At 51.5% G+C, this 262,580-nt stretch overlaps 16 protein-coding genes across 35 annotated transcripts; 7 read left to right on the plus strand and 9 right to left on the minus strand.

Moving 5' to 3' along the window:
* Positions 1–3,810: 3,810 nt before the first annotated feature.
* EPS15L1 (epidermal growth factor receptor pathway substrate 15 like 1) lies at positions 3,811–56,174 on the minus strand. Of its 6 annotated transcripts, none has more exons than XM_071577870.1 (25): positions 56,126–56,174; positions 49,631–49,672; positions 49,352–49,441; positions 48,446–48,493; positions 47,379–47,474; positions 45,569–45,631; positions 44,643–44,768; positions 43,160–43,219; positions 42,579–42,728; positions 40,958–41,115; positions 40,395–40,551; positions 39,586–39,648; positions 37,992–38,077; positions 37,552–37,624; positions 36,848–37,009; positions 35,647–35,844; positions 35,260–35,424; positions 33,166–33,292; positions 32,997–33,047; positions 32,538–32,674; positions 31,486–31,546; positions 31,036–31,118; positions 29,529–29,661; positions 13,340–13,545; positions 3,811–9,091 (listed from the first exon to the last, which is right to left on the minus strand). In XM_071577870.1, the coding sequence occupies exons 1-25, from the start codon at positions 56,153–56,155 to the stop codon at positions 8,945–8,947; spliced, it is 2,712 nt and encodes a 903-aa protein (XP_071433971.1). In that variant the 5' UTR covers positions 56,156–56,174; the 3' UTR covers positions 3,811–8,944. The 6 variants fall into 6 exon arrangements, with proteins under 6 accessions (XP_071433971.1, XP_071433969.1, XP_071433970.1 ...); XM_071577868.1 differs by having other exon boundaries at positions 42,579–42,815; XM_071577869.1 differs by lacking the exon at positions 39,586–39,648 and having other exon boundaries at positions 42,579–42,815.
* A 29-nt stretch (positions 56,175–56,203) lies between these two features.
* Positions 56,204–67,033, plus strand: C27H19orf44 (chromosome 27 C19orf44 homolog; the record flags this gene model as incomplete). Its single annotated transcript, XM_071577821.1, has 8 exons — positions 56,204–56,941; positions 60,629–61,378; positions 61,632–61,965; positions 62,520–62,596; positions 62,683–63,136; positions 63,949–64,044; positions 64,162–64,328; positions 64,664–67,033. Coding segments are annotated over 8 exons (2,694 nt in total), but the record flags the coding sequence as incomplete, so codon positions are not given.
* CHERP (calcium homeostasis endoplasmic reticulum protein) lies at positions 65,261–86,889 on the minus strand. 4 transcript variants are annotated; one of them, XM_071577808.1, is made up of 18 exons: positions 86,805–86,889; positions 86,515–86,688; positions 85,265–85,446; positions 77,761–77,898; positions 76,631–76,782; positions 75,217–75,328; positions 74,825–74,914; positions 74,016–74,253; positions 73,519–73,697; positions 72,734–73,130; positions 70,523–70,761; positions 69,606–69,739; positions 69,235–69,321; positions 68,622–68,771; positions 68,420–68,536; positions 67,811–67,905; positions 67,119–67,304; positions 65,261–65,940 (listed from the first exon to the last, which is right to left on the minus strand). In XM_071577808.1, exons 1-18 carry the CDS (start codon positions 86,827–86,829, stop codon positions 65,936–65,938), a joined length of 2,700 nt encoding a protein of 899 aa, XP_071433909.1. In that variant the 5' UTR covers positions 86,830–86,889; the 3' UTR covers positions 65,261–65,935. The 4 variants fall into 4 exon arrangements, with proteins under 4 accessions (XP_071433909.1, XP_071433912.1, XP_071433907.1 ...); XM_071577806.1 differs by lacking the exon at positions 65,261–65,940 and adding an exon at positions 65,954–66,354; XM_071577811.1 differs by lacking the exons at positions 65,261–65,940; positions 74,825–74,914 and adding an exon at positions 65,953–66,354.
* A 615-nt stretch (positions 86,890–87,504) lies between these two features.
* SLC35E1 (solute carrier family 35 member E1) lies at positions 87,505–96,371 on the minus strand. The gene is made up of 6 exons (XM_071578193.1): positions 95,949–96,371; positions 95,395–95,465; positions 94,878–95,015; positions 94,117–94,242; positions 93,396–93,641; positions 87,505–91,999 (listed from the first exon to the last, which is right to left on the minus strand). Exons 1-6 carry the CDS (start codon positions 96,358–96,360, stop codon positions 91,766–91,768), a joined length of 1,227 nt encoding a protein of 408 aa, XP_071434294.1. The 5' UTR covers positions 96,361–96,371; the 3' UTR covers positions 87,505–91,765.
* Positions 96,372–97,492: 1,121 nt separating this feature from the next.
* Positions 97,493–115,884, minus strand: MED26 (mediator complex subunit 26). The gene is made up of 3 exons (XM_071578208.1): positions 115,542–115,884; positions 102,934–103,008; positions 97,493–101,721 (listed from the first exon to the last, which is right to left on the minus strand). Exons 1-3 carry the CDS (start codon positions 115,614–115,616, stop codon positions 100,033–100,035), a joined length of 1,839 nt encoding a protein of 612 aa, XP_071434309.1. The 5' UTR covers positions 115,617–115,884; the 3' UTR covers positions 97,493–100,032.
* A 2,052-nt stretch (positions 115,885–117,936) lies between these two features.
* On the minus strand, positions 117,937–121,347 carry SMIM7 (small integral membrane protein 7). The gene is made up of 5 exons (XM_071578076.1): positions 121,275–121,347; positions 120,855–120,896; positions 120,716–120,768; positions 118,984–119,074; positions 117,937–118,609 (listed from the first exon to the last, which is right to left on the minus strand). The coding sequence occupies exons 1-5, from the start codon at positions 121,298–121,300 to the stop codon at positions 118,594–118,596; spliced, it is 228 nt and encodes a 75-aa protein (XP_071434177.1). The 5' UTR covers positions 121,301–121,347; the 3' UTR covers positions 117,937–118,593.
* Positions 121,348–121,376: 29 nt separating this feature from the next.
* Positions 121,377–130,729, plus strand: TMEM38A (transmembrane protein 38A). 6 transcript variants are annotated; one of them, XM_071578080.1, is made up of 7 exons: positions 121,821–121,907; positions 124,113–124,192; positions 124,594–124,750; positions 125,688–125,872; positions 127,229–127,316; positions 127,415–127,532; positions 128,776–130,729. In XM_071578080.1, the coding sequence occupies exons 3-7, from the start codon at positions 124,605–124,607 to the stop codon at positions 128,992–128,994; spliced, it is 756 nt and encodes a 251-aa protein (XP_071434181.1). In that variant the 5' UTR covers positions 121,821–121,907; positions 124,113–124,192; positions 124,594–124,604; the 3' UTR covers positions 128,995–130,729. The 6 variants fall into 6 exon arrangements, with proteins under 6 accessions (XP_071434178.1, XP_071434181.1, XP_071434180.1 ...); XM_071578079.1 differs by having other exon boundaries at positions 124,113–124,186; XM_071578082.1 differs by having other exon boundaries at positions 121,826–121,896; positions 124,113–124,186.
* Positions 130,730–135,797: 5,068 nt separating this feature from the next.
* AP3D1 (adaptor related protein complex 3 subunit delta 1) lies at positions 135,798–183,545 on the plus strand. Its single transcript, XM_071577875.1, has 32 exons — positions 135,798–136,140; positions 151,881–151,976; positions 152,761–152,841; positions 154,043–154,123; positions 155,672–155,779; positions 156,119–156,248; positions 158,099–158,238; positions 158,507–158,580; positions 160,353–160,402; positions 161,281–161,330; positions 161,742–161,790; positions 162,559–162,704; positions 163,971–164,119; positions 164,197–164,427; positions 165,547–165,778; positions 166,185–166,330; positions 166,465–166,606; positions 167,325–167,396; positions 168,782–168,857; positions 169,970–170,169; positions 170,846–170,919; positions 173,092–173,308; positions 174,413–174,475; positions 175,077–175,175; positions 175,910–176,059; positions 176,193–176,240; positions 176,573–176,762; positions 177,789–177,877; positions 178,828–178,913; positions 179,253–179,374; positions 180,059–180,138; positions 180,581–183,545. The coding sequence occupies exons 1-32, from the start codon at positions 136,045–136,047 to the stop codon at positions 180,674–180,676; spliced, it is 3,663 nt and encodes a 1,220-aa protein (XP_071433976.1). The 5' UTR covers positions 135,798–136,044; the 3' UTR covers positions 180,677–183,545.
* A 1,544-nt stretch (positions 183,546–185,089) lies between these two features.
* MOB3A (MOB kinase activator 3A) lies at positions 185,090–201,469 on the plus strand. 3 transcript variants are annotated; one of them, XM_071578073.1, is made up of 5 exons: positions 185,090–185,186; positions 196,457–196,525; positions 197,276–197,816; positions 199,443–199,645; positions 200,625–201,469. In XM_071578073.1, the coding sequence occupies exons 3-5, from the start codon at positions 197,399–197,401 to the stop codon at positions 200,652–200,654; spliced, it is 651 nt and encodes a 216-aa protein (XP_071434174.1). In that variant the 5' UTR covers positions 185,090–185,186; positions 196,457–196,525; positions 197,276–197,398; the 3' UTR covers positions 200,655–201,469. The 3 variants fall into 3 exon arrangements, with proteins under 3 accessions (XP_071434174.1, XP_071434173.1, XP_071434175.1); XM_071578072.1 differs by lacking the exon at positions 196,457–196,525; XM_071578074.1 differs by lacking the exons at positions 185,090–185,186; positions 196,457–196,525 and adding an exon at positions 192,695–192,802.
* Positions 201,470–205,927: 4,458 nt separating this feature from the next.
* On the minus strand, positions 205,928–211,477 carry BABAM1 (BRISC and BRCA1 A complex member 1). Of its 2 annotated transcripts, none has more exons than XM_071578071.1 (9): positions 211,415–211,477; positions 210,090–210,404; positions 209,343–209,401; positions 209,147–209,267; positions 208,998–209,076; positions 208,420–208,444; positions 208,075–208,204; positions 207,110–207,196; positions 205,928–206,351 (listed from the first exon to the last, which is right to left on the minus strand). In XM_071578071.1, the coding sequence occupies exons 2-9, from the start codon at positions 210,363–210,365 to the stop codon at positions 206,151–206,153; spliced, it is 978 nt and encodes a 325-aa protein (XP_071434172.1). In that variant the 5' UTR covers positions 210,366–210,404; positions 211,415–211,477; the 3' UTR covers positions 205,928–206,150. The 2 variants fall into 2 exon arrangements, with proteins under 2 accessions (XP_071434172.1, XP_071434171.1); XM_071578070.1 differs by having other exon boundaries at positions 211,375–211,417.
* A 1,148-nt stretch (positions 211,478–212,625) lies between these two features.
* On the plus strand, positions 212,626–217,681 carry USHBP1 (USH1 protein network component harmonin binding protein 1). Its single transcript, XM_071578041.1, has 15 exons — positions 212,626–213,077; positions 213,271–213,536; positions 213,624–213,715; positions 213,798–213,925; positions 213,998–214,216; positions 214,307–214,399; positions 214,482–214,723; positions 214,814–214,954; positions 215,026–215,105; positions 215,649–215,784; positions 215,870–216,107; positions 216,243–216,434; positions 216,501–216,592; positions 216,750–216,872; positions 217,431–217,681. Exons 1-15 carry the CDS (start codon positions 213,069–213,071, stop codon positions 217,600–217,602), a joined length of 2,223 nt encoding a protein of 740 aa, XP_071434142.1. The 5' UTR covers positions 212,626–213,068; the 3' UTR covers positions 217,603–217,681.
* Positions 217,682–222,216: 4,535 nt separating this feature from the next.
* Positions 222,217–233,451, plus strand: NR2F6 (nuclear receptor subfamily 2 group F member 6). Its single transcript, XM_071577947.1, has 4 exons — positions 222,217–223,095; positions 228,481–228,575; positions 230,202–230,726; positions 231,896–233,451. The coding sequence occupies exons 1-4, from the start codon at positions 222,836–222,838 to the stop codon at positions 232,168–232,170; spliced, it is 1,155 nt and encodes a 384-aa protein (XP_071434048.1). The 5' UTR covers positions 222,217–222,835; the 3' UTR covers positions 232,171–233,451.
* A 393-nt stretch (positions 233,452–233,844) lies between these two features.
* On the minus strand, positions 233,845–243,011 carry OCLN (occludin). 2 transcript variants are annotated; one of them, XM_071577945.1, is made up of 9 exons: positions 242,937–242,985; positions 241,766–241,807; positions 240,661–241,388; positions 239,146–239,304; positions 235,965–236,125; positions 235,699–235,881; positions 235,447–235,618; positions 234,498–234,539; positions 233,845–234,388 (listed from the first exon to the last, which is right to left on the minus strand). In XM_071577945.1, the coding sequence occupies exons 3-9, from the start codon at positions 241,375–241,377 to the stop codon at positions 234,287–234,289; spliced, it is 1,536 nt and encodes a 511-aa protein (XP_071434046.1). In that variant the 5' UTR covers positions 241,378–241,388; positions 241,766–241,807; positions 242,937–242,985; the 3' UTR covers positions 233,845–234,286. The 2 variants fall into 2 exon arrangements, with proteins under 2 accessions (XP_071434046.1, XP_071434047.1); XM_071577946.1 differs by lacking the exon at positions 241,766–241,807 and having other exon boundaries at positions 242,937–243,011.
* Positions 243,012–243,245: 234 nt separating this feature from the next.
* Positions 243,246–245,675, minus strand: OCEL1 (occludin/ELL domain containing 1). Its single transcript, XM_071578279.1, has 5 exons — positions 245,589–245,675; positions 245,056–245,183; positions 244,456–244,619; positions 244,211–244,337; positions 243,246–243,728 (listed from the first exon to the last, which is right to left on the minus strand). The coding sequence occupies exons 1-5, from the start codon at positions 245,599–245,601 to the stop codon at positions 243,594–243,596; spliced, it is 567 nt and encodes a 188-aa protein (XP_071434380.1). The 5' UTR covers positions 245,602–245,675; the 3' UTR covers positions 243,246–243,593.
* Positions 245,676–246,420: 745 nt separating this feature from the next.
* KCNN1 (potassium calcium-activated channel subfamily N member 1) lies at positions 246,421–261,444 on the minus strand. 3 transcript variants are annotated; one of them, XM_071577958.1, is made up of 10 exons: positions 261,155–261,444; positions 254,217–254,332; positions 252,479–252,913; positions 252,308–252,403; positions 251,810–252,228; positions 249,296–249,437; positions 249,100–249,210; positions 248,886–249,013; positions 247,721–247,790; positions 246,421–247,631 (listed from the first exon to the last, which is right to left on the minus strand). In XM_071577958.1, the coding sequence occupies exons 3-10, from the start codon at positions 252,854–252,856 to the stop codon at positions 247,362–247,364; spliced, it is 1,614 nt and encodes a 537-aa protein (XP_071434059.1). In that variant the 5' UTR covers positions 252,857–252,913; positions 254,217–254,332; positions 261,155–261,444; the 3' UTR covers positions 246,421–247,361. The 3 variants fall into 3 exon arrangements, 2 of the variants coding, with proteins under 2 accessions (XP_071434059.1, XP_071434058.1); XM_071577957.1 differs by lacking the exons at positions 254,217–254,332; positions 261,155–261,444 and having other exon boundaries at positions 252,479–252,984; XR_011699753.1 differs by lacking the exons at positions 254,217–254,332; positions 261,155–261,444 and having other exon boundaries at positions 247,616–247,631; positions 248,911–249,013; positions 252,479–252,984.
* Positions 253,287–261,526, plus strand: LOC139683071 (basic proline-rich protein-like). The gene is made up of 6 exons (XM_071577822.1): positions 253,287–253,872; positions 253,979–254,238; positions 257,827–258,055; positions 258,680–258,914; positions 259,462–259,607; positions 260,424–261,526. The coding sequence occupies exons 1-6, from the start codon at positions 253,287–253,289 to the stop codon at positions 261,524–261,526; spliced, it is 2,559 nt and encodes an 852-aa protein (XP_071433923.1).
* The last annotated feature ends 1,054 nt before the right edge of the window (positions 261,527–262,580 follow it).

Below are 262,580 nucleotides of genomic sequence, written 5' to 3' on the forward strand. Positions count from 1 at the left end.
CTGAGCACCCTGGAACAGCCCAGCACCCCCCCAGCACCCTGGCACAGTCCAGCACCACCTGAGCACCCTGGAACAGCCCAGCACCTCCCCAGCACCCTGGATCAGCTCAGCACCCTGGCACAGCCCAGCACCACCTGAGCACCCTGGAACAGCCCAGCACCTCCCCAGCACCCTGGATCAGCTCAGCACCCTGGCACAGCCCAGCACCACCCCAGCACCCTGGATCAGCCCAGCGCCCTACAAGGCAGTGGGCAGGTCACTTGCAAATCCCATTTTTTCAACAACCCTAAAGTGGAAGGCTGGACTAGAAACCCTCTGGCTTTTCTGGAAGTTCATTTTAGATTTATTTTTGCAGCTGATCAGGACTGGGCAGTTAAGCTTCAGTGCTGCCCGTGGTTCATGGATGGACAGGGCATTTCAGCCCCTGGGAGCCCTTGGTTACTCACAGTCGTTTACAAACTGCCTGAAAACATTGACTGGCTCTAAACTTCAGTCCTCCATCCCCAAGAAGTGCCAAAAAAAGTTTGTCCACTCTTCAAATTATAGGATGGTGTGGTTCTGTGGTTTTCTGTGGTAGAAGCTCTGTGGTTTCTAAAGCTATTTTGTGCACCTCTAACACAGAGTAGCTGTTAGGCTTTGCTTAAATTGAATTTTTGAAACCAGAATCCCAAGCTCTAGCAATTTCTTTTGCTATATTTAAATAGAACAACTACAACAAAGTCATGTAGCCATTGCCATGGCAACCAGCAGTGCTGGAGCGAAACACAGGGAGGAAAATTCAATCCAAAGCCCATGTAATTTCACAGAGAGAAAGATGTCCCTGTTGCTGCCATGTGAAATCTACTCGGTGGCATCAACAAACCTAAACATTCCTGCGTGTCCCTGAAGGAGCTGCTCTCAGCTGGGTGTGCCACAGGTGCCACCTGCCCAGAGCACGTCCTGGTGCCACGAGTGGAGCAGTCAGAGCTCCTGAATTCCGGCACTGCAGCAGCTTCTGTGCCCATGGCCCAGCACTCAGCACAAACACGACTCCCATTGATTTGGAGAACAGGGAATGGATTTACAACCCAAATATCCATAACCTAAAGCACAAGGCCATGCTCAGTTTACAGGGCCTGGGGGTAACTGGCTCAGCTTCCTGATTCCCAGAGACTCCTTAAAGCTCCACATGGTTTGATGCCATGAACCCCATTCATGTCAGCCAAGACTGGGAACAGCCCCTGCCATAAACCAGCACCCTCCCCTTGCAGCACCCAGAGGACACAGGGACTCATCCTAAACCTGTTAGGCAGAAAGTCTGTTTGATTTAATCTTTTGAGGTCTGACTTCTCAGCCACAATTATTTGATCTTACACTATTTAATGCAGACACAAAAAAGGAGTCAAAAGCTTTATAGAATGAAGAGGGATTAACTCTACCAAAATCCCCTTTCTGAGCACAGAGAGAGCAGGAGCAGTGAAGTTTTCATTGCTCTGTAACCATCCTTAGCATTTGTTACCTGCTTATTTACCTGCTCCCATTATAATTCACTTTACCAAATGTAATGGTTTGACAGGCCCATCTGACCAAACCCATAACACCAAACCAGAAGCTTTCTGTCCTTTTTGGTGAGCACAAATTCAGCAACACAGAAAGTGCAGGTGAACTTACCTGGTAGAGGTTTATAATTAGATGGGGTATCTCTTTAAATCACTTTTACTTTTGCATTTCTTGCATCTCAGAGCATTCCTGGAATTCTGACTTATCATTATGTCATCAGGAAATACCTGGAATATCACATTGGACACGATGCCTTGTGGCATTTAATATATTGAGAAGCTCCTGAGCCTGAGGTTTAAACACAAAACACACACATAAAAATATCCTCAAATCCCAACACCCACTTTTTTACAGCCCATGCTGAGTGTAAGTGGGTTTGATATCTTAATGATTTGTGCTATACTGCAAAATAAGGGCCATAGGAAGCTGGGGTGTCCTTCCTGTGGGTGAGAGGGGTGGGCAGGCAGCACAGGGCTTTGTCATTCTGCAAACTGTGATCAGGGACATTTATGGGAAGTAAAACAGCAGGAATATATTATGTTTGCTGTTGGTAGAGTGTTACAGTATCTCCTCAATAAGGAAGGCTCCAGGAATTGCAAGAGACGCTGCATCAGCACCAATAAAAATGTTTTAATTGTGGTCATTACATTAAAAAAAATGCCAACCAGACAGGAGGGAAAAGGTACTTGGAGTGGCTGCACTGATAGTCACCTACAGCAGACGAGAGCTCAGCAATTCCTAAGATAAACCTGGTGGCAATTCCAGCCCAGGGACTGCAGTGATGGCTCTGGGAGCTCAGCATTCCATGGGGAGAGCTGGGCTTGGGGCATATTTAGGTACAGTCAACAAATGGTAGAGTTGAGTTTAACAGCTGGGCTTGGAGCTTGGAGAGACTTCATGTCCAAAGTTCATTTGTAAAGGTTTTTCCTGCCCAGGATGCAGAAGCAACGAGGCTGGAGAAGGGACTGGAGCACAAGTGCTGTGGGGAGAGGCTGAGGGAGCTGGGGGTGTTCAGCCTGGAGAAGAGGAGGCTCAGAGGTGACCTCAGCACTGTCTGGAACTGCCTGAAGGGAAGTTCTGGCCAGCTGGGGGTTGGTCTCTTCTCCCAGGCACTCAGCAATAGGACAAGGGGGGCTCAAGCTCTGCCAGGGGAAATTGAAGTTGGAGATCAGAAAGAAATCCTTTGCAGAGAGAGTGCTCAGGGATTGGAATGGGCTGCCCAGAGAGGGGGTGGATTCCCCATCCCTGGAGGTTTTTAACCTGAGCTTGGCCGTGGCACTGAGTGCCATGATCTGGTAAAGGGACTGGAGTTGGACCAAGGGTTGGACTTGATGATCTCGGAGGTCTTTTCCAACCCAATCCATTCTATGATTCTATGGATGTGGCACTGAGTGAGGGTCCACCATGTCTTGATCCAACCCTACTGTGATCACCAGCCCAGGGCACGGAGTGCCCTGGGCTGGTGATCACAGTGGGGTTGGATCAAGGGTTGGACTTGATGATCTCGGAGGGCTTTTCCAACCCAATCCATTCTAGGATTCTGTGATTCCATTCTCAATGAAGAGGCTCTCAGACCATGGTGGGTACAGGGGGTCCTTTGGGACTAAGCATGGACAAGGTGGATTAGGGGAGTATTTGGGAAAGCCTAAGTGGGAATGTTGTGTGTGTCAGACTCAGAAATCTGAGTGGGAGCATTAAGATGGGCCATGATTTTATCAGAGATGAGGAGCACGACAGGACAGAGGGAGCTGAGTCAGGAACTGCCTGTGTGTGACACACGCAGCCAAATCCTGGCTCTGGAATGTCAACACCCCAAAAATATTCCTGGAGACAAACCTGCCTTGGGATGGGAACCTGCTGCAAACAGCAAAGCTGCTGCTGCCCTCGCCCAGTGCAGGAGCAGATCAGGCAACACTCGGAGCAGAGGGAGCCAAGTGAGCAGCATGGAAGGCTCTGACAGGGGGTGTGTTGGGTTGTGCTTGGCCATGGGGGTCCCTCCAACCCCTCCCAGTGTAAATTTGCTGAATATTCAGCATTGCCACACACAAACTGCTCCATTTTGTGCATTTTGTGCCTGGTTGCTCAGCCAACACCTGGCCAGGACAGGGGAGAGAAGGGAAGGGCAGGAGGGAAAACAGCACAGAGGGCAGAAAAAAAAATAGTGCAGAGAATCCAGTGGTTGTTCAAAGAAAGATTCACAAATGTGACACAAAAACTTGTGGAACTGTGGATAAAAAAAAGGGTAAAGAATGATTGCTGAAGTCTCAGAGCTCCAAAAAGTAACTTTTCATTTATTATATTAAACAATAACATTTCTCCTATTATATTAAACAATAAACACATGAGATGGGTTAAAATTAAAAGACCTTTCAATTTGTTATGATATTTGAAAGATAAATATAACTACAACAATGTACATATTTGGAGATATTAGTCAAATTTAGGTCAACATTGCAGCTTCCACTTTGTGTTTCCACCTTTTTTAGGTCAGACTGGAGAGTATTAAAAGGGACATCAGAAGAGGACTCTGGAATGGCAACAGCAGGAGAAGCCACAGTCACTGGGAGTTTTCCTTTGGAAGTGAAACTTAAAAGGGGAAGGCAGTTGGAAAAATGAAAATTCCATTTTATAACAAATTAGCCTTTATTTATAAAACTTCCAAGTAAAAAGAGCAATATACCAACTGATCAAAAAGGTGTGCCAGTGAATAACAGTTAACATATTTACTCTAAAAATAAATCTGTGATTCCACCACACTTCAAGCAAAATTCCTTTCTAGGAAAAAAAAAGGCTGTTCTGAAGTCTAAAGAGATGCAATGGTTGACACACCCCAAAAACTTGGCTGTTCCACCAGTGGAGGAAGGTAATTGAAGCAGATCATTAATAGCACAGATCAATTCACTTCAATAGAGTTCCAGCTCTAAATAAGGATTAAACAGAAATGAAATTCCTGACAGGGAGGAATAAAATGCAGGAGAAAGGAGAAATCAAATCCTTACATGAGGGAAAGCAACAATTCTCCTTGGACCAAAACACCTTGGGCCGTGGCTCTACAGAATATTCTTCTCAATGGAGAAACACTAAAGAAGAAATAGTAACCCCAAAAGGATTATAAGGAGAATCCAAGAAAAGTGCATTATCATTGAGCATAAGATGATAAAATAACTTCTACACAATTTCTGCCAACAGATTTCACAGACAGGAATTCAAACAAACAAACAAACAAACAAAGGGTTACACAGACACAGTTTGGAATTTCCTACACTTTGAGAGCACAGCAGATGGAAGAAAATCCAGGAAGGGCTGGTGGCCATCACAGGGCAGAGGTTCCAGGAGGCAAAATTTGCCTGTATAAAAATCTTTCCTCCAGCATCACTGTGGAAATACAACTTTTATGAGGCTGTTTCTATTGCAGGATGACTGGGAGGTTTTACAATGAGACACTTGGGAGGGGACTGAGGGAAAACAGTGGAGGGAAATGGGAGCACACAGGTCTGAGGGACCCTGGGGATTCAGTACTTGTGTCCTACGTGAGGAATTGTCTGTCTGTGCTGTTGAACTGCTGGGCCTCAGAGTCCTCTGCACTCCAGGAGTCAGCCCAGGGATGAGATTCCATCCAAACCAACGTGTGGCACCATAAAATCTGCCAAACTCTTGGTGATTGCTCAAGGAACCCCAGAGCAATAATTTGTCTGAGTTAGAAAGGAGAACCACCTCCACTCTTTGCTCAAATCAAAGGGTAATTCTTCCTGAAGTAAAAGCTGAGGTGGAACTTGAGGAAGAACAACAGAGCTGGAATCCAGAGGACAATTATGTGCAACCAACTCAACTGGAATGACACGAGAAAAACGTGTTTTCCACCTCTGCCTGTGACTGTTTGTGTGGTGTGTGTACAGGAACAACTCCTAAAAACACTTCTTTAAAAAGGAAAAAAAAAAGAGAAAAAAGAGAAGTGAAACCACAAGCAAATGGAGGAGAAAACCCAGTGCCTCAGTCCAGGGAAAACAGAAAAGATGACAAGACCATCACATGCAAGATCAGCAGCTGAGCCCACATTCCAGAAGACACTTTAAAACCTCCAAAGAATGTGAAACCACATCCAGTGTAGATGATTCCTACTTTCCTCCAGGTTTCTCTTACACTTGGCACAGCTAATAAACAGCTTTTCATGCCAACAAAAGAAATCTTGAAACAAACTGATTAGAAGTAATTTCTCCTGTTTTGTTTTTTTTTTTCTTTCACCAGAACTTTGATAACCTCAGAGCCACGAGCTAATCTGTGTTTCTGTACAAACTCCATCTCTGTCCCCACCTCTGGTTACAGAATCTACACACACACATGATTTTAAGACATAGAATATATCTGCATATTCTACATATTCATTGTATATACACATTTTATGTACAACACAAGAAACTCTATACTGGACAGAGCATGTGGAGATGTGGAGTATATACACACACTATTATTACATTATACAATACACTATATTATATATAATATATACACACACAGAGATAATGTGGGTCTCACTGTACACTGTATAAGCACTGGGAATACTCTCAGTTTCCAGCTCTTGCACTGTACATATTTTTTTTCTGCCTAAACACCAACAGGTCTGGTTGTGCTTTAAATGTCACTGTTCTGGAGGAAGAAGATCCTTGTCTTGCACTAAAGTTTTGTCTTCAAGAACAAGTGCAGGTTTTGTACAAACACTGAGTCACAGCACAGGGGAATCATCCCTTTTATGTGGAAAATACAAAGGGGAGAAATCACAGCCACGTTTTCTTCTACTGCAGTGCCAACATTTTTAGTCAAGAGTGTTTTGGTGAACTTGAGACTCCTAAAACTATCACACTGTGCATAGAGAACATGTCCTGTCCTTATTCCTTGATCTGCAGTTACTGTCCAAGAAAATATAGAGAAAAGTCAGTAAGAAAATAGGAAATGAGCCCTAACACTGCATGGAATTCTGGATTAATTCACATCTCTGCCTTCCTGATGAACATCATGAAAACATCAACTCATTGCCTTAGAAGAATTATAAATTAGAGTATTTTAGAGGCCTGACAAAGCTGCAGAAAGTCTTGTTATGGTGCCTAACTCTGAAAATCAGCTGCTCAGTCACCCCTCGGTCCAGCAGGGCCAGGAGGGGTTTCCCTTCTCAAATGGCACCAACATGAGGGGGTTTGGTTGTACCAGAACAGACCCCACAAGGACTCAGGCCCAAGGGAAAAGGAGAATCTTACACAAGGACAGTTCAACTGCCCTGGAAATCCAACAGCCACTTTGCTTTTGAAAATTGCTCTTTTTGGCTCCTGTTCCTTACAAACAGAGCTGAGTTTGCTCTCAGGGACTTCCAGTCCTGTACACCAACAGAAAAGAGAACTTTTTTGACTTTTTAGCATGTTTGATCATTTAATCCTATATATTTTAGAGAAAAATTACCACAATGGGAAGGGATTTAAAATCAGATTCTGTAAAATTAGAAATAGCTACTACTGTTGAGTTGGACCAAGGGTTGGACTCGATGATCTTGGAGGTCTTTTCCAACCCAATCCATTCTATGATCCTGTGATTCTATACTGCATCCCAAAGGGGTCATTAAAGGACAGGATTAAAGATGATTATATGGTTGGGTTTGGTATCAGAAATGCATCTTCTCCCCTTCTGAGGAGAGTTACAGATTCACATTATTTGTAGTACCATTAGCACAGGAGACACAAATCAACCAGGGATTGTGACTCCTAAAAACAACATCCCAAACACAGCTGGCTGTGTTTGCACACTCACACACACCCCAAAACCTGAGACCACAAATGCCAAATCTTGGCTACATTTCAGAGCTGAAAACGACCAAGATGCTTCAAATGATCCAAACTGATTCTTGTCTCTGTGTCAGGAAAGCATCCAGGGTAAGGCAGACACAACAAAAGAGGGAGGGATTGTTTTCACCCACTGAACAGGCACTATGATTGGAGTATGAAAATAAAAGCAACTGAAGCAAGAACACGAGAACCAAAAATGCATTAAAGATGATGAAGGAATACCACACTAAAAAAAAAATAGAGATAATGTTGTAAGATAAGGGCAGCATCAGTAAAACCCCAGCAAGTTGAGCTCTGAACTCCCACAGGGCAGGAAAGAAGATTGAGGACATGTAAAAACGTTGTGGCAGATCCCTAACCTGTGAGACAGAAAAGTCTAAGGCAAAGACAACTGAATGTTTGGAATTCCTGTGATCAGAAAAGGCATTTTTAGTGAGTAAATAATTCACAGCCTTGTTTTCTGTATGCCATGGCTGTGTTGCCCTTCCCAGGGGGAGCAGCCAGTGATGGAAAACCTGTCCCTGCCTGGCCCAACTGCTGCAAAGTGGATTTTAGAGCCAACTCCAACCAGTGCTGCCAGAACTGCTGTGGGAATATGGATTTGGCAAAGAAAAACTGATTCAACTTGGCCTTATTTCAGCTCAGTCAGGTCTGTAACCCTCTAAGAGTGGTGGAATTAAAGAGGCAGAGGGAGGGACAGCCCGGGCTGCTTTGCTGGGTTGGAGGAAATGAGGGTACAAAGGGTTGTAGGGATGGACACTCTTCAAACTTGGTAACTTTTCCATTGCTTGATTTCCTGATTTCACATGGAAGTATCACCACCCTGCAATCCTGCCTGCTTATGAGAAAGTCAAATTTTACTTCCTAATTTAACTGCCAAATGGTTTATCCAATTTACTACAGCTGAATGAGCTCCCTTTTTACCACATACAATTATAAAACTCAATGCAAATGGATGTTTAAATTAGAACTTCTCATTCAAAGAAGCTTCAAATTTGTACCATTTTATACAATCCACTGTTTGTTTCCATCCTATTTAAACCACCAGATTCTTTTTTAAAAGCCACATCTTTTGGATCAAAAGGGACCATCTAAAAATGAACTTATGCTTTGACACAGATGGTGCAGGTGACAAACTGATTATTAAATAAACACAACATGTGAAAAAGCTAATTCTATAAATATTCTCTTTTTCTATGACATTTTCTTTCAAGTCCATCCTGCAGCCTCAAAACACCAGTGGAATTCAGGTCATAAAAAGAAAAGATTCACACATTGCAGTTTCCTGTATGCAACATTTGCCTTCCAGATGAAGAAACTTTCAGTATCTCAGGATTACATGTTAAATTTCTTACAAGCAATAAATTTTATCTAGACCATGTAATTCAGCTTATACAGCATTTCCTGCTCATTATGCCCTTGAGAAGCCCCCACATTGCCCAGCTGGAGGCACCAGCCACGTCTTGCTCAGAACCGAAGGTGAGTAGAATTATTTCCCCAACAGAACCCAAGGGTTTAGTATTTTTACCCCAATTTTCCAAGGTTTCTCTTGGCCAGGGTGGAGCCCCAGCCCCTCTTTAGGAGTTGGGCATGTCAGCCTTGCTGAGGGCAATGGCCAACTCAAGGTCTTCTTGTTCCTGTCTCCGTAGCCGTGCCAGTCTCTCCTGCTCTGCCTTCTCACTCTCCCTCTTGGCCCAGGCCAGTTGCTGCTCCTCATTGCCAAACTACAAAAGGAAAATGGAAAAGAAATTCATCAATTTACCAACCAGCTCGAGGAAAATGACATGAAAAAAAACCCACTCATTAAATACAAGGGGGGTCAAGCACACCGAGTTGTTTTAGGGCAGTTCTTCTGGATTAAGATAAAAATTCACTCACTGATTTCCTCACTTTAATTTATTTCCTTAATTTCTTCCGCCTCCCCCGAGGAAGCAAACCCTTCTGGGCTGCACATCCCTCTATCCATGGCTCAGGTGGGTCTGAAAACAGCCACTGGAGCCAAACAAAAACTCCACAAACACAGAAAAAGCAAAGTTAGTGCTTTGGGAGCACAGCAACTTACAGGCATTTTTAAGAACATGAAATAGCTGGCAAAAAACAAGAGTTATTTTCCTCTTGTGTGACTCCTCTGGAGGGTTTCCTTGGGGCAGTTCCTGCTGGGGGTGAGGGGTCTGAACAGTGATTTTGCCATGTGGGAAGTTCCATCACCAAATCAAGTTACAGAAAGTGCTTCTGTTACTGTTCATAAATTACACACAGAGTTTTTCCAGCAAGAACTAATGTGGGAGAATCCAATTCCTTTCAGCAGAGAACACTAAGGGCACATCCCACTTTGGAACAGCTCCTAAGCCTGTTTGGGCTCCTCAAAACACACTGAAACCCAGAGCAGCCAAACTCATCCAAAATTACATCCCAGCATTTACCACTGAAAGATGCAAAACTTTGCTTGTTTGAGCTTCTCTTGCACAAAATCTCCAGTTATTTTACTGAAATCACAACAATTTTAAGCTCAAACATAATCTGCTTGTGTTTAATTTTAGCAGTTGCTGAGAGGGATGATGGGAACAGCTGCATGCAAATGTTTGCATTGAACCCACTTCTAAAACCTGCTCTGGGCTGGCTTTTTTTTTTTTGTTTTTTTTTTTTTTGTGCAGGAAAACATATTATTTGGGTGGTTTTTTGGTTGTTTTTTTTTTTTTCAGCTGGATGTAGAGGGTCAAAATTCCCTGTGGGCCAGGACAGTCCATGGTGCCACCAGGGACTGGCACAGCCACACCTGAAATATTGAACTGAGGATGAAAAATTGAACTTCCAGCTGCAAATCCACCATGTCATGGCCCCACCCCTGCTGCCTCCATCCTGCATTGTATCTGTAATTTTCTTTTTTTTAATGTATTTTTATATAAATATATATATTTTTATATAAATTTTTATATAATTATATATATTTTTATATAATTTGTTCCAACCCAAGCCCAATTCTGCTGTATTCCTAATTTAATTAAATTATGCTCATCTTTCCTGATTTTATTTCTCTCAATATGATTTTTCAGACGATTTCATGCCAAAAAAAAATCACTTCTTTTCATTTAACACCTTTGCTTTCATCACCATCAAAATTTAGATGAGGACTTTTGCATTCAATGCAATAAAAGTGTCACAGATTTTGATATTTTTCCTTTTAAAACAAAGAAAATCTACTCTCATTTATCATTTAATTAATGTCAGCTGACAGGTAAGATTGAAAAGCTTACTAACATTTTAAATAGATTTTTTTTTCAGGGTAAAGATGGGAAATGAAAGAGGAATTCTGTCCTTATTCCAAGAGTTCAGGCAGATCCTTAAGCTCAGATGGAGAATGAACAGTTGTTACTTTCAGAAATATAAGAAGTTTTGGTCAAACTATTTGGGGTGTTTTTTTCACATTGAAAAACAAGTTTTATTCCTAAATCTTCCATCCTAGGAAAAGGTTTCCAAAGAGAGCCCCAATTATAACTTGTTTATGGGACACAAGTTATATTTTTGTGGTTCAAAGTGCTGGGTGAAAAAAAAAATAACAGGAAAAACAGTCAAGGGATTCATTGGAAATGAATCTGGAGGGGCCTACAAGAGGAAAATTTCACAGATAACTCTGACCTTTGGGTAGAGCAGTTCATTAATGCCACTGATTGGCTAAAAAAACCATCATTTACAGGTCATTTAATAACATTTTTGTGTGCATGTCCAGGTTTCAAGAAGTCTATAAATGTGTATCACGTGGAATTTCATTAAAAACCTCTTTTTTTTTTGCTTTTTTTTCAGAAGCACAGTCAGCCCCAAGGCATAAATGAGGAAACCAAGAGATCAATCAAATCACAAAAATTGTGTTTACTGAATTGCCAGCTTGTATTGGGAGAAAAAGTTTAGCCCTAAGTGTTCAGTTCCTTGGAAATTTGAACACAAAAGGTGCCTTTACTTGTTGTTCTATAAACTGCAGCTGGAACCTTGAAACATCTGAAATCTGAGCTACCAAAAGACTCAGTTTTGTTTCAAACCATCATATTTAATGCCAGCAACAACATTAGGAATAAACTGTGGGTGCAGCAACTTGCAAATGTCTCAAAAAAAAAAAGCCAATTTTCACAGAGTGCTCCTAAAATCCAGTGAAGGTTTTCATGTTCTTTCTTTGCAAGAGCCAACGAGTTCAATTAAGAATTGGGTAATTTGACTGTTCAGTCCTACATAATTAATGAGCCAAAAAAACCTTCTGTAAGTAAAAGCCATTTTCATTTCCATTGTGAATAAAATTTCCCAACCACAAGGCAAAGAGAAACTCAAAAATTCTCAATGTTTCCAACATTGAAAATTTCACACAGAAGGAGCAGAATTAATTGTGTTACAGGCAAGGAAAAAACCCACAAACTGAAGAGAACAAGGATCAAGTCTCTGAATTTTCAGCCAAATTCATTCATTTTTTTTTGGTTACAGCAGGACAGAATCGATTCACAAAAGTGATTAAAAAATTTATTTCATTTGATGAAATGCCACTTAACAGGAATTACTGAGTGGCCACTGCTCAGGATCTCATTTTTCCTGATTTCTCCTTCTTTTCTCAGCTGAAAACCCTCAAACACCCACGGGAGGGGGATCAGAGATTTTGGTTGATCAACTCGCCACAATGACCCAGAGCAAACCCAGAATTTTAGAACTTCAGAAATGCAAAGCAAGTGGCAATAATTGGGGAACAGTCATTCCATTCCATCCTTTGTCTGGAAGAAATGAAGGGGTTGTTGAAGAAATTTCAGATAGAGCAAGTTTTGTGTCTTGTTTTTATTAAGAATGTCACCAGTTTGTTTACAATCAGAATTGAACTGTGCAAATCCAACGGGCTGGACCAGCTGTGGTCAAACATACAGAAAACCTTCAACTTGGACATCACCAAAGAGAGGAATTAAAGCCCTGAGGCCCAACTAAAGTCTGCACAAATGACCTCGACTGACAATAGCAAAGTGATACACATTTAATAGTAAATAACTAGGGGGGAAAAACAACAAGCACTAAAAGAAACAACCTGGAAGATTCAGCTTCAAGTGTTGAACCCTGAGCTGTGTCCAGCAGAGCTGAGGGGCAGAATAAATTGGGGATTTTACTACATGAGAGAACAAAGCAGGGGAGGAGGGAGGAGCTGAGGCTGTGGAGGGAGCAGGTCCATCCACTCCTGGCAGCAACAGGAGCCAGGAATGGCTCCCAAGTCCAGCACTAAACCCAAAGCCAGGCTTTACTAACACTGGTATTTTCAATGAATGGGTCCCTGGCTTTGCTTTCAAACCTTCTGGGACTTTCTTTGGGAGTGCAGGGTGGACCTTTCTATCTTGGTTGTAACACAATAATTTTGTTTTTAGCTTTGTCTAACGAGGGTTTTTCTACAATATCAGTAACAGGAACAAAATTCAACAGCTGAAGTTTTCAATCTCTGTCTGGTCTGTCTCTTTTGGACCACATTCCACCACACACAGCAAACGTTGTGACAGGATTGTCAGAACCTTTCCCACAGACAGGCAGAAAAGCTTTATGGAAACTTTCTCTTTAAGGATTTGCTTCTCACAATATGGTGAAATTGCTGTAGAAATGTTCTCAACAATTGCTTTTTAAAATCTTTACATCACTGGCTCCCAAAAATCAGTTCACAAAATATCCTCCATGCAACAAAATCAACACACAAGTTCTGCTACAGAGAATCTGAGAGTGAAGGCACACTGTGCTAAAATAACTTAAATGCAAGTCAACCCTTGGAAATTTAGTATGAAACTTCTCTTTTATTGAAATAATGCCTTTTTATTACAGAAATATTAATACAAAACCAACGAGGACAGCAGGAAGGTACTGAGAGACAGAAGCCAAGGAACAGGAGTTGGCAGGTAGAACAAAAACCCAACAGATTTTGCTGCAAGCAGAGCAGAAAGTGGTTTGCTGAGACAAGGAATTTAACTTACAGAGCTGAAGTCTGCAAACCCCAAGGAAGAGTCTTTAGAAGTTTTACTTGTAGAGGAGGGAGCAAATGGATCTTTTCCACTAAATGGGTCCCCAAACCCCTTTTTACTTTGAAACAGGTCACTGCTGTCAGCCCCAAATGGCTGGAATGGATCATGGGGCTTGGGAAAATCTGCAGGCCCAAGGTGGCTGACAGGAGTGCTTTTACCTGGAAAGTTTAGGAAAAAAAAAACAAAACAAAAAACAAAACAAAAGGAGAAAAAGAGAAGTTACTTACCATGGACAATGCAAAGCCCTGAAATAGGAAACTGCTGATACACTTTAGCATCATCCATCCTCCCTGGGGTGGAAATGTAACCAAATATAATGGTACTCATTCCTCAGTGCAAATAATCTCAAGCAGTTGTTTGATTTAAATGGGATTTATTGTCTTCTACATAGGAAAATATTAATACCTTCAAGATTTGAAATTATAAAACACAATATAAAGGCATTTGGTGCAAAGAATTTGACAAGTAGGACTTTGATTTTTCCAGATTAGGGGTATTTCAAGTTCAAGTTTGGGATTAAATAAAAGGCAAAATGCATAACATGTAGCACTGAAGATAAATCATGACAAATAGGAGTAAATAGTAACTTAGCTGTGACTTTTCAGAATGCCTGGGACTGGTTTGTCCTTCTCACCACCACTTTTGTACAAGGAAAAAGAAACTGATTAAGAAATCACCTTGTTCTGGGGTGCTTGTTCTGCAACCCACCTTTTGTAGGTGACTGATTGTTCTTTTACTCCACCCCAAAACCAAATTGAATCACAGAAATTACTGTGTAATATAATGATTTATGTGCATTTTCTTTCATGCAATTAAAGCATCAATGGTTAATTTTTAATTCCCCTTGCCTAAAGTGCTATTTTGTGAGGTCAAATAACTAAACAGATAAATGTATTTTTTTTCCAAGACTCTCCTCACAAATACACCCCCAGATTCCAGGGAAAATCCTCCTGGGTTGAACACTCCTGATTACAATGTGTACTTGATAAAGGAAAATCTGGAAACATTCTTAAACATTTACAACTTCCTGTGTAACAACCTGAATTACAAACATTATTTGCATTAATAAACTTATCTGGTGTGAAATATCCAATTTTTTGAAGTACAATTTAATAGGAATATTATAATTCATTCCCATCAGGATACACATACTGGGAAAGCAGAGGGAAATGGAGTCAACCCCCAAATTTCAGGTGTACTTGGCACGTCTGAGCCACAGCCTGGGAGCTTCTAAAAGGTACTTTGGTAGTTGCTCAGGAACTTCAGAATATTTGCTCAACTCTGGGAAATCCTCATTTATCAAAGAGAAATAGAGCAAAGAAACATCCCTGTCTACAACAACCTGGAGGGAAGTTCTGGCCAGGTGGGGGTTGGTCTCTTCTCCCAGGCACTCAGCAATAGGACAAGGGGGGCTCAAGCTCTGCCAGGGGAAAATGAAGTTGGAGAGCAGAAAGAAATTCTTTGCAGAGAGAGTGCTCAGGGATTGGAATGGGCTGCCCAGAGAGGGGGTGGATTCCCCATCCCTGGAGGTTTTTAACCTGAGCTTGGCCGTGGCACTGAGTGCCATGATCTGGTAAAGGGACTGGAGTTGGACCAAGGGTTGGACTTGATGATCTCAGAGGTCTTTTCCAACCCAATCCATTCTATGATTCTATGGATGTGGCACTGAGTGAGAATCCACCATGTCTTGATCCAACCCCACTGTGATCACCAGCCCAGGGCACGGAGTGCCAGAGTGATCCCAGTGGGGTTGGATCAAGGGTTGGATTTGATGATCTCAGGGGTCTCTTCCAACCCAAGTGAGAAGAGAAGAGAAGAGCAACGAGGCTGGAGAAGGGACTGGAGCACAAGTGCTGTGGGGAGAGGCTGAGGGAGCTGGGGGTGTTCAGCCTGGAGAAGAGGAGGCTCAGAGGTGACCTCAGCACTGTCTGGAACTGCCTGAAGGGAAGTTCTGGCCAGGTGGGGGTTGGTCTCTTCTCCCAGGCACTCAGCAATAGGACAAGGGGGGCTCAAGCTCTGCCAGGGGAAATTGAAGTTGGAGATCAGAAAGAAATTCTTCCCAGAGAGAGTGCTCAGGGATTGGAATGGGCTGCCCAGAGAGGGGGTGGATTCCCCATCCCTGGAGGTTTTTAACCTGAGCTTGGCCGTGGCACTGAGTGCCATGATCTGGTAAAGGGACTGGAGTTGGACCAAGGGTTGGACTTGATGATCTCAGAGGGCTTTTCCAATCCATTCTATGATTCTGTGAAAGGGGGAAGCAAGGCAGGCCCCAGCTGAACAAGCACACAGAGACATGGAAAACAAGGCACGAGCAGCAGGAAACAGAACTGGATTTGTTTAGTTATGAGAGTGTTCAAGGGCAACCTGATCATCTTGGAGGCAAATCTGCCATCAGGAAAAAGGCAAATGGGTTTAGACTGGACCAAGAGAGATTCACATTAGACAATCTACAACATTTTGAAAGCTTAAGGATACTCCAGACTGCCCAGGGAATGGAACTTCATTTCATCATCATGTCCATGAGGTTTGAGAAACTGTTTCTAGAAACCACACTGTTTTAGCTGGAGGAGCTCTCAAAGCTTCCCCCAGTACGGTTTCAGAACATTCTCCATCCTGGGTAACACATCTGACAGGAACATACAGATCCCCAGGGCAGCAACCACATGTGGGACTTCTAAAGAGAGGCAGGTCAAGGCAGTGATTTGTCCTTTATGGAGCCAAGTGACCCAATACAGAGGAAATTCCAGCAACATTTGCTCTTCTCACAAGCACAGACCCACCTTCTCCTCAACCTGCCTTTCCTACCAACACAGGCCATGGGAGCTCATCCAGTTCCACCCCTTGCCATGGGCAGAGACACCTTCCACTAAACCAGGTTGCTCCAAGCCCTGTCCAACCTGGACTAGGAGAATTACAAGAGAATTAAAGCATCTGCATTTCTAATTTAAGGCCAAGACAAAAGAAGAGCCCTCCACACTTTTCCTCCTTCCTCTGTTGCCAGTTACCAGCAGGAAAATTCTCTCTCATATCCTCCATCCTGTGTTGCCCCCCAGCCAGTTGGGAGTGAGAGGCAAATCCAACCCATTTTCAGCCAGCCTTGTCTTAGGTTAAACCTCCTGCTACCGAAACCACTTTGTGGAATTGGTGACTGTTAACACAAGCTCTGGGTTTGCAATGTATTTGTTCAGCAAAGCTGGTTTTTCTGGGTGGCCTGTTTAAGGTTCTTGCACAAAGGCTCTGGTGGTTTTGAACCTGCACAAGAGCACTGGGGTTTCTTGTGCTTCATCTTCACAAACCATCACAAAGAACGACTTGGCTGTAGAGGAAATGTCACCATGTTACAAGAAATAGTGCTAATAATGTTGACAAATTTCATTTTACACCCTGAGTGTCATTTTTTTTTTTTCAGATGTTAAAGAATAGGGCAATAATTTTGTTATTTTGGAGAAAAAGTGAAAGATGGAAATCCTTATACAATGGAGTGTATTTTTTGCAGAGCAATTTTAAGGGCAGCACCAAAGCTCAACACACCAACCCATCACTCAGGAGAGTCCAACCCCCAAATCCAAACCCTTTCACTGCCTTTTGTACGTTACTACAGTTTGTTTTACACACAAATGGTTCTGAGGCCTGGCAGAAGTTTCTTTGATTCCGTTAGAAGTTCAAGTTTATTCATTTATTACCCACAAATTAGTAATAATGACACCAGAATTATCTTTCTGGCATCTCTGCTGGCTGACATCAAGTGTTCCTTTCCCAGTGCAGTAAGTGCACACCTCAACACACAAAGATTTTTGTATTCTCAGGTTTAGTGGGTAAAGAATTTGGGTCCAGTATTTCTAGAACGTAAATCCAAAACACCCAAACCACATTAAAAAGTCACCAGTTGAACCTAAAATTCTAATACTGCAAAATATACCCTCAGTAGTTACTGAGATTGCATTAATCTTCCATTTTCTGAAAAATGTTGCATTTTTACATGACCCTGCTCATCATTTTGAGGTATGACAGCACCAAAGTGCAGGCAAACAGTTGTAACCCTTATTTGATTTTTCTGCTAATAGTTTCAGGGGAAAAAAAAACTCAGAAAAAAGCAAAACAGGTCCTATTCTGAAACCACAGCAGTTTCAGCAGTTACCCAAGTGGTGCACCCAAACCACACCGAGGACTCACTTCAGCAAAAAGAGATGATGAACAAAATGGTTTTTACCACAGCAAGTGCTGGTACTTGGAGGGAACTCCACCCATACAAGAGTTTATCTCATTTCATACCCCACAGCAAACTTGAGTGGGGAGGGTTGAGATCTGTATTTCAAGGCAAATAAAACCTCACTGGTAGGATGCAAATACAAGATTTGTCTTCTTGAATTACAAGATATTGATAACAAAGTGTAACATTTATAGTTTTCTCTTTATTCTGTGTTTCAATGCTGGGCTTATCTTTCTGTTTAGAGAAGGATCTTGCTGAGTGATGAGGAGCAGAATTTTCCCTGTCTTTGCAGCCTGGATTGTTCCTGCTCACAGGCAAACAGGGGAGAGCTGAGATGACACAACTTTAAACTTTCCAGGAAACTTTCCAAAGTGAAAAATATGCTTTGGGAAGTCCAAGTTGTGCTGCAGAGAATCAGGAATGGTGGTGTGAGTTGAGTGATTACCTGGGATTATTCCTGAACATACAACCCCTGCAGGGTTTCTGCATCTGCCTCTCACATGGCAGGGGGAGCCTTGCTCTGGATTTGGGGGTTGTGGTGTGGAAGGTCCCTCCCAGCACATCTTTCTCTTGGTACTTTATCAAATCTACATATTCCTTTATCAAATCCACATATTCCTTTACCAAATCTACATATTCCTTTACCAAATCTACATATTCATCAAATCCACATATTCCTTTATCAAATCTACATATTCCTTTATCAAATCTACATATTCCTTTATCAAATCTACATATTCCTTTATCAAATCTACATATTCCTTTATCAAATCTACATATTCCTTTAACAAATCCACATATTCCTTTATCAAATCTACATATTCCTTTACCAAATCTACATATTCCTTTAACAAATCCACATATTCCTTTATCAAATCTACATATTCCTTTACCAAATCTACATATTCCTTTATCAAATCTAGATATTCCTTTAACAAATCTACATATTCCTTTACCAAATCTACATATTCCTTTATCAAATCTAGATATTCCTTTAACAAATCTACATATTCCTTTACCAAATCCACATATTCCTTTATCAAATCCACATATTCCTTTATCAAATCTACATATTTCTTTACCAAATCTACATATTCATCAAATCCACATATTCCTTTATCAAATCTACATATTCCTTTAACAAATCTACATATTCCTTTATCAAATCCACATATTCCTTTATCAAATCCATATATTCCTTTATCAAATCCACATATTCCTTTATCAAATCTACATATTCCTTTACCAAATCCACATATTCATCAAATCTACATAGTCCTTTACCAAATCTACATATTCCTTTAACAAATCTACATATTCATCAAATCTACATATTCCTTTATCAAATCCACATATTCCTTTATCAAATCCACATATTCCTTTACCAAATCTACATATTCCTGACTCACTCAGCAGGTTTTCACCATCCTATGAGATGATCCAGCCCCTCCAGTGATGCAGAGTCAAACCTTCACAAACTTTAGGAACTTTTACCAGTTTTCAGAACTGTGCCTGAAGGTTAATTAATTACATTAAACCAAATTGTCTGCAGGATACTCAGAAGTGTTTGGCTTCAACAGGGGCTATTTCTGAACTGTGATTGGAACTCAGCTGTTTGGTTCTAACATTCTTAGTGCAAAATCCCACGTGTGTTTTTAGTAACAGGAGGAAGAATTTTTCCCGTGCAAAACCCCCCTCGAAACTCTTTCTGCTCAATATTTGCAACGTTTGCACTTTCAGCTCACCCACAACCCCAAAAACCTTTGCTCAAGAGAAATATTCTGAAATTCTACAAACTTCTTGAAAGGTGAGAAATCGTTGACACGTTCAGCCCAACAACCTGCCCTGAAACAGCTTCTAAACAACCCCCTTTCAGCCACCGGTACTGAAACATCTTTGTTGTGAGAGATCAGCACAAACAAGAGAATCAAAGCGTGAATGGAATTTTGAGTTTGTGGCTGGGCAGGTGCTCCACCCATGAGTCATTTATCCTACACAACAAGGGATGCCTGAGCTCTAATGCAACTGTCAGGGCTCTGAGAGGGCACGAAAAATAATGATCTTTTCCTGTCAGTCACAACTTTAAGGCGGATTCTTTCGCTCTGGGCTGCAGATGAGGGGTAAAAAAAAATCAAAGGTAAACAGGCTCTGTGGTACTTGTGAGTAACTCTGGGTGCTCAGAAGGTTCTAAGGAAGCAGGTGTGTGGTACCACACAGAAATAAACACCCCAACAGCCCTGTGATCTCACAGTGAACAAAGAACAGGGCTCTGTATACTCTGCTCCACAGCAAATGATTGATGCCCACAATTGAAATAAATCTGCATTATCTAGAATTAAATTCAAACCCAGGGAATTATTTTACATTATTCTTTCTGATTAATACAATCCTTTCTTTTCTTCCTGCCTCCTGATTACATCCATTATATCCAACATGGCTTCTTGCCTTTAAAATTTACCTCATTAAATACACAATTTCTGTGCAAATCCTGGAGATCCACTGTATGTGGCACAGGTAAAAAAATGACCATGAAAACATGATGTGTTTAAGTATTGCTAAGGCATCATTTTCTTTCAAGAACTGAACTCAATAAATGCACACAACAAAGCAGTCAGGCTTTGGCTTTCAGGGCTTTTTAAGCAAGACACTGAACAAATTGTGAAGGCTGAAGTTTGATCTGAGACACTGAAGATCCAGCTCAGGCAAACAAACTACTGAAAGCCAGTTCTTTGTCCAGCTCAAAGAGCAGCAAAGATCTAAACTCTTCCCCCCCTCACTGAAAAGTGCCAACAGGAGGTCAATGTGCACTGACAGTGCAGATGAAAAATAAGTCTAAAATTGTATAAACAGTCAAACCATAAAATGCCTTCAATTTAGAGAAGTGACATGTACAAAAAAAGGACTATATTTATCATTGACATGAAGGAGGAGGAAGCACCAAATACAAAGGAAGAGCAGCAGAAGAGGCTGCACAAACACAGCCTGCCTGCAGTGCCCTGGGCTGTGTCAGCAGCTGGGGGGGCACAGGAGCACAAGAGGCTCCTGAAATGGTTTAAGGGGTGCAAAAGACACCCCAAAGGAGTGAATCCAGCCCAGAAACTTCTAGCTGGACATCCTGGTCCAGGTGAGCCTGGAATACATGTGCAGATGTGGGATCATCTGGGTGTTCACTCACTAAAGCTGAGGTCAAATTGCTCTCAGAATATTCTCCTTCAGGATCCCTTTGTGAGCACTTGAGTTGCCAAAGCTGTCCAGAATTCCCCTGCAATCTCCCTGGATCCTATTAATAGAATGAAAAGGTCTTTCTGGGACTTGGCTGGTAATTTTTCTTGCATTTCCAGCTTCTCTGGGACTGACAACAACCTTCTGCAACCACCCTTGTGAAGAAAAGGCAAAGGATCCTCACCCCAGAGCAGGAATTAGTGTTTCTGCAGATGATGGAATAAAACACCCAGCACAGCTCAGAGTTTTCAGATTACTTCAATAAACACAAGATTAAGATCCTGATGACCTGTTAAAATCTCAAAGCCCTGACCCCTTTTCAGTTTTTTAAGCCACCAACAGGTTCAGGTATCATTTCTCTTTATCTGCCAACTGGTAAGAGTAAAAAACAGGATTTGATCAGTCAGATTTTACTTAAATAAGCTCCTTCTGTCTTTGCAGGTGGGACAACAAAATATATTTTCCAGTCTTGCAATTAGTGGTTTGGTAAAATACTGAACCCCAACCCCTTGGCTGGTTAAATTTCTTATCAGTAACATCATTACTATTCCTCTGTAATCATTTCTAGTCACTTGTATGAAAGATTCTGTGCCAGCCTTTGTGCTTGCACTGAGTTCTGGAGCTCTACACAAGCCAGGCCCCTCAGAGGGATTGGAGTCAAAACTTCCTAACCCAGGGCAGGCTGTTGCTCCCTGGGCTGTCTTCTTTTTTCCAATATTTTGACATTTCAAACCCACAACCAGTAATACAAGCACTGTGAGAACAGAAGTGAAGCCCTTAACCCAACAGGGTTAACACAGAGGTGTTAACCACTAACCTCTGAAATGCCAAGCTATAAATTGCCATCATACACCAGACCTACAAAAAATTAATGGATCACAAAACAAAGACAAACTCCCTGTGTGCACCTGAAATAAGATTTTCCCAATCTAATTTATTTTAATACCTGTATTTCAAAATAACAGATAAATAACAGCATTAATTTCTTTTCTATATGGGATGAATTCAATGTATTATTCCTTTCAATTTGCCCAGAGAGGCTGTGAACTCTCCATCCCTGGAAGTGTCCAAGGCCAGGTTGGACAGGGCTTGGAGCAACCTGGGATAGTGGAAGATGATAATGAATGAGATGATCTTTAGGGTGCCTTCCAGCCCAGACCATTCCATGATTCTGTACATCCCAGGTTTACATTGTGTTTTTCTTCTATTCATGTAGTGTCATTCCAAAGAAAAACCAAATTTTTGAAGTGCATTAACACTGGAGAAGTTCACTATTAATGTAGTATCCATCACCTCTATCAGTCACTAACATAAAATAATTAATGTAATATAAATTATACCATTTACACAGGCTAAAAAATACAAGAGTAATAAAATTAGGCAGTTAGCAATGAGACAAGGGGGAACAGGCTCAAGCTCTGCCAGGGGAAACTGAAGTTGGAGATCAGAAAAAACACTCTTTCCAGAGAGAGGAATCAGGGATTGGAATGGGCTGCCCAGAGAGGGGGTGGATTCCCCATCCCTGGAGGTTTTTAAGGTGAGCTTGGATGAGGTACTGAGTGCCATGATCTGGTAAAGGGACTGGAGTTGGACCAAGGGTTGGACTTGATGATCTCAGAGGGCTTTTCCAATCCAATCCATTCTATGATTCTATGGATGTGGCACTGAGGGAGAATCCACCATGTCTTGATCCAACCCTACTGTGATCACCAGCCCAGGGCACTCCGTGCCCTGGGCTGGTGATCACAGTGGGGTTGGATCAAGGGTTGGATCAAGGGTTGGATCAAGGGTTGGATCAAGGGTTGGACTTGATGATTTCAGAGGTCTTTTCCAACCCAATCCATTCTATGATTTGCTAAATAATTATTGCAAGAAAGCTGCACACTGCATTGGAAAGTCCATTTTCTTCCAGTGTTTTTAGGGGTTTTATTCCAGTGACACCAACTATGCCCTCCTATTTTAGTAACATATGCAGGAATATTGTGTGGTGGATGTGCAGCACAGGTCACTGAAGGCACCAACAGCCTCAAAGGCACCAAAGCATCTCTGTGTCCCTTGGGGGAAAGTAAAGAGGAAAGTCCAGATAATGCAAAGCATCATCAGGCACTGAGTGTATCCTACAGCTTTTGGTGTGATACATGAGTTGGGAGGCAGGGCATGTGCTACAGCTTTTGGTGTGATACATGAGTTGGGAGGCAGGGCATGTGCTCCTGACCTTGCAGCATGAACTCCACAGGGAATTCTTGTGTCTGAAAGGATGCAGGAAAGGCAGGTTAAGGTGGCACAGCCAGCACTGCTCTTCTCACATCCTCACCGTACAACATCAGTAAGGCAGGGGCATGACCTTCTCTATTAGGAGGGGTCAAGTGTTGCTCTTCCTCCCTGGACACAGAGTGACTTCCTTGAGGAACTGGAGGAGCTGGCAAGTTGTCCATAGCATAGAGAGTGATGTGTCAGATGCTTGTCAGTAGTGGTTTGTCTCACTGGTTAACAGCGCTGCGATAACCGCAATGTGGAGTGCATGGGGCTGCTCTGAAAGGAAGTGGTAAGGGTGGGGCAACAGCACTGGGTCCCACGATCAAAGCACTAGAGCATTGAATTTTACTTATAACCCAATCACTGACACCCACACAGTAACTTCCTGTACTTTAAAAAAAAAAAAAAAAAAAAAAAAAGAAAAAAGAAAAGGAAAAAAAAAATCTGTTTCTCTCTTTCTGTAATCAACAACTTTTACCTAGAAACTAGTTAGCGGTGAACTCTGACTGATTTCAATCTGCAGCTCACAGCAGAAAATATCATTTTTAATCTGTGTGAACCTACAAAAGCAATTTCAACTGACAGGTTTCAGTCTACCAGTTCTTTCAGAATTTTTTGTTCTTGATTACACAGAATAACTTATAAACCCTGAGAATTAGCATGAGAAATGTAAAGAGCCCAGAAGTTCGGTAGTGCTGAACACCACAGGCAATGTTTGTGCCAGAAACCAAAGTGTACTGATAGATCCACAAAAGTCAGTAATGTTTTAGGGGATTTTGAGAAAACAGTGCACAGCAGAACTTAAGATTCCTGTTACAGGACACCTTTGTCTAAGGATGTTGAGATACACAACTATTATTTGTTTTCCATTTATCACAGCCCTTTACAGAATACACACATTATTTCTGTCTGGAATTTCTTTGGTGGTTTTTTTTTTTGAGCATTATTCAAGATAGAGCATCAATAAATAGAGAAAACCTTCCACTCCTCTCCAAAGAAACCTGTAAGTTCTCCAGTACCACCAGGTGAACATCAGATACTCTAGCCAGGTCCCAGGGGAGTCCTACAAAACCCAATGCCCATTAGGAACTTTGTGGATATGAACAGAGAAAGAACATGCACACACTGCCTTGGGATTTTCTTTAGAACTGTCCAGTCTGAAGAACTAAAGAAATTCTTCATAGCTGATCTTCCTCAACCTAAAAAGAGAATCTTAAACCAGGTAAGGGGCAGCAAGTTGGAGCTGTGATGTACACAGGTATCCAGGCCTCTGGAACACCTGATCCTTGCCATTGGCTGTTTGGATTCACTGAGTTATTAACCTTCCTCCAAAAGTCTTTTAAAAAGTCCTTAAAAAGTCTTTTACAAGTATTTTCAAAAGTCTTTTAAAAGTCCTTAAAAGTCTTTTTAAAGTCTTTTCAAAGTCTTTTCAAAGTCTTTTCAAAAGTCTTTAAAAGTCTTTAAAAGTCCTCTAAAAGTCCTTTAAAAGTCCTTTAAAAGTCCTTTAAAAGTCCTTTAAAAAGTCTTTTAAAAATCTTTAAAAATCTTTAAAAAGTCTTTAAAAAGTCTTTAAAAAGTCTTTAAAAAGTCTTTTAAAAATCTTTCAAAAGTCTTTTAAAAGTCTTTTCAAAGTCTTTTAAAAGTCTTTTAGAAGTCTTTACCTCTGAACAGTTATATTGAAAACAACACAATAGGGCATTTAAGCAGAAATGCAAACATGACATTTCTCTAGGACCAAGCCAGGTAACATCTAAAAGATCTTGAAAGATCTTCAGTTCAAAGTGGAGTGAGAAAGAAGGAGAATTATTTATGATGACCAGAACAAGCATAAGCCTGAGATTCTACCCAAGATACAACACTAAGGAAATTGTCATCTCCTCTCTTTAATTTTAGTACTCAAGAATGGAAAGATATGGATCTGACTGGTGTCTAATCCATGCCACACAGTGAGGCTTTGCCTATCCCCGGCCGATAGTACCAACCACAGACAGTGTGAACTGAACTATCTGTTCAGACACCCAGGTCACAGCTTCTCCTCACTGTTCCAGCTGTGAAAAAACCCAAACACCAACTGAAAACAAACCAACCAACCAAAACAACCGACCCATTTTCACTTTACAAGCAGCCAGCAAACAGGTCAAGGTGTGCATGATGACCCACTGCAACACTGCCAGAACAGAAGTGCCCTGGAGATGCACAGAGATCCCCTCCAGAGCCTGGACATGGGAGCAGGTCCCCTGAACTACAAACTCCTTTCAGAGTTTTTTCCAGGCACATATGAAGGCCTTTTGCTCTGACCATCTCTAAATGGAAACACAGCCTGTGTCCCAAAGACTCCATTTCAGGGCCAGTGCTCTACAAGTTCTTTGTGAAGGACTTGGATGCGGGACTGGAAGGCAGAGTAGGTGAGTTCAGTGACGACACCAAGCTGGGAGGAGCTGTCGAGTCCCTCAAAGGCAGAGATGTGCCCCAGAGAGACCCTGACAAATGAGAGGGCTGGGCAATCCACAACCAATGGCAAGTTTAACATGGACAAGTTCTGGATTCTGCTCCTGGGCCAGGGCAGCCCTGGATGCACGGACAGACTGGGGAGTGAGAGGCTGGAGAGCAGCACCACAGGAAAGGACCAGGAGTCCTGGGCAGTGGCAAGTTGGATATCAGTCAGCAGAGTGTCCTGGCTGCCCAAAGGGCCACCATGTCCTGGGGGCATTGGGCCCAGAATCACTGGCTGGTGAGGGAAGGGATTGTCCTGCTCTGCTCTGCACTGGGGCAGCCTCAGCTCGAGTGCTGGAGCAGCTTGGGGGACACAATGTCAGAAGGATCTAAAGCTGTTGGAGAGTGTCCAAAGGAGGGACACAGGGATGGGGAAGGGTCTGAGGAGCAGCTGAGGGCACTGGGCTTGTTCAGCTGGGGCAGAGGACACTGAGGGGAGACTCCCTGGGGGCTGCAGCTCCTCCTGAGGGGAGGTGGAGGGGCAGACACTGAGCTCTGCTCTGGAACCAGGGACAGGACCCAGGGAAAGGCTGGAGCTGTGCCAGGGGGTTGGGATGGATCTCAGGGAAAGGCTCTTCCCCCAGAGGGTGGTGGGCACTGACCAGGTTCCCCAAGGCACTGGGCACAGCCCCAAGGCTGCCGAAGCTCCAGGAGGGTTTGGACAATTGGACAGAGACAGGGTGGGATTGTTGGGGTGTCTGTGCAGGCCAGGACTTGAACTGGATGGTTCTTGTGGGTCTCTTCCAATCCAGAACATTCCATGATTCTAAGTGTTTCCCTGGTCCTGTGTTCAGCTCCAGGAGTTTGCTCTGTCTTTGCCTTTGTGAAGGAACAAGATTTGATGCCCAAGACCTCCTTCACCTGGACAAAACACAGATTCATGGCAGGACAAGAACTGGGGCACACTTTGCTCCAAGACACCTTCAGTACCTCAACTGACTATCAGACATGTCACAGAACCCCTCAAAAGCTTTGCATTCAGAAAAACACGATATTGGGAACAATCCCTGGTGGATCTGGTTGGTCTCCTCCTCCACAGCTACCTGGGAAATCAGAGCTTTCAATGCTCTGCAAAAGTATCTGTGTTTTCTACTTGACTGCAGAGGTTTGAGGACAAGGAAAGGTTTCTGTTAGAGCTCTTTGCACCTGCCTACCACACTGTAAGCAAACCACAAAAGTGCTTTTCATTATTAAAAATCCCCTCCAACAGAAAGCAGAGTTTTACTAAAAAGAGTATGAACTGGGAACAGAAAGGCAAATTACAGGTTTGTCTGGTAATAACAAACATTTATTCCTCCTTCAGCAAGATCTTTATCATCTACTTGTTTTTTAATTAAACAGACCAATGAGAAAGGTAAGAAACAACGGAAGTTTCTTGTTTGTTGGCTGAGCAGTGCTCCCATTTCTAACACACACTTCAGGCCTGTATCTCTTGCTGCAATCACACTATATTACTATATAATTTCTCATGCTTTAAGTAACCACTGAAGATTGTCTTAGTTGTGGAAGGAAGGGAGGAGTAGAACTGCAAAAGCACATGAGGCTCATTTGCTTTAAAAAAACCCCCCTGCTTTGTTTCCTCCTGAGTCTATTTTATCATAACAACATTTGCTTTTGGTAGAGCAGCGGAACCTCATAAATGTTGTCTCTCTAGAGGAGGGGAAGGGACACATTTCAACAGCTTTTAACATACTGGCTGAGTGCACATGTCAAAATTGAAACCAAATCAATACAGCCAAGCATTGACCAAATTCCTCAACATGTACTAAAGAGAGAATGAGGAGACACAAATACAAAAAAACCTCATGGAGGTGAGTCAGTCCTCACCTTTGCTGCCACCATTACACTGAATTTGCTAAGAATAACCATGTTTCAAACAAGGAACTTAAAGAAACCACATATAAGAGATAATATAGGTATATTTAGTTATTTGTTTGACTCCTCCAACTTCATATAGGCTCTTTAAACACTATTCATGTAACTTTTTTTTTAAATGGCCACTTATATTCTTTTCTTGAAAACCAAATAAATAAAGAAAAATAACATCATTCACAGTAAGATTCCCTTCAGCTTTTCTATTTCTGCTTTTATTCATGTCTGTCCCAGTGGTTGATATTTGTCAGTATAGCACATTATGTGTGTTTTTTTAGTTACAGAAGGCTCTCCAGTACCTCAATAGTAATAAACACTTAGACAAAGCAAGCCTGGAACAAACTGCTTCAAGAACTTTTCCACAATCCTAGAGCATTTCCTGACAGATTTGCATCAATACCCACCCACACAGAACCTCATCACTTGATTTCAAGGCTTTGTTGTGCACCATAATCTCTTCAGCAATGAAATTAGAGGAACAGGAACAAACACTGGTCTGCCTGTGAGTCTACTGTGTGAAATAAGTCTCTTTCCAACCTTAACTCAATCTATGGGATAGGTAGTGACATTTTCAGGATACCTTGGTAATAGAAAGCACTTTTCAACTGATCCAAGGAGGTTTTTCTAGAATAACTGCTTTGAAAAACCAGCCAGGTCAACAATATCTGCTACAAACAGGATGCAGGTTGGATGCTCTGCTCCAGAATGCACCAGCAGAGAGGCAACAATCCACACACTTACACATGAGACACTCCTGGATCAGGTCTCTCTGTACTTCCTGACACTGCCAGTGGCTACACAGGATACCAGATATGGACTCAGGTGTTTAGTGAAAAATTTTGTGTCTATTCATAAGCAGAATCCTCCTTTTGCTGAGTTTTTTTGAGCCAACTGAATGTTCCCTCCCAGTATCAACTGAACTCCACCACTGCTGAAAAAAGGAGACTCGAAACTAACAGTTCTAAGTGGCTTCAGTTCTTTAAACAGTTTCACTGGTAGCTGAATGTTTTGAAAACAGCTCCAGGGAGGGCAAACAAGTAGAAAAAGCAGCTCCATTCAGAGAAATCTTATCTTCAATTCAGGAGATTTATACATCTCCCAGAATTCCCATACATAATGGCTTTGACACAGGGACAAGCCATATATTCAGGAAGTGTTTTATGTTTATTTTTAAGGTGTGAATGCAAGAATGATGATACATGGACAGACAGAGCAGGACAGGCCTGTCCAGCCTTGCACTCTGTTCTTGTCACTAACTGGGAGCAGATGCCTCAGGAAGAACATCCAAACAAGGTCAAGGTGCAGCCTAAGTCAGACTGCCCTGCAGCCACTCAGCTACCCAGGAGCCAGAGAGAGTATTTTGGCTTCTGGAACACTCTCTTGTCCCTATTTTTTTTTTAAAGAATTATCTAAGGGGCTTTTTTAAGTACATTTAAACTTTTTTGCACTCACCATATTCTCCAGCAATCACAGAAATAAATCCTAAATTTGGGTTATTGTATAAACCCAAAGCCCTTTGTTTATTTTGAAGGTGCTATTTACTAATCTTATGTGTTGCCTATTTGGAATACAGATAATTTTTTCCATCCCCATTCTTCCTTGCCACAGGTGACTTTACAGATCTGTCACACTGCTCCCTCACCAGGAGGGAGCAGTTTTCCAGTCTGTTTTCACAGACTTTCACAGACTTTCACAGACTATTCTGAGTTGGAAGGGACCCACAAGGATCATCGAGTCCAACTCTTAAGTCAATGGCCCACACAGGGGATTGAACCCATGACCTTGGCATTATCACAACCAAGTTTTAACCAACTGAGCTGATCTCAGGGTCCTTAGGGTCCACAGGTGACCTTACAGATCTGTCACACTGCTCCCTCACCAGGAGGGAGCAGTTTTCCAGTCTGTTTTCCAGTCTGAAGGGTTCCAGTCTGGTTTACTGACAATTTTGCTGATTTGCTGATAATCTCATACCTTCCTCTGTTGTTGAAATGTAAGATAATGAGACAGAGGACTCACATCTTGTTCTTATATACATCAATATACTGAAAATTGGGGGAACTAACTGTTAAAAGAAGAAAACCTCCTTACCACTGGGTGGCTTGGGTCGTGGAGGGATGTTTTTCTTCGGTGGCAATGCTGGTGTGTCTGATTTGCTTTTGAAAGGGTCATCTGAGAATCCCACTCCTCCAAAAGAGGAGGCAAAGGGGTCTGAGGCTACTGACTACAGGAAGGGAAAAAGGAAAGAAAAAGGATGTGAGCACACTGTAGAAAACCTGTGGTTTCATCAAGCTGCAAGTTAACTCAAGTTAACTTCAAAAACAGAATTATCAGTGATGCAAAAGGCCAGAGACAGGTGCTAAGGTGTCACCAGCACTCAAAAGAATGAATGCTCTGATCATGTAAGTACTTGTAGAACTTTCAGCCCCAGCAAGAAGCTGGTGAAAAAAATAAAAGGAAGTAAAACTCTACTTTGTACTGTTTAGCAGTGAACAGTGTGACCTTCACTCTGATCAACAGAACCAAGGCAGAACCTGGAAAAACACAGCACAGAATGGAGAGCTTTATCACAGGCTTTTCTGGAGTTACACAAAGCTATGCAAAAGCTCAAGGAAAATCCCAAAAGTATTTATTTAATGTGTCCTGTATTCAGCTGGCTTTTCTGAAGCACTCTCCTGTTGATTAAGAAGGGCACAAAACTTATGCCATGCAGGGGAATTTTTCACTGTGAATTGCAGAAAGATGAATTTTGGAGGCAAAGCTAAAAATCACAGTCAAACCTTTGCCAGATACATCAATATTGGCAAAGGCTGTTGCCATCTAGTGGAGAGTTAAAACCCTCCCAAGTAAGGAAAGTTAGAAAATGCCCCAAGAAATGTAATTAGTCCAGGTGATATGATAATCTATTTTATTTTTAACATTTACTCTGCAATGTTCAAGAGTTACTGTGGAATTCCAAACTCCACCTCAGGAAGGTAACAGCAGATAAAGCCCTTTCCAATTAGCCATTTATTTCAGGTGTGTCCTGAAACTTTTTCTTCATCTGCTATTTAATATGAACAGAAACTGAACATTTAAAACATAAGAAAGACTGACTGACTGTTAAAGAGTGGGGTGGGTTTACAGTAAGGTTAGTTTACATATATTGAGTGTGTTTTGTTAATGGTTGGACTTGATGATCTTGGAGGTCTTTTCCAACCTTACTGATTCTGTGGTAAGTTTAGGAACAAATCAGGCTACTGTAATTCTATGAAGTATCCAAGAAGCAGATCCCAAAATTTATAGAAGTATAGGAAACAGATTAATACCTGGAACCTCTTCTTACAAGTTACAACTACAAGGTAATTTCTTTTGCTCATCTGGTATTTGAAAATGATTGTGGAAAGTTGATTTATCCCCACTGAATCCACCAGTCTTGCTGAGGCTTTGCCATGTATGACATGGATGGAAAATGCTTTGCTGAGTAACTGTTGAGCTGATTGGAAAAAAATTAACAGAACTGGGTTGTCAGCTGAAAAGTTACAATCCTATCACACACTTCAAAAAGTATCTGTACCTCCATTTTTAAAAGGACAGTTGCTTTCCTTGGAACCTTTACCTTTGACATCTGACTGAAGTCTGCAAATCCCTCCCCACCACTGAAAGCACCACTTCCAAATGGATCCAGGGTTCCAAATGGATCTGAAACAGATACAGGGGGAAAGAAGTTATTTTGAATAATACTTAAGAATTCTTGGTGGTGTCAATGAAATACAAAACTCTGCAGGTGACTAAAACACTTGAATTTTGACCTGGCAGGAGATGTTACAAGAGAATTCCATACAACAACAGGTTTTCTACCAGTTGTTTAGAGAGGGAAAAAGAAGAAGAAAAGAAAAAAACTGAAAGAAATAATGTCCCAAAGATTTACTCTTCATAATCCATAACAGGACCATGATGCTTTTTATCAACAGTTCACAAGACTCTGTTTTCCACTCTTACATTTGAGTCTTCTTTTATAAAAAGGTAACTCCTTATTGATCTTCATGAGAAAATGTTTTCTTCTTACCTGGACCTTTTGAAGAGATACCAGGAGATGTAAAAGGGTCAGTGCTTTCAAAAGGGTCAGGCTAAATAAGAACAGAGAGACATAATCATTGTTCTGCTGCACTGTGCACTTGCCTTTTTATGCATAACAGAATCACTTGCTTTAAGGCAAATTGTTTCCAGTTTTAGATCACTCTGTTCAGTGGACATAGAGTAGGATAAAATCAACTGATTATATGAAATTTGGCCATTGATAGCCTTGAAGGAAATAGCAAGAACTTACAAGTGAGAAGGGCATCCCACTGAGACACAGAAACATCAGTTACCAGGGGAAAATATGAAAATACACCCACTAGTGTTGAGTCTCTAAGCAATAGGGACTGAATATTCAAGTCTTTGTATCATTATTAATCCAGAGTCTGTAAATTGCTTCTCTTGGAAGAGATGGTGTTCACAGTTGCTTACAAATGTTTACAGCTGCCCTTCAGTTTGACAAGTCTGCTTTGATCCAATGTTCTATTGCAGGACAAACTACCCTCCCACTCACTGAAACTGGAAACTCTCCTTACTCTTGGGTGGCAGCACTCAGTGAGTGAGGGAAAGACTAATGAAACAAACCAAAAAATCCATCACCCCCAAACAGGCACCCACATGGGGGTCAGGACAGGCTCAGAACTGTGACTATAACTGTGATTTACCAACTGTGTTGTGTGCAGCCCTTCCACTATCCTGGCTCTTCTGAGGGTTCTGGAATCCTTTGAGCACAGCCCTTCCTTGATTCCATTCACTGTGGGACTGCACAAATCCAGGGAATGGAGGAAATGCTGAGAAGAAGTGGGTGCTGGTGGCTTGAAATTCCCAACAGAGGGGAAAAATATCCACCTCCCTGCCCCTCATAATCATGGAACCAGAGAGAACACCTCTGATTGCCTCAACAATCCACACTGACATTTGAGGAGTAAAATGGATGATATTTCACCAGTTAGTGGAAAAGTATTTTGTGTTATTCCACTCCTTTTAGCTTTCAGACAATAGTAAACAAATCTATTAAGTCTAGATTTAAAACTGACTGACCTTTGAGGGTAGAGCAGGACGTTTTGTGAATGGATCTGAGGTAAATGGGTCACTCTTCACCTGTTTCTTGAAGAAATCCTCGGGGGCAGAACTACGAAATGGGTCACTTTCCTTAAAGGGATCACCTCCAAAGGGATCTAAGGGCATGAAAAGGAAAACAGAATGTACAGAATGTAGCACTTAATGTAACTGCAAATAACATTCCATATGGACCTCATAGTCCCTGATGTAATTTCTTTAGAAACACACAGTGATTTGGTCAATCTGCTAAACTTGCAGAGACCTCTTTACAGAGGGTATTTACTAAGTTTGAATTACACATTTGTCATTAACACCTTGATCCTGAGGGCACACCCTGTCAGGTTCCCAAAATCTGAAGCCAGGGAAACCTTGGAAATCTTTGTGTTTGGTTCCAGGTTGTTCATACCACACTTGTCCTGTCATTCAAAGGGCTGTTACCTGCTGGAGCAGGTGGTTGTTCTGCAAAAGGATCATGCTGGAATGGGTCACCTGTGAAGAAGAGAAAAATAATTTGTTTTATCCACTATGCAGCAAGATGATAAGAGTTTGTGAAAATATTAATTTAACAATTGGTTTTCAAGATCTCAGGCAAGAACTTGTCACTTACTGCCTTTGAAGGGGTCTGCTCCCTTAAATGGATCAGATTTGAAAGGATCTTCTGACTGGAATGGGTCTGTATGCAATTCTTGTGTGTTATTGGTAAACATCAAGGCTTTATTCTTGAATGGGTCATCCTAAAATTTAAGAGGGAAAACATCACAGGATTAAAATGCTCAGTGAGACACTTAGAAGAAATTCTATGCTATCCTGGCTCCTGACTGACAAAAATTACTTCCTCAAGAACTTTCTGAATACTTGGCTTCCAAATAGAAGTAATTAATGCAGTAGAAGGAAATACACAGCCCAAGGCTACACAGAACATCAAAAGATAAGAGTACCTACAACAATTAAAGGTTAAAATTAAAATACTCAATTCTCAAATACTTCAATAATAAAAACAAACCAACACTGAACCATCACACTACCAAAAAAATTCCTTCCCCACCTTATTTTGTGGCTCAGCTTCAGGTAAGACACTTATTTAAAAGATAAGGATAAGTAGATCATTTGCAGACTACAAAAGCAAGAAATTACCACTGAGTGGTCACACTCTGGGTTGCTTCTTGTTAACTCTTTCTTGAGCTTAAAGCTCCAAGTACTGATTTCTTTGTGCAGGGTCACTCCAACACTTTGGAGACAGAGGTTTCTGAGCAGAGCCCAAATGGAAGTTTGTCAAGTTGCAAAATTATCCTGCACGAACAAGCAGCAAATTGAAGTTCTGAAACCTCTTCTTGACATTCCCTGGGGTTGTTCTGGGCCTGTTTTGGGGGGGTCTCTGATGAAACCAGCCCTTGTACAGCAGTTCCAGGGAAAACCTGAGCCATTCCATCCCAAAATAAGGAATACCCAGCACCAACTGCCCCCTCTCACTGCCCAAACACCAGAGACAGCACTTCTTTCATGGCTTTACAAGATGCAAATGAAAACATCTCAACTCCTTCTCAGAACAGCAGGGAGGGAGCTGGGGAGAGGAGGAAGAGGAAGGAAGAAGTGAGAAACAGGAAAGGGGCACAATGGTTTAAAAAAATTACTATGAACATACACGAGTGTCTTCTTCCAGTAAGTGATTCTTTGGTTTTGCAAGTAAGAGAAACATCTGGAAGCTTCCAGTGGAAATTAAATATAGTATTTATGCAAGCCATGCAAGCACAGAAACCAAGCACTGAAGTGGTTTTAAGGCCATGTTTCTCAATTTATGGGTTTTAGCTACACTTTTCCTCTTTTCAGCAGCTCCTTTTTACAGAGCAAGTGTAAAAAAGTGTAAAAAAGTGTAAAAAATACTGAATATTTACTAATTAGCTGTCCATGATGAATCTTTAACTTCATCCTAAACACACAGCAAATACTGTTCTGGAAAATATGATTTCCTAATGAGGAAGCATCAAGTACATGTGCAAGGAGAATCAAGTAACTGTGTAACTTTTATATTTAAGAGAAGAAACAGGTTTTAAGAAAAGAAAATTCTTGTAATTTAGGGGATTATTCAGTATGTAAATCAACAACAGAAATTGTCTGGAAAAATCTTTAGGAACTTGAAGGATTTTATGATTTGGGAAAAATACTGATTAAAAGAAAACACAGTAACTGAGATAAATAGTGATGGAATTATTGAAGCAGAAGAGAACCATCCATGTATTCTGGGAAGGGAACAATATGTAGTAAACACAGCTCACTGAAAAGGAGGAATTTGTAGAGCTTTTTTTGGAAGTAAGAAGGAAATAGATGGTTTAAGGGAAGTTTACAGCAAGAGAAGGTAACTGGGCAATGTGCAAGAACAAACAAAACACCTGAACTGGAAATAAAGTCCCACCTCCTTCCTGAGACTGAACCCAAATCCAGGGTTAACAGAACCTTTTCTTTTTGGTTCCATAATTACAGCCTGCTGACATATCCACTCTGCTACAGTTACACAGGCACAAAATCCCAGCAGAAGATCTAACAAAAGGTTTAAAAATCCCTTTTTCCACCAGCATTAGAGTTTTGCCCTGCCTTGCTGGGATTGCAGTGTCTCCCAACAGACCAAGACCCAGCTACTTAAGATGAGGTGCAAGACACAAGTTTACTTTCTGTCAAATACACTAAACAACAGTAATGTTTTTACCATAGTTCCATAATTGCTCCTTTCTGTCTGCCCAAGGCCTTCACTCATATCAGCCAGATTGGTCAGGCTGCCCCCATGAATCCCATTCAGAGCCTCACTGTACTCCTCGATGCTCTTGTTCACTTCCTGCTGGCTCTCCTGCAGCTGGGACAGTTTACTTCTTGCCTGAGAAGGAAAATTCTCATCAATCACTGTTGCCAGACAGTTGCATTTTCCCCCCAACAGAACTGAACATTTCCTGACTCAGCCTGGGAATAAACCTCTGAAGAATGAGCCCAAAAGGTTGATTTCATGAGCCAGTACTTGTTTTTATTTCTGAAAAATAAAACTTTCTGGGTGACATTCAGATGTCAAATAGCAAAAAATTGTACCAACTACAGTGAATACCTGGTTTATTTCTTCCTGTGTTGATTTTAAAGATTTGATTATTGTTTCAAGCTGCACTTTTCCAGCCTGGATACTCTGCTCTAGCTGAGTCTCTTCTTGCTGCAGGCGATTCAGCTCTGCTTTGGCTCTGTTGAGATCATCTTCCTGCAATTTTAAATCTGATTCCTGAGACTGGATCTGCATTTTCAGTGATGAAATCTGAAAGGAAGTGTTCGAAAAATCAAGGGGAAATTTGAAATAAATATAACTTATTATTAATTTACAATACAAATAACAGGAAGGTGTTCGAGCAACCCAATTGCTAAGGAAAATAGTTAGAACTTAATATGAAGAAATTCATGCTGCACAAATCCATGAGAAAAGCACATTCAATAAAACCAGGAAACACTATTTTAAGGAAAATAGTTAGAACTTAATATGAAGAAATTCATGCTGCACAAATCCATGACAAAAGCACATTCAATAAAACCAGGAAACACTATTTTAAGGAAAATAGTTAGAAGTTAATATGAAGAAATTCATGCTGCACAAATCCATGAGAAAAGCACATTCAATAAAACCAGGGAACACTATTTTAAAGCACAGAAATGCCACACTAATTACAAAGGTAAATAAAAGGTGTTTCTTAGATGGCCACCTTGCAGTTTTCAGAGTCTGGGTCCTTTCCCACTCATTTATCAAGTAGTATAAAGTTGTTTTTTAATGCTGATAAAAGTTCAAATTACAGAGTTGCTTTTAGGTTTCCTTCTTCAACACTTCATGTCACACACAATGTTTCTGCCTTAAGGTAACTTGCTATTTTCACTGGCAATTGTATCCCCCTGAAAACCCACTTTTAACTCACTCCTGGTGACATTCAGAGTGACCAAACCCTGCACCACTGCCATGGACTGACTCGTAGCTCAGCACTGATGCTTTTTAGCTGCCCCAGCAGGTTGAATAAATGTTTCATATATTTTCAGAACAACAATGCCTGTAAAAAGGGACCCCTGAAGATCATCTGGTTCAACCCTCCAATTATGACCACAATGGAAGGCATTTAGGTGAGCAAAATCCTTTCCTGGATCTCTGTATTTGTGTGGAAACTGCTATTTATGGTAAACATGAATAGAGAAAGCAAGCTTGTTCTTTAAACAAATAGAATTTCCTTCAAGAGAGGACAAAGCACTCCTGTGCATGGCCAGAATTAACAGGCACTCACCACCTGTGTTTCTTCCTGGCATTTCTGCCTGACATCACTCAGCATATCCTTCAGTTTGGCTTTCTGCTGGTCCATCTCATCCAGGCGGTCCTGGGCATCTTGTTTCTGAGCCTCCAGCTCTTGCAAGGTACTTGTCTCCCTGTCCAAATCATTCTGCAGCTCCTGAGGAGAATTCCACAGTTTGTAGCTTACATTTAGTTGTTGTCTTAAGGAATGACCAGCCACACACAAACAGGTTTGCAAAACCCAAAAGATTTTCTGCATCACATGAGCTCAACCTGCATGTTTTACTTCTGCAGGAGAAATCAGGAAATAAATCAGTGCCCACAAGAAGGAAAGAGACTGTGACACATACATGGCACTGAGTTATATCCTAATTACCAAATCCAATACTCTTGACAATGATTTCCTAAATTACAGTCTCAGTTAAGCACTGACAAAGAAGATATTTCAAAGTGTTCACGTATCAACTTCTGTTTCTATTACCCAGCACCAAATGAAAACATTTCTGATGGAGTCAGATGAGAACATTTCTGATGGAGAACAGGAAAATAAAATTCTTTCTGTAACTTAGAGGAAAAATCCTATGAAAGAAAGAAAGACTTGTCCAGCAGCAACATAAAGAACAACAAGAAAAATGCTTAATTCCCATATATAATTTGGAATAAAATGAAAACTACTGATAATAAACTAAGAGTTTTTACCTGAACTTCATTGGTTTTCTGTCTGATTGATTCTTCCTTTTCCCTAATGTCCTGCTCCAGTGAATATTTTTCTCTGCCAAATAAACAAGCACATGTATTTATGATTAGTTAAATAATACAACACATGCATGCAAAAAATCAATTAAATATTACTCTGGAATAATATTTAATGTAGCTAAAAATGCCAGCCCATATTCTCATATATTTTTTTAAAGGAGTAAAGGTTTATATCTGTCAATTATTCTTCAAAAAATACTATCTGTGCCCATAATCAATGTCCTGAAGTCACGTGGCAGAATCAGGCTGGCTTTGAGGAACTGGGACATTTGACACCAATTCCAGTGACAAATAATTATAAAATGACTAAAAGTAAACAAAAGGAACTGACACATCAGTACTACAGATTATTATTCAAGATTTTGTTAACAGTCCCCCATTACCTCTGCAGCTGTGCAATTTCTTGGCTAATGTCATCCAGCTCCTTCACCCCTGTAAATTCTCCTGATCCAACAGAACTTGCACTGTCCTGTTAAGAACAAAACAGTCTGTTAAAAATGTCAAGTTGTAACAGGAGCTCCTCCTTTACAAAGGCTGAGGACAGAGGTGGGATACAAAATTGACATTATATGCATTTGTAAAATGCTGTGAGACACATCAAATTATTCTGCAACAAGCAGGAACAGCCACCCAATTCTACCTGTGAGACAGGAGAATTGTCTCTATGCCCACAGCACAGCAGGGACAGGACATGCACAATGGCAAGGAATAAACTGCAGGCTATAGGAAAGATAAAATTCAAAACCTAAAACCAGCTCTGCTACAGTCAGAAGTAAAGTTTCCAGTTGTAGTTTCAGTCTTCTTGAGCCCTGCCACAAATTCATGGCAATTTCTGCAATTATTCAGGTCATTTCTACACCCATGGAGGGGTAAATCAGGGAAGATGCAGAAGGCAGCCCTTGCCTTTTAGATAAGACTATCAGAAGTTATTAGAAAGGATCTCAGCATTAGGTACAAAATTGGTTGTTATTATTATAAAAAGGACTGCTCTGCAAAAACCCACTGCAACTGAGCAAAAGCTGCAGCACTGAACTCCCTGCTAATATGAAAAAACAGGAGACTTATAAATTTTAAATAGCATTTGAAAAAGAAGAAGGCACAGTTTGCTTGCTTTGAGGTTGCTGTGCTAACCACAGAAAGCTTGACTTTATTAAATTAAAAAAACCAAACAAGAATCTAATGAATAAACCAAGACCAGTAGAGTAAAACAGGACACTTTCATAGAAACATCAGGTGAATATACAGTTTAAATGATTTAATTAAGTCCTCACTTTGGGGTGATCATTCCTTTTGTAATATGCCATTAAGTAATCATAAATAAAAAACAATAAGAACTAATTATTATGGCAGCAAATCAACAGCTTCTAACATTGTTTCTGTATTGTCAGGCCAGACAGAGGTTTGCTGAGAGACCTGCACTGAATGCTGGGCAGGGTCACAGGAACTCACAGGTCTTTTCCAACCTATTTGATCTTATGGTTCTATGAAGGTGTCACCCAACAGGACTAGGAAATAAGTTAAAATGAGCTGCTGCACTGATTAGGATAAAAACCACTTAACAAAGCTCACTAAGCTCAGTTTATTTCATGGTATGCAAAGCTAAATACACACTGGATGGAAAAAAAACTAGAATTAGTTGGAAATAATGGGAAGCTTAAAGCTCTCACACCAAGATGTATTTACTGCTCACAGTTTCAGAGAACTAATCCATGAGTAACTTGAACGTGCCAGGACTGAGCTGCCTGTACCAGGAACTTCCTGATAGACCAACACAGCCCAAATTGTTGAGGGAAGAAATATCTCCAGGTCAGCAGCCAGTGCTGGGCACTTCCCACTGCTGTGACATTCCAGCATGCCAAGAGGAATGGCACAGAACTCAGGAGCAGAGACAGGCAAAGACAGAGAAATAAAAAGTGGGTTTGAAGGCAGCAGCAAACACAAAAAAAGGTGCATTCCTTTGACATCACAGTTACTCACACGCCGCATTTCTGTTAGTGCTGAGATCTCAGTTCCTACAGGGGTCAAGTAACCTGACAGAGTCTACAGAAAGAGGATACAGGAAAAGCCTTTAAAGGACCACAGCAACAGCAACAATTAAATTATTTACAGCTCCAAAGGTTTCTGGTTAGGGAAAGTTAAAAGAAGTAAATAAAAATAGCATATAATTTACAGAAAAGATGAAGGTATTGAGATGACAGAGGTCTTTATTCATTTCAGTTTCAGAAATATAGTGATACAGTTGAGGAAAGGAACAAAGCAGGGTCCAGCAAAGCATCAAACACTCCAGTTAAGTAGCATTAACAGTGATGGATACAGGACTGTGGACTGGCATGATACAAGGCATAAATCCCAGAAACTAGGAAGTTATCACTCTTCATTTAGCCATTAAAAAAATTTACATTTCCATTAGAGGAATTTGGTGCTGATCACAGCCAGGGACAGGCTACTCAACCAGCTTTTAGTATTTGCTGTTATGAGTTCCCTGTAGTGAAAACCCCCAGCCTTCTCTATGACAAACCAGTACTTTTCATGCTAGGCTTTTTTCAGCATTAGGGTCCCTTTATTTATGGAATATCTTCCTGCATTTTTCTTTACTTACTGTCTTGGTTGCTAAAACTTTATGCATATTTTCAAATGTTAAAGAATTTTTAAGAGGAGGTAAGAAAAAAAAATATTGGCAATTCTTTACCAAGATACTACAAAAAAAATCTACAAAATTCCTACTCAAAGCCTGTTGTTTCAAAGCATGTAAGTTCAGTGTTATCTACAAATAATGCCTGACTCACCTGGATGGGAGTGTTCCTCTCTGAGGGAGGGATCATATCTGCAGATAATACTTGGGGGGGATCAATCCCTTTGCTGACCTTCTGTTGAATGAGATACATGGCGAGTGCAAACTGATCTTTGCTGAGCTTTCCCATCTGTCTTGTGTCTGCCAAAGCCCTGGGAAAAAAACAGAGCACACTTATAAACAAGAAAATCTTATTCCTCCTCTACCAGAAAGCCTGAAATACACATATACATGTAATTTCCTTTTGATTTATCCTCATGAGAGTTTGCTTATTCTAGTCAGAGTTCCATACACAGAGCAGTATTTTATGAGATACAGTTAAATGAACAGAGCAGTGTTACTCTGAGAAAATACTTAGAGCACAAAATATTTAGAGAACTTCAAAGGCCAATCACAGTTCAGAGTGACCCATTCCCTCCCTCCCAGAAAAGCAAAGGGAAGGGAGTGTTTATTTCTCCATTTTCCACATAGCCCACATATTGCAGTACAAGAAGAGGACAAGGAGAAGAGGTTGGGGGGGGTTTTTGTTTCTGGTTAGAGCTACTAGAGAATTCTTACCATATATGTGCTAGGAGATTCTGAGACAGACCTGAATGCATAAAAATGTCCTTTACTTCTTGGCCACTCACAAAGCCATCCATGTCTGTGTCTGTTTTTAAGAAAATTTCATCGTATCGCACTTTTTCCGACATTGGCACTACCCAGTTCACAGCTGGCTGCAAAGCAGAGTGGGAGATTTCAAAAGAAGAGAAACAGCCTTTATCAATACACTGAATATATCCACAATCCAGAGCTGGATGTGCTGACCATCTTGCACAATCCAGTCTGACTGATAAATAGCTATTTTCACTGCATGGTTTAATTTTGGATTTTTTTTATCTGAATAAAAATACTGATAAGCAGCTCTGCATCAGCTGAAAAGCATTAATTCTTTGGAAATACAGACCTAGGCATATTAAGTCTTCATGCTAATAACAGGAAATTTAGAAGGCAGATTAATCATTTCTCTGGTATTAAAGTAGATACAGGAATATTATTATTACACATAAAGATTTCACCTGTTACACATAAAGATTAGATTTGTTACCTCATGGTCACACTGACTACAATTCATCTGTTCTTCTTCCATTCTTGCAAGTCTGACCACCCTCATTTCATCCCTTCCACCCAAACCATCCAAACACAAGTGCTCACATGAGGCAAAAAGTGAATCACAGAATCATAGAATGGATTGGGTTGGAAAAGACCACTGAGATCATCAAGTCCAACCCTTGGTCCAACTCCAGTCCCTTTACCAGATCATGGCACTCAGTGCCACGGCCAAGCTCAGTTGAAAAACCTCCAGGGATGGGGAATCCACCCCCTCTCTGGGCAGCCCATTCCAATCCCTGAGCACTCTCTCTGCAAAGAATTTCTTTCTGATCTCCAACTTCAATTTCCCCTGGCAGAGCTTGAGCCCCCCTTGTCCTATTGCTGAGTGCCTGGGAGAAGAGACCAACCCCCAGCTGGCCAGAACTTCCCTTCAGGCAGTTCCAGACAGTGCTGAGGTCACCTCTGAGCCTCCTCTTCTCCAGGCTGAACACCCCCAGCTCCCTCAGCCTCTCCCCACAGCACTTGTGCTCCAGTCCCTTCTCCAGCCTCGTTGCTCTTCTCACTTGGGTTGGAAGAGACCTCTGAGTTCATCAAGTCCAACACTTGATCCAACCCCACTGGGATCACTCTGGCACTCTGTGCCCTGGGCTGGTGATCCCAGTGGGGTTGGATCAAGACCTGGTGGATTCTCTATCCCTGGAGGTGTTTCAGAGGACACTCAGTGCCACCTCCAGTCCCTTCTCCAGCCTCGTTACTCTTCTCTGGCCCCACTCCAGTCCCTCAATCTCTTGCCTCAACTGAGGGGCCCAGGACTGAACACAACACTCAAGGTGTGGCCTCCCCAAGGCAGAGTCCAGGGGAAGGGTCACTGCCCTGGGCCTGCTGGCCACGCTAGTTTGGATCCAGGCCAGGATCCCATTGGCCTTCTTGGCCACCTGGGCACACTGTTGGCTCCTGTTGAGCTTCCTGTCCCTCAGTCCCCCCAGGTCCCTCTGCCTGGCTGCTCTCCAGCCACTCTGTGCCCAGCCTGGAGCGCTGCAGGGGGTTGTTGCTTTTCCCTGCTCAAAAAAGAAATTAAGATGTGTACCTGTGCTTGTTTGATGCTGTGCTTGGGAGACAAACTCCCCGTGCTGTTGAGGCTGTTGACGCTGCCGTGGGAGGGGGTGGAACGGAGGCTGTCCTTGGGTGGGGGGCTGGCAGGGAGAACAGGAACTGCTCCAGGAAACACCGGTGTCTTCTTTCTTTTAGAAGGTGGTATGAGAGAAGGGGGCAATTGTGAAGGAACTGACTCTTTCTCAAGAGCTCTATAAACCAAATGCATTGCCTGCAAAGGCAGAAAGGTCAGACAACATTCACAATTAGCAGAAAAAAAACCCAACAACATCTTCCAGTGTCAGTCATTTACATATTAGTAAAACAAAGCAGGGTTAGAGATGGAAACCAGAGCAGATTGTTTTGAATGTAATTCCAGCAAGTTTAATCTTGATGACATAGATAAGAGTCAGGAGATGGATTTGAGGAAGATCATTTAATAGCTTCATGTGAACAGTGTAGATTAGAACAGCCAACTGAAGCAGAGAAAGCTGCAAAGCTCTTGAGGGGAAAAAAAAGAGCTATTTGCTCTGCCAGACAGACTAGGCTGTGAACTGAGAATTTAAGGTAACCTACCACAGCAAATTCATCCTTGTCCAGGTGTCCATCTTTATCAATATCACTGAGGTCCCAGACCTGCAGCAATTAAGATAAAAAAATGATTTAGAGAGCAAGTTACATTTTGTACATTCATCATATTAACATGCCCTCTAAGGACTCTCAATAGATTTTGGTCAAGATCACATTAGTTATATTAGACTATCTAAATATCCTCTGATGAAACAGACTGGATTAGAGTTTTCTGGTAGTGTGAGCCAACCAGTTCTGGCTGCAACACAGGCAGACTTTTCATCTTCCTCTGGTGCAATTCAAGAGTCACCAAGCTGACCAAAAGCACTCAGAGGTGTCTTTCTGAACTGTCCACAGGATGTGGGCCAGCAGATCATCCAAATGTCTTTTAAGAAAACTAAAATATTTTAGAAAACTCAATACATTTCTAATTCCTATTCCATTCTTAGATGATTAGTTTCTAACTAAAAACTTCTGCATCTCCCTCTGACCCCCTGAATTTTCTATGGGAAAGAATTTAAGTATTTATCAACTTCAGCTCATTATTAGGTCAGGTACAGTCAATGAAACTTGCAGCAGATTTAGAGGGATACAAAACTTCATGTACTCCAACACTCAGCCACCAACCAGCACTGATTAATCATTAATATGACTTGGAGAAAGGAGAGTGCAAAGAAAGCCAAAACAGGCTCAGCTCTCTCAACTCTATTTTATCACCTGAACTTCTACTGTGACAGTAACAAGATAAAATCCAAAGCCTTTCAAGACTCAGCACTTCACAATACTCAAGTACAGAATTAAAACAAGTCATACTTAGATTTTGTAGATAATACAGAGAAAAAGGCAGCTCTTCCTGGAGAGATAAAAGGACGTAACGCAGAGACAGCTCTTACATAGAATGAATTCATTCTCAGGCATATCAATATGCAAAGCCTTAAAGAATGTGTTTTAAATGGAAGCAGAAAAAGACTTTCACATTTGCTTTCCCTGCAAATATGCAATGGATGCACCAAACTCAGTTCTTGGCAGTATTTATAAATATACATGAAAAAACCCAAACTTGACAAGTTGACAGCTACAATAAATGAAGATGTTCTGAGGTGTTCTCCTGTATCAACAGGGGATGTATTTAGTGGGATGTCTAATAACTCATAATTGTAAAAATGACAAAACAGTGGAATATAATGTTATAAAAGCTACTACAGTTTAGGAAACCTTGTCTTGCCTTTAAAATACCAAAATCAAAATTTCCAGCCACTGAAATGAATGGAGAGATAATGAAGCCAATCTACTCTAAGGCTGAAAATTACTATTATTCTTATGACTAAGTGGAAGACTTCAGAGACTTAATGTTCCTGCTTGACAGCATGTACTTTATGCAGAATTTCAGCCAAAACCTAATCTATGTTGATAAATTACATTTAAATATTTAACATTGCAACTATGAGAAGCTAAACAGAGATTACCAAACTCTAAACAGCACACTTACCCTTCCAAGGATATCAAGAGGTAGCTTTGAATTCATCAGTACTGGTTTTACTTTGTCTCCTGAAAGTAAACCATTTACTGGCAAAAGGCTTTCAAAAATACCATCAAACTTTGCTTTTTCTTCCACCTAGTTGGTAAGAAATAGTCTGAATAAGTAAAAAAATGTGCCTGTGTGAGTGTTGAAAATGAGATCTTGGAAGAAATTAAGACTGGGCAGTAACATGTTCATCCCAAATTTCCATTATTTCTTGCTGTATTTAGAGAGATTTAGGAGCTTAATTTCAGAGCTGAGGTTATGACAGCTGAGAGATTTTACCATGCAGCAGACAAGATGTGTTTCTGTCTTAAAAAAACTTGGATAAACTACACAGAACTAAAGTCTACTCTGCCCATTTTAAGTACAAGATGTAAGTACAAAACAATAACCAGCATCATAAATTGTTTTATTAAATTTCCACCTTTTGAAAATGTTTGAAAATTAACTGAATATAAATACCCACATATATGCATCAAAAGTTACTTGTATTACATGTATCACTGAATGCTAATCAGAACATAGGAACTCAAGCTTTAAATTAATAATTCAGGATGGATTTAGTGAAATGCTTTGCTGTTCTCAGTGGGGCTCCTTTATACAAACAATGACAGTGCCTAATTGTAGGATTCTGGAAGAAATCCAGGCAGAAGATTAAAATTCATTGTGTTTTAAAAACATCACACCAGGGGTTGTCAAATCATTGTTTAATACTTATTGCACATGTAAAACTGCACCTCCACATTCCCCATTGTGCACAAGTCTGCACAGAAAGGGAGGATTTCTGAAATGGGAAATAGATTGGATACAAAATCCTCTCACTGGGAAAATGATACAGAAGGAAAAGTTTGACTTTTAAAGGATGGATGGAATGTATTGTCTTTTCCACTTACCCTGACAGCCCAGTGAGTCTCTGTTGAAGGTGGAGTGATCAGCAAAGGACTGCTGGAGTCATGCTGAAAAAAAGAGAACTTTTATTTATGTATGTTTATAAATATCCAGACTTCTGTTTCTCCCTGAAGGGAAGTTCTGGCCAGGTGGGGGTTGGTCTCTTCTCCCAGGCACTCAGCAATAGGACAAGGGGGGCTCAAGCTCTGCCAGGGGAAATTGAAGTTGGAGATCAGAAAAAAATCCTTTCCAGAGAGAGTGCTCAAGGATTGGAATGGGCTGCCCAGAGAGGGGGTGGATTCCCCATCCCTGGAGGATTTTAACCTGAGCTTGGCCGTGGCACTGAGTGCCATGATCTGGTAAAGGGACTGGAGTTGGACCAAGGGTTGGACTTGATGATCTCAGAGGGCTTTTCCAACCCAGCTGATTCTGTGATTCTGTGGATGTGGCACTGAGGGAGAATCCACCATGTCTTGATCCAACCCTACAGTGGGATTGGATCAAGGATTGGATCAAGGGTTGGATCACAGCAGGGTTGGATCAAGGATTGGATCAAGGGTTGGATCACAGTGGGATTGGATCAAGGATTGGATCAAGGGTTGGATCAAGGGTTGGATCAAGGGTTGGATCACAGCGGGGTTGGATCAAGGATTGGATCAAGGGTTGGATCACAGTGGGATTGGATCAAGGATTGGATCAAGGGTTGGATCACAGGGGGATTGGATCAAGGATTGGATCAAGGGTTGGATCACAGCGGGGTTGGATCAAGGATTGGATCAAGGGTTGGATCACAGTGGGATTGGATCAAGGATTGGATCAAGGGTTGATCACAGCGGGATTGGATCAAGGATTGGATCAAGGGTTGGATCACAGTGGGATTGGATCAAGGATTGGATCAAGGGTTGATCACAGCGGGGTTGGATCAAGGATTGGATCAAGGGTTGGATCACAGTGGGATTGGATCAAGGATTGGATCAAGGGTTGGATCACAGCGGGGTTGGATCAAGGATTGGATCAAGGGTTGGATCACAGCAGGGTTGGATCAAGGATTGGATCAAGGGTTGGATCACAGTGGGACTGGATCAAGGATTGGATCAAGGGTTGGATCACAGCGGGGTTGGATCAAGGATTGGATCAAGGGTTGGATCACAGTGGGACTGGATCAAGGATTGGATCAAGGGTTGGATCACAGCGGGATTGGATCAAGGATTGGATCAAGGGTTGGATCACAGTGGGGTTGGATCAAAGGTTGGACTTGCTGATCTCAGAGGTCATTTCCAACCCAATCCATTCTATGATTCTGTGATTCTAATCCTTACTAATTGCTTTAAGAGATGGTTGTAGACATGAAGCTTAATTACACTGAGGGAAACAGGTTGCACATGTACCTAAATAAAAGTCACACTTATTTATACCATTACAGCTCTTGGATAAGGACATTTATGAGGTGCATTAAATACCCAAACACACAACTTAAGAGGTTCTGCAGCAACTCCTGCAGGCAAAGCTGCAGATGTGACTTTTACTACCCACTCCCGATCACCCAGCTCAAAAATAACTTTATTTTCTTTCTTTTTTTTCCTAAATTCAGAGTTTAGCCATTATCAGCTTCCTGCCCAAGCTGACAGAGTTAAACCTGCAGACCCCACACCAAAGGACAGGACTGTGGCAGCCCCAGCCTGTGATCCAAGGACACTTTGCCATCAAACTGCAGCCTCAGAACAGTCTTTTGGAAACACAGGATCATTCCAAGGTTCCAGCTGAAGCCTCAGTTCCCATATAAGACAGAAACACATTTAGGTGGGTGTTACTTACGAATTTAGGAGGTGGCACAGTCAAGTTCAGGCTGCTCAGGTTGACATCGTGGCCATTCTGTGCACAGGCCACGAGGCGCAACGCGACGTAAAAACCCTACAAATAATCACAGTGTCCATTTAAAACCAGAATAAATCAGGAAAAACAAGCCATTTATGATATTTAGTGACACTGTGTGTGACACTTTTCCAACCCAACTGATTCTCTTTTCCAACCCAATTGATTCTGTGATTCTATGAGATTGGATGTGGTACTGAGTGCCATGATCTCGTAAAGGGATTGGAGTTGGATCAAGGGTTGGATTTGATGATCTCAGAGGTCTCTTCCAACCCAACTGAGAAGAGCAACGAGGCTGGAGAAGGGACTGGAGCACAAGCCCTATGGGGAGAGGCTGAGGGAGCTGGGGGTGTTCAGCCTGGAGAAGAGGAGGCTCAGAGGTGACCTCAGCACTGTCTGGAACTCCCTGAAGGGAAGTTCTGGCCAGCTGGGGGTTGGTCTCTTCTCCCAGGCACTCAGCAATAGGACAAGGGGGGCTCAAGCTCTGCCAGGGGAAATTTAACTTGGAGATCAGAAAGAAATTCTTCCCAGAGAGAGTGCTCAGGGATTGGAATGGGCTGCCCAGAGAGGGGGTGGATTCCCCATCCCTGGAGGTTTTTCAGCTCAGCTTGGCCGTGGCACTGAGTGCCATGATCTGGTAAAGGAACTGGAGTTGGACCAAGGGTTGGACTTGATGATCTCAGAGGGCTTTTCCAATCCATTCTGTGACTCTATGGATGTGGCACTGAGGGAGAATCCACCACATCTTGATCCAACCACGGAGTGCCCTGGGCTGGTGATCACAGTGGGGTTGGATCAAGGGTTGGACTTGATGATCTCAGAGGTCTTGGATATGAGCAGTGGATATCTCACTTGGATATCTCACTTGGATATGAGCAGTGCTGGGGAAAAAATCTCATCTTGTAAACAAAAACTTGACCCAAATAAAGCTGAGGATGAGCAGTATTGGGGTCAGGGTTTGCTTGAAACAAGGGTGATCTGTGGCACATCTACAGCAACCTTTCATTTACCTGTTTATCTAAGTATCCTTTCCCCTCTGGGTCAGCCAAATCCCATATCTGTGGAGACAGAAAATAAAAGCCACTGTGAATTTAAAACAAAACTGTTATGGGTTCACCCAGGTGGGCCTAGATTTGGGCTCTGGAGTCTGGACTAGGCTGAAGCTGTCAGCTGACCTGAGCTGGGCTGAGCTGACAGCTGACCTCTCCTAGCCAGTAAGTTTGTATTCCATCCCACATTATGGCATCATCTCCAGGGAAGTAGGAACCAGTGTGGGAGTGGTTAAGGCAGTTGCTTCTCAGCCTCCTCTTGGGAGGACACACGATGCTGCCCCAGGGGGGATGGAGAGGACCAGGCCCACCACTGGCTCACAGGGGATCTCAGGAAAGTAAAATGTGTTGTTCTGGGTCTCCCCTTTCTGCTTGAGTTTGTCTCCCTGGGGAATAAGTCTTTTCTTAAGTAATGTGGAGTTAGGACAGTAGCATTTGTGTGTTTGTTAAGAAATTGAAGTGGGGACTTTGTTGTTGCAGACTTGTGTGAGTGAATATTTGTACTCTCTTCTAATTGTCTCTTTCTTTCTGTGAAAAATTCATGTAGTTTTAGTATAAACGTGGTTTGAAGTGTTTTTTTTTCCCTTCCCCTCCCTTTTCCTCCCTTTCCCTGGTGTTAGGAGGGAGGCTTTTCTCTCTGTGCTTGGGAGGGTTGGCAGTTGCTTATCTCAAACCAAGACAAAAACTCAGTTCAACAGTTCACACCTTGTGGCCTCTTGAAGTGGCCACTCAGCTCTGAATTATGACACACAATGTTATTTCATTGTCAAGTTAAACAACAAAAACGTTACACAAAAGTTTTCCTTTTAGATTGCTCATTTCACTCAAAAAAGTACACAAAAGTATTATCCAATTCCTTCAACTTACTTTTCCAAGGATGATATCAGAGAGACCAGATTTTTTAAGAAACAGAGCAGCTTCACTTGCCCCAACTCTCCCCGTGTATGTTGGATCTACCTGAAAGAGAAAAATTAACTTTTAATTGAAACATGACTGTTGTGAAAGCAGAGATGAGAAATGTGGTGTCTCCAGGTCAGGAGTTACACAAACTGCATGAGCAGTTTGCAGTGGGGAAAGGAAAGAGATGACAATCTTGAGCAAGAAGAAACTGCACTTTATTTTTGCTTTTTTCTATGAAGAATGTACCTGTTTGTAGTAAGTTTCATATATTGGATTCCCAGTAGGAAACTGAAACATAAGTAAGAAAAGAGAATGAATAGAAATCACCATTTACAAGAAAAAAACATAAAGCACTTTGTGAATTAATTCTACAGAGAATCTAAAATAGAGTGTTAATTCTCTGTGATGGAAACCAAATACCTGAAATTTAAGTGTGGGTAACTGTGATCCCCCCAAACCTGTGGCCAACAGGTTCCTGTCACCTCCTAGAACTTCTCATTCATCAGCATTCCAACTTCTCCTCATGCTTTTAATCAACAACTACATGAAAATAAGGTTTTGTAGAACAGCTTTGAACTATTTGCCAAAGTATTTCAGGTCTCAGGATGAGAACTGCTGCCAACAAAGGGCCAGTTTTCAACCCAGTGCTGACCTGACTCCCTGCTGGAATAGTTTCAGTTAGACACCCATCCAGAGCCCCAGCCTGTGATTATTTCAGCACTAAGATCTAGAAGTGAAAGAGAGTAAAACAAAAAATAAATAGAATAAATGGCTAATTGCCAATGTCACAATTTCCTGACAATGAAGGATTTCAAACTGCATTACACCAAAGCAGCAGAGCCAAGGGAGGCCCTTCCTTTTCAGGGCACTTAACAAGAAGATCTCACTCCCTTCCCTCCTGCTGATGTTCCAAGCAGATGGAACTGAAATGCCAAAAGAGGCAGAGTCCCCAAACCCCCCATTTTCTCACTTGCCTCCTACAACTGCCACGTGAGTCCACGTGCAGGTTGTCCCTCCACACTGTTCTCCAGCAAAACCAACCCAGTCCAAAACAAGTTAAAGGCCTTAAAAAACAATCAACAAAATAACCCAACAAACAGTTTAATGAGCGAGATGCTGAGAGGTTACAACACTCCTAAGCCTGTCTGGGACAACGACTCTGCATCTCCAGGCCACCAGTCAGACACCTGACAAGGGAGTATTTCCCACCAACTCCCATCACTGGGATGTCACCTCTCAAATGCCACCTTCTCCCCTGTCATCTCCATGGATTTCCAGATGTTCTGGCTACTCTGAGTAAGGCAGAAACACAATGAAAGAAAAGGCCAATGAAATTTTATTTTACACCAAGAGAACCTTTCTGTGAATTTAAATAAACATGCCAAAGCTTAATTTAAGCAGCCATCTGAAATTACTGAGCACAACCCAACACTGACTCTGAGGATTAATAGCTCTATTTGGATAGGAAAATCCTGCATTTTCAGAACAGCTTCTTAAGCATCTATAATGTACTTCACTTTTGTCCTCCAACAAAGTAAGCTGCTCCATTCTCCATCCTCAGCACCCTCTGGAAGCTCCAGCTCTTCCTGAAGGATTTCAGAGGAATGCCTTGACTATAACTCACAAATCTGACTGTTCTTTCTGCTGACATGTGAATGATCAGCACAGCCAAGCACTGGGTTCCAGTCCAAGCAGGAAACACACCACTCAGAGAAAAGGGGGAAGTAGGAAACAGTCTGTCCCACTCTGAATCAAACCCAGCATGTTTTAGCCACCAAACCTTGTGCCTCTTGTTTATCAGAAAGCTCAGAGAAGAGTCAAACACAACTACAAGCTCCTCTAACTGATGAGTAACCCAGAGCGTGCAGAAACTGGACTCATACCAAGATCCAACACAAACCACTCCAGCAGCAGGACAGAATGATCTCATCCCATCACCAGTGTCACTCCTGTCACCCTCATTTGGTATTGTCAGCTATGCCATGTGGCTGAGTTACCATCAGAGGTGGCAGCAATACAGGGTGATGGGCTTTCTTCTACAGCAAAATATTCACCCAGGTGCTGCTGGAAAGCACATCAGCACTCAGTTAATTCCCTATTTGCAGAATTTTTCAAAGATTCAGCCTCTCCAGCTGATTTACCCAAATGACTGCACCTCTGTGATGAAGCAGACAAGACAAAATCGGTTCATGGGATAAAAATAGCACAGCTCTCCATCCAGCCCTCCCCACATGTGATGCCATCACCATCATTCAAGAGGATTCTGCAATTTGGGGATGTCTGCAGATGCAGGACCTGCCCAAGACTGTCAACACTGGCAAACAGAGACAAACACTGTGAAGAGTTGGCAGTTGATGATGTCAAAGCATAACCTGTCAGAAAATCATAGAATGGATTGGGTTGGAAAAGACCTCCGAGATCAGCAAGTCCAACCCTTGATCCAACCCCACTGGGATCCAACCCTTGATCCAACCCCACTGTGATCACCAGCCCAGGGCACAGAGTGCCCTGGGCTGGTGATCACAGTGGGGTTGGATCAAGACATGGTGGATTCTCACTCAGTGCCACATCCATAGAATCACAGAATGGATTGGAAAAGACCTCTGAGATCATCAAGTCCAACCCTTGGTCCAACTCCAGTCCCTTTACCAGATCATGGCACTCAGTGCCTCATCCAATCTCACCTTAAAACCCTCCAGGGATGGGGAATCCACCCCCTCTCTGGGCAGCCCATTCCAATCCCTGAGCACTCTCTCTGCAAAGAATTTCTTTCTGCTCTCCAACTCCAATTTCCCCTGGCAGAGCTTGAGCCCATCGTGCCCCCTTGTCCTATTGCTGAGTGCCTGGGAGAAGAGACCAACCCCCAGCTGGCCAGAACTTCCCTTCAGGCAGTTCCAGACAGTGCTGAGGTCACCTCTGAGCCTCCTCTTCTCCAGGCTGAACACCCCCAGCTCCCTCAGCCTCTCCCCACAGCACTTGTGCTCCAGTCCCTTCCCCAGCCTCGTTGCTCCTCTCTGGACGTTCAGTCAGAATTCCAGTTGAACCACCCCATGGTTCCTGTGCCTGCTCTGTGGTTCCCAATACCTCAGCTCTGATCAACACTTTGCACCATTTCCCAAAAAGACCCTTCAGAGCTCTGGTGCCTTGTTTTTTGATCTCCAAGCTGATTTCCTGCACAAATCTGAAGTTTGAGTCTCCCAGCAGATCCATCACTTCATTTGTGGTACAGGAACGGACGCTGATCCCGGGGCCTTTCTGCAGGGCTGGGAAAAAGGCAGGAGGAAGCTGCTGCCAGCAGAACTATTAATACATCCAGTTCTCTTTCCTGAGCTCCTCCCAGCACCACAAAGAGCTCTGGATCAGATGAATTACCTTCCTCAGTGTCCTTCTCTTCAAACATTTCCTTTTACTCACATCAACTACACCACAGGATAGATGAAAACAGGGAGTTTAAAAGGGGAAAAAAAACAAGGAGTTCACACAGACAAGAGCCAAAAAAGCTGCTTCTGCTGCCACAAAATGATTTATTTTGCCCTTTTACTACTTGCTGAGTACTCTGAGTTGTCTCAGAAAACTGAGCTACAAAAAGATCTGCAAAAGCATCCCAGTATTTCTGACACAACTCCCCAGACCTGCCTGAGGCTGCAGGTTGAGCATGTTTGGCACAGTGGAGAGACCACTGGCAGGGGCAGCAAATGGAAGAAAATAAAGATACCCAAGACAAAACAGAACTGGACTCAACTCCAAGAACCAATTTCACCATCTTGCTCTTCAACTGGGTTTATGCACAGTCAGGTGCAACAAAGGCAGATGAAATATTAAACAGTATATGAAGAGTATAGAATTCCAGAATGGTTTGGGTTGAAGGGACCTCAAAGCCCACCCAGTGCCACCCCTGCCATGGGCAGGGACACCTCCCACTGTCCCAGGGGGCTCCAACCTGGCCTGGGACACTCCCAGGGCTGGGGCAGCCACAGCTGCTCTGCCCACCCTGTGCCAGGGCCTGCCCACCCTCCCAGTGAGGATTTCTTCCTAAAGTGAAGAATTTCTTCCTAAAATGATTAATATGAAGGACAACATACAATTAACTACTTTCACAAGCTTGAATTAACCATATTGTTTCTAGCCCCTAACAGGCTGACATCAATATTCTTATTTTATGTCTTTTTGTGCCTGTTTTATGTCTTTTCAGCACACAGCACATGTGCCCTCTTCCATTCCTTCTAATTCCCTTTCTCCCATTTACAGTAACCAGCACAATTCTCCTCAGTAATCACTAGACTGAGGTGAGGAAAAGAGGAAGTTTATTAATTTCCTCTTTTAGTTCATTAATTTCAGGGAAATTCTGTTTACTGCCCTGATTGCAGCTCAATTACTCTTGACAGTTCACTACAAAAAATGGTTTAAAACGAGAATATTTACATTGAACTAACTGGAAAATAATGTCAAAATAACTGACATGTTCACAGAATGTGGTTCTTTTTCCCTTTACATGTTGTATCAAAGGAAATACCACTGAGAACTTAAACAACACAGAAACTGGACTTCTAGTGCAAATATATGATAATTATTTCATTTTTACCAATGTACTACAGACGTTTCACAACTACAAACTCACAGCCAGAGTTTATTTTACTCACATATTTTGCACCCCATTACCCCACTCCTGATAACAGTTTCTGTGGGCAGGGATTGTTTCAGATGTTTCTTAACATGTTCATTTAATTAAGCAGATGTTAATCTGGACTCCTGCTATTCAGGAGCTCAAAAGCAGCACATACTCTTAGTAAGAGACACAGCAAATGACGTGTTATTGAAGCATCACAGTCCACTGAGAGATAAATTTTCATAGTGTCACAAACAAAAGGTCATTATCAAACAGAAATCAATGTATTTAAGTACTACTAATAGCAGTTCTTCTCAATTTCTGACTGGCCAAGTATAAAATAATGTTAATTTCAAGGCACTGAGAGTGGTCTTGCTTTTCTTTTGCTTGAAAGGAAATAAGAAAAACCAACTCTATTTCCAGAAATATGGAAAAGTATAAACTTCTCCCAGGCACTCAGCAATAGGACAAGGGGGGCTCAAGCTCTGCCAGGGGAAATTGAAGTTGGAGATGAGAAAGAAATTCTTTGCAGAGAGAGTGCTCAGGGATTGGAATGGGCTGCCCAGAGAGAGGGTGGATTCCCCATCCCTGGAGGTTTTTAACCTGAGCTTGGCCGTGGCACTGAGTGCCATGATCTGGTAAAGGGACTGGAGTTGGACCAAGGGTTGGACTTGATGATCTCAGAGGTCTCTTCCAACCCAACTGAGAAGAGCAACAAGGCTGGAGAAGGGACTGGAGCACAAGTGCTGTGGGGAGAGGCTGAGGGAGCTGGGGGTGTTCAGCCTGGAGAAGAGGAGGCTCAGAGGTGACCTCAGCACTGTCTGGAACTGCCTGAAGGGAAGTTCTGGCCAGCTGGGGGTTGGTCTCTTCTCCCAGGCACTCAGCAATAGGACAAGGGGGGCTCAAGCTCTGCCAGGGGAAATTGAACTTGGAGATCAGAAAAAAATTCTTTACAGAGAGAGTGCTCAGGGATTGGAATGGGCTGCCCAGAGAGGGGGTGGATTCCCCATCCCTGGAGGTTTTTAACCTGAGCTTGGCCGTGGCACTGAGTGCCATGATCTGGTAAAGGGACTGGAGTTGGACCAAGGGTGGATTTGATGATCTCAGAGGTCTTTTCCAACCCAGCTGATTCTGTGATTCTGTGGATGTGGCACTGAGGGAGAATCCACCATGTCTTGATCCAACCCCACTGTGATCACCAGCCCAGGGCACTCTGTGCCCTGGGCTGGTGATCACAGTGGGGTTGGATCAAGGGTTGGATCACAGTGGGGTTGGATCAAGTGTTGGACTTGATGATCTCGGAGGTCTTTTCCAACCCAATCCATTCTGTGAGTCTAAACAGCAATCACACTGCTTAGCTTGGAATTATTTGGGTGAGAAGTTAATAAAAAAATCCCCAAACTTGTAACAACAAAAAACAGCCAGTGGACTCTGAACATTCAACCAGAGCTGGAAGGAGCCTCTCCCAGAGCCTCGTTAACCCCATTCCAAGGGTCGGGGAACGTGCCTGTTCCCTGCCCTGCTGAAGCCTCATCCTGCCACTGATGGGCGAACAAACCCCTCCTGCTCTCCCCGCAGCCCCTTCCCGGTGTCCCTGCACAGCCGCGACACCAAGTCGCGACACCGTGTCACGACAGCCCGGCGGCTCAGGGCGGTACAATCGGGAGAAGCGGGTGACGCACCCCTGGTCGGAACCTCCGCCCCGGCCCTCGGACCCCCAGGCCGCGACAACCCCCGCGGTCCCCGGACTGCGGCTCGGGCGGGGGAGCGCCTGGAGACCCCCGGCCCGGCCTTGCCCTTCCCTTCCCTTCCCTTCCCTTCCCTTCCCTCTTCCCTTTCCTTCCCTTCCCATCCCGGGGCGCAGCTCCGGGGCCTCCGCAAGGGGAGCGCCCCCAGCACGGCCGGGCCCGGGGGCACAGCGGGGGCCGCTCCTTCGCCCGCCCCGCCCGGGTCCCGCTCCCCGCCGCGCTCCGACCCTTTCCCCCCGCGGGCCGAACGTTCTCCTCCCGGGCACGGGGCCCGCTGCCCGCCCCGGCCGCACCGCCCGCGGGCAGGGCCCGCTGCCTGCAGGGCCCGCCCGGCGCGGGGAGCGAGGGAGGGCGGCCCGCGGTGCCGCCGCAGCCCCGGGCCGGTACCTGCTGGCTGAGGGGAATGAGCGCCGCCATCTTCCTCCCGCTGGGTCGGGCCGCGGCCGGGGCGGGGCGAGGGGCGGGAGGCGGCGGGGCCGGGCCGGGGCGGGGGAACCGGCGGGCGGAGGGACCGGTTGGCCGAGCCGGGGCGGAGGGACCGGCAGGCGGAGGGACCGGCTGACCGGCCGGGCCGGGGCGGGGGAACCGGCGGGCGGAGGGACCGGTTGGCCGAGCCGGGGCGGAGGGACCGGCAGGCGGAGGGACCGGCTGACCGGCCGGGCCGGGGCGGGGGAACCGGCGGGCGGAGGGACCGGTTGGCCGGGCCGGGGCGGAGGGACCGGCAGGCGGAGGGACCGGTTGGCCGGGCCGGGGCGGAGGGACCGGCAGGCGGAGGGACCGGCTGACCGGCCGGGCCGGGGCGGGGGAACCGGCGGGCGGAGGGACCGGCAGGCGGAGGGATCGGCTGACCGGCCGGGCCGGGGCGGGGGAACCGGCGGGCGGAGGGACCGGCAGGCGGAGGGACCGGCTGTCCGGGCCAGGCCAGGCCAGGCCAAGGAACCGGCTGGACGGGGCGGAGGGAGCGGCTGTCCGGGACCAGGGCGGAGGGAGCGGCTGGCGAGGCGGCCGCGGCTCGTCGGGGTCCGTTATCGCGGCCCGCCAGGCGCTCCCCGCCCGCAGCCCTCGTACAGCTCCACAGAATCACTGGGGTTGGAAACGACCTCTGAGGACATCGAGGCCAACCTGCCACCGATCCTCGCCTTGTCACCCAGCCCGGAGCAGCGAGGGCCACGTCCAGTCGTTCCTTGGACACCTCCAAGGGTGGTGAGTCCAAACCTGCCTGGGCAGCCACAGGTTCACAGGATGGGTCAGGCTGGAAGGGACCACAGTGGCTCAGCTGGTCTCACTTCCCTGCACGTCCCAGAGCACATGGCACAGGATTGTCTCCAGGTGGCTCTGGAATTTCTCCAGTGAGGGAGACTCCACACCTTCTCTGGGCAGTCTGTTTCAGTGCACAGTTCAGAGGTTCTTCCCCATATTCAGGTGGAACTTCTTGGGCATCAGTTTCTGCCTGTTGACTCTCGTGCTCTTGCTGTGCACCACCAAGCAGAGCCTGCTCCATTCTCTGACCCCTCTCTTTAGATATTCATACAGCCCATTCCAGTGTCTAATCACTCTTTCTGTGAAGAAATTCTTTCTGATGTTTCCACTCCCAGGGTTCTCCCCCAGCCACCTCAGCTGGGTGGGCAAAGTAGGGCCAGGGAGGGCTGTGGGAACCCTTGGAATGTTCTTCTGTTCAGGGCATTGTTTGACCTTTCCCTGGATAACCCACCTCCAGCTTTTTCCTGGGCAAACCCTGTTACATTATTACTGTAAACCTTGTCAAAACAACCTTCACCCAAGGAAGCTCCTTCACCCAAGGAAGCTCCTTCACCAAATGAAGCTCCTTCATCCAATGAAGCTCCTTCACCCAAGGAAGCTCCTTCACCCAAGGAAGCTCCTTCATCCAATGAAGCTCCTTCACCCAATGAAGCTCCTTCACCCAATGAAGCTCCTTCACCCAAGGAAGCTCCTTCATCCAAGGAAGCTCCTTCATCCAAGGAAGCTCCTTCACCCAAGGAAGCTCCTTCACCCAATGAAGCTCCTTCATCCAATGAAGCTCCTTCACCCAATGAAGCTCCTTCACCCAAGGAAGCTCCTTCATCCAATGAAGCTCCTTCACCCAATGAAGCTCCTTCATCCAAGGAAGCTCCTTCATCCAATGAAGCTCCTTCATCCAAGGAAGCTCCTTCACCCAAGGAAGCTCCTTCACCCAATGAAGCTCCTTCACCCAAGGAAGCTCCTTCACCCAAGGAAGCTCCTTCACCCAAGGAAGCTCCTTCACCCAATGAAGCTCCTTCACCCAAGGAAGCTCCTTCACCCAGTGAAGCTCCTTCACCCAAGGAAGCTCCTTCACCCAAGGAAGCTCCTTCACCCAAGGAAGCTCCTTCATCCAAGGAAGCTCCTTCATCCAAGGAAGCTCCTTCACCCAAGGAAGCTCCTTCACCCAATGAAGCTCCTTCACCCAATGAAGCTCCTTCACCCAAGGAAGCTCCTTCACCCAATGAAGCTTCTGCTGGCCTGAGATCCAACTTTTTGGCATCAAATACAGCCCAGCCACCAAACCTGCATAAATCCTGACCAGCAGCCTGACCAAGGCTGGCTCTCTGTGGCCACATAAGTGCTAAATCTACAGGAATTCATTTGGGAAAAAAAATTATATAGACTGACTGTTTTTGCACTGTATGTCAGAGATTTCAAAGTTCTTCACTGGAATTGTTTTACAGCTCTTGGACAAGCAGAAGAATTTGATCTTGGTTATTTATTGCACAGGCTACAAAGTGGGCCAGCTGAAGTCAAGGCTGTCACAGATCCTCCCACCCTCTCTCCTCAGCACACACAACTCTCAGCCCGTGTCTAGAGGTAAATGCAGGGCCGTGGGCTCTCAATGTGCCTTCAGGTTTTGCTGAATCACAGAATCATAGAATGGATTGGGGTGGAAAAGACCTCCGAGATCAGCAAGTCCAACCCTTGATCCAACTCAGAGATCAGCAAGTCCAACTCTTGATCCAACCCCACTGTGATCACCAGCCCAGGGCACGGAGTGCCCTGGGCTGGTGATCACAGTAGGGTTGGATCAAGACATGGTGGATTCTCCCTCAGTGCCACATCCATAGAATCACAGAATGGATTGGGTTGGAAAAGACCTCTGAGATCATCAAGTCCAACCCTTGGTCCAACTCCAGTCCCTTTACCAGATCATGGCACTCAGTGCCACGGCCAAGCTCAGGTTAAAAACCTCCAGGGATGGGGAATCCACCCCCTCTCTGGGCAGCCCATTCCAATCCCTGAGCACTCTCTCTGCAAAGAATTTCCTTCTGATCTCCAACTTCAATTTCCCCTGGCAGAGCTTGAGCCCCCCTTGTCCTATTGCTGAGTGCCTGGGAGAAGAGACCAACCCCCAGCTGGCCAGAACTTCCCTTCAGGCAGTTCCAGACAGTGCTGAGGTCACCTCTGAGCCTCCTCTTCTCCAGGCTGAACACCTCCAGCTCCCTCAGCCTCTCCCCACAGCACTTGTGCTCCAGTCCCTTCTCCAGCCTCGTTGCTCTTCTCACTTGGGTTGGAAGAGACCTCTGAGCTCATCAAGTCCTACCCTTGATCCAACCCCACTGTGATCACTCTGGCACTCTGTGTCCTGGGCTGGTGATCCCAGTGGGGTTGGATCAAGACATGGTGGATTCTCCCTCAGTGCCACATCCACAGAATCACAGAATGGATTGGGTTGGAAAAGACCTCCGAGATCATCAAGTCCAACCCTTGGTCCAACTCCAGTCCCTTTACCAGATCATGGCACTCAGTGCCACAGCCAAGCTCAGTTTAAACACCTCCAGGGATGGGGAATCCACCCCCTCTCTGGGCAGCCCATTCCAATCCCTGAGCACTCTCTCTGGAAGGAATTTTTTTCTGATTTCCAACTTAAATTTCCCCTGGCAGAGCTTGAGCTGGTCCTTAAATCTTTATTTATTGGTCCCGGGCCATGCTGGGACTTGTAGTCAGAGCGCTCGGGGCTGGCGGCAGTGAGCTTGCTCGGGATTGGCTGGCGGCAGTGAGCTTGCTCGGGATTGGCTGGCAGCAGCGTGAGCCTGCTCGGGATTGGCTATGGGTAGCGTGAGCCTGCTCGGGATTGGCTGTGGGTAGTGTGAGCCTGCTCGGGATTGGCTGGTGGCAGTATGAGCCTGCTCGGGATTGGCTGTGGGAGTGTGAGCCTGCTCGGGATTGGCTGTCGGTAGTGTGAGCCTGCTCGGGATTGGCTGGTAGCAGTATGAGCCCGCTCGGGATTGGCTGTCGGTAGTGTGAGCCCGCTCGGGATTGGCTGGCGGTAGTGTGAGCCCGCTCGGGATTGGCTGGCGGAGCCAACGGGCGGGTGCGGTGTTGGGGAGCCGCGGCCTTCAGGCCGTGCCGGAGCCGCCGCCGCCTCAGTTCGGGCGGTCCCTCCGGTCCCTCCGCTATGGCCGCTGTCGCTCGAGCTCCCGCGGGCCGAGGGCAGGTGAGGCGCCGGGGCCTCGGCTCGGTCCGTACCGGGGCCCCCGCGCCCCAGGCCGGTGTTTGGCCGTGTGGGCAGGGGCCTGTACGACCCCCTCTGTGCAGCTCCCTGACAGGAGGGTGGGCCAGGTGAGGGTCGGGCTGTGCTCGCAGGGAACAAGGGACAGAACAGGAGGAAACGGCCTCAAGTTGCTCCAGGGCGGGTTCAGGTTGGATATCAGGAGGAATTCCTTCCTGGAAAGGGTGGTCAGACATTGGAATGAGCTGCCCAGGGAGGTTTGGAGCGCCCACCCCCGGAGGTGTCCAAGGAACAAGTGGATGTGGCACTGAGTGCCCTGGGCTGGGGGACAAGGCGGGGATCGGGTACAAGTCGCACTGGATGGTCTGGGAGGGCTTTTCCAGCCTCGGTGATTCCGCGATTCTTGGCAGGGACACGGCGATGGGGCTGACAGGACTCCCCCGGCCGGGCTCATCCCCCGCAGTGCTGTCGGGGTGGCGGGCACGGAGCTGGAGAGCGCCGGGAGAGCCGCGTCCTGCCGGGACCGGGGCCGGGAGCAGCGCGATGGGACCGCCCGAGGGATCCAGCGGGGCCCGGGAAGCACCGGGAATGCGGGGAATGGACACGGAGCCCAGCGGGGCCCGGGAAGCACCGGGAATGCGGGGAAGGGACACGGAACCCAGCGGGGCCCGGGAAGCACCGGGAATGCGGGGAATGGACACGGAGCCCAGCGGGGCCCGGGAAGCACCGGGAATGCGGGGAAGGGACACGGAGCCCAGCCGGGCCCGGGCAGCGCCGCCCAAACACGGACCAGCTCAGTCCTGAGCAAAGTGGCACAACTGGAAAGCAAGATCATGAGTCGGAAAAAGCAGCTGGAATTGCAGAACACTGAGCCAGGCCTGAAGGCTTTGGATGAAGAGTCGTCCTCATCTGCCTCCAGGCATGGACACGGTGCCAGGGGCAAGAAGTACCTGAAGAACTGGGGGAGTGGGACCCGCAGGGATGCCAGTTCTGAAGGAGAGGAAAGCACCCAAAGCCCTAAAAAGAATGTTCTGGTTAAACAGCTTGATCTGGATACTGATGAAGAGGAAATGAGAGAATTGATGGAGAACTCTTCGAGGGTTTCCTGTGCAGATGGGAATCGGAAGGTTGTTGTAAGCGACGCTCAACGGCATGAAAAGGTAAATATAAACATTGGTGCATTGTGAGTTTTTATCAATACTCTTCAGAATTAATTGTTCAGTCAGTTTTTATTCAGGTTACAGCAGATGCTGAATTTTGATTTTGCAAGTGTTTTGTTCATGACAGGATTCAGCTTCTTAACATCTTAAAACACCTTAAATTACTCTTATTTTACCCATAACGATTTGTTTTGGGCAATCGACACATAATAATGAAGTAACACTTAACTCTCTTTTTCATGGTCTTCAAAAGGCTCCAGTTCCATCAGGAAAGTCTCCTCTGTCTCATAAGGAAATTGTACCAACAGAGGTATCTAAAGCATCTTCTTTTCACAACAAAGACTCACCAGAAAGTGTTTTTAGTAGAGTTAATTCACCAGCACCTTCACCCACCAGCAGAAACCGGTCAGGACAGACAGTGAGATCTTCCATGACTGACAACCCTGTAAAGATTGCTGTGCCTGGAACAAGCTACACCAAACAAAGCCAAGGATGCCTTGGAAGTGACAGAAGTGAAATAAAATCATTAGATGAATTATTTTCAAATGCAGATGATACAGAAGATCCAACCAGCAGAAGCTCAAATGGTAAGTTTTCTAAACTACTCTCAAGGAGACTTGGCACGAATTGTGCTGATGATCTGATAAATTCACTAATAAACACGGGCAAATCCTCACTTGGAAAGGATTCAGTGGTGAAATGTTACATAAACCAAGGCCTTGTCAGAGTAATTATATTGATCTGTTTCTTTTTTTCTAGTACAATAGTTTTGTGTTTCTCTTTGCTTCTGACTGACTTTGGGTTCAGGCCAGTTCTGCTGCCCTGGGTGATATTATGGACATCAAAATTATTATAATATTTAGAGTAGTTTTCAAATATGAATGGGACAATATACCAGTGGGTTAGAGTGAGAAGAGCTGTAAATGAGGGGCAGCAAAACTCTCTTGAATTTGCATCAGCAGATCAAAGGAGAAAATTTTAGGAGGAGTTTTTAGGAGGAGTGATTGATTACTATTACCTTTTGGTATTACACTTTGAACTATGAAGGTAGGACTGATTATTTTTCCACTTTTCTCATTTAAGGGCAAGTGCACTGTAACTTTTATGCAAATTTTCACATCAAGGCATTCTTTGATTGCAGATTTCAGACTGAATATCCTGAGCCTGGATGATTTGGCCCCAGATAGCACCAGTCAGGCAGCAGAACTAAAGCAGAAGGTAAGTAGGACTTCCCTACTGGCACCTGTTCCTGGGCTGCCTTTGTTTGGTGGAGGGTGGAAGTTCTAAAATAAATACTTTTACAGGGGAAAGACACTGAAATTACTCAAGAATCAAACAAATATGTGATGGTGGAAGAGGGCCAAGCTTCTCTTAAAATGACCAGTGCAGTAACTGGTCATGAAGTTTCTGAAGAGGATGTTGAAAAAAGCATCACTGAAGCCAAAATCTCTGAGCATTTAAGTGGAGTTTCCACAGATTCCCCTGGACACAAACAGGGTTATCTTGATCAGGATGAGACAACTCTTAGTTCAGAATATTCTGAAGACTTTGAAGGGTCTCTGTCTGCAACAGAGGGGGAATCTGTATCCAGAACATCAGAGGGACATGCTGAGAGCTGCTCATACTCTGCAGGACACTCGTCCTCAGCCCCGTCCCCGCTGCAGCCCCAGGAGCGGCACAAACGGGGGCACCGAGTGCCTGTGAGAGACACGGGGGTTCAGACAGCAGGGCCCCCCTTCTCCTACTGCTGGGCAAAGGGTGAGTGCAGAGCTGCTTCTACATTCTATATGTCAGCCCCCCCAGCCCTGATATTCCTGGTTTCAGTACCAGCTTCCCCTCACTGGCACTAAATTAAAAACTCTAAAGCCCAACACTTCAGTCTGCTGTGTATGGAAAAGACTGGGACTGAATATCATAATAAGAACACAGAACTGATTTTTGCTTAAAGAAAGCCCCACAGGATCTGGGGCTGTGTGTTAGTGACAAAACTCATAAGAGCACAAGTAATACTCTTATATGAAATTCAACACTCTGGTATCTTCACTATTGTAAATAATATCATTGGTGTGTTACTAAAGTGGTTGCTCAGAGTTCTCCTTTTGCATTTTATTTCTCTCTTGGGAAAGCACTGTGGCCCCATGACAGGACAGATGTGACCTTTCACATTCCTGAGGGGGAGCCTCCTGCCTGTCTCTTTATTTAAAGGAAAAAGGGCTAAGAGCCACTTCTTGCCACATGCAGGGAGGGAAAAGTCAAAACTCAAGTGTGTTTGACAACACACTTTGAGTACAAAAGCCTTTATTTTTACTCTGCCCAGGGTTAGAAGAGATGCCTTCTGCAATGGTGGCTGTTGTGACCCCAAGAGTAAAGAAACTGTGGAGGTTGTATAACTATTTCAGCAGCTTTTTTGGCTGACAGAATTCCCTGTTAGACTCTACAGTGGTTTTAGGGCTGTTTTAGGGGTTCTGGGGCAGCTGCTGTCCCTGGAGACTGCTAAAGATCACCCAAGTTGATGCATTAAACCTTTCCCCTCTCTCCACCCACCAATTCTGATGTTCCCTGACCCACAGCAAACCCCTCTGCAGTGCTCAGCCCACCTCTAGGAACCAGCTACATTGAGCCCGTGCCCATTGCCAGCCACGTCATCAGCATGGATGCAGTAGAAGGTACTGAAAAACACCCTGACCCTTCTGTTGTTGCACTGTTTTCTGCACCCAAGCCCTGCTTGGCTTGCTCAGCCCTTGCTGTGCCTCACCCCAGTCCGTCCTGTCCCTTTCCCACAGCCCTGACCACGTACAGCCCCTCAGCCCTCGTTTTACAAGCCATGTTCAAACAGCACTTGCTGTTGACTCAGCAGTTTGTTGAGAATGTTCAACACCTTCACTCATCCCTCGTGGACTCCTTGGAGCGTGAGAAGTTCCACTACCACACTCTGGAAGAGGCTAAGGAGGTATTTGTGACATACCAGACACATTGAGCACATATTCCTTTCCAGGTGCTTCTGGTATTTGCAACAAACCAAGTTTCTTTGGATAGGAATTATTTGTAAGTTTGTACAGTAAACAAAAAGACTCAGGTCTTGCTGGACGCCGTGGTTTTGAAAGATTAAAGTTTAGCTGTCCTGAAACAAGCTGAGATCTTCCAAATGCTGCAACAGGAGGGTCACTTTCTGTTGCTAGTACAGAAAAATGCAGGTATCTTAACATGAAGATTTATTATTTAAGAAATACTAGAAAATAATTATCTACATAATAAAGACCTTTGTGTATTACCTTTGCTTTGCAGTACATCAAGAATCACAAATCCCCCCCTCTAACACTTGAACAAGCACTTGAAGAAATTCGGAGAGCACAGGAGGAGTAACTGCTTTGACTCTTTGAACTTCTGTATTTACAGTTCTAAGGCTGGAACAAAACCCTTCCAACTTGCACAGATAAAAAGTTATAAACTATGGACTGTAAGGATTTGTACAAAGTGCTATCTTAGCATAAATGAGTCAGTACAAACTGCTAATTACTGATGTACAGGGATAGGCAGGAACCTTCAGCCAGACTGTCACCAAAAAAGAAACCAAGCAAACACATCTCTCTAAAGGGACTGTGGTAAGTCATCAGGGTGTGCATGTTTATCCCGTGGATTGTGAGATCTGTGACCATATCTGTGATCGTGGTAGAAGTGAAAGTCTGTACTACAGCCCCTGAGAAATACAACCACAGGGAAAATCACCATATCCTGACTTTAGTGCCCTTATCTAAACAGTGTTTCTGTAGATCAGCCTGGTCAGATGACAACAAACCCAAACACACACAAAGTTAAGATAAATTCAGTACAAGGAAGGCTTATAATCAAGGTAGAGGAACCCATTTACTCTGAAATCTGAGCTGCCATTTTATTTTTAAAAAAAGTGTTTATTGGAAGGCAAAACAAAAAAATTCACAAGTTGGTAACATACAGGTGTTGTATGCTGATTCACAGACAGGTACAGTTCCACAGCTACAGCAGATCTAGAACAAACTGATATTCCACCATAGTAATTGGATGGTTTTAAGAGGGTTTTGCTATACAAACAAACAACTGGAAAAGGGAACAGCCACGCAGACCTGGGGACTGGAAGTGCAGTGTAAGGGCCTAACAGCTCTAGCTGGTGGTCTCTGCAAACAGTTAGAAAAGGTTTGTTTCATCTCTCATTTAGATTACAGGAAGTTTCCAAGAACGTCTCATTGATAGAAACTTAGCAGAGAAAATGGATTCTCTTCTATTGAACTAATTGGCTTTTATTAAAGGGTATGTACAAAAATATAAAAAGCTCCAAGACTGTCTTCCGTTACAAAGCATTGCCCATCCCTCAGAGAACTGCCCCTCGTGTCCTGCCCAGTGGGGGCTGCAGCAGCTGCTGTGGGGCCTGGAGGTGGGTGGAAGGTCCTAAAAGCTCGCACAGTGCTCAAAGGTCACCTGCACTGGAACTAGATGCTTCATTCCCCTTTTAGACATTAGGATACACTGCTCAGCATCAGTCTGACTTGATCCCAAGGCAGCACCCCTCCACTTCAAATAGAATTAACCTTTTGAGAGAAATAAACATACATTATGGAACTAGAGAACATGCAACCACATCACATAATGTCTGTATTCCACAGGATGAACGAGGCACAATCCTGCACCAGGGACAGCCTGACTGCAGTTTAGTTTAGTATAAAATGGGAAACTAATTAAAAAATTTTTCAAGATAAATGGAAATTTTTAAGCTTGCTAGACATGTCATGGTAACAGCTGGCCTTTTGTAAACACTAAATGACAAGTGTTGAGGTACATGTCATAGCTTTCCATTTTTCACCATAGTTTTAAAAGTAATTCATTTGTCACTTCCTCCAGACTTTAATCCGGATTTCTATAAGTTTAATGTTTTGCAGAAGATGCAAGACATCTTTCTTCAGAGAGTTATTCAGGTGGTGGAGGGTCTTGTGTTTCACGCTTCACTGAAACAATAGGGAAAACAGTCCTTACATTCTGCAGTCACCTAAGCTGTCCCAAATGTCTCATGGAATGAGGGCTCTGATAATAACAAACTCTTCTTTTTGGGCTTTTCTGAACCCATTTGATTGCACAGATCTACAGCAGCCAGAGGCAGAAGTGACTTTTCATTGAACATGCCAATTTTTTTTCCTTTTAGCTGTTGGCAAGGGCAGTTGTTTGATGTATCACAGACTCTCTGCAAAAATCCATCATTTGGGTAATTGGCTCTTATAAACACCTTTTTTCTGAACCCTTCCTGAACTACAGGGAATTTATTACCAATTTTGGCTTTGACAGAAGGTGGCACTAAGGTAGGAAAGTCTGAGTAGGGCAGGGTAACAGTAAGTGTGGTCTCACTTCGTTCCAACCACACAGCCCTCCCTGCTGTGGCACAGCTCCCCCTCCACTACCTTTGTGACTGCTCAGAGTGTTAGAGGGGTAACATTCAAAGATGCAGGTGCTCAGCATTGAAGCCAAGAAGTCACTTACATAAAACAGGCTAATTAATTAACGTTTCAGAAATTAGAACACAACACAATGCCTAAAAACAACACACTGGGTCGATCAGAGCACACACATCCACTTACCTGTTGGTTTATTGTATCCATTACATTAGAAAGAATTAAGAGTTACTGATGTTTTCATTTGGGTTTACAGTCAACAGTAAACAGGACACAAGCACTGCCAAGTCTGCACAGGTTTGTAAACTGGTGAAAGCATCACTTACATTCATCCCTGGCCTTCATGCGGGCGATAAACGAGTAACTTTTATTTCTCCGGTAGTTTTCGTAAGGGTCGTCCAAGGCAACTCCCACTCCTTTGTACTGATCCCATTTGTCTCGAATATCCCCTCCTTTAATTGGATCCTGAATTCCTTGTTCCTTGGCTCCCAATCCACCAGACCCACTCCATCCTGCAGCAAGGACATGACATTGCAATCCTGTCACTATTTCTTTATTACTAAATTGTGAAGACAAACATGGAAATACTGGAAACAACCAAAGAGCATCAATTTGATGCAGCAGGATGGGGACAGCCTGAAACAACACATTTCACAAGCATTAATATGCAGAGATTCCAGGAGCTGACAGACAGCACCACTATCCCTAAAAGCTTTTAGGAGGGCAAGAGGAAAGGCAGCATAAGCCCAGTCTGTCTGGTCAACCCTGCTGACCTGTACTAGTAAGATGAAATATCTCAGGTAGGTCAGTTCTGTCTGATGCCAAACTCACATTCCTGTCTTTTATATCCTTCCCAGAAGGGTAACCAGCACTGCTCTGTGTTCTAAGTACTTGTACCTCTGAACATCTTTATGCTGACCTTGGAATGGCAAGGGATGAACATGCCTTAATTATATCCAAGAGTTCAGTGCCTGAATTAGTTTCCTGGCTTGTGCAAGACTCTAGAACAGCATCTTACCCATTTTTACTAGCATTTGATGGCCTTTATTTTCTTCTCCAAGTCTCGATTCTGGTATAGGAGGCCCAGAACTGGAGCCCAAACCAGCAGAAGAACTAAGGAAATAAGAAGGACAAATTAAGAACCAGTGATACCATTCTGACACAATGCAAGGTCAGTTCTGTTCTGCTAAGCTTTAACACCCAGCAGGATCCCATGCACTCTATTAAGCTGTTCTTTAATAAAGCCCTTAGATCATGGAGGTACTGAGGGACCTTCTGGCATCTGCTTCTTACACCTGTGACACCCACCTGCTTCCCAGCACAAGGGAAATCAAACACTGCAGTCTTCCCAATGGAGCACTCAAGAGGATTCCTCCTGCTCCCAAGGAAGGTGTACAAAGCCTTCATAGTTACACACCAGTTTTGTTGTAACAAAAAGCCACCAGAACAGAGTAATGCTCTCTCTACAAGCACATACAGCAGATAAATTGTTTATAAATCTGCTTTCCATCTTTGCTGCTCTTTCTTGAAATGCTTATTATCCCCCACTAGAGAGGCAGTGCCCTTGGCTGGGGCTCTGTTCCCACCAGCCCCAGGTAAGAGGAGAGAGGACCAAAGCCAGGCTTACGGGGGAGTGGGGCTGCGAGAGCGGGACCGGCGCCGCCGTCCCGGGGAGTACGACTTGGACCTCGACCGGGACCGGGAGCGGGAGCGGCTGTGAGAGGAGCGGGACCTGCTCCGGCTCCTGAAAGGGAGAGCACAGATACATCAAATGCACAAGTTACCAGAGCAACACCAACAGTTCCCAAGGTTCAGCCCCTGCAATCTACCTGGACTGCGAGCGAGAGTAGGATCGTGACCGAGAGCAGGAGCGGGAGCGCGAGCGCGAGTAGGAGCCGGATGACTTTGAAGATCGGGAATTGGAGCGGGAAGAGGAACGACCTCGGCTCTTGGATCGACTGCGAGACCGGGAAGGGCCACTGCACAGATAAAAGCAGAGAAACTCCAGTGAAGCTCCTGGAAGAGGCACCAGGAACACAAATCTACTTCTGATCAGATTCAAATTACACACCAGCACTGTAGCTCTGCAGACACCCAGTGAAAATTTAAATGTGACAAAAACTATTTCATAGAATTGCAGAACAGTTTGGGTTGGAAGGGACCTTAAAGACCATCCAGTTCCACCCCCTGCCATGGGCAAGGACACCTTCCACTAGACCAGGCTGCTCCAAGCCCTGTCCAGCCTGGCCTTGGACATTTCTAGGGATGGGGCAGCCACAGCTTCTCTGGGCAACTGGTGCCAGTTCCCTTTTCTGCAGATTAGACAGAAACTCCAGCACACTGAAACTCAGTTATCCCATCAGCATCTTGCTGAAGACTTTCCCTTTGCATTTAGCCCAGATGAACAGCAGACAGCAGAAGGCAGCAGACAGGACCTCTCACCTGTTTCTCTTCTCCTGACCTTTCCTCCGCCTCGCTCTCATTTTAGCTCTGAAGAATTCATACAGTCCATTCTGCTCCCAGCCTTCACTGCAATAAATGAACCACACAGAGAACTGTAAATTCCACTTATGCAGCTGTAAATTCCACTTCTACAGAGACCTTCAGGATTTTCTCTAGATTTTGTATGGAACAAAGGGCCTGGGAAAACCAACTCGCAAACCTCAGTGTAAAATCAAACAGCAAGTGCAGTTACAAACACAACAAGAGCATCAGAACCAAGACACAGGCGAAGGAGAGAGAGGCACTCTGTGGTTTGAGACACCTTCTCATGGCATTTTCCTTACCACATTGTCAGCTACACCTGCTCTTACCTGTTTCTAGGCCTGTCATGAGATGGTGGACTATAAAATGCCTCAACCGCAGCCAGGAGTCTCTCACTGGGGGGCATTGGGGGTGGAAGACGAATATCTTTAGGATCTAAAGGTTTATACTCATGATCTTCAAGCTGCCAGAAACAAAACAAATTACATTTGTGTCACGTGTCAAAGGGTGGCTACCTGTAGAGATAAATACAGATTTAACTGTGTAGGGACCTCAAATTTCACTACTGGATGAAAACTAGTCCAGAAATAGGGATTCTGCAGATGACCCAACACCTTCTCATGTGGTCACTACTGTGAGTTCTATGAGAAAAGCCAGCATTGCACAGGTTGTAGCATTAAGTGGATCAGCAGGTGGATAAGATGCAGATCTCATCCACCTTTGTGCTAACGTGGCTGGATGGGAGCCTGGCACAAGCTGGTGCATGCTGAGGGTAACACAAATTTAGAGATGGGAGAGGCCTGTTTGTTCATCTCAATCACAGAATAGATAAATGTAAATATTTCCAAACATGCTGATACAGATACAATTCCCATTTTCTTTCATTCTTTCTATATATAACAATTATTTCTCTGAGATATCTTTGTGAGAATGCTGATTACCAAAAACTAGTACACAGTGGCCACATCATCGCTTTGACCACCGGAAAATCACTGGGGATTTCCATTTCCTAAAAACAGGTCAGATTGTTGAGTGTAAATGAGCTCCACCAGCTTTCTCTGGCACAAAACACTTGAAAAACATCACCATGTCCACCACCTTCTACCTCACTTCTGCCCTTACACTCTACACAACTTTGGCTAACGGTTGTGGGATGGAAGGATTTGAAATTTAACACATCCATGTTAAACCATCCCACGAGATCTGGATGTTCAACCCCACCATCAGTCCCACTGGAAGCACTTACTTTGACAAGTGGAGCCATCAGCCCAGCAGGAAGGTCAAAGTAGGGGACGTTTGGCACCAGGCTGGGATCATCGTGGTTCATGTGAGGGGGCCCCTGGCGCCGCATGTGGGGGGGCTGCCCGTTAAACCCGTGTGGGGGAGGCCCAAAATCGGGGTGCTGGGGCCCTCCCCAGGGGGGATGCTCACTGATCCCAGGGTGAGGCAATCTGTGACCAGGATGATGATGAGGAGGTCCAATTTCTGCAGAGTGGGAGGGTTGAAATGTTTTATTTAGACATCAAACAGAGATGTACTTCAATTAGTGCATTTATCCAAAAAAACCATCTTGGTGGATCCAGCAAAGCACCAGAACTGAAGGACTAATGCCCCTGAGATTAGCTCAGCTGGTTAGAGCATGGTGCTAATAACAGCAGGGGAGTGGGTTTGATCCCTGTATGGGCCATCCACTTAAGAGCTGAACTTGATGATCCTTGGGGGTGCCTTCCAACTCCGAATATTCTGTGCCTGTGACCAGAGGCTGGTACAGGTTCACCATTGTCACCACCTTGCAGTGCATCTCCCTCTCTGCTCTCAGCAACACAACAGGATCCTTCAGCCTGGAGCTCCTGCCTCCTTTGGGACACACTGTGGTCAAAAGTACCTCAAGAAAGACACACTCAAAGATGTTTCAGATGCAGCGAGGCAGCTACTGGTGGGATCTGTTTCTGAAGCTAAATATACAATCATGTCTTAGCTTGGGCCTGTAATTAGCTCTGTCTCTGTGCCAAATCAACACATATAAAGACATAAATATGGCAGGAATTGACTCACAGGAGTAGGTGACAAGAAAATACTTTGTTTAAAGAGGCATTTGGAGAAAAGGTAGAGAGAATATTCTGATAAAATAGGGAAGTGAGTGACCGACCACTGATGGACGAACGCCACGAACCCCAGGAGACCCTGCTGAGCTCATTGCACTATGCAGAGAAAAATGCAAGACTGAAAATCAACATCTTCCACAGCAGGACCAACAGTTTCTCCAGGAAAAGCCATTACAGCCACTGCCCAACCCTGAGCCAATACAATCTAACTCATCATCACCAGAACTCCAGCACAGTCTGTGTTGTCATTGCTTCACTGCTTTCCTAATTTTACCCATCTGGTTTAGTAGATCACTTCCTCCAACAGCTTTACATGAAACAACAGATGTTTTAAATCACCACTACAATCCAAAACCAAGCATCTTGTTCTGAGCTTAACCCTAAACAACCTCAGGACAAGGGGGAGATCTCCCTGTTCTCCCTGCTCACTACTGCAATTGTTAAAAAACCCAACCAAACAAGAAACACCAAGGGAAAAGAAAAGAGCAATCTCTACTGGTGAAGTTAAACACAATCCTAAATCTATAAACTTGAATTTGTTTTCAGTGGTTTTTGGACTCAGAGAACTGAGAATCTATTAAGCTTAAAATAGCAATTCATATATAGAACATAATGGCTCTTCTAAATGACTTGTCTCCCAGAACCACAACGATCTTTGGCCTTTACACTGATAAGGATCATTGCAGAGCAACTGTAACTGAAATGGAAACTACATCGTGGCAGAACTACAGCAAACTTCCCAAGGGAAGCCGTGCCTGGCCACACTCCCAGACGTTCCTGAGGTCCAGTGAGGGATCAAGCCCAGCCAGAGGGGAGAACTGGAGGTAGGGATCACTTCACCATGTGCTATCAAGCCATAGAACATTAAAGGCAAGTAATTAGAGAGCTTTTCAGTCAAAATAAAGAGAAGAAAGGGGGCATGGATGAATGTATGCACAGGAACAAATCCTTCCAGCCTGTCTTCTTCCAGCTTCCTCCACCTACAGAGGGCACAGCTCTGCTCAGCCCTCACCCACAGCCTGATGTGCAGGAGATTAAATTCACAAGCAAATGCTGCTTCTAATCTTTGAACTTACTATTTTTAAAGTGAAATAGTCACAAAAGAGATGCCTGTAGAGGTGCTGGCTTGAGTTTGGATTACAATTTCTGTATCTATTAGGGAAGACTCAGAAAGTAAGGAAACATCCAACTCTGTACATGTTTCCTACTGAGTTCTTACCATTACCTTCCCAAACCCCCAAAACTCAACGTTTCTCAGGAAGCCACAACAGCCACCAAGGATAAGCTGTCGCCCCAAGCCCTAAATAATTCTGTAATGGCAATTAGAAAACCTGTCCTGGTACACACTTTACCTTGAGGGAAATCCCCCTGGGGGTAATCAAAACGATGAGGATAAGGAGGCCTTTCAAAGGGATGGCGAGGTGGGAAATCATCCTGCATGAAGCGAGGTGGAAAGCGGTTGAAATTATGCGGATGCGGGGGCTGGTTGAATTGGGGATGTTGCTGATGTGGAGGGAATGGGCCTCTGAAGTGAGGGGGCCGCTGCATTCGAAATGGAGGTTCCCTTTGACCCCCACCCCATGGAGGTTGTTCGTGCTGGTTGTTCCAAGGTGCTTCGAACTGGTTGTTCCAAGAAGGATCAGGCTGGTTGTTCCAAGGTGTCTCCCGCTGGTTGTTCCAGCCTTGATCTCTCTGTTCGTTCCACATCCCTTCGTGGTTGTTATTCCAGGGTGGACAATGAGGTGGTCCCTGGTGGTGAAGAACAGAAGGCTGGTCATTACATTAGGCTATGAAAATAAAGAACAAAATAAAAATAATCTACCTGGTTAAAAAACAAAGCCCATAAGCAACATGCAAAGTGAGAGGAGATTCTAAATACAGAGTTTGAACAACTGCAGCTTCAGAGGAAAGATGGGAAAAAACCAAACTATTACTGAACCAAACAGCTCCTGCTCACAGGACTAGTGTGATGGTTGACAAACTAAAATATAATTAATACTTTGCCTTTAACTGGGCTCAGAATGAGAAAGCTTGGCATTTGGATCTAGATTTTGAACTTTCAGAGCTTTTCACTGCACTTCCACAAGCAAGACAGTCATTCCAAACCCACACATCTGGTTTCAGAACTGCTCCTTACCTGTTGTTGACCCCATGGTGCAACAGGGTGAGGTTGGTCAAACCAGGGTGGTTTATTTGGTGGAATCTGATCATGAGATCCAGGCCCACGAGGTCCACCCGAGGCAGGATCCTGCACTCCAGACCCGGCTGTGTCATATTCTGTAGAACCAGCCAGAGGCAACTGAGATTTACCATCATCTGAAACAATGTAGAGACTATTATAAGCATCAATAGTTTTAATAAAACACCAGCACAGCTGCATCAGCTCCACCTAAATTTCTTCTGCAGAAATATGTTACTGAGAGAGAGGATTTCTGATCCACTTAACACTCATCTCTCTGTGGTTTTTATAATAATCAATCATCAGACAGAAACCTGCTGCAAGGCTCCAAACAGATTCAGGTTTATCCCTGAATCAAACCAGCACAGCACTGCTGAGAAAGGAGCAAAAAGATGAATCTCCCCAGCACTGTCACACACTGATTTCTGATTTCAGGTCCCAGAACTGGTCAGTACCTGCTTGTGAAACTGGAGCAGAGGGTGGAGCCGAGGCCGGGGCTGCTGTGGGGGCTTGAGGAGGGGGTGTTGATTTCACCTCATTCTCCAGTGGGGGGATTTGGATCTGCTGCTGCTGCTGCTGCTGCGTCAAACTGTTCACAAACTCTTCATGCTGAGTTTTCAGGTTCTGGATCTGCTGCTGGAAGGCCACTTGCACAGGCTGTACAACCGTTGCATATTCAGTGATCAAGTTTGCCTGATAAAAGAAGGAAGAACAAGTGACCACTGTCCCTGTAATACTTGTCCTGTCTCTCCATTCAGAATTCCTTTTATTGCTCTCCACCCATGAGGATGCAGGACAATGCTGGCAGAACCACCCAGTCTCTCTAGGAACTTCTGTGGAGAGTTTCAAAGTATTTTCTGCAGGCTGGAACTCACCACCCTCATTAGCTCCTTTCCAAAAAACCTCAAACCAACAGCATTCATTATTAATAATAAGAATGAATAGTTCCTGCTGTCACAATGATGTTTGTACTCAATATATCCAACTTAAAGCCATAGTTTCTTGTTTCTTTTTGACCAAACATTCATTTCCATGAAAGATACTGTCCAGTATGTACAGGACTGTATCAGTCTGTATCCTGCATCCAGGATTATTGTTTGAAATAACAAGGTTGCATTTTACATTAATTTTAATGTAAAATAATGTAATAAACTACTTCAAGTGAGTCAGGAAATTAATTTTTCCTTTTGAAAGGTTTAACATTTCCTAAATTTGTTTTCAATATATATATATAAATAATAAAACTGTTATTTTTGTGGCTAACCTGGTACTGGCCAAGTCCAAGAGCTGGGCTCTGTAACTGCTGAATAATGGACTCATCAAAGTACCCATTTTTCTCCCACAGTTGAAGAAGCTGCACAAATTCAAGAGTGAAAAGTTTTTAGAAAGGGTGAACGATCAAAGGAAAACTGAGGCACAGCATTTTTATGTCTCCAGCTTTTCACAAGACCTTGGATTTCAACAGTTATTTTTGCACCACTGAAGATTCAGACCCATCCATCATCATCAACTTTTAAATAAAACTCAGGTATTTTTAAGTTCTAGTTCAAACAATCAGACCAGAAAAATCTCAGTGGTCTTTCTTCTATTTGTGAATTTGCATAGCACCAACCTAACAAAGCAGAACTCACAGTTAAACCAAAACCAGATACTCACTCTGGCAATTTTTTGTTGCTTATCCTCCTCCACTGCCAGAAAACTGGTGCAGTAAATGGGCACAACCACCTTCTGCAAAGCAGCCAAGAGATCTCGTGCTTGCTTCCGTTGGCTGCAGGAAAGGAATGAGAAGAGTTACCTTCTCCACTCTAACACTGAGGGCATTGGAACAGTCAAATCATCTCAACCTCTTCTATACTAAAAGTACTGGATTCATAACATACAGAGTTCTCTCCTTTACACTTTTGCTGTTTTGTGTTCAGTTCTGGGCCCCTCAGTTCAGGAAGGATCTTGAGGGGCTGGAGCGGGGCCAGAGAAGAGCAACGAGGCTGGAGAAGGGACTGGAGGTGGCACTGAGTGTCCTCTGAAACACCTCCAGGGACAGAGAATCCAACATGTCTTGATCCAACCCCACTGTGATCACCAGCCCAGGGCACAGAGTGCCAGAGTGATCCCAGTGGGGTTGGACCAAGGGTTGGACTTGATGATCTCAGAGGTCTTTTCCAACCCAATCCATTCTATGACTCTATGGATGTGGCACTGAGGGAGAATCCACCATGTCTTGATCCAACCCCACTGTGATCACCAGCCCAGGGCACTCAGTGCCCTGGGCTGGTGATCCCAGTGGGGTTGGATCAAGGGTTGGATTTGATGATCTCAGAGGTCTCTTCCAACCCAACTGAGAAGAGCAACGAGGCTGGAGAAGGGACTGGAGCACAAGTGCTGTGGGGAGAGGCTGAGGGAGCTGGGGGTGTTCAGCCTGGAGAAGAGGAGGCTCAGAGGTGACCTCAGCACTGTCTGGAACTCCCTGAAGGGAAGTTCTGGCCAGGTGGGGGTTGGTCTCTTCTCCCAGGCACTCAGCAATAGGACAAGGAGGGCTCAAGCTCTGCCAGGGGAAATTGAAGTTGGAGATCAGAAAGAAATTCTTTGCAGAGAGAGTGCTCAGGCATTGGAATGGGCTGCCCAGAGAGGGGGTGGATTCCCCATCCCTGGAGGTTTTTAACCTGAGCTTGGCCGTGGCACTGAGTGCCATGATCTGGTAAAGGGACTGGAGTTGGACCAAGGGTTGGACTCGATGATCTCAGAGGGCTTTTCCAACCCAATCCATTCTATGATTCTGTGATCTCAACTTCTTCTATACTAAAAGTAGTGGATGCATAAAAAACACAGTTCTCTCCTTCACACTTTTGCTGTAAAGTCTTATCTGGAGGGAAAATACCCAAAGTAGGTGAAAGCCAAATCTGATCACTAAAGCACTGGATGAATCTTTGTGCCAACTGTGGACATTTTAATACAGCTGATAAAAACAATTAATAATATTAAAAAGTGATTAGTCAAACTAACATGGGACCTATGAGAGAGACCTCATCAAATTAATCAAAAGGGCAAAGCAAACCCCCCAATTAAGTCTTACCAGTGATGCAAAACATCATTGATTAAGTAGATGAGGTGCAGGCGCAGCTCAAAGTGAGCCCCCTCTGCCGTGATCCGGTTCCGCAGGTGCCCGGCCATCAGCTCACAGTGTGCAGGAGACTTGGCATTACTGAACATCCAGTTCTTGCCAGCCTTGCAAAAGCAAAGTTTAAATGTTTTCAGTCAGTCTAATGTGTTCACATGACATGGGCTTCCTACAGCTCTGAGATATCTGCAAGAAGGGCAGTTTTCAGGGAACAGCTTTCACCTTACCTGCCACACAGCACAGCAAAAAAGCTGCTGTTGTACCTGTACAATCTTAAAGCTGCTGCTGTACCTGTACAATCTCAAATAAAGCTGCTGTTGTACCTGTACAATCTCAAATAAAGCTGCTGTTACACTGTGCAATCTCAAATAAAGCTGCTGTTGTAACTGTACAATCTCAAAGCTCTTGTTGTAACTGTACAATCTGAAATAAAGCTGCTGTTACACTGTACAATCTCAAATAAAGCTGCTGTTGTAACTGTACAATCTCAAAGCTCTTGTTGTAACTGTACAATCTCAAACAAAGCTGCTGTTGTACTGTACAATCTCAAATAAAGCTGCTGTTGTAACTGTACAATCTCAAACAAAGCTGCTGTTGTACTGTACAATCTCAAATAAAGCTGCTGTTGTAACTGTACAATCTCAAACAAAGCTGCTGTTGTACTGTACAATCTCAAAGCTGCTGTTGTACTGTACAATCTCAAATAAAGCTGCTGTTGTAACTGTACAATCTCAAAGCTGCTGTTACACTGTACAACCTCAAATAAAGCTGCTGTTGTACTGTACAATCTCAAATAAAGCTGCTGTTGTAACTGTACAATCTCAAAGCTCTTGTTGTACTGTACAATCTCAAATAAAGCTGCTGTTACACTGTACAATCTCAAATAAAGCTGCTGTTGTAACTGTACAATCTCAAAGCTCTTGTTGTACTGTACAATCTCAAACAAAGCTGCTGTTGTACTGTACAATCTCAAATAAAGCTGTTGTACTGTACAATCTCAAACAAAGCTGCTGTTGTACTGTACAATCTCAGAACTGAACAAGCCCACAGCACTCCCCACCCCTCAGCACATTCACATCACTTACTGAGATTGCATCTTTCGTACAAGTGTCAATTATTGGCTGCAACAAGTTGTCAAATTCGTTCATATCTAACTGGGTTTCCTCCAAAACCTTTTGCATTTGTTGCTCAATTGCCAGGGCCACTGCTGATGTGACTTGTTCCTGAAAAAAGAACCCAAAACTTTATTATATCCAACATTATTTTAAAGAATGACTCTGCTGTGTCCCTGTTCTCTTGGACATAAGTAACTGTTTTGAAGATCAAGACATTTCACAAGCAACATGACAATATAAAAATATTCCTGTTATTTGGTTTGGAGAAGAAAAGACTCTTCACATTCTTCAGGAAAAGCCCAGTTCATTTCCACATCTACAATCTATTGTGGAGAAAAAACAAATTGCAGGAAGCTCCCAAATGTAAGGAAAGTAACCAAGGCACAAGGATCAGTTCAGTTTGGCACCCAGTGGCTTTAACAGCAAAACATCTCCTGCAAAAACCAACCAGTTGATGGCACACCATTCTCTTCCACCCTGTCCTAGTTCAGCAGGAGGGACCAGCTAACCCTGTGTGAGGGTGATCAAAGCTGTGTATTCTACCCCCTCTATTCATTCCCAAGGACAATGGGCCATTAGCAGCAGCTGCCCAGGGAGCCATTATCACTTCACACCCAGCCTGAGGGGGGCGGAGCTGCTAATGGGCCATCAACAGTTCAACACCCCCTGGCTCCCAGAGTTAATCACCCATTGTGTGAGTCCCCGCCCAGGGGGAGGGACTGAGAGCTCCCTGAGGGTACATAAGGGGTGGGTAAGAAGACCTCGGGAACTTCTTGTCGGATCCAGAGCAGCAGCAGGACCTCGACAGGAGGAGATCACCGCTCTCGCCCAGACCACAGCCCTCGCCTGCACCAACAGGTTTTTCTTTTCCTTTTGCTCTGGACTTGGGGGAGCCACAGGAGTCTCAGCACAAGGGCAAACAAACCCCCCTTGGGTTTGTGCCCCAGGACACTGGGTTGTACTGCTGGGGTATTGTGAGTTGAAAGCAATTTCCCTTGTGTGTCAGTGTTGTTATTGTAATATTATTATTAAATTTTAGCTCTGACTTTTAATCTCTCTCGTGGTGAGTTCATTTCCCCTGCTGGTTCACCTTCAAACCAGCACATCTATTGGCGCCCAACGTGGGGCCACGAGAGAGAAGTCAGAATTACAATTTCATTTTGTGTATTTGGATACAGAAACTCCCTGACTACCATGTTGCTTGATGTATTCATGTGGATGCTGTATCTGGGCCTGTTCATATTTCGACACATGGGGAACCATGTGCCTGTTTTGATGCTCTCTTTAATACCAGGGAGAAGGATCAAAATTGCTTTATTAATATACTATGTTTATGTTGTCATAACATCAGAAGCAATGAATTTCATTGTGAATGTATATTCAGTCTGGTGTGCCTGTCCTGGTTTGGGTTGTTACCTCTGGGGTCTCATTAAAAATAGCACCCAGACTGTGGGGAAAACAGGCGGAGATGGTTACTTCCACCTTTTCACCTCTGCTACAACAATCATTGAAAATATTGAGCTTCCTTTTGATGTTAGGGACAGCATAATCCTACTGTTAGTGCTGTTAGTGTTGCTTTGTCTCCTCTGTACTGTATACACCATGTTTAGGGTCAGAACTGGGCTCTCTAAGGAGACTTGCTGGAGGCCTGCCCTGGGAGCGGATGATGTTGAGTGGCACGGGAAGTGGGAAGATATGGGCCAGTATTTGGAGACCTTCTCTCCCCAAATGATCTGGAAATTCACCCCAGAACAACTGCAGGACCCTGCCAAAATGCTAAGCTATGTGAAAGGAAGATGCTCTGGTAGTCCCAGAGAGGTGCAGCTCACAGCAACCTGCTGGGCCCTGGCCACTGCCTACCGCACACTGCTTGGGGTGGTACAGCATCATCAGGAGGAGGAGAAAAGGAGCAAATCCACAGGTACCATGTCCACCCAAACCACGGCTGAGCCAGAGAGGAAGAGAGATACATCAACCAGCAGCATGTCCACCCAGACCATGACTGAGCCAGAGAGGAAGAGAGATACATCAACCAGCAGCATGTCCACCCAGACCATGACTGAGCCAGAAAGGAAGAGAGATACTTCAACCAGCACCATGTCCACACAAACCATGGAGGAGCCAGAAGGACAACAGAAACCAATAGCAGTTGCCCCTGTCCAGAAAAGAAAATCAAAGACCAAATCAGTTCGTATAGCGCATGATGAGGAAGAGTCAGGACCTTCATCTCAAGCAGAAGAAATGGAGCCAGAAATAATCACCCGGTCCCTATCCCTGGGAGAGCTGCGTGAGCTCCGGAGAGAGTTCACACGACAGGCAAATGAGTCCATCTTGACCTGGCTACTTCGAATCTGGGATGCTGCAGCCAATGATACAATTCTAGATGGGAGTGAGGCAAGGCAGCTAGGATCCCTTTCTCGAGATGTTGTCATTGATCAGGGCATTGGAAAGAGACAGGAAACTCTCAGCCTCTGGCGGCGACTGTTGTCAAGCGTGAGGGAGAGATATCTTTGTAAGGAGGACCTCCACGTACAGCAAGGACAATGGAACACGATGGAACAAGGTATCCGGTGCTTAAGGGAATTAGCCGTACTGGAGATAATCTTTTCAGAGGATGAGAGATTCCCTAAAAGTCCAGATGGTGTCCAGTGCACATCCCAGATGTGGTTAAAATTTGCACGACTTGGGCCAGAAATGTATTCTCGCTACCTTGCAACATTGCAGTGGAGAGAGGGAGAAGACAAGGTGGGTGCACTGGTCAGCAAACTCAGGATTTATGAAGACACTGTCACTGCTCCATTACGAGCCCACGTATCAGCTGTGGAAACAAAACTGGCTGAACTGGAAGAGAAGATTAAGGAAGGACTCTTCCATATCTCTCCAGAACAAACGAGAGTCTCTGCCATCAGAAGCAGGCGTCTTCCAGCTAAGGAGAAAGGGTACACTCCACGCGGCAATCTGTGGTTTTACCTCCATGAGCATGGAGAAGATATGAAGAAGTGGGATGGGAAACCCACCTCTTCCTTAGCAGCTCGGGTACGTGAATTGCAAAGAGGCACAACTAACACAGGGAATTCTTCAAGGTTGAAGGCTGCTCCGGTCTCTCGTGGGCAAGGCTCCAGACAGTATAGGAATGATGATGTTATGCCCGATCCTCTTGAAGGAACCTCCCGGTCATATTCACAGGGAGAGCGCAGTGAATACCATGACCAGAATTAGGGGGGCCCTGCCTCTAGCCAGGTAGAGGAGAGGGACAATCGGGTTTATTGGACTGTGTGGATTCGGTGGCCTGGCTCATCAGACCCACAGAAATACAAAGCTTTAGTGGACACTGGGGCACAATGCACGTTGATGCCATCAGGATACGTTGGGGCAGAATCCATCTCTATTTCTGGGGTGACAGGGGGATCCCAACAGCTGACTGTACTGGAAGCTGAAGTCAGCTTGACTGGGAAGGAATGGCATAGACACCCCATTGTGACTGGTCCAGAAGCCCCATGTATCCTTGGCATAGACTACCTGAGGAATGGATATTTCAAAGACCCAAAGGGACTGCGTTGGGCCTTTGGCATAGCTGCTGTGGAGACAGAGGAAATCAGACAGCTGAGCACCTTGCCTGGCCTCTCAGAGGACCCCTCTGCTGTGGGACTGCTGAAAGTTGAAGAACAATTGGTACCGCTGGCCACAGCCACGGTGCACCGTCGGCAATACCGCACTGACCGAGACTCTGTGACCCCCATACACAAGATGATTCGTGAGCTGGAGAGCCAAGGGGTGGTCAGCAAGACTCACTCACCCTTTAATAGCCCCATATGGCCAGTACGAAAGTCCAGTGGAGAGTGGAGGCTGACGGTGGATTACCGTGGTCTCAATGAGGTCACACCCCCCCTGAGTGCCGCCGTGCCGGACATGCTGGAGCTTCAGTATGAGCTGGAGTCCAAGGCAGCCAAGTGGTATGCCACCATCGACATTGCCAATGCCTTTTTCTCCATTCCGTTGGCAGCAGAGTGCAGGCCGCAGTTCGCTTTCACCTGGAAGGGGGTGCAGTACAGCTGGAATCGACTGCCCCAGGGGTGGAAACACAGTCCCACCATTTGCCATGGACTGATCCAGACTGCACTGGAAAAGGGTGAGGCTCCAGAACATCTACAGTACATCGATGACATCATTGTATGGGGGAACACAGCAGGGGAGGTTTTTGAGAAAGGAAAGAAGATAATCCAGATTCTCCTAAGAGCTGGTTTTGCCATTAAACGAAGTAAGGTCAAGGGACCTGCTCAGGAAATTCAGTTCCTAGGAGTGAAGTGGCAAGATGGGCGTCGCCAGATTCCAACAGAGGTGATCAACAAAATAGCAGCTATGTCCCCACCGACCAGCAAGAAGGAAACTCAGGCTTTCCTAGGTGCCGTGGGCTTTTGGAGGATGCATATCCCTGAGTACAGTCAGATTGTAAGCCCTCTCTACCTTGTGACACGGAAGAAAAATGATTTCCAGTGGGGCCCTGAACAACAACAAGCCTTTGAGCAGATTAAACAGGAGATTACCCATGCAGTAGCCCTTGGGCCAGTCAGGACAGGACAGGATGTGAAGAATGTGCTCTACACTGCAGCCGGGGAGAATGGCCCATCCTGGAGCCTCTGGCAGAAAGTACCTGAGGAGACTCGAGGACGACCGCTGGGATTCTGGAGTCGGGGATACAAAGGATCTGAGGCCAGCTACACCCCAACTGAGAAAGAGATCCTGGCAGCTTATGAAGGAGTTCGAGCCGCCTCAGAAGTGATTGGCACTGAGGCACAGCTCATCCTGGCACCCCGACTACCAGTGTTGGGCTGGATGTTCAAAGGAAAAGCTCCTTCTACCCATCACGCCACTGATGCCACATGGAGTAAGTGGATCGCTCTGATCACACAGCGAACCCGGATAGGGAATCCTAATCGCCCTGGGATTTTGGAAATCATCACTAACTGGCCGGAAGGTGAGAGTTTCGGATTGTCCTCTGAAGAAGAAGAGGAGCAGGTGACACGAGCTGAGGAGGCCCCACCATATAACCAGCTACCAGAAGAGGAGAAGCGATATGCTCTCTTCACAGATGGCTCCTGCCGCATTGTAGGGACAAGCCGGAAATGGAAAGCAGCTGTATGGAGTCCTACACGTCGAGTTGCAGAAGCGACTGAAGGACAAGGTGGATCAAGTCAGGTTGCAGAGCTGAAAGCTGTTCAGCTGGCTTTGGATATCGCTGAACGAGAGAAGTGGCCAAGACTCTACCTTTACACTGACTCGTGGATGGTGGCCAATGCTTTGTGGGGATGGCTGGAACGTTGGAGAAAGGCCGGCTGGCAGCGCAAAGGGAAACCCATCTGGGCGGCTGAGATGTGGCAGGACATCGCTGCCCGGGTAGAGAAGCTGAGTGTGAAGGTCCGTCACGTAGATGCTCATGTACCCAAGAGCCGGGCTAATGAGGAGCATCGTAACAACGAGCAGGTGGATCGAGCTGCCAGGATTGAAGTCTCTCAGGTAGATCTGGATTGGCAGCATAAAGGTGAATTGTTTCTAGCCCGATGGGCCCATGATGCCTCTGGTCATCAGGGCAGAGATGCGACATACAGATGGGCTCGTGACCGAGGGGTGGATCTAACCATGGACAGTGTCTCACAGGTTATCCATGACTGTGACACATGTGCTGCCATCAAGCAGGCCAAGCGGGTGAAGCCTCTATGGTATGGTGGACGATGGTCGAAATACAGGTATGGGGAAGCCTGGCAAGTTGACTACATCACACTTCCCCAAACACGCCAAGGCAAGCGCTACGTGCTGACCATGGTAGAGGCAACCACTGGATGGCTGGAGACATACCCCGTATCTCACGCCACTGCCCGGAATACCATCCTGGGCCTTGAGAAACAAGTCCTTTGGAGACACGGCACCCCAGAGAGAATAGAGTCTGACAACGGCACCCACTTCAAGAACAGCCTCATAGACACCTGGGCCAGAGAGCACGGCATTGAGTGGGTGTATCATATCCCCTACCATGCTCCAGCTGCCGGGAAAGTTGAGCGATGTAATGGACTGCTGAAAACAACCTTGAAGGCGTTGGGTGGGGGAACTTTCAAACACTGGGAGCTGCATTTGGCAAAGGCCACCTGGTTGGTCAACACCCGGGGCTCCATCAATCGAGCTGGCCCTGCCCAATTAGAACTCTTGAATACTGTAGATGGAGATAAAGTCCCTGTGGTCCATATGAGAGGTATGTTAGGAAAGACTGTTTGGGTGAGTCCCACCTCAAACAAAGGCAAACCCATCCGAGGGATTGTCTTTGCTCAAGGGCCTGGTTGCACTTGGTGGGTAATGCAAAAAGATGGAGAAACACGATGTGTACCACAAGGGGACCTAATTTTGAGCGAGAAGAGTTTGTAATGTTTCATCGTATATATGTGTATATATATGTATAGGTAAAAAGGGAATTAATTTGGGAATGACTAGATGGAGTAGAATAAGGGGTGGATAATGTCCTAGTTCAGCAGGAGGGACCAGCTAACCCTGTGTGAGGGTGATCAAAGCTGTGTATTCTACCCCCTCTATTCATTCCCAAGGACAATGGGCCATTAGCAGCAGCTGCCCAGGGAGCCATTATCACTTCACACCCAGCCTGAGGGGGGCGGAGCTGCTAATGGGCCATCAACAGTTCAACACCCCCTGGCTCCCAGAGTTAATCACCCATTGTGTGAGTCCCCGCCCAGGGGGAGGGACTGAGAGCTCCCTGAGGGTACATAAGGGGTGGGTAAGAAGACCTCGGGAACTTCTTGTCGGATCCAGAGCAGCAGCAGGACCTCGACAGGAGGAGATCACCGCTCTCGCCCAGACCACAGCCCTCGCCTGCACCAACAGGTTTTTCTTTTCCTTTTGCTCTGGACTTGGGGGAGCCACAGGAGTCTCAGCACAAGGGCAAACAAACCCCCCTTGGGTTTGTGCCCCAGGACACTGGGTTGTACTGCTGGGGTATTGTGAGTTGAAAGCAATTTCCCTTGTGTGTCAGTGTTGTTATTGTAATATTATTATTAAATTTTAGCTCTGACTTTTAATCTCTCTCGTGGTGAGTTCATTTCCCCTGCTGGTTCACCTTCAAACCAGCACACACCCCTAATCAGATCCAGCTCAGAATGCCACACACTGGAATGTCTTGCAGATCCCAGCAAGCTGCAGCATTAAACCAAGATTAAAGCAGACACAATTTGTTCTGCTCTAAAACCAAGAAAGTTTTTCAGAGTAAATAAGAAGCTTTTAATCACAGCTCAATCTTGCCTGCACCTCAGACACATCCATTCCAGGGAGGTGATGGCATTTACCACAGCAGAAAAAGGAAAGCATTATTCCCTCTACCCACCCCAGCAAAACACCCTCTCCTCCTCCTCCCCTCCTCACTCCTACACCCCCTGCAGCCTGGGATAAACCAGGTGAGTGTTTCCCTCAAACCAACCTGTCTCATAGCAAGGAGGTGCTGCTCCTGCTGCTGCAGGTTCCACTGACTCTGCTGGATAAGCTCCTCCACGGAGGGCGTGCCCTGCGGGGCCGGGAGGGGCGCAGCCGGCGGGAGCGAGGGCTGGGGCAGGGGCTGGATCTGGGCAGAAGCCTCCAGGTCTTGGCTTTGCTTGCACAACACTACCAGACAGCAAATTTGGAAAGTAAACCTCCCGAAGAAACAGCCAGACCACGGGTGAGAGAATGGGGCTGGCTCCAAAGAGACCCTCACTCAGAGGGTGTCCAGAACTGCCTGGACAAGGCTCTCAGGCACACGGTGGGATTCTTGGGCTGTCTTGCACAGGGCAAGGAGTTGGACTCGACGACCCCGACAGGTCCCTTCCAACTCAGGATATTCCACGATAAACGCAAAATCGCGAGTGGATGGTGCTCAAGAGGAGAGTCAGCAACTCCTTGGGCACTTCCAGAGGAACAACTCCGGCACAAGCGCGGCCCCGGGGCGGGAGCGATCCGGGTGCCAAGCTCGGTGTCCCCAGCTCTGTGTCCCCAGCTCTGTGTCCCCAGCTCTGTGTCCCCAGCTCTGTGTCCCCGAGCTCTGTGTCCCCAGGCCGGTGTCCCCAGCTCTGTGTCCCCGAGCTCTGTGTCCCCAGGCCGGTGTCCCCAGCTCTGTGTCCCCAAGCTCTGTGTCCCCAAGCTCTGTGTCCCCCCGCTCGGTGTCCCCAGCTCTGTGTCCCCAGCTCTGTGTCCCCGAGCTCTGTATCCCCCGCTCTGTGTCCCCAGCCCGGTGTCCCCGAGCTCTGTGTCCCCCCGCTCTGTGTCCCCAGCCCGGTGTCCCCGAGCTCTGTGTCCCCCCGCTCGGTGTCCCCGCTCTGTATCCCCCGCTCTGTGTCCCCAACCCGGTGTCCCCCGCTCTGTGTCCCCGAGCTCTGTGTCCCCAGCCCGGTGTCCCCGAGCTCTGTGTCCCCCGCTCTGTGTCCCCAGCCCGGTGACCCCGCTCTCTGTCCCCCAGATCTGTATCCCCCGCTCCGTGTCCCCGCTCCGTGTCCCCCCGCACCTCCCGCTCCCCCCGCCCGGCTCCAAACCCACCCCGGGGCAGCGCTCACAAACTCCCCGGCGCTCAGAGCACAAGAAGAGGCTGCAAACCGGGCCCGGCGGGGCAGGCGAGGTGGGAGGGACAAAAGTGTCCCCGCGGCCGGGCCCGGGGGTGGCGGGAGAGGCCCCGGGCCGGCCCCGACCCGCCCCACTCACGCTGCTGCTGCTCCAGGGCCAGCTTGTACTTGTAGTAGCCGTAGAAGTCGCCGCCGAAGAGGAAGGAGAATTTGGGGTTCTCCTTCTGCTTCTCCATCGTCATCTTCTCGAACTCGGGCCCGTTCCGCGCCACGAACTGCGCCAGCTTGTCGATGACATTCCGCAGCTCCTGGTCTGTGGGGAGGCGGCGCCGTTAGTCCCCGCGGTCCCCGCTCGCTCCCCGTTCCCCCGACACCCCCCGATACCCCCCGAGTCCCCCCGATCCCGACCCGGCCACGCCGCTCCCTCACCCTCGGGCGGCAGCGGCATCTCCATGGCCGCGGTCCCGGGGCCGCTGGGCCGCACCGCACGCACCGAGCGCGACACCCGCGCGGCCGCGCTTTACGGCGCCGTCGCTATGGAGACGGCGCGCGGCGCAGGTCACGTGACAGCCGCCCCCCCCCTCACGCCGTGAGGGGCGGAAATATAATTAAAAATTAAGGAAATGAGCGGAAAAAAGAGTCGGTCCGGTCCGAGTGCCAACAGAACGGTGTTACTGGGGAAGGACCTGACGTGCTGCACGTCAAACGTCTGTATTATTAATTATTTATAAAGATAACTTGGCTCGAACAATCGAGATTTAGTCGACGTGATTTTCAATGTTCAGGGACCAATTCCTTCCAAAAGAAGGTGCTGATGGAGCAGTGTCACATCCCAGAGGGTCCGAGGAACAGCAGAAATCGCTCAGCTTCTCTACTGACATGACTCAAACCCCTCACAACCCCCTGGCACACTCGAGGACCTTGGACATGACAACCAGACATCAAAACCCAAATAATTTGATGTCCTTTTGATATTTCAGGTAAACTGAAGCTGCAGGTGGAGGAGAACACCTTGGAATCACCCAAAAGCCTCCATATCCAGTGGGCACCTGGAGCTGGACTCACTGTCCTCATTTCAGGCATTGAATTCCCTTCCCAGGAGTTCCCATCACAGAGAGAACACTCGAGGCACCTTCACAAAAAAAACTTTTTATTATTTACCAGACATACCATGAAGACCCAACTGTTTCATCCCCAGATATAAAACCTCATGAAATGGATGTTGCTGTGTATCCAAATTACAAATATATATATAAAAAAAGAAATCATAATCCAGACTCTGCCCACGATTCTGAGTCCTGGAGACTCACAGATCCCAAAAGACCAGATTAAGTTCAAATCTTGCCTTATATAAGTTTTCCTGCTCCCACCTTTCATCCCAACACAACATTCCTGCTTTTCCATCACAGCCTGTTCAGTCTCCCTGACCCACAGAACACCCCAAAGCTGCAGGTTCCTGACAAAGGTGTTTGCTGAGAACCACCTGCACACCTGGCCCCAGGCAGGAAGGAGTCCCAGCTCCTGGAATTCCCACTGGGATTATTCCCACCAGCCCATAAAGGATCCCAGCAGTATCCACAGGGAGCTCAGTGACATCCAGAGCTTCTCACAGGAGTTGGAGATCAGGAAAACAGCACCAAAGTTTCCATTTGAAGTGCAGGATTTCACACAGGAAGGACTGTCAGCTTGGCTGGGATTATTTTTTTTTGTCAACCCACCCATATTCACATCAATTTATGGAGTTGTAACCTAAAAAAAAGCAACAAAAAGCACATTTTTTTCCCAGTGACTTCACCTGGAACCCACACACTGAGTGTCTCCCACACCTGTCACTTCAGGCTTGTTTCACCACAAAGAGCTCTCAGAATTATTTTTAACAACTCCACAACCTGGCTCAGAAATTTAAGCCTTAAAACAACAAAACTTTTATTTATATTGCACCTCTTTCCCAAAGAGCTGCATGGCAGAAGTTCCTTCTGCTGCAAAAATGCTCCACCAGAAACATGTGGGTTTGAACACAGATTAGAAAGAAAAACTCTGAATTTTCAGGAGCCATCAGGGGTTGACCCCAAATTACTGACAGGACTTTTACAAATCACTCCCCACCTACAAATCCCAACTATTGTCTCAATTTTATTTAACATCCAGTGACTTAAAAACCACAAGCATTTTACCAGATGACAGAGATGCTTTAACTACCCCTGGGTGCTAAAATTGAGTCTGCAATGGAAATATTTCGAGGGTCTCTTGAAAAAGCACCAAATACTCTTTGGAACCACCAACAGAAAACCACATGGAGTGGGCAGAGACAGGTTTTGGTACTTCTAGAACTATTCAGGACTGTTTGGGGAAGAATTTCCCTGTGTTGTGATGTATTTACATGTTAAAAATGCAGAATGGAAATCAAAAGATCTCACAGGACACCAGTCCCTGGTGTCCTAATCCTGGTTACAGCAGTTTCAGGGCTCTGAGACCACTCAGAGGCATCACCCACACAGCAGAACATCAATCCAGTCCCTCACAGGTGGCCATTGTGGCACTCCCAAATCTTCCTGCAAGGAATAACCCCAATCCCACCCCCCTGGCTTTAATAACAAGGTCATTATACAGCATTGTCTAATTTGCCCTTTTTATTCCAGTGTTTCCATCCTTTCTCCAGAGTTAAATACATTGTTAATTTACAAACCATGTGAACACAAATGTTTCACTTTGCTGAACAACATCCCAGGGAGGTTCAGGTTTAAAATACACATTACAACAGCACCAGACACTTCCCTTCCCTGAATGTGGCAATATTGCTCAAGGACCTGGAGCCAGGACCCACCAAACCATCCCCTGCAACCACCTCACTCCTGTTTTAATTACACACAATTACCCTGCTGACCACAGAGCTGAACTGGAGCAGCAGGAGCACTGCCAGGAGTCTCCAGGGAAGAGATTCACTCTCTGGGCCCTAAATGGACAAGCTCCTCATTTGGGTCAGTCCCTTTTTGCTCTGCTTTATTTCAGAGAGAGGCCACGAGCCCAGAGCAGGTACTGGGGTGAGTAATTGTGAACAGAAAGCCCTCACTTGCTGCCAGAAAAAGCTGAGCTGAAGACCTGCCATGATGTGCAGGGCAAGCAAAAAAGGCCTGGGTGTGTTCTGTGAAAGGGAACCATCTAAAGGTATTTAATAAAGCCTCAGACCTGTGGGGATTTACTGCACAAAACAGCTGGGGTTGTACAGATGGCACAGCAGCCACAGCAGAGGATGGAGCAATGAACTCATTGTACTCTTGAACATCCCTTTTCTCTGCTACTTCACCCCCCTGTGAAGTAGGGAAGGATTATTCCCATTTCCCAGGTGGGAAACAGGCACAAAGAATGTGGTACAGCATTTGCAGGGGTCTGACAGGTCACAAGCAGCTCCCCTGGGAAGCAGCTGAACTCACCTGCTCTTGAAATTCTCAGTGTAAATCTCTCATGTTCACATCAGTCCTTTGCAGTCAGCCCCTAATCCAAACCCAGAGCCCACACAAGCCTTTGGACATGGATGGAAATAGTGCAGAGTGAGCCTCAGAAATACACTTTGGGCACTTTCCCCAAATTAAAAAGAAATAATTATACTGGAACTGGCAAAAGAAATTTCACCTGAAGGAAAGTTTTCCTCATGATCTTGTTCACCCCAGATTTATTTACACTTTCTAACCTAAAAGCCCAAGTTCTGAGCTGAATGCACAGACTGAGCTGCAGCAAAGGGGAGGCAGTTCTGCTCACACACAAACTGAACCCACTCTACAGGTTCAGAAGGACCATTTCCTCTTTTGGGCTGTATGGTGGGAGGCTGTTCATGTAACTACCACCCCAAAAGAATAAAATCTGCTTGATTTTGCACTTAAAAATAAACTCTTTATTATCCAGAAAGGAGCCAAATCATCATCACATCATGGAAAGGTGGTTTGTGAAGCAGCAAATAAGAGGAGGGAGCGTTTGGTGCCACACCCTGAATTGGTGTCTGTTACCTCTCTAGTGAAAGAACAACAACACCGAGGCCATCAAAGTCTCACTATCCACCAACTTGCCAGGGCAGGACCCAAAAATCTTTTGCTAAAGCCATAACAAAAATCTGATTCAGGGAAACCCAAATTCAACACTGGGTTTCACTTCATTCAAAGCAATGAGACCCCCCAACTTTGCTCCTTCCATGCACAAATGCAGTACCTGACACACACAGTCACCTTGTCTAGAATTAAATAAGTTCATTTATACTAAATCAGTTCTTTACCATAAATACTCTATTTACTGCTGATTCAAGTAATTTCTCCTTAATTTCCTTTTCAAGCCAGGGGAGCTGCAGGAAGAGCACAGGATACAAAATTCAACTCCTTTCAGCAGAAAATGGAAGTCAGGCTAAATCCACACAGCTACTCCAACAGCAGAAATTAAGAAATTAAACCCACCACACAGAGGCTAAAAAGACTCAAGAAACAATTAAGAATTATGATTCTTCAAATCAATTCAGTCATAAGATAGGAATCATAAGACAGCACATTTTATGCATAAAACTGAGAACAAAACACCTCACATCTTTCAACCCCTCAAGCAACAAAAGAGTTTTGGAAGAACAGGTGTGAAGCAAGTAAAAAAATAAAATCATATTATTCCAAACACTTTATTTGTGAAGGAGTTTCCTGCATGGCCAAGGAAGAGCAATGTCTGAAGTTACAGGACTCAACATGATTTGGAAACAACTATGATTTTCAGCTGGCTTGGGTGTTCTCTACAGTGACTGGGGCAACAGTGATTTAGAGAGTTGTTTCTCTGTGCCTGCAGCACAGAGTTCTGGGAGAGATCAATCCTTCAGAAACACTCTGGTGTGTCCTCCAGGACTGAGAGCAGAGGCACAACACTCGTGAATATCCACGTGGAGCTCCACAGGTGCTCGAGATGAACTCAGGTTTACCTGTTTGCAACTGATACACCTCAGTCAGTCCTCCTCAAACAAATCCTCATTTATGCTTCACTTCCATTTCCTTCTGAAAGCTTCATTAAAAGTACCATTAAAACATTATTAGAGAACAAATTAAAGGTAACGTTACCAGCCTGGGAACAAGATACTGGCCAGAATTCAGCTGCCAAGTGAATAACTGAAAGGAGCAGTGACAGATGTTCCATCCTGCAGTTAACACCAGGATCTCTGCAGAAGATTCCAGTCTCAGCTCTGGCTGCTCCACGTTTAAAGCTCCACCCAGCAGCAGCTGCAGGTCTGCCCAGCTCCCCTGCACAGGCACCTGCCCTGCTGCCAAACCTGCCCAGTCCATGGCTTGTGACATTCACGGATGCACTGGCAGTTTCTGATAATGCTGGGGACACTCTGATAAAGTCCCAGTCTGTACCTGCTGGCCAGGATTCTAAATATCAAAGCGGTTCAGGTTGTAGGTTGTGGGGTAGCTCTGGCGGCCGTACTGGAAATGGTCTGTGAGGACGTTGGTTCGGCCGTACTGGAAATCTCCGTGCTGGGCAAACACTGGGAGTCCATTCGGAGACTTTTCCGGAGGGTTTCGATGCCGTTCCAAATTCACAAGGTCTCCAGTAGTGACTGGAAGCAGCTGCTTCTTTGCTTCTTGGTTTGCATCATACTTTGTCTAGGAAAGGAAGACAGAATGTTTTTCATGGAATGCCAGAATTATTTTTGGATATCAGAAAACAATTCTTTGCAGAGAGAGGAATCAGGGATTGGAATGGGCTGCCCAGAGAGGGGGTGGATTCCCCATCCCTGGAGGTTTTTAACCTGAGCTTGGCCGTGGCACTGAGTGCCATGATCTGGTAAAGGGACTGGAGTTGGACCAAGGGTTGGACTTGATGATCTCAGAGGGCTTTTCCAACCCAATCCATTCTATGATTCTATGGATGTGGCACTGAGTGAGGGTCCACCATGTCTTGATCCAACCCTACTGTGATCACCAGCCCAGGGCACGGAGTGCCCTGGGCTGGTGATCACAGTGGGGTTGGATCAAGGGTTGGACTTGATGATCAAGGTTGGATCAAGGGTTGGATCACAGTGGGGTTGGATCACAGTGGGGTTGGATCAAGGGTTGGATCAAGGGTTGGATCACAGTGGGGTTGGATCAAGGGTTGGACTTGATGATCTCAGAGGGCTTTTCCAATCCATTCTATGATTCTATGGATGCGGCACTGAGGGAGATCTTGGAGGTCTTTTCCAACCCAATCCATTCTATGATTCTATGGATGTGGCACTGAGGGAGAATCCACCACATCTTGATCCAACCCTACTGTGGGGTTGGATCAAGGGTTGGGTCAAGGGTTGGATCACAGTGGGGTTGGATCAAGGGTTGGATCACAGTGGGGTTGGATCAAGGGTTGGACTTGATGATCTCAGAGGGCTTTTCCAATCCATTCTATGATTCTATGGATGTGGCACTGAGGGAGATCTTGGAGGTCTTTTCCAACCCAATCCATTCTATGATTCTATGGATGTGGCACTGAGTGAGAATCCACCATGTCTTGATCCAACCCTACTGTGATCACCAGCCCAGGGCACGGAGTGCCCTGGGCTGGTGATCACAGTGGGGTTGGATCAAGGGTTGAATCACAGTGGGGTTGGGTTGGATCAGAGTGGGGTTGGCTCACAGTGGGGTTGGATCAAGGGTTGGCTCACAGTGGGGTTGGATCAAGGGTTGGACTTGCTGATCTCGGAGGTCTTTTCCAACCCAATCCATTCTATGATTTAGGTTGGAAAACACCTCCAAAATCAGAGAGTCCAACCTGCACCCAAACCCCTCCTTGTCAACTAGACCATGGCACTGAGTGCCACACCCAGAAAATATTAAGATCAAAACTAAAGATTGTGAGAGACCCAACACCCAAATCCTTCACTTGGGCCACGCTCTGCACTGGAGCTTTATGCCCCGTGCTCTACATTTTTGTCCCATCAGCTCTTAACTTGTCCAGCAGATAATTCAAATCTACAGGACTGTTTCAACTGCATTCACCAAGCACACAAACCAAGAAGCCCCTCACCTTGTTGTACAAGAAGACCCCCAGGATGGCTGTCATCATTCCCAGGACGTTGGTGCTGGTGACCGGGTTGCGCAGCATGATGAGGGACACTGTGATGACCATGATTCTCTTTGTGGCGTTGGCAACAGAGTAACTGAGTGGGCTGATCAAGTTTAGGATACTAAAGGCAATGACGTTTTGGGCAAAGTTACAGAACCCACTGATTATAAGCAGCATCAAGGTCCAGGGCCAATGAGACATCGTGCTCTGGGTTAAAGCAAACAGTGGGAGAAAAAAATTATCTCAGGTTTCAGGTAACAACACAAATACAACTTGAGTCACTTCGTACCTGCCACTGGCAGGAGGAATATTTCAACTTAACTCTCAGGAGGCCCTGAGCAACCTGCATTGTGCAACTTTGCAGCTCAGAGAAACCAGGGGACAGACTGGCCCCACACATTCTGGGAGTGTTTGTTCTGTCTCCAACTCCCGAGATTTACACTGACCCATTACCTGCCTCTCCTGACCTGGACAGGAATTCTCACCATAAACACCACGATCACTTTTTTTACATTCTTTTGTGAAACAATCTGCAGGTGTTTCACAACATTTCCTTCCACACTGACCAGGAAATACAATGAAACACTTTAGTGCACTTTTTTGGTTGGGTAGTGGTGGTTTGTTTTTTTTTTTTCTCTTTTCTTTCTAAATAGCAAATCGTCTTCCTAAATACAACACTTACCAGGTCATTCTCTACCAGGAAGGAAGAAAGATCTACCAAAACCCACGTTGGGATCATGAAGAACACAGCATGACACCCCAGGATGTTCAACAACCGAAGGTGATGGATTCGGGAATCTCTTAACACCTGACAAAAGCCATTATTGAACAGCAGTCAGGACACAATAACAGCTTTAGGTGGCAAATAAGTTAGGAAAATAAGTACATTCTATTATAGTATGGATTTCTTATAAACATGGCCAAAGAAAATCAGATATCCATTTGAAAAAATCCAGGGGTTTGAGTGGTGACTCTTGGTATCAACAAGATATTAATACATTTTAAAAGCTCTACAAACCAGAAATCATTTTGTAACTGAACAGAGTCCAGACACACTTTAATTTTGTTTCCAAGGTTTGAAGAAGGGCCCAGTGTTGACAATGAGCTGCTTTGCTACAGTGAAAACATCGGATACAACAAGATACATTAAAAGCTTTCAGGCAGACTGTAAAATTTAAGCACTATTGAACTGTCAGGATTAATAAAAAAAATCCACGATGAGGAGTAAACAAAAGGCTCAGCATAAACTCTGAGTTCTGCCCAGTTTTCAGCTTCAACAGATAGGAAGAGCTGCAGGAACATGCACATGAAATAACAGCCATCCCTTTGGGCTTCTTTGAGTGTAAAGTCAACTAAAAAAAGATATTTATGTATTTGGAAGTACATCCTGTCCTGCTAAAGCACAAGGTTACTGAGCAGCAGTGTGAGCAGCAGAACTGTTACCTTCTTTGAGAAGATGTTCTGAAGGGAAAAGCACAGAGTAGCAGCAAGTGCACTGATGAGTCCCCACATGTCAAAGGAAAGCTCTGTGACAGTGGCCAACAGGACACCAGTGATTATGGGGATCAGAGACAGGTACACCTGCAAGAGGAGCAGAGGAGGAACTTGCATCCTCTAAGAATTTGCATTTCAGCTGAGTTTACACATCCTGCTGATTTAGGGAAGGAAGAATTAACAGAACCAAGGATCAACTTTTATACTACTGTAGGTCAGGGAAATCAAGTGACTACAATAAATCCTCTATAACTTAAACCCCAGTGCATCAGAGAGCATCACCTCTCTCAGTGTGTACATGTTTTACATTCTCAATAAAAGGAAAAGGAACCTGTAGAATCTGCATGACCTAATTCCAGTCACAAAACTCACCCAGCTACCCAAAGTCTGAGCTCTGCTGACCCCAGCCAGGACAGCACAGCCCAAACACCACCAAGAGAAGAAACCTCAACAAACCTGTACACACCTTTGTCGTCTGCTTCTCCTTCATGATGATCCGTGAGAGAAGAACCACCCAAATTGGCATCGTGGCTTTCACTGGGGACGGGAAGAGAAACTTGGTGGGGACACGAAGCTTGGGCCGCCTCCCTCGGCCTCCAGGAGCAGAGGGAGGGATGTGAGCCCGGCTCACGACAGCCCTGAAATCGGCCAGCGCTGGGACATCCCTCCCTGTCACCGTGCCAGCCCTCCCTGTCACCGTGCCAGCCCTCTCTGTCACCGTGCTGGGCACTGGTACAAACAGGGCTGGCTCTTGGTGCTCTGGGACACCGGGCTGGGCACCCCCACGAGCCACGCCAGGTCAGTGCGTGTGGATCCGGTACCAGCACACACCGGGGACCGGGACGTTACCCTGGGCACATACGGGAGTGCTCACTGGGCTTCGGGTCACCACTACGAGCAAATGCGGGGCCCCAGGACATCCCACCGCATGAGCAATGTGGGCTCTGGGCCATCCCACCGGGCACCCCCACGGGCACATCCCGGGCTAGAAACACCGCACCGGGCCCCCTCGAGCCTCACCTGTGTGCGCGTAGGACACGGGGACCCTCCAGAGCGAGACGTGCGCGGACACAGACGCGAAGTACTTGCCGAAGGCGAGCGGGAGGATGTACCGCGGGTACGCGCGGGGCGGCAGCTGCGCGGGGCCGGCGGGCGGGACCCTCCACGCGCGGAGCAGCGGCGGCAGGAGCCCGCACAGCCCCAGGATGTGGAACAGCGAGACGGTGACGGGCCGGGGGAACCCGCCGAGCAGCAGCTTGTTGACAACGTTGCCGCCGGCGCTGAGCCCGTACCAGGCGAGGCACAGCGCGGACACCCGCGCGCCCTCGCGCAGCGCCGGCCCGCGCCCGCCCCGCGCCTTCCCGGCCCCGGTCCCGACACCGGCCCCGGTCCCGGTCCCGGCCCCGGCGGGAGCCGCCAGCGGCGCCGCCATCGCTCCGCAGCCCGAACGTCAGAGCCGCCAGCGCGTCGCTTCCTGGGGCGGGGCGGGCGCGGGGCCGGCGGGGGGAGCGTCACTTCCCTCCGCCATCCCCGGCCCCGCCATCCCCGGCCCCGCCATCCCCGGCCCCGCCATCCCCGGCCCCGCCATCCCCGGCCCCGCCATCCCCGGCCCCGCCATCCCCGGCCCCGCCGCGCTCCCCCCCGTGCCCCGGCAGGACAGTCCGTGTCCCGACAGGGCATCCCCGTGTCCCGACAGGACGGTCCCATGTCCCGGCAGGACAGTCCGTGTCCCGACAGGGCATTCCCGTGTCCCGGCAGGACAGTCCGTATCCCGACAGGACGGTCCCATGTCCCGGCAGGACAGTCCGTGTCCCGACAGGGCATTCCCGTGTCCCGGCAGGACAGTCCGTGTCCCGACAGGGCATTCCCGTGTCCCGGCAGGACAGTCCGTATCCCGACAGGACGGTCCCATGTCCCGGCAGGACAGTCCGTGTCCCGACAGGGCATTCCCGTGTCCCGGCAGGACAGTCCGTGCCCCGACAGGGCAGCCCCGTGTCCCACCGCCCCAGTCTCGTGTCCCCCCGTGTCCCGCCGCCCCAGACCCCTGGCCCGCCCACCGCGCCCTCGCCACGGGGGGTTTGAGCCCGGGGCGCCCGGAGGGGTAACAAAGACCCGGCAGAGCGCGGGGAACAAAAGCGCATCCCAATCCCCGCCGGGCTCAGGTTCCCCGGCGCTCCCGGGCGCCAGCCGGGCAGGTGAGCCACAGGGCAGGGACTGGGCAAAGGTCACGGGCTCGGAGGCACCGAGACAAATCGCTCCTGACCTTTAAAACTGAGTCCAGGAACACGTAACGCTGGGTGAGGGAAAAGATGGGTGAGTACCTGGCAGGCAGGAGGGGTTTTAGAGCCTGGCCCATCCACGCACTGTCAAAAGTCTTTTCTACAGCGTCAATACCTGTCAAAACATGCACTTCAGGTAGTGGCGATTCCCAAAAGATTTGCTGCTGAGCCATTTCATGTAATCGACTGACAAGAAAGAAATGGCAGTGTATTAACTTCAGATTTTAGAAGGTAGGAGAAAGCAGAGAAACTGAGTCATGCACAAATGAGAGTACACAGCAGGTACGCACATGGTAAACTTCATTTGAACTTGTTTACAAAATTGACAAAAAAATATCGCCTTGTAAACTTATTCACATTTGTTGGAGCTCACAGAACTGGTTATACTGGCATGCTGAAATAAAGATTGTCAAGCCTTGTCTCACCCCGGATGACACCAAGTGAGGTGATCCTTAGCAGCAACAAACTCGGCATGGAACAAGATTTAAAGCTTGCACTGGGAGGGAATTTTTGTACCACCAGGGAAAGTGCCTGGTCTGATTCCCGATGCTCCCTCAAGCAACTGAGCATCAGTTTTTCTGGATATAATCTGAAAGCTGTGAGGAGCTTTGGTCATCACCTCACCCAGTGTGGTCCACAAGGGCCATCGATTGCATCAGAAATGGAAGCAGTGGAGAAAAGGATGGAGTTTATTGAGTGTAATGAATTACTTTGTCATTTCCTGAAATTTGCCATCTATGCAAAGGCCTCAAAAGAGCACGGACCCTGTTCCTAAATGGGACCATTGAGGGAAGGAGGGAGGAAGGAGATAAAGATGCACAATATTTTTTTTACATAAACAAAAGCATTTCCAAAATGACCAACAGCTCATCCCTCTACCATCAGATCTATCACTCTGGACTGCAAGACAGGAGCTTTCCCCAACTCCAAACCACAATGCTCCACCTCATCATCAACTGCAGAAGGACAAAATGGAAGTAAACTGAAAATATACTTGGAAGCATTTTTTGGTAACCACTTCTCACTCCCAGACTTCAAAGTTCAGAAATGGAAGCACACAAACATCAGGTTTCTGAGATACCCACACAGGTCAGTAGCAGTCAGATCACAAAAGTTTGAACAAGAATGACTTCAAAATAAACCAAACCTCATCAGTTGTATTCCAGGGAATGAACAATGTGTATGTGGTCAGGAGCACCATCCTGTGAAAACCAGGCAAGAGCCTGACTGTGCTCAAAGGCAGAACTTGCCAAGGCTCTTCTCCAGCACAAATGGGTTAACAGAATTAACACAACTAAACCTGGGAATATTTTTGGTATAGTTTCCCCTCCCCTGTTCCCCTGGACAGAAGCCCAGCACTGGGGATGGCAGAAAACAACTAGTCCTAAATGTTAAAGCAATTACAGGTAATAGAAATCCTTTACTTTCTACACCCAGGCTGCTTTAGAAAAGCACAATGAGAAAATATTACAAAGTTACCGAGACAAGAAGGTGAATTCTGATTTCTTTAGACTTTGAGGTACTTTAACAGCAATTGGGTTATCAGTCTCTGGAGTTAAAAAAATCCAACCTATGTGACTGAACACCACCAAGGGACTTGGAAGACATCCCATATATCCCAAGAGCTGCTCTCAGCAGTCCATGGGATTTGGCTTCACCAAACTGCTCCAACATGTTCCCAGGGTCAAGGGTCCCTTGGCTGGGCTGAACTGAGCAAACTTGGGGAAAAAAAAACCGAGTGAAATATAAATAATTCTCAAACTGTTTTGTGCAAATTTTTTTTATTTCCACATTTATATCACAACGTGTCCACTTAAAGGACCAAATAGCAAAGTTGCTCCCTTCTGCATCCCAGGAACACAGAAGTCTAGTTACTGTACATTCACTAAGGCTCTTTGTTTTTGCAAATTGCGTTTATGATGGATATCCATAAGGCAAACAATATCTAAAGGAATGGTAACAAGTATATTTCCAGCATACAAACAGGCTTCCTTTTTCCCTCTCACAGTACAGTTACAAACTTGTAGCACCCTCATTACATTTAGATTCTAGAAAAGGTGATTTTTCTTTTTTTTTTGTCTTTTTTTTTTTTTTTTTTTAATTTTCTTACCTAGAAGTTTGCAGGAAGGGAAAAGGAGGAAAAATATTTGGCTGGTGGTGGTGGGATCAAAAAATATCGTTAAACATCTAGTTTTTGCAGCATTTCTCAGAGAGTGGATTTAAACTGAAACCAGACTAAAGGATGTGGATGCCTATGGAATGTTGAGCTGAAGCTGGAGGCCCAGCCTGCAGTGCAACACCTGGTGTTTAAAACCCAATCTCCATGTACCACATGACTTTAGACCAATGCAATCACGTTCAGAGATGTGATAGAAAATAAAACTACAGTTTTTGCACATCGTCTCTCAAATACCTCACTGCCAAATAAAAACCCAAATCAAGTCAAATAAATAGATGCATATTTTGTTAAGGTAACTTCCACAATTTTCTCTGTACCTGCCTGTACTAAGATTCCGGCATTCAGAAAGTGCTGGAAATCCTCTTCACTTCTGGGGGACTAACACTTTTTATAGCTGGCTTGCTATAGAGTTTTGAACTCACTGATCAACCTTCGTATGCCTTCCTTTGCAATTGTTAGTAAACTGGTAGCAGCATTTCAAAAAAGGAGAATTTAAAGGAACGAGCTGGAAAGGCCCAGCTCCCTTCCCCCCTCTGCTCGTGGGGCCTGTTTGTCCAGGACAGGAGGTTCTCTCCAGCTGGAAGTGGCATCGTGTCTGCCAGTTTTGCCAACTGCAGGTGTAAAAGTAGGGGTAGCAAAACTGTTCTCAGTCTAGGCAGACGTAAGGCAGGATGTTCAACCTCCCATCATCCCCGTGTGGATCTAAGGATATGCACTGTGTCCAATCATACCAGTTACCCTGTGTGTCATAACAACCGTTCACGCCTGGCCAGTTGTGGTCACATATTCTGTCGAGGTCATCGCTCGTGACCTCTCTGGTGACCCCAGGCAAGTCTGTAGGTTTGCTGTTAGGAGCTAGAACGTGAGTCTTTCTAGCCTCTTTTCTAGTGCTTTCCTCCTGCTTTAAATACTCAGACATGAAGTAGTGAGCTCCTGGAGTCTGTACTCCTGATGAGGACAGCAAGCTACTCTGTCTGTTTAAATATGACTGAATGATTTCATTTCTGGATAATTCTTTCCAGTTCGTTTGTTCAAAAGGGCTTTGCAGGTTGGGTTTTTGCTCCTGCTTTTCCGTTTCTGTCCTGTGCTGTTCAGTAAGTGCAGGGATTTCTACCTGCAAAGGATCTTTCGGTGTTAAAGGTTTTATCTGTCCTGTCATGGGATCAAAAGTGAGTTTTCTCTCTTTTAACCTCACAGGTTTCACACCCCCTTCTATCATGTCCCCATCCAAGTTGACTGTATAGTCTCTGGGTCGGTACCTTTTCTTCTTTTTACTATCAGACCCTGAAGCAGCATCATCACTGTCCATTTTGGAGGTGTCCTGTGGGAAGCCCAGGTGTGGCACGAGCGATTCCCCAGGGTGGGCACCGGCCTTGCAAGCGGGAGGTGTGTGCAGGGTCCCTGCTGGGTGCCTGTGCTGGCCCTCAGGAGGTCCCTGCTGCTCCTGCCAGTGCTGCGGGACCTCGCTGGGCACGGGCTGAGGGAGCTCCAGTCTCTTTGCTGGCAGTGGAGGTGTGGTTGGTGGCATCAGGGATGGTGGTGGCGATGGCACCTGTGCAGTGTCTAAGAACTGAGACCTTTGAGAGGGACTGGGCATCGAATCCTTTGGTGAGTACGTGCTGTGCTGCCAAGCAAAAGTCTCCTGCCTCACGTTCCTGGGACTAAAGGAGGAGCAGCGCGGGCTCTTGGGCTGGTGAGGGCCTGGGGTCTCTTCTGATTTCTCATGCTGCTGAAGCACTGCAGTCTTTAGTAATGAGGAAGTGCTTGAGGGTTTTACAAGTCCTGGAGAACTGGTGTGAGGTTTTACAGCATTTACTGGGATCTTACTGTGTTTATCGTTTTCACTGAGTTCTGTCCTGCTGCTTTCAGGCCCTGTGTGTAGATTTAAGTCCACAGGACTGGGAAAATTTTCAGGACTACCTCCAATTCCATTTGTTGGAGGGGGTGAAGAGTTTTGTAATACTTCATGACTAGCTTTGGAGACTTTTGGGGGAGGAGGGCCCTGATGCCCATCCCTGTGATCACCTTTCCTTTTCCGATTTCCCAGTTTCTCTGCTTTGGGAGAATTGAGTTTCTGTATGTCATTCCTGCTTTTCAATTCGCTGATGGGTTTTGCTCCAGGCACAGCAGGGAGTTGTGTCTCTGGTTTGCAGTTGTGAGCACCACCATTTGCTGAGCCAGGTGGATTGGGGAGCCCTCTTGGCACTGGGTCATTCTGGGTCACGGGTTCGATCAACTTCTGCCAATTCCGCAACAGTTTCTTGGCACGTTTGGCAAGTTCCTCGTTGGATGTTTTCTTCCTCACCTCATTGATGAGCCTCCCCAGCCTTGTTTCCTGCAAAGACAGACGAGTTGTTTTACAAACAGGTATCATGCCAAGAAAAATTCTTAGGGAACATTTCTGCTTTTGCTCACCCTGAGAAATACCTGGTTAAAAACACTAAAGATTTAAGTGTTGAATTAATCCCTTTGGAAAGGGTTAGTCCAGCACTTTGCCACTCAGACAGACTGTGGGTTTCAACTCTTTATTCCCTGAGCTGGGAAAAACATCAGAAAGGAATTCTTTAATGAGAAAGAACATGGAAAATAAAGGTTTTCAGATGCAGCACCCAAAAGGTGTGTGTTTATCACAAAGAAAGATCTGCAGAAAGAGTGAAGAGAAAAGAATTCCAGGATCTTTGCCTGCAAAAATCAACAATAAAAATCTCCACTTGACAAAGCTGACTACCAGGTGTGACTGAGGTCCTACCTTCCCCCTCCACCTCTCCTCTCCCTTCACTCCCTGGTATCTTTGAAACACAGGGAAGAGCCATTTAAACAACCACTCCTGGGGTGTCCCAAAGTGGTTTCGTGAAAGGAAGGAAGTGAAGGGTTTGATTGTTCCCAAAGCACATTTGGAAACAAAGAACTGTTCCACAAGTCAGATTACTTAAGAAAAGGGCTTCAAAAAGGAGAGCAACAGACCAGCCTGTGAGAGAAATATGCAACCTGTTGGGATACATGTGTTGAAATGACAGGTGGAGTTATAATTAAGCAACAGTTAAAAGAAAGGAACACCACTAATTTCAATACAAAGAATGAGAAAAAGATATAATGCAGCCACAAAACTTCTTTGGGCTATTTCTGTGAGTGGCCAGTGAGATTGCAGCTCTCCCACCAGATACTTCAGCTCTTCTGACACCTGAGCTCACCAAAGAGAATTTGAGATTAATTTTAGACTCCCAGCAACTATCCTGCTGTTCCAGATATCTGGTGCTTTGTCCCCAAACATCCCCAAAGGTGACCAGAACTGCAGAGTGCTATTGCTGAATCCTCCTCAATTCATCAGAGGCAGGAGATGATTATCAGAGTGCCCAGAACACTGAGCTGGGCCCAGAAAGGATCCCTGTGCTCACTGAGACATCGGGAGCAGCACCAGAGGCACAAAATAGTCTGTTAATTGTGAATCCTTTGCAATCCATCATTTGCAGAAAAGCTCCAATGGGAATTGGAGAGACAGGGACAGTCCTTTTACACACACCAAACTCACTTTCAGAGGGTGACATACCTCGAGTGCCTCTTTGGTAATGGGATATTTCTCCAGGCTGGAGATCACTTCCAGCACTGCCACCATGTTATGGATCTGCAACAAGGAAGACAAAGTCACTCCACGTTTCATGTACAGGTCACAGTTATCAAATGTAATTTAAGCCCTTCCACTTTATAATTGCTGGAAGCATTAATCACAAACTGCTCTCAGACTGTCTGGCTTTAGGGAGCTGATTGTTCAAGGAATAGGGACAAGGACACTTTCCTGACCTAGTTGGAAACAGGGAGCTGTAACAAACACACTCTTATGTAAAACTCAAGGAAACATTGGCAATGAAAGAGCTGTGAGTGAGCAGCAAAGTTCTGAGAGCCCTGGGCAAGGCATCAGGTACTTGTTCTAACGGGAAACAGGAGGGCCAAGAGCAGCAACCACTCAAATCTAAAAGCTGGATTGTTTTAGGCACCACTTCAGGTTCACACAAGTCATCATTAACAGTTGCACTGACAGTATTTGCTGCTCCCTGTGGCTGCACAGCAAGAGGCTCCAGAGGGAGGTCCCAGTGCCCAGGAGGTGTCCCCAAACCATGGCCTGGCTGGGCTGCTCTGCCCACCCCACAACCCCTGGGACCCCAGTGTGGGGTGGGCTGGGGGGACATGGGAAGGAGGAACTGCCCAAATTCACAAAATCCCATTTAAAAAGGGAGTCTCAGGTTTTCTAATGGGCTGCACTGCAACACTTTGGCACCACAGGTGAGCTGCACAAACAGCTGCCACAATCTGCACATCCTCAGCACACACATGACTTTAATAATTTCCACCAGGAACTCCAGGTTTTGGGACATGGTTTGGGGGTGAACGTGGCAGTGCTGGGTTGGACTCGAGAACCTTGGAGAGCTTTTCCAACCTAAACAAGTTTATGATCCCACACAGAGCATCTTATTTCCACTACCTGATGTTAAGAGCACTGAAACCTGGAATTTCTACTTTACCTGTGGAGGTAGATTTAAAAGATAAGCAAAGGAAAACTTGAATCACAATCTCATTTATTGCTTAATTGCATTTGTGACTCAACTGGATGTGAGGGGAGAAAAACCTCCCAGCAAGAAGCTCTGCAGGGATCCCACATCATCCTGCAGCCTGATCAGGAGCATCCCCAGGCAGCTGCTCCCCCAGGCACACTCCCCTCCACGATTCCTCATTTTAAAACAACTGAACTCTGCAAAAATTGGCTTTTTCCACTCAGTTCTACCCTATCCATTAACAGAAGAACCAGGAGCTGAAGTCTCTTTCTTTCAGAAAATCTTGGGCACAAATCATGTTCTGTCCCTCCCCTCAGACTGTTTAATGCTGGGGGTACCTGATGAACCTGTCAGTGACCAAACACTTCCCCTGACTTTCTGATTTACCAAATGGATGTTTAAAGTCTGTGTGGGCTTTGAATGACTCTCTCACAGGTTGTTACACCAACTTCAGGCCAAAGATGAATTAATTTGTCCTGGTTCTTTCCTCACTGAGCTCTGTTGCCTCTGCAGATTTCACAGCCCTGGCAAGAGGTCAGGGCTGGGAAAATTCTGTTTAATCTTTAGAGCATCAATAGCATCTATTCTGACATATTTTACTTTTTAGTATTTCACTTCAGGTGCACTGACTTTCTTCCATGTTTTGATCCTCGCCCTGCCCTCAGTGCCCAGGAAAGACAGTTTAGCACCACAGTCTAAATAATTCCCAACACCAGGGTTGGTTTTTTCCCAGGTTATAGAACCAGAACCCTCAGAATAGTTAATGATCAATTCTGGGAGTTTCCAGACAATCATTTTAAACTTATAAAACACAACACTCTCCTTATCAACACACATGTTAGACTGTGAACTACTGCACAAGGCTCCATATTGCACCTTGCAGTTATTGGTAATCCCCAAATATTCATTATCTAAATTACAAACCCATGACAAAAAAAGGATTGTCAGCCCAGCAGGAGATCACGGCGGGGAAAGCAACATTTGTGTGTACACAAACCTACAGAAAATGAGACTGGTCAGGGAATTTCCAGTAACAGCTTTGCCCAAATACACCCAAATGGATGCCCCAAATGGTAAATCACCTGCCAGGGCCCAGCTCTGCCCCAGGACTGCCAGACTGAGACTCCACATCCTCCTTTGGGTGGTGCCAATTCAGGGCAGTGAAAGGGGCCTTAGAGCACCCAACTCCTGCTGAAACACCAACCACCCATGTGGATTTCTCACACATTTGTAACCCATCCAGAGCACAGAGGGCTCCAGACCTCTCAGGCTGCACAGAACTGCAAGAAGCTCCTTTGGTTTTCCCTTTTTTCACCTATAGAAAAGTTTGGTTCTTTAAAAATAAATAAATAAAATGTTGACAGGGGTTCAATAACCCCTCTCCCTTTCCCCAGCAGTTTTGTGTAGTTTTCTGGGAATGTTTCAATGAAACTGCCCTAAAGAGAAGCTCATAATGAAAATCATATTTTGTGTGTTTTAAAATAACAGACTGTGACATTTCTTGGGGGACAGTTAAACACAGTGATGGAAACAAGATGACCTTCCAGAACACTCCAAGTGTCACCTATTTCATGAGAAGACACCTATTGGGATAACAGCAGCACACCAATATTGCACATATAAAATATTGCTTGATAAAATTCATGTATGTCACACACATGAGACTAATGTTAAATATCCTGCCAGGACCATTCTACTCTGAGCAGCACCAGAAATGGGGATTTATTAATACAAAGAACTATCAAAGATGCTTCTCTGCTACACAACAAAGGGAATTTGGCAGCCTGGCCAAAGTTACACTGGGCAGGAGTGGAACTGCCCCAGTTTTTGTGTCTCAGGAACTTGCATTTTAGTTTCTCTTGCCTTTGTTTGCCTACACTGCACCCCTTTAGCACCCCCCAAAACAACAACTCCCATGAACAACCCCAGGACCTGCACTCAGGACCTTTCAGAAAACAGCTGGGGATAACTGACCCGTTCCCAACTCCCCTGAGCTGTTCCTGTGCTGTGAGTGAGGATCGACTGACACAGACCAAGGCACTGCAAAGTTCAGTGCAGAACATCTGCCTTGAGTCATCTGGATAATCCTTTCCAGCCAATCCCACTGACAGCCACAGAAAACAAATCTTATTTATTCCATGCAAGGCTCCTTAAGTCATCCAGCCATTCAGCCACACTCTATAGCTTTACTACTTCTATCCAAGATCTTGGCCACGTTAAGCACTAAATGTTTTTGCTCCAGCCTCAGACTCACAGGGCTTTCTGAACCCTCTGGAAAAGATCAAGCAGCTTAATTTCCTTTTTTTTTTAACTGCCATCTTAATCTTATTTTAGCATTTATAAACCAGAACCAATTCAGTAAGTAACTTCAGCATAAGTGCTGCACAGAATTTAAAGAGGTGTTTGGGAAGTTCCAGGTACAGTTTCTCTTTTCCCACCTCCAATTCCAGGGAAACACCTTCCCAGGGATACAGAACCAGCAGAAAGTGCAGCATCCACACAGGATTTCCATACTAGGATGTGTTTTCTGTCAGACCAGCACATTCCATGTTATCCTTTGATTCTCCTCCTTTGCCCACAGACCAGTCCAGATCCCAAACACACCAGGAACACCCATGGAACCCTTCCCTGGCCACAGCACAGCCTGCCCTGTCTCTGCTGCCTCCTGACACACCAACATCACACCAGCTTTTTATTGCAGTCACTTGGATAAAGCAATTTGAACTTTTGGTTGGTTTGTTTCAACATTTCCCAGTTGTTCCTAAAGATCTTTGCATGCACAACTAGACCAGATCTGAGTTAGCAACGATGATGTTGCTGACACTTAATTAGGCCTGGAAGAGGAGAAGGGACAGTTCTTTCTGAGCCCCATCTGTGGTTTATCAATATTCTGTGTTTAAATCTAAAATCACTGAATCCCAGAACAGTTTGGGCTGAGATGGACCATAAAGTTAATCCCATTCCAACCCCTGTCACCGGCAGGGACACCTCCCACTATCCCAGGTTGTTCCAACCTGGCCCTGGACATTTCCAGGGATGGGGCAGAACATTCAGGAAGCTGCAACTTGGCACTGGTTATTTCTAACCCTGTAGCCAAAAACTTCACCATTTCCACTTCAGAAAGCCCTTGGTGAGGTTTAAGCCTCTTGGCAGCTTTGACCAACTCCTGCACACCTGACAATGAACAGAGTTTTAAGCACTGCAGATTCCTCCTCCTCCCACTGAGCTCAGCCCACGAGCTGCAGACACCCACCCTCACACACACATCCTAAACATCCCCTCCTGCAGCTTCTCTTCCATCTTGTTGTGCTCAAATCTATTCAAAAATCATAGGATCAATCACAGAATGGATTGGGTTGGAAAAGACCTCCGAGATCAGCAAGTCCAACCCTTGATCCAACCCCACTGTGATCACCAGCCCAGGGCACTCCGTGCCCTGGGCTGGTGATCACAGTAGGGTTGGATCAAGACATGGTGGATTCTCCCTCAGTGCCACATCCATAGAATCACAGAATCATAGAATGGATTGGGTTGGAAAAGCCCTCTGAGATCATCAAGTCCAACCCTTGGTCCAACTCCAGTCCCTTTACCAGATCATGGCACTCAGTGCCACGGCCAAGCTCAGCTGAAAAACCTCCAGGGATGGGGAATCCACCCCCTCTCTGGGCAGCCCATTCCAATCCCTGAGCACTCTCTCTGCAAAGAAGTTTTTTCTGATCTCCAACTTCAATTTCCCCTGGCAGAGCTTGAGCCCCCCTTGTCCTATTGCTGAGTGCCTGGGAGAAGAGACCAACCCCCACCTGGCCACAACTTCCCTTCAGGCAGTTCCAGACAGTGCTGAGGTCACCTCTGAGCCTCCTCTTCTCCAGGCTGAACACCCCCAGCTCCCTCAGCCTCTCCCCACAGCACTTGTGCTCCAGTCCCTTCTCCAGCCTCGTTGCTCTTCTCACTTGGGTTGGAAGAGACCTCTGAGATCATCAAGTCCAACCCTTGATCCAACCCCACTGGGATCACTCTGGCACTCCGTGCCCTGGGCTGGTGATCCCAGTGGGGTTGGATCAAGACATGGTGGATTCTCCCTCAGTGCCACATCCATAGAATCACAGAATGGATTGGGTTGGAAAAGCCCTCTGAGATCATCAAGTCCAACCCTTGGTCCAACTCCAGTCCCTTTACCAGATCATGGCACTCAGTGCCTCATCCAATCTCACCTTAAAACCCTCCAGGGATGGGGAATCCACCCCCTCTCTGGGCAGCCCATTCCAATCTCTGATTCCTCTCTCTGCAAAGGATTTTTTCTGATCTCCAACTTAAATTTCCCCTGGCAGAGCTTGAGCCCCCTAATCAACTGTAGTTTCTCCAAATATCAACTATAACACTGATTTTTTTCCCTGGAACTTTCAGGATAACTTATACACAGACATAAAACCTCCATGTTTTTTCCCTTGCAGTTAATTATGGAGCACAAGGGCAGTTACTGACCTGTTCAAAAAGCTCTGCTTAAGCCATGGGTCAAGTTACAGATACTTGTAGATGAGCTGGAAGTTCATCCACCAAGGAGAATTTATGACTGGGAAAACACCTTGTTCCTCCACCTTCCCCAGTTCTACCCTCCTTTAAAAAATAAATCCATGCAGACCTGTACTATAATTGTGCTACTCCCCAAGCTGATCCTGCATGGAAACAATGTGAGAAAGCAGCTCCACAAAGTGCTGGCTGTCACTGCCAGACAAGACCTGCACCTCTGCACACAAACACAGCACAGAGTTTGGAAACAAAACCAGCCCAGTGTGTTGCTGGATCTCAGAGCCAGCTGTGGGCACAGGACCCTCCTCTCCTCCCCAGCTGCTGGGTTAGAAACCACTTTGGTCAGTAAAACAGAACTAATTACATTTTACTTCCAGTGACTCCTCAATAGAAACTGTTCCCACCCACTGTCTGGACAGTGGAAATTGTGCACTTTGGTATTGCCAATCCCACTCAAGCCAGAAAACACCAATTCACTGAGGGGTTTACTCACACCAAAGCACTTCAACACTGCTCCAAACACCCAAAGCAGGAATTACCCACAGGAGGAGTAACTGAGCTGTGAGCACACTGAATAAACCAACTTATATTTACACTAAACTGAATGTGAGGCACTTACTTACCTTTACCTTAAATATTTCTTTAAATTTCTTGCTTTCTAAGTGGGGTCACATCATACCATGTTACACAGACCAAACTTTGGAGTTATCACTGAGCACAAAGTGGGTAAGAGGAGATAGCAGCAAAGTGTTATCAGCCAAAGCAGACGTGGTTTTTCATGTGTAGAAACTGCACTGCCATTAACTCCAAACCTCACACACTGCAGTAACTGTGCCTTAAAAGAAATGCTTCTTGACTAACACCAAATTTCCTCAGCAGGCAGAATCGATTCCTCCTTTCCCTCTCCTGAAACTTTTGTGGTTCCTTTAAAATAGAAAATTCTACTGGTCAACTGCAGCAGCTTCTTGAAGAAACTGGAAAAGGATCTCAGAGGGAGAAAAAGCTTCAGAGCACTCTGAGCAGGAGCCCAACGTGCCAGACAGTACCAGTGTCACGTGGCCACAGCAAAACCCTGGAAAGGGGCAACAACACCCACTTGCTGCTCCCAGACTGGGCTCACCCTTAACTTGCTGGACAAAACCCCCACAAATGACCAGCTGGAGTCCCCAGCACAGGCCCAGACTTCAGCTCTGAAGGTCTTTCTGTTTTCTAACACATAAATTCAGTCTCTCTCCAGCTCTGAGAGTATTTTCCCTCCTGTCTGTGCCAGTGTCAGGCTGTGGTGCCCAGACAGCAGATCCAGCTGCACCCCAGGCCCAGCCCAGCCCAGTTCCAGCCACTGTGCTCAGCTCTGCTGGGTCAAAGGTGTGCCAGGGGGCCCCCCAGGAACAGCCCAGAGAAACACCAGCCCCCCGTTCTTTGCTGCCTGGGAGGTTTGTTTGAGCACATCCCTCCTGCAGGGACCACACTCTGCACACTCTGCACACCAGCTGTGGCTCGTGGGGACTGTCAGAGATTACTCCCCATGTTTATACTAACTATGAAAAGTTGGTTTTTCCATTCAGTAACTGCTTCGTGGCTATACCAATAAAAATGTGTTAATGAGTTATTTCCCTGCAGCCTCTGAGCAGTTTTCATGTCTCACCAAGGGCTCATGGACAGCAGGTACTTGCTGCAAAGTTTGATCATTTGGATTAAAAAAACCCTTTAAGGATCCCCTTTAATGAACCAGCCTGATGAGAGGGGGGTCACCTGGAGGGTCACCTGGCCTGAGCTGCCACCACTCCACTGTCTCCTCTCCCCATCACACACTCCCCAACTACTGCTTTGTGCCCAAACTGCATCTCCCAGAGCCCAGGACAGGCTGGGCAGACAAAGAGTCCTCTGAGGAGCCCCTGCTCAGGTGGGATTTGGCCAGGTGAGTCCTCAGCATCAGCACAAGGGAGGGCACAGCTGGAGGCAGGGGTAGGGATGGGCATCCCAGCAGCAATCCCAGCTCCACTGTCAGCTCTGACTGGTGTGAGCACCTGGGTTTGAGCCAAATCAATCCAGCTTTGGATCATTTGGAGCATCAGCCACACAGCCTTCAGTGTAAGGTGGCAGTTCACTCTTCTGAGTTGCAAAGCTCACTCAGGAGTTACTGCCTGGGAGGACCCTCCTGGATATCTGTATGGAGACATTTCCCAGCAGTTTCCCCAAGGACACAGAGTCCCTCACAAACACAGGACAATTCCAGGTGTCTGTGAACCACACACAAGCAACAGCAACAGTAAAAGCTCTACAAGTGAAATTTGGACCATAAGGCAGTGACTGTCACCTCCAAAAACCCAGCCAGGCATGGTTACCTTTTACAGGTAACACATCCTGCCCTCCTGATGGGTCCCAAGGAGCAGGGGGAAGCAGAGGTATTCTCCTTCTCCTAAAATCCCAGAATGGTTTGGGATGGAAGGGACCTTAGAGCTCATCTTATTCCACTCCCTGCCATGGGCAGGGACACCTCCCACCAGCCCAGGGTGCTCCAAGCCCTGTCCAACCTGACCTTGGACACTCCCAGGGCTGGGGCAGCCACAGCTGCTCTGCCCAACCTCTGCCAGGGCCTCAACAACCTCACAGGGAAGAATTTCTTTTTTGCTTCCACACTTTAAGTCCCAATTATGCTGCCAGAACTATTAGTGATGCACCAAGAATTTTACCAAGTAATTGAGTTCCATCAAAAACTACCTGGGCAAAGATACATATATTGGTTTTTCTCCTTGAAACCCTGATCAGTCCCTCAGTTCAGTTCACCACAAAATCCTGCACACATAAAATGGGTGTGCTCAGCAGGAATAAGAAGTGGGTGTTACTTAAATTGTCACTGCTGCTGAAACAAACACTCAAATTACAGCTTCAGAGCTACTGGTGCCAGACTCCTGCCATCATCACTGCGACCTGGGAGTTTCAAGGAATTAACAAAGGCAATTTGGCATTTCCCTTCCTTTGCCCCTCCATCCAAACTTCTGTTGGCTCATGGGTTTTTTTCAGCAGCCTCAAAGTTCAGAGTGGTCTCACTGCTGCAACAGAAACTGTGCAAATGAAAATATTTTAAGCCACCAGTCCCCCAAACCCTCTGAAAAAGTCTCAGCCTGTACTGCCACCAAGCCAACAAAGCAATGCCAAAAACCCAACTGTGCCATCACCCTCACAGAAGTAAATTCAAGTGAATCCAGATGTTTGCAATGCAGAAACACTGTCCTTATCATTTCAGGTTACTGTGAAGAACCTGAATACAATGGGACTCACTACATCAGGCCCAAATCTTTCTCTGGAACTCAGGACTGACACAAAAATGACCTTCCAGGTTAGGAAATGTCCCAACCACCTTCATGTTTTGTCACACACGCAGAGCCTTCATGCACAAAGTGTGAGACTGCTCAGAGCAAGGTGAGCTGCAGAGAGGAAAGGAACAAAGAAGGGAAGAGGTACAACAGATCCCCTGCATTCTGCAGCTCCCTCCAAACTGTTAAGCTTATTAAGGCCTCCAGAAAAGGATAAAGCTCAAGCAAGAGCCAGTCCCAGTCTACTTTCGCCCACACGGACACTTCCTGCATCCAGAGAAATCAGGCGAGGCCCTCAGGAAGGGAACCCCCATCCTTCTCCACTTTCTGTTTTGTATTATTACAGCAGTGCCTTGCACCTTCTCCCACCCTTTAAAACACTACTAGAAAGTCCCTTTCTCCCCAGGGAGGGAGATTTTATCTCCAGGACCTTGGTAAAACAACCAATACAGAAAACAGCCATGAAAGCACCTTCAGCCACACAACTCGTGCCAGCTGGGAGAGCAACTTGGCCAACACACCACCCAAAACTTTGGAACACACAGACCAATTTGTTGCTAATAATCCAGGCCACGGACCACTCCTGAAGGTCTGTGCAACACCTGAGATCCTGCATGGACAGGCCAAGTTACAGCCAAGCCCAACTCACAGGGAGCACAGAACAGGCTCTCGCTCAGCCCAAAGCTGGGACTGTGTCACAGAGGGGCATTAATGGCAAATAATCAAGTTATTATCTAATAATTAAAACAGGAACAGGCAGCTGCATATTCAACACGAGGAATTATTTAATTGTGAGCACAGTTTAGCAGCCAGGTGAAAATGCCAGCTTTGGCCACAGAGCAAAGACCAAGAGATCTCATTAGTCCCAATGTCAGGTAATAAACTCCCTGAGGAGCAGAGAGCACAAGGTAAGGAGGGAAAGGCACCTGCTGGTGGGAGAGGGGGGTTCTCACCACTTGTTTCCACCAGAATGAAGGAATATCTCCCCTCTAAGACCTCACACAACCTCTGCTTTCCTCCACCACGAGTCCTGGTACACTCTCATTAACACAGAAGCTTTGGAAGGCAAGTGATATTAATACTCAGGTCATGGAGCACAAGTGGTTTGCCCATGTTTTTTTCAAGGAAAAAAGGCTGAATAAAGGAAGACACAATACCAGACATCCCATGTGGCCTCCAAGATGATGTAAGGTCTTTAAAAATAGCTTATTTCTTATAGGTCTCCTTCGAAATAGAGGTTACCTGTGTGAATTCTGTGGGCAGCCAAGTTATAAATATATTCTGCAGCAATTACTAGAGGAGGCTCAAGTGCTAAACTGGTGTGTAAATCCCACATTGCTCCCAAGTCAGCACAACTTTACAGAACAGCTGGAGATGAACAATCAGCACACGAGGTGATTTCTTGAGGTCAGCAGGTTGCAAAAGCTGGGGGAAATTAGAATTACTACTTTGACCAATTCAACTCAACCAAGGTAGAAGAATTTTATTCACTTAAGCCCTGACCTGAGAGTTAACCAAGATCTGAATAACCACACAGACCCTCAGAGCTGCATGGGAATAAATAAATACCCACTGGAGCAGGGGGATGTACCAGTGAAGCTTTAATTTACAGCCCCTCCAAGAACTGACCCTTCCTCCTCCTCAGCCTCACAGAACTGGCCTGGCTTTGCATCCCTGACACTTATTAGTGCAGCTCTCACCCTCTCCAGAAACACACACATATCTCACACCAACCACACTGAAAAACCTGAACGAAATCCAGGCCTCAAGGCTCGACTTTTTTGGTAAATGAGGAAGTCAGAGACAGCAACGTTCAATACAACCACTTCTGTCAGGAGAAGATTGTAAAAGTGGCAGAAAGTGGCCAGTTCTCCAGCAGTGCCAGCTCAGGGCTGCATCCTCTCCCAGCAGGAAAACATCAGGGCACTTTCTTGTACTTCCACACAGCTGTTCAAGCACAGTCAAACTCAGCATCTGCTTTTACACACGTTCAAAACTTAAGCTTTTCTTCCCTCTGTGCCAGTGAACAATCCATAACATCAGATATTCCATGTGCTTTGGAGCAAGGAGTCCAAGCTCTGCCTGCACAATGAGCCTCAGCTCCAGCACCTCTGCTCTCCTTCAAGGAAAGGTTAAAGTGGCAGACCCTGCCCACAGGCACTTGGGAACAATGGGCTGATTTTTCTGCCCCCAGTTATTGCCCTGGATAAGTCTCAAATATTTAGAATTAGAATTTAACATCACACCTAAACTTAAGGGGCTACTGACCTGTTGGAAGCTCCTCAGAGCTGATGCTACACCCTCTCCTTGCCTGGTTAGGTCAGGTGTCCTCACCACAACAGCACTGCCAAACCATTCACAGCATTAACATCAGTGTGTGGAGAAAGGGAAAAGTATCCAGCACAAACAGAGTTCCTGCACAGCCACAGCGTTTTAGAAATCAACAGCAGAATTAGGGTAACCATTGCAGTTCCAAAGTCAAAAGACACCACAGATCTGTTGGAATTTTCTTAAAGTGGGTTGGCCCTCGGTCTCACAGGGAGTGAAAAGCTGCAGGCACAGAAAGGGAGCTCAGAGCAGACGGGATTGGTGAAGCGCCCCTCTGACATTTCAGCAAGATCCCCCGCGAAGTGCTGCAAACACAGACATTTAACAGCCCACAAGTACCACCTTTGTTACTGTTACTCCAACGTGTAACACTCCAGGGGGTTCTACAAGGGCAGGGTGATTTTTTTCGGTCCCCACATCCCACGCAGGCCATTCCAGAGGGGGATCCAAATGGCAATAACTTTATTTGCTGCTTTAGGACTTGGATACAGCTCTATCACAAAAAGCACCTATTCAGACAGGAGCAGGTGTGACTTCAATAGAACCAAAACACCGTTTCACACCCGCAGCCCCTGGAATGATGTGCACACATCAATTCTGATGTTCAGGCCGTCCCCACAAACTGTGGATGTCCAAGAGCGACCCAGGTTTGCGTCCTGCAGTGGTGACCGTCGATCTAAGCCTCGAAAACCAGACAGATTGTGGGCTCTGCAGTCCTCTCACTGCAATAAACACCTCAGCACAGAACCGCTTGGATGAGCCAAAAAAACCTTAAATGGAGTAAATGATCCTTTGGAGAGCCGCCACTTAAGGCCAGTAAAATACAGGTAAAACACACGCTGACTCCTGTGCTTACACCACATCCCAGAAGGAGCAGATAAGCTCATTACGGCGCTGCAGGAAGGGATAAACCCGCAGATCGCGGCTGCTCGGTGCTGGAGCAGCTCCAGAGCCCCGGAGCAGCCGGGGGTGCCCCCGGCCGCGGCCGGCCCGGTCCCAGGGCTGGAGGAACAGGTGGGCACCCCGGAAGGGCCCAACGAGCGGCGGCGGGGCCGGCCCAGAGCCCCCTGCAGGCCGCGCTCGAGCCGCGGCCTGGCGTGGGGAGGCGGCCGGGCCGCCCTCCCGCATGGCCGGGCAGCGCCGGCCGGGCCCGGGGCAACAAGGGCCAGCGGGGCGGCCGCGGCCCTCGCCAGGCGGGGAGCGGCCCCCGGAGCCCCCGGCGGGGCGGCCCCGGTGGGCAGCGGGCGGGAGGCGCCGGGGCTGCGGAACCCCGGGCGGGCGGGGAGGGCTCCGCGGCAGCGCCCGCGTTGGACCCTCGGGGCACGGTTTGGGCGAGGGTGAGGGGCGGGCGGGCCCGGAGCGAGCCCCGCCGACCCCGGGGGTGGGGGCGGCGCGGCGGGCGGGGGGCGGCCCGGAGCGCCGGGGGCCGTACTCACGTTGCTCTGCGGGTCGATGGCCTGCAGCAGCCGGTCCCTGATCTGCTGCGGGGACGGGGCCGGAGCCGCTGTCATTGCCTGGGCGAAGCGGGGCGGCTGCGGGCTGCGGCCGGGGCGGGCGGGCGGCGGCGGCGGCGGCGGGGCCGGGCCGGGCCGGGGCGGCGGCGGCGGCGGCTCCTCACTCGCCGGCGGCGGCGGCAGCCTCGGGGAGCCGGAGGGGCATGTTCGCTGCCCGCGGGGCGGGGGCGGGCAGGGCTCGGGGGGAGCGGGCGGGCCCAGCGCTCCCTCCGCTCCGCTCCGCTCCGCTCGGGCCGAACGCGGGGCGCGCTGGGGGCAGGGCCGGCGCCGCGCGCGGCTCTCTGGGACGGCACCGACGCCGTGACGCGCGCACGCCGCGCCCCGGGCACTCCGCACGCACCGCGCATGCGCCGGGGGGAGAGCAGCGGCGGCGGCGGCGGGGCCGGGAGGGAGCGGGGGGGGGGGGGGGGGGGGACGGGGCGGGGCCAAGGCGGGAGGGGCGGGGCCAAGGCGGGGCAGAGGGAACGTCATGGGGAGAGGGGAGGCCATGGGGGCTGTGGGGAGGCCGTGGGGGCCGTGGGGGCCGTGGGGCAGAGGGCAGGCCATGGGGGCCGTGGGGCAGAGGGGAGGCCTTGGGGGCCGTGGGGCAGAGGGGAGGCCTTGGGGGCCGTGGGGCAGAGGGGAGGCCTTGGGGGCCGTGGGGCAGAGGGGAGGCCATGGGGGCCGTGAGGCAGAGGGGAGGCCATGGGGGCCGTGGGGCAGAGGGGAGGCCGTGGGGGCTGTGGGGCAGAGGGGAGGCCATGGAGGCTCTGGGGAGGCCATGGGGGCTCTGGGGGGGCCGTGGGGCAGAGGGCAGGCCATGGGGGCTGTGGGGCAGAGGGGAGGCCATGGGAGCTGTGGGGAGGTCATTGGAGCTGTGGGGCAGAGGGGAGGCCTTGGGGGCTGTGGGGCAGAGGGGAGGCCGTGGGGGCTGTGGGGCAGAGGGGAGGCCATGGGGGCTCTGGGGAGGCCATGGGGGCCTTGGGCGCTGTGGGGCAGAGGGGAGGCCATGGGTGCTGTGGGGCAGAGGGGAGGTCATGGGGGCTGTGGGGCAGAGGGGAGGCCATGGGAGCTGTGGGGAGGTCATTGGAGCTGTGGGGCAGAGGGGAGGCCGTGGGGGCCGTGGGGCAGAGGGCAGGCCATGGGGGCTGTGGGGCAGAGGGGAGGCCATGGGAGCTGTGGGGAGGTCATTGGAGCTGTGGGGCAGAGGGGAGGCCTTGGGGGCTGTGGGGCAGAGGGGAGGCCATGGGGGCTCTGGGGAGGCCATGGGGGCCTTGGGCGCTGTGGGGCAGAGGGGAGGCCATGGGGGCCATGGGGCAGAGGGCAGAGGGGAGGCCTTGGGCGCTGTGGGGACAGAACATTCCTGAGCAGCTCCAAATTGACTCCTTGTCTCGTTCTTTTAAAGCATCTGCTCAGGAACTGACCGACAGTTTATGTTCTTTTGAACGACTTGGAGCCACAGCACACTCTGGAGCCACCCGGTCTGTATAGAATGATAAAATTGTTTGCATTCTTTCACCGACTGAGCTTTGTTATCCTGTTCCCTCTATCCAAAGTGTTGCTCAGAAAGCACTGTCAGTTCTGCACACAGGCATCACTTTTCCAAGCAAGAATAAAATGCCCCAAGCCCAAAGCTCAGTGCAGAGTCTCCAGTGGGTCACAGGCACAGGGAAAGCCATTTCCACTCTTTACATTGCACAGGGGACACCTGGCTTAGTGAAGAATAGGCAGAAAATGTTTTCCAAGAACTAAAACACTGGATTGTGTCTGGATGCCCTGACAAAGCAACAGGCTGCTGGTTTTTTTGCTCATTCAAAAGAATCAGGTAAAGGTTCAAATATACAGAAATTCCACACAAGGAATGTTTATAATTTAGCCAAGGATTGCATGTATTTCTGCACAGCTCAAACCACACTTGAAGGATCCTGTCCACACGTTTTCCTGCTTTCATTACAGCCAGGCATCTTCCCTCAAACACCCCTGTCGTGTTTCATTAACACAAAAACTTCAGTTAATGCAACAGGGACTCAAGTGAAATGCTGCAGGTGCCCCACACTTGCATCTCACTGACAGAGTCATTTAAATGAGGCCTCTTTCTCCTCAACAGCTCCAGAAATGAAGCTGAGGAAGCATCACGAATAGTTCATGGTTTGATTTAAAAGATACTCAGTGCTGTGCTCTCCTAAATTATTGTGGTAGTGCTGGTCAGAGAGGCCAACTCACTGTAAATAAAAATAACACAAGAATCAGGACACCATTACAAGAGTCGTTACAATTTCTCCAAACATCAACAGAGAATTATTTCCTCAGGAACAGAATGAACACTGCACCAAATAGATATATTCTATGCTTAAATAGAACAGCTTTATTCAACCAAATCCAAGATTATTCCAAAACCATCCCTTAACCTGGGCTTAGAGAATTATTTTTGCCATTTTCCCCTTCAAAATCCCTTACATATTGCTTAGAAAAAGACCCAAACCTTTGAAATATTAATTTAAAAAGCATTTTTTTTCAAAAACAGCAAGAAGGTGAGAATCTCTTTCTTTTTAATATTCCTTTTCTATTTCTCCAACAAAACTAATGGAATAGTGACAGGTTACAAAAACACTTTGCTCAGCTTTATATAAAACTGAGAACCAAGGAATGTGACTTGCATAAACCTGGACAGGGGTGACAGGAGCTGACACAGCCCAGGCTGGGTCTGATAACAAAAAAGTTAAGACTGGTAGCTGCAGTCACACTCCAGCTCTCCCCTGCACCTCACTCTGAGCTCAGAAAAACAAAAGTCTTCTCTATTTCAGTGGAGATAATTTGAGTGTGAATGTTGTGGCTCAAAGCCCTGGCAGGGAGTGAGCAGCACATGATGGGCTGGAGGGGACAAGCCACAAGCCCAGGGCTGCAGGTGGAAAGCATTGGAATCTTTTACTCATAGAAAACTTTGTTCCCAGCCTAAAGTCTCTTCCAAGGTAACAGATGTCTTGGTGGGTGACTCTCAAGATCCAAATAACCTGAGGGATGGAACAGAAAAAAAGTGAGAAATGGGGTCCAACAGTGCAAGGCTGATTCTATTTGATTAATTGATGGGTTTCCACACATGAAAATTGTCCCAAAATTTAGACCTAAAGGTTGATGCAAACAATATTTTATCTGTCAACCCCCCATGTGTGGCTGAATCACTCACACACTGGGACAAAAGGTTTTCACAGGTGCCCACCTGGCAAAAACTGTGAGGCCAACTCGTATTTGGAAATCAAAATAAACCAGTGAAATCAAAAGGAATTATGGAAAAATAGAATGGGACAGAAAGAGATGGGAAAAGAAATGGATGTGCAAGAAAAACCCCAGTATGTGACTTCCCACAACCAAGTGATGTGTTACTTACACAATCATGCAGAACATCATGAAGATATTCCACAAGGCAATGAAGACTCGAAAGTACCTGAGGCTCAGCAAGAACTCTCTAATATTGTCCCCTGGAAATCAAAAGAAGCCTTGGATGTGAAAAATACCTGACAATACACCAACAAGTGGCATTTTCAGCACTGCCTGAAAAGCATAAACAACTAACAGGAAAAAAAAAACAACAATCAAAACCACACCAAAATGTTCTGATAATAAAACAGTGAAAATTGAGGGTTTCAGTGAACAACATCTGCTTTGTTCAGTGCAGCCCTAGAAGGAAATGTGGCAAAATAACCAATAAATGGTAAAAATTGTAAAAAGGTAAGTGCAGCACCATTGTAGGTCACAGCCCTGCTGTGATTTTTAAGCAGCAAACAGAGCTATGAGGGAGCAACACTGGTGCATCCACAGAGTGTCACCTCTGTAGGACGAGCACCTACACTCAAAAATGCAGAAAGAAATGGGGTTTTTTTGGGTTTTGCTTCTCAACTGCCCTGTCTGGGATCACCTGTGAGGTTTGTCACACCTGAGTGTAAACAGCATGGAGGAATATTTCAGGTTGAAAATTAATAAAGCAGTTTTTCCAGTCAGAGAGCAACTGCCAGGGGAAACTGAAGTTGGAGATCAGAAAAAAATTCTTTGCAGAGAGAGTGCTCAGGGATTGGAATGGGCTGCCCAGAGAGGGGGTGGATTCCCCATCCCTGGAGGTTTTTAAGGTGAGATTGGACAAGGCACTGAGTGCCATGATCTGGTAAAGGGACTGGAGTTGGACCAAGGGTTGGACTTGATGATCTCAGAGGTCTTTTCCAACCCAATCCATTCTAGGATTCTGTGATTCTATGGATGTGGCACTGAGGGAGAATCCACCATGTCTTGATCCAGCCCCACTGGGATCACCAGCCCAGGGCACGGAGTGCCAGAGTGATCCCAGTGGGGTTGGATCAAGGGTTGGACTTGCTGATCTCAGAGGTCTCTTCCAACCCAACTGAGAAGAGCAACGAGGCTGGAGAAGGGACTGGAGCACAAGTGCTGTGGGGAGAGGCTGAGGGAGCTGGGGGTGTTCAGCCTGGAGAAGAGGAGGCTCAGAGGTGACCTCAGCACTGTCTGGAACTGCCTGAAGGGAAGTTCTGGCCAGGTGGGGGTTGAACTCTTCTCCCAGGCACTCAGCAATAGGACAAGGGGGGCTCAAGCTCTGCCAGGGGAAATTGAAGTTGGAGATCAGAAAGAAATTCTTTGCAGAGAGAGTGCTCAGGGATTGGAATGGGCTGCCCAGAGAGGGGGTGGATTCCCCATCCCTGGAGGTTTTTCAGCTGAGCTTGGCCGTGGCACTGAGTGCCATGATCTGGTAAAGGGACTGGAGTTGGACCAAGGGTTGGACTTGATGATCTCAGAGGGCTTTTCCAACCCAACTGATTCTGTGATTCTGTGGATGTGGCACTGAGGGAGAATCCACCACATCTTGATCTAACCCCACTGTGATCACCAGCCCAGGGCACTCTGTGCCCTGGGCTGGTGATCACAGTGGGGTTGGATCAAGGGTTGGACTTGCTGATCTCGGAGGTCTTTTCCAACCCAATCCATTCTATGGTTCTGTGATTCCTTTCAACAAAACCAGCGGGAAATTGTGGTTTGACCAAGGATTTCCTTTAGAAAAGCCCTTCCCCATGTGTGTTCGAGCAGTCCCGGCCCCGCTCCCGCGTCCCCTCCGTTACCGGTCGTGGGTTCTCTCGGCTCCTCTCCGAATCCCTCGGTGTCCCTCCTCCTCCTGCGGGACAGAGGGCCAAGTTAGGCGGGCAAACCCCCCAAAAACCTCCCTGCCCGCCCTCCCTCCCTCCCTGCCCGTTCGCTCACAGTCTGAAGTTGAGCACCGCGCCGGCGTTCACCAGCAGCGTCCTGCGGGAGAGAGGGACGGGGACAGGGATGGGAAGGGGACAAGCACAGGGATGGGGACCGGGATGGGAACGGGGACAAGTATGGGGATGGGGACAGGGACAAGTATAGGGATGGGAATAGGGACAAGCACAGGGATGGGGACAAGCACAAGGATGGGAACGGGGACACGCACAGGGATGGGGCACGGGGACGGGGATGGGGAGATGGGAAGGGGGATGGGGAAAGGAAATGGGAGGGTGGATGGGGAAGGAGAGAACAGGAGAGGGAATGGGAAACGGGACGGGAAAAGGGGGACGGGGTTGCGGTCAGGCATGGCTGAGCCGGGCTGACCCGGCCGAGCCGCCGCCGCTCCCCGTTTCCCGTTCCCGTCCCCGGTACCCGCACAGCAGCAGGTCCCCGATCATGGCTCCGGCGGCCCCCTCCGTCGGAGGAATTCCGGGGCAGCGGAACGGGAAGGGGCGGGCGCTGCTCGCAACTGGCGGCGCCTGCGCTGCCCGGGGCGGCCCCGCGGCCGGACACAGACCGGACACCGGCGGGCAGAGACCGGACACCGGCGGGGCAGCGACCGGACACCAACGGGCAGAGACCGGACACCGGCGGGCAGAGACCGGACACCAACGGGCAGAGATCGGACACCGGCGGGCAGAGACCGGACACCGGCGGGCAGAGACCGGACACCGGCGGGCAGAGATCGGCCCCGTACCGGGCACAGCTCCTGCAGCTCCGCGGGCTCCGACCGGCCCCGCACCGGGCACAGCATCCCTGCCAGCCGGCCCCGCACCGGGCACAGCATCCCTGCCAGCCGGCCCCGCACCGGGGTGCTCCGGAGAAGGGTCTGGGCAGGGAACCGGGAGCAGGAAGGAGCCCGTACCCGACCCCCTATCGCGATGGAGCTGCCCGAGTCGCTGCCCCTCGGGGAGCTCGCAGCGGCCTTCGCCACCCTGCCTGTCTTCCCGCTGTTCGACACCGCCTATTTCATCGTCTCCGTCCTCTACCTCAAGTACGAGCCCGGTGAGTGCGGCCCTTGGCCCGGGGGAGCAGTGCGGTCCGGGAGGGGGGCGAGGGACACGGGGGAACCCGCATAGACCCCGCATAGACCCCACACAGACTCGCACAGACCCCGCACAGACTCGCACAGACCCCGCACAGACCCCACACAGACCCCGCATAGACCCCGCACAGACCCTGCACAGATCCCGCACAGACCCGCATAGACCCCACACAGACTCGCAGAGACCCCGCACAGACTCCGCACAGACCCCGCACAGACTCCGCACAGACTCGCACAGACCCCGCACAGACCCCGCACAGACTCGCACAGACCCCGCACAGACCCCGCACAGACCCCGCACAGACTCGCACAGACCCCGCACAGACCCCGCACAGACTCCGCACAGACCCGCACAGACCCCGCACAGACCCCGCACAGACTCGCACAGACCTCGCACAGACCCGCACAGACTCGCACAGACCTCGCACAGACCTGCACAGACCCGCACAGACCCCGCACAGACCTGCACAGACTCGCACAGACCCCGCACAGACCCCACGCTCTGCGGCGTGAGCAGCTCCTCTCCCCCTCCTGTTCGTCCCTCTCTGCCCCCTCTGTCACCACAGCGGTGCCACCTGTAACAGGCACTCCAGGTCGGGTTAGCAGAGCTCTAAACATAAAGCAGAAACCCCCAGGAACTCGCGACCAATTTTGAAAAATAATCGTGCATTTTATTTAAGACTGGATTCCAAACACATTGAAGTGTTCGAGTTCAGTCACTTCTCTGCTGCCACCCCAGGTCCAAGCATTACATTTAGAATCCTAGAATGGATTGGGTTGGAAAAGACCTCCAAGATCATCAAGTCCAACCCTTGGTCCAACTCCAGTCCCTTTACCAGATCATGGCACTCAGTGCCACGGCCAAGCTCAGGTTAAAACCCTCCAGGGATGGGGAATCCACCCCCTCTCTGGGCAGCCCATTCCAATCCCTGATTTCTGGCCAGTCTCTCGGCTTGAATATTTTTCTGGCAGTCCCTTCCTCCTATTTATATACAAAAAGGCTGTAAGCAAAACCCTGGAGTTTTCCCACCCTCTGGACCGTGCTCTGAGCTGTTCTCAGGCACCAGGACCGACCTTGCTTCGTTTATTCCCTTGAGCTTTCCTTGCAGAGATCAATAGATCTGCACCCTGACATTCACCTTCTGCATTGCCACAGTCTGGCTGCACCTCGGTCTTTTTCCCAGTGCCACTTTCTCGGTGTATTTTTGATACAGTGTGTACTTCTCATGGTCAGTTCTGAGCAGTTTCCCTGTAACTACCGAGGGGAAAAACCAACCCAACCCCACGCTTGGGGTTTTCAGCCCCACCTCGTGTGGTCTCTGCTGGACGACCCACACTCTGTTCTAGTTAAATCCACACTCTGTTCTATTTAAACAACCTGTAAACGAGTGCTGGGTTTGTTCACTTCCAGCATTAAGTCCTAAACAGAACAGTTAACAGGCAGCTCTCACAAAAATAGCCCAGGAATCCACTGTGACTGGATAAGGGGGGGGTGCTTTTCCCTGGATTCCTTCAGTGCTCCATCCCACTGAAGATCAATGTCGGGACAGAACCCTCCTGTTTCCTCCTTGGAGACAGCAGCGCCTCGTGGAGCCAAAGAAAAACAAGTGTTACTAAATTTAAGCCTCAAGCTAAGCCTCAGGTTCCTATAAGAGGCAGTTTCATGGCTTGGCTGTTGCAGCTGTCTCACCACTTTGAGCAGGTTCAAATGTCTCTGGGGATGGAAGAGCCTGAGCTCTCCCAGCTTTGGCACCTGCTGGTTCACCTCCTGCTGTTTGAGATGGGCCAGGTAGTCGTGTTGATGTAGCATTTGATCATTCTCTCTCCTGCCTGCCTGTTACTGGCACACTGAACAGAGTTTTGTATCTGAAATGGTGCACAAAGGGCTCCAGAGCAGCTTAAGGTGATGAAATGATCTCACAGAATTGATGTTTTATTGGGAAATTTTCCTGAAGGAGTACAAAGGTGGATGAAAATGGCCACGGGAATTTAAAAAAGACAATAACAGGTTATGGGAAGACACCACAATGTATTAACAAATAGCAACAGCCTTTTAGTATCTTGTCTTTTCAAAGGGTGTTTCCAGACTAGTACAGGAGCGGGGGAGAACCCTCAAATCCTCTTCTTTCAAGTAAAGATTAAGAATTCCTGTTCTATTTTTACAGGTTATGAATGAAAGAGCTGAACAGATTGTGCATGAATTCTAGAGGGCACCTAGGTTGAAGCAATGGAGAGAATGGTACAAGTATGCATTTTATTTTTAGACTGTAAAAAGACATTGATTTCAAGGGAAGAAATGTTCTTTCTGGTTGCAGGAAGTAGCAAATAAAGGAGAGAAACTCTCAGTTCATAAACTTGCAATGCCGTGAAACCTTCAAGGAGGGTCTGCGGGCTGTGATCACACCATTTCTTGGCAATCTCTGGTACTCTCTTGGGCATCACAGAACACACACTGGGGTAGTTTGTTTCACAAGCACTTTTCTTTCACTTACTTCATGAGAGAACACGCCCCTCAAGCCTCTTTCTTAGTGGGTCTCGAAGCTTGTGCTTATTTGCTGTATCTGTCTTCTCACTGGAGGTTGGACTGGATGATCTGAAGGTCTCTTCCAACCTGGATGATTCCATGATTTCCACTTTGCTTCCCAGGAGCCGTGGAGATGTCTCGGAGGAGCCCCTTTGCCTCCTGGCTCTGTGCGATGCTCCACTGCTTTGGGAGTTACATCCTGGCTGATCTGCTGCTGGGAGAGGCACCTCTTGGCTACTTCAGTAACAATTCCAGTGTCATCCTGGCCACGGCAGTTTGGTGAGTCCCTCCCACTTCACCTTTTTAAGCACAGGACACCACTGGCCTGTGAACAACCCTCAGGTGGGGAGGGAGATGTTCTGTTTGTGCGTCACAGGGCAATGATCCTGCTGGGATTAACTGGGGACAGCAGAGGAGGGGTGAGGTAGCACCGAATCTTCTGCATTCCTGGCTCTGGTTTCCAGTTTCCCTGACCAGTTGCCTAAGGCTGTGATTATCTAGGCTGGGGCCAGGCCAAGGATGGGCAGGTCTATTCATAGCAGCTGCTGCTGAGCCAGGGCCAAAACGCAGCTGATGCCACATAGAGAGAAGAGTGGCCCACCCTGAAGGTTTGGGGGTGTTTTATTCCTTGTGGTGGTGAAAGGAGCACAGATTAACCTTTGATTTCCTCAATGTGCTTTTGCATGACAGAATGAGCCTTATTAGGAAATGTGAATGAAATTTGCATTCACAAAAGCCTTATAGTAAATTCCTCATGTTTTCTGTACTTGAGAAAATGAAAAGAAAGATATTCTTTCAGGGTTAAAAACCATGGCAATCTTCTGGAAAGGGGAGTGTTTTAAATTTGTCCTCTGTCTATAATAAAGTTCAGTATATGTGGCTTCTGATGCCTCTGGACCATGCAAGATACAAACTTCTAAAAGATTGTGAATTAAAATGATTTTTTTCTATTCAAAACAAAGTGGTTTCAGTACTGGGGGTTCCCTGAGTCCATTTGATATTGACTCAATTAGTTGTTACTGTAGAGAGGCTGATTCTGCTTTCCCTACAGAATCAGCTGTGAAATTAAGGATCTTCTTGTCAATTTTTTTTATTCTTTTTCTTCTCCTTCACTCCTATCTGCCATAGCTCAGGTTAATGTTGCATTACTCCTCTCTGTACATCCCAGATCAGGACAAACAAATGGCTCCTTAAACTCTTTGTGGTTCTGTTGCAGGTATTTGATATTCTTCTGCCCCATGAACCTCTTCTACAAGTGTGTGAGTTTCCTGCCTGTGAAACTCATCTTTGTGGCCATGAAGGAGGTGGTCAGAGTTCGCAAGATCGCAGCCGGCGTCCACCACGCTCACCACCTTTACCACCACGGCTGGTTTGTCATGATGGCCACAGGATGGGTCAAAGGTGACACCTGAGATCCCCTCAAGGCAGCAGGGAGGGGTCCAGCCTCGTGGGGTGGGATGGGAGAGGCTGTGCTGGAAGCTCAGAGTGAGCAGCAGGGTGGGTGTGCTCAGCTGGGTCCCCACAACACAGGGATTTATTTGTACTTCAAAGAATCATAGAATGGATTGGGTTGGAAAAGACCTCTGAGATCAGCAAGTCCAACCCTTGATCCAACCCCACAGTGGGGTTGGATCAAGACGTGGTGGATTCTCCCCCAGTGCCACATCCATAGAATCACAGAATGGATTGGGTTGGAAAAGACCTCTGAGATCAGCAAGTCCAACCCTTGATCCAACCCCACAGTGGGGTTGGATCAAGACGTGGTGGATTCTCCCCCAGTGCCACATCCATAGAATCACAGAATGGATTGGGTTGGAAAAGACCTCTGAGATCAGCAAGTCCAACCCTTGATCCAACCCCACAGTGGGGTTGGATCAAGACGTGGTGGATTCTCCCTCAGTGCCACATCCACAGAATCATAGAATGGATTGGGTTGGAAAAGCCCTCTGAGATCATCAAGTCCAACCCTTGGTCCAACTCCAGTCCCTTTACCAGATCATGCCACTCAGTGCCACAGCCAAGCTCAGTTTCAAAACCTCCAGGGATGGGGAATCTCTGGGCAGCCCATTCCAATCCCTGAGCACTCTCTCTGCAAAGAATTTCTTCCTGATCTCCAAGTTAAATTTCCCCTGGCAGAGCTTGAGCCCCCCTTGTTCTATTGCTGAGTGCCTGGGAGAAGAGACCAACCCCCACCTGCAGAATGTTTTCAGCTGAATCATCATCCACCTTCCACAAAGGCCTCAAGAATGGAGTCATTTAGGAATTCTTCATTCCTTCTCCTGTCTTCTGCCATCTCTGTATCTTTTCCAGTGGTTCTGTCAGTCTTGAAAGAGCCCAGGCAGTTTTCCTTTAGCTTTTGTTTGGAGCAAACACTTGAACATCACAGAATCACAGAATATTCTGAGTTGGAAGGACCCACAAGGATCATGGAGTCCAACTCAAGTCAATGACCCACAGAAGGGGTTGAACCCATGACCTTGGCATTATTACAACCCAGTTTTAACCAACTGAGCTCATCTCAGGGTCATCAGTTACTGGAAGAGGGAAATGCCCTTTCCCTGCATCAGGAAACACTCAGGGGAATTCTAGAAGTGTTTCTCCAGCTCTTTTGTTTTAGGCTAACTGTTAAATTTGGGAAGAATGTCATGAACCCCTTGGACCCCCCAGCTTGTCCTTCTCCCTTGGGGATCCAGAGGGGACATCAGAGGTCTCTGGTGTGGCAGTTCCAGCAGTTTGACAGGTTTTTCTGTGTCCCAGGATCTGGTGTGGCCTTGATGTCCAACTTTGAGCAACTGCTGCGTGGGGTCTGGATGCCAGAAACAAATGAAATTCTTCACATGTCCTTGTAAGTAGGCAAGTCTTGGTCAGACCAAGAATGAAATGAAAAGAACCATTCAGGGCTGGATGCAAACCTTCCAGAAAATATCCTCCTTTCTCCTCCAGCCCAACGAAGGCCAGTTTGTATGGCACAGTCCTCTTCACTCTGCAGCAGACTCACTGGCTGCCCATCTCTGAAGCCAACCTCATCTTCTTTTTCACCATGTTCATGATTGTTTGCAAGGTAAGTTCACAGCAGGTTTGATGCTACAAATTACAGAACCAGAGAACGGGGACAGACCTAAACTGGGGGTGTTGCTGAGCCCACTGCAGAAGGCACTGGCTGTGCATCCCAGGAAGGATCTGCTTGGGACCTCCCAGGCTAAATTCTCCATTGTATAGGCAGGATGGGAGAAAACCTTGTGCCTTGAGTCACAGAGTCATAGAATCATGGAATCATGGAATCAGTCATAGAATGGATTGGGTTGGAAAAGACCTCTGAGATCAGCAAGTCCAACTATTGATCCAACCCCACTGGGATCACCAGCCCAGGGCACTCCGTGCCCTGGGCTGGTGATCCCAGTGGGGTTGGATCAAGATATGGTGGATTCTCCCTCAGTGCCACATCCATAGAATCACAGAGTGGATTGGGTTGGAAAAGCCCTCTGAGATCATCAAATCCAACCCTTGGTCCAACTCCAGTCCCTTTACCAGATCATGGCACTCAGTGCCACGGCCAAGCTCAATTGAAAAACCTCCAGGGATGGGGAATCCACCCCCTCTCTGGGCAGCCCATTCCAATCCCTGAGCACTCTCTCTGCAAAGAATTTCTTTCTGATCTCCAACTTCAATTTCCCCTGGCAGAGCTTGAGCCCCCCTTGTCCTATTGCTGAGTGCCTGGGAGAAGAGACCAACCCCCACCTGGCCAGAACTTCCCTTCAGGCAGTTCCAGACAGTGCTGAGGTCACCTCTGAGCCTCCTCTTCTCCAGGCTGAACACCCCCAGCTCCCTCAGCCTCTCCCCACAGCACTTGTGCTCCAGTCCCTTCTCCAGCCTCATTGCTCTTCTCTTCTCAGTTGGGTTGGAAGAGACCTCTGAGATCATCAAATCCAACCCTTGGTCCAACTCCAGTCCCTTTACCAGATCATGGCACTCAGTGCCACGGCCAAGCTCAGCTGAAAAACCTCCAGGGATGGGGAATCCACCCCCTCTCTGGGCAGCCCATTCCAATCTCTGAGCACTCTCTCTGCAAAGAATTTCTTTCTGATCTCCAACTTAAATTTCCCCTGGCAGAGCTTGAGCCCCCCTTGTCCTATTGCTGAGTGCCTGGGAGAAGAGACCAACCCCCACCTGGCCAGAACTTCCCTTCAGGGAGTTCATGGAGCAGTAGGAACTCCAGCTGGTGCCAGTGGAATGTCCTGACTGGTCTGTATTCCCTGGCTGGTGCCTGTGATCTTTAACTCCAAGTTTTCCCTGTGACATGACAGGTTTTCATGACAGCCACTCACTCCCACGCCTCACCTTTTGCTCCTGTGGAAAACCTCATCTGCCCAGTGCTCTTTGGCTCCATCTCCAGTGGCCACCCCAGCCACCACCACGACCATCACGGGGCCTCCCATGAGGTTTCCCATCCGCCACCTCCTGCCAAGTCAAAAGAGGAACTGAACGAAGGCACGAGGAAACGGAAGGCAAAAAAAGCTGAATAAAAAAGCAACGATGCAGAAAATAGGCCAAGAAAATTCTTCCAGAGCTGAGTCTCAAAGCTGCTTGTGACCTGCTTTGTGTTCCAGTCCTTCTCCCTCAGCCTCCAGCGGAGAGGTGGAAGCCAGGACAGTGCCAGGCGGGTCCCTGAATTTCAGTTTTGCTCTCTGTGCTCCTGCTTTCTGCTTGGTCTCTGCCTCTCTAGTCTGATTCAGGGATTTGTAGGTTTGTGCCAGGGTGATAAGTGGGTGCCAGTTCTTAAGCTGGCAGCAAATTCTGATGCAGCATTTTCAACTGATGTAAAATAGTTTCACTGTGTTTCTTTATGAGTGGAGGGAATGGCTTGTGCTCCTGCAACCCATAATTTGAGTTTTCATTGACCTTTTTGATGTCTGCCAATGCAACAAACTGTTAAGACATAACTGGTGTGGAAATTGGGTTTCAGACTCGAGAAAATGGTCTCTTATGAGCCTGATCTGATTTTCCCTCCCACATCTGCTGTATCTCCAAGTAATGTGACATTTTATGTGCAGTGAGGACATGGACTTTGTCCGAGCCAAACTCTGTTTCTCTCACCTCAGTTCCCTCTGATTCTAATGGACATTTGTCACTTGCTAAAATTCTGTGTTTGCAAGAGCTCCAAAGCTGTGAAATGCTCCCAGTGCCACCTCCTGGTACTGTCTCTGTCCTAAACTCTGTGTCCCACCTCAAACCCCACCCTGTTTAACCAGGGGGGAAACACAGTCTGGTTTGTTTGTAACCCTGTGGGATACAAAAGAAGAGTGTGTGAGTGTAAGTATTTATGACTATTTATTTATAATTGCCAGGACACCTCAATCATGAACCTGAATTTGGCTTTTTTAGTGTTGCATCTTTATAGAGAGAGTTGGAATTTCTAATTCAGGTCCTGAGCCCACAACTACGTGCTGGGTGTAGTGGTGACCCTGAAGGACAGCCCAAACACTCCTTGGATGAAGGAAGGAATGTTTCTGTATTCCTGAATTCAGGTAGAAAGGCTGAAGTGGTGGATTTCACACCAGCTGATTAAAACTAAAGGACTGATAAAAACACACCAGCTGAAAATACCACTTACCCCTCGTAGGTCCCTTTGGGCCAAACCACTGCAGGTTGTGGTCAGTGAGTGGCAAATCAATGCCTTGAGTGGCTCAGGAGGAGTCTGAAATCTCATTTGTGTTCTGCTTAGTGAAGACTGGCTTTTACAGTAGTTTTAGGCTGTTCTTATGATTGATTTTGTCCTTAAAAGTGGCCTCATCCAAGGGCTGGGGATCCCCACAGTGGCACCCAGGGGGATGTGGCACTGGCCTCCCAGTTGAGCAGCATTTTCCATCCCCAGGTTTGCTGCTCTCACCTCCCAGCTGCAAATAAAGAGAGGAGGATTTAAGGCAAGTGGGGGGGTTGTGTGTGTGCCCCTGTTCAAAATTGCAACTAATGGTTCATGAAAAATAAAAAAAAATACTGTACAAAATCAAAGGAAAGCCAGTCTGAAAGGTCAAATGATTTGTGGGCTTGGGGTTTGACAGTGCCTTAATTTTGTGAGTTTCCCTCCCCTTCAGCAGAAAACAGGAGTTCTGCCTGGCAGCTGCACCTGCTGGTTCTGCAGATCCACCAAAACCTGCCATGCCACAAGCACACACAAGACTCTGAAGTGTTTTAGGAGATCTCTGATCCGAGGGGAATTTTGTTTCAAAGAAGCCATCAACAAATAAAATTGTGAAGTGACTGAATGTCCAGTAACACTTGAGGAAATCTGTGTGTGTTTTTTTACCCTCCCCAGCCCCAGGAGCCAAACAAAAGCTCCTTGAGCTACTTTGAGTCTCCCTGACCTGATGACAAAATGATTCTGACTGAAGGGAGAGCTCAGACTTGATGTCCCACTGCTGTGTCTGAGTGTGTTATAAATGGAAATAACACAGTAAAAAGTGGCTGTAGTGTTGCCTCCAACCACACATCTTGAGATTTCAGGGAAAGAAAAACAGAAGCTGATTCCTTTGGCATTTTATACCTGTTGTCTCTGTCTTTCCTTTTGTCATTTTAAGAGGGAGGAGACCATTCACCTGAGACTCCTAAATATACACAAACACAATCCCAGCAGGTTTATGTGGAGTGTCAATATGTAAAACTGAAAAAAATCAAAATGGTTTGCATGAATGAGAATATTTATTGTGGTCCTGTTGCTCTGCTCTCCAAGGGCACAGACTCTCTCTGAGTCCCTGCTCTTCAGAGTCTTTTGGACTGAGTCAAATCGCGGCTTCCAACCGAGAGCAGACGGGAGGAACTCCAAGAGATGATCAAATTTAAGCTCTGAGCACTTTCAGAGAACACCTGACAGGAATGGGGTCAGCATTGAGAAGATGAGGGCCATAAATCACAGAATCCTGGAATGGATTGGGTTGAAAAAGACCTCTGAGATCATCAAGTCCAACCCTTGATCCAACTCCAGTCCCTTTACCAGATCATGGCACTCAGTGCCACGGCCAAGCTCAGCTGAAAAACCTCCAGGGATGGGGAATCCACCCCCTCTCTGGGCAGCCCATTCCAATCCCTGAGCACTCTCTCTGCTAAGAATTTCTTTCTGCTCTCCAACTTCAATTTCCCCTGGCAGAGCTTGAGCCCCCCTTGTCCTATTGCTGAGTGCCTGGGAGAAGAGACCAACCCCCAGCTGGCCAGAACTTCCCTTCAGGCAGTTCCAGACAGTGCTGAGGTCACCTCTGAGCCTCCTCTTCTCTCTCCTCTTCTACACTGAACTGGATGTCACAGACCAGAACATCCAGTCTGGTTAAACCACTTGAAACATTCTAATCCCTTTTTTTTAGTGTTTTTTTTTGTTTGGTTGGTTTGGGTTTGGTTTGGGTTTTTTTCCTTGTAATGTGCATAAGGCTTGAACTGACCTTCTTTTTCACTGCTTGGGTTATTCAGACACTTTAAATGCTCCATTCCAAAGCAACTTACTCTCAATTACTCTGATGAATAAACGAGGGCTAATAAACATTTTAAAAGAGTTCAGTCTAGGGGGGAGACAAGCAGAACCCTTCAGAAAATAACCAACCCTTTGCAGGTCCTCCTTTAGTGCACAGGGTTTGACTGCATCGTGTTTTCTTCATCACTTCCATCTCTATGCCCTGGAAACAAGTTACTCCATCTCTATACAAAATGTCCAGCTCTGGTTTTGTGCCCTTTGGAGCAGAGTCTGAAGGGAGGAAATGCTTGTCCAGCTCAGGTAGGACCTGCCACAAGTGCAGGAGCAGCTCCCTGTCCCTGCCACAGTGGTTATTGAAAGGTCCATCTTTCTTTGCTCCTTGGGATGAAGGACATGGGTCTGGAATCATCCCAGACTGCCCCTGCTGAGCCAGGGAAATTCAAGCCTCATTCCATCCCTCTCCCCAGGAAAGGCTTCACTAAATGGAACCTGGGACTCCTCTTTAGGTTGTTCAGCCTGGAGAAGGGGAGGCTCAGAGGTGACCTCAGCACTGTCTGGAACTGCCTGAAGGGAAGTTCTGGCCAGGTGGGGGTTGGTCTCTTCTCCCAGGCACTCAGCAATAGGACAAGGGGGGCTCAAGCTCTGCCAGGGGAAATTGAACTTGGAGATCAGAAAGAAATTCTTTGCAGAGAGAGTGCTCAGGGATTGGAATGGGCTGCCCAGAGAGGGGGTGGATTCCCCATCCCTGGAGGTTTTTCAGCTGAGCTTGGCCGTGGCACTGAGTGCCATGATCTGGTAAAGGGACTGGAGTTGGACCAAGGGTTGGACTTGATGATCTCAGAGGGCTTTTCCAACCCAATCCATTCTATGATTCTATGGATGTGGCATTGGGGGAGAATCCACCATGTCTTGATCCAACCCTACTGTGATCACCAGCCCAGGGCACTCAGTGCCCTGGGCTGGTGATCACAGTGGGGTTGGATCAAGGGTTGGATCAAGGGTTGGACTTGCTGATCTCAGAGGTCTTTTCCAACCCAATCCATTCTATCATTCTGTGATTTTGCTCAGGATCTGTGGATGAACAGGCTGATGAGAGCAGGTGTTTTATGTCCTTTGAAGAATCCCAGAATGTTCCCAACTGTGCTGCAGCCCAAGGAAAAGAGGCACTGCCAGGGCTTCAACTTTCACAGGCCACACGTCACCCCCCCCTTGCCCTGAGATGTCCCAATCTGAGAACTCTGATACTCACCCGGGTGAGACAGAGCTAAATTTAGCAGGAGGTTTAATCCTCAGAGAGGTCAGGGGGGCCTGCAGGGAAAAGCAAAGTGGTTTAGTTGCTATTTCAGCATTTCATGGGGATTGTCAGGTTTCCCTTTCCCCTTTCGGAGCCAAACTCGGTGCCTGCAGCTTTTGATTGGCTTCAATTCTTGGCTGGAAAAACTCCCAAAAGATTCATAAAAAGCCCCAAAATATCCAAAGATCCTGAAAGGTCTATTAAAAAAACCCCTAAAATATGGAAAGGTCTTGAAAGAGACCAAAAAAAACCCTGGAAAGGTCCTGGAAGACCCATAAAATTTTGAGAGTGGTCCTGAAAGGTCCATAAAAAGCCCTGAAATATTCAAAGGTCCTGAAAGGTGCATAAAAAGCCCTGAAATATTCAAAGGTCCTGAAAGGTCCATAAAAAGCCCTGAAATATTCAAAGGTCCTGAAAGGTGCATAAAAAGCCTGAAAGGTCCTGGAAGGTCCATAAAAAGCCCTGAAACATCCAAAAAATGGGGAGGGTCACTTAAAAATTGGGGAAAGGGGTACTCAAATTTTGGTGAGGGGCACTAAACGTTTGAGGAGGGGCACACAGGACAGGGGACCCCAATATGGGCACCCCAATTTGGGCACCCAGATATGGGGCACCCCAAAATGGGCACCTCAGCTGGACCCTTGGAGGAGGAACCTGAACAGCTCCAATTTCACGTTTCTTTCCCCCAGATCACTTTAAACAAAATTACAATTAATGGGACTGAGTAAAAACCTCCTTGGGATGGGAAAGTCCTGGAGCACTCCCAGTGCCAGGAATGGGGACAAAGCTCTTGGAAGTGCTGCCTTGAGGGAAAAGCAGGATCAGGCCCAGCTCCAGCAGGGGTGGGATGGCCGGGATTGTTTCCCCACCCACACCGGGACTCGGTAACTCCTCTCAGAGCTCTCCCATGGCACAGAATTCCCCAGGGATCCATCCAGGAGGTGCAGCTGCAGCAGGAAGGTTCCTTCCCTGGGAATGATCCCCGGGAAAATACAACGGGAAAAACAGGAGGTGGCGTCATTTCTTAAAAGAAAATAAACCCGAGCTGCAAAAGCCTGGAGAGACAAAAGCTGGGAATGTTGAGCTTTAGGCATTAGCTGTGGAAAGCTGGGAATGTTGAGTTTAGGGGCAATGATGAGGGTTTAGAGCCCTGCTCCTAATTAAAGGTGATGTAAAGGAATTCTCCCTCCCCAAACCCTCCAGCATTTGCAGGAAGAAAAAGCCATTCCTGCCTCAAATTAAATTTTTAAATCAGGAGGAGAAATCCTTGGAAACTCAGCCTGGGGAGATCAAGTTTTGGGGCAATGGGTGACGTTCAGGGGCAGCCTGAGGAGCTGCGACCCCAGCACAGACACGGCCAGAATTTGGCTGTGCAGCCACTGCACGGGCACGCACGGGCAGGGGGGAGAGGAGGGGGCTCTGCCAGCCCCACCGAGGCACTGCCAGCCCCACGGAGGGACCCCCAGCCCCACAGAGGGACCCTCAACCCCATGGAGTGACTGCCAGCCCCACAGAGGGACCCCCAGCCCCACGGAGGGACCCCCAGCCCCACAAAGGGACCCTCAACCCCATGGAGTGACTGCCAGCCCCACGGAGGGACCCCCAGCCCCACGGAGGGACCCTCAACCCCGTGGAGATCTGCCCATCCCCATGGATGGACCCTCATCCCCACAGAAGGACCACCAAACCCACAGAGGGACCCTCAACCCTATGGATGGGCCCACAGCCCCACGGAGGGACCCCCATCCCCATAGAGAGACCACCATTGCCACAGAGGGACCCTCAACCCCATGGAGGGACCCCCATCCCTATAGAGAGACCCCTACCCCCACAGAGGGACCCTCAACCCTATGGATGGGCCCACAGCCCCACAGAGGGACCCCTATCCCCATAGAGAGACCCCCATCGCCACAGAGAGACCTCCATCCCCATGGAAGGACCCCCATCCCCATGGAAAGATCCCCATCGCCACAGAGCGCCCTCCAACCCCATGGAAGGACCCCCATCCCCACGGAGGGACCCCCATCCCCACGGCAGGATTCCGATACCCCGGTGGGCGTGGCCTGTGCCGAGTGGGCGGGGCTGGGTAGCGGCCCCGTGGGCGGGGCGGGCTCGGGGGCGTGGCCATGAAGGCGGGGCGTGGTTCTGTGACTCGGGGGCGTGGTCTAATCAGATTGGGCGGGGCTAATGGCAGCGCGGGGGCCATGGGGGGGCTGTCGTGCGCGGGGGGCGTGACCAGATGAACTCCAGGGCGTGTTTGGACAGTGAGGAGGCGGAGCGTGGGCGTGGCTAAAGCGAGACCCCGCCCACTCGGGGTGCCATGCCGTGTGGGTGTGGCCACATCGTTCGTGGGCGTGGCCGTTCTGGGGCGTGGCCTAACCGAAGTGGGCGTGGTCTGAGCGCGGCGGGTCTTGCGGGGGCTGTTGGGGCGTGGCTTTTTCCTGGGGGCGTGCCCAAAGCTGAGTGGGCGTGGCTGAAGAGCGGCGCGGAGGGTCGGGATTGGTTGTGGGGCGTGGCCACGGTTGGAGGCGTGGCCACGACGGGGGCGTGGCCGAGCCCTCAGCTGACCGGCCGCCATTTTGTCGGCGCCGGAGCCCGAGCGCTGCCCGGAGCTGCGCCCGCGGCCGGGGCCAACCCTGCCCGTCCTTCCTTCCTCCCGTCCGCCCGTCGGGACTGAGCCCCCGCGTCCCCCGGCATGTGAGCGCCCGGCACCGCTGCTCCCATCCGGCTCCAGCGGCAGCAGCACCGCGGCGGCCCCGCCTCCCCTCCCCAGGCCGGGCCCGGCCCCCTCAGCCCGGCGCAGGCCCCGCCGCTGCCGCCGCCATGGCGCTGAAGATGGTGAAGGGCAGCATCGACCGCATGTTTGACAAGAACCTGCAGGACCTGGTGCGCGGCATCCGCAACCACAAGGAGGACGAGGTGAGGGGAGCCCTTCCCCGCGCTCCGGGCCGGGGGTGTCGCCGCTCCCCGAGGGGGCCCTGTCGGGACTGGGGGTGTTGGGTCGGGGAAGGGGAAGCGGGAGTGGAAGGAGGAAGGTGACGCTGGAGGGACAGGCCTGGGGAGAAAACGAAAGCTGGTGAGCCAGACTCACGCTTGGTGCTTGCCTTCCCTTTTGGTGTGTTACTGTGGTGTTGAGATCCCTGATACACATATATGTTATATGTGTACACATATATGAGAAATACAGAGTTGTTGTGGTGGTGAGATCCTTGATAAACATATATATATGAGGAATATAGAGGAGTAATATAGAGGAATTCTTTCCTTTACAGCCCTGCAGTCACGTGTAGTCAACTAAATATTCTCCTCCATGAAGCTGATCCACAGGAGAGCTGAGCTCGGTCATAATTCAGCTTTCAGGTTATTCACGTTGTGCATCTTCTCACCACAGTCTCCTTCTCTCAGAGCTTTTTCTGAGCAGCAATCAGTTGCCTGTTATCTGCTTCTGTATGAGGGGCACGTGATCAGGAAATTAGTGTAAGTGTAATAATTAGTCATCAAGGAGGTGTTGTGTGAGACTCCACAGTGACAGGCACTGAGGATGTCACTGAGGTTCATCTTCAAAGAACTCATGACCTGAGGAGATGTTTTATGTCTGGTGTAACAGTTGGGCTTTGCTGGGGTGTCAGGGAGTTGCTCTGGGTGGGGAGAGGCTAAAAAAAAATAGACTACAAATCTCTTTATACAAATACAATATCCAAGTGGCATCAACTGTCCAAAGGAAAAGCTGCAAACATGTAAGTGAGTTAAACACTTGTCAAACAGATCTTCATTTCTGGTGCTGCTGGACTGAAACACAGGAGAGATCTTCCAAAATCTCTTGGCTGATGTGGTTTTTAAGTCCATTGTGCACAGGACAAGGTGTTGTTGTTGAGCTTGGAAAGTTTTATTTTTCATGGAGTCATAGCTGGAGGATCCTTGCATGAGTTGGAAGGGACCCATCAGGATCACAGAATCCAATTTATTTTAGTCTGAGTGTTGTTTTGGTGTTGGTTTGGTGGCAGAGGAAGGCAGTGCTGCTGTGCAGTGCCCTAAAAAAAAAAGAAAACAGCAGAAAAGTGGAAACAAGATGTTTGGATGGAATTTGTGATGAGTTTAATGTGTTCTCCCCAAACCTGAACCTTTTTATATCCTCAGGAGCACAGCAAAAATTAACCCCCTGACTTCAGGGTGTGCTGAGCTGATTAAGACACTGAAATGTGTGTGGGAATCCTTCAAAGACTTTGCTTTGCTCCATCCAGTGGCTGCAAAGAGCCCAGGGCTGTGCCTTGTCCTGCCTCAGCTGGAAACACCTTGCTGAGCTTTAGGGAATGGATGTAATGGCCAGAGACATTTGCTAATTCTCAGGTGATGTTACAAAACCAGAATGTTCTTTCAGAGGAAGTAGCTGCAAAAATTCCTTCTCCTTCTCCTACAGTGCTGCCATTGTTCATTGTATCTATTAAATATTGCTGCAGTACTGAATGTGGTTGTTCAACCAACATTTGTGCCTCCAGATAAGTGTTTAAGCTTAAGACACACTCTCTGTCCTATTCAGAAAAGCAAATTTGTTTTAAACAGACAGTGGGGAGCACATTGGCTGTTGGTCTCAGCTCGAGGGGAGTTACTCTGTGAAGAGTTGTGTCTGGAAAGGACAGTGGTTGTTAAACCAGCATGGAAAGAAATGAAGGCATGATTTAAACACTGATATCTGATTTAGTTTTGCTTTTTGCAGAAGGTTAATTTGTATTCCGTGTGTTGGGTTTTGTCTTTTGAAATTTAATCATATGGAAAAATCTGCCAGCCCTTCTTTCCCCTCATCTCTCTGGGCAGTCTGTCCTGGTAGATCTGAGCCAGTGAGGTTTGTTCCTGTCCCCTTCCTACACAGGTCCCATCCCAGGGGAGTGTGTTTGGTGTTTCACTGGCCCACCCAGGCTGTGTTTGTGGTGCAGGATGTGCCAAGTGCTTCTCACTTCATTTCTCACGTGGGTTTCTCAGTGCAGGTCTTTGCCAGCCCCAGTCCCTTCTTGCTCAGTGGGTGTTTGGTCCTCTTGTGTTGCTGGGACCCCAAATCTCCCACCCCAAGGGTTGCTCCAGCTCTTTACTGGTAAATTCTGTGTCCTCCTCAGCTCACCAGAGGAGCTGGGGGTGCTGGAGCTGCCTGGCCCTCCAGCTCAGCCTCTCAGCACTGTGTTAATTCCCTGGCAGAGGCATTCCCGTTGTGCTTCCTGGTCTGTATCCAAAGCTGAGCCAGTTCCTTTGAGTTTGAAACACTGAAAGTGAAGGGATGGACTTCCCTAAGGATGCAAAGTAAGAGGGAGGAGATGGTTAACACAGTCACTGCTGTGTGCAGACTTACCCTGCCCGTTTTCCAGTTTTCCAGGAAAGCTGGAGCTGCATCATCCCTGTGCAGAGCAGGCTCGGTGTGGAAGGGATGAGGTGGCAGCTCAGCATTAGCTCCTTCCTGGCTTTGACACGTCGTGTTTACTTTCCAACACCGTGCAGAGCTTTAGTCCCTGGGGTGTTTCCCAGAGCCAGTTCAGAGTCTTGAGGGGGAGCCAAACCTGCAAGAACCACTCGATCCTGCTGTGTTCTCCCACCTTTCACTTCTAACACCTCATTCTCTCCTTTTCTTTTGGAAAATGAATCCCTTTGCTCATGAAAGGTGTGAGTCTTTCACCAATTATTAGGTGGGTTGGTACCCCTTGGGGTAATTTCTGCCACTTCGTGGCTGCTCCTGATGGATCTGCCACGCTCAGCAGGGGAATGGCTTGTACCAAAGGCTCTTGGAAGTATCCTGGGCTTTTCCAAGGTATTCCAAACTGCTAAATGGTCTGTTCTCCTAAATGTGAAACAAGGGATGGGATAATCCTTGGATGCTGCTTTGCTCTTGCCAAGTTTTTGGCATTGACAGTTAAGAAATTTGTTGTTCCCAACGAGGAAGCTCCTGTCAGATGCTGTGGTGAGAGGCTCCTTTATAAAACTGAAACAATTAAGGACCAGAAACAGAGATCTTAATGAGAGGTGCTTTGTCCTGGCCAGACTGTAGCCCTCTGTTTCAGGTGTCTTTGATTTACTGGAGGACACTTAAAGATGGAGAAGGGATTAAAAAATCCTGCATGAAAGGTCTTCATGCTTCTCTGATAACTTGAGAAAATCCCCTCCCTCCTCTCTCAGAGCCTCTGCTGTGTGTGCCAGGATTAGCCCTTTGTGTTGCTGGTAATCAATCCTTTCAGGAGAAAACATATTAAAAAATTCACACTTTCTCCTGTGTGGTGTTTGGTGATAAGTATCTTGTTGGTGGTTTACCTTTAGGAAGCTGTTTTGTACATAGAGAAGCTGGAAGAGGGAGAGGAGCAATCAATGCTTTTGGTTGGGGAAAAAAATAATGTCAGTTGTTAAAAATGCTGAACAGAAATGAGTGTTTTGCTGCTCAGCCTGGGCTTTCCAACCTGGCAGCAGGTTACCTAAGGACAGGGGACTTGCATTGTTGAAACCCTTTTCCCTGAATAAAGGGCTGCTGTGCTCCACTGCACACTGCCAGCTGCTCCTCTGACGTGTTGCAGAGGAAATGATGTCTGAGGAGTTTTGAGGGATCTTTGAACATCACAAAAGTCTGGGCATGGCCTGTCGTGACCGAGGCTGAAGGGCCTTCAGTGCTGTGGCTTCTGGGCCTCAGCCACTGGTGCAGTACTGGGATCTAATGGTAAAGGATGTGGGATGGAACATAATCAGGGAATTTTGAGGAATGCTGAAAGGCTGGTTGGTGCCCGAGGCTGTGCAGTTCATTGATGACAGGCAGCTCTTTCAGGCACTGCTGCTCCATCAGTCACTGCGTGGCATTTGTGTGTTGGTATCTGTGAAGGGAGCTCATTATTCCACCCACTCTCAAGTGCATCGAGAGTTGCTATTGTTAATTCTTTGAATCACTGGGAAAGACAAAGTCGGAAATGGAAACAATACACAAAGAGGGTTGGGTAAGGACCTTGCACCAGTTGGTGAAAAACCAGTCTGGGCTTGGCCTCCCGGGCAGAGGGGCCCAGAGAGTGTGTCCTGTCTCACCTGCTGTGTGACAGGACAAGGGGCCCAGAGAGTGTGTCCTGTCTCACCTGCTGTGTGACAGGCAGAGGGGCCCAGAGAGTGTCCTGTCTCACCTGCTGTGTGACAGGACAAGGGGCCCAGAGAGTGTCCTGTCTCACCTGCTGTGTGACAGGCAGAGGGGCCCAGAGAGTGTCCTGTCTCACCTGGTGTGTCACAGGACAAGGGGTCCAGAGAGTGTCCTGTCTCACCTGCTGTGTGACAGGCAGAGGGGCCCAGAGAGTGTCCTGTCTCACCTGCTGTGTGACAGGACAAGGGGCCCAGAGAGTGTCCTGTCTCACCTGCTGTGTGACAGGACAAGGGGCCCAGAGAGTGTGTCCTGTCTCACCTGCTGTGTGACAGGACAAGGGGCCCAGAGAGTGTCCTGTCTCACCTGCTGTGTGACAGGAGGGGGGCCCAGAGAGTGTGTCCTGTCTCACCTGCTGTGTGACAGGCAGAGGGGCCCAGAGAGTGTCCTGTCTCACCTGCTGTGTGACAGGCAGAGGGGCCCAGAGAGTGTCCTGTCTCACCTGGTGTGTCACAGGACAAGGGGTCCAGAGAGTGTCCTGTCTCACCTGCTGTGTGACAGGACAAGGGGCCCAGAGAGTGTCCTGTCTCACCTGCTGTGTGACAGGCAGAGGGGCCCAGAGAGTGTCCTGTCTCACCTGCTGTGTGACAGGCAGAGGGGCCCAGAGAGTGTCCTGTCTCACCTGCTGTGTGACAGGACAAGGGGCCCAGAGAGTGTCCTGTCTCACCTGCTGTGTGACAGGAGGGGGGCCCAGAGAGTGTGTCCTGTCTCACCTGCTGTGTGACAGGACAAGGGGCCCAGAGAGTGTGTCCTGTCTCACCTGCTGTGTGACAGGACAAGGGGCCCAGAGAGTGTCCTGTCTCACCTGCTGTGTGACAGGAGGGGGGCCCAGAGAGTGTGTCCTGTCTCACCTGCTGTGTGACAGGCAGAGGGGCCCAGAGAGTGTCCTGTCTCACCTGCTGTGTGACAGGCAGAGGGGCCCAGAGAGTGTCCTGTCTCACCTGCTGTGTCACAGGACAAGGGCCTGGAGCTGGAACACAAGCCAAGATGTGGGTTTGTTCTGCTGTGGGAGCAGCTGAGGCTTTCCATTAGTGCTGCCTTTCATTAGCTTCTTGCTTTCTCCTGTTTCAAATATGACTTAATTGGCTGTGGCATAAGTGGGGCTAATGGTTTTGTTCCCAGTCCAGGTTGTTTTGTAGCCGTCTCTGCTGAAGGTTGAAACTCTCCAGATGGATCCACCTGGCACATGTGGCAGTAAATACTGACTGAGCCTTGGCAGGTCCAGGGACAGGAAGGGCTTTCTGCTACCTGAGGAGTGGAGTGGCCATGCACTGTAGGGCCAGTGAAAGAGCAGCCTGAAAAATCAAAGTAAAATACAGATATAAATTACATTTCTGCACTGTGATCATCTTCAGAGACGTGTTTATTTGATGCTTTTTGATGCAGATCTTTGTCCCAGTGCTGAGTGCAGAGACTGGGGCCTTGTGTGATTCCCTGTTCTCAGTGTCCACTCAAGTGACTGAAAAGCTCTTCCTCCACAGTGGGGCAGGTGAATACATTTGTGTACAGAGAGTACCTGTAGGATTTTCATTTTGGTGGTGTGTCCTGTTCTTGGTGCCATGTGAAGAGCAGCAAGGGCAGCATTACATGACAGGCCTCAGAAAGACCCGAGTCATGGGACCAGTTACAAAGAAGCATTTGTGTTCCTTGGGTTAGTAAAAACCTCTGATCATTCACACTGAAAAACTGAAATGCTTCATAATCTGTAGGGGGATCTGCTAAAATCCAGGTGGCAGGAAGCATAAAGATACTTGAGTAGGGTAAAAGGTGCAGGGAATAACACAGTTAGTGGTGGTGTAAGTAGCTCATAAAGGTGGTTGAGTTCATAGAATCATAGAATTGATTGGGTTGGAAAAGCCCTCCAAGATCATCGAGTCCAACCCTTGGTCCAACTCCAGTCCCTTTACCAGATCATGGCACTCAGTGCCATGGCCAAGCTCAGGTTAAAAACCTCCAGGGATGGGGAATCCACCCCCTCTCTGGGCAGCCCATTCCAATCCCTGAGCACTCTCTCTGCAAAGAAGTTTTTCTGCTCTCCAACTTCAATTTCCCCTGGCAGAGCTTGAGCCCCCCTTGTCCTATTGCTGAGTGCCTGGGAGAAGAGACCAACCCCCACCTGGCCAGAACTTCCCTTCAGGCAGTTCCAGACAGTGCTGAGGTCACCTCTGAGCCTCCTCTTCTCCAGGCTGAACACCCCCAGCTCCCTCAGCCTCTCCCCACAGCACTTGTGCTCCAGTCCCTTCTCCAGCCTCGTTGCTCTTCTCTGGCCCCGCTCCAGCACCTCAATATCCTTTCTGAACTGAGGGGCCCAGAACTGAACACAGTTCTTTTATTAAAGGAGAAGCAAATGTTCAAAGTCACTGAAATAAGTGAGTCCTGGTGAATCCTGAGTGCCACAGGGCACGAAGAATGGGTGGTTCATACCAGCTCCCCCTTGGTCGCTGAGCAGTCAGTTTGTACACCACAAAGTTGAGTGCTGGTTGTGTTTAGCTGTTTTCCTTTTTATTGTTATTCCTATGATGACCTGGATATTCAAACCTGAAAGCCTCCACTGAGAGATTCCCGTGTTAAATAAGTGTCAATGTGGGAGTGTTGAAACTTCCTTCTGGTTGGCTCAGTCTTCCTGTCAGGGCTGTACAAAATGCACCACTCCAAGCTATTGCTGTGAGTCACCTCCAGCCTAGAGAGTGCACCTTTGTTTAGAGAGAATGATGTGACTGCAGAGCAGGGAGGAGGTGATCAAACTTACCTTAATGACCCAAGTATTTGTGCTGAATTTAAGAAGGCAGCAATGGCACAAATAGTGTTTTTCTTTGTCCTCCTTACCTTTCCATAACCGTGAAGTTCTCATGGCTGTTAGAGCTCTGTAATATTTTCACTGTTCCATTTTTATATAGTATTAGTACAACATCCAGCATATTTTTCTGTGATGTTTCCCTCTGAACTAATTCCAGTCAGCAGAGTCTCAGCTGCAATAGCTACTGTAGTTCCCCAGAAGGAAGTGACTGTTTCCTGTACATCCAACAAAGCACGTGCTTGTAATGCAGCCTGACTTTATCAGAGCCTGAAACTGCACAGAGGGATGTCTGGAAGGAGCCAGTTGAAAAATCTACTGTAAAAACACTTGCAAGGTTTTTGCATAGTAATGTAAAAATAAAACTCTGAGTACATCTTGTATTTGGGAGGATGAGCACTTTTATCTGACACATCTCTGCAGGCTTAAAAGTTGTCTGCTCAGATATGGTTTTGACAGCAGAGGCCCCTGAGGGCTGTTTAATTGCTGTGCAATTAAATTACCAAATGCTGTGATCAGACTGGAGATGTGTTTGAATTAAGGGACTGATCAGACCAGAGATAATTAGGGGCCATCTCCTGCCCCTTTGCTGCTGGTACCTGTTCAGTGCTTCACCCCGAGGTTTGGGGGTTGCTGGTTCCCATTTCTCTGTTGGCACCTCAGCCCAGCCTGCTGTGGGGTCAGGGTGGCTTGGGCAGCTGAAATGCAGCCCCTGCTTTGGTGCTTTTTGTGTGAGGCCTTGGAATTGTCCTTGGAATGGAGCAGCTTTCATGAGGAAAGGCTGAGGGAGCAGACACTGAGAGGGGAGCTCATCCATGTGTGTCAGTGTCTGCAGGGAGGCACCAGAGCATGGACCAGGCTCTGCTTGGAGTGGGACAAGAAGAATGGGCAGGAACTGATGCCCGGGAAGTTCCACCTGAACATGAGGAAAACCTTTCCTGTGCAGTGACTGAGCTCTGGCCTGGGCTGCCCAGAGGGTGTGGAATCTCCCACACTGGAGATACTCCTGAGCCATCTGGACACAGTCCTGTGCCATGTGCTCTGGGATGACCCTGCTTGAGGAGGGAGGTGGCACCAGGTGACCCACAGTGGTGCCTCCCAGCCTGACCCATCCTGGGATTCTGTGACCCACAAAAAGCAGCTCTCCATGGAAGGGTGTGGGAACATCCCGATGCTCTGAGGGACACTGATGGTGCTGCCGTGCTCAGCCTGCCTGGGGACCTGTGCTGGGCTGGGTCTGGTTTGGATTCACCTTGGACAAGGAGCTGTTTCCTCCCTGATCCCAGTGTGTGTGTTACATCCCTGTTGAGAAGGTTGTGTGTGTTTTTGTGGTGCCTGAAGGGGCTGAGGTGGTTGGTCTGGGGTTTAGTGTCTGCCCTGAAACTGGTGTGTGCTACTTGCATAGCATCTCTCTGAATTCTTAGAATAAGATTCAGAGGTTTTTCTTGGTTTATGAGTCAGTTCAGGATGGGTGGGTGCATCATGCCAGATTTCAGTTGGTATGTGTAACTTCAGCAAACATTAAGAAATGAAAAAAATGTGAATTGACTTTTTGCATTCCTTCCTCAGTGTTTGGCCAGTGAGTCTTGTGACCTTGCCCTGGCTGTGATGGACAAGGGGGCATTGGGTGATGCATCATGTTTGTCATGAATAATGTAGAATTCTGCTGCAAATGAACCAGCAGGGGCTGCCAGGGTGTGTCCCTGAGCAGAACAGCAGGTTGGGCTGGCATGTTCCAGCTGCCTCAGGATGGGGGAATGAATCCCTGGAAAGCTGGGTGGCAAAGGCAAACTGAGGTGTGTTCAAACATGTACAGCCATGCTGGTTATCAGCTGCTGAGGGAAGGATAAGCTTGGCTTTATCAAAGTGCCTTTGAAGTTGTAACCTGTTCCCCAAGCTCTTTGCTCTGCTCTGCTGGACTTTGGCTAAAATGAGCTCTGCAGTTTCCCACTTGCTGCTCACACTCTGTTACTGCCCATCTGCTCTGCCTGGTTTGTGGCTTTGGGGGACATGAGTGTGTGTGGGAGCACAGGCCTTGGGATTCTCTTTCTACACAGCCATGGAGAACTCTTAGCAAAAGATCCTGTTATTTATCCCAAATAGCTTTTTCTACAGTATTTAAATAATGCAGTATTTTTACATAAGTTAACATACAATACCTTGATCTCTAATGGTGTGTCCAATGAGTGGAAAGCATCAATTTCTGCTTTTTGATGCTCTTGGCTGTTGCTTCAGTTGATTGATCCTGTTGTGCTGTGGTGCAGTGCTTGTGTCCAGAGGTGTGTCCCTCCTGTCTGGCTGGTTCTGTGGGGTTGGACATGCAGTGCTGCTTCTGGGGGGTCTGACAGAAGCCTGGCAAGGGGTCCCTGTTTCCTGCCAGCCCCTCCCCGGGGCAGGGGTGGCACCTGAGCTGTGTGTGCTGGAACAGGCTCTGCTGCCTGAAGCACAGCCAAGTTTGAGAGTTGCTTCACCTCCACAAGGTGTCTGGGCTGTAACTGTTAATCATCCTGGTCATGTCTCATGGCCTGTGTCCCACAGGTAGTGTTTGTTAGGATTATTAAACAAAGGAAAAAAAGAGAAAATGGAAGGGTGGTTGTTGCTGTTTCTTTGGAAGTTGAAGCAGTGGCATCTTCCTCTCATGTGAGATCATCATGTGCTTGTGCTCAACGTGATTTCATGGAGTTTGTTTCAAAGTCCTACCAAAAACTGATGTTGCAATGCTTAAAAAAGTCACATTTTATGCTTGTTTCATTTATTTAATTTTATATTCTCATTATTCCAAACTTTTCTGTTTTGGAATGGTGTAATTACAAATTCATGTAATTACATGGCATTCACTGTTAATAATCTTCTCCTTAAAACACTGTGTGTAACCCTGAAAGAGCAAGAGCAAGAGGGACTAATGACATTTTGCTCTGGATTGGAAACTCTTGGCTGCTGCAGTGACAGGTTTGACTCTCAAACCAGGTGCTTTTGGTTTGCTGGACTGTACCCTGAGTGGGCAGAAAAAGTGCTCTCCCTTCCAGTCCTCAGTGTCCTCTCATGAGCTGGAGAAAGTACAGCAGGGACAGTCACATTTCCTGGGAATGTAATTGTTGTTCAGGTTAGTGATTTTTCAACTTCATTCAGATACTGCCTGGAAAAAATCATGAGGCTTTTGTGAATGTCTCTGAAATTGTCAGCAAACCCCAAGTTCTGTCTTGGCTGGAGCTTGGAATAAGGTTTTAATGTTTTTCAAAGTTAATTCACAAAACATGACTTGGGAAATGTAAAATCCTATAAAGTGACATTTTGGCTTCTTACCATGACCCACTTTTCCCTCCCTCCCCCTCCCTCCCTCCCTCCCTCCCTCCCTCCCCCTCCCTCCCTCCCTCCCCCTCCCTCCCTCCCTCCCCCTCCCTCCCTCCCTCCCCCTCCCTCTCTCCCTCCCCCCCTCCCTCCCTCCCTCCCTCTCCCCCTCCCTCCCTCTCCCCCTCCCTCCCTCTCCCCCTCCCTCTCCCCCTCCCTCTCCCCCTCCCTCCCCCTCCCTCCCCCTCCCTCCCCCTCCCTCCCCCTCCCTCCCCCTCCCTCCCCCTCCCTCCCCCTCCCTCCCCCTCCCTCCCCCTCCCTCCCCCTCCCTCCCCCTCCCTCCCCCTCCCCCTCCCTCCCCCTCCCTCCCCCTCTCCCTCCCCCTCTCCCTCTCTCCCTCCCCCTCCCTCCCTCCCTCCCCCTCCTCTCCCTTCCTCCCCCTCCTCTCCCTCCCCCCTCCCTCCCTCCCTCTCCCCCTCCCTCCCTCCCTCTCCCCCTCCCTCCCTCCCTCTCCCCCTCCCTCCCTCTCCCCCTCCCTCTCTCCCCCTCCCTCCCTTTCAAAGGGACTCTGATTCATGATACCTTCGTTTTTATTTTAGCCACTCACACTTAGTTAAATGCACATATTTTCTATGAGAGATCTTGGAATTCTTGAGGAACTTGGGCTTATTTTACAAAACAATTGTGTATTTTGTTAATGGATATAGAATTCTTACAGCATCTGTTTGGTGGAGTACATTGAGAAGTGCAGTTGTGACTGTGCTGTTTCCGCAGCTTTGTAATCTCTGCTCACATCTCTGGGTTTCAGCTGGGCTGCTCGGGGCGTGTTCTGTGATCCTGCAATCCAGCCCCGGAGGGCTGTGAGGGAGAGAACAATCACCCCAGTGGTTGCTGGAGCATTTCATTAAGGATCTTTTCCACCGAGCAGGGAAAGGCTCCTTTCCCACTTGGCAGCCAAGCAGGAATAAAAGGGCTCCTCTCAGCTCCTTCCCCTCTGCTCTCAGAGCCCTCCAGCTCTGCCAGTGCTGCCATCCCTGTGCCTGATGGCTCTGCTTGTCCTTGCCCACACCAGAGTGAAGAACTGCCTGAGAACTGCCTGGCACCCTCTGGCTGGGCATGGCCAGGGGTCTGTGAGTGCTGCTCCTCAGGGGCCTGCCAGGATGTGTGAGAACACAGAATTACAGAATCACAGACCATTCTGAGCTGGAAGGGACCCACAAGGGTCATTGAGTCCAGCACTTCAAATTACAGCATCACAGACTTAGTAAGGAGTTGATAGTTAAGAAATATATTGATATTGTAATGAATATTGTGAGTATGAACAAACTCTCAGCACTGGTGAGGACATACCTGGGTTCCTCTGGGTCCCAGAGGGGCTGGAGGTGTCCAGGACAGGGAATGGAGTTGGGAAAGGGGCTGGAGCAGCTGGGGGGGCTCAGCCTGGAGAAAAGGAGGCTCAGGGGGGAGCTTGTCACTCTACAACTCCCTGACAGGAGTGGGGAGCCAGGTGGGAGTCAGGCTCTGCTCCAGGAAACAAGGGAGAGGACAACAGGCCTCAGGTTGTGCCAGTGGAGGCTTAGATTGGATATTAGGGAATCTGTCTTTATGGAAAGTGTGGTCAGGCATTGGAACAGGCTCCCAGGGCATGGGGGAGTCCCTGTCTCTGGAAGCATTTGACCATTTTGTGTCTGTGGGGCTTGAGGACATGGTTTCATTGGGAACATGGCAGTGCTGGATTAACAAGTGTTGGAAATTATGAATTTAGAGGTCTTTAAGAACCTTAATGCTTCTGTGATTCAGGGGACTTCAAAAGCATTTAAGGAAAAACTGAGCCAGTTATATTCTGGGAAGTATTTATTTTTAATTACCACACCAGGAAATTCCTGTATTAGAAGGATTATGCAGAAACTGTCAGTGTTGGGAAGGATATCCAGATTTTCTGCCTTGCTGAGTGACTGACATTTTTTCTTCATTGCATCAAGTCGTTGTTCTCCCTTTCCCTGTGTGGTCTGACCCCCCTGAGGAACTGCAGTGGGGCCTGAGGGGGTGGGTCAGGCAGTGGGAAGTGCTCTGGGGCAGGTCCTGGCTGGTGCTGTGCCGAGCTCAGTGATCCCAGCAGGCAGAGCCCAGGGCAGAGCTCCACTGAGGATCCATCACACCTACGTGTTCCCTCCGTGCTGATGTGGGTGTTGAACGAGGCAGTGAATCCAGCTGGGTGTGCTGGTTGGGCTTCACATTTAGCTGGGAGACCAAACAGATCAGTTTTCCTCATATTGCTCACTCCTGGCAGTGCTGCTCCAGGAGATTAACAAAAAGTTAATGCCTGCTGATCCTGTAAAGCTTTCTATATATAGGGCTGTCAGTCCTTGTGGTGGTTTGGGATTTGAAGTGCAGCTGCTTGGAAAGACTTTTCTGCTCTTCATAATCCCATTTTTTGGTTTCAGATTCTGATGCTGAGTTCTGTAATATGCTTTTCCAGGAGTTGGACTAACTGGGAGGCAGGGATTGCCTGTGGGATGCTGGGGCTGGTGCCTCAGGAGCCTGGGGAATGCTGGGCTGGGCTGGACACTCTTGGGCTCTTCTGTTTCTACTTACCTTTATTTCCTCCCTGCTCACACGGTGGTTTCTGTTCCACTCCAGAGAAGGTGCCAGGAAGCTTAAGGTAATGTTTGAATAGTTTGGGGATAGATCCAGTGGGAAAGGACAGTGAGGCTTCCTGGTTATGGACATAAGGACTGGGAAGCTGTGTCAGTGTTGTGCCCTGAGAACCAGAGCTGACCTCACTGCCCAGGATGTGGCAACAGGATCCCCACAGGGAGGATTCTGTGACACTGTTCCAGTGTGTTCTCCTGTGAGCATGAAATATTCAAGGCCAGGTACAATGTGTTTGTGGATCAGTTGCATGTTGTGTAAGTCACTCCTTCAGCATCTTTGATCAAGTATTTATTTCCTACTCTCACATTTTTTAGTTTATGCTCAAGGGTTTAGACTCCCATGTGAATTGTCTGGACCTGAATCACCTCATTAAGCATCTGGGGGCAATGCCATCTCCAGTTTGGCAGATGTGATCCCCTCACCTGTATCCAGGAGGACAGATGGGAGTCTGCAGAGAAAAAAGGGATGTTTGGTGTTTACAGTGCCCTCCTCTAACATGAAAATTCCCATTGCAAAGTTGGTATTTAAATCCAAAATACAGGCATTTGGGAGTATCTGAAATTTCTTCACATAGGTTGATTTGCCCCCTGAGCCCCCTCAGCTCTCCCAGCCTGGCTCCAGCCCAGAGGGGCTCCAGCCCTGGGAGCATCTCCGTGCCCTCCTCTGGACTCTCTCCAGCAGCTCCCTGTCCTGCTGCTGCTGTTCCCCAGAGCTGGAGGCAGCTCTGCAGGTGGGGCCTCACCTGGGCAGGGCAGAGGGGCAGAATCCCCCCTCCCTCCCCTGCTGCCCACACTGTGGAGTCAGCCCAGGGCACGGGGGGTCTCTGGGTGCCAGGGCATGTCCAGCTTCTCACCCACCAACACCCCCAAGTCCTTCTGCCCCGGGCTCTGTGCTCCACTCACAGCTTCTGGCAGCAAGTTTTGGTGACTTGAAGCACGAGTGTCGCTCCAGGCTGTCTGTGATAGACCACAAAATGTAGTGTAAAGGAGAGAAATGTTAGTTGAAGGCAGGCCAGTGAAGTTCTCTGTTGAAAATATCTTTTTGGTGGTATTTAGGCAGGATTTTATTTGGGAATTAGGTAATCTGTTTCTGACCTGGTTCCTCTGGCAGTTAATTTATTTATATGGAATGTGAAATGCCCTGGTGTATGGGTGGCTTTCAAAGGAGATTATATCTCTGCCATTTCAATTTTCATGATTTCTGTAGCAGACACCTTCAGTACTTAAATCATAACTGTGGACTGGAAGAATCTCTGGCTGAGCTAACCCAGCTTATAAACTAAAATCTGTACAGATATTTTTAAATCCCACATCCTTCCCACAAGCACAGATGTGATTGTTTGCAAAGAGGTGCAGGACTAATAAGTGTAAACATTGTGACACTTGGTTCTTTGAATTGCTGAGAAATTCATACAAATAACTGTTACTTATCAAAATGTGTAAATGGCAAAAGGCTCATCTAAGCTGAGAACCAGGGAGGGGGTTCATGACTTTCTGTGGCACTTCATGGGGATGGCAAGAGCACCTTGGTCCCACAAATCACAGAATCCTAGAATGGATTGGGTTGGAAAAGACCTCTGAGATCATCAAGTCCAACCCTTGATCCAACTCCAGTCCCTTTACCAGATCATGGCACTCAGTGCCACGGCCAAGCTCAGCTGAAAAACCTCCAGGGATGGGGAATCCACCCCCTCTCTGGGCAGCCCATTCCAATGCCTGAGCACTCTCTCTGCAAAGAATTTCTTTGATTTCCAACTTCAATTTCCCCTGGCAGAGCTTGAGCCCCCCTTGTCCTATTGCTGAGTGCCTGGGAGAAGAGACCAACCTCCATCTGGCCAGAACTTCCCTTCAGGGAGTTCCAGACAGTGCTGAGGTCACCTCTGAGCCTCCTCTTCTCCAGGCTGAACACCCCCAGCTCCCTCAGCCTCTCCCCACAGCACTTGTGCTCCAGTCCCTTCTCCAGCCTCGTTGCTCTTCTCAGTTGGGTTAGAAGAGACCCCTGAGATCATCAAATCCAACATGTCTTGATCCAACCCCACTGGGATCACCAGCCCAGGGCACAGAGTGCCCTGGGCTGGTGATCCCAGTGGGGTTGGATCAAGACATGTTGGATTCTCTGTCCCTGGAGGTGTTTCAGAGGACACTCAGTGCCACCTCCAGTCCCTTCTCCAGCCTCGTTGCTCTTCTCTGGCCCTGCTCCACGCCCTCAATATCCTTTCTGAACTGAGGGGCCAACAGTGTCCCTTCAAACAGGGGGATGGTTGTGGGTGCACACCCACAGTGCCTTCCTGTGCAGGGTACCCCAGAGTGGAGTAATTCAGAGTATTTTCATCACCCACCCTAAATGTGGGGTAATTAACAACATTTGACATGGTTTTTTTCTAGCCACATAATGAGCAAGTTCTCTGAGGTCCCCCTGGGGTGAGTGGGCATTCTAGGAAGGGTGAGCTCAGGGTTTGGTGAGACCCCTGGGTGCTCAGGCTCCAGTCAAAATCTTTATTGTTTGCAGATTTTTGAATGTAAAGCTCTGGACTGAATTGTGTAGTCGTGAGGGAGAGGGAGGAGAAGAGAAACCACCAAAGAAACAGCTCAGTGCACTTCTGGTTTTGTAACAGAACTGTGGTGGTTCTTTTTAACAAGCAGTTTCATAATAATTAAGTGTTTGCTAAACTGTGTGTGTGTGTGAGATGTGGTGCTTGCAAAGGGTGAGTTCTGCTGCTTCTCCCCCTCTCCAGAACTGGTAAAGGAACATCCCTGTTTGTTTGTTTGTTCTCCTCAGGCAAAATACATCTCGCAGTGCATCGATGAGATCAAGCAGGAGCTGAAGCAGGACAACATCGCGGTGAAGGCCAATGCAGTCTGCAAACTGACGTATGTAAGTGCCCTGCTGGGATCCCACGGAATTGCAGCTGCATTTTGTCCTTTCCCTGCCCTGGAGTCAGCCGTGGGTCGCTGTGCCTGCTCCCCTCAGACTGCAGGGACAGCTCTCCTCAGGTCTGACGTCAGGGACTGCATGTTCCTTCCTGTTTGGTGCAATTGGATTTCGTTGTGATGGATCAGGAAGCAAATCTGATTTAAAATTAAAACAATTCTAAAAACAGGTTGTTTTAAACTGGGTTGTTTCTTATCATATAGTGCCATGACCACTGGGTTTGTTTCTCTTTGCTCAGTCCTTTGTTGACAAGAAGACAGAAATGCTGATAAAGAATGATGGTCGTGGTTCTGTTCTGGTTTTTATTTAAAAAATAAATCCAGGAATCAAACCTTTCACACCAATGCTCATATAAGTGCATATATCATAGAATCAGACTGGTTTGGGTTGGAAGGGACCTTGAAGTCCATCCAGTTTCACCCCCTGCCATGGGCAGGGACACCTCTCACTGTCCCAGGTTGCTCCAAATTCCATCCAGCCTGGCCTGGGACACTTCCAGGGATGGGGCAGGCACAACTCTGTTACCTGGAATTAATGCAACTGTTAAACTTGTTTCTGGTGGAACTTTGGGACATCTTTCCCTTCCTGCAAGTGCTGTAGAATAGAACATCACTCATAAGATCTTGTAAAGTATTATTTTTGGACTCCTGTTACATCTTCAGTTTGGGGAGGTATCTTGCCCCATTTTCTCAAGTCTCTTATTTCAGAAGTTTGTTCTGTCTCACAGTTACAGATGCTGGGCTATGACATCAGCTGGGCTGCTTTCAACATCATTGAAGTCATGAGTGCATCCAAGTTTACATTCAAGGTGAGCTCTGGCTGTAACTGCAGCTGGCCTGGCCAGGCTGGTTCTTCACTCTGTGTCTCTTTAGTCAGTGGGTAATCCTTGTCCTGCCACCACAGGCTGCTTCTTCCAGATGTTTGCCAACAGCTGTCAGACACCTTTTGTGTAAAACAGGCTGTTTTTATGTGAAGCTCACCCCACATTCCCAACAGCAGGCATGTTTGGGGTTGTGACAACTTCATAATTTTTCTTGAGAGGTTTGTTTCTTGCCCTGTTGCAGACCCTTTTCACAAACAGGGTGGATGGAATGTTGCTTCCTGAGCAACAGTTTCCAAAGTGGGGCTTAAGTGCCTGAAAGTCGGGAGTCGACACAGACAAAATAAATGTGGTGGACAGTCCTACCTTATTTCTGCATTTCGTGGTCATTGAGCCTTTGTGTTGTAACAAAGTAGAGAACTTGAAGGTGGTTGTAGCAGTTTTGGCTTAGCTGTTGCCAACTCTGGACTGGCCCCCCTTTCCCCTCCCAGAACCTTCCCAGCAAAGGAAAGGGAAAAAAAACCAGAAAAGACATGCACTCTAAAGAAACTGAACTGAATAAAAAGAATAAATTATATTTACTAATATTTACAAACCACACTGTATACACAATACACAGGATCCCACCCCCCAGGGGAGAGGGGAAGGGAGAAAAGGGGATTGATTAGCCAGGAAATAGGGAAGACACCAACCCAACCTAAAGAAACCGAATGAATCAAAACAAACACAATTAAAAACCTCAAGGAAGGGGAACAAGAATGAAACAATCTCACCCAGGACAGGAGAACCACCAGGGACTGGAGGGACCAGACTCCAACCACCTCCCTCCAGCTCCTCAGCCAAGGACAGGGAAGCCCAGAACCAAACCACTCCCCCCTGCTACGTGGAAGACACGTGTGGAATATTTGTAACTTCCTCAGATACAATGGTTACTGAGGAAGCCATGGGGCAAACCAGTACAGTGGTTTTGTTATCCCTAAACCAAATATCACTAGAGATGTTCCTTATCTGAGATTATTCCTTCCTGAAATAACTCTTTTCTAGAGAACCCTCTCATGCCTTTTCTGTTATGCAAACTAATTATCTGGATTTTTAGCACTGCTTATAAAGCTGCCAGTTGTTGTTTATCTAAACATTGTCTGAAGTGGCTGTTGGAACAAAGAGGTGTTTCCCTTTCTCCCTTTCCCAGCGCATTGGTTACCTGGCTGCCTCCCAGTGCTTTCATGAGGGCACTGATGTCATCATGTTGACAACAAATCAGATCCGAAAGGTAAATGTTTTGCTTCAGTTCCTTTTTTCCTTGCACTCCCTCCCTACTTGTGTTTTCCCGAGTGTACCAAGTGTTGCTCTCTTAGGAATATAAAGGTGCTTGAACAGAATTCCTGGCTTGCAGTCTGCCCTTATTCCACAGGCTGAGAGGTTAATGAGAGTGTTGTATTCATTTTCACAGGGCTTTATCATTTGATTTGTTCAGAGTTATTGGGTTAGAGCATAATCTTCCCACTCTGCAGATCACAGTCATGTTTTTAAAACTCTTAAGTTCAATTTTTTTAAGTATTGCTGCTTTAAAACTTGACTGATCCAGTACAAGTTGTTTCTACATTTTCACCATCTGAGGAGCCAACATGTCTTTTACTTGCTTTAAAAAGATCAGTGGGATGTTATTCAATATCTTCCCTTTATCTTTGAAACTTTTCTGCTCTGAATATGAATGTCCATCCATTTTCTTTATTCTGGAGACTTAATTTTACTGAGTTTCAGTCACTTGCTTGGCCACTTCATCCACTTCATGCTCGAGTTTTTTTTTCTTGGAAACATCTTTTTTTATACATTTTCATGTTTCATTGATCCAACAGCTTTATATTTTAAGTATTTATCAGGTCTCAAAATACATTAAAACCAGGATGAGTTGCAGTTTTTTGCTCCTTAAGCAGCAGGTTTCATTATTCTTAAAGTAGAATCTAATTCCCCACCACCTGCAGAAGGTTTTTAAATGAGATGCAAATGGCACAGAACCCCCAAGGCCTGACTATGTTTAGCTCTCCTGTGTGTCCACGTGGATCTGGGCAGTTAATTCTGGCAGCCCATGTGGGAATGCTCTGAGCAGTTCCTTCAGATCTCTGTTTCCCAATCCCTGCAGTGCAGGAGAGATCCTGGGATGCTCTGCAGTCAGGGAGACCTGGCTGTGTCATCCACCCTGAACATACTCAGAGAGAAATATTAATATTGGGGGGTGTGTGGAGCTTAGAAACACCTGAAAGGTTATGGAGGGCTAAGTAGGATTCTGACTACAAATAGCCCTGAGGAAAACTGATCAATAAACTGTTCCACACCCTGCCTTGTGCCATGTCCTTGTGGACTGGGGGCTGTGCTGCTTGGAAGGGAAATAATCCCATTTCTCTAATGGGTTGAGCTGTAAGAACTCCACAGCAGTGCCTGTTCCCACTCCAGCTGGTGACAGTTGGGCTTTGTCTTAGCAGGGTTAGTGTTTAATACCAATTTTTTAGGACTTCTACCATGTTTGTGATGATGTAATGAGTGTTTAAAAATTACCTCCATTCCTAAAATACCACCAAGGTGCCATCTCCCTAATTGCTTTTATGTTGCAGTCATCCATCTCTTGTTTGATTATGGATCCTTGTGCCCATTATTAAACCCCAGGCTGGCTGTGCTTTAGCAGATTAGGAGTTGATAGAAACATTCCTGTGAAGCAGAAGCTCTGCCTCGTTTGTGTTGAGTGAATAAAATTGCTCTGAGATAATTGTTTCTCAGCATCCTGTGTGATCTTAAATTTTTGAGCCTGTTTTTCCTTTTTTAGGATCTGAGTAGCCCTAACCAGTATGATACTGGAGTTGCACTGACTGGCTTGTCCTGTTTTGTTACTCCAGATCTTGCCAGGGACTTGGCAAATGACATCATGACACTGGTGAGTTGATAAGACTGAAGCAACTTCTTCTCCCTGTAATTAAAGAATGTGGAATTGTCCAAATTTGGGAAATACCTGTTAAATTTAGAACTGAGACATGTGAAAAGTGGTGCTTTTCCTGGGGAGATTTCAGGGAGCATTTACAGACTTAGTTCCAGAGGATCACCTTGACTTATCTCTGTTAGTTTTGGTGATAAACAAGTGTCTGGCTCCGAGTTCTCAGGGAGTAGTTGAGTCTGGCAGGAGGAACTCTGGACACAGGAGCGTGAGCAGGAGGACCTGAGGAGAGCTGTGCAAACAGGTGTGCTGGGGGCCTGACTGCAGCTGTTTCCTTGGCAGATGTCCCACACAAAGCCTTACATCAGGAAGAAGGCAGTGCTAATCATGTACAAAGTGTTTCTGAAATACCCCGAGTCCCTCCGCCCCGCCTTCCCTCGCCTTAAGGAGAAACTGGAAGATCCAGATCCCGGTGAGTGGATTTTGGGAACTTCCCTGTGCTCTCAACACATCAGGGGGCATGTTCTGCTGGAGAGGAAAATGCAGGAGAGCTGCTGCCATCATCTTTGGGCTCTGATTCACCTCATTCTGGGGGATATAAACACAGGAGACTTTTAACAGGGGTTGGCATATTAAAAATACATTCTTTAAAATACCCAGTTCTTCAAACTCAAAGCTGCTCAAATTGTATCAGGAGATTAAACCTTAATGGGACAAAGCAGCTTAATGATTCCTGGTTTGTTGCTTACTGAACTTGGCTGTTGAAAATACTTCAGTTGATTTCAGGGTTTGGGGTTTTGTTGTTGTTTCCTGTGCTATTTTACCAAGTTGCAGCTATTGGATTGCAACAGCTGTGCTGAAAATAATTCTACATCAGTGCATCTTTTATTTATTTTTAGTTTAAACTTTGAGCCCAGGCTGCTGTCTGGGCCCCTCAGTGCTGTGTCAGTGCAGCCCAGCAGCAGCAGCAGCACAGGAAATTTGCAGTTGTTCTGTATCATATTCACGTTTTCACTCAGTCTTTGGGAGGTGCTGGTGTTCCCTCAGTGCACCAAAACTCTTGTTTCAGGAGTTCTGTGGGTGATGCAGTTCTGAGATCTCCACTTGATTTGTGTCTGAATTTAGAGTAAGAAATTTGATTGCATGTATTGGACTAATTGATTGTGGGAATGGAAGATACATCTTCCAGGGTTTTAAAGAAAGCAAAACACACATCCCTCACCTGCAAACAGAGGGAGGAAATCCCTGTTGTGCTTTATGGAGAGCAGTTCTGCTCCCTGCTGGGTTATCCAGCCTGTCCAGACTAAAACATTCCAAACTGAGCACAATCCCTTTAGAGGCTGAGAGGGGAGAAAACTTGTCCAGTGCCAATGTTGGTCACATTTTGTCAGGTTGACTGGCAATTTCTCTGGTGGATTTAAACATGCCTAAGCAATACATTTTAATTAAGCATCCATGTTTGGAAACTCTCTGGGGGGTGATGATTGGTTGTGGTGTTGTCTGTTGTGTGTCCAACCAGCTATTCCCAGGCCAGGGATGTGGCAGTGTCCTGTTTTTCCTCATTCTGGACCCAGAGCAGATATCCAGCTTGCTGATACATTAGAAAATAGCCAGAATTAAATAAAATCATGTCTCAGTTTGCTTGTGAGTTCTTGTCTTTCCTTTGCTGTCTCAGGGCTGGGAATGAGGCCAAACCCTTTGTTGTGGGTTTAGCCAGGTGGGCCTAAACTTCGGTTTTAAAGTTCAGCTAGGCCTAGGATTGTCAGCTGATTTAAGCTGGGCTGAGCTAGCTCACAGCTGACCTCTTCCAGCCAATAATCTTGTATTCCATACCATACTACATCATCTCAAAGGGTGTAAATCCAGTGTGTGGGTGTGGCTTGGTCAGTTCCATCATGGCTGCTCTAAGAGAGGGACATCCAGCAGCTCCTCTACTATGCTGGGCCCTGCTCCTGTTGCCTCTGCTTGCATTTTGTTTGCATTCAGGGAAGGAGAAATATTTTGTTGTTATACTTTCTCTTTCTTGCTGAGTGTCTTTTGGAGTGCTCTCTTCTCTGTACAGATACATGTAGTTGGTTTCAGCATAGACCTGGCTTTGAAAGTTTGTTTCCTCTCTCCCTCTTCCTTTTTCCCTTGGCTGGTTGGGGGGAGGAGGAACCCTTTTCACACTGTCCTGGACAGTTGATGTTTTGCCAGCTCAACCCAGGACACCCTTGGACACAGGTCTGAGCCTTCAGCTGCTTCTGCTCTGGGGGTTCTGCACCAGAAACTTCCCTTCAGACTAAGGCACTGACGGGGTTCTGCTCTGCCCTGTTCCCCCAGGTGTGCAGTCGGCTGCAGTCAATGTCATCTGTGAGCTGGCTCGGCGCAATCCCAAAAACTACCTGTCCCTTGCCCCACTCTTCTTCAAGCTGATGACATCATCAACCAATAATTGGGTTCTCATTAAAATTATAAAACTGGCAAGTATTCCTTTTGGTTTTATGGCTGGGGTTCTCATTAAATCTCCTTGGGTGTGAAAATGGCCTTCTTGCTGGGGGATGTGGTTACCATTAAATTTGAGTAAAAAGAAAGCAGGAATATCTTCTGATGTTTGTGGATGTAACCAAAGAGGAGAACACAGTAATGGAGCTCAGTTTAAATGCAGTGAGCTGCAGTTTACATCACGTTTTGATGATGTTTAAAAGCAGTTCTTAACTCACTTTCTTGCCTGCACTTCTCTTTGAGCAGTTTGGTGCTCTTACTCCATTAGAACCAAGACTGGGGAAGAAGCTGATTGAGCCCCTGACCAACCTCATCCACAGGTACGTGGGACAGGCCCTGCTTTGCTCCCTCAGGCCTGGGCAAGTGCCTGGTGGGTGGGTCAGCACCTGGGCTGGAGATCCATTTCTTAACTTTTTCTGAGTTTCAATATATTGGCTTCAAATATCAAAATACAATCTCACATCAGGACTGTTTCTGAAACACTTGAGTGAGGTAAAAGACCTGGAAGGAAAGTCTTTGGGTGTCTGACTGTCAGTATGAGTTCCTGCAGAGCATGTGTGAAAACTGGAGCAATTTGCTTTCCTTTCACTGCATTTTAAGCCAGAGGTGACTGTGGAGGGTCTATAAAAACTCTGCCTTAAAAAGGCTCAGCTGTGTATTTGCCTGTCCTGGTCACCTCACACATTTGGTTCCACATTTTTGGAAGTGCCTTACCCACCAAAACACCCCGACAAGGAATATGTTCAGTCCTGTCTCATGCCTTCAGCAGCTTAGATGTGTTTTGGGAGAGGTTTCTCTAATTATGTCCTAAATGCAGATTAAATAAAGTTGAAGATATTTCCTTGTCCCTTGTTAGAGCTGGTTTGTGATGTTGTTGTGGATCTGATTCTGAACTGAAATCAGGAAGTAGATGCCTTGGAGGGAATACGTGTCTTCTCCCAGTTACAAAAAGGAACTGTCACTTCATGCATGAGTTGTTGAATGGAAAGGTTTGTTTCTCTCCACATGACAGAGCAAAAGGATGGATGGGAATGAGCAGGTTTTGAACAGGTGTCTGTGTAGCTGTGGGAGCAGCTCCAGCCAGGCAGTTCTGTCCATGCCCCTTGTGTTCCTTCAGGGCAGGGGCAGAGAGACCAGGCAGCAGCCTGGCATCCAAACACACCTGCAGGGGAGTGTGGCAACAGTAACAAATGGGCACAGTTCACCCAAAAAAGCAGGAAAATGGGCAATGTCTTCAGTCCTGCCTCTACCCCCATTCCCCAGCTCCCACATTAGTCATTAATTGTATTGGCTCTGAGGACTGAATCCTGTTTGCTTTGGGTTCTCACAGCATTTACTGAGTCAAACCACCACCCTTCCATGTCCCACCAAGTGCACAGGGAGCAGAAGTGACTGTCTTGGAGTCATGTACCCACAGTGTGCCCGTGACCTTCAGTGCCTCTGGGACTGTTTGCTCCTTCCCTTTGCACACCTTGCTGCTGGAATCTGCTGCCTGGGAGGTTCCCTGTTTGCCTCTCGTGTTGGTCAGGGTTTGGGAGGACCTTGGCAGTCCCCAGAGTTGCACTGTCTGTGTGTTCAACTGGCAAAAGTCATCTTGAATTTGGGTTTTGGGGAAATCAGACCCTGGGAATGGGTTGCTGACTTCAGGGATGAGAGGTGAGCACCTGCATGCCCAGAGTGTGGTGCTGGGGTCTGACTCACTCCATGGAGAGAGACTTGAGGTTCTCCATCTGCCTTCCCATGAAATTCTGACTTGGGCAGAGGATTTAATTTGATTCCTGGACAAGTTGCCTCAGTGCTCTGTAACTGGAGTTCCTTCCTCACTGTGCTGGAGTTCCTTCCTCTCTCCCTGTCACAGTGTTCTTGCTGCGTCTCCAGGAAGATTTTGGGGTTTTTAATCATTCAGTTTAAAAATTCCTCCCCCCCATCAGTTTTTAAGTGGGAATCATTTCATCTCTTTGAAGGGATATGGAACAGAATATGGGCAATTTCTTGTGAAGTTCAAGGTGTTAATTTGCTCTAAGATACTGCTGACAACTGCTCAAGATGTGCCAGTTTATTCCTTATTTAATATACTTGATTTCTGTTTCAGCACCTCAGCCATGTCTCTCTTGTATGAATGTGTGAACACAGTAATAGCAGGTGAGGACTGAAATGTGTAACCTCAAAACCCCATGATGAGCTTTGTCATCAATTAACACCATCTGTAACCCTTTTCCTCTTTACCTTGAGGTGTTTTATAACTGGAATAAGTCTCCTGACAAGCTCTGTGGTAGTGGAGTCCTTTGTCACTGGGTGGGGCACAGTCACTGCAGCTGTGTCATGTTTGCTGAAGGCTGAAATCAAGTACAATAACCAGGCTCCTAAATGTTGCTACAACCACAAAATGCACCAACAGCAACTGAATTAAAACAAGACTGATGCCTCTGCCAAAGTTTTCTTATGTGATGGTGGATCAGAGGGTTTTGGTTTTTCTTTTATTCTGCAACTTCACAGCTTAAAAACTCGGTGTCTTATAGGAGGTAATTGGAACTATTGACTTAGAGTGAGTTTCTGGGGAAGGCAGGAAGGATAACAGAGTATTCCAGCTGAGGCTTGGCCCTTTTCCCATCAGAGTGTGGGGCAGAGGGTCACTGACTCCCACAGTTTGGCCATAAGCCTGTTTGCTGTGGGTACTTTGGGTACTGATGCAGGAACCTGCAGTGCTGGGTCAGTTCAGAGAGGGCAGGCTGAGCTGTCACTCCCTGTGTGTCCTTCCTTCCCTCAGGAAATGGGAGATGGCATGATATTATTACTGCAAAGATGTAGGAAACTATAGGTAATGTCACAACCTGCTCTTCTTCCCCAGAGCCCCCAGAAGTCCAAGCACAGATAAACAACAAAATAAACTGTAATAGAAATAGAAATAAAATAAGTAGACCTTTCCCTGTGAGCTGAGCTGGGTGTGGATCTTTAGGTGCTGTGCTCTTGCAGTGTCTCACACCCCAGAAATGCTGACTGGAGTTTGTGTTTTGTTTCAGTTCTGATCTCTCTGTCCTCGGGGATGCCCAACCACAGCGCCAGCATCCAGGTGGGCCCTGGGCTGGGGGTCACTGTCCTGCCCTGCCCTCTGACCCCAAGTGCCCTGGGAGTGGGACTGTGCTCTCTGCCAGGAGTTAAAGCATTGGCTCCCCAAAGGGCTCTTACTTGGGGGCCATCCTGCACCCTGAAGAATTTTCTATATAAATTTGCTTTTTTAGTTGGGTCTAAATGCAGATTCTTCTCATTTAGAGTTGCCCCAACTCTGTATTCAGCTCCTGCTGTCACTACACTCATACAGAGCTTCCTTCTGGTGGAAAATCTGTGATGCAACAAGACCCTCTGACCTGGAGACCTTTGGGACTCACTCACTGCCCTTCCTTGTGTACTGAGTAAACCTTATAAAGGGTTATTTTAATTAAGCCTTGTAATAAACCTGACGTGGTCCTTTTCTTTTCCCCAGCTCTGTGTTCAGAAGTTGAGGATATTGATAGAGGACTCTGACCAGAACTGTAAGTGTGGTGCTTGTCTCAGTGCAGCTCTGGGGAGGCTGCAGAGCCTCAGAGCAATGGGCTGTGTCTGCAAACACCTTACTTGGGGTTGTAGGGCCTGGTGTGCTCCAAACAACTGGGGGTTTCAGCCTGGAAATGATTCTTGATGGTGAACACTTCTTTATACTGATGTTTTTTAAAACAAATGAGAGCAATTATTACTGTTGTTTGTGGTCTTGTAAATCTAAAACAGTTCTTTCCATGCTCTGGGACTTCCCTTTTTATAGACTTGCTGCTTGGACAGCAGTGTGAGCATAACAGTAAAATGGGAGTGTTGTTGACTTACTTTAGTGACTACAAAGAATACTGGGAAACTTTTCTTTTGTGCAGCTCTTCTTCCTGCCCATCTGAATTTTCCCCAGTGAGAACAGGACTGTCATACACCACTCTCCAGTGCTTGTAAAGCTGTGTCCATCCCAGGATGCCTGTTCTCAAAGCCCATAGTTTCTATGTATTAAATATACATATTTTTAAATCAGTGATAAAACTTGAGGTGCAAAAAGACCATGATGAAGATTATATGTATAATTCCATATCTGTGCATGGGATTATGGAGTTAAAGACTGTGATCTGTGATGCACAACTCTCAGAAGTGCTTTTCTTCATCACAGATTTTTATTCAAGTGTGTGAATACCAAGTGCTCCTGCTGAAACCAGCTTTGAGATTTCATGCTCAGCACAAAACAGTGTTTCTATATTTGGAAAGAAGTTTTATTTTGTCTTTCACAGTGAAGTACCTGGGACTGCTGGCAATGTCCAAAATCCTGAAAACACACCCTAAGTCAGTTCAGTCTCACAAGGATCTCATTCTCCAGTGTCTGGATGACAAAGATGAGTCCATCCGACTCAGAGCTTTGGATCTCCTCTATGGCATGGTAAGTTCCCACATTTATTTCCTCTGCAGCCCCTGAACCCTTTAGGAAAGGGATGTTTGAGGAAAAATATGCAACTTTCTCTGCCCTCTCCCCAGCTGACTTGTGATAACAACTCCCATATCTTTCCTGGCACTTATGACAAGTGAAACACCTGGCACAGCATGAGAGGGCTGTGAAAACTGATTCAGAATTTCTCCCAAATTGACTTGCAACTTTTTGAAATCATGTGAAAAAGAGAGAGAAGGAAAAGGAAAGGGAGAGAAGGGGAAAAAAGGAAAAAATGAGGTGCCTGCATTGCACAGATTTTGTTTATTTACATATATAATATACAACTTCTTTTGGCAAAAAAGCACTACTGGTATGGGATCCTTTGTGTAGTGTCTGAAGGGGGATTGTGATGTTCAACCCTTGTGGTAGTTCTGGCTTTAGTTTTAGCTAAGCCTCAGTTCAGCAGGCTCAGAGAGTCTACACAGATTAGAGAGGACAAACATCACCCGACTTAAGCAACCAAAGAGGTATTTCATATCATTTGACATCAAATCAAGTACAAAGGAAGGTGTAGGAGGTGCCTGGCTCAGTCCCTCCATGGCCTGTGCTGAGCAGACCTGCTTTCACCCTTGCTGGGAGTGTTGGGCCTCCTCACTTCACAGCTGTTTGGTTTGGGAAGTACTTTTTATTCCCCTTTGTTGGTGGTTTTCCCCTCTCTTGCTGAGTATCCTTTGGGGGAAGTTTATTGGAGTGTTTTTGTGAGCTGGGGTGGTGGAGGTCTGTGTTGTTTTGGTGGACAACTTGGTTGTTGTTGTTGGTTTGCTTTTTTTTCCCTCTCCCACATCTATATACTTGTGTTACATCATATTCTGTTTTTAATTGTCTCTCTTTTGTATAAGAAGCTTTGTATTTTGGGGTTTGTTGGGGTTTTTTGTTTTGGTTTTTTCTTTTCTCTCCTCTGTTTTTTTTCCTCTCTCCCCTTGATGGGGGTGTGGATTCCCTCTCTCTGTCTTGGGCAGTTGCATTTTGCCTTTCCCTCCCTGCTCTCCCCTTGGTGCAGGAGTGGATTTTCAGTCTGTGTTGGGCAGTTGCATTTTGCCTTTCCCTCCTTCCTCTCCCCTTGGTGGGGATGTGGATTGTCTCTCTCTGTGTTGGGCAGTTGCATTTTGCCTTTCCCTCCCTCCTCTCCCCTTGGTGGGGATGTGGATTCTCTCTCTCTGTGCTGGGTAATTGGCATTTTGCCAGCCCACCCCAACACACCCTTCAACTCTTTCCCAGGTGTCAAAGAAGAACCTGATGGAGATCGTGAAGAAGCTGATGATCCACGTGGATAAAGCCGAAGGGACGACGTACCGGGACGAGCTGCTGACCAAAATCATAGACATCTGCAGCCAGTCCAACTACCAGTACATCACCAACTTTGAGTGGTCAGTGCTTTTCCCTGCCAGCTCCGAGCCCAGCCCCCGGTGCTGTGGCACCGCCCTGACCCTCCCTCCCTGCGCAGGTACATCAGCATCCTGGTGGAGCTGACGCGCCTGGAGGGCACGCGGCACGGCCACCTCATCGCGGCGCAGATGCTGGACGTGGCCATCCGTGTCAAGGCCATCCGCAGGTTTGCCGTGTCGCAGATGGCCACGCTGCTGGACAACGCCCACCTGCTGGCCAGCAACACGCAGCGCAACGGCATCTGCGAGGTGCTCTACGCGGCCGCCTGGATCTGCGGGGAGTTCTCCGAGTGAGTGCGCCCGGCCCGGCCCGGCCCGCTGCTGCTGCTGCTGCTGCTGCTGCTGCAAGGGAGGCTTTGGGGCAAGGGTTTGTGCACCTGGAAACTGCCAGAGTGGTGCTGCCTTCCTGCTCCCTCACCCTGTAGGGTACTGGGGTTGTTCTAGCCAAGGCATTTTGAATAGCTGGGGCTTTAATTGCCATAGCCCTGCCCGTGCAGGAAGACATGGTGGTGAATCATGGAATATCCTGAGCTGGAAAGGACCCACAGGGATCACCAGTCCAACCCCTGGCCCTGCACAGACACCCCAGCAATCCCACCATGTCCCTGTCCCATTGTCCAAACACTCCTGGAGCTCTGGCAGTCTTGGGGCTGTGCCCACTGCCCTGGAGAGCCTGGTCAGTGCCCACCACCTTCTGGGGGAAGAACCTTTCCCTGAGATCCATCCCAGCCCCCTGGCACAGCTCCAGCCTTTCCCTTGGTCCTGTCCCTGGTCCCAGAGCAGAGCTCAGTGCCTGCCTCTCCACCTCCCCTCAGGAGGATCTGTCAGTCAGACCAGGAGATCCCATCTTTGGGACCACTGCCAGGATGGAGAGGATCATCCAAACCCTCCTGGAGCTCTGGCAGCCTTGGGGCTGTGCCCACTGCCCTAGGGAGCCTGGTCAGTGCCCACCACCCTCTGGAGGAAGAGCCTTTGTGTCTTGGATGTGTGTGCAGATGCACCTGATTACCCAGCTTTCATCTGGGTAAACTGAACAAACTCTGTGCTGTAGTCTCATTGTTATTCAGCTGGTTTGGTGTTTCTTCTTGTGGTTATCCTGAACAGCCTCCAGTTTACATTCACATAGCAGGCATGATGTATAAGGAACAGCTCAGATCTTCATCTAGTTAAAAAAGTTGTGCAAAACAAACTGTAGATGAAGAAACATGAGGACATACATCACATTTTTACTTTGAGAGAACTTAAGCTTTCAGTTTGTAGTAGTCCAGGTTTTTTGTGCATCTTCCATTTAGTTGTGAGCAGACAATTCTGAGCAAGAGCACGAGATCTGTTAAAACAAGTACTGTGCTCTGTATTCCTGTGTGTGTTCAGCACTGCCTGCTGCATTTACAGACTCTCTGTGCTTGCAGACACCTCGAGGAAGCCAACCAGACCTTGGAGGCAATGCTGAGGCCTAAAGTGACCACTCTGCCAGGCCACATCCAGGCAGTGTATGTGCAGAACATGGTGAAGCTCTACGCCTCCATCCTGCAGCAGAAGGAGCAGGCTGGGGAGAAGGAGGCAGCTCAGGAAATTACCCAGCTGATGATCGACCGCCTGCCTCAGTTTGTGCAGAGTGCAGACCTGGAGGTCCAGGAGAGGGTGAGAGAACAAAATTGCTTTGGGGTTTATCATGGAAAGTCTCTCATTTGTCTTGGAAGCATGTCTGTGATTTTCTGTGCCCATGCACATTTTCTATAAGCTGTTATCAAGGATGAAGCCCAGATCTTATTGCAGTTTGATGCCATCTCTGAAGGCTGCAGGAACTTCACTCAGAACAATTTAATTTTAAACTTATTCAGGCATGTAAGGACACAAAGAGGACCCAGCTGAAAGGAAGGGTCAGTGTGGATTTTTCACAGTTGCTCCAAACCCACAGTTTGTGCTGCTTCTCCTAATTCCCTTAATGGAGTAGAACACTTACCTTCCGCTGACTGTCACTGCAGTTGACTTGTTTGGTTCTGTGTGTTAATATTACTCCTGAAATTCCTTCTGCATTTGTTTTTAGGCTTCTTGCATCTTGCAGCTAATAAAATACATTCAGAAGCTACAGGCAAAAGAAGTTCCTGTAGCTGAGGAAGTGATAGCCCTGTTTGCTGGTGAGCTGAACCCTGTGGCTCCCAAAGCACAGAAGAAAGTACCTGTTCCAGAGGGGTAAGGTTCCTTCTCTCTCCCAAAGCCTTATTTAAACTTTTAAACTCTTAAATAATACAGCAAAGTGTATGATGAGGCCCTGAAGTACTCAAGGGAACTGAATCAAGCTGTTTGTTTACTGCAATTCTCCCCAGCCTGGACCTCGATGCCTGGATCAATGAACCTCCATCAGACAGCGAGTCTGAAGATGAAAAGCCCAAAACAATTTTTCATGAAGAGGAACAAAGGCATTCCAGACACAGACAGCCAGAAATAGATGAAGAGGAACTGGCCAGAGTGAGTGAAAGTTAAAATGGTTTTCCTTACATAATTCAGTAGGAATGTAAGTGCTGCTAAAGCAGTTGGAGCTGGTGTGGACTCCCCACGTAGCCAGGGAGCTGTTCTGCTCTGCAGCTCAGGGAAGCTGCTGATCTGATGTGAACTGATGGAGTTCAGCAGCCTCTGTGAGCTGCTGTGACGTGGCTGTTCTCAGCAGTGATCCCACCTTTGCTGCCTCTGACCTTTTTGGGTTCACAGACAGAACTTGATAAGAATCTTCACTTCTCTCTTTACAGAAATGAAAACATTTGAATCGCCATCAAAATGTGGTCTCTGGGATGTTACCACTTCTAGTCTATAATTAAAAAGCAAAGAAGGGTGTTCTGAGGAGTATTAGTTATACAATCATAGAATCATGGAAGGGTTTGGGTTGGGAGGGACCTTAAAGCCCATCTCATTCCACCCCTGCCATGGACAGGGCCACCTTCTACCAGCCCAGAGTGCTCCAAGCCCTGTCCAGCCTGACCTGGGACACTCCCAGGGCTGGGAATTACTAATGGCACTTGTAGTGCTGTCCTAGTGTGTCTTGTAACTCAGAACTGCTTTATCATACACAAGCTGCTCTGCTGTTGTCTTTTCACAAGTAGTTATGTATTGCTCCAAGAATTCCTGGAGTTTTGCACTTTGATCTCTGCCTACAAACAAACATTTTAACTGCAAATTCTTTCATTTTTAGCGTCGGGAAGCCCGGAAACAAGAACAGGCCAACAACCCATTTTATATTAAAAGCTCTCCCTCCCCACAGAAGGTGAGTCTGAATTGCAGTATCCCACTGGCCTCTCCTGTCACTGTGTGAAGGCTCCCTGACTGGCAGGGCTGCAGCTTCCTCTGGGACATTCTGATCATTTCCACTGCAGCTCTGACCACTTCATGGTGTGTGCACTGCAGTGGCTGCCCACAGCTGGTTCTGTAAGTCTTGGTTGTGTTGAGGGCCTCAGGAATGACCTGATACCCCCAGAGCAGCCAGTGCTCTGTGTTTGTGCAGTTTGTGCCAGCTCTGGGTGATGGCAGAGCTCACATCACCAGGCTCCTCACCCAGAGCCCTGCAGGGAGCAAACCTGGAACATGCTCCCTGTGTCTGGAGGATCAGAAAGTTGTGGTCTCTTAACACCTTTCTCAGGGAAAGATCCTGCTTTATTCCCTCTATGTTCTAAGGACTTCCCCATTTCCCTCAGCTCAAATCTCAGTGTTTATCTTTTGAAGTGGCAAGTTACTGACAGTAAAACACAAACCAAAAATTCTTCAGTGTTGCAGCAAACCTTTAGGGCAATAGTGGGGTTAAAACCTTTAGGGCAATAGTGGGGTTAAAACCTTTAGGGCAATAGTGGGGTTAAAACCTTCAGGGCAATAGTGGGGTTAAAACCTTCAGGGCAATAGTGGGGTTAAAACCTTCAGGGCAATAGTGGGGTTAAAACCTTCAGGGCAATAGTGGGGTTAAAACCTTCAGGGCAATAGTGGGGTTAAAACCTTCAGGGCAATAGTGGGGTTAAAACCTTCAGGGCAATAGTGGGGTTAAAACCTTCAGGGCAATAGTGGGGTTAAAACCTTCAGGGCAATAGTGGGGTTAAAACCTTCAGGGCAATAGTGGGGTTAAAACCTTCAGGGCAATAGTGGGGTTAAAACCTTCAGGGCAATAGTGGGGTTAAAACCTTCAGGGCAATAGTGGGGTTAAAACCTTCAGGGCAATAGTGGGGTTAAAACCTTCAGGGCAATAGTGGGGTTAAAACCTTTAGGGCAATAGTGGGGTTAAAACCTTCAGGGCAATAGTGGGGTTAAAACCTTCAGGGCAATAGTGGGGTTAAAACCTTCAGGGCAATAGTGGGGTTAAAACCTTCAGGGCAATAGTGGGGTTAAAACCTTCAGGGCAATAGTGGGGTTTAAACCTTCAGGGCAATAGTGGGGTTTAAACCTTTAGGGCAATAGTGGGGTTAAAAGGCTGTAGCCAAGAGAAGGGTCTTTTGTAATAGTTATCAACTGGCTTTAAAACTCACAGGATTAGTAACAAGCTGTTCCATTCCTATCCTTTGAAATGTTCACTTAAGGGATTGAACTGCTTGATGGTTTGTAATGTGTCTGTTTACACAGATTGGTACTTGCAGTGCTCAGGATGTAACAGAGTCTTTGTTTCTCCAGCGATACCAAGACACTCCAGGGGTGGAACATATTCCTGTGGTCCAGATCGACCTTTCTGTCCCATTAAAAGTTCCAGGTAAGCCACAGCAAATCTTTGAAATTAATTACAGAAATTCAGTTCAGCAAAAGACATAATTCCTTCGTAGGAATTCCTCCTGAGGCTTTGAAGGGCAAGGAGCACACTTGCATTAGACTCTTAAATATCTCCTTAATTTACATGTGAAAATAGTACTTTGCAGTCTGAGTTGCTTTCAAGATAATACTGGAAATAATTCTGTGATGAAGGAAATTGTGCAGCCAAGTCTGTAACGTGTAAAGTAAACACTGTTCTGACCAAGTAAATGGTGCAGGTGACTGGGAGGTGTTAACTGGAGTCCAGTGGTAGAGATCCTGTTCTAACATCTACATTCAAATATCAAAAGGCATTTTTGTATCTAATGAGTTGTTTTCAACTGAAAAGCTGTTGATAAAATGCACTGCATTGCAAGGGATGAGTTCCAAGTGTAAATATTTGAGGCTTTTCCCAAAAATGTGGAAAGATCTCAGTATTAGCACAGCAGTGGCACTAATTCTGCTTAAAGCGTCAGTGTTTGAGTGCTTTTTGTAGTGTAGTTAATGTGGGCAAGAGGCAGAGAGAAGGACTGAGCTTTGTGTTGTTTCTGGAGAGATGGAGTGTGACAGCAAAGCTGCCTGGGGGGCTGTGGGAGCACCGGGGGGGGGCTGTGGGAGCCCAGTGGGGGGCTGTGGGAGCCCAGTGGGGGGCTGTGGGAGCCCAGTGGGGGGCTGTGGGAGCCCAGTGGGGGGCTGTGGGAGCCCAGTGGGGGCTGTGGGAGCCCAGTGGGGGCTGTGGGAGCACGGGGGGCTGTGTGTGAGGGGCTGTGGGAGCACGGGGGGGGCTGTGGGAGCACAGGGGGGGCTGTGTGTGAGGGGCTGTGTGTGAGGGGCTGTGGGAGCACGGGGGGCTGTGTGTGAGGGGCTGTGGGAGCACAGGGGGGGCTGTGTGTGAGGGGCTGTGGGAGCACAGGGGGGGCTGTGTGTGGGGGGCTGTGTGTGAGGGGCTGTGGGAGCACAGCGGGCTGTGGGTCCTGCTGGCTCTGAGCAGCTGGAAGCAGAATCACTCCTGCCACACCGTTCCAGTGGCCCATCCATGTGGGCTGTGGCCTGAAAGCAGCTTGGCTTCCCCCACAGGAATGCCCATGTCTGACCAGTACGTGAAACTGGAAGAAGAGAGAAGGCATAAACAGAAACTGGAGAAGGACAAGAAGAAGAAGAAGCAGAAGAAGGAGAAGAGAGGGAAGCACCACCGGCACAACTCGCTGCACACGGAGAGCGAGGAGGACATCGCGCCCGCCCACCACGTGGACATCATCACTGAGGAGATGCCAGAGGTCAGGGGCTGTGCCTGCTGCCAGGGTGGCATTTCTGTGCTGCTCCTGAGAGCTCTGCCCACAGCACTGCCAGCCACTTGGGAGCTTTGCACTTCCAGGGCTCTGCTCCCCTGCAGGGCTGGTTCAGAAGTGACTGCCTGGGATGGTCCCAGGCTGCTCTTTGCAGGGGAAGAGAGTGACTTTTGTGATTCTTTTTTTGAGCACAGAAAGACAAAAATTGCCCCTGAAGTTGTGAAAAAATCCAAACTAACCAACCAAACAAACAATGTGCATCTCTGCTCTAAAAGTAGTCCTGTCCAAATAGCATTAATTATGCTGTGCTGCTTCACTTTGACAGTAACTTGCTGTCTAGTCAGCAGGTTTGCAGCTGATGATAATTAATTGCACATGCTGATGATGTCATCTGTATTTGTTCTAAAATTTCCTTTAATCAAAACCGAACAGCAGCCATTCAAATGCTGCAGTTCACGAAGGAGGGTTTCTGTTCTAAATTAATCTTGTAACTTGATGCTGCATTGAAGAGCTTTGTCCCTGTAAGTGCCTGACTGCACCTGGCCTGGGCCAGGGGTTACAGGCTCCAAGACACTTAATTTGAGTGAGGTAAAGCTTTAGTTTGGAAGTTGCTCGTGGTTTGCTTCCTCAGTGGATGGTCTCTCTCTCTCTCTCTCTCCTGCAGAATGCTTTGCCCAGTGATGAAGATGACAAAGATCCCAACGATCCCTATAAAGCACTTGATATAGATCTGGATAAGTAAGTGATGGTTTGTGTGTGAATTAATGAGCTGCTAATGAGAACACAGGAGGAGGAGGGCCTGGCTGAGGCTAAACAGGCACAGGCACTGACCACAGTCCAGAGGGGAAAGGGCTAAAGTGTCTCACCAGGGCTTGGGTGAAACCTCAGGTGACCAACGAGTTGGGCTCCCACTGCACCAGGGATGGCAAAAGCTCAGCTGCTGGATTAGGGAGAGGCCTGGGAGGGACAAGGGAGTCATGGAGTGTGACTGAACAGAGTCTGGAAGCTCAGGCAGTGTCAGTGGGTCAGATGTGAGTCACTCCCAGCTTTTGGATGTCCCACTGTGTGTCTGCTGTGCCCTGTGTTGGCACTGAGCCTGCCCTGTGTCTGTCTGTCCATCCCAGAACCGCTGTGTCCATGGCAAGCCCATGTGTTGTCTTGTGATCACTGACCAGTAACACCCAGTTCGTGCCAGCCTCTGCCCTGGGGCTGTTCACTGTGGTCCCACTGCTGAAAAACGTTCTGCCATGGCTGAGGGAGCTGAGTGACCAGCCTGGTTCCAGTGCCAGCACCCCAGTCCTGTCTCCACATCAGCTCTGGGCTGTTCACTATTGCACCTGGAGATTGGGGGTTTTAATTGCTCTTTTACAAAACCACCATGCTAAAAACACCTGCAGGTTTATGGTCCAGGGATGCCTCCTGTGAAGACTCTGCAGGCCCATGTGGTGTGTGTGTAGTATCTTTGTCCCTCTGATTCCTGTGCCCTTCTCTGCAGGTCCCCCATTTGCAGGGCTTTGGCTCCTCACTAACTTGCCAAAAAGTGTTGTAGGATTTTTAAAAAGTGAAAGAACAGTTTATGAAAAACTTCCCATCAAGTTCCTCTGAGTCTGCAGGTGAAAATGTTTGAAAGGAAGTTAATTTTTGCCTGTGTTTGTGTGCTGAGCCTCAGCAGTGCAGGGCAGAGCCAGCAGGGCAGGGGCTGAGGACTGTGCTCTAGGAAGCAGCCCTGGAATGTCACACCGTTCCATCCATTCCCTTCCCATTCCCCACCCCCATGAGTGGCTGTGCTCTCTGTCATGTTCTCATGTCTCTGTGCTCTCTCTCTCACTGTGCTTGCACTGCTCTGTCTCCCTCACACACAGTCTGGGTGCAGGGAGGCCTCCCAGGTAAGAACACCTTCTGGTGGGGACCTTTGTCAGGTTGGGTGATTTTGGTGGCCAGTGTCAGTCCTTGAAGGGTGGTGGAACTCTGGAAATCAGTGCCCCTCACACCTGGGCTCTCAGCACCCACCCCTGTTCTGTGTGTGTGGAAGAGCTGAAGGATGAGGCCTCTCTGCTGCTCACACAGGGAGGTCCATCCTGCCCTTACAGTGTCTGAAAGAGAGAAATTAATTGGGTCTGGCTCTTCATGCCATGTAAGCAAAGAAATTAAGGCAGGTGGGGCTGTTAGAAATCTTCCTGAGCTGGTGTTTGCTGTGCACATATTAAAATTAACACTAAACAAAAGCTGAGAAACAGTAAAAGAGGCAAATGATGAAATTCTTGCTGATTTCTGGAAATGTTTGACAAGCACAAGAGAAATTTCTGAGGTGTTCTTTGCCCAGCTAATGAATCTGGGATACAGTGTAGATGTGAATTGCTATTTGTGCTTTTGGAAAACAAAGTTAAATATAACTTAACTTTTGAAATGTGATAGTAGAGTACAAATTCATAGTGCAAACTTCCAAACTAAAAAACTACTTGGAATAACTCCCAATTGGAGTGATCCACTCATGAAGAACAACAAACCCCACACCCTTCAAGGGCTGTTTGAGCTATGCTGACATCCCACTACTCCTATTTCCACTCTTGGAAATGCTGTTTCACATCCTTGCTCTTCCTTGGAGAGAATTCCACAGCAGCAACATAACACAAATGTGTTCTCCTGGTGTTGTTACTCAGCCTGCAGGTCTGTAATTAGCACTTTTAAGAGTTAAACAGCAAGACCTTGGCTCTCAGTCCCCTTCAGATCATTTCCTTCAGCCAGGACAGTGTCTGCAGTTGCATCAGTAAATCTCAGGTGCAGAAGTAGGTGCTGATGGAAGATTTTGGGGCCCAGCTCTCTGTAAACAAAGCACACCTTGTCTTGGGCAGCCAGCAGGTGATCTGGGCTGAGGGAGGCTCTTTGGGTCATGGGCTCTTTCTTTTCAAGGCCCTTGGCAGACAGTGAGAAGCTGCCAGTGCAGAGGCACAGAGATGTTGAGGCCCTGAAGTCACCAGACTCAGAAGTTCCCCTAGCAGAGAAGAAGAGCAAGAAACCCAAAAAGAAGGAAAAGAAGCACAAAGAAAAAGAGAGAGACAAAGGAAAGAAGAAAGAGAAGGAGAAAAAGGTGGTGGAGGAGGAGGAAGAGGAGGAAGAAACAAAAAAGGTAATTCTCCAAGACTTGCATTATTTTAGCAACTGCTGTTATTTATTGCTGTGTTCAGTGTGTTGCTTAGGAACAGTCACAGTTGACAATTCAAGCAGCTGAATGCCTTCAACCTTTATTTCCCTAAATTTTTACAACCATAACAGCAGGTATTTAAAGATTCCTGTTAATAAAAATAACATTTCCTTACCCCCTAAGCTAGCAAAACTCAGCCTACACAGCAGAGCTGCCAGAGCATCTTTGGAAGGTGTTTACTGGTGTTTTGTCTGCTCTTCAAGTGGGGAATTCCTTACCAGAGTCCCTGGGACTGGGGTTTGTTCTGCATCCTGTCTTCCACATATTGCAGCATCTTTCTGGCCTGTAGCACCCTCATAACCACCCTGCAGAGATGCCCTTCTCCCCTGCAGTGCAGCCTTGGAGTGCCTGGGGATGGTGTTGAGGGTTCTGGGCAGTTACTGTCGGGGTTTGGAAGTTCTCAAAGGCTCAAGTGAAGCTTCTTGAACTATTTGCTCCTGAATGTGTTGCAGCACCTGGGCATGAGGAGCACCTGGAGTGTTGCATTTCCATGAAAACTTAGGGCTGTAATTTAATTGTTACAGAGTCATGGAATCAAAGGGTTGGAAGGGACCTTAAAGCCCATCCAGTGCCACCCCTGGCATGGGCAGGGACACCTTCCACCAGCCCAGGCTGCTCCAAGTTTATCCAACCTGTCCTTGGACACTCCCAGGGCTGGGACAGCCACAGCTGCTCTGAGCACCTGTGCCAGGGCCTGCCCACCCTCACAGGGCAGAATTCCTTCCCAATAGCCCATCTGAGAAAGGGAAGCCATTCCCCTTGTCCTGTCCCTCCATGCCTTTTCCCAAGTCCCTCTCCAGCAATCCTGGAGCCCCTTTAGGCCCTGGAAGGGGCTCCAAGTTCTCCCTGGAGCCTTCTCTTCTCCAGGCTGAACACCCGCAGGTATCTCAGCCCTTCCTCACAGCAGAGGAGCTCCAACTCTGTGATCTTTTGGGTTGGTTTTCTTTGTTGTTGTTGTTTTTGGTGGGGGCTGTTTGTTTGTTTTAAGAATGGAATCAAAACAATCGGGTTTTTTCTCTTGAAATTCAGGGGGAAGATTTGGATTTCTGGCTCTCCACTGCTCCCCCACCTGCTCCCACTCCCCAAACACAGGTACACTTGTTACCCATCACAGGAAACTTTGCTCCTGGCTGTGTGTGGGCTGGGCAGGGGGCTGTGTCTCCTGCAGCACGGGGGAACAGCAGCTCCATCTCCTCCCTGCTGGGGAGCAGGGCTGTTGTGTCTCCCCAGGTCAGAGCCAGTGGAGGGGGAGGTTTCAGTCTCATCCTGCTGTGCAGGTCCAGGACAGCAACAGAAATACAGATGTAGCTACAGACTTGGTCAATTACTGTGGGGTTTATTATTACATGGTTGTATGGCTTTATTTCCCAGTGTGAGCTAAACCAAGCAGTGTTAACAGACATGAGAGACAGAGTGGGAAAGAAAAAGTGTCCTGAATTCTGATGGCAGGTTTTGGAGGAAGAGGCAGGGAATATTAGGGGATGTATTCCTTGGAGGAAATCTTCTGAACCATGTCCTCAGGTGACCATGTTTGCTGGGTTTCAGAGACATAAATTGAAGGGCTTGATACCACTGAGCCTGATGTGATTTTTGAAATAACAGTTGGGGGTGAGTGTCACTGCTGAGATTTCTGTTTGGTGTGAGATTGGGTTGTCTCAGCTGCACAGTGTCCTAATCCTGCTCATCTCCTCAGAGCGAGCCTGGAGTGGGAGCTGCTGTGGTGGCTGAACCTCAGGAGGCAAAGAAGGAACAAAGGGAAGAGCAGGAGGAGGAGGAGGATGATGAAGGAAAGGTAAGTGGTTTAAGTTAAGAGGAAATGCCCCTCAAGTTGCACCAGGGGAGGTTTAGGTTATATACCAGGAAAAGTGTTTTCATAGAAGGGGTTGTGAAGCACTGGCACAGCTGCCCAGGGCAGGGTGGGGTCACCACCCCTGGCAGTGTTCAAATGTGGCACTGGGGGACTCGGTTAGTGGGGAACAAGGTGGTGGTGCTGGGCTGGGGGTTGGACTTGATGATCTTAAAGGTCTTTTCCAACCTTGGTGATTCTCTGATTCTGTGAAGTTGGTCTCACCCTTTAGCCACATTCTCCTACTGTCTCAAATTCCTTAAAAAGCAGCACACAGGAATTGCCAACACTCCCTGTTCAGTTTAAGGATCACCTGCAAGTGCTCCATCCTTGAGGAGCCCTGAGCACCTCGTAGGGAGGGGTTTGGTTCTTCCTTGGGCCAAGAACAGCTCACAGTTAAAGCTGAGCTTCCAGGCACTTGGAAAGGTTTGGCTTTGTGCTGCTCCTAAGCTGCTTTGGGATAAGGTATTGTCATCCCAGTGGGGACCAAGGATTTACTGGGACTCCACATGGATTTGAGGAATGGAAGCTTTGCTTTGGGTTCTGCAGGAATGAAAAGCTTTGCTCAGTGCAGGGAGTGGGAGTCAAGTTGGAAGTGGGTACAGGGGTCAGGGTGTCACAGCTTGAAATCAAGGAGTTTTTTTTAAGGGTTTGCTGTAGAGCCTTGTTCTTCCTGGCAGAAATCCTCCAAGCATAAGAAGAAAAAGCACAAGAAAGAGAAAGAAGAGAAATCAAAGGATAAAAAGAAATCCAAAAAGAAGAGTCATCACAGTGAGGAGGAGCCGCCGGAGTCGGTGCAGAATGGAACACTAGAGGATGAGCCACTACCAGTGAGTAGCTGTGCCCTGGCAGCCCAGCCTGGGGACAGGACAGAGCTGAGCTCCTGGGGAGGAAGGAGAGTGATGGCTCTTCTCAGAGAAATTACAGCATGACTGATTTCCCTATTTCCCTCTTGCTTTTCAGCCCATGTCCAGTTACCGCCTTCTTGCTGAAAATACGTACATTAAAATGGTGAGTTTTTTCCAGGTGTCTTCTTTGTGTTCCCTGAGAATAGAGGGGGATACCCTGGGGATGGTGCAGTGACTTTAGGTGGGCATCATGTGAGCTGTTCAAATCCCAGGAGGCAGAACTGTAACAACACTCCATTTCCATCCCTTTGGGTGTCCCACTTCAGTTTTTGAGCTGATATTTTCCCACTGTGTAGCTGATCACCAGTGTGTTGTCATTATCCTCTAGCTGGACCACATTCCCTCCTTTTTGAACCTTGTTTTATCCTGATGTTGTGTGTTCTGCTCCTTGAAGTGTCTGAATCCTTCCTGTGACATTTTTCCCTTCGTTTGCAGACCTATGACATTCAAGGAAACCTCCAGAACGACAGTCAAGTGACTGTGTCTGTGATCTTTGAGAACAAAAGCAGTAGCTTCCTTAAGAGCATGGAACTAAATGTCCTGGACTCTCTCAACACTAAAATGCTCCGACCAGAAGGATCCTCAGTCCACGATGGGATTCCTGTGCCCTTCCAGCTTCCCCCTGGTACGAGCAGCTCTGCCCGGGGTTCTTGGAGCGTGGCTGGCCCTGCACTGCCCTCCTGTGGGAAGAGTGGTTTGAGCTGCTCGCTGTTCTCCAGAGTAACCTGTCTCTGCCTGGGTGTTCCTGGGCTTTCCCACAGTTTCCTGGAGAGGATAACCCTTCTCACAGCGTGGCTGTAGCACAGGTGGTTCTGTGCAGCAAGAGCAAAGCCCTAATGCAGGGCTGGCAGGCAGAGCTCCTTTCCCAGGTGCCTGTGGGCTGGCACACCTTGGACTACAAAAATGCAAAACTCATGGAGAGTTTGCCATGAGATTTAAAATGAAACCAAGTTAGAGGTTTGTGAACCATTAGAATCCACTCTGGATTTATCCTGGAGCTGTTGTCCCACTGTTTTAGTGGCAGAGGCCTCATGCAGGGAAGGTTTGTGGTGAGGGTGTGTGAGGAGGGCAGCTGAGCTCTTCAGGAGTGTTAACACACAGAAATGAAGGAGAGTGGCTTTGTACAGAGCACAGAAGTACAGCTGAATTGCTGAACTTCCTCGAGTTTCACTTCCTCCACCAAAGGGTTAATTTGAGTACTGGAACAGCTCACAGAGGCTTTAGTGGCCTTGGGATGGCGTTTTTATCCCCCCTGAAAAGCAGTGGAGTATCTTATATGGTTTTAATTCTGTTCTTGACAGAGAGTTGTATATTAAAAGGAAAACAGAAACAGCAGATTTCAGATTAGCTCTGAAAACTACTCTGAAAACTTTATACTTTCCAGTTTTACAAGTAGTTGAAATAAGTGACATACTTTGCCCAGGCACTTGCTCAGTAACCTCTACCAAATGCTCTCACTGCTGCTTCTGAGAGACCCAAGTGCTGTTGCCTCACCAACACAGGAATTGTGTGTAGAACTCTGTTCCAGCTACATAGAAAATTCCAAACTTTGTTCAAAAATATGCAGCACATCAATCAGTTTATTTTAACCATTACTTAGATTTGGAAACCATGTTCTAACTGACTTCTCCCTCTCCTCTCTCCACGCCAGGAATCTCTAATGAAGCCCAGTTTGTGTTTACACTTCAGAGTATTGTTATGGCTCAGAAGTTAAAAGGAACACTGTCCTTTATAGTCAAAGTAAGTGCAGCTCTCAACTGCTTCTGCTTCCTGTGCATCTGTCTCTGGGACCTGGGTGGGCAGTTCTGCTCCTGAGCTATTTTTGGGCACCATTTCATCCCTGCTGCACCACCCCCTGTGCTCTGAGGGGTGTCTTCACATGACACCTTGTGCAAAGAGTGTCCCCAGTGCTGCATGGGCGGGTCCTAAGTTGTCACTGCTGGCACTGTGTGAGCAAGGCAGCTGGCACATGTGCCACTCTGTCAGCTGGAGAGCCCCTGCAGGGATGGACCAGGGTCTCTTCCCTCTGATCTGGGTTATCCATGGCTCAGCTGCACAGCTGCCTGTACAGGGCTGGAAAACAGACTTAGTTAGCAAGGGTGGAAACCCAGACCAAGGGTGAGGTTGGCTGAAGACATTGTTAAGTAAGTATGGACCTGTCTCAGACTGTGTGGGCTTCTGATCTCATTTCAGTGCAATTATTAATGAAAGATCTGCATGAAACAGCTCAAAGGAAGGTAATTGAGACAGTTGTGGCTACTCCTGAGTCAGCCAGTATCTCTGTTTTAAGGGTTTCTTAAAAATAGCATGCTAGTCCTATTTTCAGTACCTAAGGACCTGGGGGATACTAATTGATTATTTTGTTCAGGAAATAACTAACTGTAAAACCATGTCTCAAAGTGTTAGTTTAAATTTAGTCTGCTCAGCTCATTTCAGCAGAGTGCAGGCAGACCTGCAACCAGGAGTGTCCCTTACCTGTTCAGGTGTGTGGATCAACCCAGCTGCCCAAATCCCTGAGTGGGCTGATGTTTTAGTGGGTTGGTTGTTCTCAGACTGATCCTTCAGCACCAGCCAGGACATTTCAGAGGGAACTGAGCCCAGAGGTCCTCGTTGATGTGTTAGGTGGGGGTGGTGCCTCCTCTTGCTGCCTCAGGGCTCCCATTCACCTCCTTTCCTTTGACCTGTTGCAGAATGATGAAGGTTCAACCCATGAAAAACTAGATTTCAAATTGCACTTCAGTTGCGCTTCATACTTGATCACGACGCCTTGCTATAGGTAAGTGCTGCCCAGGGGGGCTGAGCCCTGCCTGCAGCTGAGCTGCCTCTGGCCCTGCCTGCTCCTGGGGGCTCTGGCCCTGCTCAGTTTTCTTGTTTGGGTGTTGGATTGTCCAGTGACTCCCCTCGAGGGGCTCTGTGTGGTGGCAGGGGCAGCTCTGAGGGCACAGGAGCTCCAGTGCACTCTGCAGTGTGTTCCATGGTTGCTGCAAACCCATTCTCCAGAGCTTGGTGGTACTTGGGCTTCTCCATCCTGACATGCCTCCAGCTCTATGTGGGACTAAAGGGACACATTTCACTTGCATTTCCACCACTGTTTCCTTCCCTTCCTGTCTTGCAGTGATGCTTTTGCCAAGCTCCTGGAGTCTGGAGACCTGCACATGAGTTCTATTAAAGTAGATGGAATTAGCATTTCTTTCCAACATCTACTGGCAAAGATCTGTTTTCATCATCATTTTTCAGGTGGGTGTTCCTCCATGTTCCTTCTGCAAAATTCCATTTTCTACACTCTCTGCTGTGCTTGGTGAGCACAGCACTCTGTGGCCTCAGCACTGACAGGAGCAGGTGATGGCCAGATCCAGATGCATTTGGAAGGTCAGGGTTCTTTCAGTTTTGCAGTGCTCAAAGCAGGCAGTGTTCTTCAGAACTCTCCTCCTGCCCCTGGGGCTTTCCTGCAGCCCAGTGAGGCATGTGACAGGTATCATGAGAGCAGCCTGTGTGGAGCTGAGGCTGTAGCTCTTCTCTGGAGGGTGGGTTTGATCTTCAGGGCTTCACTTCCATGAGGGAGAGCCCCAGTTACTCAGGTTTGAATTTATTAATTAAAACCCAAGTGCTGGCTGAAGCAAACCAGCTGGCTCTTTCACCATGCTCTGGTGTTTGCATCAGATGTTACCTCACTGCTGCATTTCTGGGGAAGAAACCTCCATTCTGAGCAGTGTTTTTGCCACAGAGCACTTGTGGTTTCAGAGGCAAATGACTCACCTCATTGTTGTGAAATGTCCCAGCCAGGAGGAGCCAGGCCCATCTTAACCCTGACTTCCTCCTGCAGAAGGTTCTGTTCCTCAGAGCAGAGGTTCCTCTCCAGGGGAAGCAGGGCCTGTGTTCAAAGTTCTCCCACTAAATGGACTTTTTGGGGTTTTTTTGCAGTTGTGGAACGTGTTGACTCCTGTGCATCCATGTACAGTCGTTCTATCCAGGGCCATCACGTCTGCCTACTGGTAAAAAAGGTGAGAGCAGCTGAATCTGCAGCCTTTCCTCTCTTCCACTGTCCCTAGAACAGGATTCTATTAACATATCAAATTCTATTAACATATTAAAATTGTCTTAAAGGATAACGTTCCTCAATTAGTGGGTTGTTGTTGTTTGTTTTTCTTAAATTCCTGGATGAAAACTGTCACTTCAGCATGTAGAGTCTCTCACAGAATCCTGTGCAGTGATTCTAGAATTCTGAGACTCTGTGATGTGTTAAATTCACAAATTTATTTGCTATCAATATTCCCTTAAAAAACAAAACTCAAAAAATACAAGGAAAACAACATACCACAAGCTGCTGTAATGATTTTGTGTCAAGATAATCCAATAAACTTCCAAACCAAAGTTAAATTTTTGGCTCTGTAAGTAGAGAAGGGGCCTAATGGATTTTTTCCTTTCTTTTTTCCCCTTTTCAAGGGAGAGAACTCTGTATCCATAGATGGGAAATGTAACGATTCCACCCTGCTTAGCAACTTGTTGGATGAGATGAAAGAGACATTGTCCAAGTGCTGAATATTCCCTGTGAGCTATTCCAAGGACAAGGAACACACCTGAGTGTAAAGGCAGCAGACCCACGTGTTCAGTTTCTCCCTCGTTCGCATGTACTCCCCCGGGGCACCAACTTTGGGTTCCCTCCACCTTTGGTTGCAGTTTAGACATTTTAAGGCTGTATGTTACCTTTTCATTTCACAACTTCTTACAAACTGTGGTGTTAACCCTTTCTAGCCCAAAGAGATCCTGGTGACATGAGTGGAGGAGGGAGAGAAGGAGGGAGGGAGGGAGGGAGGGGGCACTATTTATTCAGCAGCTCAAGGTGATCCCATGACCTTCCATCTGCGTGGGACGAGGCACTGGGCAGGACTTATCAACAGTGGCACAGTGTGTGTTGCTTGTGCTAATGCCAGGGAAGGTTGCCTGAATCCTTAGCCATGGAATATGTCTTCAGGGCTGCTGTAGTTGTATATTTCTAGCAGAGGCTGGTGCTGGACCTGAAGGCCTCTTTTTTTTTATTTTATAAATATATGATTTATTATTATTATTATCTCAAGATCTATTGTGATCAGCATATAAACATCCTCCATCTCCTCGAGCTAATCCAAAGGAGCCCTGTGAGAACTGGGATGTTTGAGTTTGTTTATAGTAGTTGCCTTGAGCCTTAACCTTCTTTTAGTGACAGCTGGAAGAGCCAAGAGTGGAAGCACAAAATGGGCTGAAAGTGTTACTGTTTGGGTCTCTGCTCCATCCACTGCCCCACACAGAGAGTCTGTCAGGCCTCTCCCCTCTGAGCTGTCTCTGCTGATGTGTTTGATGAGTCCACTTCAATTTCACATTCCTGAACAGTTAAGCTGTAGCAAGAAACTGGAAATCCAAAGGGTCTGTTCCTGCTCTTTATCTTCTCGCTCACCAGCTGAGGTTGGCCATTACCAGGTTAGAGAAACCCTCCTGCTCTCAGTGTGCAGGTATAGCCCTGCCCTCCCTCTGTGCTCTGAAATCAGCAGGGCCCTGCTGTCCCCTCAGTGTCCCCACAGTGTCCCCCAGCCCTGCCCTTGCACCAGTGGCAGCAGATTTGGCAGCATGGGTGCCCCTGGCAGAGCCCTCCCTGCCTGGGGGCAGCAGAGGGGTGGACTGGGAGCCCTTCTGCTAGCCAGGATACAGGAAGGAGCAGGGAGGAGGAGCTGCTCTCCCCTCTGGGCTGCAGAAGGGGATGGAGTGAGTGAGGATCCCCCTCCCTGCTGGGGACAGGAAGGAATGGGGGGCACTGGGATCCCCCTCCCTGCTGGGTGTAGGAGGGAATGGGGGGCACTGGAATCCCCTCCCTAATGGGGGCAGAAGGGAATGGGGGGCACTGGGATTCCCTGCTGGGTGTAGGAGGGAATGGGGGGCACTGGCATCCCCTCCCTGACTGTGCAGGAAGGAATGGGGGGCACTGGCATCCCCTCCCTGCTGGGTGCAGGAGGGAATGGGGGGCACTGGGATTCCCTGCTGGGTGCAGAAGGGGATGGAGTGAGTGAGGATCCCCCTCCCTGACTGTGCAGGAGGGAATGGGGGGCACTGGCATCCCCCTCCCTGACTGTGCAGGAGGGAATGGGGGGCACTGGGATTCCCTGCTGGGTGTAGGAGGGAATGGGGGGCACTGGCATCCCCTCCCTGACTGTGCAGGAGGGAATGGGGGGCACTGGGATCCCCCTCCCTGCTGGGTGCAGGAGGGAATGGGGGGCACTGGCATCCCCCTCCCTGACTGTGCAGGAGGGAATGGGGGGCACTGGGATTCCCTGCTGGGTGTAGGAGGGAATGGGGGGCACTGGCATCCCCTCCCTGACTGTGCAGGAGGGAATGGGGGGCACTGGCATCCCCTCCCTGCTGGGTGCAGGAGGGAATGGGGGGCACTGGGATTCCCTGCTGGGTGTAGGAGGGAATGGGGGGCACTGGCATCCCCTCCCTGCCTGGTGCAGGAGGGAATGGGGGGCACTGGCATCCCCTCCCTGCCTGGTGCAGGAGCTGCAGGGTGGGCTCTACAGCAGTTGCTCTGGAGGGAGGAAGGGGAGGGTCTGTGAGGTGAAGCCCATTCTGCTCCACTGAAATCTCCTGGAGTCACCCCCTGGAAAGGGACGTGCTCTGCCCTGCAGAGATGCTCATCTGATGTTCTTCTCCAACATCCCTTGCTTTCCATTTATTTTTTTATTCCACCCAGTTCTTTTTCCTTGCTGTTCCACACCCAGCAAACAGAACTCACTGGAACAGTTGTGCTTCAAGGCACAGCTCAGGAGGGGCTGGTTGCTCCAGAGGTGCCCAGGGAGGAGCTGGGTGGGTCTGCACCACTCCAAAAACCCCAACACCCCACAGAGGGAGCAGGATGGGGTGTGCATCTTCCCCATGGGGGATGTCCTATGCTTTACACGTGTCTTGTGCTCTTTACACTCTTCCCACAGGAGGGATTTTGGCCAAGGCTCTGCTCTGGTGCTCTGGGCCCATGGCCAGGCCCAGCCCCGTGTCTGACCGTGCTGCTGGGACGTGGAGGGTTTGGTTTGGGTCAGCCTCCCTTGGTTAGCCAGTTGTGTATTAGAAACTGAACATATTAAAATTGTCTTAAAGGATAATGTTCTTCAATTAGTGGTTTCTTCTTTTTTTGTTTTGTTTTGTTGTTTTTTTTTTTAAATTCATGGATGAAAACTGTCACTTTAGCATGTAGAGTCTCTTACAGAATCCTGTGCAGTGATTCTAGAATTTTGAAACTGTATGATGTGTTACATTCACAAATTTATTTGCTATCAACATTCCCTTAAAAAAAGGAAAAAAGATACAGAAAACAACATACCACAAGCTGCTGTAATGATTTTGTGTCAAGATGATCCAATAAACTTTCAAAACAAAGTTAATTTTTTGGCTTTGTAAATGATCCATTTTTAACACCCTTCTAGTTTGGATGGACTCAAAACCAGGATGTGGGTTTGCCCCATTTTCTTGAATTTTATCTACTTTATTCTATCTCCTTTTATTCTTTTTATTATTTTCTTATTTGTCTCATTTTTCCTTTTATTCTATTTTATTTATTTTATTCTATCTCATTCTGGTTTTATTCTATTTTCATTTTTGTTCCATTTTTTCCTTTTTTTTTTCATTTTATTTAATTCTATTTATTTCCTTTTCTATTTTATTTACCTTATACTATTTTACTTCCTTATCTTCTATTTATAGATATTATTTTTTTTTTATTATTTTTTCCTTTGATTCCATTCTGTTTGTTTACATCCCTTTATTCCATTTTCCTCCTTCTCTTTATTCCATTTTCCTCCTTCTCTTTATTCCATTTTCCTCCTTCTCTTTATTCCATTTTCCTCCTTCTCTTTATTCCATTTTCCTCCTTCTCTTTATTCCATTTTCCTCCTTCTCTTTATTCCATTTTCCTCCTTCTCTTTATTCCATTTTCCTCCTTCTCTTTATTCCATTTTCCTCCTTCTCTTTATTCCATTTTCCTCCTTCTCTTTATTCCATTTTCCTCCTTCTCTTTCATTCCCCTCTCCCCATTAGTTGTGTTTTCCAGGAGCAGGGACAGCCCAGGGATGCTCAGGAATCCCCCCTGGGTGTCACTGGGATTAAACAATCCCTGCAAACTGGGGGGGACTGGGACAGAGCTGAGGGGGAACAAAAGATCCTGACGAGCCTGGAAAAGGCCAAAATGCTCCCAAATCCTGAGGAAAAATGACACGAAGTTTGGGAAGGCCCCAGGCCTGAACTCTGAGGTCTTGGAAAGGAGGAACAGCCCTGGAAGAGTCTGGAACCTGAGGAGCTGCAGCACAGGAAGGATCCAGAACCTCCATTGTCCATGGGCAGAGTCTGGTGCCACAATCCCATCCCAAGGGACCTGCAGGGATCCCTCCCTGCCTGTGGTGCCTGCAGGGAGAGCTCAGGACCAGCCTCTGCTCCGGGGAGTTGAGCAACAGAAACTGAGAATTCCACCTGAACACCGGGAGGAAGTAAATAAAATAGAATAAAAGGAAAAATAACAAAAATAAGAAAATCATAAATATAGCAAGAGATAAAAGTAAATAAAACAGAATAAAATAGACAAATAGAATAAAATGAAATAAATAGAATGGAATAAAATAGAAAACCAATAAATAAAATAGAAAACCAATAAATAAAATAGAAAACCAATAAATAAAATAGAAAACCAATAAATAAAATAGAAAACCAATAAAAGCAAATAGAAACGAAAATAAAAACAGAATAAAAGGAAATAAGATGCACAGAATCAAAGAAAATAAAAAATTAAAGCGCAATAAAATATTAGACTAGATTAAAAGAAGACAGCGTGAAATAAACTGGAATAATTCTCTTTTAAACGCAATAAAAACGCGAACTGCCCCTCCCTGTCCCCCCCTCCCGGGGCGCGGCCCCTTTAAGAGGAAGTAGCGCCGGCGGGGGCGGAGCGCGGGAGGCGCGAGCGGCGTGTGCGGCCTCAGTGTGTCCGTCCGTCCGTCTGAGCGGGTGTCCGTCCGCCGGCGGGAGCGCGGCCAGAGAGGTGCGGGGGGCACGGGGGGCTGTGGGGGGGGCACAGAGGGGGCTCAGAGGGACGAGGGGGGTGTGAGAGGGCACAGAGGGGGCTGAGGGGCGTGTGAGGGGGCACAGATGGGGCTGAGGGGGCCGAGGGGGGTGTGAGGGGGCACAGAGAGGGCTGACGGGGGTGTGAGGGAGCAGAGAGGGCTGAAGGGGCACAGAGGAGGCTGAAGGGGGTGTGAGGAGGCACAAAGGGGTGTGAGGGGGCACAGAGGGGGCTGAGGGGCGTGTGAGGTGGCACAGAGGGGGCTGAGGGGGCCGAGGGGGGTGTGAGGGGGCACAGAGGGCTGAAGGGGCACAGAGGAGGCTGAAGGGGGTGTGAGGAGGCACAGAGGGGTGTGAAGGGGCACAGAGGGGGCTGAGGGGCGTGTGAGGGGGCACAGAGGGGGCTCAGCGGGCTGAGGGGTGTGTGAGGGGGCACAGAGGAGGCTGAGAGGTGTGTGAGGGGACCGGACGGGCTGTGAGTGGTCTCTGAGGGGAGCTGAGCGCTCTGAGAGGGAGCACATGGAGGGCTGAGGGGTCTGAGGAGCGTGGGACGGGGCACAGAGGTGTGTGAGGGGTCTGTGGGGTGTGAGGGAGCACTGTGGGGGCTGAGGGGAGCGGAGGGTCTGTGAGGGAGCACGGGGGCCCTGCTGGAGGGGCCTCTGTGGGAAGGGGCCCTGCAGGGGCCCAGGGCGGTCCCCGATTCCAGCCCAGCCCAGCCCGGGGGTCCCGATCCCAGCCTGGGGGTCCCGATCCCCCCGGCCCACCCCACATGTGCCCCCAGCCGAGCCGAGCCCTCCTCGGCCTCGGCGGGACGGGCCGAGCGACCTGTTGAGCCGCATCCACGCGCTGGTTGTTAATTATTGGTGTTAATTATTTGTGTCCCCCTGGATGGGGGGCGATAGCGAGAGAGGACCCCGGAGCTGCGGCCCGGGCTGAGCCCCTGCCCCGGGCGGGGGAGGAGGGACCGGAGCCCCGTCTGAGCCCCGTGGGGTGGGCAGGGCATGGATGGATCAGGGCATGGATGGATCAGGGCACGGGTTTACCTGCTGCAAGATTCACAGGCAACCCAAAAATTTGTAATGAGGGTGGAAAAAGAAAAAAAACATTACAGAAAGCAAAGGGTTTGCTGGAACAACCCTAAAGTTACAGTCTGTAACTTCCCTATTATTCCACTTCTTTCTCCTCGACCTCCTCCTGCCCAGCTAATGCGTGTTTGTGTTGTAGGTAAAGGCTTAGCCCTGAAGTTTAAACTCCTTAATCTCTAAACTGCTCAAGGAATGGGGAGTTTTCCATATTTTTTCAGGTCGTGATGAGCCGTGGCTCAGCTGTCAGGAGGGAGAACTCACGAGGAGAACTTGAAAGGAAACTCTTGCTCTGCTTCTGTCTCTTGCTGTGGGCTCAGGCATCCTGATCTTACAGAGATGTGCAGTACAGTGAGCTCAGCTCCTCCAAAGAAACCCGTGTGAGAAGGACAGAGAAAAAGAAAGGGCAGGGAGTCCTCCAAGGGGAGAGGAAAGAGGATTTGAAGTTGTCCAGTGTGCAGCATTGATGTTTGGGAAAAGCATCTCTGTCACGGACCCTGGTCCTAGTGAAAGGCAAGATTCCCTTTTCCAAGTGCTTAGAGCTGCAGAGTGGCCCCCACTTATTCAATTTCCAGCCTTTTTAAAACCCATTTTCTGGTCTGGAAACCTTTTGCCAAGTTGCAGGGCAGGGAGGGATTTTTGCTGGGATATATGAAACTTCCCCAGCCACCTGTTTCTGGCAGTCCCCAGGGCTTTGTCCTTGCACTCTGCTTCCTCTCCCAGCTTTAGGCTCACATCCAGCTCCCTGTTTGCTGCTGCTCCCTGGACTGTGCATTCCACGTTTCAGATTCACTTTCTGTCTCACTCAGAGGTGAACCTGGGGAGGAGGGTGAGCTCATGACTCTTCAAAATCCTCAGAAAGGGAGGAGAGAAATGCTGGGAGTTCTTGGTGTGGTGGCAAAAGCTGGAGCTGTTGGTTTACACCGAGGAGCTGAGTCCAGGTGCTGTGCAGGGAGTCTGTGCCTGGCTCACCTTGGGGCCCCTGGGCTGCTCTTTTGGATGTGTTATGTGGGGTTTTGCAGGGAACTGTGCCATTCCATGGAAATGGGCTTGGCTGAGGCTTGGGGAGCTTGGAGTGTGCTCAGCATCCTGAGCAAAGTTCTTCCTGACTTCTGCTGCCTCTGGGGCTCTTTGCCAGATGCTTCCAACGTGGCCCTTCCACTGATGGGGTGGGAAGTACCACCTGCACTGGAATGGGTTTATTTAGTCCTGTTTTGGAGGTCAGACTGGCCTGGGGTGTATCACACTTGGTCGCTCCTGCTCCTCTGTAAGGACCAGGGATCTCCATGGCTGCACCACACAAAGGGAAAACGTCCCTTGTGAGCAGTGAAAGTGTCTGGGGTCGGAGCAGAGACATTGCACAACCTCCCCAGTCCTGCCCACAGCACTCAGGTCTGGGAAGGGAATTGCCTTCAGCTTCTGAGTTTTAATTTCTTGTGAGACAGGGGAGTATTTTGTGACTCTTGAGCCATAAATGCTTCTCTAAGTGGCTCCAGAACCAGCTTTGCTGAAGGTTTAGCAGCTTATCTTTAGGAATACGTAATATCCAGCTAATGCTGTCAATGAAGAGTGCACCTTAGGCTGTGCCTTTATCCTGCTTTTTCCAGACACCCCTGGGAGGCCGAGTTATCCCTGGGGCCTGGTGTGTCCTGCTGCCTGCTCCCCTCTGGAGCTGCTGCTGAGCTGGAAATGCTGCTCTGCTCCTGGTGGAGTTGGGTGGATTGTTGTTCTGGGTACCTGAAGCAGCTGGGGAGGCACAGAAGGGAGGGCAGAAGCAGAGAAGGTCAGAGAAAAAACAACAAAGCAACACTTTGCAAGTGTGCAAAGCCAGAGCAAAAAATCCATCGAACTGTGGCAGCTTTGAGTTCCTCCAGAAGACCTGGCTGAGGTCCCAGGGGGCTGGTGCTGTTGTTGTTGAGTCAGTGTGAGATGAGACAGCCGTGGTGAAGCTCCAGACAGTCCTGTGTGTGCCCTGTGCTGATTCTAGGGGAGCCCTGGGACAGAGGATGAGCTGGAGCCACCCCAAACGTGGTTTAGGTTGAGGCAGGAGCTGAGCTGGTCCCGTGGCTGCACTGAAAGGCACTGTGACTTTTCTGCAGGCCTTTCCTGGGGCTGCCTTTGCCTCCTTCTCCTTCCTCTCGCTGTGGCAGGAGGTCATGTGATGTGGTTGGTGTTGGAGTGCTCTCCAGCCCCACATCCGTGGGCTCATTCCATGCCTGGAGCTGTGCTGGCCTGTTGGGTTCCTGCTGTATCTCCTTGCAGGGGAAGAGAGGCCTCGTGGGCATCTCAGTGAGAAACAATCCTGCTGTTCATCCGAGCGCGTGACACGGCGTGGGGAGAAGGGGCGTCTGTCCGTGGGATTGTCCCTGACCTGGGACAGGCTGGCCGTGTGGCCAGCTCGTGCTCCAGCTCAGCCCTGGGGGAGATCCCACCCTTCCTGGGCTCCCAGGGGGAGATCCCACCCTTCCTGGGCTCCCAGGGGGAGATCCCACCCTTCCTGGGCTCCCAGGGGGAGATCCCACCCTTCCTGGGCTCCCAGGGGGAGATCCCACCCTTCCTGGGCTCCCAGGGGGAGATCCCACCCTTCCTGGAGTCCCAGGGGGAGATCCCACACTTCGGGGGATCCCAGGGGGGAGATCCCACACTTCGGGGGATCCCAGGGGGGAGATCCCACACTTCGGGGAATCCCAGGGGGGAGATCCCACCCTTCCTGGGCTCCCGAGGGGAGATCCCACCCTTCCTGGGGTCCCAGGGGGGAGATCCCACCCTTCCTGGGGTCCCAGGGGGAGATCCCACCCTTCCTGGGGTCCCAGGGGGAGATCCCACACTTCCTGGGGTCCCAGGGGGAGATCCCACACTTTGGGGGATCCCAGGGGGGAGATCCCGCCCTTCCTGGGCTCCCGAGGGGAGATCCCGCCCTTCCTGGGGTCCCAGGGGGAGATCCCACCCTTCCTGGAGTCTCAGGGGGAGATCCCACACTTCGGGGGATCCCGGGGGGAGATCCCACCCTTCCTGGGCTCCCAGGGGGAGATCCCACCCTTCCTGGGCTCCCAGGGGGAGATCCCACTCTTCCTGGAGTCCCAGGGGGAGATCCCACACTTTGGGGGATCCCAGGGGGGAGATCCCACACTTCCTGGAGTCCCAGGGGGAGATCCCACCCTCCTGGGGTCCCAGCCTGGCACCACGCTGTTAAAGCAGCACTGTTTGCTGTAGTCATTTCATCATCCTAAAGCAGAATTCGTGCTCCAAACTGGTGTTACCTTTTGCTTGGGTGGGAACAGATCCCAAAGTGAGAGGAGGTGGAACTGCTGTTGGCTCAAAAATATCCCTTTCCAGTAAGGATGATACTGTGGAGGCTGAAAAGCAGGGAGAGATGACCAGCTCAGCTTGGACTCAAATACCACCCTGTTGTTACAGCCCTGTGGTGGGGACAGCCAGGCTGTGGGAGAGTGAGAGACCTTCCCAAAGGAACAGGCTGCAAAGTACAGCCCCTGGGACCTGGAAAAGAGGGAGCTGTTCCTGGCGTGCCTGTCACTGCCCGTGCTTTATCCTCGAAACATTTGTCTGTGCAGTTAACCTGTGTGCTGGAGTCATGACCCAGCCTGTCAGCTTAGCACAGCTCTGCAGAGCCTGCAGGGATCAGCTCTGCCTCCACACGCAGCCTCATCCCTCCAGGATCCGTGGAAACCTTCCAGCAGCTGCTCTGACATTGCAGGAGATGCAGATGTCACGTAAGAGGCAGCAAAGCTGGCCGAGTCAGTGACACCCAGGGCTCCCTGCAGTCACTGCTGTTCCACGGGAACAGCTTGGAATTGCAGCATCTGCTGCCTGACCTTCCCCTTTGGGGCAGGAAGGCAGAGAACACTTATTCTCCCGTGTGGCTTTTCTTCCTTCTGTGGCTGTGGGAAGGAAGGACAGAGGGACAAACCTCACTGGAAATTCAGTCTTCTTGCCTTCCCTCTGCTCTGCCAGGCAGGGTAATCCAGCCTGGCCCACACTTGCTCCTCAGCATCCCCTTTCAGTGCAAGCTGGGTCATCCATACCATCCCTCTTGCCATCACCCTTGGCCTGAGCCCAGAGCCGAGCAATAAACTGCCTGTTGCTCCATGTGCCTGGGATGAATGGTGGCATCTCACTGCTCTCTGCTCCATGCAGGAGCATTTCCACCTGCAGCCAGATGGGCTCTGCCAGAGCTGCTGCCCTTGCCTTCATTGGATCTTCTGCAATCCCAGCTATGGCTGCATTTAACAGGGCTTTTCCCTTTATTCCATAAACTAACTTGACTTTGGAATGGGCAGGAATGGCCTGGCAGGGGCAAAGGAGTTGCCAGTTAAAACCCAAGATAACTATTTTTGGTCTTTTATTATGCTCTTTCCGTTTCTCATGCAGATGGTCATGCAGATGGGGCTCTGCCTCTGCATGGCTTGGAGGCATGTAAAGAGCCTGTCCTGCTCCTAAGCCGGCCTCTTCTCCTAAGCCGGCCTCTTCTCCTAAGCCGGCCTCTTCTCCTAAGCCGGCCTCTTCTCCTAAACCGGCCTCTTCTCCTAAGCCGGCCTCTTCTCCTAAACCGGCCTCTTCTCCTAAGCCGGCCTCTTCTCCTAAATCGGCCTCTTCTCCTAAGCAACACAGCCTCTTTCTGGGAAGGGCTGGGAGATATGGGAAGTGCCCAGAGGATTGATGTCTGTACAGTTTCTTACTTGGGAGTTTCCAAACAGATTGGAATTGCAGGGCCTGGGGGTGGCTGGTGACTGGCAGGACTTTTCTTAAAGCTCACTCTGGTGAAATACAAAAGGCTCTTTGTTTGCCCAGACCTTGGGAATTCAGCATTTCCAATGTGCCCTTAGTTCGGAATGGCTCTGGTTTTGTTGTGAAGGCTGCTGCTAAAGCAGATTCCGAAAGAAAAATGTGGATGTTGTTCTGCAGAGCAGCAGAATTAAAGGGCTGGTGTGTGCTCAGCCTGGGGCTGGAGATGCAGCCGAATCCGAGCTGCTCCTTCTCCAGTAACTTCCAGCAGCTTCTGCTGCCAGGATGGAGCACAGAGGATGGAAAAGGAAGGTGATGCCGAGGGTAACGCCAGGCCTGGCTCTCCTGCAGCAACATGAGCCATCCTGCAGGAGCAAAGGCAGCTTGCAGAGGGGAGGGATTAGCTTTTGGGAAAACATTGGCAGCTCCCTGGGCCGGGAGGCTGGAGCTGGTGCCAGACAGGAAGCGGCTGACGTGGAAGTGCCGGCTGGCCAGGATTATGAATGGCCAGGCTTGTCTGCCAGACACACTCAGCCCTCCTCTTCTTGCCCTGCCCTGCCCGAGGTAAGCACAGGATAGACCTTCGCTCCTCATATCGCAGGTCCATCCTCAGGAGCAGCTGGAAGCCTCATTCCAGGAAGACAAGCCCTCTTGTTGCCAGACTGGCTCTGGGGGCACAGGAACTGGCTGCCATTAGTGCCATCCAGCCCGGCTGCTGGAATTGATCTGGTCCCTGATCTCCGTAGTAAAATCTCTCCTTTGATCACAGAAAACCAGGATAATCCTGCCCTGGGACACTGAGCTAGTGCAGAACAACCATGGGAAGGGATTTGTGAAAGGAGGGGGGTGGAATTAGGGAAAAATGTGTGTGTCTGCCTATCTCTGCTGTTTTGTATGAGTTGCCTGTTTGAAGCTGCTTTTCTTGTTGGTCTTAATCTAAATTCAGGTTTTTAAAGTGCTCAATGCACCCAAGATATCGGGGCTGCTTTATGGAACTTGGGGCTGGGGGTGGGTTGTGTCCCGTGTTGGGAACTCTGGCCTGAGCAACGGAGTTAAGGATCCTGGAAATCATAGAATCGATTGGGGTGGAAAAGACCTCCAAGATCATCAAGTCCAACCCTTGGTCCAACTCCAGTCCCTTTACCAGATCATGGCACTCAGTGCCATGGCCAAGCTCAGTTTCAAAACCTCCAGGGATGGGGAATCCACCCCCTCTCTGGGCAGCCCGTTCCAATCCCTGAGCACTCTCTCTGCAAAGAATTTTTTTCTGATCTTCAGCTTCAATTTCCCCTGGCAGAGCTTGAGCCCCCCTTGTCCTATTGCTGAGTGCCTGGGAGTGACTCAGGGGCTCAGGGAAATGGGATTGTGGCTCCCTCTGCTCCGCGGGGACACAGCTCCTCACCCAAGGGTGCAGCTAAAAGCAGCTGGGCTCGGTGTGATGCCACACTGGTGTCATCTGCAGGGACAGCAGCGCGGCTTCCCCAAAAGGAAACGAGAGGTCCCTGTTTTGAGAGCCGTGCTCTCCCTGTGCTGCCCTGCCGGGAGGCAGCAGGATGTGGCCGCCCCGCGCGGGGGTCACGGGGAGGGAAGTGGCCTCGTGTCTGACCCCTCCCCAGCTGCGGAGCCTCCCGATTGCGGCCGCCCATCAAACGGGGATTTTTTTCCCCTCCTTTGAAAAAGGAAGCTCGGCCTCGGTGCCTGCGAGTGCTCACAGAGGGTCAGGGACAGGCTGAGTGTTTGCCGGAGCGACCTGCCAAGGCCAGGAACGCAGGTAGGAGCTTGCTGACTGCTGCCTTGCTCTTGTTCTCCCCTGGCTTGCTGGGTTTTTCCTGTGTTGATGGTTTTTCCCTGGCTTGCTGGTTTTCCCTGGCTGTTGCTAAATCCCTGTGTGATGTCGGCAGTGGAGGGGAGTGTGGGGCGTTACTTGGCAAGCACTGACGAAGCAGTCATGGGACTCCTGAAGCCTTTTTTAGGCCATTCTGCTGCTGTGGGGAGGGCAGGAGGATCCTGTCAGGAATGCTGCTGCCTCCTGGAAAGCCTTGGGATGGCTCCAGCAGGGCGCAAATGGAGGCAGTTTCCAGGTGTTTCAGAGGAGGTGACTCTTCCCTTTCCAGACTCTGAGCTGCCTGTAGAAGTGACCTAGAGATGGGAAGCATCTTCCTGGGCTTCCTCTGCCCAGAGCTGATGTTGGAGCAAGGGGAGCTCTGTGTGATCCACCATTCCTGGTGAGGGAAGAGGAGTGGTAGGGCAATGCCAACAGCCCTGGCTTACCATCAGCAAACCAGTGTAGGACCAGAGCTGTGGGAGCAGGGAGTCAGAGAGAAAAGAAACTTTGGGAAGGAAAGGGAGGGCCAGATCTCAACACCCCTGGGCAGACACGTCCAGCATAGCACGGAGCTGCACCTCGTGTGCCTCTGGGAGAAGCTGGAGGTGTGTTTGTGCTCCAACAGCCCCTGGCAGGGGCTCCCTGCGGGGCTGTGTGATCTGGAGCAGTGGCCAAGGCCCTCTGGAGCACGGCTGAGCTGGGCTGTGACCTTGGCTGGCTCGAAGGAAGAGTCAACTAAATGGGCTGAGGTTTGTTTGGGGGCGGGGATTGGTTTTTCCCCTCATCTTTGAAGCTTGCAGATACCATCCAGGAGCTTTGCATGTCCCATTTCCCAGATGTCCCTGACCTTTCCTTTCTCTCCTGTGTGGAGGCAGTGTCACTGCTGCCTGCACTGTGACTCCTGCCTGTGGAAGTAGGTGTTGAACAGATGATATCATCTCCAAGCAATGTCAGGGATGCTTTGGTCTCTGCCTCTTTATTTTTTTTTTCCTCGAGCTGAATGTTTCTTTTAGCTCAGTTACAGTCACAGACTATAATTAAATAGGCTGCATCTGCTTGAAGTCTCAGCTACTCATTTTGCTAATGCTTCACACAGATGCTGAATCGACTGAGAGACAATTGCTGCCATGTCAAGATCCCCAGTTCTCATGGATGATTTCTCCATAGGATCAGGAGTTTGTTTGTAGGACAAATACTGCCTCTATACCGAATAAGCTCTGCCCTGCAGAGAGAACCTGACAAATGTGAGTGCTGGACAATCCCCAGCCATATGATGTTTAACAAGTGCTGGATCCTGCCTGGGCCAGGGCAGCCCTGGATGCACGGACAGACTGGGGAGTGAGAGGCTGGAGAGCAGCACCACAGGAAGGGACCAGGGGGTCCTGGGCAGTAGCAAGTTGGATATCAGTCAGCAGAGTGTCCTGGCTGCCCAAAGGGCCATCATGTCCTGGGGGGCATCAGGCCCAACATCACTGGCTGGTGAGGGAGGGGATTGTCCTGCTCTGCTTTGAGCTGGGGCGGCCTCAGCTCAAGTGCTGGAGCAATGTCAGAAGGATCTAAAGCTGTTGGAGAGTGTCCAAAGGAGGGACACAGGGATGGGGAAGGGTCTGAGGAGCAGCTGAGGGCACTGGACACTGAGGGGAGGCTCCTCGGGGGCTGCAGCTCCTCCTGAGGGGAGGTGGAAGGGCAGACACTGAGCTCTGCTCTGGAACCAGGGACAGGACCCAGGGAAAGGCTGGAGCTGTGCCAGGGGGTTGGGATGGATCTCGGGGAAAGGCTCTTCCCTCAGAGGGTGGTAGGCACTGACCAGGCTCTCCAGGGCAGTGGGCACAGCCCCAAGGCTGCCAGAGCTCCAGGAGTGTTTGGGCAATGGGACAGGGACAGGGGGGGATTGTTGAGGTGTCTGTGCAGGGCCAGGGGTTGGACTGGATGATCCCTCTGGGTGCCTTCCAACTCAGGATATTCTATGAAAAGTCTCTCCATCCTGCTCAAATTAGTTTCTTCTGACGTTTGTTTCTTGATGTGTATGGTGAAGCCCAGAGGGTGTTTGGTTTTACTCTGGGGTTTTACCCCATCCTTTTCTGTGCTGGGCCTTGCAGATCCTCCAGAAGAGCAGTGGGAATGGAGTTGTGCTGCACCAGGGATGCTGCTGGTGCTCGGGGAGCTGCGTGGAGGGCGATGCTCCTACCTCCCATGTGGGTGGTTGTGTGAGAGGATGTGTCTTCCTCCATCTGCACTCCAAGGGGTTCATCGCATGCAACAGCCACTCTGGGACTGATTTTCTGCTGAAGCAGCTGCAGCCCCAGCACCTGGTGCCCACATTGCTGGATCTGTGGGGGCTGGTTCCCTGGCACGGCGCAGGGCGGCGGGTGCAGTCCCTGGAGCTTCCGGTGCCGCTCCCGCCGCAGGATGTGGCCAGGCTGTGACACAGCCCCGCAGCCAGCGCTGCCGCAGGGCCCCCACACAGCTTCCTCCCCGGGCTGGGCTGGGACCAAGGGACACGCCTGCCTGCCTGCCTGCCTGCCTGCCTGCCTGCCTGCCTGCCTGCCTGCCTGCCTGCCTGGGCTCTGGGCTTGCCTCCCCCGTGGTGGCTCATGAGGTCACAGCAGCTGTTTAGCAGCAGGAATGCCAGGTTGGACAGGGCTTGGAGCAGCCTGGTGTGGTGGAAGGTGTCCCTGCCCGTGGAAAGTGTCCCTGCCCGTGGAAGGTGTCCCTGCCCGTGGCAGGGGGTGGAACTGGATGATCTTTAAGGTTCCTTCCAGCTGAAACCATTCCATATGAAATGTGTGCCATGGATCTTGAGATTAGCTCCGTTGGTTAGAGCATGGTGCTAATGAGGCCAAGGTTGTGGGTTCAATCCCCACATGGGCCATTCACTTTAAGAACTGGACTTAATTATCCTTGTGGGTCCCTTCCAGTGTATTCTGTGATTCATCTCCCAACCCAAAGAGGATCCCACTGAACCACATTTTGGTTACTCCCAGCTCATGTCGTGGCCCATGTTGCAACAGGAGTTTGGATCTCTCTGCTCCTGCACGGAAGAGGTTACTGAGCCCATTCCCGCAGAAAGTGTTGAGCCTGTTCTTAGTGGAATAAACTGGAGTGGTTTGGGGTTTCTTCCTCACTGTAATTAAACAAGAAAACAAGAGGCCTTGGCTTAAAGCTTTTTAATCTTTCTCCAGAGAAGAACTGCTGATTAGCATTGTGGCATCTGTTAGGGACGGGCTGGATTGCAGTGATGGCAGTCATGACCTTGACTTTGGGATCTTCTTCCCAACATTTGAGGACACTGTTTACCTATTGGAACAACACTCTGGCTCCATATAAATCTAAGTAGATTCTGCTTAGTGAAAGGGGTTTGTTTTCTTCCTTAGTTATAAAATTATGGAAATATATTTGTGCTATTTAAGGCATCAGCTTAATTTCTGTTACTTTATTCATTTCTGTCCAGCACATGTAAAATAACATTTTTGGTACACAAAGCTTTCTGCCTTAAGTCTCCATCAAAGAACAGCCTGACACAAATTCTGCAAGGGGCTGGATTTGGGAACAAAGGAGGTATAATTAGCTACAGATAAACAGAGCTGTGTTTCTCCTCAGCATCCCTTCAGATCCTTGCCTGGGTCTCACACTTGGAGCTGATTCTTTTCCACAGACTGGAAGAGGAAGGTGAGCTTTCCCTCATCTTCCAGCTTTCAACTTGAAGTGAACTAAACTGAAGTGAAAAATATGTTTCTGGTCTGTGTGCACCTGCAGAAAAGGCTGTGGCTGCTCTCAGGGCTGGTGTTATTTCAGGGTATTTGCTTTCTGGGTGCTGAGCTGTGACTTCTTCTGCTCGTTCCCCTCTGCTCTTTGGTTCCCATCTGTTGCCCTCTCACTGCCTGCCCTGGTGGCTGCTCTACTCTGGTGGGGCTGTCTGGCACCAGCTCTGAACAGTTCCGTGGGTTGGCATGACCTGATCTTTTAGGCAGGTTTGTTCCCAAGGCAGGGAAGCACAGGGGAAAAGTCAGATCCAGGGGAAACCCAACTGGTTTTACCCTTTTTTGGTGCATTGGAGCTGAGCAGGTGATGGAGTTGCTCTTTGTTTCTGTGGGATTTGGGCTCTTGGTGCAGTGATGTCAGTGTGGGTGGCAGCCACCTCCCAAGGCTGTGGGGCCTGTTCCCTCATTCCCACATGGAATGTGGTGGGAGTTCTTTCAAGGCTGGCTCCATTCAGCCCAGGTCACCCCAACAGCCCCTCAGCTCCAGCTGGGCTGGGCTGGGAAGGGAAGGGGGAGGAAGGAAAGCTGGTGTGGGCTCCCCACTCAAATGTGGGGCAAGGGCCCAGATGGTATCCCAGATCTCTTCCTATGGGATTTAGACAAGGTTTCCTGTTGAGAGAGCTGCTCCTAATCACTGCCCTTCTGTGCTGTGTTGCAGATCAGGACCAGATGAGCAGAGGGAGGTGTCTGTGAAGAGCAGAGTCGCCCCAGCCGTGCCCCGGGAAGTGTCCCGGCCTCCGGCTGTCACCGCTGCGGCCCCGAACGGCGAGAGGAGGGGAACATGTCCCACGCCCTCAAGCAGGTGTTCAATAAAGACAAAACCTTCCGGCCCAAGCGCAAGTTCGAGCCGGGGACGCAGCGGTTCGAGCTGCACAAGAAGGCTCAGGCCTCGCTCAACGCCGGGCTGGACCTGAAGGTGGCCGTGCAGCTGCCGCCGGGCGAGGAGCAGAACGACTGGGTGGCCGTGCACGTCGTGGACTTCTTCAACCGCATCAACCTGATCTACGGCACCATCAGTGACTATTGCACCGAGCAGTCCTGCCCCGTCATGTCGGGAGGGCCCAAGTACGAGTACCGGTGGCAGGACGAGCACAAGTACCGCAAACCCACCGCCCTGTCCGCGCCCCAGTACATGAACCTGCTCATGGACTGGATCGAGGTGCAGATCAACAACGAGGACATCTTCCCCACTAACGTTGGTGAGTGTGGGTAGAGCTGTGGCTGGGTGGGAGGAGGTGGGTGCAGAGCCTTCTCCTGGAGCCCTCGGGTCCTGTTTCTGTTCAGGAGATGCTGCACAGCTGTTTCCTTCTGTGCTGCTCAGAGGAGCTTTTCCCTGGTTCCTCTGCAGAGCTAAAATACCTGTGTCTGCACCAGATCCCACATGGAGTCATGGATACCCTGAGGAAAGCCAAGCTGAGCCCAGGCAGTGCAGACAGGAGGCTGCCCTTAGAGCACAGGCTCTGGGGTGGCTCATGTTGGACATGGTCTCCTGCAGGATGGCTCTCCTGGAGCTCATTGCCACTCTGGCTCTGGGCCCTGTGTCACCTGGTGATGGTGCCACGTGCCATAATCAGCCCTTTGTTATTAGAGGCTGCTTTGGCTGCCTCTGCCCCTCCAGAGAGGTTGGATGCTGGCACAGGCCTGGAGGGAGGGGCCATGTTTCATCTACTGCCAGGGCCCTGGAAAGGAGAATTTGGCCTAAGACACCTCAATGTGCATATCCAGACACAGCTTCTCTGGCTTCAGGGTGGAGATTGCTGGTTTTATTTATTTTGTGTTGAAGATGGGAGAATTCAGCCCCTAAAGCAAGTAAACACAACTGAGCCCATGCAGAGCTTCCATCTTCTGGGATGCAGGAGACAAAGTGCAGCAAAACTGCCTCCCTCCTGCCCTGGCATTCATCCTGTTGGAGCTGTGACAGGATGCAGTTGGCCCCTGCTTGAGGCATGTCTGCCACTGGAGCTCCTCCACTGGAACAAAATGCTGCTTCACCCTGGTGTGGAGTGGGCAGAGGGGGGAGGAGGGCCATGAACAGCCAGTTTTGAGAGAGCTGAAACACCAAACCCCTCCCCAGCTGTTCTGTCACTGCCTGTGCAGGGCCCTGGGGACCACACTGGGGGTGTTGGTTCTGTTCTGGAGGCAGGATGAGCTTCCCACAGCACCAGGGTTGTAGTTGGGGTTTTTTCAGCTGTTACTGTTTTCAGCTGAGCTTTGACCAAGTCCCTCCCCCTTAACACCGACTGAGGTGTTGCAGTTCTGGCTGAGCATTGAAAGGGTTTAACTCGTCCTTGTTCCTCCAGGAACAGCCTGTGTGGACTTTACACCCTGATATCCCACGGAGGTGCTGGATGGCCAAACCCCCCCTGCTGTCAGGGCCTGCCCAAACACAGACCTGGTGCCTTTGAAGAGGACCTTAAAGGCTTTAATTTTTAACCAAAGAGCTAAAGACATATCAAAATAAGGGATAGCTGTGGGGAGGTAACAACACCAACCCTTTCCTTTGGGAATTTGCTTGGTCATATCTAGTGTTTTGCACTGTTTATGTAAATATGTTGAACAGGAGTAGAAGAAAACTCAAGACTGAAACAGCTGGTGGTAATCTGGGCTCTGCTTTCAGCACTTCAGCAGTGCAGCACTCTGTCACTTAAAAAATCCACACTTTTGAAAAATCTGATCCAAAAGAAAGCAAAAAGGAGAGGGGAATGGACATTGCCAGGGACAAAAGCCCCTTTGTCTCAATTTGTCCATTTTACTGATTTATTTTAGCTCCAAGGAACCAGTTTTAACTAGACTTAAGATTTCTCATGGCCATTCTTCCCTTCCAGGTACTCCCTTCCCCAAGAATTTCCTCCCAGTGGTGAAGAAGATTCTCTCCAGGCTATTCCGGGTCTTTGTCCACGTCTACATCCACCACTTTGACAGGATCACCCAGATGGGCTCGGAAGCCCACGTGAACACCTGCTACAAGCACTTTTACTACTTTGTGAAAGAGTTCAATCTCATAGACACCAAGGAGCTGGAGCCTCTGGTGAGTGTCTGGGTGAGCTCAGTGTACACAGGGGGCTGTGGGGAAGCACAGAGGTCTTTGGTACCTTCTCAGAAGGTCCCACCTCAAATCCTGTGTCCAGCTCTGGGCCCCTCACTCCAGGAAAGACATTGAGAGGCTGGAGCATGTCCAGGGCAGGGAATGGAGCTGGGGAAGGGGCAGGAGGAGCTGGGGGGGGCTCAGCCTGGAGAAAAGGAGGTTCAGGGGGGACCTTCTCACTCTACAACTCCCTGACAGGAGCAGGGAGCCAGGTGGGGTCAGGCTGTGCTCCAGGGAACAACAGGATATGAGGAAATGGCCTCAAGTTGTGCCAGGGAAGGTTATGGTTGGATATTAGGAAAAATTTCTTCACAGAAAGGGTTGTAAAGCATTGCCCCAGCTGCCCAGGGCTGTGGTGGAGTCCCCATCCCTGGGAGTATTCAAAAAATGTGTGGATGTGACACTTGGGGACATGGGTTAGTGGTGACACAGCAGTGCTGGGGGAATGATTGGAGCCAATGGTCTTGGGATCTTTTCCAACCTTAATGATTCTGTGATTCTCTTCTAATCCTGGTTGCCGAAATTCAGGACCACTTGGCCTTGCAGTTTGCCTGTCAGGAAACTGGGAGTCAGGACGTGCAGGCACAGCCCAGCAGGGGCCTTTGGGCAGTGTCTGGGGGTGTTGACTTGTTCTCCAGCAGCCTCCTCATAGTCCCAGTAGCTGGTTTGCCTCGTCTGGGGGCCCTGACTGGTCCCAGCACTGTCAGCCATCTGGACACAGATGGATAAACCCCCCGGGGTGTCCTGGGGAATGGTGGGGGGAACAGGGCCCTGCCCACACTGGAGCTCTGGACAGCAGTGTCACCCCAGGCTTGAGAAGGGTATTGACAGCTAAACACAGGGGGGGTTTCTTCATCCACACCCTCACCTGGCAGCCTGGATCCTCCTTCACAATCCCTTGTCTTCTCTGTCCCTTTGACAGAAGGAAATGACCTCCCGGATGTGCCACTGAGCTCAGACCTTCCTGCTCCCACCTCCGAGGGCTCTGAGCCCTGCTCCCATATTGAAGACATGATTCAAGGGGAGAACAGAGACATTTTGTTAAGAAATTATATATTTTTAATGAGTTTCAATGTAAAACTGTGATGTTGCAGGAATATTTTTTTAAAGATGCTCTAGATTAACTAGTTTTTTATAGTAATTTCTATAAAAAAAAGAGAAAATATTTTGAGGGCCATTTGATGGGAATGTTTGCTCTCAGAAGGGGGAAGAGCTGCCCAGAGCTGCCTCTTCACTGTGCCCCAGGTGAGCTGAGCCAGATGCTCCAGACAGAGCCATGTCATGGAGCTGGTGCTGCCATGGAAGCAGTACTTCCCTCGGGGCACCCCCTGCCCACTGGGGAGGAAATGCTGGTGTCCCTGGATCCCTGGGGTCCTGTTTGGTTCCAGCACCTCCTCCACTGGCTGGGAGTCCAGGCTTTGGGCAGAGCTGCTTTGTGCCCACCTGTGCCCAAGGCTTGGCCCTCCGTGTGCTGCCTCTGAAGGAGCTGGGTCTGGGTTTCTCCCATGGCTGCTGCTGCTGCTGGAGCCAGTGCTGTTGGAATCTGGCCTCGTGTCTGTGCCCAGCCCTGAGTTGAGCTGTCCAGGTGCAGCTCAGCACTGTCCCCACAGGGATCCACACTGGCAGCACTGGGCCAAGCTGTGCCTCATGGAAGTGAGCAGAGGGACAGGCATGGGGAATTCTTCTCCATCACCTCCATTCCCATCACCTTGTGGTACGCTGACCCTGCCAGGAAGGAATGGGCTGCTCCCCCTCCAGCCTCGCTGGCTGTGGGGATCACATCCTGCTTCCCATCAGGGTACAGAGCCCTCTCCCTCTTCCCAGTGTGCCCATCTGGGACCAAAATCTCTGGTGTGCAGCCAGAGCGCCCTGGCCTTGCCTGCTGCTTGCATGGTGAGAGCTCCCAGTGCCTCCAGGTAGGTACCTATGACTGGGACCAGTATGAGAAAAGGTTCCTATGAACAGTGACCAAACTACCACTCACCACTTCTTCCTTCCCAAGTGTCCCTGTGCCCTGGGATCTCTGTACATACGTGACTCTTGTTGCTCGTCCCATCGCTGGGACTCTCATACAAACACCACTCTTGCTCTGGAATGGAACCAATAAATTATGTTGTATTTACACAGCACATGCCGGTCACTGAGCGTCTCATGATTGCACCTTTGCCAGAGCCTCCCTATCAGCAAAGCAAACATGGGGGGTGTTTGGGGAGCTGTGCCGGAGAGCTGGGAGCTTGTGGGTGGGGTGAGAGTGGTTGGGCTCCTCTTGCTCTCCAGGTGCTGTTCCAAGCCCAGCACTGGTTCCCAGGGCCGTGGGACAGGCACTGGAGCTCCATCACCAGCCCGGGATTGTCCTGACGTGTCTGCAGTGTCCCTGTACCCAAGGGTTGAACTGTTCTTCCAGCCCGGGTTTGTCCTGACGTGTCTTTGCAGTGTCCCTGTACCCAAGGGTTGAACTGTTCTCCCAGCTCTGGAACTCGGGGGGAAGTGTGCAGGGGAGGGGAATTCCAGCCATCCAGTGTGCCAAGGAGCTCTGTGCTGCCGTGGGAAGGAGCTGAGGTCGCAGCTGTCAAGGCTGATGGACTAAATGGGGAAAAACTCTGCATTTGGGGTCTATGTTATTTTCCTGGCCAGGAGGGCAGTGAAGGGCTCGCCTGTTCCCTGCCTGCAGCAACAGCTCCTGCCCGTTCCTCTGCACAGTGGAGGTGCTTGGCCCTGCTGAGCACCCTCCAGCCCCTCTCCCAGTGTTCTGTGGGTGCAGCTCAGCTGGAGAAACATGTTCCTTGCTGTGGAATATCCCTCCGGCCAGGCTGGGTTTTTGTGCCTCTGCTCGCTGGCAGAGCACGAGACACTCCAAGGCCTTGGGTTAGGGTAAGCACTGCTCAGCAACACCAAAACACTGGGGCCTTATCAGCGTTATTCCCATCCCAAATCCCAAACACAGCCCTGTACCAGCTACTGGGAAGAAAACTGGCTCTATCCCAGCAGAAACCAGGGCACCTGCAATGACCTCAGTGGGGCTGCAGGTGGGCAGTGAGTGCTGCTGGGGCAGCTCCTGTCGCTGTTCCTCAGCTTTCCCTTTCCCCCCCACCTGGAGTGCTGTGAGTGCCGTGTCCGAGCTGTGCAACTGCCACCACGGGGGCAAGTGGCACCCCTCCAGCTGTCACCCCCGGGGCTGCACAGCCCTGCCTTCCTCTGTCGCCTTCCTTTTTGGGGAGAAAGACCTGCCCACCTCAGTGCCTGACCGGCTCAGCCAAGGGAGGAGGACGAGGAGGACGACGAGGAGGAGGAAAAGCATCTTTAAGGGAGATAGCGGTGCCACTGCGGGGGAGCCCGGCCCCCACAGCAGCGCAGGATGTTGCCCAGACAGGTCTGCAGAGCCACAACTGGAGCTTGGCCTCACTGCCTCTGCCTCAGCATCCCCAGCCCTGCTTTCATCTCCCTGTTCCTTTCATGTCTTGTTTACTTGCCCCTGAGCTGCAGCTGCAAGTCACTGCATGGAGCAGATGAGCGTGAGCCCCCTGAGCTGACACCCCCGAGCTGACACCCCAGGGCTGAGCCCCCCAAGTTGCACCCCCCGAGCTGAGCCCAGCCCAGCAGGGCTGTGGGTTTCCTGGACTGCTTGGCCTGGCTCTGGCCTTTTCCTCCTCTGGAACCTCAACCAGCCCATCACTGCTTTGGTTCAGGGGTCAGACACATCCATTACAACTCCCATTCGGGTTTGCTTAAAATGGGAAGCTGGGAAGTAGGGTCAGAAATTCCATGGACCCCCAGCAACCAGCCAGGAGGGAGAGGGGCTGGGGGTCTCCTACAGCCTCTGCAGCTGCTTGGCTGCACATCCATGGGGTCTGTGAAAAAGCCACATCCCATTGGGTGGGGACAGGAGTGTCCCCAGCCCCCAGTGCCTCCCTGGACAGTGTATCCTGCTCAGGGCTCAGCAGCCCTGTGGCCTCCTGTGCCTCCAACCCTCATCCCCACACAGGCAGCAGCAGCTTTCCCAGTGCTCAGAAATGTGCCTTTTGTCTGTCCTGTTTTCCCTGGACAGCTGATGCCTCTGGGCCCACATTCCTCAGGGTCCCTGGCAGCCCCCCCAAGCCCTGATGTGCCACCTGCCTCCTCCAGGGCAGAGGAACAGGGCCTGGGTTTGCCCTGCTCCGGATTTGGGCTCCATGGGGAGGTAACAGCCAGTCCTGGGACAAGGGAACAGTCACCAGCATGGCACGTGCTCCCTCTCCCTTGTATGGCACAGAGGCCAGCAGCGCCCCAGCCCCGTGCCAGGAGCATGGGCAGGGCCTGGAATGTTTCTGGGAAAGCTCTGGAGCAGGGAGTGCATGTCCCATCCCCGTGGCACAGGAGTGACACCGATACCATGGGCACCTGCTGTGCCAGCCCTGTGCCAGCCCTGCAGGGACTCTGGGGCCCTCCCCTCCCAGTGCTTTACCAAGAGGTGCCCCAGGAGCACTTTTTGTCCTGGTGAACAAATCCCTGCAAACCCCAGAAGCTGCCTGGATGCAGCCACAGGCATGGACAGCCCCAGCACGGGTGTACAGCCCTGCTGTGTCTGCAGTGCCCTTTCCAGGGGAGCCAGGGGGATTTCTTTGTGGTTCAGGACTTTTTGGCCTAAAGCTGAGTCAGGGCAGGGTTAGGTCAGATACCAGGAAAAGGTTCTTCCTCCAGAGGGTGGTGGGCACTGAACAGGTTCCCCAAGGCTGCCAGAGCTCCAGGAGTGTTTGGACAATGCTCTGAGGGACAGGGTGGGATTGTTGGGGTGTCTGTGCAGGGCCAGGGGTTGGACTGGATGATCCGTGGGGGTCCCTTCCAGCTCAGGATATCCTATCATCTGTGATTCTAAGGAATTGTGCAATGTGCCAGCCTGCACATCCCCAGTTGTCCCACAATGACCCAGCTGCAGTGGGTCAGAGCTGCTTCTGAGGATCTCAGCCCTTCCAGAGAACTGGGAGAATGGTGAGAGGTGAAGAGGGACTGGGGTGTTTAAAAGCTGCAGCTTCTCCCATCTGCTGCTGTAAGCCAAGGTGGGCCCCCCTCTGTGGCACAGCATGAGCCCCATCCCTGCCCTTCTCCCCAGACACCCCAAAACTGGAGCTCCTGGAGCTCCTGCCCTTGGCTTTGGGGTCTGCAAGGCTTTCCCTGCCTGGGGTGCCTCTGTCCACCTTCCCAACACATCCCTGTGCCTGACCCTGACCCAGCCCTGATGTCTCCCTGTCCTTGTCCCTGGGCTGTGGCTGGTCTGGGGTGGTGGGCCAGGCAATGGGGGGTAGGAGATGCTCCTCAATGAACTGGGGTCTCCCCTGAAAGGATTTTTTTGGGGTGAAGCCACCCCAGGGGGTGTTTGCCCCCTCCCTCAGGCCACACTTCCCTGCAGGCTCTGCTGTGGGTTCCAGCTGCTCCTTCACTCTATGGCATCTCCTCTGGCTGGGGAATCTGAGGCACAACAACCACTGCCACCCCCTGTCCTTACTCAGTGTGTCCCACCTCTGTCCCTGAGACACTGGGCTGGGCAGCTCTGCTGTGGGGGCCTGGGGAGGGGGCACAGCCACAAAATGTGGGTGCGAAGCAGGAGCTGGCAAAGCCAAGCAGGATTTGCCAAGACCCCTTCCCTGCAGCACAAGGGGAGGGAAGGACCAGAGCCACATCCCTGGGGAGGATCCCATGGGGGCAGGATGGGGACAACAGAGGAAGATTCATCCCAGGGAAAAGGTGCCAGGACACAAAGGGATTGCTGCTTTTCTAGTGTTAATGGAGCCGCATCATTGGCACCTGAGAGCCCAAGGCTGTCAACCTTTTATCTTGGCACAAAGCTCAATCGTTCTTGGCACTTGCAGGTCTGGGAAACTGCAATCCCTTTGTGTCCTGGTACCTTTTCCCTGGGAGGAATCTTCTTCCATCTTCAATTCTGGGCTGAAAAATGGCAATTTTGGCTCCGGGTCCTGGGGGTGATGTGGCAGTGCCCGGGGGGCTCCTGGCTCTGGGGGGTGACATCCCCAGCAGTGACACTGTCCGGGCTGTGAAGGGACCGTGGGGTGCAGAGTGGGGGCCCCCCGAGGCTGCACCCCTGGAGCTGGGCAAGCAACTCCTCAGCATCACCCACCCCTGGGCCACCCTCACCCTCACCAGTTCCATGGTTTGCTTCCCATCCTGCGGAGAGGGGACATCGCTGCCACCACTGCCAAGGCCACCAGGGGGTGGCACAGCCCTCTGAGTTCATCGAGTCCAACCTATGACCCATCAACACCTTGTCATCTTTATTGCAATCCTTTTAGTCAATCCCAACCCCGACTTGATCTGGGTTCCCTTTTCCCACCAGTTCACCTTTAAACGAGCCCCCCCATCCCAGTAACCCCACACAGCCACCACCCCCCGCCATCCCCTGCCACCCCACCCCGGGGGGGACACCAGGGGGGTCCCTGTGACCACCCACCCCCCTGGCTCAGACGGTGGCCTCCACCTCGGGGGGCTCCTCCTCCTCCAGGAGCCCGTAGGCCGCGTGGCTCTGGAAGGGGCGCTGCAGGGGGTGTGCCAGCAGCTTGGCCATGCAGTTGTGCAGCTCCACCGCCGGCCCCGACAGAGACACCTCGTACTTGTAGTTGGTGCCCTTGGTGTCCAGGCTGCTGAAGAAGCTGTACATCTCCTGGGGAGGGGACACAGGGCAGGGTGGGCAGGGGGTGGACCCACCCTGGGGAGATCTTGGTTGTTTTCCTCCCACTCAAGGGGTCAAGTGAAGTCCAATGGGATCTCCCCGTGGGGAATGAGCTTGTTCTACATTGACCTGAGGTTGCTGTTGGGTTTGTTCCACCTTTTCTGTGTGGTCTCCTCTGAAACTCAGCCTAGGGCAGAGGCTGGACTGAAGAGTTCCTCAAAACCCCCTAGGGAGGGGGTTGGACTGAGTGAGTTTCATCAAAACCCTGCTAGGCTGGGGGCTGGACTGAGAGCCCCCTCAAATCCCCCTAGAACATGGGCTGGACTGAGAGACCCCCCAAATCCCACCTAAGGCAAGGGCTGGACTGAAGGAGCCCCCTTAAACCCCACTTAAGCCAGGGGCTGGCCTGAAAGAAACCCCTCAAACTCTACCTAGGACAGGGGTTGGCGTGAAAGAGCCCCCTCAACACCCCCTTGGCTGGGGGCTGGCATGGAAGAGCCTCCTCAGGAATTCAGGGCCATTCTTTCCTCCCTGCCTTCTGTTTTCCAGGATTCCCAGCTCCATGGAATAGGTGGGGGGTCAGCTGGACCCCCCCACCACAATGTGAGCCAGTTCTGGCTGGAGCCTTTCTGACATGAATTCCTTCCTTAAAGTGAGGGAGAAATCCCTGCAAACAGCACAGAGCTCACTCCTGCTAAGTCAAGGGTCTCCCAAGAAATCCCACCACCACCATCCCTCTCCTGCTGTACCTTCCAGCTCGTCTCCTCCTCCTTCTCCTCCACTCCATTGTGGATGTAAACCACGTCGAAGAAGAAGTAGGGGCACTGCAGCATCTTCTGCAATGGAACCAGGAAGATTTTCCATGTGCTGGGATAACCCTGGAGCCACTGGGGTCACCCCGAGGGGACACAGGGGGGACTCACAGAATCTCAGAATCAATGAGGTTGGAAAGGACCTCTGAGATCATCAAGTCCAACCTGTGACCCAACACTCCCTTGTCACCCAGACCATGCACCAAGTGCCACCTCCAGAATGGTGACACCCAGAGCATGGCACTGAGTGCCACCCCCAGGGTCAGTGACTCCACCACCTCCCTGGGCAGCCATTCCAAGGTCTGATCACTCTCTCTGGAAAGAACTTCCTGATGTCCACCCTAAAACTGCCCTGGCACAGCTCAGACTGTGTCCCCTTGTCCTGTGGCTGTTCCTGGAGCAGTGACCGATCCCACCTCCTGTCAGGGAGTTGTAGAGTGAGAAGGTCCCCCCTGAGCCTCCTCCTCTCCAGCTGAGCCCCCCCAACCCCCTCAGCTGGATTGGGGTCCCAGCTCCATTCCCTTCCCCGGACACGCTCCAGCCCCTCAATGTCCCTCCTAAACTGGGGAATCAAACTGGACACCCCAGTGTGGGGCTGAGCTGTGCCCTCCTAAACTGGGGAACCCAACCTGGACATCCCAGTGTGGAAACCAACCCTTCCCAGTGTGGGGCTGAGCTGTGCCCTCCCAAACTGAGGGGCCCAGAACTGGGCACAGCACTCGAGGTGTGGCCTCCCCAGTGCCCAGTCCAGGGGCAGAATCTCTTCCCTGCTCCTGATCCAGGTCAGGATGCCACTGGCCTTGTTGCCCACCTGGGCACACCTGGCTCATGTCCAGCTGCTGCCCACCAGGTCCCTTCTCTCCAGCCACTCTGTGCCCACCCTGAGCTGCTGCAGGACTCACCTTCGTGTTCTCTGACGTGGGGAACTGGGGTTGGCAGCCCGGGCGGCCGAACACCAGGATGGTCCGGACCACGTAGGGTGGTGGGATGGTCTGGACATTCTCTGTCACTGGCAGCTCAATCTTCTGCTGGCTGTGCCAGGGGAGGGGGAGGTGCATCAGGGACCTTCATGGCACCCCCAGCTCAGGGGGAGCAGTGCCCACCCCAAGAGCCCTTTGGGTTAAAGGCTCAGGGTGTAAAGTGGAGAATTTGTAGCCCAGTGGGAGCTTTGACCCCCTCCAGGACCCCCAGACTGCCTCAGCACTCACTGACCCCCTCAGCACCCCTGACCCTCCCAAAACACTCACATCAGGTTGAAGAGTCCTTCCAGATCTGCACTCCAGGTAAGGACCAATCCCGACACATGGACCCTTTCTGCCCATTCCTGGGGACATCCCAGCTCAGGGACTTCCCACCCCAGGGACATCCCAACCCCAAGGACACTCCAAACTGGGGACATCCCAGCCCAGGGACATCCCAACCCAGGGAAATCCCACCTCCAGGGAAATCCCCCCTGCAGGGACATCTCATGCCCAGACTGGCACCAGGACACCCAGGCAGCCCCCTGGGTGGAGGCCATGGGACTGGGTGCTGGGAATAGGGAGAAAACACCAAAAAATGGGTGTTTGGTGGGTGGGGAGGGTCTGATGTCACCCATCTGTCTTGGGGGTGGCTCAGCAGCTCCGTTGAGCTCCAGCCTCCAACATCAGCACTGCTCCGTGTGCCTGGGATGCCAGTGACAAGCATGGAGGGTTCCTGCAGATTCTCAAGGGACCCCACTGGCACCCAAGGGACCCCAATGGCACCCAGGAGACCCCACTGGCACCCAAGAGACCCCAATGGCACCCAGGAGACCCCCATCTCATCCCCACAGGCGGGTGGATACTGAATGACTTGCAGACGACGGTCTCCAGGTCATAGAGGCAGCTGCAAACCTCACGGGGGTCTGAGGTGAACCCTGAGAGCTGAGAGGAGCCAGGTGAGGGGTGCACAGAGCTGTCCCTGTCCCTGTCCCCATCCCTGTCCCCAACTCACCCACGTGGCATCGTTGTTCACCACCACCAGTGCAAATTCGTGGCACTTGTCGATCTTGTGCTTGGTCCTCACAAACATCTCAATCATCTTCTGGGAGATGTTCAGAGCGTTGGTCTTGGACCTGTCACGGGGCAAACTGGGCTCAGCAGGTCCCAGCAGCCCCCCAGGGACCCCTTGAGCAGCCCCCAACTCTCACCCATTAAAGGACTCCAGTTTGAGCACTGCCATCTCCTCCGCCAGGTCCAGGCAGATTATCTGCAGGAGAGGGAGACACAACTGAGTGCCCCCAGCCCCTTACCCTGGTGTCAGGACTGATCCCTGCTCAGCCCTTCTGCATCCCCCTGTATCCCCCCACACACCTCACTGCATCCCTCTAGCATGTTCCCTGAGAATTCCCCAGTATCCTTCCAGCATCCTCCCTGGTAATACCCCAGAATCTCTGCAAAACCCTTAATATCCCCCAGAATCTTCTGATAACTCACCAGCATCTTCCCTGATAACCCCCCAGTAGCCCCCCAGCATCCTCCATAATAACTCCCCAGTATGCCCCCAATATCTGCCCTGATAACTCCCCAGTAACCCCCCACCATCCTCCCCAGCACCACCAGTATCCTTCCAGCATCCTCCCCTCATAATCCCCCAGTATCCCCCCTGCATCCTCCCTGGTAACTCCCCAGCATCCCCCCAAATCCTCTGATAACTCCCCAGTATCCCCCAGCACCCCCAGTACCCCTCAGCACTCCCAGTACCCCTCAGCACCCTTCCCAGCATCCCCAGTACCCCTCAGCACCCTCCCCAGCATTCCCAGTACCACACAGCATCCTCCCCTGCACTCCCACCATCCCCCAGCATCCCCAGAACCCTCCCCAGCACCCCCAACACCCTTCCCAATACCCCCCAGTATCCCCCAGCACCCTCCCCAGCAGCCCCAGCATCCACTCACCACCTTCTCGGGGCAATTCACTCGGGGGGTCTTCACCTGCACCTCGGTGGGCGCGGCGGGGCCGGGCCAGGCGGTGCCATCGGGGCCGGCGGTGCCCTGGGGGCTGTGGTCAGCGCTGGCCGCCTCGCCCTCGCCCTCGCTGCGGTTGCCCACGCTGGCCTGGGCGCTCAGTGCCCGGTCCTCGGCGCCCTCGGGGTTCGAGCGGGTCCGGGGCCGCGGCTCCGGCACCTTCTCCTCGTCCTCCTCGGCCGCGCTGCCCGGCTCCGACGTGTCCATCCCGCGCCCCGCGGGGGTCCGGCCGCGAGGATGGGGGGGCTGGGGGTGGGCACAGCACGGCTGGGACCCCGCAACCCTCCCTGTGCCCGGCTCTGGGCACCCCCTGCCCGCGCACCCCTCTCTGGGTACCCCCTACCCACCTACCCACTGCTACACATACCCCTGCCCCGTGTAGCCCCCCACCCTGTGCAGCCCCTGCCCACGACCCTCCTTGCCCACGCACTCCCCACTCTATTCACCCCCTGTCCCGCAGCCCCCACTCTATGCACTCCCTGCCCACGCAACCCCCCTGTCCCCTGGCTCTGGGCACCCCCTGCCCACGACCCTCCCTGCCCACACACTCCCCACTCTATTCAGCCCCCGCCCCCTGCAGCCCCCCACTCTATGTACCCCCTGTCCATGCCCCTCCTTGCCCACGCAGCCCCCACATTATGCACCCCCTGCCCATGCACCCCTTGCCCCTCACACACCCCCACTCTCTGCCCCCCCTGCCCCACACACCCCCCGCTCTGTGTATCCCCTGCCCACGTACCATCCCACACCCCTTTATACACCCCCTTCCCACGTCTCTCCTGCCCCACGCGCCCCCCAGCTCCATGTACTCCGTGTCCTCCCTGCCCCGGGAACCCCACGCGCCCCCCTGCCCACACATGCCCCCAATCCGTGTACCCCTGCCCACCTACCCTCTGCCCCACGCACTCCCCTCCCCACTCACCCCTTATTCACGCATCCCCCCGTCTCAGCACCCCACGCATCACCCGCCCCACGCACCCCCTCCCCGTGCATCCCCCCTGCCCCACGCACCCCCTGCGTGGCGCACACCCCCCGTTCCATGTACCCCCTTCCCACGCACCCCCCGCCACCCGCACCCCCTGCCCCGTGCGCTCCGTCCCTTCCGTGTCCTCCTTTCCCAGGCACCCCCCGCATCCCCTGCCCCGTACACACCCCCCGTTCCGTGTCCCCCCCCTCCCACGCACCCCCTCCCCGTGCACCCCTCCTGCCCACGCACCCCTCGCTCCGCGCCCCCCGCGCCCCCTCCCCGCACTCACGAGCTCCAGCCCCGTCCGGTCCCGGCGGAAGCGGCTCCCGGCGGGGACTGCCGGGAGTTGTAGTTCTTTGGGATCCGGAGGACATCGAGGGACGCGACGGGACCCCCGACACCCCCCGGCATCGCCCCGACCCCGGAACGCCGCCCCCCGAACCTCAAATACCCGCACGCATCCCCCCTGCACCCCAAACATCTCTGTGTGCCCCTTTCCCAAACATCTGTGTATGCCCCTTTCCCAAATATCCATGTGCACCCCTTCCCCAAATACCCGTGTGCGCCCCCAGGAGCTGCCCCTTGCACCCCGAATATTCAGGTTCACTTCTCTGCACCCCAAATATCCTGTACACCCCCCTCAATTGCCTCCTGACTCCCAAATATCCATGTGCAGCCCCACGCCCCAAATATCCATATGCACTCTCAGCAACTGCCCTCTGTACCCCAAATACCCACGTTCACTTCTCTGACACCAGATGTCCTGTGTGCCCTCATCAAGTGCCTCTTGCACCCCAAATATTCATGTTCACTCCTCTGCACCAGCCTCTGAGCTCCAAATATCCCTGTGCCCTCCCTGCACCCCAAATATCCGTATTCACCCCCATCAACTGCCCCCTGCACCCCAAATATCCACGCTCAAGTCTCTGCACCCCAATTATCCATGTTCACCCCACGAACTGCCCCCTGCACCCCGAATCCTCATGCCCACCCTGCTGCACTGTTGCACACTCCCTCTGCACCCCAAATCCCCATCCTCCCTCCCAGCACCCCAAACACCCACCCAGCACCCTCCAGTACCCAGACACTGCCCCTCCTGCCTCCCCAGCACCCCCACAGCACCGCTTGGCACCCCAAAACCACCCCCCTGACTGCCCACAGCACCCCCTCTGACCCTACACCCCCAGCCCTCCCCAAGGCCTCTCAGCACCCAAAATTCTCCACCACACCCCCAAAGTTTCAGGGTGTCCCCCCTAAATTCCAGGGATGCTCCAGGGCACGAAGCTGGGAGCATCCTCCCCCCTGGGAAGGGGGCCCAGCTGAGCTGGCAGGGGGCAGAGTGGGGAGGGGGGAGTATTGGTGGGGAGGGCACCCCGAAATTGCTCTGCCCTCACCCCTGCACAGGGCAGTGCAATGGTTAAGTGGAGGTGGCTGTGAGGAAGAGGAAATCTCAGCAGGAACAAGGACAGGGGAAGGCCAAGGGCTGTGGCCGGAGGCGCAGCCGGGCCGGGCCGGAAGGTGTCGGAGCCTTGGCCGTGGAATCGGGACGTGCTGGAACTCCAGGGTGGTACTGGGACATACTGGGACCCTTGGTGTGGAACTGGAATGTACCAGGAGCATTGGTGTGGAATCAGGGCGGGTTGAGACCCCCCCAGAGTGGGACTGGGACATACCAGGACCCTCAGTGTGGAACTGGGGACGTGTCAGAGCCCCACTGTGGAATCAGGACGTGCCAGGATCCCCAGCGTGGAACTGGGACATACTGGGCCCTTCAGTGTGAAACTGGGACGTATCAGGACACTCAGTGTGGAACCAGGACCCTCAGAGTGGAACCAGGACATACTGGGATCTCCAGTGTGGAACCACAGGACGTACCAGAACCTTCAGTGTGGAACCAGGACGTGCTGGGAGCTCTGGTGGGCACGGGACAGGAGGTGACCAGGATGGAGAAGGCAAGTGGGGTGTCACATGTGCCAGGCGTTTCCTGGGGCTGATCCCACATGGCCAGGGGGCTCCTTGTGCTGCCCTGGGGCATCCCCCCAGCCACAGGCCTGGTGCTGGGCTCTGGTGTGTAATTCCAGGTCCAGAGACCCAGATGAGGCTGCAGCCAATGACCTGGTTGCCAAAACTCATCCCCTGTCCCAGGAAATCCCTGTGGGTGCCACCCTGTTGGACCCCAGTGCTGGGCAGGAGATGGACACACTCTCCTGGCCCCTGCAGCCCCCACAGCTCCCACCTGGCAAGGAGGAGGAGGAGGAGGATGAAGAAGGGGATGAGGAGGATGAGGATGAAGAGGACATGGCAGGTGACACTGAGGACATCCTGTGCTACAAAGAGCACATTGCCAGGCCACCAGCCATGGTGGCCCAGCTGCACCGACAGACTGAGCAGCTCCAGAGCCGCCCCAGCAGGTACTGACACCAGCACTGGCACACAGGGAGCACCAGGGGCTGTCACCACATGGTCCTCCTTCATCTCTGCCCTTCATCACCCCACAGGGAGGATGAGGAGGGCTGGGAGGGCACCACCAGCCTCCCCACTGCCAGCTTGACACCACGGCACGTCGATGGCACCGGCACTGGACTGGAAGGTGAGTGCTCAGTGCCATGTGTGCTGTGCCATGTCATTCAACACTGTGCCACCCCTGATCCCGCTGTGCTCCCTGTCCCCAGCCCACAGCCCCGACCTCTTTGCGGACCTCCAGCACGCTGTGAGCTCCCTGGAACGCGCCGTCTTCTCCCGGCACCGGCAGCCACCGGCACAGCCCATGCCCGGTGAGGAGTGGGCACGAGCGGTCAAGGTGAGCCCCACTGGTGTGGTCAGCCCTTATGCCAATGGGATGGGCACTGACTGACCAGCTCTCTACCCCCAGAGCCTGGAGGAGCTGAGCCGGGCACCGGGCTGGGCTGGGCAGGTGACACGGTGGTGCCCTGCGGTGGGAGTAGGTGAGGAGATGCCGGCGGAGGTGGCGACAGTGCTGGCGAGGAACGTGGCACTCCGGGCAGCCCTGGGGCGCCGGGAGGAGGAGCTGGAACAGGCCACGGCCGCGCTCCAGGCACTGCAGGGCGAGCGAAACCGACTGCAGGGCAAGGTGGGTGTGTGGGTACGGCGGGAGCAACCAGGAACAGCCCTTGCGGTGCCACCAGAGCGGCCCCGGCACTCAGCCCCGTGCTCGGCACAGGTGCAGGACTTGCGGGATGCTCTGTCCAGGCTGGAGGAGCCGGGAGGCTCTGGAAGTGACACCCCCAGGGTCAGTAGTACCCCAGAGCAGCAGGTGAGTGCAGGGTTGGGACATGCAGGGGGTTTTGTGAGGCAGATCCTGCCCCGGTGCTGGTCTCTGCCTGTTCCCTCTGCAGGTTTTGCCCCACTGTGTTGACAATGCTCAGCCTCACGGGATGCAGCTCCAAAGGATGAAGTCCCAGGAGAAGCAGCCCCATGGGATGCAGTCCCACGGCTCTCAGCCCCACGGGATGCAGCCCCACAGGATCCTCCCCCATGGGATCCAGTCCCTCGGTTCTCAGCCTCACAGCCCCCTCTCCCCCCAGCCCTCGACGGGTGCCAGCCTGGAACAGGAGGAGCAGGTGCAGCAGCTGCAGGGGTGAGTGCCCCCACCCCAGAGGCTGCCGAGCCCTCCCCGGTGGGGACGCTGCGGCCTGGCCCGGCTCACCGGGGTGCTGGCGGGGCCCAGGTGCCTGGGGAGGCTGCAGGAGGTGAACCGGGAGCTGGCAACCGCGTTCCAGGAGTGCAAGAGCGACGCGGAAAGGCTGAGCATGGAGCTGGGACAGCACGAGTCGCGCAGCACCGCCCTGCGCCTGGCCCTGCGCTGCAGGTGGGACCGGGACGGCACAGGAGGGTGGGGGGCAGGATGGGGACAACCACACTGAGCCCCTTGTCCTGCAGCGAGCGCTGCGGGGGAGCTTATGCCGCCCTCCTGGACCTGCTGCAGGCGAAGGTGGGACGGGAGGATGGTGCCCGTGGGGGTGAGTGACAGCGCGGGGTCCTTGGTGTACCAGCAGTGCTGGGGGTCCCAGGGGGACACTGGAGAGTTATCGGGGAGAATGATGGAGGGATACTGGGCTTACTGGGGAAGACACGGAGGGGATACTGGAGGGCTGGAGAGGATGCTGGGAGGATTCCAGAGCATGTTAAGGGGATACTGGGGAGTTATCACGGGGGATGCTGGGGAGGATACTGAGGGGGGATACTGGGGAGTTACCAGGAGGATACTGGTGGTCCTGGAGAGGATTCTAAGGGGTCACTGGGGAGTGATCAGGGAGTATCTGAAGGGGTGTGGGGGAGTATGGGGGGATGCAGAGGGGTTGCAGCAGAGATGCTGCTCCAAAGGAGGGGTATCAGAAGGATGTTGGGGGGATGTAGGGAGGATATTGCAGCTATGCAGGGAGGATGTTGGGGGGATGTAGGGAGGATGTTGGGGGGACGTAGGGAGGATGCTGGGGACCCCAGTCCCCTGCACAACCCCTGCAGAGGGGCACCTGCCCACACACTGCCTGTCCCATGCCCAGGAGCCTCAGGGCAGCCAAGCCCAGGGCACAGATGGGGGTCCAGCCCCACGGCCACAGAGGGACCGCAGCTCTCAGGCACAGCGGAGCCGAACGGGCGGGAGGACACCGGGAACAGCAGCTCCCCCGGGGCGCAGAGGTACCTGAAGAAGGGCGGGGGACACGATGCTCAGCAGTCCCCGTGGTACCCCAGTGCCCACCCCAATCACACCCCCCTCCCGCAGCGCTCCAGCGCCCCGGGGGATGGAGGAGGGGGCCCTGCGGGAGCACATCCGCCGGCTGCGCGCGGAACAGGCGGCCGTGGAGGGGTCCCTGCTGGACATCCCGGCGCCCTCCGGCCCCCGGTGCAGCCAGGACGCACAAGCCCGGGCCGAGCGGGCGCTGCGGGATGCCAAGGCACTGCTGCGGGGCTGGAGGCGGCCGGAGAAGGCGGAGCTGCTGCAGGACCTGGCGGTGCTCAAGGTGAGATTTGGAGAGGGTTGAGAGGGGCCCGACGCCTGGATCCCTCCACGCGGGACCCGGCGTGGGAACGGAGCCTGAGGACTGGGGCTGTGCCTCGGTTTCCCCCGCCCGGTGGTGACAATGCTGCCGTGCCAGGATGCCATGGCTGACCTGAGGACACGGCTGCAGCTGGTGGAGAGGGAGAAGCGGGGCCTGGAGGTGCTGGTGGCCGGGCAGGGGCCGCGGGAGGCTGCCCTGCGTCTGGTGCTCCAGCACCTGGAGTGGGAGCGGGATGGGGGGACCGACCGCCCCCTCAGCAGCTCCAGCAGCTCCAGCAGCAGCGAGGAGGTAAGGATGGCTCCAAGCTCCCCATGGACCCTCCTTGGGGCTGGGACCCACACCCAACCTCTGCAGGATGCTCAGATTGGCCGGGTTGGAGCTGCAGCTCCTCAGAACCCTCCAGATCCAGAGAGGATGAGCAAAGAGCTGCTCCGCACCTTCACCAGGTAAGAGACCTCGATGGTGTGAGTGGTGCCAGGATAGGCACTGAGAGGGGCTGGGCATCGTGCCAGGCTGGGAATCATGCTGGGAAATCATTCTGGGATGGGCATTGTGTGGGCACCAGGCACGGTGCCGGACTGGCTGCCACATGGGTGTCCCCAGGACGGAGGAGCTGCGTGCCCGGGCACAGGAGCTGGTGCTGTCCCTGGAGCAGGGCAGTGCTGCCAGCCGTGCACAGCAGGCACAGAGTGTCACTGTCACCGCCGATCTGTTCCAGGCACACAGGTGGGCAAGTGGCATCCACGTCTCTGCTGGGTGGGCGTTGGGTGCAGCATCTCCTGGGTGCCCTGTGTCCCTTGGGTGCCCTGTGACCCCTGGCTCTCCTGGGTCTCCTCAGTTCCTTGTGTCCTCTGGGTGGCCTGAATTCCCAGAACCCTTGATCCCCCCTGCCAGCATGATCCTCCGGGTTCCCTGGATGCCCTGGATCCTTGGGGTCCCCTGTGTTCCCTTAGTCTCCAGGGTGCCCTGAGTCCCCTGGATCTCCTGTGTCCCCTGGATCCCTGGAGTCCCCTGGATCTCCTGTGTCCCCTGGATCCCTGGGTGTTGTGGATCCCTCATGTCCTCTGTGCTCCCCATGTGCTCTATGTTCCCCATATTCCCCGTGTGCCCAATGTCCCCCATATCCCATGTCCTCTGTATGCCCAGTGTCCCCTGTGTCCCCATATCCCCCATGTCCCTCCATATTCCCTGTGTGCCCGGTGTCCCGTGTCCCCATATCCCCCATGTCCCCCGTGTCCCCCCGTGTGCCCCGGGCCCCGGGCGGGTGCTGAGCGTGCCCCTCAGCGCCCTGGCCCTGGCGTACCGCGGTGCCCGGAGCAAACAGGCAGCCCAGGTGCGGCGCTTGGAGGCGCAGATGGGAGCGCTGCGCAGGCAACATTCCCGACGGGAGCAGGCGCTGGCCCGCAGGCTGCACACCCTGGAGCAGGGCACGGCCGGCAGCGAGACCTGCATCTAGAGACACCCCAGAACCCCCTCGAAGCACCCCCGAGCCGGGAGGGGCCTGCTGTGTCCCCAGGATAATAAACCGTGGATGCTCGTGGGCACCGTGTTTTGGCATCGAGGGCCTTTGCGCTTGGACGGGGCTCAACCGGGGGAACCCCAGCTCGGCTTATGCCGGGTGGGGGGCCACGAACAAAGGGCGGGCTCGCCCTCGGCGCCGCCCCCGCTGTCTCCCGGCGCAGATGAAGCCATTTGGTTCTCCCTGCCGCGGGATCAAAGGTGATGGCAGTGGCCGTGGCGCGGGGCCCATCCATATTCAGGAGGAAGAGGAGCAGTGACCCCGCGCCGGGGGCATCCTGGCCGTGCGGGGGGGGGGGGGTGGCTCTGGCAGCAGGGTTTGCGCGGGGGCTGCTGCGGGGAGCGGGGGCTCAACCCACCAGCCCGAGCCCCCTCCATCCCCACACGAGGGAGCAGAGCTGAGCGTGAGGCTCAGGGGATGAGCAGGGACAGTGCGGGGCTTGGATGCGCTGAGGGGTGGAGGGAAACTGAGGCACGGAGCTGGAGACGGGCTCCAAGGAGGCCTGGATCTCCCTGGGGAGATCATGCAGCAGAGTTCAAGGTTCTGTGGATCAATATCCAGAGCTGTGGTGATGGAGAGGGCTGGGAGAGAGATGCAGGGATTTGGGGGATGCAGGGACACAGCGGTGCAATTATGCAGGGATGCAGAGCTGTGGGGATGCAGGGATGTGGGGATGCAGGGGCTGTGGGGATGCAGGGATTCAGGGATGCAGAGCTGTGGGGAGGCAGGGATTCAGGGATGCAGGGATTCAGGGATGCAGGGGCTGTGGGGGTGTAGGGATTCAGGGTTACAGGGGCTGTGGGGATGCAGGAATTCAGGGATGCAGAGCTGTGGGGATGCTGGGATTCAGGGATGCAGGGGCTGTGGGGAGGCAGGGATTCAGGGATGCAGGGATTCAGGGATGCAGAGCTGTGGGGATTCAGGGATGCAGAGCTGTGTGGTGCAGGGATTAAGGGATGCAATTGTGCAGGGATGTGGGGATGCAGGGATATGGGGATGTGGGCATGCAGTGATGCAGGGATTTAGGGCTGCAGGGATTCAGGGAACAGGGATGCAGCTCATCCTCCCAAGCTGCCTGTGCCCTCCACCCCCACCACCTCGCTGCTCTCTGAAATGGGGTCACCTCCACGTCCCCAGAGGCAGCGGCAGGGCTGGATCAAAGGACAATTCACCAGGGAGCTGCCCCGGCACAAAATGGGAGCAGCAGAGCCCTGATTGGTGCCCAGCACAGAGAGAGGGTGCCCAGCACAGAGAGAGGGTGCCCAGCACAGAGGGAGGGTGCCCACATTTGGATACTGGAGCGGGGGGCTGCGTGTGCACCCTGCTCCCACTCCCGGTCCCTGGGCATGGCCCCAGTGGGGACCGTGGCTTGTGGGGGGGTCCTGTGACCCGGGGCCGGTGGCGTTGGAGGTGCTGACCTGCAGGTTGAAGGTCAGGGCTCCGAGCTCAGACCCCTTTTCAGATTCAAATGGGCTCCCGGGGGCTTTGTGCAGGGTCAGGCTCCACCAAGAGCCGCATGAAAGGCCGGGGCAGCCAGGGCGGCCTCGACCCTGGGTGCCAGGAGGAGGGGGAGGGCAGGTGGGACCTGCCACCACTCCCACCCTGCCCAGAGGGTCCCTCCTGCCATGTCACACTGACTCTGGGGCCAAAACTCGGGGTCCACATGCTCGATGATGTTCTGTCCCATTTCCTGCCTCAGTTTCCCCTCTGTGGAGCCAGAAAAGGGTCAGGTCACCCCCAGCCTCTCCACAGGGCTGGGGGCAAATCCATGGCACTGACAGGGGTGAAACCACATCCCCGTGGGGTCACATGTGGGGCACAGGGCGGGTAAGAGCCCCTCTGTGCAGTGACCCCCACCCAGGGTTTGCACCCTCATGGGCCACAACCTGAACAACGGCTGAAAATCAGGGAATTGAGCCCAAATCCCCTATTCCACCCATGTGGGGGTACACTGGGCTCACGGGGGACAGACAGACAGAGGGACAGGGTGGCATCTATCCAAGCCCTCAGCTGGCAGGCCCCATGTGTGTTTGGGAGAGGGATTGGCTGCCCCACAGCCCAGAGTGGTGATAACTGGGATGAGGGGTTTTGAGGCAGGGCTGGTGATGGTGGTGCCATCGGGCTCTCCAGTGCTGCTGGTTTCCATCCCTCCATCAGTGCTGGTCTCCATATCTCCAGTGCTGCTGATTCCCGCCTCTCCACCAGTGATGACACCCAGCTCTCTGTCGCACAACCCGCCCCTGCCCTGCGCGTTTTAGCAAGAATTCCTCACCCACCCCCGTGCCCACGGGCTGTGGGGATCGAGGGGACACCCCTGCCCCCCGTGCCCACGCTGGAGCCGGGTCTCCAAGCCCGAGTCCGGAAATCTCGGCGAGGCCTCCGCCGTGCCGGACCCTTCCTGGGGGCGCCGGGGCGGCACGAAACGCGCCGGCGGCTCCCGGGGGCCCTTTTGTGCGGCAAAGTCAGCGGAGCAGCGCGAGGAAGGAGGAATTCCTCCGGAGATCAAACGCCTTCGCCAACTGGACACCGACGTCAAAACAAACCGGCTCCCAGCGCGGGGCCGGGAGCCGCGCGGGGGACAAGATCCAATTTCCTCCTTTGTTCCTGGATTATTATTTTTTGCAGGGGGAGAGGAGGCGGGGGAACGGCAGGGAAAGGGCCATAAATCATGGCCTGACAGAAGAGAAAGGAGAAGCGGGGCTGGCTGCAGGTGGGGGTGACCCCTCTGCCCGCACTGGGACCCCCACCCCCCCCGAGGCCGGCCCCATTCCCAGCTGGCTCTGCTGGGTGTTATTCCATGACCTCGGCAGCCCTGGGGCACTGGGCTCTTTCTGGGCACTGTATCAGTGGGTACCTGGTGAGCAGAGACCCCTAAAGCCAGGAGAAATTGAGGGGGTTATTTAGTTTATGGCCATGTCACCCCACCCTGGTGCAGCCCAGCTCTAGGCTAAGGGCCCTGCTTTGCCCTTCCCGTAACCCCAGCTCTGGCATGTGGGTTGGAAATGCCAAGGACACTGGCAGGAAGGTCCTGGCAGTGCTGGGTCCCGGCAGTGTGGGCATTCCTGGCTGTTCCACGTGGCATCAGCACTCTCCCCGTGAGGTGGAGTCCCCTGTGGGGACACCGAGGGGTCAGGGGTGAGTGGGGGGACCCAGCCCACCCCACCCCAGCTCCGTGCCCTGCCCACTGGACTTTGCCCCTGGAAGTCAAGGTGAACAGGTGCTGGGATTCACCAGGGCTGCCGTGGCTTGGCCGGGAGGAGAGTTTGGCCCCGGGTGAAAGGCAGAGGCGGGTGGTGGCGGGGGCTGCTCTGGGGTCAGGCACCTTTCTGCAGGGTTTGTCCCTTGGTTAATGATTTCCAGGGCAGCAGCAGGCGGGCAGGGAGCACCCAGCACCCACCACCCGCACCTGGCCGGCTCCTACGGGTCCGACTGGATTAACCACATTGCAGACGGACTTTATGGGGCCGCAGGAGTCAGTCCCCGGCCACATCCAGCCCTTCGCTCCCTCACAGGGGTGGTGGCACCCGAGGGACCGCGGGATCACCCCGCGGCCCCACACGAGCCGCGGCCTCGCTAATTAAAGCTCCCCCTGGGGCTGTCGGCGAAAGGAGGGGGTTGACGATGCCGACGGCTTGGCCACGGGCCAGGAATGGGGAATTGCTTCCCAGCTTCCCAGCATCCCGGCAGCCCCCGACGGCATCACGCTGTGCCGGGACACCGCAGCCCAGGCGGCAGCAGGGCCAGGACTCGATCCCTGTCCCCAAGAGCAGCGCTCGGAGGTGGATCTACCCCGGGGTGGGGACAAGGACCACAGCTGTGACCACAGGCCCTGGCACAGCACGGCCCTGCACTGGGCCCTCGGTGCGATGTCGGAATCCCAGTGCCACGCTGGGCTCCCAGTATGACGTGGGGCTCCTGGTGTGATGCCAGGCTCCCAGTTTGATGCTGGAATCCTGGTACAACATCAGGCTCCCAGTAGGATGTGGAGCTCCCAGTGCCACGCTGGGCTCCCGGTAAAGTGGGGCTTCCAAAGTGATGCTGGGCTAGTGCTGGGGTGCCAGAGCCACCCCGGGCTCCCGTTACAATGCCAGGCTCCCAGTTTGGGGCTGGACTCCTGTTACACCACCAGGCTCCCAGTTCGATGCTGAGATCCCAGTGCCATTTTGGGCTCCTGTTCCAACTCCAGCTTCCCACTACCATTCCAGGCTCCCGGGGCAGCAGGAGATGCCGAGCTCTCCCGGTGCCAGCCAAGGGCTCTGGTCCCCAACATGCAGCGGGGGGACCGGGAGGGGCCACATCCAGCCACCTCCGGTGCCCAAACCTCCCGCTCCATCACCACGGCACCGCACCGGGGCCATGCCCGGCTCTGCCACCCGCGGTACCACCGGCCCAGGGCACCGGATACCGACCCTCCCGGGGCTGCGGGGCTGCCCGGCCCCGCGGGGGGCGGGGGGCGGCGGGGCGGCCCGGTGCGGCGGCGGGGCCGGGACCGGGGCAGGACCCGGGAGCGGAAGGGGAGGAGGACGGGGAGGAGCATCCAGGGCGGCCACCGCGGCAGCGGCTGAACTTTGCTCTTTCACGGGAGGCGGGGAGAGCCCCGGGGCTCGGCGGAGCCGGTCCCGCCGCACCCGCACCCGCACCGGGACCGGGCTGCGTGCGGCGGCGGGGCCCGGGGGGGCGAGGGCGGGCCGGGGCAGCGCCGCCCCCTCCCTCCTCCTCCTCTCCTCTTATCCTCCTCCTCCTCTCCTCCTCCTCCTTCCAGCCGGTGCCGCGGAGCGGAGGAGCCACCGGGGGCGGGAGCGGCCCCCGCATGCGGCCGGTCCCCGCGGGGGGATGCGCCGCGCCCCGCGCCCGCCGCCGCAAAGTTTCCGCGGGGCCCCCCCGTTAACCGGGGCGGGGAGGAAGAGGAGGAGGAGGAATCCCTGGGAAAAACGACTCCTTGGGCAAAAGGAATCCCAGGGATAAGAGAGGGCGAACCAAAACCAAAAAAAAAAAAAAAAACAACAACCAAAAAAAAACCTAAAAAAGCCAAACCCGTGAAAATCCCAAACCGGGCGCCGCTCGCCCAAAACTTGCCGAACTCGTTGCGAGAGGCACCGGGGCGGCTCCGCTCGATGCGGCGGCGGGGCCGGTGCTGAGCCCCGCGGCCGGTGCCGAGCCCCGCGGAGCCATGGCCATGGTGGCCGGCGGATGGGGAGAGCCCAACGGCGGCGGCGGCGGCGGCGGCGGCGGCGGCGGGGAGGAGGCGGCGTCCCCCGCGGGCGGCGGCAGCGACGCGGAGCACGGCGAGGAGGAGCGGGCCGGGGCCGCCGTGGACTGCGTGGTGTGCGGGGACAAGTCCAGCGGGAAACACTACGGGGTCTTCACCTGCGAGGGCTGCAAGAGCTTCTTCAAGCGCAGCATCCGCAGGAACCTCAGCTACACCTGCAGGTACGGGGGTTGGGGAGCACCTGGGGGGTCCCCCCGCTCGCCCCTCCGGGGTAGGGCAGCGGAGCGGGGGTGGTTCGGAGGGGGAGCCCCCGGTGCCACTGGTGCGGGTCACTGGTGTGGCTCTGCAGTGGCCTCTGCGCTGGCCCTGCTGGTGGCTGCGTGGTGGCCTCGCTGCAGCAGGAAAGGGGACACCGGTGTGGCCGGACAGGGGTCCCCGCTACAGTGTGGGGGTCTCCCGGTGAAAATCGGTGGCCCACAGTACGGCCCGGGGTCCCCAGTACAGCATGGGGGTCCCCGGGGCAGCACAGGGGACCCCCCGGTACGGTGCTGGCGTCTCTCGGTAGAGCACAGGCGTCTCCTGGTGCAGCACGAGGGTCCTCCCGGTGAAGCACAGATGTCCCCCCAGTACAGCACAATGGTCCCCCCAGTACAGCACAAGGGTCTCTGGTGTAGCACAGGGATCCCCCGCCTCAGTACAGCACAAAGATCCCCTCCAGTACGGCACAGTGTCCCCCAGTACGGCAAAGGGATCCACCAGAGCAGCACGGGGGTCCCTTCCTGTACTGCACGGGGGTCTCTTCCAGTGCAGCACAGAATCCCCACCCGCCAGTGCAGCACGGGGATTATCCCCAGTACAGCACAGGGATCGTTCCCAGTACAGCACAGGGATCCCCTGAGCAGCACAGGGAACCCGCTCCGGGCCCCCCCAGTACAGCACCGGGGTCCTTCCATGCCCTGCACCCCACACCAGCAGCCCCCCCCGCCGCTGGGTGCGTGTCCCATGTTCCCTGTTCCCAGGCCCTCGGGCACAGCCGGTGTCCGGATCCTCGTCATCCTCGCCCGCCGCTGCTCCGGCATTAATTGTGCCCGTGAGTCACTCCGGTCACGGCCGCTGCCCCCGCAGAACGCGCCGGGTGGCGGCAGGACCGATCCTGCCAGAGGTGCTGGGAACTCGGGCACGGATCCGCTGGGATGCCGGGAATAGGGATCCATGGTGGGATGCCCAAGTGAGGGGCTGCATCCCCTGCCAGTGCCCCCAGCACTGCTGCAGATCCAGGCCCTTCAGCAGGACCGGGATATGACCCCTGGCAAGTTTGAAGCTGCCAATAACTCCGGAGTTTCTTGGGATCGGGACACGGAGGGGGGTGGCTGGTGGGACCCCGGCTTCGGGCTGCTCCCAGAGAGGGAAATACCTCCACAGGGGCTGGATCCGAGCGTTTCCAGCGGCGTTTTCCAAACCGGCGACAGTGCTGCGAGGATGGCACTGGCACCCCATCCATCCACGGGCATCCCTCAGCCGGGCTGGAAATGGGGCACCCCATCTCCGCACCCCAAGGGGGTTGGATTCTTTGAGGGAAAGGAAGGGAAGGAAAGGAATTGTCTGGGAGCCGCTTTGCTCCTGTTTGGGCGGCCTAGATTTGTCCTCCCCCGTGCGCAGCGGCTCCGCTCCCGGCAGCTCCCGGCTCCGGTCCCGGCTGACGTCAGCCCAGCAGTTCGTGCCCGTGGCGTGGGGCCCCCCGGGCTGGCACCGTGGGGCAGGGGTCGCTTTCCATGTCCCCACATCCCTCGGTGTGTCCCATCACCCGCCGAGGATGCGGCGTGTGCGGATGCGTCGTGCCGGCCCTGCCTCAGTTTCCCCCCGCTGGATCAGCGGGATCCGCTCGGCTCGGGATTAATGATTTGAAGATGGGGAATACAGATGGCTCTTGAGAAATTCCAGCTTCCTGGAACAAAGGGAAGGCCGAAGCAACTCCCTGGGAGATGGATGGACTCTGCATCCCAGATGTTGGGGTGATGGGACTCGGATCCCCCAAGATTTTATCCCACCCTCGTCCCTGAGATCTGGGCTCCGACTTGTGATGTTTGGGGTTGGTTTTTTTTTTCCTCTTTTTGTGCTGGGAAGTGATTTGGATCAGTAGAGAAACTGTTGGTTTTCCAAGTGGGGAGTGAAGTGTCGGAGGGGCCGGGAACAAAGCTCAGCCCGGCAGCCCCGGCATCCGCTTTGTTCCGGAGTCAAAAGCGGCATCGAGCCCCGATGGCGCTAATTTGAATATTAAAAGTGAGTTGGATTCAGTTTAGTTCTTGCACTAAATAATTACCCGCTCTAATTACATAATTAGCACAGTTGACGCCTTTTGTAGCCTCGAAGTTTCCCAGGTTGCTGCTGCCTTTTCCATTGGAAAACTCGTCAGGGGCTGCTGGCAGGAGCTGGGATGATTTTGGGGAGGTTTTCCCGGTGCCCCAAGGCCGTGGTGAGGAGCATCCAGGTGGGTTTGTCCTTTGGGAGGAAGCCAAGATGATTTTGGGGGCTTTTCCCCATGGAAATCCCTGCCTGTCTCACCTCTGGAGTCATGTGAGGATTGAGGAGATTCATGTCAGGATTCCAGCCAGGTGGGTTCATCCTTTGGAAAGGAGCTGAGATGATTTTGGGGGTTGCAGTGAGGGTCATCCAGGGGAGTTTGTCCATTGGGAGGTTCTTCTTGGTGGCCTGAGGCCACAGGAATGTTCATCTAGTTGAATTTATTAATTTGAAGGCAGCCAAAATTGCTTTGGGGGGTTTCCTGGTGCCCTGAGGCCACAGTGAGAGCCAAACAGTCGGGTTTGTCCACTGGAAAGGATCTGAGATGATTTTGGGGGGATTTTCCTGGTGCTTCAGGGTCATAGTGAGGATCAATCAATCGAGTTCATTCATTTGAAGGCAGCCAAAATTACTTTTAGGGGTTTTTCCCAGTGGACTGAGGATGTGGTGATGGTCATCCAGGCTGGTTTGTCCACTGGGAAGGATCTGAGATGATTTTTGGTGAGGTCTCCCCAGTGCCCTGAGGCCACAGTGAGGATCAGCCAGGCAGGTTTATTGATTTCAGGGGAACTGAGGTGATTTTGGGGGAGGTTTCCTGGTGCCCCAAGGCCACAGTGAGGGTCATCCAGGCAAATTTATTGATCTGAAGGGCACTGAGATGATTTTTTGGGGGTTTTCCTGGTGCCCCAAGGCCAAGACCATGGTCATCCAGGCAAATTTATTGATTTGAAGGGAGCTGAGATGATTTTGGGGAGCTTTTCCAGCTGCTCCAAGTCTGTGGTGTTGGACATCCAGGCAGGTTTATCCACTGGAAAGGATCTGAGATGATTTCTGGGGAGGTTTTCCCAGTGCCCTGAGGCTGCAGTGAGGGTCAGCCAGGAGAATTTGTTGATATCAAGGGGTCTGAGATGATTTTGGGGGGGTTTTCCTGGTGTCCCAAGGTTGCAATGAGGGTCATCCATGCAGGTTTATCCCCTGGAAAGGATCTGAGATGGTTTTGGGGGACGTTTTCCTCTTGCCCGAAGGCCAGGATAAGAATCATCCAGGTGAATTTATTGATTTGAAGGGCACTGAGATGATTCTGGGGAGGATTTCCCAGAGCCCTGAGGCCAAGATAAGGATCATCCAGGTGAATTTATAGATTTGGGGGGCACTGAGATGATTCTGGGGAGGTTTTCCCGGAGCCCTGAGGCCAAGATAAGGATCATCCAGGTGAATTTATAGATTTGGGGGGCACTGAGATGATTTTGGGGGGGTTTTCCTCACGTCCCAAGGTTGCAATGAGGGTCATCCATGCAGGTTTATCCCCTGGAAAGGATCTGAGATGGTTTTGGGGGGCATTTTCCTCTTGCCCTGAGGCCAAGATGAGAATCATCCAGGTGAATTTATTGATTTGGGGGGCACTGAGATGATTTTAGGGAGGTTTTCCCAGTGCCCTGAGGCCAAGATAAGGATCATCCAGGTGAATTTATAGATTTGGGGGGCACTGAGATGATTCTGGGGAGGTTTTCCCGGAGCCCTGAGGCCAAGATAAGGATCATCCAGGTGAATTTATTGATTTGGGGGGCACTGAGATGATTCTGGGGGGGTTTCCTCGTGTCCCAAGGTTGCAATGAGGGTCATCCACGCAAGTTTATCCCCTGGAAAGAATCTGAGATGGTTTTGGGGGGCGTTTTCCTCTTGCCCTAAGGCCAGGATAAGGATCATCCAGGTGAATTTATTGATTTGGGGGGCACTGAGATGATTCTGGGCAGGTTTTCCTGGTGCCCTGAGGCCAAGATGAGAATCATCCAGGTGAATTTATTGATTTGGGGGGCACTGAGGTGATTTTGGGGAGGTTTTCCCAGAGCCCTGAGGCCAAGATGAGAATCATCCAGGTGAATTTATAGATTTGGGGGGCACTGAGATGATTCTGGGGGAGGTTTTCCCGGAGCCCTGAGGCCAAGGTGAGGGTCATCCAGGTGAATTTATAGATTTGGGGGGCACTGAGATGATTCTGGGGGAGGTTTTCCCGGAGCCCTGAGGCCGGGGAGAGGGGCAGCCGCGCGGATTCCGTCGGAGCTGGATCCCGGCGCGGAGCAGCCGGAGATGAAGTTGTCACCCGCCGCTTTGATTAGTTATCGCTCCTCTGCTGGCACAAGTTTTCATCAGGAGCACGTTCCGGAGCGCAGCGGTGATGTTCGGGATGAATTAATTCCGGTTGGAGCGCCGTGGGAATCCCTGCCTGCCTCGCCTCTGGAGTCGTGTAGGGATTGAGGAGATTCGTGTCAGGATTCCCAGGCAGAGCCGAAGTGCCGCCGGACACCGGCCATTCCTGGCCCTGCCTCCTGCACTATCCACTTTAATTCATCCCAGATTCCCTTCTCCCACCCCTTTTCCTGGCCCCTGTTTGCTGCTGGGGTAGGATGTGAGTGCTGGTGTGATCCCTATCCTGCTGCATCCCTCAGCAATCCCTGGGAATGGGAGGTTTGGATGGTGATAATTCCACTTGGGAATGTAACTCCCTGCAGGAGCAGAGAGCAGCAGTTGTTTTGGGAGATGGTTGGTGTCCTAAATGCCTGAAACTCTGTGCCCAGGGATGAATCCACGTGCTGGGGGTGGACATGACCCCCTGCCGTGCTCCAAGGGGTTTTAGGAAAGAGGGAACATCCCTCTTTCCCAGGGGGATATGTGCCTTTCTCCTCTGGGAACACGGGGACAGCTGTGCCTGAGGGGTCTTGGACTCAGCACCGCCCCAGCCCCGTAGGAAATAGTTGGAATTCCTTGAAATTCCTGGCATGTCTGGTGGGCAGGCTGGGAGCTGCTGACATGAGACATCCCTCCCCAGCCCTCCATGTCCCCAAGGACTGGAGCCCAGGGGTCTTCCCAGCTTCCCAACAGCCCCAGGCAGTGCTGGCAGCAGGATCTGGAGGAAAATGTAGGAAATGGCTGTTTCCATGGAATCCGAGCGCGGCCAGAGGGGAAGGGCTGTGGCCGAGGGCAGAGGGAAGGGGGTGGTGGAGGAGCTCGGGGTGGGGAGCTCAGGGAGCCCCTGAGAGGGGGTCACTCCTTGCTGGCTCCTCACCTGCTCCTGGTCTTTCCCACAGATCCAACCGGGACTGCCAGATCGACCAGCACCACCGCAACCAATGCCAGTACTGCCGCCTGAAGAAGTGCTTCCGAGTGGGAATGAGGAAGGAAGGTAACAGGGACAGGGATGGGGATGCTTCCCCAGGGGGCTGGATGAATCTTTGGGATCCCTGTTTCCAGCAAACCCCCTGGTTTGCCCCCTTTTTTGGGTTGTTTTTAGTTTTCCCTCCTCTCCTTGCCCTCCATGCCCACAGTGCAGGTGGTGTTTGTTTGGAAAAGCCTTGGATACACCTGGAGCTGGGATCAGGGGCTGGGATGGACTCCTGGAACCCAGCAAATCCCACAACCTGCTTTCCTCTCCCTCCCCATCACCTGGGGCGGTTCAAACTCCAAATGCTTCTGCATCCAGGATGATCCTAAAAATCTCAGGTTTATCCCAGAAATCGCAGCTTTATCTCCAAAAATCTCAAATCCCCGTGGATGGGGCTGTGCCAAGATGGAGATGCCGTGGCTGCTCAGTGGCAGGTGGCATTGATACAAGGAGGAACAGGGGATGGATGCTGGAAGCAGGACAGTAATTCCCTCTTTTCCAGAGGAGTCGGGATGGCATTATTGCCACTTAGCATGATTTAGAGCTCTCATTTAAGTGCCTCATGAACAGCCCATAAATTAATTACCAGAGATTGAGCAAATACTGGGCACTAATGGGGTGGGGGAGCCAAAAAATGGCTCTTCCTGCCTGCAATTAGGAGTGGGAGCGCTCCGGGTTAACGATGTTTCCAAAGGGGACATTTTATGTGGGAATAAATGATTCCTGCCATGCCATGACCTTGGGCAGCGATTGCAGCTGGCATGGGGGGGCTGTGGTGCCAGCTGGGCACCCAGCCTGGCATGGCTGGGCTCATGGATGCTGCTGGATCACCAGGATATTAAATGGATGAGTGTGGATTACACCTCTTCCTACTCCTCAAAGCTGCTCGTTATGCCTTGGGATGGCAGGATATGGCTCTGCTGGGGTTGGTGGGATGGTGGGAACATCCCTGTGGTGGGATATGGCTCTGCTGGGGATACTGGGATGGTGGGAACATCTCCATGGCAGGATGTGGCTCTGCTGGGGATACTGGGATGGTGGGAGCATTCCCATGACGGGATATGGTTCTACTGGGGATACTGGGATGGTGGGAGCATCCCCATGATGGGATATGGTTCTACTGGGGATACTGGGATGGTGGGAATATCTCCATGACAGGATATGGTTCTACTGGGAATACTGGGATGGTGGGAGCATCCCCATGATGGGATATAGTTCTACTGGGAATACTGGGATGGTGGGAGCATCCCCATGACGGGATATGGCTCTACTGGGCATACTGGGATGGTGGGAGCATCGCCATGGTGGGATATGGCTCTACTGGGGATACTGGGATGGTGGGAGCATCCCCATGACGGGATATGGCTCTACTGGGCATACTGGGATGGTGGGAGCATCGCCATGGTGGGATATGGCTCTGCTGGGAATGCTGGGTGGGTGGTGGCAACACCTCTATGCAGGATATGGCTCTGCTGGAAATACTGGGATGGTGGGAGCATTTCCATGGCAGGACATGGCTCTGCTGGAAACACTGGGCAGGTCCTGGGAGAATCCCCATCCTTCCTCACTCTCCATGGGCACACTGGGAACTCCGGGAGCTGGACGGAGTTCCCCAGCAGGACGCAGACCCCTCCTCTCCTCCCACAGCCGTGCAGCGGGGCCGGATCCCCCCGAGCCACTCCAGCACCAGCCCCAACACCATCCCCAGCGGCGAATACTTCAACGGGCAGCCGGTGTCGGAGCTCATCTCGCAGCTCCTGCGGGCTGAGCCCTACCCGGCCGCCCGCTATGGCTCCCAGTACGCCCAGCAGGGCAGCGTGATGGGCATCGACAACATCTGCGAGCTGGCCGCCCGCCTGCTCTTCAGCACCGTGGAGTGGGCGCGCAACATCCCCTTCTTCCCGGAGCTGCCCGTCTCCGACCAAGTGGCGCTGCTGCGGCTCAGCTGGAGCGAGCTCTTCGTGCTCAACGCGGCGCAGTCGGCGCTGCCGCTGCACATGGCGCCGCTGCTGGCGGCCGCCGGTTTCCACGCCTCGCCCATGTCCGCCGACCGCGTCGTCTCCTTCATGGACCAGATCCGCATCTTCCAGGACCAGGTGGAGAAGCTCAACCGGCTCCAGGTGGACTCGGCCGAGTACAGCTGCCTCAAAGCCATCGCGCTCTTCACGCCCGGTAGGGTGGGGTGGGTGGGGGGGTTTGGGCTCTTCCAAAGGTGGGAGTGACCAGGGAGGGGGTGTCCGCTGTTTTTCTGGGGGTTTGGGGTCCAGGGAGTGGCTGGAGATGGCAGAGGGTCCCCCATTGCCTGTTTTTTGTCATCCCAGGTGTTCTTTTTTGTCTCATGTCTTGGGAATGAGACCTGCAGGAATGCAAATACCCCCTGGAAAACAGGGAGGTGGGAGCCTTGGTCCAACCCAGCTCCACAGAGGTGGTTTTGGAGTCCAGGGAGTATCCAGAGGTGGTAGAGGGTCCTCATTCCCTGGCATTTCACCATGGATTGCAGCATCTGTGTGCGTCCAGCTGGATGCAGGGATGAGCTTCCTGGGGTAATGGGAATGGGACCTTCAGGAATGTAAATATGTCCTGGAAAACAGGGAGGTGGGACCCTTGGTCCATCCCAGCTCCACAGAGGTGGTTTTGGGGTCTAGGAAGCATCCAGAGGTGGCAGAGGGTCCTTGTTCCCCATCCCTTCTTCGCTGTGGTTTGGAGAAGTGGGACTTCTTCTGAGAGGTGTAGGGATGAGCATTCCCTGGGAATGAGGCTCCCAGGAACACAAATACCCCCTGGGAAATAAGGGAGGGTCTTGGAGAGCTCTATCCATGCTCATCCCATGCTGTGGAGTTGCCTGGTCCTTCCAAACCTGAACACACCAGAGCATGTCCAGGGCTGCAGGTTGAGAGGAAGAGTTTTGAGAGTTTTGGGGGCTCCCTGTGGATCTCTCTGTGCCCTCACTGTCCCTGCCAGTCTGAGCTGGGTCAGGGGCTCCAGGAGCTGTGGGGTCACTCTGGGGTTCCAGGCCAGGGTGAGGGGTGTTCCCACTATCCCTGCCAGTCTAAGCTGGGTGAGGGGTTCCAGGAGCTGTGGATGTTCAGTGTGGGCAGTACCCTCACTGTCCCTGCCAGTCTAAGCTGGATTTGGGGCTCCAGGAGCTGTGGGGTGTTCATTTCCCAGGGCTCTTTGTGACTTGCCAGCTATTCCAAACCCCAAGTGGCCTCCAGAGCCCCGCCACGAGGGACTCGGGGCCACCCCACCTCGCTGAGGTTCCACCCATCCCTTCCCGCTCCCGGAGACGCTTCTCCCGCGGCAATCCCTGCCCTGTGTGACGGCTCCGTGTTCCTTTGCAGACGCCTGCGGGCTATCGGACCCTGCGCACGTGGAGAGCCTGCAGGAGAAGGCGCAGGTGGCCCTGACCGAGTACGTGCGCTCCCAGTACCCGTCGCAGCCGCAGCGCTTCGGGCGGCTCCTGCTGCGGCTCCCGGCGCTCCGCGCTGTCCCCGCCGCGCTCATCTCCCAGCTCTTCTTCATGAGGCTCGTGGGGAAGACGCCCATCGAGACGCTAATCAGGGACATGCTGCTGTCTGGGAGCACCTTCAACTGGCCCTATGGGACGGGGCAGTAGGGACAGAGCCCCGGGGGGACATCCTGGAACTGCCCCCTCCCCTCTGCCTCCGGCAGCTGGATGTGGATTCCTGCGGTGTCCCTGGGGTGCTGTGCTGGCCCCCTCCCGGCCTCGGAGCTGTGTCTGCCACGAGAGGGGGTGCTGCTCCCCACAGAAGCTGTGGGGTCGTGGTGTTGTCCCCCAAAAGCAGCGGGGTCACAGCGTTGCCCCCTGAAATCCGAAGGTACTCTCCGTGTCGCCACCGTTGGACACTGAACTGTTCTGTACCCTGGCTCCCACCGGTCCCCCCAGGGACTTTGGAGCATCTCTTCCCCCTGGGAGCCCCCCAGAACATCCCCGGGGTTGGTCCCCCTCACTATCCCTGAGTGGGAGCCCAGGGAAGGGGAATCTCATGCTCTTTGCTGCTCCAAATCTGGATTTCAGATGTCAGGAGGCTTGGACAGGAGGTGGTGGGAGATGGGACCAGCCACACTGGAGTGTGGGGCACCCCTGGCTCTGTGACCCACCCCAAGTCCTGGGAATCATGGAAAAAGGGTCATTTTAAACCCCCTTTGTGGCCACCAGGACTGATCCAGCCTTGAGGACTGTGCTGACAGTGGAGCAGCCCCTCTCTGAGGATCAGACCTGTCTGTGCCTGATCCCAAAAACCCTTTCCACTCTCCACACTTTCCACTGAAGCATCTGCACTGTGGGGGCACTGGGGAGGGGCACAGGACAGAGGGAGGGGGCACAGAAGGGGCTTGGGATACAGGGGAGGGGCTGGGGGGGTCCTTCCTGGGCTCATTCCTGCTGCTTCCCTTGGTGCTTTGCCCTTCCCAGGGCCAAATCCAGCACCCACCACACTCCCCACAGTGGGGGGGTGGGTGCCAGCAGCCCCCTCCCCACAGTCCTGTGCCTCGTGGGATTTTTTTAAGCCACATTTTGGGAGAGAAAGGAGATTTTGGGGGACCAAAATCAGGCTGGAAAGGGGTGATGCTACTGGGAGGGGATTCCAGCAGTGCAGGGGGCACAGAGAGGGGGAAGAGGCAGAGCCACCTGGGAGGGATCAGGGGGGTCCCTTGTGCACCATGGGGGTCCCCAGGGACAGAGGGGGCACATGGAGAGTGGGGCAGAGCCACCTGGAAGGGATCAGGGGTATCCCCAGGGGTGTCCCCCCTCTCCGTGTGACAGACGGCGGCAGGATTAGCCGGGATTTGGCATTTAGGTTGATTCACTGAAAATATAATCCTTGTTCAATGATACTAAACAAATGAATTAAGTCAATAAAAGATGTTTCTTACAGTGGTGGAGGTCTGATATGAGCAGGGATTTGAGGGGGCTCATCACCCAACCCTGAGGGAGTGGAGCCAAGGTGGGGATATAATCCCCCCCAAAATTGAAAGTCCTATAAAACACCTAAAATTGGATGTTTTATGGGTAAATTGGGGATCTGGGAGGCTCCTGGGTGTGGTTTATTAACACAGGGGTCTCTCGGGAATAAATCCCGCTGGGAAGGAGCTGGATCAGCAGGATGGAGAGGAGCATAGAGGGTTGGATTGGGGCTTTGGGGTGGGAGTTGGTGTCCCCCTGCCAAGGTGGAGGCATTTGGGGTTCCCCCTTTCAAGGTGGGGAGGTTTGGGGGACTCCCCCTCCACCCCCCAAGCCCCATTTACACCAACCCCAAATTAAAATCAATAGATACACTTCATTTATTAAAAAAAATGAAATATTACACAGTTTCAAACAGTTCCTTATAAAATATCACTGGGGGGGATCCCCAAAGGGGTTCTGCCCCCCACCAACCCCAGGGGGGTCCAACCAAGGGGTTCTCTGTCCCCCTGGCCATGGTTTGGTACCCCAACCCCTGTGAAGGCACCCAGGGGGGTGCAGACCCCCCAAAAAACATATTTACAGGAGTGGGAGGGGACCCACAGGGTGGGAAGGCACTGAGGGGGCACTCACGGGGTTGGGGGGTCACTCTGGCAGCTGCCTCCAGCCCCCTGCCCTTGGCACCGGGGGGTGTTTGAGGGGATTTTAATACAAGAAAAGGCACAAAATGCCCCAAAGTCTTTGGAGAGGGTGGGGAGGGAGCAGAGGGCCCTCCCTTGTGCCCCTCTTTCCATGGAGGGGGCTCAGGTCACCCCCGGACCTTGTCGTAGTCGCTCACCATCCGCTTGATGTGGAAGAGTTTGTTGCGGAGGGTTTTGGTTTCCTGCTTCTTGGTCTGGTAGTCAGGGCTCTGAAAGGCAGCAGGGGACTGGCATCAGGGGTGGGGGGCACGGGGAGCATGTAAACCACCCCCCCAAAACTGTGCCACCCCATCCCTCAGCACCCCCCACCCAACTCACCCTCTTGAGGTCCTTGAGCCTGTTGTACTCCTCGGCCAGGTCCTGTGGAGGGAAGGGCAGGAAGGGGGTCACAGTGGGGCACAGGGGGTGGTCTCGGCCTGGAGGGCACCCCAGAGGGGAAAGTGCTGCCCTGTGGTGTCTCTGATGTCCCACAGCATCCCAAGGTTCTGCAGCATCTATCCCAAATCATCAACATTCATCCCCAATACTCCACAGCATCCTGAGGTTCTGCAGCACCCATCCAGATCCTCCCCAAAATCCATCCCAGATCCTCCACAACATCCAGTCCCAAACCCTGCAGCATCCCAGATCCTCCACAACATTCATCTCCAATGCCTGAAGGCCTCCCAAATCTCCATAACATCCATTTCTCATGCCCTGCAGCATCCCAGATGCTCTACATCTATTCCAGATCCTTCACATCCATCCCCAGAACTCTCCAGAGTCTCAGATCCTCCACATCTATCCCAGATCCTCAATATCCCTCCCTAACACTCTCCAGAATCCCAGATCCTCCACATCCATCCTCAGCACTCTCAAGCATTCCAGATCCTCCACATCCATCCCCAGCACTCTCAAGCATTCCAGATCCTCCACATCAATCCTCAAACACTCTCTAGAATCCCAGATCCCCCACATCCATCCCCAACACTCTCCATCTATCCCAGATCCCCCATATCCATCTCCAACACTCTCCAGAATCCCAGATCCTCCACACCTATCCCAGATCCACCACATCCATCCCCAACACTCTCCATCTATCCCAGATCCCCTATATCCATCTCCAACACTCTCCAGAATCCCAGATCCTCCACACCTATCCCAGATCCTCTACATCCATCTCCCACACTCTCCAGCATCCCAGATCCTCCACAACATCCATCCCTCCTGCCCTGCAGCATTCCAAGCCTCCCCACCACCCACCTCTGACACCCCACCATGTTCCCACCTGGTACAGGGGGCTGTCCTCAGGGACACTGTCCAGCTGTTTCCCGAGCTGGCCCAGGCGGTCATTGATGGCATCCATGTCAGCACAGAGCTCCTTGTAATGCCTCAGATCCAAGTCAAACTCCTGCTTGTACCTCTGCCGCGTCCCATCCGAGGAGATCGGGGGGTACAGGCTGGGGTGGGGGGACACACACAGTGAGTTTCCCAAGGGTGGCTCCAGCTCTGGGGGTGCTCCAGGGGGTCCCCATCTCACCTGGCCCACTGATCCTGGTCCCGCTCGTCCCCGGACTCCACGGCTGTGGTGTAATCGGTCTCATACTGGGATTCATCCAGCTCCGGGTTCCGGCGGCGCCGGCGGCCGCGGCGTGTGTGGAGTTTGGGGGGCTGCTCCTTCCCCTTCCCCTCCGTGGGGCTGGGCTCCTGCTCTGGGGCATCACTGCGAGGGACACAGGGGTGTCACGGAGGGGACAAACACCGGGACCCCCCTCCCCGTGCCCGCCCAGCCCTGCCCACACTCACCCGCGGGTGCTGTAGGTGCCCGAGGGGTAGTACCCGTTCGGGGGGGGGCTGTAGGAGGGGGGGCTGTAGGGGGGCGCCGTGATGGGGCTCGTGGGCTTCTCTGAGTACGCCAGAGTGGCCGTCTCGTCCTGGGCGCTGGCCCCGTCCGTCACGTTCTTCACCTGGAGCAGGGACAGGGGCTCAGCCGGGCGCTGGGGTTGGGGGGACACTCACCTGCCCCCTGGCAGGGCACAGAGTGGGGACACGGGGACAAAGGGGACACCGGTGTCTGTCCTGTGTGGCCAGAGATACCCCAGAGCAGCCACGGCAAATCCCGCGGCAAATCCACCATGAGGAGGGATCATTGTCCCCCTTGGGGCTCAGGGACCCCCCCAAATCCTGCAGAGATCCCTAAAAATCCCACCAGCTGCTGCAGGAACGTTTGGGGGGTAGATCCAGGGCAATGAGGGATTGCAATCCCCCTGGGTCTCCCCAAGTCCCTCAGGGACCCCCAAAATCCCACCAGCTGCTGCAGGAGTTTTTTGGAGGGCGGATAAACAGTGACAAGGGATTGTCATTCTGCCTTGGGACTCCCCAGACATCCCAGGATCCCCCAAACCACCCAAGGATCCTCGAATTCCCCAGGGATCCCCCCAAAATTTCACCAGCTGCTTCAGGAGCTTTTGTGGGGCAGATAAACAATGAGGAGGGATCAATATCCCCCTGGGACTCCCCAGATCCCCCAGAAGGTCCCTAAAACCCCACCAGCTGCTGCAGGAGCCTTTTGTGGGGCAGATCCAATGTGACAAAGGATTGTTATTTCCTGGGAACCCCCAAACTCCCAGGGACCCCCAAAACCCCACCAACTGTTGCAGGAGCTTTTCAGAGGGCAGTCTCAGGACTAGTGGGGACACAGGGGGGACAGGGGGACCCTGAAACTCGCCCAAAATCCAGGAATGAGCCCTGGCAGAGCTGCAGTGGGGTGTCCCACCTGGCTATGGGGGGGGGCAAGGAAAGGGGGGGGGGCCAGGGTGGGCAACACAGAATTTGGGGAGCGGGAGGCTGGAGAAGGACCCACAGAACCCAGAGCACTCACGGGGTGGGTGGGGGGGTCCCACTGGGAGACAAGGACAGACGGACACACCTCGAGGGGTTCTGACACCCTCCGGGTGACACCTCCTGGGCTTTGGGGGAGTTCTGGAGCCCCCCATCCAGAACTGCCCCCTCCACCAGACCCCCAACACCCCCCTGGCACGGCCAGGGCTCCTCCAGGAGGACATGGGGCGTCCGTCTGTCCCCCCTCCCGCTTCCTTCCTGGCCTTTGTGGGTTGTTTGTGCCGGAAGTTGGTCCCTGCTGGGATGGGGGCCCTGGGAATATCCGGCCGGTCACGCTGCTTCCGACAGCACCTTCCCCCCCACTAATGAAGCCGCACTTAATTGGGGGCCACCAGGTGACAGGGCCACCAGCGTGGGGACAGCAGTGTCCCCAGGCCATGCCAGGACAGCAGTGGAGTCGCTCTGTGGCTCCCGCCCGCTCGAAGGTCACCCCGTTATCTCAGACCCATAAACTGGGAACGGGATGTCCCAGGAGGGAATCACACCCCGAAACTTCCCCACTGAGGGGGATGTGTCACCCATGGGTGACCCCACGCAGCTGGGACGGTGCCACCAAGCAAAGGGGGACCCTCCCAAGGGACCCCAGGAAATGGGGCCCTGTGTCCCAGAGGGGCAGGAAATGCTTTGCAAGGGAGGGACGTAAAGCAAATAAATAGAACCCCAACAAAGGGATTTCTTGTAAAATGAAAAATAAATATTAGACTTGCAGGAAAGGGGGAGGTGTGGGGACAGGGAGAGAGGAGTGGGGACATGGGGACATGAAGACAGGAGTGGGGACAGGGAGAGGGGAGCGGGGACAGGGAGAGGGGAGCGGGGACAGGGAGAGGGGAGCGGGGACATGGGGGACACAAGGAGAAAGGGGGACTCATTTAGCAAGTAGAGACAGGGGACACACAGAGCAAGGTGTGGGGACACACACAGAGCCAGGGATAGGGACACAGGGGACACACAGAGTGAGGGGGGACACACAGATCGAGACACGGGGGGATGTGGCCATGGAGCAAAGTGTGGGGACATGAGGGGACACAGGGCACAGCATGGAAGGACACGTGGAATGAGGTGTAGGGGGACACAGAGTGAGGTGTGGGGGGACACAGAGTGAGGTATGGGGGGACACACAGAGCACAGCCAAGATTTCCAGGGCTGGAAAGCAACTTGTGCTCGACTCCAGGTCTGCACTGAAGGCTGGGGATCAGGATGGGATGGGGACAGTGACAGGGACAGGGATGCAGCCCCCCAGGGCAGGGAACCAGGGCAGCCCCTCCTCACCCAGAGCACGGCAACACCCCCAAAGTCACGCTCCAAGTCAGGTGCACATTCCCAATTTTCCTTCCCTGTGGGATGCTGCAGACACTCCTGAACCCTCCCCAAGCTCAGGGAGCTGCACAGCCAGGGCAGGATGTGACACATCCCAGGGCCAGGCTGTGACCAGCACCTGGGGGGGTCCCCAACATGCCCACCACGAGGAGACGGGCTCATGGAAGCTGGAAGTCCCTCGGCTTCCTGGTGGCACATCCCCAGAGAGTCGAGTTAATAATTGCTCAGACCGAAACCACACGGTGTGGCGGGGCAGTGTCCCCTGGCAGTGTCCCCTGGCAGTGTCCCCTGGCCGGTGTTCCGGGCACTGTCCCATGGCCCACACCCCCAGTGAGCAAAGGGGCCACGACCTGGCACTCCAGCACAGATCCCCAGGCACCCAGCCCATCAGATCCCACCCACCCTGTTTGTCTTTCAGGGAGTTTGAGACCAGTTCACCAAGTTTGGCATGTTGGGAAAAGCTTTGTGGTGCTGGGAATGGCAAAGGCTGGGAAAACACATGGTGACAGGGAGGGACACGGCGAGTGCCAGGCACGGTGTCACTCCAGGGGTGATAACAGGGTGTGCAAACACACCAGGACTGGGCACTGGGGTGCCAGGCTGGGCAAGGGGAAGGGTCCCCACGGAGCTCTGGGGTCTCCACACCCTCCCTGTGCTCACCCTGGCATATCCCAACCTACCCCTGCCTTGGGAATGTCACAGGGCAGGCAGGGAGGAAGCTCACAGGGAGTGCCCCCCTCCCAGCACCCCCAGCCCACCTCAGACTCACCCACTCCTCCACGTTGGGCCCCTCCTGGACCACTGGCACCTTGTCCCAGTAGATATTTGGTTTTCCGTACTTCCAGATCTTGCTCCGCGTCTTGTGAGCGAAGAAGCAGATGAGGCAGAGGAGGAGGACGATGAGGAACCCGCAGACAATGGCCACAGCCTGGAGGGGAGGAGGGAGGCAGCTCTCATGGTGGGGGTCACGGGGGCTGGGTACCCAGCACCTCCCTGGCATGAGCAGGAAGTGCTCCCATCATCCTGAAATTCTCCCGATGATGAACTCCCACCATGGCAGGGAAAGAGGGGCAGGATCCTTCCATCCCAGAATGAAGCCCATCAGGGGTTCCAGAGATTTAGGGGCCAGGTCAAATGATGGAGGGAGGTTTATTTTCCCATGGGGACAGGAAAAGTCTGGGAATTGGGAAGCAGCATGGAGATGGAACTCTCCAGCACCTCCATGCAACCCCCTGACCCCACTGCTGGCTCAGCCACGTGCCAACTCCCACACCAGGGATCCCAAATGGCTTCCATGAGCCAGATCCCTGCAATAACACAGCAACTGGGATGGATCAGGCCCTGTTTGGCCTTGGCAGGGAGCAGAAGCAGCTGGGGCCTGGCTCAGGAATGTGGCACAGCCGGCACAGCCAGATGAGAACCGGCAGCACCGGTCCCAGCACAAGTGCCACCAGCACCACCAGCAGGAACCCCGGGGCTGGGAACAGGGATGGGGATGGGGTTGAGGACTCTGGCTGCCCCAAGGACCCCTCGGGGTGCCAAGCTGGGCTGGTGACACTGGCAGTGCCCAGCTGGCACCCTAACTGGCCCCTCCTCCAGCACCGCAGAGTTCCAGCTCCGACACTTTTACAGCGGAGGCCAAAGTTCCAGAAACCGAATTTGGACTGGGGTGAGAGCCCATCCCCTCCCTGAAACTCCCTGGCACAAGCAGGTGGATCACCCTGGTTCCTCCTGCATCCCTGGATTGCCTCAGCTCTTCTCCTGCATCCCTGGATTGCCCCAGCTCTTCCCACAGCCCTGGATCACCTCCTCCAGTCCCAGCTCATCCTGATTCACCCACAGCCACAGCTCAGCCCAATTCCTCCCAAAGCCCTGGACAACCCTGATTCCTCCTGCAGTCCCAGCTCATCCTGGTTCCTCCCACAGACCTGGATCACTCCAATTCCTCCCATAGCCCCAGCTCATCCTAGTTCCCTCTGCAGCCTCAGCTCATCCCAACTCCTCCCACAGCCCTGGACCACTTGTCCCAGTTGCTCCTACACCCTCAGATCATCCCAGTTGCTCCTAAACCCTCAGATCATCCCAGTTGCTCCCACTGCCCAGGATCACCCCAAACTCACTAAAGACAGAGGGAAATCCCCAAGGGCAGGACGGGGACCAAGGACAGGACAGTGACTGAGGGCAGGACACGCGGTCACTGCCACTCTCACCCTGTTGGACACAGCACAAAGGGGTTTGTGCCCCAAACACGGGGGTCTGGCCAGAGCTGGGGGTGCCCCCTCACCTCCTGGGGGTCCACGGTGCAGTAGTGGTAGAGGTACTGATTGACGTAGGTGCCACCGCTGTAGATCTGGTTACACATGCTCAGCATGGGGTTGTAGTAGTAAGAGCCGGTCATCTGCGCCTGGGGGTTGACGCCCACGATGTAGACGATGGAGGCGATGAGCATGACAAAGGCCAGCACGGCGCACACCACAATCACCACCAGGTAGAAGCGCCGCGAGCGGGAGCCGCTGGACTTGCTGACGCTGGCCACGAAGAGCCCCAGCTGGGCCAGGAAGCACAGCACGGCCATGGCAATCATGAAGCCGTTGGCTGCCCGCGGGTTGGTGACACCGCCGTAGTACCCCCCATACCCATACCCGTAGTTCAACCCGCTGCCGTAGTAGCCGGAGCCGTAGAAACCCCCCAGGCTGTTGCCGTAAAGCCCCCCAAATCCATAACCATATTCCCAGGCCAGGGTGGAGGCCACGCAGGCGAAGATGGCGATGCAGAGCAGGATGACCACGACCTCCAGGATCCTCACCACGCCTGGTGGCGATGACCACTTGTAGAAGTGCTGTGGTGTGTCCTCGATGTAGTAGGAGCCCGGCGGCGGCGAGCGGGCGCCGTAGTCATAGCCATAATCGCCCGTGGGGGCACCGTAGCCCGTGGGGGGGCCATAGGTGGTGGGGGGGCCATAACCAGTTGGGGGGCTGTCATAGGACTTCTTGTTGAACATGGTGGTGGAGCCTGAGGGAGAGATGGACAGAGAGTCAGAGCTGGGTGAGTGCCGGGAGGTGCCAGCACCGGCGCGAGGCGGAACCGCCGCGTTTCCACCGCCCCGTGGGGACTTTGGTCCCCTCCCATGTCACCAGCACCGTCAACACCCGTCCAGCGCCGAGGCACCAGAGTCACTGGTGCTTGTGGGGAAACTGAGGCACAGGGAGCAGGAGTGAGTCACCTGCAGCTCCCAGGCTGTCACACCCTGGCCCTGCCACACACAGGGGACCCCGACACGCCGGGCTCAGCCCCCCCAGAACCTCCCAGACCACCCCACTGCGGCCGCCAGACACGTCCTGAATAACTCGGGATTGCTGAAATTCTACTGAAAGCAGCAAAGCGCTTACCCGGGGGCCGCGCTCGCCCCGAGGGTGTCGCCGTAAGCAGATCTGGAGGATTAAAAAGGAAAATAATAATAATAACACAGGGCACGTGAGCAACAGCCCCTAAAAAAGTGGCGAATGGGTGCTTAAAAATTAGGGTGTTTTCTCAAAATCAATGTGGGGACCCCCCGCGCCCATGCAGAGACCCCAGCCCGGAGCAGGGAGCAGGGTCAGGGAAACCTGAATCCCTGTAGGAAACTCAACCCGGGAACCAGTTCTGGCGGTGCTCAGCGGCAGGATCAGACCCCCAGTGTTGGGGGAGGGACACCCTGACCCGCAGCAACTGTTGGGCATGAGCGTCGGAGGTGCCCCCGGGGCTTTGGGGGTTTCGCTTCTCACTTCAAGGGTCCCAAATCCCCTGTTCTATAAATCCCCAAACCTTCCCATCGCAGACAGATTCACCCCCCGGCCGCGACCCGACCCTCACGCCCCTCCTGGGGACCCTCCCCGAGCGACCATCGGCACCCGGCAGAGGTGGGGACCCTCCCCGAGCGGGACTGGGAGGGGGAATCTCGGGCTCCCGGAGCGGTAACCGGAGCGCGGTGCCCTGCGAGGCCGGTGGGGAGGACACGGGAGGCGGAGGTCGGGGGTCCCTTCCCCGCTGAGGAGGCACTGGGCTGGCAGCGCGACCCCCGGCACCGCTGCCCCGCCAGGAGCGGCCGCGTCTCGGTTTCGGGAGCTCCGGCACCGGTGCGGACCCCGGTGGGGATCTCGGTGCCAGTGGGGGCCTCGGTACTGCTTTATAATTCAGTACCCGGTACCGGTGGGGACCCCGATACCAGCAAAGTCCCCGGCACCACTTTAGAACTCAGTACCCGGTACCAGTGGGGACCACGGTGGGAATCTCGGTGCCAGCGGGGACCCCGGTACCGCTTTAGAACTCAGTGCCTGGCACCGGTGTGGACTCTGGTACCGCGTTAGAATTCAGTGCCCGGTACCGGTGGGGACCCCGGTACCGGAGGGAAGCTCAGCGGGGTCCCGGGTGCCGGTGGGGGGTCGGGGAAGGACGAAGCCCCCCGTGAGCGGCGGGGAGCGGGGACCCCCGGTGCGCCCTCCCGTCCCGGGAACCCTTTCGCCCCACGGAGCCGGTGCCGGTGCCGGCGCCGGTGGGTCCCGTCACCGCAGAGCCACTCACCTGCCGCCACCTCCTCCGCTTTGTTCACCTTAAAATGGCAGCCGAGAGCGGCGGGAGGCGGCGGCGGCCGCGCTGCGGGACCGGCCCCGGGTCCCGCCCCCGGGAGGGGTGGGATGGAATGGGAGGGTGCGAGCACCGCGATCCGCCTGAGGTGAGGCGGTGAAATTGGGGGGGAAATAAGGGGGGCGGTGAAATTCTGTCCTGTGCTGAGGGTCTCAGGGGGTGGGATGTGGGCACCGCGGCCCCTGGACACTGTGGGTGCCCCCAGGATGCGCATTAAGACCCCCGCAAAAAAACATTGAGGCCCCCCCAAAAACCACCACCACGTTTATTAAACCCACTTATTAAATGAAAGCCACTTCTGCAGCTGCACCCCCGGCCCGGGGGGCGATGGGGAGCCCCCTAGTTCACAGGGGTGAAGTGGGGGCACAGCCAGGACCTGGGGACAGGCAGAACCCACCCGGCGCTCGGGGGTCCCGGCACCATGAGGTTCCATGAGGCGACCCCAAAATGAGGAGCCGGTGGGTTTGCTCCCCATTCCCGCGTGGTTGCAATGGGTGGGTGGGCACTGGGCGATCCGTGCAGCATCGCCACTCCCTCCCCAGCCCTTGGGGTGCCCCGGGGGTGGGTCCCCGCTGTCCCGGCCGGGGCGCAGGCTCAGGAGCCACCGGCACTGGGGCGGGTGACGCGATCGTATTCCTGGATCCGCGCCTTGAGGTGCGTCAGCTTCTTCTTCAGGTACTCACAGCGCTGCTGCTTCTCCAGCCAGGCTGAATCCTGCCGGGAATTGGCCTGCCAAGGCACCGGTGTCCTGTGATGACCAGGCGACCTCCCCCCGCCTTCCCAAAACAGATCCTGAGCCCTCCCGCTGCTCACCCTCCTCTTTCTCATGTGCTCACGGCAGCTGCGGGGCACGTCCCGGAGCCCCGAAGGGGGTTCAGCCGTAATGAGGTGGCTGGAGGTGACAAATCCGGAGGGATCAGGGGCACCCAGAATTGTTCCAGCACCTCCAGCACTTCCAGGCCCTGCGGCAAAACCCTCCCCCAGGGCGCAGACGAGAAATTCCAACGCTCATTAATTTTCCAGGAGCTGCTGTGTGTGCCTTCGAGCGCTGCTGGTGCCACCAGAGCCTGGGGGTCCACTTGTCTCCTTCTGCCCCCCTAACACCCGCTGCAGCCCCTCCAGGCTCGCCTCTAATCCCTGCAGAGAATGCCCAACTCATCCCACCCAACCCCTCTCGCAGGATGGTGCCCAGTGCCCACCCAGGGACCCACCGTCCTTCCCGGGGGGTGACGAGTGGCACGGAGCTCCCGGTGCAGATCCGAGTATTCTGCCAGCTGGTCCTGGAAGACGCCCTTGTACCCCTCCCGCTGCCGGGGGCTCTGGATCGCTGGGTACCTCCTGCACCCCACAAAGCCACGAGACTCAGGGGCTGCCCTCACCACCAGGACCCTCATGGTTGGGTCCCTGGGGGTCCGTGACACCCCCGTGTCCATCCCTATCCCAAAGAGTCACTTACACCACGTAGTCAGGGATGGCACGTGGTCGGGGTGACAGTCTGGTGGGGACAGACCTGTCCCCCTGCTTCTCCTGCTCCTTGGCAGGACGGACCCTCCCCGGGGGTCCCCGCGGTGGCACCACCTCGTCTTCAAAGGTGACACACCTGGCACGGACTGGCGGAGGCTTCGTGACACAAGGGAAGGTGTGAGGTGGCATTGAGGGGAGGACAGAGGGGACCACCAGGGCTGTCCCTTCTCCCGGTGACTGTGGGACCCCCGGGGACCTTCCGCTGCTTCCAGACAACCTCGTGCCTCCACATCTGGAGGGACAGGAGGCTGCGGGCCAGGCACAGCAGTGCCGCGAGGAAGAGGAGGATGAGAGCACAGACACTGGCCAGGGGCGACCGTGACACAGCCCCCCAGGGTGACAAGCCCCCGTCACTGCCAGCAACAGGAGGGACATGAGACCCGACGGACCGGGGGAACCGGGAGGATGCTGAGGTCAACGAGAGGTGGTCTTCAGCCTCATCTGCCCCCAGCACCCCCAGTTAGGACTTAAGGGGGTCCCAACGCCACCAGCCCAGCCCGGGGGTCCATTTCCCTCTATCCCCGCTCCGTACCCGGCGGCCCCCGTGTCCCGGCGGGGTGGGGGGGCTCGGCCAATGCCTCCCGACGGTTTTGGGGTAATGGGGGTCCCCCGGGTGCATCCGGTGGCCGCTTCGCTTCCGCAGCTCCAGGCTGGGTCCCGCTGGAGGAGAAGCCCCGGGGTGAGGGGGACGGGAGCGAAACCCCCAGTCACAGAGTCCCAGGCCCCTCGCTCGTGCCTCAGTTTCCCCCGCGGGGCATCTCCAGCCTTCCCTCCCCATCGCTCCCACGAAGACCCAGCCGTGTCCAGGGGTGTCACCTCTGGGGCAGGAACCACCGTCGCAGTCCCCCCCCGGTCTGGACTGGGATGGAAAGCACCCACTGGTGCTCCCAGCACCCAGCAGTGCGGACCCCCCCCCGAAGCCCCTCAAGGCAGGAGGGCTGGAGGGTCCCCACCACGACCCCGCGAGTCCAGCAGCCGCTGGGCCACTCCTGGACACTCCGTGCCCCCTCCTGTCCCTGTGCCAGCCCCTGCAGGACAGTGTCCGGCCCCTGCCACCGGCGTTACCTGTCCGTCTCATCAGGGGACACGGCCCCGGGACCCACCGCGATGTCCCTTGGCCACTGCCCACCGCCACTGCCCCTGCTGTCACCACCAGTGCCACCAGTCACCGCCACCACCGCCCGGCACCGGTGGTTAATCATTAACAGCCTCGTGCCACCCCAAAACGTGGCACGGGGCCCCACGTGGGCAGCCTGGGCCCCCTGCCCCACCCTCGCAGTGCCCCCCACCCTCCTGCCCCCAACACCCACATCCTGGCGCTGCAGACGGGGAGTCGGGGTGCCCCAAAACGGCGTGGGATCCCCCAACCATCACCCACCCCAATCTGCTGCTATGAGCCCCCCCCCCAAACCTGCCCTAGTGGGGGGACTGCAGGCCCCCAGCCCTCTCAGTGTCCCCCCCGTCTTCTCCGAGGGGTTTGGAGCCCCCATATCCGCACCATCCACTCCCACAAGGTTCCCAGGCTGGTGGGGGAGCCTCCTCAGCGGGGGGGGGGGGGGACGCGGCAAAGACCCCCACAAAACACTCCATTTCCCCTCCCCCTCCAGGCGGGGGTCCCGCTGCCATGAGCAGAGAGTGACGCGTCCAGTTCAGGCTCCTTTAATATGCGCCTCAGCCCCCCCTCCCCTGGCCCCCCCAACACCAGGGGGGAGCAGGGCTGGCTCCGGGGGGGTGTCCAGGGCTGTGGGGGTCCCGGCAGAGGGTCCTCGCCCACCCCGCTGGGAGGGGCTGGGCTCGGTATTGCATCCAGGAATCTCACAGCGCTTTGCGATGGTCGGTGCCGTGTCCTTCCCTCCCACCTCCCACCTCCCACCCCCCCCATTTTACAGACGGGGGAAACTGAGGCACAGAGAGGTGACATGACTTCGCCAAGGTCACTTCGTGGCAGAGCCAGGAACAGAGACGCCCCCCGCCCCCAAATCCTCCACCCTGGGGCTCAACCCTGCCCTTACCACGGGGGTCTCTCCCCACTCTGCACCCTCCAGGCAAGACCCCGGGCGTCCCCCCACCCTGTCCCCAACCTCCACCCTCTCCACACCCTGGGGGACAGCTCCTGGACCCCTCCCATCACAACACTCAGGGCTCCTGGCTTCTTCCCCCTCTCCCTCTCCCTCTCTTCCCAGGGCTGCTCCAGCCCCCCCAGTGCAGCGGTTGCTGCATCCCAACCCCCCAAAAAGCCCTCCTGGAGGCTGGGGCTCAGCTCCCACCCGGCTGGGGGTGGGCACGGGGGGGCACGGGGGGGCTCCAGCCTCACGCCAGCACAGTGAACGCAGGAAATTTATACAGGGCTTTACAGAACAAAGCTACTGAAATCAGCCACACGATGGCCAGACATAAGAGGGGCCCCCCCAAATCCCCCCTCCCCATCACCCGCTGTCCGAGGAGGGGGGGGGTGACAGAGGGGGAGCTGTGCCCCCCCAAATCCCCCACCCCATCACCCGCTAGGGGGGGTGACAGAGGGGTAGCTGTGCCCCCCCAATCCCCCATCCCATCATCTGCTGTTCAGGGGGGTGTGGGGTGGGTGGTGGAAGGGGACCTGTGACCCTCCACTCCCCAGAGCCCCCCCTCCCTGTCAGCCACTATCTGAGGAGGTGGGGGGGTGATAAAGGGGGACCTGTGGGTGCCCCCCATACCCACCCCACCTCATCTCCCACTGTCCAAGGTGGGACTGGTGACGGAACGGGGACCTGGGGGTGGCCCCACCCCATCACCCCCTTCCCGAGGAGGGTGGGGGTGACAGAGGGGCACCTGTGGGTGCCTCCAGCACTGCCCACCCCCTCACCCGCTGTCAGAGGCGGGGGGGGCACTGGCAGGGGCACGGGGGGCACGGGTGGGGGTGCAGGGGGCTGTGGCCGAGCAGAGCCGGGGGGGCCAAGCCCCCAGGAGCTCCCGCTGCTGCTGCCCCAGGGCCTGGCTGACCAGCCCGGGCAGTGCCAGCAGGCTCAGCCCCAGCGCCTCCAGTTTGCTCTCCAGTGCTCCCAGTCGCTTCTCCAGGTCCTCGTGGCGCTCCTGCAGCTCCGAGACCATGTCGTACATGATGTTCTGGGTCTGGTGGGAATCACAGCAGGATGGGAGGGCTCAGTCCTGGATCCCCCCACAAGGAGATCTCCCCAAATCCACCCCCCGGCATCACTCACCTTCGCCAGGTCCACCAGAGTGTTGGCTTGGTCGTTGAGCTTCCGCTGCTCCATCTTCACACTCCTCAACCTGGGGAGACACAGGGTGGGGGTTCAGGGTTGTGACCCCTCCTTGAGCCTTCCCAGACCCCCAGGAGCCCCCTTACACCCCCATGCAGCCTCCACACACCCCAGCATGCAGCCCCCTCACCCCAACCTGCAAGCACAGCCCCTGCCCCTCCATCCCTACACCCCAGACAGACCCGGGGGGGGCCACACCAAGGTGCATTCGCCCCCCTCCTCCCCCAAAGTTTGGCAGCCAGAGCCCATGCAAAGGGGAGCAGCTGGGGAGGGGACAGAAAGGGGGTGACTTACTTCTGAGCTCTGTAGGGACAGGGCAGAACAGAGACAAAACACAACAGCAGGTTTAATACCACCACGAAGAGCGCAGGGACACGAGAGCAGAGAAGCACGACCCCACCATGGACCCCCCACCCAAGCCAGGCACCCCTAGAGCCCACCCCCTCAAAGCAGGAGGCACCCAGGGGGTGTTACAGCCCCCCCAGCCCTGCTCCCCAGACAAGTGTCACAGTCACATCAAACCCCATCAATCAGGTACCCCTGGGGTCACCCCAGGAGCATCAGGGTCACCGCGTGCTGGGAGAGCCCCCCATAGTGGGGAGGGGACAGGAGACAGAGACAGGGGACATGAGAGATGGGGAACAAGGATAGGGGATGGGGGATGGGAACAGGAGACGGGGACAGGGATGGGGGACAAGGATGGAACAGGTGAATGGGAAGTGGGGATGAGGCCAGTGGATGAAGGACAAGGACAAGGGACAGGAGACAAACACAAGGGATGGTGACATGGAGGATAGAGGAGATGGGGGAGAGAGAACAAGCACAGAGGATAGGGCATGGGGACAGGGGACAAAGACAGGGGGTGGGGGACAGTAGAGATGGGGAACAGAGATAGAGGACACAGAACAAGCACAGGGGATAAGGGAGGGGGACAAGGGACAGAGGACAAGAGACAGGGGACAAGGGACAGGGACCTCCTGGCTCCCAACCCAGGGCTCCAGGCAGATCCAGAAGGGGAGGAAGCAACCAGCTCTCCTTATGGGAAAAAAACCTCTTGGATGGGACACCATTCCTGGTAGGAAGCAGGTAAAGGTTTGGCACTTACTGATGGATGGCTTGGAGGAACTTACGCTGGTGTTTCCGAACTTTGGCATGGTCGATCTTCTTCACCAGCTTGGTGTGTTTGTAGATGAGCCACGTTTCCCTGAGTACGTTGGCAGCAGCATTTTTCACCTGGAAGCCACCAAATCCCTGGGATGAGGGGTGGGTGGGGATAGGGGAGGGCTGGTCCTGCCAGCCGGGGGTGCCGGGGGTCTCACCCGCTTCGTGAGCTGCGTGTCCATCATGAAGTTGTGGACGTGTTTCTCTGCTTTGGTGAGCTCCAGTTTTCTGGCCACGACGGCGACGACCAGAGCAGTGCAGCCGGCGCCCTGTGGGCAGGGACCCCCAGGGTGAGGGCAGGGGGGTGCCAGGGAGGTGCAGGGGCCGTGTCCCACCCCCCATCCCAGTGCTCACCATGATGCCGGTGAGCAGGCACACACCCTTCCCGCAGTAGGTGTGTGGCACCATGTCCCCGTAGCCGATGGAGAGGAAGGTGATGGAGATCAGCCACATCGCCCCCAAAAAGTTGCTGGTCACCTCCTGCTTGTCGTGGTACCTGCCCGGGGCCGAGCGCAGCCGCTGTCACCACGGTCACACCACGTGCCCCTCGCGGTGCCACCGCTTTGCCACGCGGATTTGGGGCACTTTTCCAGCCTGTGTTTGCAGCCTTTGCAACCAGCAGAGTCCCCAAGCTCCCAGATGTGCTGCTGGGAGCCCCAGAGAAGTTGGGGACGCCCTGGGGACACCCTGGGGACACCAGGCATGGCCACTCCAGACACAGGTGCCAGGGAAGAGGGATGGCCCGAGGGGCCTGCGTCCCCCACAACTGGGGTTGGCTCAGGGGTTGCTGCTGGATGAGGACAACGAGGGGACAGGCTCAGAGCAGCCCCCCAGAGACCTCCGTGGCCCTGAAGCCCCCCCTAAAGATCTCAAAGCACAGGGCACAGGTGTCACTGCAGACCCCAGGATGAGACACCCCATCCCTGCAGACAACTGGATGAATTGGGGCACCCCACGCCCCTCAAGCCCTTGGGGGGGCAACCCAGCTACAAAAGGCCCTGAGACCACCATGGGTGACACTGGGTGGGCAGTGGGGGACACTGTGCTTTGAGATACCGTGGCCAGGGCCAATGCCACGAACACAGCCAGCTGTGCCCCCCACCCCTCCCCAAGGGACCCCCATTATGATGGGGGGATGAGCCCGGCTGGGGGACACCGAGCAGCGGCCAAGCCGGGCAGCAGGAGGGGGACATGCTGGGAGCAATGGGGAGCTGGGAAAAGGAGGTGCTGGGAGTGAGGAAAGGGAAGGGAGAGATGGGAGCAAGCCAGGGAGGGGCTCAAACATGCGGTGAGGAATTTAGGATTGCTGCGTCCCTCCTCCTGGCCCCCTTGGCACAGTTTGGGCTTGGAACCTCATCTGGCACATGGTGGGGAGATGGAGGGGCACTATGGGACAGGGTGATGGTGGGGGCACCCCACACCCTGGGTGGGGTTGGCAGCCAAGATGTCACCCCACAGTGATGCTCCCCAGGAGCTGCACAGCTCCCCACTCCCAAGAAGCACCCAGGACTCCTTCCAGGCACCCAAAACATGCAGGTTAAGGAGGGGAAACACCAAGGAACAACATCCAGAACGAAGGAAAACCCTCTGGAGACTCATTCAAAGCCTCTGGTACAAAGCAGTAAAAATTCAGTGGCTCCTTCTCAGCTTCTTGCCAGGGTTTCCCCTTCCAGGATGACCACAAGACCCACAGCAATCCCTGTAGCACCCCCTTCCCTGCGAGAGCCCCCCAAGGGCCAGCACAGAAGGAGCTGTGCTCTGACCCCCCCACGACAAGAGCCCCGTTTTGTGCCCACAGCCGGGCTGGGCACCACGGCCACCTCAGCTGGGGGGCACAGTGTGGACAGAAGGCAGCTGCTGAGGTTCCAAGTGGAAAAGGGCTCCAGCCCCTTTCCGTATCCATGGCCCCTTTGCCCCACCCCGAGCCCTCAGCCTTGCCCTCCCCATTCCCCTCCGGCTGCAGCTAATCCTAAATTCTGGGAAGCAGAAGCCTGGGGCGGGACCGCCCCGTGCAGGACGCGCTGGGGGTCCCTGGGGTCACTCACAGTTTGTCCCTGCAAGCAGCAGAGCGTCAGGAAGGGAAAACAAGAGCAGTTAATGCGCGGCCCGAGGGGGGGCCCGGCAGAGAAGGGGCGGGCACGGGCAGGGCACCGGCGCGGGCATCCCGGCCCCACGGGAGCAGCTGAGGAGCACGGGCACATCCTGCATTGAACAGGTTCTCTCTGTGGGACCCCCACCACCTCAGTTCCCTCTGCAGGACCCTCAGATCTTCAATCACCTCTGCAGGATTCCCAGCTTCTCTACCTCCTCTGTGAGACCCCCAGCTCCTCGATCCCCCCTGTGAGATCCCAGCTCCTCAGTCCCCCATGTAAGACCCCACTGCAGGACCCCACTTCCTCGGTCTCCTTTGCAAGACCCCCAGCTCCTCAGTCCCCTCTGAGAACTCCAGCTCCTCAATCCCCTCTGTGAGACTCCCAGCTCCTCAAACTCTGCTGTAAGACTCCAGGTCTTTGGTCCTCTCTGCAGGATCCCCAGCTCCTTGGTCCCCTGTGAGTGATCCACAGCTCCATCCGGACAGCAGAGTGGGTCCTGCCTCATCCCAGTGGGGCACTGAAGAGCCTGGGGGAGGTTTGGGGACACCCTGGGGGTCCACCCACTCCCACCTTGCCTTGGAAAAACCATCGTGGCCACCACGGGGGTCCCACCAAGGGGCATCTGCCCAGACAGTGGGGGTCACTTCCACAAGAAGTCTCTTCCCCAAGGGGTCTCTCCTCTGCCCCAGCCCCCTCCAGGGTCCGCACCGTGTGTCCTCAGCTGCCCCCCAGCCCCGCACTCCCCCCAGAGCCCCTCTGGGGAGACCCCCCGTACCTCTCGCAGACACGGACGGTCCAGGCAGCGATGATCCAGGAGGAGATGCTGAACACCAGGAGGACAGTGCCAGGGCAGATGGTCATGAGGGTCTTCATGACGAAGCGGGTGTTGAAGTTGATCTTGTTGAGGGCCCCGATGCTGCGGGACGAGGCGTCGGTGAAGAGCTTGCTGTGCAGCAGCATCACCCGCCCGATCAGGTAGAGCCGCAGGAACATGGGGATGGACAGGATGATGTCCACGTCAGCATCGGCCACAGAGGCGGCGTAGGTGAAGGCCAGGCGGGCTGTCCAGGTGAAGAGGTACTGGCCGGGGATGGGGTGGATGGCGCAGACGATGAGCTCCAGCGCGATGAAGAAGATGCGCTCGTAGGTCATGGCGATGCGCCAGTCGTCGGCGCCGTTATCCACCATGAACAGCTGCGGGGGCACAGAGGGCAGCGCTGGGACCCCCGGGGTGGCAGGACCCCGGTGGCACCCTCGGGCAGGTGCCCCTCACCTGGATCTCCCTGGCGTGGTACATGACGATGAGCCCCAGGAGGATGAGGGTCGAGAGGCTGATAAGGCATTTCAGTGCAAACGAATACGATGACTCCTGCGAGGGGAGCGGGCAGGGTGAGCCCAGCCGGACCCCCCTGGGGCCCCGCCCCCTTCCCACCGCCCCCCCAACCTTGGTGTAGACCCCCCAGGACAGCTCCGTCTCGGTGACCATGACCACGATGCCGAACATCCCGAAGATCAGGGCGTAATCGCTGAGGCGCTTCCGCTTCTCAAAGAGGGCTCGCCGGTGCCCCAGCTTGTACCCGATGTTCTGGTTCCTCCGCGGTTCCCCTCCCCGTTCCTCGGCCGCATCTTGCCCCGGGGCCGCCGCCGGGCTGGGATCCGGACCCCCGGGCTGCTCTGGCCGCGAGACCACCACCTCGAGGCCGGGGGACGGGCAGGGCCGTAGCGGCTGCGTCTCCCCCTCGAGCGGGTGCAGGGAGCAGGCGGAGGCGCTCAGGGGGCCCCGGGGCCGTGTCACCCCCCCATTGTACCGGCAGCCGCTCATGGCTCTGGCGGGGAGGGGGCCGGGCGATCCCGCATGGCTCAGCGGCGCGGGGGCGACCTGCAGGAGAGGGGACGGGGAGCGCGTGGGTCGGGGTGGGGGGTCACAGGGAGGCGGGATCGGCATCATCACCGGCGCCAGGTGATGATGCTTCCCAGGGCCATGTGCTGGCCTCGATGGTGTGGGGACACGTCCTGCCTCTGAGGACACGTCCTACCTACAGGGACATGCCCTGCCCATGGGGGATGCGTCCCGCCGGGGGTGACACGTCCTGCCGGGGGTGACACGTCCTGCCCATGGGGACTTGTCCTACCCCCGGGAGACCTGTCCTGCCCGTGGGGGACACGCCGTGCCTACAGGTGCGTGTCCTGCCCACGGAGGATGCGCTCAGCCCGTGGGGACGTGCCCGCGTCCTGCCCACGGGGGACGTGTCATGCCTACGGGGACATGTCCTGCCCGTCGGGGACGTGCCCGTGTCCTGCCCACGGTGGACATGTCGTGTCTACGGGGACATGTCCTGCCCGTCGGGAACGTTCCTGTGTCCTGCCCACGGCACCGTGTCCTGCCCCCGCCGCAGCCCCGCACCCCCGAGGCGTGGACACCGAGGCCAGGCCGTGTCCGTGCCCACGGTGCCCCGCGGCGCTGTCCCTGCCCGCGGCCCCGGGACGGCTCCGCTCCGGTGTACGAACCGCAGCTGCGCGTCCCCGCCGCCCCCGACCCGCCGCGCGCCGAGCCCGGGGCTCCCGGCACGGGGACTCCCGGTGGGTTCCGACCCCGGCTAGGCTCCCCCTGGCCCCGGCCTGCTCAGTACCTGCCGTGCCCGGTGCCCGCGGGGCCGGGCCGGGCCGGGTCCCGCCGCCGCCGCCGCCGCAGCCGGAGCCGGTCCCGGGGGCGCGCGGCGGCAGCACCGGAGCGCTCGGGGGCGGGGCGGGGGGCGCGTCCCGGCCCCTCATTGGCAGGCACAGCCCACGCCCCCACTGACGGGGACCACGCCACGCCCTTGGCCCCGCCCCCGACAGGTGACACGCCCCCACGACCCCCCCACAAAGCGCTCCCGGAGCCCCCAGACCCGGCACCCCCCCCTCAGACATCCCCCCCCATCACACCCCTTTGCACACCCTTCAGCCCCCCAAAAGTGCGCCCAGCACTCCCCCTTGCACGCCCCCATCACTCCCTCCCCACCCCCCGGGCTCACTGCACCCCCAAAAGTCATCACCCCCCATGCGCCCCCACCCCAGCGCCCCCCTTCCATCCTCCCGACGTACCCCGAGAACGCCGACTCCAGCAGCTCTAGTGCAGCCCCCCAGTACACCCCAGCACCCCCCAAACATCCCCCACCCTGCGACCCCCACACCCCCCCTACCTGCTCGGGGTCCCCAGGGCCGGTCGGGGGGATCCTCGGGGCGTTAGGGGCTGCGGGGCCGGGGCTGGGTGCAGGGGGGGTCTGGGGGTCCGGGGGCCATGGGCTTCCCTCCACGCCTGGCCAGGGAGGAGATGCGGTGTTAGCGGGGTCCCCAAAGCCCCTCGGCTGCGGGGCCAGGGACTCCCAGAGCCACTGCACCAGGCAAGGGTCCTGCCTTGGCACCAACCCTGTCCGCTGCCCCCCTGGGCATACCCCAATGCAGAGACCCCCTGCACCAGTGGCCCCAGTGCACAAGGGGCTTTGCCCCATGAAAGACCCCATTGCACAAGATGCTCCATCACTCACACCAGTGATCCCATTGCACGAGGGGCTGCACTGCACCAACAACCCCCCTCCCTGGGGGGCTGCACTGCACACACAACCCCGCTGCACAAAGGCCTCAGCACACAAAAGGCCTCTTTGCACGAGGGGCTGTGTCACACAAACAGCCCCCTTGCATGGGGGACCCTATAGCATCAATTACCCCATTGCACGAGGGGCTGTGTCACACAAACAGAATTACCCCATTGCACGAGGGGCTGTGTCACACACAGAGAATTACCCCATTGCACGAGGGGCTGTGTCACACAAACAGAATTACCCCATTGCACGAGGGGCTGTGTCACACACACACAGAATTACCCCATTGCACGAGGGGCTGTGTCACACACAGAGAATTACCCCATTGCACGAGGGGCTGTGTCACACACAGAGAATTACCCCATTGCACGAGGGGCTGTGTCACACACACAGAATTACCCCATTGCACGAGGGGCTGTGTCACACACACAGAATTACCCCATTGCACGAGGGGCTGTGTCACACACACAGAATTACCCCATTGCACGAGGGGCTGTGTCACACACACAGAATTACCCCATTGCACGAGGGGCTGTGTCACACACACAGAATTACCCCATTGCACGAGGGGCTGTGTCACACACACAGAATTACCCCATTGCACGAGGGGCTGTGTCACACACACAGAATTACCCCATTGCACGAGGGGCTGTGTCACACACACACAGAATTACCCCATTGCACAAGGGGCTGTGTCACACAAACAGCCCCCTTGCATGAGGGACCCTTTAGCACCAATTGCCCTATTGCACAACAGGCTGTGTCACAATAAAGACCCCATGGCACATCAACAACCCTGTTTCATGAGGGGCTGCATCACACAAGAAACCCCTCTGCATGAGGGTCTTATCACATGAAAGACCCCATTGAACAAGGGGGGCTTCATTGCACCAACAGCCCCATTCCATGGGGGGCTTCATCGCACCAGTGCCCCTGTTCCATGAGGGGCTGCATCACATGAGGGACCCCACTGTACAAGGGGCTGCATCACGTGAAGGACCCCACTGTACAAGGGGCTGCATCACACCAACAGCCCCACTGTACAAGGGGCTGCATCACGTGAAGGACCCCACTGTACAAGGAGCTGCATCACACCAACAGCCCCACTGTACAAGGGGCTGCATCACATGAGGGACCCCACTGTACAAGGGGCTGCATCACACCAACAGCCCCACTGTACAAGGGGCTGCATCACGTGAAGGACCCCACTGTACAAGGGGCTGCATCACATGAGGGACCCCACTGCACAAGGGGCTGCATCACACCAACAGCCCCACTGCACAAGGGGCTGCATTGCACCAACAACCCCGTTGCACAAGGCCCTCATCACACAGAATACCCTCTTGCACGACGGGTTCTGTCACACCACCAACCCCTTTGCAGGAGGGGCTGCACCACATGAATGGCCCCGTTGCACGAGGGGCTCCGTCGCACCAACAACCCCTTTGCACGAGGGGCTGCATCACACAAAAAACCCCCATTGCACAACGGCCTCAAAATGCCCCCACAGAGCCAGCACCAGCACAGGGCTCCTTGCACAAGGGAATGGGGGTCCCCACAGTCCCCCCCAGCCCTGCAGTGGGGCTACAAGCTGGGGTGCAGCAGCTCCCTGGATTTCAGGCCTCCAAGCTCTGAGTCCTGCCGCACCCCGGAATACTGGGATCAATACGGACACCAGTGCTGGGCCACCCGGTGTGGGGCTGTCACAACCAGCGCCACCCCCATCCCTGGGGAGCAGCAGGGCTTTGGGACCCCCTCCCTATCCCCCAGGGACGCACCGGAGCCAGGGATGATGTTTTCCCGGTTCCTCCGGGAGCTCCGGAGCATGGCCAGGCTCCAGCGCCCAGCTGCTCCCGGTGTGCAGCCGGGGCCCTGGCTCCCCTCCAGAGCCAGATCATTTTCTCTCCATTCTGCCAAATTTATCACAGGAAAATGGGCTCCGATTTCTTTTTAATACTCGGATGGGGAGAAAAAGACGCAGCAGGCAGGGATGGAGGGGAAACGTTTCCCCAGGGCTGGCGACCCCAGGCCCGTCGCTGCGGCCATGCAGGAGATGCCAGAGCTGTGCCAGGGCACTGCTCACCCCACAGCCTGGAAAACTTTTTGCCACCTCAGACAGGGTGGGTGAAGCCACTCCAGAGCCCTCCCTGACCACTGACAGTAAATATTTCATTAACCATCACTCTGTGGTCATTTCACTAACAGCCTCTATCAATGGCGACGTAAAAGGGCCTTATTAAATCTTCCTCCTGTCAGGACATCCACAGGGATGAATCTGACAGGATTCAGCACCTGGAGGGTTGGTTAAAAGTGTGAAGGCCTGAGGGGTCCCTCTCCCCTGTCCCCCCATCCCCACAGGGATGCCACAGCCGGTGGCTGCATCCCCAGGGATGCTCAGGTGGGATGCGCTGTGTGGTCTTCCCTGTCCCCATCATCCCCATCATGGAGACAGGGATAGGGATGGGGACATGGCAGGTCCCCCCAGCCAGGGGTTCTGCTGGCCACGGTCACTGTGTGTCCTTGAGCCACAGCCTCAGCGTCCCTGCTCCTGGCAGCTCCTGCTGGGATGTGACACAGCAGCAGGATGCCCACAGCCACAGCCGGGTGTCACAGCATGGCAGAGGGTCCCTCTGTCCCTCTGTCACCCCTGGGGCTGGGACACAGGCACTCACCCACTCTGGAATGTCACCTGGGATGTCACCGAGGAGATGTCTGGGGAAGGACCCTCAGCATGGGGACAGCAAAGGGGTCCCTAAGGGTGACACTGGCCACAGCAGCACCTCCACACCCTGCAGGGAGCAGGGACACAGGTGGGGGGACATGACTCAACCTCCCACAGCTGGGCTGCAGCAGCCCCCAGTGCCTTGGGGGTGGCTGTGGGGTGGCAGTGGGACCCCCCACTTCCCCCCCGTGCCCCAAAGCAGCGACACTGCCTTGGAGCAACTGCAGAGGAGGAGGGTGCAGCTAAAAATAGCGTCGGGCGGCCGAAAGGCTCCCCGCGGGTGATTTATTTATTACCCGCTCGCTAATTCCTGCCTGGGAATCACGGGCCCGGGGAGGGTGGGGCAGGAATTTGGGGGAGCAGCGGCTGTGCCAGGGCTGTGCCCACGGGGACAGGGAACGAGAAATCAGGGAACTCCCTCGCCGTGGGGCTGGGGATGAGGTGCTGAGGGCAGTGGGAGCCACACGGTGACCCTGCCTGGGGTCACAGGGGCTCCCCGCCAGCCGGCACCGCAGCTCGGGGTTTGCCGGGGCACGAAGTGCGTCAGACCCCCTGCGGCCCCCGCCCCGTCCCCAAAAATCCCCTGCGGTGGCCCCGGTTCCTCCCGCCGCCGCCAAGCCCTGGCCATATGTCCCAGGCTGGGGAGCATCTGGCGGTGCCGGCGGGAGCCCCCCCCGCCCCCGCAAACGCCGCTGCCCACCCGCCGGCGCGGGGCGGGGTGCGGGGATGCCACCGCCGCTGTCCCCGAGGGCAGAGCAGGGGGGCTGAGCGTGGTTTGGGGGGACACCAAACCATCTAAGGCCCTCGGGGCAGGAGGAGGCACCGGGACAAGACCAGCTGGCTCCCAAAGAGCCCCGGGATGGCTCAGCCAAGCCCTGCCACAGCGGGACCCCTGGTGATGCCAACACATGGGCCCCCCATCCCCCAAGCCCCCTGTGTCCACCCCGGCACGTCAGGGTCGGGGCAGAGGGGCAGAGCCTGGCACTGGGGTGATTTACCCCACTCAGGATCAGGCCTGTTCCCCCCCCGTGGGGTGTCCGTGGGTCCCACGGCGCAGGGGGAGGCACACGGGCTGACACACACGCGGAGACACGCAGGGACACACGGGGACACCCGAACCTCCCCAGCCCCGCCGCGGCGCAGGGGAATCCCCGGCTTGCCCCGGGGTCTCCCCGAGAAAATCCCTCCTCAGAAGCCCATGGAGACGCCCTGGGGCCGGGGCTGGATCAGGCCCGGAGGGATACAGGGGCAGCACCGATATCCCCAGGGGTGGCAGAGGCAGCCGGGCACCCCCGGCACCCCAGCCCAAGGGGGGTTCCCATTCCCAGCCCTCCCACCTCAGGAGGGGACACGCAGCCGGGGACTCCCTACCTGCGTGGAGCCAAGCAGAGACCTGGGGCTGGGGTGGGGGGTCCTGTGGGGTCCAGCGAGGGGGTTCTGCCTCCCCACGCCCCCCCTTTGCCGCCACCGCGCCGGCGTCCCCAGACAAAGCCGCTGCGCCGGGTTCTCCCGCCGCCTCCCCCACGCCTCGGCTCAGCCGAAGGACAAAGCCGCTCCGCCTGGCTGCCCCCGCAGGGGCACCACGGACCCCCCGCCCGGGCCCGCATGGGGGGGACACGGGGGTCCCCCCACTGCCCTTGGCACTGCCACAAACCCCTCAGGGAGTGGGGGTCCCCCAAACCTCACAAACGCCCTTGTAGAGAGACCCCCATGTCCTTGCTGCAGGGTGGGGGGTCCCCAGCAATGCAGAAGGGTCCCCACACTCGCCGGGATCCCCATTCTGCACAGGGTCCCCAGGGGAGGCTCAAGGTCACAGGGAAGGTCGTGAGAGGCAGGGAGGCCCCCACACCCCCACGGCCTCGATGGCTGTGCCACGACACACCACGGGCACTCCCTGGCATGTCGAGGCCACGAGCACCACGCGGTGCCAAAACCTGCCAGGAGCCCCAGACTCCCACCCTGGACTTCAGATCGTCCCAAGGTTCCACCAGACTCAGTAGTTTCACCCCAGAGTCACAGCTGGATGTGTCACCCCAGTGTCACAGCTGGATTGGCCAAGGCTGGTTGTGGCAGGGGGTCCCTCTGGTTTTGGCTGAGCTTTGTGCCATCCTGGTGTCCCACCAGAGCTATCCTGCCAGCTGGGCACTGCCACTGGCAACCACCGAGCACCCCAAGCCCCTCAAACCTGCTCGGCCACACTCACGGCTTTGGTGCCCGCAGCCACACCGTCCCCAAGGATGGAGACTCCCCAAATCCCCTGACTCCGGCAGGTGGGGATTACCCCAAGTAGCCAAATCCTTCAGGGGGAGTGTCCCCAATGTCCCCACACCCCCAAAACCTGCAGGAAGGGCATCTCTGGCATCCCCACACCCCAAAAACCCACAGGGAAGGCACCCCTGTTGTCTCCATACCCCAAAAACCAGCAGGGAGGGCATCCCTGGTGTTTCCACACCCTAAAACCCCACAGACAGGATGTCCCCAGTGTCCCCAAACCCTGACACCCCTCAGACAGGACATCTTCTGTGTTCCCATGCCCTGACACCACGGAGGGACAGTGTCCCTGGTGTCCCCACACCCCACAAAACAGTAGACAGGGACAGCCTGGGTATCCCCACACCCTGACAACACAAAGGGAGGACATTCCCCATGTCCACACACCCTGACACCACAAAGGGAGGGTATCCCCGGTGTCCTCACACCCCAAACCCCCACAGACAGGACAGGCCCTGTGTCCCCACACCCTGACACCACAAAGGGAGGATGTTCCCCATGTCTGCACACCCTGACACTGCACAGCGAGGGTGTCTCTGGTGTCCCCACACCCCCAAACCCCACAGACAGGACATGCCCAGCATCCCCACATCCTGACACCACAAAGGGAGGGTATCCCCGGTGTCTCCACACCCCAAACCCTCACAGACAGGGCGTCCCTGGTATCCCCACACTCCGACACTCATCCACACCGGGAAATGCCATCCCTGGGGTCCCACCCCGCTGCCACCCCCGGGGGTCCCTCCTCGCTGCCATCCCCGGGGTCCTCCCATCGCTGCCATCCCTGAGGTCCCACTCCCGCTGCCATTCCCGAGGTCCCCCCCGCTGCCATCTCGGGGGTCCCCCTCGCTGCCACCCCCGCGCTCGCTCACTTGCCACGGCCCCGTGCTATGGGGAGCGTCGGGACGCGCCGGGGGGCCCGGGGGGCGGCGGGGGCATGTGCCGGGGCGCGGGGGCGGCGGGCGCGGGCAGCTCTTGGCGCGGCGGAGCAGCACTGGCGGCGGCAGCGTGCGGGAACCGCGGCGCGGGGGGGGCCGGGGGCTTCCCCGCCCCACACCCCCGCGTCCCCCCCGGCAGGGCAGTGACCTTGAGGCCGCGGCGCTGGCGGTGGGTGGGGGCGGAGGATATTTTTAGCCGGGCACAGTCACTCCCATCGCGTCCTCGTTGTCACCGCCGGGGGCTCCTCCCGCCCCCCCCACCGCTGTCCCCAACGCGGCCACCCCCGCAAGCCCGCGGGGTGAGCACAGAGACGGCTGAAGAGGCCCAGCAGCCCCCCCGTACCCCCAGAGCCTCGGGCTGCCCTCGGGGCAGCCCCTCATGGTGCCCTCTCCCTCCTTCCAAACCCCCCCCATCCCGGGCACCCCCCCTCTGTCGCCCTGTGCCAGGGGGTTTCCACGAGCCGAGGGAACCCCACGAGCCGGGGGATTCCCTGGAATCGGGGGATTCCCAGGAGTCAGGAGGGGGGTTCCCCAACACAAGCAGGTCCCCTGGAGCTGAGGGGGGGGTTCCACTCCCCCTTGGCCCCCCACCCCCAAAATACACCCACCTGCAACCAGCCCCCGGCCTCCGCTGCCCTCGGGCGCTGCCGCCGCTGACCATGGCCCGGCGGCGGCACGTGTGGCGCCGAGCCCGGATTCCCGGGAGGTCCCGGTGGCACAACCGGGGGCCGGGGGTGACCCTCGACACGGGCCCCGCGGTCCCGCCGAGCCCCTCACGGCCGCCCCGTGCCTCGGTTTCCCCAGCGCGCAGGCGGCGGCTGCGGGCGGCGATGCGGCGCCGTTGCTATTCCGCTCACACGCGCAGCCGCGCGTACCCGCCCCGGTTCCCCCCCGGTGCTTCCCAGGGCCTCCCGGTGCTTCCCGGGGCCTCCCGGTGCTTCCCGGGGCCTCCCGGGGCCTCTTGGCCACCGCAGCGATGACCCGTGGATAAACCCAGCCGCCTGCGGGGCCCCCACGCGCGTTGCCACATCGGCGGGGACGTGGGCGATCGCCCACACGCAGCACCCCCGCGCCGCGCCCTCCCCGCGGCTCCGACCCGGCCGGGGGTCCTTGGGAACCCCTCCGGTTGAACCGATGCAGCCCCGGGGTTGGCCTTGCAGGAGCGCGTGAGCAGGACCCCCACCCGGCGCCCCACGGAACCCCCCCCAGCCCTCCGTGTGACCCCCACCCCGGGATGCGATTGCTGCCGGTGGGGAACAGGGACCCTCCGGGAGTGGGGAGGGGGTGCGGGGTGACCCCCCTCGGGTGAGGTGCGCGTTGCAGGCAGGGTGGGCAGCGGGACTGCTCTGGGGGGGGTGGTCGGAAGGTGCTGCCCACCTGCCTGCAGCCCCTTCCCTTCCCTTATCAGTGCAGAGGGGTCTGGGGCGGCGGGACACACGCGTGTGCAAGAACCCCGCTCCGGGGAGGGTGGGAAAGGTGTGAGTGTGCACGGTGGGGTTTGCACGAGAGTGCGTGTGTCAGTTTAGGGGCAGCAGGGGCTGAAGTTTGCAGGAGTGAAGCTCGAGGGTGTGCAAGGTGGGTGTGCAAGGAGGGGGTGTGCACAGAGGCGTGTGCAAGGTGGGTGTAAAGAGGGGTCTGTATGGGGCTGTGCACAAGGAGAGTGCAAGGTGGGGTGTGCAAGGAGGGTGTGCAATGGGAGGTGTGTGTAGTGGGGTGTTCAAGGGGTGTGCGTAGGGGGTTGTGCACAGAGGGTTGTACAAAGAAGTGTGTGCAGGGAGAAGTGTGAGCAGCAGTGGGTGTGCAAGGCGGGGAGTGCACATCGGGGTGTGCACGCCAAGACGTGCACGGGAGGTGTGCAAGGAGGGATGTGCACAGGGGTGTGCAAGGAGGGGTGTGAACTGTCAAGGTGTGCAAGGTGGGCTGTGTGCACGGCGGGTGTGCACAGAGTGCGTGTGAACACACGTGTGTGCGTGTTGAGTGTGAGTGCATGCGAGTCGTTGCATCCCTGCGTGTGCCAGAGGCTGCACGCCCTCT

The sequence above is a fragment of the Pithys albifrons genome, chromosome 27 (assembly GCF_047495875.1).
Source record: "Pithys albifrons albifrons isolate INPA30051 chromosome 27, PitAlb_v1, whole genome shotgun sequence".
Taxonomy (NCBI): domain Eukaryota; kingdom Metazoa; phylum Chordata; class Aves; order Passeriformes; family Thamnophilidae; genus Pithys; species Pithys albifrons.

Excerpts from the sequence above, each read along its gene's own strand:
- EPS15L1 (XM_071577868.1), bottom strand. The coding sequence starts at position 56,155 with ATGGCGGCGCTCATTCCCCTCAGCCAGCAG. Across the intron at positions 48,494-49,351 it reads CTGATATCATCCTTGGAAAA|ATATGGGATTTGGCTGACCC; the intron begins GTAAGTTGAAGG and ends CTGTCTCCACAG. Across the intron at positions 42,816-43,159 it reads ACAAGGATGAATTTGCTGTG|GCAATGCATTTGGTTTATAG; the intron begins GTAGGTTACCTT and ends CTGCCTTTGCAG.
- CHERP (XM_071577806.1), bottom strand. The coding sequence starts at position 86,829 with ATGGAGATGCCGCTGCCGCCCGAGG. Across the intron at positions 73,698-74,015 it reads TGCTCCAGTTTCACAAGCAG|ATGATGGTAAATCTCAGTTG; the intron begins GTACTGACCAGT and ends ACATTGTTTCAG. Across the intron at positions 68,772-69,234 it reads GGTCAGGAGAAGAGAAACAG|TGGCCCTTCCCGGTCTCGCA; the intron begins GTGAGAGGTCCT and ends TTATCTGTGCAG.
- SLC35E1 (XM_071578193.1), bottom strand. The coding sequence starts at position 96,360 with ATGGCGGCGCCGCTGGCGGCTCCCGCCGGGGCCGGGACCGGGACCGGG. Across the intron at positions 94,243-94,877 it reads AGAACATCTTCTCAAAGAAG|GTGTTAAGAGATTCCCGAAT; the intron begins GTAACAGTTCTG and ends GGCTTTTGTCAG. Across the intron at positions 93,642-94,116 it reads TCCTGGTAGAGAATGACCTG|AGCACGATGTCTCATTGGCC; the intron begins GTAAGTGTTGTA and ends GCTTTAACCCAG.
- MED26 (XM_071578208.1), bottom strand. The coding sequence starts at position 115,616 with ATGACAGCGGCTCCGGCCCCGTCCCCGCAGCAGATCAGGGACCGGCTG. Across the intron at positions 103,009-115,541 it reads CCATCGACCCGCAGAGCAAC|ATCCATAACATGGTGGCAGT; the intron begins GTGAGTACGGCC and ends TCCTTGTTGCAG. Across the intron at positions 101,722-102,933 it reads TTACCAAAGAGGCACTCGAG|GAAACAAGGCTGGGGAGGCT; the intron begins GTATGTCACCCT and ends CTGTCTTTGCAG.
- SMIM7 (XM_071578076.1), bottom strand. The coding sequence starts at position 121,300 with ATGATCGGGGACCTGCTGCTGTGCGG. Across the intron at positions 120,897-121,274 it reads GGGGACCTGCTGCTGTGCGG|GACGCTGCTGGTGAACGCCG; the intron begins GTACCGGGGACG and ends TCTCTCCCGCAG. Across the intron at positions 120,769-120,854 it reads GCGGTGCTCAACTTCAGACT|GAGGAGGAGGGACACCGAGG; the intron begins GTGAGCGAACGG and ends TCTGTCCCGCAG.
- TMEM38A (XM_071578077.1), top strand. The coding sequence starts at position 121,784 with ATGGAGCTGCCCGAGTCGCTGCCCCTCGGGGAGCTCGCAGCGGCCTTC. Across the intron at positions 124,751-125,687 it reads ATCCTGGCCACGGCAGTTTG|GTATTTGATATTCTTCTGCC; the intron begins GTGAGTCCCTCC and ends GTTCTGTTGCAG. Across the intron at positions 127,533-128,775 it reads TGTTCATGATTGTTTGCAAG|GTTTTCATGACAGCCACTCA; the intron begins GTAAGTTCACAG and ends GTGACATGACAG.
- AP3D1 (XM_071577875.1), top strand. The coding sequence starts at position 136,045 with ATGGCGCTGAAGATGGTGAAGGGCAGCATCGACCGCATGTTTGACAAG. Across the intron at positions 161,331-161,741 it reads ACCACAGCGCCAGCATCCAG|CTCTGTGTTCAGAAGTTGAG; the intron begins GTGGGCCCTGGG and ends TCTTTTCCCCAG. Across the intron at positions 176,763-177,788 it reads GCCCTTCCAGCTTCCCCCTG|GAATCTCTAATGAAGCCCAG; the intron begins GTACGAGCAGCT and ends TCTCCACGCCAG.
- MOB3A (XM_071578073.1), top strand. The coding sequence starts at position 197,399 with ATGTCCCACGCCCTCAAGCAGGTGTTCAATAAAGACAAAACCTTCCGG. Across the intron at positions 197,817-199,442 it reads CATCTTCCCCACTAACGTTG|GTACTCCCTTCCCCAAGAAT; the intron begins GTGAGTGTGGGT and ends CTTCCCTTCCAG. Across the intron at positions 199,646-200,624 it reads CCAAGGAGCTGGAGCCTCTG|AAGGAAATGACCTCCCGGAT; the intron begins GTGAGTGTCTGG and ends TCCCTTTGACAG.
- BABAM1 (XM_071578071.1), bottom strand. The coding sequence starts at position 210,365 with ATGGACACGTCGGAGCCGGGCAGCGCGGCCGAGGAGGACGAGGAGAAG. Across the intron at positions 209,268-209,342 it reads AAACTGGAGTCCTTTAATGG|GTCCAAGACCAACGCTCTGA; the intron begins GTGAGAGTTGGG and ends GCCCCGTGACAG. Across the intron at positions 207,197-208,074 it reads CCACGTCAGAGAACACGAAG|AAGATGCTGCAGTGCCCCTA; the intron begins GTGAGTCCTGCA and ends GTTCCATTGCAG.
- USHBP1 (XM_071578041.1), top strand. Across the intron at positions 214,955-215,025 it reads CGCCTGGCCCTGCGCTGCAG|CGAGCGCTGCGGGGGAGCTT; the intron begins GTGGGACCGGGA and ends CTTGTCCTGCAG. Across the intron at positions 216,435-216,500 it reads GCTCCAGCAGCAGCGAGGAG|GATGCTCAGATTGGCCGGGT; the intron begins GTAAGGATGGCT and ends CAACCTCTGCAG.
- NR2F6 (XM_071577947.1), top strand. The coding sequence starts at position 222,836 with ATGGCCATGGTGGCCGGCGGATGGGGAGAGCCCAACGGCGGCGGCGGC. Across the intron at positions 223,096-228,480 it reads AACCTCAGCTACACCTGCAG|ATCCAACCGGGACTGCCAGA; the intron begins GTACGGGGGTTG and ends TCTTTCCCACAG. Across the intron at positions 230,727-231,895 it reads CATCGCGCTCTTCACGCCCG|ACGCCTGCGGGCTATCGGAC; the intron begins GTAGGGTGGGGT and ends GTTCCTTTGCAG.
- OCLN (XM_071577946.1), bottom strand. The coding sequence starts at position 241,377 with ATGTTCAACAAGAAGTCCTATGACAGCCCCCCAACTGGTTATGGCCCC. Across the intron at positions 239,305-240,660 it reads GCACCGTGGACCCCCAGGAG|GCTGTGGCCATTGTCTGCGG; the intron begins GTGAGGGGGCAC and ends CCTCCCCTCCAG. Across the intron at positions 235,882-235,964 it reads GGCACCTACAGCACCCGCGG|TGATGCCCCAGAGCAGGAGC; the intron begins GTGAGTGTGGGC and ends TGTCCCTCGCAG.
- OCEL1 (XM_071578279.1), bottom strand. Across the intron at positions 244,620-245,055 it reads CGGGACACGGGGGCCGCCGG|CCTCCGCCAGTCCGTGCCAG; the intron begins GTACGGAGCGGG and ends TGTGTCACGAAG. Across the intron at positions 244,338-244,455 it reads GCCATCCCTGACTACGTGGT|GAGGTACCCAGCGATCCAGA; the intron begins GTAAGTGACTCT and ends TGTGGGGTGCAG.
- KCNN1 (XM_071577957.1), bottom strand. The coding sequence starts at position 252,982 with ATGATGCCGATCCCGCCTCCCTGTGACCCCCCACCCCGACCCACGCGC. Across the intron at positions 252,404-252,478 it reads CCTGGGGGGTCTACACCAAG|GAGTCATCGTATTCGTTTGC; the intron begins GTTGGGGGGGCG and ends CTCCCCTCGCAG. Across the intron at positions 249,438-251,809 it reads ACCGTCCGTGTCTGCGAGAG|GTACCACGACAAGCAGGAGG; the intron begins GTACGGGGGGTC and ends GGCCCCGGGCAG.
- LOC139683071 (XM_071577822.1), top strand. The coding sequence starts at position 253,287 with ATGCCTACGGGGACATGTCCTGCCCGTCGGGGACGTGCCCGTGTCCTG. Across the intron at positions 253,873-253,978 it reads CTTGGCCCCGCCCCCGACAG|CCCCCCAAAAGTGCGCCCAG; the intron begins GTGACACGCCCC and ends CACACCCTTCAG. Across the intron at positions 259,608-260,423 it reads AAATCCCCTGACTCCGGCAG|GTCCCCCCCGCTGCCATCTC; the intron begins GTGGGGATTACC and ends GCCATTCCCGAG.